Genomic DNA, 274,507 nt, shown 5'->3' on the forward strand with positions numbered 1-274,507 from the left:
TAATGTAAGAATAACTTACGCTTTAAAATCTATTTCATGTATCAAACCCCGTTCGCAGCACTTGCTTCTGAATGCGGGTAACTAGGTATTCGAACATAAACACTTGCGTAAGTTGCGTACTAGCATCTGTGGGCACAAAGATCTTTAAAAAATAGCCTGATGAGTTTGTGCAATGTTTTTTCCATTATTTGCAAACTATATTCAAAGAAATGTTCTTTCAAAATATATAAAAATTATAAGTGATTTCCTTGAACTTTACGCACGTTATTTTATGTTAAAAACTAAAGGGTGAAGTTTCTTACATTTAAAAAGAACTTTAAAACGTGGTTTCAGTTTCTATGTTAGACGCTGGTAAATCAGGTGACCGGAAGTTTTCTAGGGTACAACGCTTTTGACCTTAAAACCGTCTATAGGTGAGAAAATAGAGTGATGTTATTAAACCTTTAGTGTTCGCTTATGATCATTCTATGAGTTGTTACACCCAATACGTTACTTTCTGCATTTTATGCACTCCAAGGTCATCTACCTTAGCTCATCTACGATGGAGTATCCTGATATAAATTGCAATAAAGAATATCGAGTAACGTGGAACCACAGTGCTCGGTTAATGACTAAGATGAAGTGGATCGGCTTCTCAACTGGGAATTGGTGAGTCGTTCTTACTTCACTGATGCTATAGTGCTAGTATGCACTAGCATAATTTCATTAGAGATGAGCAAAACGTGAACGTAATACAAATAATTTAAATAGGTTCACGCGAGGGTGTTTTTCATAACTAGCGGAGCACTATGTGTTGGCCAGTTGCCTGTGGGTTAAAGAATAATGAAGTTCATTTGCTGCTCAAAAATATAACAGCACAAATCTAAAAAAAAGATGGCTTAGTACATGATGCTTGCGTAAATTAAGGGCTTATTTATGAATCAGCTTGCATGTCGACAGAAAATCATCCCTATCCCACAATCTATCATCCGAAACAGGAAAGAAAAATAAGTTTTTCGCAAATACATCGCCACTGCCTCACGCGCTGCAGATAATAACACGCGCATGTGTTGTAATCCTGAATAATGCATATCATTTCGTGTATAACAGATTTAAGGAGCAACCACACACGATGACACATATTTGTTAGTTACGCGAGCTTCACTTTTCCATGCGCTGTCGTATTACAGTACCTTCCGCCCAGCAAACTCCCTCTAATGGTGGGATTAAACCAGCGCTCCCATCCGACTGTAGAGTGTGTGCTCGCATCTGTTTCGTCACATTAGTGTGGTGCTTTTTGAGCCTCTCGTTCAGGCGTCTGCCCTTCGGGCAGATACCCTTTTTTCACACGTCAGCAGAATGGTGTGTACCAAGGTCTCCACGCATTCCACTAAACACGAGCAGCGCATGTGGGTGGGTGCAGGTCAAACAGCGTTCACTGCCTTGACTACCTCGAACAATTTTCGAGGCACAAAAAATTACTTGAACACCCGCCTGATTACGCTTGCTTCCGAGGTTGTGGAAATGTATTTGCAATATATAATCACGCCGAAAGTATTCATACGTTTGCCTATGGTATCTATAGCAAATCATAGCTTTGCTTATTTCATCAGTAGGATTCGAGTTATTGCTTACAAAAGGGTCGTAAAATATTCATCACATCTGAGGCATTCTACTTGGATAATAAAGTAGTTTTGTATTTTTTACGAGCGCAAGACTGTTTTTGTGTGAACTACTATAGAATGCCCGACGTCCACTGTATTAACTAGTTTGTATTGAGTTACTTTAAGAGAATGTAACTGCTTCTAGTTGTCCGGCTATAATTTCCATCAAATGTGTTTTTGGGGAAAGAGTGAACCTAAGAAAGGAAACTTTGTGCAGTTACAAGATCGTGCCTCATATGTGAGGAACGAATGATCCAACAAGATCTAGAACACTAAAAAAACATCTGATTCATTTAGTGCCATCTCTAATACACTGAATATTTTAATGAACTCCTCGATATGTCTGGCAACTCTTTAGACGTATATGTCTTTTTGAGGCGTTCATAAACGACTATGTGAAATTTGGATATACAAATGTTGCTAAGCACTGGCGTGATACAAGAAACAAACGAAATGCCGAAGTGTGGTGGAATTATGAAATGATTGCTATTTGCATAGACAGACTTCACTAAACAGAAAGGAATTAAATGAAATCTGTGTAGTGCATTGCTGTCGCAAGTTAGACCGGAACCTGCCCAAACGCCTGAATACAATATTCTACACATGTCATTATGCCACCAATATGAAACTATAAGGGTTTTAAATGGCGATAGAAAAGACCCACGTGAGTGAGCTCCCGTTAATTTATAAGAACTGCGTCACCTTGGAATTTTTCTTATGTGAGATTCGTCACTCTTTACTAGGAAATATTTATTTTAGACATATAGAAGACGCTGTTGCCTAGTTTCTAATTCCGAAATATCAACCCAGAGAGGGCCACCCAGTTTATGGAACTTTTCTCTATAAAAACATTTGAATCAAGCTTTATAACTATTCTTTGGCGCCTGCGAGCTTGTTCAAGAGAAGGTTATTGCAACGTACTCTAACCTAATTTCTTTGTAATTGTTTACATAAATGAGAGTGCTTGTAAGAAATGGGAGCCGTATTTTTCTGAATTTTTTCTAACCAATTCGCCTTTTTGCTGTACTTAGATGAGTTCTTGTTTCAGAAACTGCATTTTCACCCAAAACTGTAAATAATCAGGTTGCAGTGGCTGTTCGAGACAGATTGATGGGGACGGGTACCAAACTTTTACCTCCAGTGTTTTCTGCGTCCTTGCCTGATTATTCGTTTACGACTTTTCATGCAAATGACAAACTTACACCCGTAGTTTTTTATTATAAGCTGCTGCACTGATTCAACAATACTCATATTATTAGCGCTCATACTATTTATATCCCTTATATTAACCTGATTCCTTTCGCAATAAAGCATCACTTTGTCCCAACTCAGTTGATTGTGGTGACACACTGCGCATGAACTGGCGCAGCCTGTGTGACTCGGCCGCATGCTACGACGCGCGTCTAGTGAGGGACGACACCACTACACCGTCACCGAAGGGTGACGTCATCGCCAGTGGCTATGAACCCAAGGTGCCAAGCTTGTAAGATAATCGTTGTTCTCTAAGCGTTCGAGCGCAGCGTTGACATATTCACCGCTCTGCTACTACCATGCTAATATTATCTTTCGTGTTGGGATGCGTCCTTTCATTGAGGCAGCATTCTACATCTCGTATTCCGGAAACCTAACTAACCGCACCATCATGGCAGACTCAGAAGCCTTCTCCACTCGGCGCCAGCAAGTACAACTTGCCCAGAAACTCAGATTGGGGTGCACGTTGAAGAACCCCAGGTGGTCGAAATTTTCGGAGCCCTCCACTATGGCATCTTTTATTGTCATATAGTGTTTTGGCATGTTAAACACTAAATATCACTCAAGTGGCCCAGAAACTGCAGGCTGAGCTACAGGTGCTTAAGCAGCAGCCCGTACCCACTGAACTACAGCCGCCCGATGATTCCGCTGCACCCGGCTTGGGCCACACTCCCCAAAGCTCTGCTGAACTGGTCGCGGTCAACACAGGTGCTGCTGCTACCGCAACCGTTTCCGACCTGCACGTCTGCCATGTCACTGTCAAGCTGTCACCACACTAGGTCGAACCACCCGAAGTATGGTTCACCAAGGTTGAGGCCCTGCTCTTCTTGGCAGGCATAACACACGAACGGATCCCACTACGATTACGTCCTCACTAGCCTGAATGCTTGAGGAGCACCAGCTACCATCTCTGTGCCAGCGGAATGGTCGAACGTTTCCACCGACATTTCAGAGCCGCCATTATGTGCCACCCAGCCTCAACCTGGCTTGAGGTCATCCCAGCTGTCATCCTCGGTCTCCGCACCACCTTCAAGCCAGACATCTACATTACCCCGGCAGAGCTCGTATAAGCGGAACCACTTCGTCTCCCAGGTGAATTTATCATAGCACTGCCACCTAGGACTATGATGTCAAATCCCGCCGACTTCGTCGCCAGGTTCCGACGCACCATTACCACCTTACGTGCTTTACCTGCAGCCCACCACGGCAAACCTACACCTTTTGCGTTTAAGGAGCAATTATCGTGCACACACGCTTTTCTCTGCGGTGACACCATCCGCAGGTCGTTTCAGCCAAGTGCGCAGCAAGAAATTTTTTGGGGAAGGGTGGGGGGCACCACTTTTATTTCAGGATAGGCACCCTCCTAAAATGGCTATTTTTAATTGATTGATTGACTGATATGTGGGGTTTAACCTTCTAAAATCGCCATATGATTGATGTCATAGTGGAGCGCTCTGGATATTTAGACCACACTTATCTAGACCATTTATACAATTATTCATTTCAAATCACCATCAGGGACAGCAGCAATATAGAGGAGAGTGGTACATTTAAAAGAAACACAATACAAACTTTGTTCTGTAGATACAATGTTAGCTAAAGTTTAACAGTACAAGCTGTAACTATTCAAGCGAGAATCAGACTGTTGGTGATAAAGCATATAAACATAGTAAAACAAGTAGCATTAGCTGTTTTGACTAACCAAACAAGAATCAGACAGTTTGCCAAGAGAAGAATCACATAATTGGTTGGTTGCATAACAGTATTTTTGACTTTAAAACGTCATAAAAATGAGAATGATGGGCAATAGACCTGATTGATCCTGGAAGATTGTTCCAGTCTTGTGAGGTTTAGGGAATGAATGACTCATAACATGTGGGAGTTGAACATCGCAAGATCTCCACCTTTTGAGGATGGTCAGAACAAGGGGAGATGTATGATGAAGAGAGAAGGAGGTTATCACGCAGGGTGTGACTATAGTACATTTTGTGAAAAAGACATGCGGGAGACTTTACGGTGACAGGCGAGTGATGGAAGCTCTAAGGATTCTCTCATGGAAGCGATACTTGCGGTTCAACTGTAGTTGCCAAAGATAAGGCGGACAGAATTATTTTGAACGAGCTCAAAAGTAGAGGTTAGTAATCTAGTAGACGGGTCCCAAATGAATGCGACATATTTTAGTTTACTTCGTACCGAAGTTTTGTAAAAGAAGATTTTTAAGGGGACAGTGGCAGAAGAATAGTTGCGTTGGAGATAACCTAACGAACGGTTAGCATTACTAATGATTTTGTTATTGTGAACACACCAGGTTTGCCGACTTAGTTATGTGAACACTTAGGTAGCGATATGATGCTACGGGTTCAAGAGCGGAGTTGTCAAGCAGATAAGTAGTGGAGAAAGAAAATGTGCGAGAAACGCGTAAGAACTTACATTTAGTAGTGCTTAGTTTCATTAGCCAGATTTTACACCTGTTAGATTCAGAGTTAAAGTCATTCTGAAGAATTGTTAAGTCGTTCGGGTCAGAGATTTCTCAATAAATACACAATCAACAGCAAATAAAAAAATTAATGTTAAATGGAATACATTTGGGTAAGTAATTATTATAAATAAAAAAAGGAGGGGACCGAGTACCAAAGCTTGGGGTAGACCAGAATGAACGGGACTTAGTTGGCAACTAAAAGTGTTCACAGACAAATATTGTGAGTGACCGTTCAAAAAATGTTCAATCCAAAAAACTAGCGTACGATCAATGTTTTATTGGCTTAATTTCATGAGAGGTGAATTATGGCACACTTTTTCAAAGGTCTTTGCAAGTAAGATACAATCAGCAGTGAAATGATGATCAAACATGGTATGTAATTTATGGGTAAACAAAGCCAGCTGTATTTTACAAGACAAATGATTTGCGGAAGCTATGTTGAGCAATTCAGAATAATGAGTTTGAATCTAGGAACTCTACAATGTTAGTGAAAATGTCATGTTCAAGAATTTTACACGGTATACTGGTTAGTGAAATGTGCCGGTATTTGAAGGAAGAGTTTTTACACCCAGATTTATAAAGTAGAGCCATATTTTCTATTTTCTAATCGAGTGGTAGGGTGCACTCATCAATGTATTGTGGGAATATTTAGGACAGAATAACGCTCGTATATACCTAGGTGCTTTTTAAAAACTTAGCATTGATGAGATCTATTCCTGGGCTTGAAGAAACTCTCAGAGGTTTGATAATGTTTCGATACCAAGCTGGTAAATGATAATTAGGTCCATATTTACAAGGTTAAAGCACTGCAAATCGGGAAATGTCACACACAATGACGTAGTTACGAAAAACACTTCCTTTAAGACCGTAGCACCGTCGGTGAGCAGAATCGTTTCACCAGAAGCATCTGATAACTCCATTTAGCTATCGGGGTTCACGGTACGCCAGAAATGTTTGGGGCATTACTGAGGATAGAAGGCAAGGTGATGTGTAGAAATATATTGCGGGCTGTCTCAAGCACATAAACGTATGCATTGTTCACCTTCTTATACGCACCCCATCGCGTTTCTGAGAGATAGTGTTTGGCTGAACGGATGAATCGTTTATTTCTGTTACATAGTTGTTTTATGTGCGCGGTGTTCCACGTTGCTTTGCAATGGAAGAAAATAGTGCACATGAAAACGTATCGGTCAATTAATTTGTGGACTTTTGACGCAAACATATTACAGTTAGATTCTGTTCTTCGATTTTCAAAACCTTCAAAGAAAACTTCCGTGGAGCTAGAGAGCTTCCATTTAATAGCCTGAAAGTTGGCTCTCTTGAAATTACGGAGGTTCTTTTTTACTTTGCACTTTGGAGGATGGAAATAATTTAATTCAAAGGATAGGTTTCAATGGTCACTCAGACAAATTAGGTATGATCAATGCGAAACCATATTCGGACAGTTTGTTAACAGAAGGTCCAGTGTGTTTTTAGACTTTCTCGCTAACTTAGTAGGCTGTGAAACAATCTGGTGGAGAGAAAGTACTGAGCAGAGGTTAATGAAACTGAAGCTTTTCGAAGAAAATGATTTCGATACCGGAGGGTCAGAAGACCAGGAATTGGTGGGAAAGGTTAAGTCACCAGCAGAAAAAAAGAAAGCGTTAGGATGACGTGAATTGATGATATTGCTGGCGTAACGATAATTGGCAACAAAGCTCGCCGAATTGTCTCTATGCCATGGCGAAACAAAACTTTGGGGGGGGGGGGCACGTGTTTGGTGTGCCACCTTCTGACTGCGCCCCTGTTTTCAGCCATCCTATAGTGGACCCGGCTCAAGGCCGCACACATCACTGTGAACGAACCGGGCAGCACCACTTCATTGACAGGCATCTATCTATGTGGCGGCACACTGCGTACAAAACCGGCCCAGGTGTCGTCCCTCGGCCACATGCTGCAGCGGGTGTTCGATAAAGGACAGCGCCATCGTATTTCCACCGAAGGCTGACATAATCACCGGTAACGCAGGCTGCCAAGTTCGGAAGATAATGGTTGTTCTCTAACAGTTAGAACACAGCGTGGGCATGCTCGCCGCGCTGCCGCTAACACGCTTATAAAGAGTTCTTATGTTGCATGCAGGATTGCGTCCTTTCATCGACGCGGCATCCCATATGATTATTACATAACTTTTTGTAAATCTTGGCAATCGTTCTAGTTGCATCAGCTAAGAAAAATCCCAAGCATTTCCCTGAGGGTGAACATGGTTAAGTGCGAATGCACGGGGTGATGCTATGCGGGGGAGTAGAGTAAAAATCCTTTGGAATTCGCCAGTGAGTTAACATAAAACTCCCCCGTGTGATCGCATTGTGATTCCAGGAACCAATAGAGCCTCTCGGGAAATCTCGGTGAGTTTACGTGCATATCTGAGAGTAAATTCGCGCTATAAAGATGTTTATGTATTTTTTATTACGCTCGGAACGTCGATGGGCACGTTCACGATCTCTCCCTTATTGCCGTACTGACCGTTGCCCCGCGTGAGCCGCCTGATGCTCATGAAGGGGAGTCGAGGCGAGATGAGGCGCTCTTCCACCGTGTTCAGATAGGGGAGGTCCGCGGGACGAGGCGGCTATGCGTAGCCGTGGCTCTTGCTAAACCGCGGAACCCGCCCAGCCAGCAGGGACTCTCGGCACGAGGCACACACCCGGAACGCACCGAAGGGAGCAAGCTACGGGTCTTGCGCATCCATGTCGTCACATCGGTGTTCGCCCGACCGTCTTTCAAACTCGTTCCAAAGAACCCGCAACGTGTTGAACCTGTTGGTCTCGTTGCTCACGCCGGAAATGCAGCTCTGGTTGTTGTCAAACCACAGCCGGTCACACACGGCGCACCTGTGACCGAAGCTGCGATCCACAAAGTCGCGCTTGAAGCGCGCGTCTGGACGAGCAAACTCTAGGACCCGCCCTCGCTCACACATCGCGCGTCCCCCCGCCAGATCGGCTTCAGGGGGTTCGGATTGTTTCAACCGCTTTCGTTCGGCGTCTCGCCGCTGGCCTTCATCACTGCAGGCGATGCGCTGTTTACGTCGCCCATCGGCCTCCCGCGCACGGAGTTCGGGATCCGCGGCCCGCTTGCGCTCAGCATCACGGGCTCTTCGCCGCGCTGCCCTGTCTTCAACCGGCGCGGCGCGCGTAATCACGTGGTTTGTGCGCCGTTGCTACAGACGCTCCTCTCCGCTCCTCGCACCGTTGCTATGGGAGAGGAGGAGTCGCACTGTGGACGGCGGATTCAGGGTCGCTTATTAAGTGCATTTGAACTTAAAAAATCACAGCATATCCAAGGAGGGAATGGTGATGAGTGGGGCGAAGCGTCAGCCCGTCCATGCTTCCATCCGTCTGCTTATTCTTTCTTTCCGTCCGTCCGCGCGACCATCCATGCGTCCATCCATGCGTCCGACCTTCTATCTGTCCATGCGCCCGTCCGTGAGTACATCTATTTGTCTGTCCGTCCGTCCGTCTGCCAGTCTGTCTGTCCATCTGTCCGTCTGTGCGTCCATCTGTGCGTCCATCTAGTTAACACTCCACGTACCACCATCTCCCATCTCGTATACCATCTGGCACATACCCGTTGTAGAGCGGGTATCTGCCACTGGTGGCTTCCTACGGCTACATTCATCCGAGGATGTACAAACACACGCATTTAGAAGCTTCGCCCCTTAAATAGGACTGGTTGTGAAAAGGCGACTACACTGGTTACTGCTGTTACTTGTTCATGTTGATAACGTACGGCCGATAATATAAAAGTTGATGGTTGATGGGATGTAGTTCGGTTTTGGTTGCTGAGCCACTTTGAAGAAGTATGCTGAATTTGATTACTGAATCCATGCCAAAACTAAAAACATACATTTTTGCTGACCACTACCTATAACGAGATAAACATTAGTATCGTTCACGCCCGTCTAGGTACTCGTCGAGCTAACTAAAAAAGTTATTTGATTGTTCTTCAACTGTCGGTAAAGACGAATATCCGAGATAGGCGTTTATGTATTGCATTTCAGGAAAAAAAAAACAATTTAGAGATGCGTGATTTGGTTTCCTGGCCTGATGAAAATTTTGCACAAGCAACTTGAAGAGCCTAACGAAAGGTTCTGCACTAGTCTTTGTGAACATTTTGTTTGTGTATTGATGTGGCGTGCGTAAACTATTCAGCAGGCAAAAAATTCAGGACAGTTATGAACAATTGGTGCTAAGTGAGAAGAAGCACATAATTCGATGGCATTTTAATGCTCCCTTCTCTCATTCTCATCCTGGAATCACTGCTCCTTAACCTCATTTACCTTTCCACCAGCATGGTATATCTCCTAAATAAGGAGCTATTCCAAGCTACTTTTTCCTGTTTCATTTCATCTATTTTTTTGTCTCGCTGTAATTTCTGCTGGTCATATTCTGTCTGATGGTGCTATTTCTCTCTGTTTTCTGTTTTATGCTCCTTCTTTGTTCTTTGCCTTTCTGTTTGTCATTTTGTCATTTTCTCATATCTACCAAGACAGTCATAAGGCTCCCTTAAACGTTGCTGCTACTGTGCCGGTATAGTGAACTAGCTTCGACATTTGCCTTCAAACCTTAAGAATCCAGGTTAGAATACTGCAGCATAGGGGTTTTGCGTTATTTTGTGTTATTGGTTTCTTCTACTCCACCTTCCACTTACTTTTATTCATCTCCTTTTCTGAAACGTCTTCTCTCTCTGCGTTCAATCTCTCGCCAATTATAATTATTGCCCATTCGCGACGTATGCTGGGACTGAACCAGATGAAGATGAGAATGATAACATCCATTGCTAATCAAGTCACTGAGTTTTTCTTCCCAGGGCTTTCATGGAGAAAACCAGTAAGGATAGTGATGAATTATTTTCAAGAACAATGACATGTATTTCACGTTATACAGCTCGGCTATATAAAAATGCTCGCACTGATTCTGTCGACAGGATGTTGCCTTGAATATGACAGGTACGTGGGCTGAACTTGGCTGAAACGGTGTTGCTACGAAATGTTTAGATCTTAAGACGGCTTTGCCCGTGGAAGCACCGGCTCTCTGCGCTTCGCAATAGGCTCTATCGTGGCGCTGGTCATGACTAGAAGCAGTATTAGATTCACTCTTATGCGTTTTGTAATACTGATGTCGAAGAAGTTTCTGCCATTCCATTTTTCAAGCGTGCTGCTCAGACCCACACAATGCTGCCGTTCTTGTTCTTGCACAGGCGCAAGGCTTGCTTCTGGGGTCGTAACTTATTCTTCGAGAATGCGTTTGACGTTTCGGTGACCCATTGACTTGACCATTGAACATGAGCCATAGTTAGGTGAGAATTGTACGCTGTCCTCGATAAAAATAAAGCATCATATGTGACGTTGGCGTGACTGTGGTATAAGCACGCAGATTGCTGTGCGGTTCGAAGGAGATAGCATGACGCCGTTATGTACTTAATAATTCATGACACATACCTATTTATACTAATAATAGTTGTATGATAAGTCGCAGAAATTCTTGTGGCACACACCTTTTTGCTGTGTTTATTGTGGACCTCTTCGTTCTCAGTGCGTCAGTGACTAGTAGTACAATCTGCCAAACTTACGTGTATATGATGATTATAACTATTCATGGAGTGAACATGTTAGGAATTCGTAAACAGCTTTTGTGTTGGAAACACCCCTGGCCAATCAGCTGATACATTTACAGGCGCTGAAGTTTCATATCCACAATGAAGCCCCTATTTAGTGTCCGTTTTCTACTATACCGAGTGCGGCATAGTGTTACCTGTTAACTGATTAGCATGCCGTCATTCCCAAAGGTTGCTGTCAGTAATAGCTGTTAAACAGGTACCGTGTTAGAAATCTTAGGTTGGCAGTAGAGGTTGTGTTTAAAATACAACTGGCGATTTGGTCATTTTAAAAACCAGCCGTGATCAACTAAGGGGAAAGGCCCGTGTTTCTCGAGCATGAGCAGCATTTGAGAGCGCAATTCTAAGGTGTCAAGTGCTCGTTTTGGAAGCCGAACGCTATTCCTCCCTAAACTAGCTAAATGAGTAAACTCCGGTTTTGCCATCTTAGTACATCTAACAATACAGGTAGTCATTTGTGATGAACTGGTGGCACCCTTTTCTTGCATTCACAATATATGGATACTTACTGCGTAGCGATGTCAATGGATACGTATTTTCCTACCTTTCGTAAATGTTTATTATGAAAAACTGAAGATTTACACAATGTATATTTATAAAAATTCAGGTCACTAACGTCACTACAAATCTGAGCATGCATGAAAGTTTGGACAGATATGCCATAGATTACCGTGTCATGAGAAAATGTCACTCTTTCCCAGCAAAATTTGGGACGTGTGCCCAAGATCCGCTTTATCGCTGTGTTTGCCAGAAAGCACAATTAATATTTTGCTATCAGGACATGCAGTCATACTGTACAATAAAGAACAAATTGCATACCGATATACATATTGGATTTGACCTTGTTGCTAAAGGACACCACAAATGTTTTTATGGTTCTTGTTTGCCAAATGAAAACGTTGGAGACTAGGTTTCCTGTAACATAAAATGCACAATGTTTTGTGTCTCTTGCTCCCACAGGAAGAAATATGATCTGGTTTACAAAGCAGAAGGCAATCGTAGGCCAGCGCAAGCATTTACACCTTTCGACAGCAGCAAGCTATCAGTGTTTTCAACGTTGTTTTTTATGCGAGGCATTCAGATTATGTACCTTCTCAGTTTTGTGCCTCACTCGATCTTTAGACTACTTGTTTTAGGCGGAAGAGTTTGCACTTCTATCTTGAAAAGTACTGACATCATTTCTATATGTAAAGTTTGCACTGCCATAAAAATCGGTGCTATGCAAAGTAGGCTCGCAGCAATTGCGAAGCTCCAGAAGTGCTGATAACACGTTTTATTTTGATATCCATTAAATGAAACTTTGAAAGGCGCATCTAAACACATTAACACTAGCTTGACGTCTTGCCTAAAGAGCCAATGCAGTCACAATGAAACTGGTTTGTTAAGATGAAGTCTGATAACAAAATATCTGAAATGAATGCTAGCGCTTCACAAAAGACATTTTCCTGATGATTTGTTCGTCACCGACAGTTCCACGATGCAAATCGACCGTAGAAATGTTAGTATATAGACTGCAACCACACGGCGAAAAGCACGTACCATGTTGTGACGTCAGCATATTACAGGAATGCAGACAATTGTTTAAAGCATACTGTAAGTAGCCTCTCGCGGCCCAATCACGCTCAGCCAAACTTTTCCTAGGCTCTGAGAATCTGGTCTTTCATTTTGTAGAGGTACACCATCTGCTGATTAATATTTTCATTGTCCTACAACTAATTTAAAATGTATGATAATAATACGTGTTTCAAAAGCACGGTGTATAAAAATAAAGTCATGTTGATATCCGCAATACTGTTTGCTATAGCAGTCGCGTGTAAGAGTGAACTGTAGACGTGTGACGTCGAAAATAAGCGTAGTAAAATAAAGTAAGAAGAATGAGTTTTGCATTATTGAGGATTTAGAGCATTATTATACCATGGCTAATGTGTGAGCTACGAATCACCGGAAACTATGATAATTTTACCAAGCAAATAATAACAATGCAAAAGAGGTGGGGCTTATCTTAATAGAGCCTGTAAATATAGTAGGTAAAATGAGTGTATAGCGAACTGCTATAGACGGTAGGAGAAACAACGAATTGCAGAAAAAAAGCCCTGCACCGTTCTGATGAATGAGAGGGAATAAAAATTCTTAATAACTTCCAGTGGCAACTTTGATGCTTGAGCCCTGGATTTGATTTCTGAAGTACGTTATTCTGCGATCTCTGCTAGTGTCCATGGCTTTGGACAGAACAGTTCTTGCGGTTTCATTTAGTTCACCTAACCCAGATTATTTGAATCAGTTTAGGACCCAGATTCATAATGATGGATATAAAATTGAAATGGCTGCGTGTGTATACAAAACAATCGCCAGTTTCTACCGTCACAGGAGTAGATAATTTATTAAAGGCTTACGAATCAAAAATATAAGACTGTCGGTCACATGAAAGTAACAGCATTGGTGAAATTTGTGGTTGTCGGTAAACATACTGACGACAAATAAAAGAAACAACGCTGAATTAACGGGGACGCAAGATAAAACTAGAACATGTGTCGTGTATCTTAAATTAGTGATGTGCGTTGTGGCATTCAAAATGTGCGCCATTATGAGGCAGAGAAGAAGACGAAGAAAGTCGCACAAACCTGACATGAATGTATTGATGAAAAACTTATTCGGGTATGAAGGATTTCAACCCCATTTTATAGGGGTAAGATCATGGGCCGCTCCCACGCAGGAGCGGGGAGGCCTAGCCTCACCGCCACAGCATGAGTCTTCTGGTTGACCTTGAGCTGTTGTATGAGGACCGGGCTCGTGAGCATAAAATAAGAGGCATCTTCAGAAAATTGTTGATATTTTCCTTGTAAAGAGGGGCCCCTCCAGAGCATTTGAGCAAAACCACTGCAATCGTGGTAGTCAGCACAAAGTTCTGAAATGCCGGAGTAATGGCTTTAGGTTACGAGGCCGAGGTATGTTCCTGTCTGAAGCGTGCGAATGGAGTTGGCATGTGGCCTAGGCAACTTTTTTTGTGTGATAGTGGAAAGGACCTACGGCCAGATTGATTCAAAATGTCCCTAAAATGAAGGATGGGGGCTGAGATCTCTGTCTGAGCTGTGCAAGTCCCGGCGTGGTGTCAGAAGCCGAGCGCGTTGGAGTAGGCTAGCTCATTGACATTAGGAAGGCTCGCGACTTTTGAGGCGAGGTGAACAGAGAACCAAATAATAGTTGTGACGTGTGAGTTTCTAGTGAAAATAGTTCTAAAACATCTTTACAAATGGTACCATAAGCGAAGGACCTAGCAGTTGACTTAGAGTCTGTGTAAATACCAGTTCTTTGTGGACCAAGGAGAGCTGGTGCAACGGCCACGTGCTCTGCTCAGTAATAAGTGATTTGAACCCATGCTGAGGATAAAATCTTACCTTTAGTATCTATGGATACTACTGCAAAATCAGTGGTAATGAAGTAGTGGGCGGCATCGACAAAGCATGAAACAGACGAGCGGGCGTGAGCGTCAGCGAAACACCTGACCACGTTGTACTTTGGGCGCATATTACATGAAAGAGGACACTCTTTCATGAGAGAGTGCATAAAATTATTAGGTGGTGTATTTTGCACTGCGAGCATCAGGGCGTTGACTCTAGTGCCAACCAGAATCTTTCTCGCCGCTGGTGTGACCGAAAGCCTGGCAAACTGTGCCGTTTTTCAAGCCTCGATGACTTCTTCAAGCGTGTTGTGGGCTCCAAGTTTCATAGGGTACTGAGTGTTTATGCGCAATTAAATGCCTAGGACTTCGCTAACTTCTCATATATTTTTTTCTCATCAGAAAGCTGGGAAAAAACAAAAAACAAGGACCAATTCAAGTGGGCTATGGCATGCACGAGCAAAAAAAGAGAATAGCAGAGTGGCCCGAGGAATCAGGAAAGAAGCGGCGAAGATATCGGGCGACATTCCTGGGCAGCTGGCTTCGCATTCGTGCTTTAGAGACCGGCTGAGCACCGAGGGACCTGGCAGCAACCAACAGACGATGGCGACGAGTCTATGATGTGCTGCTGCTTCGAGGCTTCTAGTGCCCGGTACCTCGCTCACTGTGGCATCGCTGTCTCATTCTCGAGCAGCTATCTTGGAAGGCCATTCCGTTCGTCGTTCTACGAGTGTTCTTTAGAAATAGTCAACAGCCATGAACATTGTTGAGACCAGCGGGCACGCTTCGCTTTCCCGACTTCCTTAGGAACTGCTCTATTAGGACAATGACTTCGCGGTTGAAGATTGTGTTGTTACTTTGGGTTTTCTCGGGATTCTGTGCTTGTAAAGGTGTAGGTAGTAAAAGTGCTAAATGGCCTCGTCTTATCGTGGGTGTCTGTGGCGCACTCTTCGAAACCCATTGAATAAAAGAAGGTGTAGCTTCTAAAATCATAACACGCTAAATTACGAAGTAAACTGATGAAATTTCAGTAATATATCTGTTCTATTTCTGCGCGTCATCTCGAAGTGGAAATAAAAGTAGCGCGTGAGTAGTTTTTACAGGTCAGCGCTTGCAAGTAATATGTTAGAAGTAAAATATAGTGCCACCCGGCATCACTGAAATTCGAGCTGCAATGCTTCTTGCGAATGCATCCCAAGAACACACATCAGCATAGCATGTAAATTAGAGCTACAGATGCGAATATACGATACATATTCCAATTTTCTGACACTAAAAGGTTACGCATGGGTATGTGTAAGAGATGAATTCTAAGAGAACTTGTTGTTGGGCTAGTTGGTAGATCATTTCAAAAGGTTAATTAGAGCGCGAAAACTTGACACGATCACTCACACACGCACACACCCATGCATCAAACACACAGCGCTCACTTCCAACTGATTTATTCATAGCTCGAAGGCTTGAATATATACAGGATACATTGTGCGCACACACAGAAGAGATGAATTTTGTGGAAGCAAACTTTAACAGCCGTATTGCCTTTCCACTAATTTGTTTATGTTAATTCTATTGGGCTCCCTATTGCAAATACCAGTGCCGCTGAGTACCAGTGTCAGTGCCTTGTCTTATTACGGGCCCAGTATTGCGCTGGTTCCAGTGCCTCCCGACGCTTAGGTACTGGGACGCTGGAGCGGCAGCGTCCCAGTAACAGCGAGGCGCTGGATACGCTGCGCAAAATGGCCTCAAATGGTTGAAACGGGGTGCCCATTTAACATGAATAAATAAATAAATAAATAAATAAATAAATATATAAATAAATAAAAATAAATAAAAATAAAGCTTTCCTAGCAAGACTTGAACCAGCCACTTTTCAATTCTGAAATGAGTGTTCGACCCTCTACGCCACGTCTTTTTTTTCTGTAATTCCTGTTAGGCTTGTTAGGCTTCACACACGGGGTTCTAAGAAAAAGATATTTCAATACACGATAAACAATACAAACAGCTCAAAAATACCCAAGACCATCAAACATTCATATTATACATCACATTTTAGAATTCCTTCATTATCAGTAGGGCTTCTACCCTTTCTAACCATAATGGTACACATTCGTCTTTTTTTACTACCTCGAAAAATCTTGAGATACTTTCTTTAAGATACACTCTTGCTGGTCTCCTGTCAGGGTCACAGTGAAATCTAGCTGTTCTAGAGCGCCATATACTGTGCAAAACAGTCATTATAATAAAATAGAAAGGTTATCCATTCTCAATCTTTATTGCCAAATACCCGATCTCATGAGAGTTTAACGGCAACTCTTTTTAATTGTTGTTTGTAATACGTACAAAAATTAAACTCCTTCCCTACAGTGCAAGAAAACATAGTCAATGGTTTCCAGTTTCTTACACAATAGACAATGAGTTCCCCAAGGCACATAAAACCCACGCTCCTCTTGGACGGTTCTCACAGAAAGTGTGCCGGTGTGTAATTTAAAAAATTCCGCCATATCCACGAAGTGAATGATGATGAGTGGGCGAAGCTCCGGAGGTAAACCTGGTAAACCATGAATCCTCTGTACATTTTGCCCACTCGGTTTTATTACATCGCTCCCCCTAGCGTACGTCGCCGCACTAAATCGAACGATTGCCTTCAACCAATGACACACGCCATATGTGACATCATTCCTATTTTATAAGATCTCGCGTCTTTCAGCAACTACAAGTACCGCTTTCTAGTTTATAACATCTTGCATCTTTTCATAATCAGCTACAAGTACCACCATCAAGTAAACACTACAAGAACTAAACGAGAGGTGGCTACATACAGGAGACGGTACCGCCATCTTGTGAACACTGCAAGAACTAAACTAGAGGTGGCTACATACAGGCTACAGGGGACGCACAGCCCACGCCCTAAGGAGCTTCGCCCCTAAAAAGAATGTTTTTCTCACTTGGAGCTGCCGGCATTTTTTTTAACTCGTTTAAGTACATTCTGACCCTTGCGTTATGTATATAGCGCTCTGCACAGTGGAATGGTGAGCATAGTGTTACATAATACTTTGTACAGTTTTTCCTTTCCAAAAGATGACAGGTAGTCAGTTGAAAAACGAACATACGAAAACCGCACACTGACCACAACATCCTTCATGTATTCTTGCACAGCTCCTGTAGTAACATGAGTGCTCACAACAAACTCAGGTGACAGTCTACTTAGTCTTGTATGACACACTGTTAGTATGAAAGGATCTCTTGTCTGCAAAAAAAGACAAACCTATTTACCAACTGTTCAATAAACAGATGTCCTCTCATTCAAGGTCTCCACACTTCACCTGTCTAAACAAATTTGTGCGACTGAACCTTTCGTAGTTGGACCCCCACACAAATATTGCAAACACACGATGTAAATTTTGAACAATTACCCTGGAACAGTACGAGACTTGCATCATACACCATAGTTTAGACAAAAACCTAGTTACATGCAGTATACCCCTAGCAAACATGGACACATAAGTCCACTACGCCACGCCTAAACATGCTTGTTGGGTTGTGAAATGAGTATTTATTAAAGAAAACACGTCGTTTGACTTCATGTTTAAAAGTCTCACAGTCAACATTGACGCGATATTCACTTTGAAATAACAATTGCATGTTGATTTGACAGTGACGACCGGCTTCGGGGCACCGAATGACGTGTGTATATTGTCAAGAGCGCGAAGGTTTTTGAAGAATCCACATTTTAACTCTGAAAAATCTAATTGACTGCAGGAATAGCCACAGATTGTCGGCTGTTCCTGCTGACATTTTTTTTTCTTTGATAGTCACATCTCACACTTGTCACTGGTGAACATGCGCGGATGATTAAAATGACTTGTTTGGCATATATGCGCGCACATGATTGAACATTCAGTATTTTTTTCGGCGCAATTGACGATATAGCAGTATACATCCGGCGTGCCAGTGTACAGATTCGCAGTTATATTAATACCTGCAACTAAAAAACCACCGAAGAAATTGCTAATGAAATCCACTGGAAAAGCATGCCAGTGTGTTAGTTCACTAAAGTGTACCAAATTACTAACTCAAAGCTGCATGTTTTCACATACGAGTACGAAAACTACCACCTACTGCGCCCTGAAAGACGCTTTCAGTGACAGCCCGTTTTGCTGACAGCATGACACATCGATCGTCGTCACTCCTTGTGGGGATGATTTAGGCTCAGGGTTTTCTAAACTGAACCTTACAGTCATTCTTGCGCTTTTGAATTGTGCGTACTTAAAGTGAAAAGCGCCGGTAGCATGTACACCGACGCGGCCGGCACGATGTATCTCGCTGGGACGGGGCACTCGGTAAGGCCGCTCTCGTCGCAGCTGAGTGGCGATGCTTGAAGACTCTGCAAGTGAGCTTCGCAGCATTTCTAACTGTTACCTAAACTGTACATGAACTAATTATACAGTCAATAATTGCCAGACATGCATTTCAGGAATGACGATACCAAGCGACAGCTGCCTTTTTGGCCTCCACTTGCAGCACACAGTGGGCGTGCCAGGGTACAGATTTGCAGTTATATCAGTACCGACAATTAAAAAAAAAACGCCCAAAGAAATAATAATGCAATCCGGTGAAAATGTAACCAGCGAGTCAGTTCACGAAGGCGTACCAAATTACCACCTGAAAATTGTGTGTTGTTACATATCAGTCAGAGAAGTACCGGCTAAGTGCGGCCGGCAGCTTTCGGTGACAGCCTGCGTACCTGAAGGCGTGACGCATCGATCATCAGTGCTCTTTGTGTGAACATCGACACAAGGTAGAAGTCGATTTATGTTCACGGATGTCTAAACTATATTTTACAGTTACTCTCACACTTTAAATTTGTGTGTACACGAAGCAAGAAACGTCGGTCATATACACACCGACGCGGCCGGCAAGAAAGGCCGAATGCTGGCTGGGTCAGGCACTGGGTAAGACCGCTTTCGACGTGGTGAGTTGGGACAGTTGAAGTTTCTGCATTTGAGCTTCGGAACGTTTCTCTGTGATACCTGAAATAAGCAAAAGGATAAGCATGGCCATACATTCATTCACGCAGTGTGGCGGAATCAAATGACAGCGTTTTCCTCACCTTCACTGGAAAACCTTGCGAAGCGATCGAGAGAGATCAATTACGTTTCGTCCACATGACGACAAAAACCATTTTCTCTTTCTGTTAGAATTGGCGTCCAGCTTCAGGATTATAAACACTGCAACACGAAGTCGTTACAGCAATACACGGCTGATGCGATTATGGCCGGTATGCGCTGGGGCACGCTAAAAAGGTGCATTATAATTGATCCAATACGTACGTGCGCCGCAGAATTCAGGTAGGTTTCGTATCTGTTAGGGTAGCATCTCTCCAGCCAATAAATAGAGCGTTTTATATTCAATGACACAAAAAATTACCACGGCAAACGTGACATAAATATGCACGCTGCGCTGGTACAAACAGTTGGTGCTCCAGTATGCACCAGCGATTTCCAGTGAAAATTCTAGCGCTTCCCAAAGTGCACCAGCCTCCCAGCGGTTACGTCAGCGCCCTTACCAATGCGATACATCTGCTTCCCAGTGCGCTCAGCAAAGTACCATAAATACCAGAACGTACTAGTGTCTCCAACGTGTACCAGAGCCAAGAAAAACGCAATGGCATCACTCTGGGGATGTCGTTTTTTGCACTAGAGCTTGACACTGCCAAATTGAGGTAGCTGATGTGAATTTTCACCACTGCATCCGTGGCGTATTATAAACTCTACTTTTCATATGCTAGCAAATTTGCTATTTGCGATACGATTTATTGCACTCACTAAACACCATGACGAAAAAGAATGACGTCAGGGCCACCCATCTCTTACTCTTTTACTCTTGAAGCCAAAGCGTGCATTACAGCCTTCGTTTGAACCCGCGTGTGCAACAGGCTAAGAGGTGTGTGTGTATTCAATGTGTGTTTGCGTTTCTTCAATAGGTGGATCTATGAAATTTACCAATGCACTTAACTACACGTCAGAGCACTGTGCGATAATTTCAAAAAAGCAAAACAACACAGGTGGAGGTGAGTAATCACTCCAGCTCAATAGTAAATGTGCAGTGCTTCTTAGAAAACTGCTGGTACTTTTATCTATCTATCTATCTATCTATCTATCTATCTATCTATCTATCTATCTATCTATCTATCTATCTATCTATCTATCTATCTATCTATGTATCTATCTATCTATCTATCTATCTATCTATCTATCTATCTATCTATCTATCTGTCTGTCTGTCTGTCTGTCTGTCTGTCTGTCTGTCTGTCTGTCTGTCTGTCTGTCTGTCTGTCTGTCTGTCTGTCTGTCTGTCTGTCTGTCAAGCTGACCCCTCTGCTTTCTATTGTGATCGCCTTCTTAACTTTGTGTAGATTAAAATCGGTATGGGAGTGTAAAAGAGTTTCACGGATATGTATGACTTGTAGCGTCATGAAGCTGGGCTGCGCCAAGCCACTGAAAGTAGAATACACCGTGTGCCATCAATGAAAAGAAGAACCTTCGACTTCTGCGACTTTCTGACCTTCTTTTCCCATGCACCCGGCAGCCAGCAGTTGCATTGCATTGGCCTGCAGTCTAGTGGAGCGCTTCTCCTCTGTAGTTGACCTTTCTAGTCAATGTCTGCCAACAGCAGGATATTGCTGCTGCCACCACCACCACTGCTTGAGTGTGTTTTACTGCAATGCACACTCATTGCGGTGGCAGCAGGCTTATGTAACTTTGCAGTTCTGATCTGACAGATTGAGTATGATGCGCTTTCTCTGCAGGAAGTGTACGGCAGAAACTGGCCTGTACCCTCCAAAATATGTTGGCTTGCCACAGTTCATGCAATAAGGAGTACTGCCAGACTACCCTGCTTTGACGAGGGCCGGCAGCCGGGTCTACCGTTCCGTGCGATCTACGTACGTTAAAATTGCTGCAGATTGAAGTTCGCGTGGCTGAATTTCTAGGCAGCCCTGTCAAATGCAGCAGCGTACGGGTACGAATGGATGCTCAGATACAACTGTCTCTATAGAACTCATGTCCGCCCATGTCGACCATGAGACGCTGCTGGCCTTATGCCACTGGCGAAACTTTTTGAAAATTTGTATGCAATTTGACGCAAATTATAGAGAAGGTAGGATGCTTCTAGCATATACAGCGTCAAGTACGAGGCCGCAAATGTTTTCTATAAAATGGTTGTCTTGTAGAATACGTCACTGTCATATGAAGAACGTATATAAAGAAAACGGGGTGCTGTATCAATATTTGCCTAAAGGAGAATGAAAAAGCCAGCAGGGTAGATAAGGTGTCCCACATCGGAAAGCGCTGCCGTGAATGTGGTTGGGAACACCATTTTGAATATTGCACTGTCGTTCACCCTTATAAAAACCAACTCCTGAGAGAAATCATCGTAGCTGTTCACATTTGTATAAAAAAATTTTTGCATTAGCCCCATCAGTTTTATTGTCTCAGAGCGAGCTGATGTTTTTTTTTCAGGCGCCATTTGGTGATTAGGTATTTTTGAGTACATGGCTGAGACATCTTGCGGCATACACTCCTGTTGGCACTCTTCCTATCATTTACGACATAGTTGTGCTCGTCACATTTTGTATAAAACAGTGTTCTTTTTAATAAGTCTCAGTGGTGAGTCAGTGCTTTTACTGACGTTTTTACATTCTTCGTCCACATGTAGTTCCACTGTGTTTATTATAAAATCAGCACACTGTAATTGTCGTGCCTACTAGTTAGACTGCTATTTTGCCGGAGCAGGAAATAAACGTTATTTCATGATATTAATCTGAGTGCCCAAGCTTAGGGTCGACTATGTGAGAGGAAGTGGCATTAGGGCAACATTTTACACAGAATAACATCTCGGGCTCTGGTGTAGAGCCATCAGTTGTCGTCCAGGTCCCCGTGGTGGCTGGCCTCTGATCCCTCGGTAGGGATGTCGACATCCACAGGCTCTACGGCTTCGCTAGTGACTTTGATCTAAGTACGCGGTTGCTGGATGAGCAAGTACGCCTGTTGTCCAGTACATTGCTGATCGGGCGTTTTCAGGCGTAAGGCACTGGGTAGATGCGAGTGACGTAGCACGATACCATTAAAGTAGTGTTGGCAATTTTGCGAAACGTCGCGAGTGTAACTTTACTCTATTTGTGTGACGGAGCTGGTATATATGTCATTTTAACCGGTTGTGTTCGCTAATTATGTAATGCCAGTGCTACAGAATGTAGCTCTTCAGCGTCGAGCAACCGCCGTTCTAGCGTAGCAGTAGTAGTAGTAGAAAACGTTATTATATACATAATCCAGACAGGCTTGAACTCCAGTGCCTCGAGGAATATACGGGGTGGAGAACGAAGTATGTCCGGCAGGGTGGTGCCCCTATTCCAGGGCCCCACTGGCGCGAGCCATACGTTAAGCTCTGTGGATCAGTCGCAGCTGATTCACTAGGACTGGGCCAGACAGCAGTGCCTCCCATTCATCCCACGTGCCAGTGGTGTCGTGTTCCTCGTGCTCTGCACGCTCCCACGTGATGTGAAAAAGTGTTGGGTGGCTCCACACCACGGGCATATATTTTTGTACGCCGTGGGGTAAATCAGGTGAAGAGTGTGCAGGTTTATGTAAGTTTTAGTCCGTATTCTTCTAGCGCTGTTGCCTCCACAGCGCTGAGCTTGGTATAAGGACGTGGATAGAGCTGTCCATTTTCTCTGTAGTACTTTAAAATCGCTGCGAAACAAGGGTCCAGATGTGTAAGGTCATTACTTGCATTGTCTTGAGTGGCTCGGTGATTTGTGAATACTCGAGCCGCCTCGTCCGCGCGCAGGTTCCTTCGTGCCCCGGTGCCCAAGTCACAGCCTGTACGTATTTTACTGTGGGGTCCTATCCTGCCCTAACCAATATACGGAGCGCCTCTGCTCCAATTTTGCCCTTTAGATAGTTTCTGCAAGCTTTCTGCGAATCAATAATGATTGGTAATGGAGCGTTTCGCGTCCAACTCTCTTTTATTGCAAGTGCTATCGCAACTTCTTCTGCTCGTGTTGTCGACGCCTGATCTATTGAAGCGCAGGCTGTAATTTTCCCTCTACGGTCGGTGCCTACACACACGGCGTCAGTGAATTTGGCCGTGTTCAAAAATCTTGTCATTTTGTCAATGTAGTCTGCCCTTGACTTTCTTTTTCCAGCATGCAGAGTAGGATCCGTGTTGCTTGTTATTGGCAATACGGTGTAACATTCTCTAAGTTCGCTTGGTACTTCTTCAGTTTCTTGGTGTGTTTGTAATAAAGTATTGCGCCCTAGTTTTGTTAGGACTGCTCTGCCCGTTGGGGTCTGGAGAAGGCGATTTTCTTGCACTAGTAACTGGGCCTCGGATAATTCTTCAATTGTGTTATGAAGGCCACGCGCCAGTAGCTTGTCGTTTGAAGTATTCCGCGTTAATCTCAGGGCTGTCTTGTAGGCCATTCTGATTATTTGGTTTGCTTTTTCTTTCTCTTCTCTGTTCATAATTTGATACGGAAGCGAGTATGTAATGCGACTGATGACGAGGCTTTTGACCAACTTTAGGGTATCTTGTTCTCTCTTGCCTTTGCGATTGTTTGTTATTCGCGAAATCATGCGTGAGATCTGCTGTACTGATGTTTTGAGTTGATTTAGTGTTTGCAAACATTTCTGATTAGCTTGAAGCCACATTCCTAGTATTCGTATCATATCTTTCTTCGGAATGACATTTCCGTCGAGCTTGACTTCCAGCTTTAGACTCGGGTCGATCCTCCATGCTTTTCTCTTCATGAAGCGAATGAGCTCTGACTTTTCGGCTGAGCACTGAAGACCCCGTATCTTTGCGTACTCTTCTATGGTTCTAGCTGCCTGTTGTAACCTAGCTTCTTTCTCTGCTAGGCTGCCTGTGGTTGTCCATACCGTAATATTGTCTACATATATCACATGTTGTAGACCGGCAATATCTTTGAGTTGTCCTGCAAGGCCTATCATGGCAACATTGAAAAGTGTCGGTGAAATGACCGCTCCTTGGGGTGTTCCTTTGTTTGGAGGTTTAAGGATGTCGGATTCGTAATCTCCCGGCTTGATTGTTGCAGTCTTGTGACTAAGAAAACTTTTGACGTAGTCGAACATTCGTTCTCCACAGTTAGCTTCCTCCAGACCTTCTAGTATTGCTTTGTGACTAATGTTATCAAAGGCTCCCTTCATGTCAACTGCCATATTGTCGTTTTCCGCAACTTTACAGATGTCCATTATTACTTGTTCTTTTAAAGTAGTAGAAAATCTTGCGTAGAAAGATGTGGGCGAAAGCCAAACATAGTTTCGGGCATGACGCTGTTGTTCTCGAGATGGTTGAGGAGCCTGGTGTTCACTAGTATTTCAAATATATTTCTAAGCAGGACGTGAGCGAGATAGGTCTCATGTTCTCAATGGCAACTTTTTTTCCTGGTTTAGGCACTATTACCACAATCGCATGTTTCCATTCTGGTGGGTCAGTTACAGCCAGCCAATGTTTGTTTATGTATTTAGTGAGAGCTTCAATGTCTTCTTCATTTAGGTTCCTGATCATACCATTGGTGATTTATCTGCGACCGCGGCTGTGTTCTTGTTACTAAATATGGCTGCTTTTATCTTAGCGTCCTTAAAAGGCTTGTATAAATCAGGTTGCGGTGATCCTTTATACCTTCCTTGATATGAAGGCGCCGCTCCGTTTTCCGCAAAGCATTTTTATGCATGGCTTGAATGAGGTCCCCTTTTGTACCAGGGTATAAGTGCAGCAATCTTTCAACGGCTCTGCTGTTTTTATTTTTTGTCTTCGTGGAGTCTATCATGGATTTCAGTATGTTGCAGGTTTTGGCCGTACTCAGTGTTCCATTGAGTGAATACAGAAATTGCAGCTGGAGTAAGCCGTACACATTCTTGTTCAGATATTTCACGGCGTCGATATAGCGAGAATGTGGATTGAAGTTTTGTCGTTTTCAGCTGGCGTTTACTCAAGCAAGCCAGCATCATCAATGATGTATGTCCATGTTAACGTTAAGGGCCGCACAGCACACTGATATACTTCATGCGGTACACTGGACGCTGTCGACTGTCGCACTGAGACACTTGTCAGGTTGGAAAAGAGGACGTTTAAATGGTTTTTAGGAATTTGATGAGGTGGAGATCGTAAGTTTGCCTAAGCATTGATACCTTGAAAACTGACTTCCGCATTCTAGAACGTCTCTTTACTGAACGCTTTACCTTCACTTGAGAAAGCACATGGGAGTGCCGCCCCTTGGCACGGGAAGTCACTGCATATCAGCGATAATCTGCTGCGATTCTTGAGTAGCGCAGCGTTATGTCCAGCCGAGTGGTGGCGCAGTGCTCAACTCTGTCAAGTGAGGAGTGAAAGTCGAATCGAGGAGCGTTTGTGAATACGGGGGTGAGTCTTGACAACTGAAGGCCATGAATTTACCGCACCAAAAATTTCAAGCCTGAGACACTTGCGTAGCACTTCTCTGAAACATGACGGTTTCTCTATTCACGTAATAACTAACTTTGACAGCCCACCATATTAGTTTTTTTGCCAAACAATGCAGATTTGAGTATCGCCGTACATCTGGTGTCCCAAATAAGGTAGCCTAATTTGGTGTCTTTTTCCAGTGACCAGTACGTCGTGCAGAAATTTTCGCACATGGCAAGGTTAACCAGAGATATTCGTGGTATCCAGAATGACTCATGAAGCACTGTTTAATCTTTATTTAGAAAACATATCATTTTTGGTTTTCTACCACAAAGGCACGATGTTACTTGCAGCTGCTTAGAGAAAAAAACTACATAAATGCCATGCTGTGAAAGATGTCTCTTCAACGCATTCTGTTCAACCGGTCTCACGACGAAAACGAGCCCATTCGACGATCTGTAGTTGCATTTGAGAGGATATCAGACTACGTCAAAAAAGACCGAGATAGTGCTGCTATAGTGCAGCCATCGCCGCTAAATACACACAGGAAGTTTCAAACAGCTCTAAAACTGGACAACTTTGTCCATAAGCGCAAAACATATCATGCTTTTCCAGAGGCGTTTATCAAGCAAACAGCAAACAGCTACCATCTGTGAGACACTGTGAAACTCTTGATGGCTTCGCCTCCAAGATGGCGAGTGCATGATGTGTATATTGGAGGCAATGTGGCTCTTGCTTAAAATCAAAAACCCGTATTCGCGCGCGCACGTGTGTGTGGGTCTGTGTGCCATCAAACGCTGGCATTTGCGCACGCACGCCTTTGTGTGCGTTGGCTTGCACGCGCGCGCGTGTGTAGCAGAACATAATAATAAGTATGCACTTAGCGGTTGAAGCGCGCACTAGGAGCCGGATTTCGCTATGGCGTTCAACTCTTAACGGGGAACCTAAGGATCCTCCAATTTGTTTAGGTGTGATTGACCAAATCCTGAAGGCATTTCTGAATACAACGTCTACTGAAAATTTACACAGAGATCTCATGTGAACCTTTTTTTAAGTGGTGTTCAGTCTGAATAAAAAGATCGTGTGCGTTTCTGCCCCCACTTCCTGGAGATAAAAGCACCCGAAAGTAACAGCCCATTCATCTGCGTAGCATCATCAACCTAAAATATTGTCACGGGATCGTGACTTGGCCGAAGACAGGATACTTTGTTTTGGGATTTAACAGTTTATTTGGGCGAACGTGTGCCCGGCAAACGGAAAGTCCGATTACAGTAGCAGTCTTGCACAGATAGCAGTGAACGGAGCGTCGTCAATCAACTACTCACAAGCGGCGAAGAACGTCGGCATTTATAGTCTTGCTGTTGAATGTTCTAGCGTTATCGCTGGCGGTGACGTAGGTTCCAGAACAATCTGTACAGTTCGCAGAGTGGGCTTGATCTTATCAAAATGATTTACTACAGTCCGGAAGCTTCTCAAAAACTGCAGGCGCGGTTGGCGCTGAGAATTGTGTAGTGTTTTGGGGCGATAACAAAACTTGAGAACTGGAACGCGGCATTGCCTCCCTCTGGAAAAGGCATCGTGCCGATGCTGTAAATAAAGATGAAGGTACAACAATAATGCAAGAAAGTACAATGTATAAATACGATAAAATAATAATACAGAAACACTGTCTCCGTTTGTTAACGTGCATGAAACGCCTTCAGGTGCGCGACATGAACGACTTCAGGTCGTGATCGGCGTCGTTGAGAGTTCGTGATGCCGTCGGAGACAACCTCGTAATCAAGTGGGCCGAGACGTCAAACCACCCTGTACGGTCCGAAGTAGCGTCGCAGAAGCTTTTTACTTAGTCCACGTCGGCGTATCGGCGTCCACACCCAAACACGTTCACCGGGCTGGTATTCCACGAAGCGTCGCCGAAAATTGTAACGGCGGCGGTCGGTCGTCTGTTGATTCTCGATACGGAGACGCGCGAGTTGTCGGTCGTCTTCGGCGCGTTGAAGGTACTCACTCACATCGAGGTTTTTTTCGTCATTGACGTTGGGGAACATGGCATCGAGCGTCGTTACCAGGCTTCTTCCGTAGACCAACTTGTATGAAGATATCTCCGTTGTCTCCTGCACCGTCGTGATGTATGCGAAGGTCACGTACGGAAGAATGGCGTCCCACGTCTTGTGTTCGACGTCGACGTACATTGCCAGCATGTCGGCGATCGTCTTGTTAAGCCGCTCGGTGAGGCCGTTGGTCTGTGGGTGGTACGTTGTCGTCCAGCGGTGGTTTGTCTGGCTGAACGCCAAGATCGCTTGAGTTAAGTCACAGTAAATGCCATTCCTCTGTTGGTGATAAGAACCTCCGGGGTGCGGTGACGTAAGACTATATTTTCTACGAAGGACTTAGCTACCTCGGATGCGCTGCCTTTGGGAAGGGCTTTCGTCTCGGCATAGCGGGTGAGGTGGTCGGTAGCTACCACGATCCACTTGTTTCCGAAAGCCGACGTCGGGAATGGCCCCAGTAGGTTCATACCAATCTGCTCAAAAGGTCGGCAAGGTGGTTCAATTGGCTGCAGAAGTCCCGCTGGCCTTGTCGGTGGTGCCTTGCGTCACTGAAAGTCCCGGCATGTCCTCACATAACGAGTGACGTCGGTGGTAAGACGTGGCCAGTAGTACCTTTCTTGTAACCTCGCGAGCATGCGAGAAACACCGAGGTGCCCTGCTGTCCGATCGTCGTGCAGGGCCTGCAGGAGTTGTTGTCGCAGAGCTGAAAGCACCACAAGGAGGTACTTAGCTCGAAGCGGTGAAACGTTTTTCTTTTGTAGAAGGCCGTTCGGCAGGAAGAACGATGCAAGTACGCGCTTGAATACCTTTGGGACTTCGGTGGTCCTGCCTTCGAGGTATTCTATTAGGGCCTTAAGTTTCGGGTCGGCCTGCTGTCGTTCAGCGAAGTCGTCGGTAGTTATCGTTCCTGAGAAGTAGTGGTCATCCGGGTCGTCGGGTGGTGGTTGGTCGACAGGCGCACGAGAGAGACAGTCGGCGTCGGAGTGTTTCTTGCCGGACTAGTAAATGAGAGTAATGTCATATTCTTGAAGTCTCAGGCTCCATTGTGAGAGGTGACCTGAAAGGTCTTTCAAGGTGGCTAGCCAACACAAGGCGTGATGGTCGCTCACAACTTTGAAGGGCCCGCCATAGAGGTAGGGGCGAAATTTAGACGTAGCCCAGATGATGGCGAGGCACTCCTTTTCTGTGGTAGAATAGTTGGCTTCTGCTTAGGATAGCGATCGGCTGGCGTAACTAATAACCCTCTGAAGTGCGTCAGCCCTCTGGACAAGAACGGCGCCAAGACCTACGCTGCTTGCGTCAGTGTATATTTCTGTCTCAGCGAATTTGTCGAAATGGCCAATTAACAGAGGCGTCTGGAGGCGATGTTTTAGCTCCTGGAAAGCGTGTTTCTGCGGCGTTTCCCACTTGAACTCTACGCCGGCCTTGGTAAGGGTAGTGAGAGGATAGGCGATGCGGGAGAAGTTTTTCACGAACCGCCTATAATAGGCGCACAGGCGCAGAAATCGGCGCACCGCCTTCTTGTCAGTGGGCAGCGGGAAGTCGGCGATGGCGGCTGTTTTCCGTGGATCGGGACGAACTCCAGACTCGCTAATAACGTGCCCCAGAAACAAGAGCTCCTCGTGTGCAAATCTGCACTTTTCTGGCTTCACTGTGAGTCCGGACGTCTTGATGGCTTGAAGTACAGCTTCAAGGCGCCGAAGATGCTCGTCGAAACTCGAGGAAAACACGACGACGTCATACAAGTACACAAGGCAAGTCTGCCACTTCAATCCTGCCAGTATTCTATCCATAACGCGTTGAAAAGTTGCAGGCGCTGAGCAAAGGCCGAAGGGCATCACCTTAAACTCGAAGAGGTCGTCTGGTGTCATAAACGTGGTCTTCTCTCGGTCTCTTTCGTCGACTTTGATTGGCCAATAGCCAGTCTTGAGGTTCATTGACGAAAAGTACTTGGCGTTATGAAGCCGATCAGATGCGTCGTCTATTCGTGGGAGAGGATACACGTTTTTTCTTCGGATTTTGTTCAGGCGGTGATAATCGACGCAGAAACGTAGGGTCCCATCCTTTTTCTTCACTAACACCACGGGGGATGCCCACGGACTCTTGGACGGCTGGATAATGTCATCTCGCAGCATTTCATCAACTTGTCTCTTCGTGGCCTCACGTTCTCGCGTCGAAACTCTATAGAAACTCTGACGGAGTGGTCTGGCATTTTCTTCGGTTATGATGCGATGTTTCGTAATTGGAGTCTGCCAAATTTTTGATGATGACGAAAACCAGTCTTCGTATTGCAGGAGCAGGGCCTTGAGCGGTTCTTCCTTATGGTTCGGGAGTCTGGGATTGACATCGAAAGCTATGGGAGGGGCTTCGTTTCTCTGAGCAGGTTCCGCAGAATCGGCGAAAACGAAAGCACTGGTGGCTTCGACAATTTCTTCGATGTATGCGACCGTTGTTCTTTTGTTCACATGTTTGTACTTATTGCTGAAATTCGTGAGCATAACCGTTGCTTTGCCTCCCCGCAGCTCTGCAATTCCTCTTGCGACACAAATATTTCGGGTGACCAACAGATGCTGACTGCTCTCAACGAAGCCTTCCAAGTCAGGTGATTCAGGAGCGCCGACTGAAATAATGACGCTAGAGCGAGGCGGAATGGTGACTTGTTCTTCCAGTACATTCAAGGCATGGTTTCTTGACGGCGTGCGCGGCGGTAGTGCTTCTTCCGTGGATAACGTTATCGACTGTGTTCTTAGGTGGATGACAGTACCTTGAAGGCTTAAAAAGTCCATGCCAAGGATGACATCGCTTGAGCAACGCTGTAGAACTATGAAGTCTGCAGGATGAATACGGTGGTTAATGGTGACTCTCGCTGTACAGATTCCTGCAGGCGTTACGAGATTACCTCCGGCTGTGCGGATTTCAGGGCCTTCCCAAGCTGTCCTAACTTTCTTCTATTCCGTCATCAGTGGGTCATTTGCGGCAAACTACTTATTGATGACGAAATAGTCGGCTGCAGTATCGACGAGAGCGGTCGCACTGTGGCCGTCGAAAAGAACGTCGAAGTTGCTAGTTAGCCGTCTCGCATTACAGTTAAGGCGTGGTGTCGGGTCACAGCTGCGTCGCCTTGTTCCGCTGCTTCTATGTTGCGTCGTCAGGCCACCTTCGGTAAGCGAGCTTTCGCCTTCAGGGCTTTGCCTGGTTGGCGTTGTGTTCGGAAAGCTCTGTCGCAACGCTGTCGTCGTCGGAGGATCTTCGGTAGTTCGTCGCACAGCAAGCGCACCTCCATCGGTTGCTGCCCTTAGTTTTCCGGATACGGGCTAGGAGACCTGCCCCTCGTTGGGCCAGAGTACTGCCGGGGGTGCGGTTACATGTGGCGGCTGGGCGACGGCGAACGGGAAGGACTTCGTGGTGTCCATTGAGTTCCTGTCAGGTAGTCGGCGATGTCACGTGGCCGTTCTCCTGGCTGGGGACGCGGTGCCCTGACGGCGAAGCCACGCAGTCCCATCTGTCGGTACTTTCAACGGCGGTATGTGTGCCAGGCCTCGCCGCAGTGGTAGCAGAGCGGGCGATTGTCCGGTGAACGCCAAACGCCCGTTTTCGTTGGCGCACTGCGCTGGCCCGCTGGCGAACGGTAGAACGTCGGTGGTGGTGGTGGCGGTGGTGGCGTCTGGCGACGGAAGTCCGACGAGGCGGTGTTTTGGCGTGAACGAGGAGGAGCATTGTGGCGCACTGCAGTTGCGTCGCTCATAGTTTCTGGCTCGGGCAGAGGTATTTGGGAATTCGAAGCGATTGCCGAACTTCTCGCACAGTGTCTGCGATTGAATCCACATGAGGCTGCGCCGAAGGCAACAGCTTGCGCAGCTCTTCCCATACGATCGCTCGGATCGTTTCACGCAGGTCTTCGGAGTCACTGGCTTGAACGGCAGCGTATTCTGGAGTCAGGCGACGATTATACTGTCTGATGCGCATGTCGAGGGTTTTTCGATAGTGGTCGCCTCGGATACAAATTCTTGGACGGTGTTCTGTGGATTCCTCATTAGTCCCGCAAAGAGTTCCTGTTTGACCCCTCGCATGAGGAAACAAACTTTCTTCTCCTCAGGCATGTCTGGGTCAGCCTGACGGAATAGGCGGGTCATCTCCTGTGTAAAAATTGCAACCTTTTCATTTGGTAGCTGAACCCGGATCTCTAGTAGAGCAGCGGCCCTCTCTTTGCGAGCGACGCTCCTGAACGTTTGCAGGAATGCGCCGCAGAAGACATCCCACGTTCGGAGCGTGGACTCCCGATTTTCGAGCCAGGTCCTTCCGGTGTCTTCCAGATAGAAGTACACTTGACGGAGCTTTTTTTCATTGTCCCAGTGGTTGAGGGCGGCCACCTGGTCGTATGTTTCTAGCCAGGTTTCCGGGTCTTCAAACGATGACCCACGGAACGTTGGTGGTTCTCTGGGTTGATAAATGACGATCGCAGGCTGGGACGCTGCGGTTTTTATTGTCGCTGCTGTCGAGGTCATGGCCTTGGTCTTCCGCGCCTTGTCTTGTAGAAGCCCGTACTCCGGTGGGAGACCTTGCTGTCGGCGGCTTGTTCGCTGCTCTTGGTTGGCGTCGGTGTTATCTCCGCGACGTGGGCTGGGTTCACGGCTTGACGGAGGCGTCCGATACGTGAACGAAACAGCACCTCCTCCAGATGTTACGGGGTCGGGACGTGGCCGAAGACAGGATACTTTGTGTTGGGATTTAACAGTTTATTTGGGCGAACCTGTGCCCGGCAAACGGAAAGTCCGATTACAGTAGCAGTCTTGCACAGATAGCGTTTAAGAGAATTTTATTTCCGGATATAACATACACAGCTTATTTGCACACATAAAAATGGACAATGGTGAACAATGTGTATGTACAATGCAAGCTGTTATATACAGCGAAAAGAACCTATTGGATAGGCAGTAACGTACAATGCAAAATTGTAAAATAAAGACAGGACATTCATGAAATTGAGATAATTAACCTAAATAAATAGTAAGGCTATGTGAACAAACAAGGGGGGGGGGTCATTCACAGTGTAGGGTGATGCTTAGCATTCACCTGTGGGGACATTTTGCTCTCACGCTCAAAAACAATATTTCACACAAAGGACATGTTTCTAAAGAAGAAACGGAAAATACACACTGTAATGTTACAGTGGTACAAGCTCTAGCCCACCTCCTGAATAGGAGAGGAAAGGCATGGACACTCTGTTGTTTTTAATGATAATAAATCACGTAGACCAGTGTCGGAGGAAAGCCTCCTGTCCCAGCATGACTAGTTCTGCATTAAGATGCATAAGCATTGTGTTTCTTAGCCGATGTAGTAGGGGAAACAAGGCTCTCATGGGGCGTCCCTTCAGACAGGCCAGTCCCCCTCGTTTCCATAAGACGAAGGCTCCGATAGCCACTAAGAGTACGACGAAGTTATCCCTGTGGCTAAGGTTCCAATGCATACTTATTTGAAACATTCTGGTAACCATGCGCCAAAAGGTGCGCGCTACTATACATTCATGGAAGACATGGTTCAGTGTTTCGATGCGACCGCCCTACGGGCATGTGGTGGAGGGCGCCACGCCCCACGCCGCAAGGCGGTCGGCCGTTGGTAAAGCCTCCCATTCCCTAAGCCAGTTTAGGTCACGGACTTCGGAGAAAGAGACGTGTTTGTAAGAGTCCAACGTCTTTTCGCCCGGCATTTTTGGCCCTGTTCCTCAGATAGGCTTTTAAATGCTATTAGTTTGCTCATGTCGGTAGGGGACATTTCCGTAAGTTCTGCAACTGGAAAATAATTTCGCCATTGTTGCAAAGATTTTATAACATGCGTGTAATACGCTGGTGGCTGCTGAGCAGCTGGTCCCGTGTCGTTTGCTAAACAAAAAAGTCTTCTAGAGGTTCCTGGCAGATGCACTACTAGTTGCCTGCCTCGATACGATGAAATTTCTAAGACTGCCCAGGTGTTTTGAGAGCCAACATGCGGCACATTACATCAAGGTTGGGTACGCTGAGCCTTCCCAATTTTACTGGCAGGCGGACCAAGGCTCTAGCGACAGCTTCGGCGTGGCTATCCCAAAAAATGAGCCGCACGCAGTAGCCACTCTCAGCAAAACCCGACGAGGTGGTCGAGCAAATCGGGGTACATAAAGCAGTGGCGCTGTTATGCTGGATTTAGTTAGATAAGCCCTTTCAGTAAAAGTAAGTTGAAAGGTTTTGGTGACTTCAATGCGTCTGTTCACTTTGTATTGGATTTCTTTCCATGTGGTGCGGGCTACTTCACCAGTCAAAAGGAGAGGTACACCTAAGACTAACTCCTTGGACGATTTGGACGCCGTCAGGGAACTCTTCTATGTGCATCCCAAAGCACAATGCCTTGCTTTTTTTTCGAAGTGAGACGTGCTCCCGACAGGTAACTATACGTGTGAAATATTCGCAAAAAGGCCCTGTAGCTATCTATGTTCCGAATAAACAACAAGATGTCATTGGCATAAGCCACTACTTTCACTTCGCCCAAGCCTGGGAGAGAAAAACCGTGTATTGAAGTGCATTTCTGAATTTGTTTCAATAATGGATCTATGCATAATACAAAGAGAATTTCGGAGAGGGGACAGCCTTGTCGAATGCCCCTACTTACTTCAATAAGCTCAAATGTATATTCATTCACTATTAATGATGTTTTTAAGTCTGGGTAGAGCAAGCGGAGGACGTCGGTTAAATGTGCTGGGAAACAATAGCACTCAAGCACAGCGAAGAGATAGTTCCATTCTACGCGATCAAAAGCTTTTACCTGATATAGGGAAACAAAAATACCAGATGTTTGTGTTCTTGTAGCATACGTGAACAAGTCGCGGGTCAGCGCAAGCGAGGAATATATCGTACGACCTGGGACACAGCATGTTTGTATGTCGCTTATCATTTCGGGCAGAATGGTAGTTATGCGGATTGCAAGGATGACTGTCAATATCTTATAATCCGAGTTAAGTAGGGAAATGGGCCTCCATGCTCTTGGATTGGACGGCTCTCCTTCGCTTTTAAGCAAGAGTATAACTCTGCTCTCACGAAACGTATTTGGTCTGGTTCCGTCAGCAAGAGGCCCATGTAGCATTGTCAAAAGGTGATCTTGTATTGTTTAAAGGAAGGTTTTGTAGAAACTCAAAGGTATCCCGTCAGGGCCGGTGGCGGCGGTTCTGTTCATGCGCTAAAGCACGAAGCGTAATTAATCCAGTGTCACTGGGCTGCACAGACGATCGCGGAGCTCCTCCGGTACGCGGGAAATTCCTTCGCAAAACTCATTAACTATGGTGGCATGGTTCACGTCGCTCGTGTTCTCCGCCCTAAAAAGATTCGAAAAATGTGCTTCAAAGACCCTCAATATGTCTCCTGCTCGTGTAGACTGATCACCGTTCGGCAACTGAACGAAAGAAACATGCATTTGTTCACCCAAGGAGCCGTTGCGGACGCTTCGAAGAACAGCCGGATTGGAAACCGGTCGTCCGATGATGAAAGACTGCGCAGCCGAGCGCGAACTAAGACGTATCAAAAGTTCGTACCGCGTCTTTAACTGATCAAGATAGTCATGCATTGCGAACGTCAGCGTCTCGCCTCTTCGTACAATGCGCGCTTTTCGTAGCGTGTCGTTTATCTCTGTCGTCAGGCGCGCTTTCTTTTCGCGCCCCGCTTTAAAAAGCTCGGCGCGCAAACTGTGTTTCAATGCGTCCCAGTTACAGGGTTCAGGCAGCCTATCGCACGTTTGCTCTAGTGCATTTCGCAATAATGCTACGCTTTCTGAGTCGTGAATCAGTGTGGTGTCCATTTGCCAATGGTTTCTAAATGTAGTGTTTTCAAATGTAGTGTAAATGTAGTGTTTTCAAAGAAAAGCTTTACAGACACTGGAAAGTGGTCTGTAATGCCGGGAGCGTCCGGTGGGAAATGTAGGACCTCGCAACTAAGGATATGTGTGGCTAGCACTTATGGAAAATAGTCGCGGTCTAGCCGGGTCATGTTGGGACCCCGTTGCCATGTTGCAACGAAGTCGTTCCCGTGAGTGTCGACCCACGCATCCCTGAGCTTGAAATTGCGGATGAGTGTTCGCAATGCGCTAACTCCGCTATATTGTCTGCTTTGTCTGCGTATGCGTGCATCTTTGTCGGTGTCCTCAACACAGTTGAAATCCCCTACTAAGAAAGTAGGGTAGTTGTCAAACATAAATGAGTCGAGTGAATTGAAAAAATCGACCGTGCCCCCACGTTGAGCTAGGGCATATATTACGAGCGCCCTTACTCGTCTGCCGTGGAGGTCAGTCTACTGCTAGTGTGCGGCCGTCAAAACCATAAACACAGTGTGCTCTTCGACGTAACGCTGGTGTCAAGAAAACAACTTCAACTTCGCGCATCTTTGGATCAGTCAGCAAAAAAAAATAGCTTCGACTCCAAAATGTGAACAAAAGGATTGCACATCAAAAGGGGTTCTGAAATTACATTCCTGTAAGAAGAGGATGTCGACATGACGTGACCTTGCGAAGTGCATGACTTCAATCTGCTTATCTTGGCATCTGAAACCCCTGACGTTTAAGTGAAGAAAATGCACCGTAGCCAATTTTAAAAAGGAGAGTGCGCGCAAACTTCAAAGAAACGCCTTGCATGGGGTGGGGCGAGCGCTCAACGAATGAACATACCTAAAGAGAGAAATGATCTGACGTCGTCAGAGCATAAGGAAGTTTTTGGGGCTTACTACTGTCCGTAGAGCCCTCAGAGTCCATGGTTATATGGTGGACACGTTTCGTGGCTGGACGGTCAACTTCCATGGCGCTGGCACCGACACTCGCCCCAGCGGCCGCACCTGTAATCTGGTAAATGGGGTGACACAGGCTTTGTTTGCGGGTTGGAGCAGAGTATTTGCCGGCGCGAGTGCTCGGCGTTGTCAGAGGCATAATAACCGTTGTGGTCTTTTATGGGCCGAAGACCAGAGCGTCTGCACGTCCCGTTGTTCGGGTGCCGCGTCCTATCGAAGCTCTCAGCGCCTCGGTGCTGCTGGTGGCGCCAACTGTGTCGGAACTTTAGTCCTCGTGGTCTCTGCTAATTACGGGCACTCTCGCATCGACTTTGAATAAGCTGTGGTCTTCATAGGCGTCCGGCGAAACGTCACTGGTCTCAGACGGGGCGTGAAGGGTGGACGAGTCTTTCTCAGAAAGAGGGGCAGGTCTCCGGCGTCTTGTGGTTCAGCATGGGCGTCGGTATCGCTTGTGTCAGTGTCGCTCTCAGGCTCGACCGCCGGATAATCATCTTCTAGTGTGGGCGTGAGGTCAGTGCACACTTGTTCTTCAGTTGCCGCTGCAGCAGCCACTGCGAAGAACTTCAGACGTATGCAGTAAGCTGTTGCATGGCTGCCCGAGCACTTGCGGCACAGTTCTGTGCATCTCTCTGTGGCATGTCCAAATACGTTGCAGCGCGTGCAACGAGGAGTGGCACAATCTTTGGCTATGTGGCCAGCGTTCCGGCATTTAGAGCACACTTTCTTGACTCCGCGGTAGTCACACATGACATTGTAGCCTTGAACTGACAGAAAATTTGGTATTTGACTTTTCATTTCTACTCGCGCTACACGGACACCTGTGCCCACCTCAGGGCGGCCCTTGAACACGGGCTCGTGGATATGTTGCACGTTGCCGTAGGCGGAGACGGCAGTCGCTAGGGCCACGTGGCCTACCCACAGCGGTAACCGGAAGACTGTGACGTGGACTATTTTAGGACCGACGCTGACTAGTGGAACTGATACGCCGTTCAAGCGAATGGCGCCCCGGCTCTTCAGCTTGGTGGCTGCATGCACGTTTGCGGATGCGGCGCTGAACTTTGCGCCTCCCATGTGCTGGAGGGACTTGATACCGGCTGGGCCGGTTACTGCTTCGGGGGCATCTATGATGTCGTCGACGGCGCTCCCCTTCGGAGCGCTGAAGTTGAAGCAATGAGCTTTCGGCGGTGGCGCAGCGAAAGCCATCACACTTCAATCCTGGCCCTGGCTCCCACGGCTTGCGCTGAGGTGCCCGGGCGTTGAGTCGCGATGAAGGCCTAGACAGAGCCGAGCTAATGTCCTGGGGTCCGCGCGATGCTCGATGATATGGGGTCGACGACTGGCAGCGTGCCTGGTCGTGGTACTCCCGGCACCAGGTAAGTGGCGAACGGAGCGTCGGCCGTCAATCAACTACTCACAAGTGCCGAAGTGCGTCGGCATTTATACTCTGTCGTTGAATGTTCTAGCGTTGTCGCTGGCGGTGGCGTAGGTTCCAGAATAATCTGTATTGTTTTCAGAGTAGGTGTGATCTTATCGAAATGATATACTACAGTCCGGAAGCTTCTCGAAAACTGCCGGCGTGGTTTGCGCTGAGAATTGTGTAGTGTTTTGGGACGATAACAAAGCTTGAGAACTGGAACGCGGCAATATCTAATTGATTGATATGTAAGGTTTAACGTCCCAAAATCACCATATGATTATGAGAGACGCCGTAGTGGAGGGCTCCAGAAATTTCGACCACCTGGGGTTCTTTAACGTGCACCCAAATCTGAGCACACGGGCCTAAAACATTTCCACTTCCATCGGAAATGCAGCCGCCGCAGCCGGGATTCAAACCCGCGACCTGCGGGTCAGCAGCCGAGTACCTTAGCCACTAGACCACCGCGGCGGGCGCGGCAATATCTACGGGAGCACTTTCTGAAGCTCAAATAGTTGCCATCTAAAGGAAGTTTAGTTGAAGATTTTTTTATCTTATATTTTAAAGAAAAAATAGTGCGCAGTTTAGCTGCTTAACCTTATTGTCATAAGCTATCGAAATAATTGTCCCGGAAACAGAAAAGCTACATTTTGTTTCGAGTAAAAGCTCAACATACAGCCATGTGAAGCAAAGAATAGTGGTGCTCTAAAAAGACTTCAGCAGACACAGCAGAATCTAACCAAATAAAGATTGACTAAATTGATTGATTGATTTGTGGGGTTTAACGTCCCAAAACCACCATATGATTATGAGAGACGCCGTAGTGGAGGGCTCCGGAAATTTTGACCACCTGGGGTTCTTTAACGTGCACCCAAATCTGAGTACACCGGCCTACAACATTTCCGCCTCCATCGGAAATGCAGCTGCCGCAGCCGGGAATCGAAAAGATTGACTAAATCTAAGTAAGTTTTTCATCCTGGGCTGGACTACGAACCCACTTCTCGATGTAGAAAAGTGTGCATATTCATTCAATTCAAGTCTGCACTCCTATGCTTCTTTTTTTAACAGAACTGCTGCATATGAATGACTTCCATCAGTGACGCCAAAAAAAAGGCAGATCCAACGTACAGTAGGAATCGATGATATGCGAAGCACGAGTGTGAAAGGTCGATATGTCACTTTAAAATCAGAAAACTGTTACAAGGTGGGAGTAAGTGATGCCGTACATGACTTACGTTTCATGATTATCATGTCTCAATTTGAATTTTACCTTATTCATCTATTTACGTCACGTGATACCGAATTTATTATCAGTGGAGCTAGCAATACGGCCACGAGCACACTATGAGTGGTGTTTGTTGTCATGTTGATACACGACACGCGTATCTGGATTTTCGTGTTTGCACCAGTCATATGATTTCGTCATCCATTGAAGTCACGTAACACCAGATTTGGCATAAGTGGAGCTAGGAAAACGGCCGCGAGAGCATCATGAAGAGCCCGATATACACCAATGTAGCGTTGAGGCGCGCGCACGCCGAGCACAGCAACGCTACGTTAGCGAAACGCTAGCACTCTACAGTCTGAGGGCTCTATTGTCTGTGGATAAATGCTAACACCGGCGCGGCCGGACGGCAACTGGCGAGAATGCGACACACTGCATTTCGCACCGATGCTTTACCCAGACAACACTGAGTCTCCCTCTTTTTGTGACACAGGGACGCCGGACGCGAAGAAACGCGCATGCGTCAACACAACGCATTGCGGCGCGCGCCTGCGAGTGAATGGCAGAACCGAAGCCTGGCGTCACAGCGCAAGCGTGACGTGGCGAAATGAACGCCAGCGAGCACGCGCACGGTGTCACGTCGAAATGTATTGGCGCCTTGACTGTGGCATGTAGTCATGTCCTCACATGACACACATCTCAATATTATCCAGTTTCCAAAAGTTACATACCTTCATCATTCATTGATATCACGTAATACCAAATTTGGCATATGTGTAGCTAGTGAAAGGTCCACGAGGGCATCATGAGTGTGGCATGTAGTCATGATGTTACATGACACGCATGTCATGATTATCATGTTTGGACGTGTAATTTACCTATGTCGTCCGTCCGCGTCATATAATACCGAGTTTTGTATATGTGAAGCTAGCGAAACGGCTGCGAGTGCATCATCGGCGTTGCAGGTATTCATGTTGTTACATGGCACGAATCTGATGTTTATTATGTTTTTACTCCTACCATACCTTCGTCATTCATTCACGTCCCGTAATACCAAATTTCGTAGAAGGAAAACTAGCGATACGGCCGCCATCGCACCATGAGCGTGGCATGTAGTCATGTTGTTACATAACACGCATCTCATGATTATCATGTTTGCACCAGTCACATACCTTTGTCATCCATTCACGTTCGTAAAATTACCTTTGCTATATGTGACGCTAACGAAACGGCCACGAGCACATTATGAGAGTGGCATGTAGTCGTGTTGTTACATGACACGCATGTCATGATTTTCATGTTAGGATCTCTCGCGTGTGTTCGCCATGCAAACATGCTTTCTTATACCAGTTTTGCACCATGCCATGGGAGCGAAACCACCACAAGAGCTGCAAGACCATAACACGTAAATCATGAAATTCATAGCATACATATCATTATCTTCATGTTATGACTAGTCAAATATGTTCTTCATAAAGTCATGTTATTTCCTACCAAGTTTGGTATTGATACCATTATCGAAACGGCTAGGAGAGCTAAAAGTTGTAGGCAGCTGGATAGATAGATAGATAGATAGATAGATAGATAGATAGATAGATAGATAGATAGATAGATAGATAGATAGATAGATAGACAGATAGATAGATAGATAGATAGATAATCTGAAAGTCGCCGAAGTTCGCTAGGAAATGCTTCGCATTTAAGAAAAAGAAAGTGGAATGCCGTACACCGGCAATTGGTGCTTCACAGAAATATTTCGTGTTCGGGGACTAAAATAGATATGCGAAAGACTATGTATAGTTGATATTAACAATTCAGCATTCACAAAAATTGTGACTTTTAGGAAATTGAATTTCTTCAACGTGTTAACAGGATTGCGACAGTCTTTTTATATGGCCGCTCTAAATCAGGGCGAAAAAAAAATTAGTAATTTTTCTCTAACAAGTTGCCCTTGAGGAAAATGAACGCTCATGAAAACAAAAAACACACCCTACCGCGTGGGACCGATAACAGCGTTTCGGGTAGGCCCACCACCTTTAAAGAAACTGGTTGCTTACATTAGTATAAAAGATTGCAAAGCGCAAAATAAATAAATAAATAAATAAAAATAGATAAATAAAAATAGATAAATAAATAAATTAATTATATAGAAGCAATGAAACAAACAAGTCATTAGAGTAGTTCATGAACGCCCATGCCAAGCTCACTTTGCACCAATTTCCCTGATAGTAGAACAGCTCTTGTGCTTTCAATTACATGACTGTATGAGTTAGTTCCCTGCACGACTTTTCATTTTTTTACTACGACAATGTGCGTAGCCCAGGTTGGCGGGGGGGTTTGAAGAAAAAAAAGCAAAGTGCTACAGTTGAAAATGGCTCACATTTGCAATGCATTGCCTGCACATTTGCAAAAACCTCACATAATGAATGTAGTGATGAACAGAAAGCATCGACTTGAAGATGAGCAACAGACGCTTTCAAATTAATATATTCTAGAATCGCAAGATGAAACAGAGAATCGGAAGAAACACCAGTACGACCGCCAACTTCGCAGATTTTTGTAGTGATCAATTTTATTCACATGATGTGTCGGGGTCGGCTCATTATGTATAAATTCTTCTTAATACAAATCTCGTCACAAAAGATCGAAGAGAACAAGTTTAATCGCGAGATATTTATGCGTTAATAAAGAGGTTTTCATTCAAATTTACATTTATTGCAGGTAACAGTGGATTTAATATTGTGCCTTTGACAAAGCGTGCAACACGACTTTGTATGTGTTGAAGTTTATAGATTACAGTTTGACCGTGAGGATACCGCAAAGGTACAGGCAAAAATAAATATGAGTCGGAAATTTCTAACATATAAAGAGACTAAATATTGCGTTTAATTAATTTAAAGCACCGTTGGCTCTGCAATTACGTAACGTATATGCTTATTTTAAGAGAAATCACAAGACAAGTATACACCAAGGTATTTAAAATGTTCAACACAGTCAAGTTTTGATCTCAACCAGCTCTGTAATTAGTGAAAATATTTGCATTTTGTGGTAAAGCTACGAAAACACTAATATTTTTACATTCTCAAACACATTTACCATTTCTCACACCACCTCACCACAGTGTCAAGATTACTTTGCAAAATACAAATACTGTCCATACAGTGCATTGGTTTATAAATGACACTAGCATCTGCGTTTGATATTAGCGTCTCTGACAAATTACAAAGAATGAAGAACCCAAGACCAAACCCTTTAGCGCCCTGGCACTTTCGCCGTTGTATAAAAAAATGAACCATTAACTCAGACGGACCCTTTTTTAAAAGTACAATCATCCCTCACAAACGGACTGTCACTATTATCTTGAAAGAAGAGTTATACAATATGATCACATGTCAGGTAATTTTAGTTGTGCAGATCCCCGCGATTTAAAGGGACCCTTCCAGGTCCCCAATAGACGTTATTTATCTCACTAGTTTCGGTGCTTTGTTGGCTGGTTTTTATTGCATATGTATTACACAGTTGCTGTGATAAATCAGACGGAGAAAATTATTTTCGCAGATGATACGAATTCATTACTTTTTACTTCAAGTGGTATACATGAACTACAATAAATTATTATTGGATGATTAAATTCACCATCAGTACGGCTTAGTCAAAATAAATGACATTTGAATGCACCAAAAACAACCTGCATTCTTCACAGACCGGTCATCAAAGAAACTTGACTTCAAGATCAGTCTTATGTTTGATGAAGGTATTGTCAAGAGAGCAAATAAAAAGAAATTTTCGAGAGTGTGACTTGGCGAGAACCTATCATTTAGACTTCATTCAAGACATCTCCAAATCACTCTCAAATCATAACAGGTAGATTACCACTATCCCTCAAGAGGAAGATATATAACAGTTGCATATTTCCGGTACTTAGCTATGGAGCAGAAACCTGGAGACTAACAAAGAGGGTTCAGCTTAAATTGAGGACGACGCAGAGAGCAATGAAATGAAAAAATGGTAGGTGTAACCTTAAGATACATGAAGAGAGCAGAGTGTATTAGGGAACAAACGGGGGTTAAGGATAACATAGTTGAAATCAAGAAGAGGAAATGGACATGGGCTGGGCATGTAGCACGTAGACAGGATAACCGCTGGTCATTAGGGCTAACTAACTGGATTCCCAGAGAAGTCAAGTGGGTTAGGGGGAGACAGAAGGTTAGATGGGCAGATGAGATTAAGAAGTTTGCGGGTATGACTGGCAGCAGCAAGCACAGGATCGAGTGGACTGGCGGAACGTGGGAGAGGCCTTTGTCGTGCAGTGGACGTAGTCAGCCTGATGATGATGATGATGATGATGATGTTGATGATAATATGCAATGCTTTATCTAACGTAGTACAACCATGCACCAAATAGCACACGTTGTTCCAAGTTCCGCAAAAGGCTTTGTCTACAACGCACTCTTTTATTCAAGGCTCTTTTATCGAGCATTAGTCTGGAGTACTACCACTAACCCAACAATGTACGACTCATACGGCTTCAAAAAAAATTTGTATAGGTGAAAGAAGAGCTAGCTTTTGCGCAGTGATTTTTAAAAAAAAACAGGAAATGCAAACACGGACACATGAATTAAGTCAGGAAAACACAAACGACTACTAATAATTGACTTTGAACGCAACGGTGCAAAATAAATAAAGCATTAAGGCTTACCTACGCAGGCCCATGCATAATGCGAGCCTATCAGTCTGGCACAGGCGGGTGTCTGCCTGAAAGATAGTCAAGGAGTATAATTTCATCTTCATGCAAGTTAGTCGATGGTTGGCTAACGAAGGGGTAAACAATACTATTCTTTTCAGCCGTTGAGTGCACTTTCAATTGTCAGTAGGTGTTTGTGGTGTCCTAACTTATATCTTGTGTCTGTGGTTGCATGCCCTAGTTCTTTAAAATACACAAAAAAGTTGTATGACGATAGAAATACGCAGGGTTATTAAAAAACAAAAAAACGACACTTTTCATGAATTTTTCAGTAATTCGTGCACATTAGATATATACTTGAAAATTCGAGTTGTGTAAACGAGCAAAATGTCTACCATGTGATGAATCAGAGTTGTTCTGGTATGTACTCTCTCTGACTCGATATGCCTCAAACCTATAGACAAATTCCGCACGCAAACAAATAATTTCTTACCAGATTATTCCTCTTATATTTAAAACTGCAGGGTACTTAATTAGGACTGCTCCTCGTCCGTGTATAAAAGGCAAATAAATTCTTATAATTTAAAACCGTGCTACATTTCTGCTTCCGTTGATTTTCGTGATAAAAACGCTGTATACTACTGTACTTTTGTCTGATTTACATCTATTTAGTGTTTGTTCAATGCGATATTGCAATGTGTATAGTCAATATGTGTAGATTGTTTGCATTCATAAACAACAGTGCATATGAAATTTATTACTTGTGCACAAGTATTACATATTACATAAATATGTTTATTGTTTGAGCATATAGCCGAAATTCAGTTTGAAATATTGCTGTTGTTTGAGAGCCCTTTGCCAAGGGTTCAAGCGTCATACAAAGCTTGCAAGTTCTTGTGAATTGTATGAGGGGTGTAAGGCTGCCTCTTTTCCTGCAATGGCCCGCTTGGTAGCACGTCTCATTACGATTCCGAGGCTGAAGCTGGGTGGCCTAGGATTCTATTTCTTTGTGAGTGAGTTGGAGTTTATTTTTGAGGTTGTTGTTGAGCTTCTGCGCCTTCCATGTTCATTGAAAAGCTCGTTTTGCCTCCAAGAAGTGCGCTAGCGTCGAGTACCTTTTGGAATATCAACCTTCGTCGAAATCTTCATAGGGGTGCTCTTCACTACTTCTTTTGCATTCCGGAATATACCAGTCTGTTTTGTTTGGCTCCGAATATATTTCGAATAGATCTCAATCGGAACATTCATACTTGAGTGGTGGTTTATGTCTAACCTGCATCATAATTTGCAAGACATAATGATTTCTAGCAAGCTCCTCCTGAAGATTATCCCATAATCCCTCAGTGCCGCCGATGAACGCAAGATAGGGTATAGTTTCTTGAAACGCCAGTCACACAAGCGTAGTTTAAGAGACACTAAAGGGTCAAATAATTTTAGTTTATTAGTAAAGTACCATAAACCTGTTCCGAAATCGCCCCTCTTACCACATGGTGCTCACTGGGCCGTGTCGAAGAAACGTGCGAAAAAAAAATACAGGTGGAGACGCCCTCTTTAGTTTCCCGCACTAAACAACCTGACGTCATAAATTTTGAAGATGACAAGTTCATAATACGTAGCTTCTTATTAATAGAAATGAAGTAGCTTGTCAGTTGTGCTTGCCGTAGACCAAGCATACAGTTTCACAAAGTATCATCAACTAAATGTCGTAAAACTAAAAAAATTATAGCATCCACTTTGATACTCTCGCTAATATTTAGGTTAATAGTGAAACATGTGGCCTTAGACATCTCAATTTGATGTTGGTCATTATATAGCAAGTCATTGTTTCTACGATAGCGGCTTTTTTGTTCCTCCCCCAGCATTTGTTTCAAATGAATGCTGAAATAAAAAGATCTGAATCTGAATCTGAAAATCTTGTTCTCTTCAGTCCATTCTTAAATAAGTCGTTTAAATCTTGTTTCTGTCCGCGGAGGAGGAGTGCACTTTCAGGATGACTTTTCCTTTTTTGTTAGGTCCCAAGTAGGTGCGCCACAATATCTCCAAAAAATTTTGATGGGTTCTTCAGTTTCACTTTATAGAGTACAACTCAGTAGCGTAATCAGGCCTCAAGCATACCGTCTGCAGCTGTGCCGCAAGAAAAGAAACGTGGCAAAATTCGTCCTTTCTAACTATGCAGAATACCTACAGCACTGTAGTCGCAAAGTGACCTCCACACTTTGTAATGGGCCGACAGCTTTACACAACCCTCTCGCTGAATGATTCTCATATTTTTACGTCTGGTGTAACTATCCGCTTCTACCACGTAGTAGGAGGATTTTCCTCTTTCTACGTCACATTATTAATACAGTTTTTTCGCTAAGGTATTTCAAATATTGGCATGAATTTGTCGTGGAACGCATAATTGATACGCAGCAAGTTTGACTTCAAACTTTTTCTGAATCATATAAGGTAGTTTGTTTTTTAAGTCGCAAATTTTAATGCATTGTTTAGAGATACATCAAACTTGCATGACGTGATTTTATAGCACTCAGTGTTACATTTCACAAAAGAACATGATGTAATGCTTCTTGTTAAGTGAATTTCAGTAATAAAGTGAATTAGTGCTTCAATACTTTTATAATTATCATGCAAATAAGTAGCTTCGATACTTCATTGAAAAGGTCTTACACCCGAAATGCATGCACGTTTAGTTTTTTGTAGATGTATTCATTTTGAGAGAATAAAAAAAGTCTCGATGTTGGTCCTTCACCACCGCATGTCGAACAATCGTCGAACATGATCTGCCGAACAATCCTTAACAGTATGATTCGGCTGCATTATCGCTAGTTGCCCGCTAAGAAAGCCTGCATGAATGGGCACACTAAATTCCAAGTCTTTTGAAAAACACGTGGTGAATGACGTGTCATCAAAGTGGGCGTGTACAATTGTACATAACTTGTATAAAAATGATTTATAAGTGGCGTCTAACGTCCTAAAGCCACCAGATGATTATAAGAGACGTCGTAGGGGAGGGCTCCAAAAATGTCGACCACCTGTTGTTAATGTGCACCCATATCTGAACACACGGTCCTACAGCAGTTTCGCCTCGATGGAAAATTCAGCCGCCGCAGCAAAAATTCGATCTCGCGACCAACGGGTCAGCAGCCCAGTACCACAGCCACTAGAGCATCATAATGGGGCTTTTAAAAAGTTATTATTTAATTATTTCCGCTGTTTTGCATTATCGCACACAGACAAAGCCGCCTACACGACCACAATGAGCGCTGCAACATCCTCGTCGATATTTTAAAGCGATGAGTAGCCGCATATAAGGCCACGGACTTGATGGTTAAATAAAATAAAGTTCATAGCTAATAGCATAGTTCTATATTAACTACCTGCAGGCTGTCTCAGAGCAGTCGATGAACCACTGACCAGTGAAAGTCTTTACGCCCGTGATCGCTTTACGATGATATTTAAACCTAAGGCTTCATACGGCACATGATTTCTGAAGACACACGTTAGTATTGTTTTACCACCCATATAATATATGCAGTCTGTGCAGAAAGCGTAGCTTAACAGGCTATTTAAACACCCTAAGGAGATTTGTTGGCAACCAACTGAGCACTTAGCTTCACTACAACGAGTTATCACTTGGGTACCTAACGCAATGGCTTTAGTGAATTTTAGGGGCGAAGCTCCTTAGGGCGTGGGCTGTGCGTCCCCTGTAGCCTGTATGTAGCCACCTTTAGTTTAGTTCTTGCAGTGTTCACTAGATGGCGGTACCGTCCCCTGTATGTAACCACCTCTAGTTTAGTTCTTGCAGTGTTCACTAGATGGCGGTACCGTCTCCTGTATGTGGCCACCTCTCGTTTAGTTCTTGTAGTGTTTACTAGATTGTGGTACTTGTAGCTGATGATGAAAAGATGCAAGATGTTATAAACTAGAAAGCGGTACTTGTGGTTGATGAAAGACGCGAGATCTTATAAAATAGGAATGATGTCACATATGGCGCGTGTCATTGGTTGAAGGCAATCGTTCGATTTAGTGCGGCGACGTACGCTAGGGGGAGCGATGTAATAAAATCGAGTGGGCAAAATGTACAGAGGATTCATGGTTTACCAGGTTTACCTCCGGAGCTTCGCCCACTCATCATAATTCACTTCGTGGATATGGCGGAATTTTTTCGCTACTCTGTATGTTTGTAAGGGTTTACCAGTTTCGCACGCAGATGCTGCCAAGCTAAGTTCCATTTCTCTGCTGAAGAAGGAACTTTAGGACGCAAATATTGTTGCTGTGTTCGAACGGCTTGCCCAAGAATATGTTGAGTTGCTATATCGTGTTTTTAAAAATTGCAATTGCCAAAATTGTTCTCAATATTTTGAAATATTTACACTAATAAAAAGAGCCTTCCGTCTCTGTATTCCCTCACATACTAGAAAAAAAAACGAACGCATGTTCATTCAACTGTGTGAGGTGGCAAAGCTGCTGACGCGTTTTTCGAGGGCCACCACACTCAGCCCAGCCTTCAACTACCTATTAAATATCAGGCGTTGGTGGATGCTGGATTCCTTGGTCGCTAAAGTGGAGAGAGTAGTGGACATGGTCGAAATAATAGTAGATATGCTGGAGGCTGTGCTGCTCATAATGGCTGATGATGGCGAGAACGGAAAAATTGTTACAGAGGGTGGAGGTGATGGCACGTTTTGTTCAGATGAGGAAGTGGAGAGGTAGTGGTGGTGACCATGGAAAATTCTGGGTGACGGTGTCGATGCAAAACATGTTTGCTGGATGGCTTGACTAATGAGCTGGATGGTGGTGGCATGATGGAAGAATCATGAGGGATGTTGAAATGTTGAAAAATAAAGGCGCTATAGGAGAAATAACTCAATTCTATTGTTTATCTTTGGAATACGCCGTGAAATGATTTTTTTACAGTAAAAAGGATCCAGCGTTTACTTTATCTATGCGGCGTAAATAAACACCTTCACTTTTGCGGAGCACAAAAACCGTCGATGTTTCGAGTAAGCGCTGGTACCTACATACCTTTACATCCGTGATTTTTTTGCTGCATTTTGATGCTTACAAGACTAGAGGTGTCGGTGAGAACAGTGGCAGTAAATGCGTAAGACCGCCATGCATCGTTCTAGAAAGAAATAAGCCCTGGTTCGTCATTGCTCCGTCCAACAGCTAGATTCTAATACAGTGGCTACGTGGTATTGCCCCGCTAAAACTGCCACTAGGGCAACTCTTGCACACCTCATTAGATGGGCGATACTTTAGCAGTAAACGTAACTGCAACACTAAAAAGCAAAAACTTTTGCCTTCGACAGGCGTCGTATTGAGCCACAAAAAATTGGCAGCCCCACGTACAGTGGGAATCGATGATATGTGAAGCACGAACGAGAAATGTTGATATGTCTCTTTAAAATCAGCACAACGTTCGAGGTGGAGGTAAATGATGCCGTACCTGACTTTCGAATCCTGATTATCAGGTTTGTATGTGTCGTTTAACTTCGTCATCTATTCACGTCACGTGATACCAAGTTTAGTATATGTGAAGCTAGCGCAACGGCTTTGAGCACGCCGCTATGAGCGTGGTGTGTTGTCATGACCTTACATAACACGCATGTCAGGATTGTAATGTTTGCACCAGTCATATATATAGTCATCCACTAACGCCCCGTAACACCCAAAAGGGTATATGTGTAGCTGGCAAACCTACCGTGAGCGCATCGTGAAGGGCCCAATATATTCCAATGTAGCGTTGAAGCTACGTTAGAAGCGCGCAAAGCTACGCACGAAGCTTTGTTAGCAAAACGCCAGCACTCTACAGTCTGATGCCAGGCGCGACCAGCGTCCGTTGGCGCGGCCCGACGGCAACCGGCGCGAAATGCGACATGCTGCACTTGTCCCGCCGCGGTGGTCTAGTGCCTAAGGTATTCGGCTCCTGACCCGCTGTTCGCGGGATCAAATTTCGGTTGCGGCGGCAGCATCTCCGAGGGAGGCGGAAATGTTGTAGGCCCATATACACAGATTAGGGTTTACGTTAAAAAACCCCAGGTGGTCGAAATTTTCGGGCCCTCCATTATGGCGTCTCTCATAATCATATGGTGGTTTTGGGGCATTACACTCCACTTATATTACAATCAATCAATCAATAAATCAATGAATCAACATGCTGCACTTCGCGCCGATGAGTTACCCAGACAAAACTGCGTCTCCCTCTTTTCGTGACGAAAGAACGCCAGACGTTCTGAAACGCGCATTCATCATAGCAACGCAGCGCGGCGCGCACCTGCGAGTATATGGCAGGACAGGCACCTGGCGGGGCAACGCCGGCATGATGCGGCGAAATGAACGCCGGTGAGCACGCGCACCATGTTACGTCAAAATGTATTGGTACCTTGACTGTGGCATGTAGTCATGTTAATACATTCACGCATCTCATGATTATCATGTTTGCACCAATTACACGCCCTCGTCATCCATTGGCGTCATGAATACCAAATTGGGCATATGGGAAGCTAGTGAAACGGCCCGAGTGCATCATCAGTGTGGTATGTATTCATGTTGTTACATGACACGCATGTGAGTGATTGTCATGTTTGGATGTGTAATTTACCTATGTCACCCATTGGCGTCGCGTAAAACCGAGTTAGGTACATGTGAAGCTAACGAAACGGCCGTGAGCGCATCATGAGCGGAGCATATAGTCAGGTTGTTACATGACATGCATCTCATGTTTGTCATGTTTGTCATGTTTGCATCAGCGTTATACCTTTGTCATTCATTTACATACCGTAATACCCTATTTGGTATATGTGACGCTAGTAAAACGGCCGAGAGCGCATCTTGAGCGTGGCATGTAGTCATTTTGTTACACGACACGCATGTCATGATTTTCATGTTAGGGTCTGTCGCTTGTGTTCGCCATGCAATCGTGTCATGCCATACCAGTTTTGCAACATGCCATGTGAACGAAACCACCACAAGAGCTGCAGGACCATAAAATGTAAGTCATGGCAATCATGACATACATGTCATGACTTTCATGTTAAGACTAGTCAAATATTTTCTTCATACAGTCACTTATGCCATATCAAGTTTGGTATTGATACTTTTACAGAAACGGTCAGGAGAGATAAATGTCGTAGGTGGCTAGATAGATACCTTCAAAGTCGCCGAAGTTTGCCGAGAAATGCTTCGCATTTAAAAACAGTGTTTGCGATAGGCGGGAGGTAGAAGTTGTAAGTGAATGCGTCTACTTAGGACAGGTAGTAACCACGTGGCCAAACCATGAGAGTGAAAAAAACTGGCAGATCCTACGTACGGTGGGAAACGTTGATATTTGAAGCATGAATGAGAAAGGCTGATATGTCACGACAGCGTGACATATCACGGGCACGACACCAATGCCCCGATGGTTCACTTACCGGTTCTGCTAACGCAGGTTGCATTCCGTCTCGGATCTGGATCATGGCTTTTCGAGCGCCATTCCTGCACTCAGCTTTACGGGTCGACCCTGTCTACCTCGGTGGGCATTATCTCGCTTGGCGCTGCTGGTCTTTGTGATCAGGCTTGGTCACGTGGGTCGACAACGGCCATCATCGAAGATAACGACAAGTGATATAATAACCACCTACCCCTGACTCTCGCAGTTGGGCACGACACCATTGCCACGATGGTTCACTTACCGGTACTGCTAACGCAGGTCAGTTATTTGAATCATGCCTATAGTGTTAGGACCTCTGACCATTGCTTCATTGCGGTGTCGTGCCCACCTCATCTTTTTGACGTCACTAAGAAAGTGTTGTTCCTTCCTGCCTTGACGTATTCTAGTATAGTTGATCTGCTACTTTTAGTCACTGGAGACGTAAAGCAGAACCCAGGTCCCGCTATTGCTGATCTGTCGCGCTCCATGGCTTCGGTTCTGGAAACAGTTCGCTGAATCGAGGAAGGTCAGAGCTCTATACTGCGGGAACTTCAGGGCGTAAAGGAAAAACAGGTTGCGACTGACCCTGAAATCAAGAGTTTAAACGAAAGGGTCGGGACCCTGGAAGTGGCCTACTCTCTGATCGCTCCTGGTGAAACCAACGCTTCAAATGTTTCTGACATCGTCAATCAATTAAAAAGCATAACGTCGCGGTACGATGTTACCGAAAATAGAATGCGACGTTCCAATATGCTTTTTTGGTATTGAAGATGATGAGAAGGAAGATTGGACGGCGACTGAACTAAAGATCATATCTTTCTGTTCCAAAAATCTTGACATCACAATGCCTGGTTCACAATTTGATAAGGTACATAGATTAGGTCCCTTTGCTTCAAACAAATGTCGGCCTATAATAGTGAAAATGACCGCCTTCAAGGACAAGCAAAACATTCTGGCTTCCACCCGCAAACTAAAAGGGTCAAAATTTGGAATAAGCGAAAAATTTTCACCCTCAACACGTCAAGCAAGAAGGAAATTGATGGAACATACCAAGGGAAAGGCTAAACCTTATAGATTATCGATTGATAAGCTCCGAATAGATAGAGAGACTTACGTTTTTGACTCCTCCACGAACTCTGTTGTTTTATTTTCACGATAGCTAGAGAGAAAGAGGAATAAGTGTGGTCGTAGTAAACCATCAAAACCCACCTCCACTTTTCTGCTATCAGTTTTATTTACTAACATCAGAAGTGTTCTACCGAAATGCGACCTAGTTTCATCCTTCCTTGATGACAGCTGTTCAAAGGTCGTAGCACTTACAGAGACTTGGTTGTGCCGTAATATCAGGGACATGGAATTGCTGTTTGATAAGAACTACACCATTTATAGGCGTGACCGCACACAAAGGAGAGTTGGAGAGGTACTGCTGGCAATTAAGAACGACATTGAATCATTCGTGATTGATACGTTCTCTGATCTGGAAATAGTAAGGGCAGCATGTAGGGCTCACACCAAGAACATACTAATAGGCGTTTGCTATCGTCCACCCAATGATAGCCCGCTATTCCAAGATGATTTGCGAAAGAGCATCTCGGCGGCAATCAAAGAATATCCTACGGATCACGTGTACCTTTTTGGTGACTTTAACTTACCGAATATCGACTGGCCCACTTTATCATCACCCTGCCAAACTTCAACTGATTTCATTAACCTTTCGTTGGATTTCAACTTTCCACAAGTGGTAAATAGACCCGCACGTGATACTAATATTCTAGATTTGGTGCTAACCACCGCCCCTGATACGATAGGCACAATCGAATACTGTGACGGTTTTAGTGACCACAATCTCCTGCAACTCACCATCCACAAACCGGTACCAAACATAGGTTCCATGGCTACGAAGTTCATTCGTAACTACAATAGCACGGACTACAAAGGCATGAACAATAAATTAGCGGCCTTCTTTCATCAGTCTTTTATACAATCTTTCTCTCTTGAGTCTGTGGCTGAAAATTGGCTTGCATTTAGGAACAAAATGTCAGAGTTGGTGGACAAGTATGTGCCTCTCATCTCTGTTGCTCACGCTAACACTAATCCCTGGTTCAGTTCATCACTGCGCAAACTGTATGCGAAATAAAAAGAAGCGGTTCTGCAGCCAAACATTCATCCAGCGCGCCTTCCTGGGAAAGGTACAATACATGCCAGTAAGAATATTCATCGGCTATAAGTTCCGCCAAAAACAAGTACTACTCACACAACCTACCCTCCCTCCTGCAGTCAAACGCACAAAAGTTCTGGCAAACCATATCTCCTGGAAATGAATCGCGACAAATCTGTCTCTTCAATGACGACAACACACTACTAACAGATGACCAATGCTCGCACGAGTTCAACAAATTTTTCTCGTCAGTATTTACTAAAGAAGATCACCTAAATGTGCCTTATATTCCAGATTTAGGTTACCCTTACATGACACCAATAACGGTCACTGAGGATGGAGTTGCGTGTCTCATAAATAACTTTAAACTATCAACATCGGCGGTTGTAGATAATTTAAACGCTAAAATCATGAAAAATACCCTACCGCTTTCTAGCGAAATTCTATGCAGAAAATTCAATTAATCACTGTCGACTGGACAACTACCTAAAGACTGGAAGATCGCCAGGGTTATTCCGGTATTCAAAGCTGGAAAGAAAAATCAACCAGACAACTACCGCCCCATTTCTCTAACTTGTATTTCCTGTAAAATGCTGGAGCACATAATTGCATCGCACATCTACCGCCACATGGAGAGTAATAATTTCTCTTTCATAAATCAACATGGATTTCGTAAAAATACCTCAAGTGATACGCAATTGCTTGAACTCACTACTGACTTGCACTTTAACATGGACAACAATCTACAAATTAATAGCGTTTTTCTTGACTTTTCCAAAGCTTTTGACCGGGTTGGTCGCCCATTGTCAATTGTTTTCCAAATTAAATTGCCTTGGACTGGACTCTGCTAGCTTATCTTGTATTAAAAATTTCTTATCATCTCGCCAACAATTCACCGTAATTAAAAACTGTGTTTCTCCCTTAGCTGATGTAACTTCAGGAGCTCCTCAAGGTAGCGTTCTAGGCCCTTTGCTCTTCCTTATTTACATTAATGATCTGTCCAACAATATTTCCTCAAGTATTAAGTTGTTCGCCGATGACTGTATCATTTATAGAAAAATTACATCTCCCGAGGATTACCACATCCTGCAAAGTGAAATTAACCTTATAAATATGTGGTGTCAAAAATGGCTCATGGTATTGAACTCCGAAAAATGTAAACTTTTTATTTCACCCGCAAACGATCGAACTCTGATTTTTCCTGCGTCATTAACAACTCTGCCATATCTCGTATTCAGTCATTCAAGTATCTAGGGATATTCTTCACTCACAATCTTTCATGGCGCCCTCACATTAACGCTCTCTGTGCAAAAGCATCTCAAACGCTTCGATACACTCGTCGTAACCTCCGTAAATCACCACCTTACATTCGCAAGTTAGCGTGCCTTACCTTCATTTGCCCACAGTTAGAATTCGCCTCATCTATTGGTCCCCTTATCAAGACTACTTAATTACTAACTTAGAGCTTGTTCAAAACCGTGCCGCTCGTTTTATTACTGGAAATTACGAACAAAAATCCAGTATCACGAAAATAAAACTCGAACTTTCGCTGCACCCTCTTCAGGTTCGCCGGTGTGTTTCCCTATTATGACTGCCTCCTGGATACCTTCAAAACACCACGCCTCATTCTCTCCCTTTGAAAACCCCACTGCGCATGTCTAGGTGGCTCCATAGTCGTGGCAGTTTCGAGAGCATATTCGGCAACACAAAGGCGTTTAATTTTTCTGTGCTGCCACACGCCATCCAGCTTTGGAATGATCTCCCTGGTGATATCCCTTCGATCACGAATCACATAGCCTTTCACTACCGCCTACTCGAACATTTCATGCTTGCGTAGTTATTTATTGTTCATTCTCTCTAGATGTTTTATCTTATGTTTTAAATTGTTTAACGTTGTATCATGTGGCGTTGTAGTATTGTAAACGCTGCCAAAATTTTCTTTATTTTACAATCACTAACTGTTGTGTTAATTAAGTTCGTGCTTCGTGCACGCTCTTCCTTTGTTTAGTTTTTCTACTGGGGTGTTACCATTGCTTTTTTGGCAGTAATTTAGATCACAGTGCACTTTCCATATTGTACCATCTTGATTTCATCTTTTTATATTTGTCTCAAGTCATGTTTTACCATGTATCGCCCCCCTTACACAATGCTCCAATTATGAGCCTGTAAGGTATTCTGAACAAATAAATAAACAAAATCAGTGCAACGTTACGAGGTGAATGTGAAATATGCCGTATATGACTTCCGTGTTATGAATGTTTTTGGATGTGTCGTTTACCTTCGTCATCTATTCAGGTCACGTGATACCACAATTAGTATACGGCAGCTATCGAAACGACCTCCAACACTCTATGAGCGTGGTATGTTGTCATGTTCTTACATGACACGCGTGTCAGGGTTATCATGTTTGCACCAGTCATATATTTTTTTCATTCATTGAAGTCAGTTAACACCAAATTTGGTATATGTGGAGCTAGCAAAACGGCCGTGAGCGCATCATGAAGGGCTCATTATGATCCAATGTAGCGTCGACGCGCGCGCACGCTGGGCACAGCGATGCTACGTTAGCAAAACGTGAGCACTGCGTTGTCTGAAGCCAGGCGCGACCAGCGTCTATCAGCATGGCCCGACGGCAACCAGGGCGAAATGCGACTTGCTGCATTTCGTGCCGATGCCTTACCCAGACAACACTGCGTCTCCCTTTTTCGTGAGGGAAGGATCCCAGACGCGCTGAAACACTGGATGGATGGATGGATGGATATGGCTGTACCCTTTAGATCGGGCGGTGGCTAGTGCCATCAAGCCGTAATACCTAATGAACCAAAAACTATATTTTTTTCCTTGAAAGGTGAGTTTGAGGATTCGTACTTTGCAGTGAAGAGTTTAATTTTCACTCGTGCCGTGACTTTAGCCACCAATCAGATAACCTCCTTCTAGTTAAGTCTACCCGCTTAAAGTTTATTTTGCCCTCCCGGTTCCTAAACCCCAGTGCTTTGAAAAACTCTGTGCCATCATCCTGAACTATAGGGTGAAGCCCTTTACAGAACATTATCAAGTGTTCGGCAGTTTCTTCTTCCTCTCCACACTCACTGCATGCTGTGTCTACCCCTTCGTATTTGGCCCGATATGTCTTGGTTCGCAGTACTCCCGTCCTGGCCTCAAACAGTGGAGAGCTACCCCGAGTATTATCATAGATCCTTTCCTTTGCAATTTCCTGCTTAAAAGTTCGATACATCTCTGGTGCGGACTTCTTAATCCAGCATTAATGTACGCAGATGATATTGTGCTAATGGCCAACAACAAGGAAGATTTGCAGAGATTGATGGACATCTGCGGTAATGAGGGGGATAGGTAGAGATACACTCATGCTTCAAAGCAGCGTAGCGCGGCTGGCGCCTGCGAGTATATGGCAAGACCGGCGCCTGGCGTGGCAACGCCGGCATGACGCGACCAAATGAACGCCGGCGAGCACCCACGCCCTGTCACGTTGAAATGTATTGGCGCTTCACTGTGGTATGCAGTCATGTTCTCACATGACACGCATCTCTTGATTATTAGGCTTGCACAGATCACATACGTTCTTTATCTATAGGTGTCACGTAATACCAAATTTGGCTTTTGTGAAGCTGGCAAAACGGCCGTGAGCCCATCATAAGTGTGGCATGTAATCATGTTGTTACATGACCGCATGCCATGTTTATCACCTTTGAGTCAGTATCATACCTTTATCATCCATTCAAGTTCCGCAAAACCAAATTTGGTATAATTGAAGCTAGTTGAATTGCCGCCAGTGCATCATAGCATGGCATGTAGTCTTGTTGTTACATGTCACGCATCTCATGATTATTATGTTTGCACCAGTCACATACCTTCGTCATCTATTCACGTACCGTAATACGAAATTTGGTATATGGGACGCTAGTGAAACAGCTGCGAGCGCATCATGAGCTTGGCATGTAGTCATTTGTTTACATGACAAGCATATCATGATTTTTATGTTAGGGTCTGTCGCTTGTGTTCGCCATGCAATAATGTCATGCCTTACCAGTTTCGCAACATGCCATGTGAACGAAACCACCGCAAGAGCTGCAGGACCATGAAATATAGGTCATGACATTCATGACATCTGTCACAGGTCCCGTTAATTAGGGAGGCGATCGCCGGGCTAATTCCAAGGGCCGAAGTATCGGCCCCCCGAACCGCACCACGAAAGCGTGGACAATTTGGAAGCGGTCCTTTTTGGCGCGCCAGCGGACGCCGGCTGTGGACCAAAGAACAAGTCAGAGTCGAGAGTTGATAAACAAAACAAAATTATATTCTCAATAATGGAAGATCAAAACCAATACACAAGTATGCACACTCCACAATAGTTGAGTACAATATGTCACCAATCAAACAACGTACTACACAGTACAATCAGCCACACTCAAAACAACAGACACAGACAACAATACGCACTACAATGCAGTCACATGCATTGAACAACCAAGACACTTAAAGACTAAAGAGATAGAAAACCTATTCAGTCCAAAGTTCTTGGAACAAAAGTCTGGATGATACCCTTCCGAGAATCACTCACTCAAAGTCCAGTGTTGTTGTCGTTCCGCTGCCCCGGAAGTTTCTCTTCCAGGAAACCTCGACTGCCCCGAAAGTTTCTCTTCTAGGTAACCTCGCGTCTTCACTTGGCCACTCTCCAAGCTTCAACCTTCTTTGCCGGGAACACGTCGGCTTCACACACGCAGCTGTTGCCACGCGTTTTCGCTGGATAGCGGTAGACACACGCTCTTGCCTGTAGCTCGAGCCTTCACCCGTCAGGTGGAAATCCTCTTCTTCTCCTGCTTTGTCCCTACGGACAAAACCTTCGCCAACTACACGGCGGAATCCCTACGCGCTCTGGCGCTAACTTCCGTCTTCTCCTGATCTTCCATTTCGGCTGCTCGATTAAATACCTTCCGCGCGAGATTTCAGAAAGTTCTCATCATTTCGTCGGCACGATGCGCAGCGAAGGCTGGGGGAAAGGGCAAGCCGATACGGGGGGGGCCGTCCGCGACGGATGACTCAACCCGGCATCACCACGCCCCTTTCCTTCGAGAAATTTCGAAGGCTTGCTCGGCCGCCGATGTGGGGTGAGGTGGTTCGTCGGCGAACCTACGCTTCCGAGGGGAGAGGGACGCGTGCGCGGGGAGTCTTTGGATGCTTGTTTTCTTTTTTTTATCGTTGACCTCGTGGCATCACTCCGGCGTTTCGTCGCGAGAATTTGGCGGTGCGCCTTTTTTGAGCACTCGTTTTGTGACACTGCCCCTTACTTTAAGAATAGTATGTCATAATATTCGAAATCACACAACCGAGCGCGAACAGTCCTCACACTCTCAAAGATTTAACATAGTTCGTCACTCATGACACGTCACATTCACAATATATCACTAAATACAATTGTACATTGTAATTCAATCTCACAACACATGAAATATAACCACAGGTGCATGAGTACAACACTCGATCACATATTCCAAACAATACAAATGTACAAAATCCTGTCTTTACAACGATTATACAATACTATACATCACATCACCGTAACAAACCTTTTGACTCGCTCGACATACAGTTGTGGCACAGGATAACAAGAACAAGTGCGTCACGCTGTTGTGTTCTTTTCTGTGTATTCCATGTTATTGATGACCGCCCTATTACTCTTTGAAGTTTGTACCCCCCCTTACTCAATGCTGTCATCGAGCTTGTAAGGTATCATAAATAAATAAATAAATAAATAAATAAATAAACATTAACACAACATATGGCACTCAGCCCTGCCAAACACATTCCGATTCCACCTTAGCACCTATCCTGTGTACCTTGAGCGGCGCTTGCGCCCTTTCTTGCGGTGCTCGCTCGACGTCTTCTTGTTTTTCCTCGTTCTTTTTCGGCGAGCCCTTTCCAACGACGGTATCTCATGCGGCGTCTCAGCCATAGTTGTCACTTCCGACACCGTTAACGGGTCATAACGTTCAACGGGTCCTGTCTGTTTATTTACCGGCTTGTTCATGTCACGACATTAGGCCTGGCTGGCCGACTCTGTCACCTTTACACTGTCGGTCGGTTGGGGTCGTGCCGACGTAAGCCCAGTTGCCCAGCACGTAAACTCATTACATACGATGATGTTCTCATTCACTGTCTCTTGCGCCCAGGCTTCACCTTGGGCTCAGGTGAAATCCTTCACAGGATTCTCTGCTGAATCTCGCGGTCCCTGTGTCAGCGGGGGCTCCATCTTCGGGTCTTCCCCCAAACATTCTGGATCATTCGGCCCTCGTGCCCCATCGATGTTTCCGATGACGAGGTCGTACAGGGGGGTCATCATGCATTGAGCAGTAACCTTCCCGCTGAAGTACGGGGTTTCAACCTCAATTTCTGCTTCGGAGCATGCGAACCGTACGGTTAATTAGGCAAACCGGTTTTGTTCTGCCTGTCAACTCCCTTTCCCGTACCAAATTACTTCGCACGATAACAGTGGAGCTACCGGTATCTCATAACACTGTAAACTTTTTGCCCGCAACTTTTCCAGGCAGCGTTGGCATTCCCTTTGTAACACCGGTTGGCTGTTTTGTCATTACAGCACCTAAAATAGGAAGTTTCTCTCCATTTTTCAACTCTACGAATCCGTTGGTAACGGCATCACCTTCGGATTTAGGTGCTGCTAGCACACAGGATACCTGGTGAGTTTGACTCGCTCCGTTACGACATGCGTCTGCTTTGTGCCCAGTCTGACCACACTTGAAACATTTTAATACCGTAGGGCTCGTAAAGATCGTTCGACAGTTGTTCGCGCAATGACCCACTCGGTTACACAGAAAACATCGCAGAATGTTGTTTTTGGAACTGAATCTTGGCTAGATGGATATATTTCTGATATTGAAGTTTTTCCAAAAGGTTACACAGCCTACCGCAAAGACCGTAATACGCACGGTGGGGGTGTGTTCATTCTGATTCGAGACGGCATACCAACCGTACCAATACAGGGCGCAGATAACAACTCCGAAGCGGTTTGGTGCAGAATAACGTTTTCGCAAGGAAACGGTTTAGTTTTAGGGTCTTTTTATCGGCCTCCTGGTAACTCTAGTGTGTTACCTTTATTTAGTTTGTCTAAAATCATTTCGGCTCTTTCCTCCGAACCAATTATGCTGGCGGGTGATTTTAACATGCCCAAAGTCGAATGGTGCAATTTTCGTCCAGTTGAACATAGTCGGTCAACACTTCAATCTGCCTTTTTCGAGCTTACCAGAGTTTATAACCTTTTCCAGTTTGTTCAGTTTTCAACACGACTGGGTTCGGCAAGTGATAGTGTCCTGGACCTTCTTTTTATGAATGGTAAAAATTTAATGAAGTCGGTTGTTCTGATTCCAGGCATAAGTGACCACAATGTCGTTGCGGGTACCATAGTGTGGAGAAAGATAGAAATCAGTAGACCTCGTTCACGAAAACTTTTCGCATATGATAGAGGCAGGTTTGATGCGATCAATTTTGAACTGGATACATACCTTCCGATCTTTATCCAATGCTGCCAGTCAAATGATATTGAAATATTGTGGGGGTTGTTTAAAGAAAAACTGTTGTCTCTGGTAAACATTTATGTCCCATCGCAAATGGTAACTGCCAATTGTTGTGGTGATAAACCTTCGATTACTAAAGATATGCATGCGTCAATTAAGCGTAAGGCTCTGGTGTACAGAAAGTATTGTCGCACGCGCAGTGCTGAATTATTTAGTAAGGTTAAAGCATTAGGCTCTAGCCTGAAGACACAGATAAAGCTGGGGAAGCGCGAATATTTATCGTCCCTTAATAGCAAAATCAAAACAAATCCAAAGGAAGTCTGGCGTTACGTTAAAAGTAACAAAAAAGACATTAGTGGAATTCCCTTTATCATGCACAATGACGAACTACTTAGAGATGATATGAGTAGAGCAGAATGCTTCAATGCGTATTTTCAATCCGTTTTTTTCTCCGCCAAGCCCGATATCTCCGGTTACGACACTCAGATCGTTACCAGCTATGAATGATATCATAATAACTGAATCAGGTACAAGAAAACATTTGAATAGGCTGAATCCCCAGTCTGCGCATGGTACTGACGGTATTTCAAACCACATACTAAAACGATGTGCTGATCATATAGCTCCATTTCTAGCTGCTTTGTATGAAGTATCGATAAGGTGTGGAAAATTGCCACGAGAGTGGAAGTTAGCCAATCTTACGCCTTTGCACAAATCCGGCGTCCATGATAATGTATCTAACTATAGACCGGTATCGCAAACACCCGTTTGTTGCAAGACACTGGAACACATAATCTATTCTTGCCTTATAAAACACCTTCAAGAGAATAATTTTTCACTCCGTCTCAACATGACTTTCGCGTAGGCCTTTCGTGTGTTACACAGCTAGCCGAATTCGTACATGACATCACTTCATCATTCGACCAGGGCATTCAATTGGAGGCTGTATTTTTGGACTTCAAAAAAGCTTTTGATGTAGTCCCCCACAGTCTTTTGCTTCATAAGTTGTCGTTTCTTGGTATTCCTAAAACCCTCATAGAATGAATTAAGGATTATCTCAGCGGCCGCAAGCAATGTGTTGTGATAAATGGTGTGTCTTCATCAACAGCTCATGTACTGTCCGGGGTGCCACAGGGGTCAGTCCTGGAGCCGCTTCTGTTTTTGATTTTTATCAATGATTTTCCACTGGCTTTGAAATCAACAGTGAGGCTTTATGCTGATTATTGTGTTTTGTATTGCCCAGTCAAGTGTTTTGATGCCACCACAGTACTTCAGTCTGACCTCGATAAGATTGTGTCTTGGTATGCTCAGTGGCAAATGAGTTTGAACCTAACTAAATGTTTTCATGTGCAATTTAATAACAAAAAGGTAGTATCCAGGTCTTATTACTTAAATTCCTGCGCAGTACAAAAGGTAGATCAAGTTAGGTATCTCGGCGTAGCATTCACGGCAACACTAGATTGGACCAGTCACGTAGATCTAATCACAGCCAAGGCTTCGCGCGTAATTCATTTTTTCCAAAGAAATTTCAGCGACGCGCCGCAAACACTCAAGGAAACCCTGTATATTACAAATGTACGCCCAATTCTAGAGTATGCTTGTGTTTCTTGGGACCCTTTCACGAATGTACTGAAAGAAAAGTTGGAGAGGGTGCAAAAAAGGGCTGCTAGGTTTGTTACAGGAAACTACAATTTTAGAAAAAGGTCTTCTGGAATTCTTCAGGCCTTGGGATGGGAACCCCTTTGTGAACGATGGAAAGTTCAAAGACTTAAATTTCTCTATAATATATATCACGGTAAGACTGGGCTAAATAAAGAGCGGTATTTAAAGACGCCTAGTTATATGTCCGAACGGAAAGATGACTTACATAAAATTAGAGAATATACCTGTCGATTGAATGTCCTTAAATACTCTTTCTTTCCAAATTCTATAAGTGACTGGAATGCGCTAAAAATACCAATATTTTCTGATTCTAATTTCCTAACATCCATGGAAACAGCATTTTGTGCTGCTGAAATAACCCATATATTTAACGTTGGTTTTGTACTTCTCTTGCTTGTTGATTTTTTATGTGTATAATTACTGCTTTCGTTGTATAATCCTGTGTTTTGTACTTTTGTTCTAATGCTGTACTACAAGTGTTGATTTCTCCTGTATACTGTAATGCACGATTTATTTGCTTTTAATTTTGCTGTTTTGCATTCTATTTTCTACTGTAACCCCCCTACAACAATGCCCAATGGGCGATGTAGGTACTTGTAATAAATAAATGAATAAATAAAAAAATAATTAATAAACACTCTCCGGTGCACGCTGCTTTTGTTAGGGTGCCGAATTTTTCGAATCTTCGGGACACTCCTTCTTGACCTTGGCCAAATGAGTTCCACCTTGCACTTCCAAGAATTGATCAGCTAATTCAAGCATGTCTTCAAGTGACTTAGCTCTCCTCTCTTTCAAGTCCAGCGACAAGCGTGGGTGGCAACTAGTAAAAAATTGTTCTCTAATTAGGAGCTCTCTAAGTTCATCGTACTCCTGCGCTGTCCATGAAAGTTCAATCCATCTGTCGAAATAATGGCAAAGTCGGGCGGCATACTGCGTAGCCATCTCACCATCAGCTGGCTTTCCTGTCCGAATGCTGTCCCGGAATCCTTCCACAGTAAATCTAAATCGCTTCAGCAAAGCAGCTTTCACCTTTGCATTGTTGGCTGCATCGGTTGGCGTCAGCCTACCGTAAACACTGAGCGCTTCACAACTCAAGCAAGTACTCAAAGCAGTTGCCCATTGATGTTCCGGCCAATTCTGGCTCCTTGCAATTGTCTCAAATCTGTGAAGGTACGCGTCAAGGTCGTCCTTCTTCTCATCAAACGCTACGAGCAGCTTGTTTGGGTTCAAGTGGAAGCCGTGGTTCTCCCGTTCGCTGCTTTCAACTCTAGCTTGGACCGGAGTTTCACTTCGCTGTTGCAAACGGAGCCGCTCGACTTCCATCTCGCGCTGTCGCTGCCGTTCCCTTTCCTCTCTTTTTTTCTTTCAGCTGTCGCTCCTTTGCCTGTTTTTCTTCTCTCGCCCTTTCGGCTGCCAACTTTTCTCTCTCCATCTCCAACTTCAATTGCTGCTCTCTTTCTTCTTTCGCTCTCTCAGCTGCCAACCTCTCTCGCTCTAACTCAGCTGCTTTTTCTTCCTTTGCTCTCTCAGTTGCCAACCTCTCTCTCTCCAACTCAGCTGCTTTTTCTTCCTTGGCTCTCTCAGCTGCCAACCTCTCTCTCTCCAACTCAGCTGCTTTTTCTTCCTTGGCAGCTGCCAACCTCTCTCTCTGCAACTCAGCTTCTTTTTCGGCTTTGGCTCTTTCGACCGCCAACCTTTCTTTTTCCAGCTCAGCTGCCTTTTCTTCTTTGGTCTTTTCTTTTTCTTATTTTTCCTTCTGGGTGACCCACTTTCGTAGTTCGGCGCCAGAAAGACCCATCTTCTCACCAAGAGCGACTAACTTTTCGAGATCCATTGTGTCTCGCAAATTAAACCTTGCCGCGTGCAAAAAATGTCTGCCTAACTCAATATATCGGAACACTCTCCTGCACTCGTTAACGAGAACACTGAGCAACACACAAAATCGTTGCGATAGCGCTATCAACAACTCGAGGCTCTTTCTCACTACTTTGGACACACTGTGCACCAAAAAGGTCCTGTCGCGGACGCCAGAATAATTGTCACAGGTCCCGTTAATTAGGAAGGCGATCGCCGGGCTAATTCCAAGGGCCGAAGTATCAGCCCCCCGAACCGCACCACGAAAGCGTGGCAATCCTCTTCTTCTCCTGTTTTGTCCCTACGGACGAAACCTTCGCCGACTACACGGCGGAATCCCTACGCGCTCTGGCGCTAACTTCCGTGTTCTCCTGATCTCCCATCTCGGCAGCTCGATTAATTACCTTCCGCGCGAGATTCCAGAAAGTTCTCATCATTTTGTCGGCGCGATGCGCAGCGAAGGCGGGGGGAAAGGGCGAGCCGATACGGGGGCCGTCCGCGACGTATGACTCAACCCGGCATCACAACGCCCCTTTCCATCGAGAAATTTCGAGGGCTTGCTCAGCCGCCAATGAGGGGTGAGGAGGTTCGTCGGCGAACCTACGCTTCCGAGGGGGAAGAGACGCGTGCGCGGGGAGTCTTTGGATGCTTGTTTTCTTTTTTTTATCGTTGATCTCGCGGCGTCACTCCGGCGTTTCGTCGCGAGAATTTGGCGGCGCGCCCTTTTTGAGCGCTCGTTTTGTGACAACATCCATGTCTTGATTTTCATGTTATGACTTGTCAAATATGTTCTTCATACTGTCATGTGACGCCATACCAAGTTTGGTACTGATACCATTATTGAAACGGCCAGGACACACGACATGTGGGGTTTAACGTCCCAAAACCACCATATGCTAATGAGAGGTGCCATAGTGGAGGGCTCCGGAAATTTCGACCACCTGGGGTTCTTCAACGTGCACCCAAATATTAGCACACGGGCCTACATTTCCGCCTCCATCAGAAATGCAGCCGCCACAGTTGGTATTCGAACCCGCAACCTGCGGGTCAGCAGCCGAGTACATTAGCCTCTAGACCACCGCAGCGGGGGGAAATGGCCACGAGAGCTAAAAGTTGTTGGCGGCTAGATAGATTGATAGATAGATAGATAGATAGATAGATAGATAGATAGATAGATAGATAGATAGATAAATAGATAGATAGATAGATAGATAGATAGATAGATAGATAGATAGATAGATAGATACGCTCGAAGTCACCGAAGTTCGCTAAGAAATGCTTTGCATTTAATACTAGAACATTAGATCTATATGTGGGTTTTAACATCCCAATGCCACCTTATGATTAAGAAATACGCTGTCGAGGAGGGCTCCGGAAATTTTGAGCACCTGGGGTTCTTTAACGTGCACCCAAATCTGAGAACACGGGCCTACAAAATTTCTACCTCCATAGGAAATACAGCCGCCGCAGCCGAGATTTGATCCCGCGACCGGCGGTTCACCAGCCGAGTAGCCTAGCCACTAGATTTCTGCAGCGGGGCTCAATAGAAGAATAAGGATGGAGGTGATGACATTCGGCAAGCAGTCTCAAATCATGAATGCTAATCTGCCACTAACTCTCAAGAGTAAGGTATATAACAGCTGAATTTTGCCAGTACTTACCTATGAAGCAAAAACTTTCAGGCTTACAAAAAGGTTTTAGCTCTAATTGAGCACGATGGTGTGAGCTACGGAAAGGAAAATTTTAAATGTAACCTTAAGTTACAAGAATAAATCAGAGTGGGTAAGGGAACAAACCGAGGTTAATGATATTGTTGCGAATGTATTTACTACTTTAGAGTAGAAAAGTACTCCAGCAGTCAAGATGGCAGCCGTTGTGTATATCGAACAGCCCAAAAACGTCGTCGTCTTCTTCTTCGCACCGCCCGCATAGCTGCATAGCCGCGAACCCGCAACATCGACCTCCGGCGGCGAAAAGCGCCGACCCGGCGCTTGTTAGCAGGTGTTGGACGAGATGTACGGCTTGAGGCGAGCGACGTGGACGATGTCGGAAGATGTGGAAGGTATCGAAGGGTTTAGAGGTGCTATTTCATAGGTAACATCAGTTACCTGCCGTAGCACACGATAAGGTCCGGAATACTTGGGTAGAAGCTTTTCAGCCAGACCAACATGTCGCGACGGAGTCCACAGAAGAACGAGGTCACCTGGACTAAAGTGGACGTCCCGATGGTGGCTGTCATAGCTACGTTTCTGACGGAGCTGCGAGTCCGAAAGGCGCTGGTGGGCAATCTGACGGGCTTTCTCCGCGGTGCTAATAGCGCGGCGAGCATATGCTGTGGACAGGTCGGTAGGGTTGGGTACAAGCGTGTCGAACGGCAATGTCGGGTCTCTTCCATACAAAAGGTAAAAGGGAGAATATCCAGCAGTGTCGTGGCGTGAGCTATTGTAAGCGAAAGTGACAAAGGGTAGCGCAATGTCCCAGTCACGATGATCCGTCGACACGTACATGGCGAGCATGTCAGTGAGTGTGCGATTCAGACGTTCTGTGAGGCCGTTTGTTTGAGGATGGTAGGCCGTCGTAAGCTTGTGCTTGGTTGCACAAGAACGAAGTAGATCGTCAATTACCTTAGATAAAAAGTAGCGACCGCGATCGGTGACCAGTTGACGAGGAGCACCATGATGTAAGATGACGTCTTGAATCAAAAAGTCGGCGACATCTGTAGCGCAGCTGCTTGGAAGAGGTCTCGTAATTGCGAAACGGGTGGAGTAATCTATGGCGACGGCGACCCACCTGTTACCGTCGGTAGAAAGAGGGAAAGGGCCCAGCAGGTCGAGGCCGACACGATAGAAAGGCTCGGCAGGTACGTCGATCGGTTGAAGGAGCCCGGCGGGGTGTACCGCTGGCCTTTTGCGGCGTTGGCACGACTCACAAGACCTAACATAACGTTGTACAGAACGGTAGAGGCCGGGCCAGAAAAAGCGTCGGCGGACACGGTCGTACGTTCTGGCAACACCAAGGTGGCCAGCCGTTGGTACATCATGTAGTTGCTGAAGTACGGTCGAGTGCAAATGAGTGGGTATTACGAGTAGTAGTTCGTTTCCCACATGGTGCATATTGCGGCGGTATAAAATGCCGTCTATGACAACGAACATGCGAAGCGAACTGTCTGTACAGCCTGTGTTCAGGCGGTCGATTAGCTCGCGTAGGGACGCGTCACGCCGTTGCTCACATCCCATGTTGCCGAAAGCAGAGAGCGAGGAAATACAGATGGACGCGTCGTCGGTTACTAGATCTGGAGCGTCAACGGGGTACCGAGAGAGGCAGTCGGCGTCTTGGTGTAAACGGCCAGACTTGTAAACCACTGTGTATGTGAATTCCTGGAGGCGCAGAGCCCAACGAGCAAGGCGCCCCGTTGGATCTTTGAGGGCTGAAAGCCAGCATAGAGCGTGATGGTCAGTGGTAACTGTGAAAGGCCGGCCATATAAATAGGGGCGGAATTTACCAACTGCCCATACAAGCGCCAGGCACTCGCGTTCCGTAATAGAGTAATTGCGTTCGGCAGGAGAAAGGAGCCGGCTGGCATACGCAAGAACTCGATCGTGACCGGATTGACGCTGGGCTAAAACCGCGCCAATACCGTAGCCACTAGCATCAGTGCGGACCTCGGTTGGAGCAGACGGGTCGAAGTGGGCGAGAATCGGTGGCGTGGTCAGAAGTGTTATGAGCTGGGAAAAGGCCGTGCCTTGATCAGGACCCCACTCAAATGGTACATCTTTCTTCAAAAGATCAGTGAGGGGGCGTGCGACCTCTGCGAAGTTTCTGACAAATCGTCGGAAATATGAGCATAGGCCCACAAAACTTCGAACGTCCTTGACACAAGTCGGTACAGGAAAATCCAGGACAGCTCGGACTTTGTCGGGATCGGGGCGGATGCCGGAGGAGTCAACGAGATGCCCTAGAATAGTAACTTGGCGATGCCCAAAATGGCATTTCGAGGAATTAAGTTGGAGCCCAGCCTCTCGAAATACTGAAAGAATTGAGGAAAGGCGCTCGAGGTGAGACTTAAAGGTTGGGGCAAACACAATCACGTCGTCCAGATAACACAGGCAGATAGACCATTTAAAGCTGCGCAAAAGCGTGTCCATCATCCGCTCGAACGTTGCCGGCGCATTGCACAAGCCAAACGGCATTACCTTGAATTGGTAGAGACCGTCAGGCGTTACAAAGGCGGTCTTCTCCCGGTCGAGGTCGTCCACGGCGATCTGCCAGTAACCGGAGCGTAAGTCTATCGAAGAAAAATAGGTTGCGCCATGAAGGCAGTCCAGGGCATCATCAATACGAGGAAGCGGGTAGACATCCCTTTTGGTGACCTTGTTTAAATGCCGATAGTCCACGCAGAAACGCCAGGTATTGTCCTTCTTTTTAACTAAGACTACAGGGGACGCCCACGGACTCGATGAGGGCTCTATGATGCCTTTTGTGAGCATCTTATTCACCTCCTGTTGGATAACTTGGCGTTCTGATGGTGACACTCGATAGGGACGCCTGTGAATTGGAGCTGCATCACCGGTATTAATGCGATGTTTGACTTGCGATGTTTGACTTATGGGCCTACCGTCAAAGTCAAATATGTCCGAATAGCTCGTGAGAAGATCAGTGAGGTCTTTGACCTGAGACGGCAAGAGGTCTGAGGCAATCATCTTAGTTACATTGTTGAGCCGTGTAGATTTGGCTGCGTCGGTGCTATGCGGGTTCGGCGAGGCGACTGTGGCCAGTTCACGTGACACTGATGAGATCTGGCACTCGTGTGACGGTGAAAGAGTGGCGAGAACAATGCCTTGTGGTAGGATTTGAGGGCTGAGTCCGAAGTTCAGAAGAGGAAGGCACGTCTTGTTCGCTGTGACAGTTAATATGGTGTACGGGGAGGAAACGTTGCGGGCCAATAAAACACCGGGAGAGGGAAAGACCACGTAATCCCCATCCGGAACACTGGGATACGGTTCAACTGTGACACAAGTTAGGGCTTGGGGTGGGAGGCGAACAAACTCAGCGCACGAAAGCTTGTTCTGTACCATCTTCGACTCTTCGGTGGCCGCAGGCAAGTCAAGTTGCACGACGCCGGCTGAGCAGTCAATTACAGCGGAGTGGTCGGACAAAAAATCGAGTCCAAGGATGACGTCATGTGGACAGTGAGCGAGAACATGGAATAGAACGGACGTCTGGCGGTCGGCGAATCTCACACGCGCGGTGCACATTCCGAGCACAGCCGGGGTCGCTCCACTAGCGACACGTACAAATAGGGACTCTGGCGGCGTAAGGACCTTGTTTAATCGTGCACGGAGGTCAGAGCTCAGAATTGAAATATGTGCGCCGGTGTCAATAAGGGCAGTAACAGGAAGGCCATCCACTTCTACATCAAGCAGGTTCTTGTCCGTAGTCAAGGTCAGCAGAGGGTTTTCAGGTCGGGAGTCCAATGCAGCGTCACCTCCGGGAGCTGCATTGCTCAGTTTTCCGAAGAAGGGCGTCCACTAGGGTGGGGCGACGAATAGCGGCGGTGCTGAGGTGACCTGGAGCGACGGTCATGCGGGGACGGCGAACGGCTGGACCGGCGGACTGGTGTCGCAGGAGTGCCATTGTACGGTCCATCGTCACGAGCGCTGTACTGCAGGGGCCGGTGGTTGTCGTCACGTCGATAGCCAGGAAACGACCGAGGTGGATACGTGCGGAAACGACAGTAGCGGGAGATGTGTCCTACACCATGACAATGAAAACATATAGGCTTGTCGTCCTGTGTCCTCCACTGAGCAGGATCACGATAGCGGCGGAATCTTTCTGGTGCAGGAGAAGGCGCTATGGTACTGACCCGAGGTTCCGTCAACGAACACACAGGCTGCAGCCCAACGTTTGCCAGCTCCTCTCTCACGACCTGTTGGATCAACGAGATCGTTGGTCGATCATCAGATGGGCGGGTCAGAAAAGACGGAGACGCGGCCTCGATTTCTCTACGAACGATGCGAACCACACTTTCGTTGTTATGTGGTTGACTGCATGGCGGCTGAAGGTCCTCGCAAGATGACGTAGCGGCCGTGTTCGGAAGTCGCAAGAAATTCTTGGCGACCCGGCGACTCTTCAGTTCTTCGAATCGGCGGCACTCTTTGATGATGTCATCAATGGTGGAACAGTCTTTGGAAACCAGTATGTTAAAAGCATCATCTGCAATGCCTTTAAGTAAATGGCTTACTTTGTCTTCCTCGGACATGTTGGGGTCGGCACGATGGCAAAGGGCGAGAACGTCAAGGATGTAGGTGACATATGATTCGGTCGTAGTTTGTGCCCGACCAGAGAGTTCTTTAGAAGCGGCCCGCTGGCGTCCGACGGCCTTACCAAACAGGTCACGAAGCTTCTGTTTGCAAGTATCCCAGCTGGTTATGTCCGCTTCATGAGCCTCGAACCACGCGCCAGCTGTTCCGCAGAGATAGAAGCCAACGTTGGCGAGCATCATCGTAGGGTCCCACCGGTACACTGCTGCAAACCGCTCGAACTTCGGAATCCAGTCGTCAACGTCAACATGGTCGGTGCCGCAGAAGTTGCCAGGGTCGCGCGGTTGCGTCAATACGACCGGCTGTACAGGCTGCGCCGGAGTCGCGGCTGAAACAGGAGCGGCAGAATTGGTTTCTGTTGCCATGGTCGGGCAGTCGAGAACACGTCCGCTTCGAAGTTCCGTCTTGCGTCGTACCCAGCGCCACCACCAAAATGTTGCGAATGTATTTACTACTTTAGAGTAGAAAAGTACTCCAGCAGTCAAGATGGCAGCCGTTGTGTATATCGAACAGCCCAAAAACGTCGTCGTCTTCTTCTTCGCACCGCCCGCATAGCTGCATAGCCGCGAACCCGCAACAATATCATAGTTGAAATTAACAAGAACTGGTTAGGGGCCGGGAACGTAGCACGCAGGCAGAATAGCCGCTGATCAATAAGGGTAACTGACTGAATACCCAGAAAAGGTAAACGCATGAAGAGGAGACAGAAAGTTAGGTGGGCCGATGAGATTTATTATTTCACTGGTATAACGTGAACCTGGTTGATCAGCGGATCATGAGAGACTACTTTGCCGTTCAGTGGGGGTAGTAAAGCTGAGGATGATGTGAAAGCCTTTTTAATCCGTTATATTTATGTACTGCAACGTAAATAAACAGTTCAGAAAAAGAAAATTCTCATGCCATTGCATAAATTGTTGAAACAGCGCTTAAATTTGCGTTTAGCAATGAAGTTTTTCAACATTTTTTTCCTCGTTCGTGTTTATTAAAAACTTATCAAAAAACTAGAAATCGGTTTCTGGTTCACCATGAATAAATTATTAGGTTTTATGAAAGTCTGGCAGCTTCCTTCGGGCAAGGCGCAAGGAAGGAGGGATTAAATAGTCTCGTTTCCTACCCTCCCGATATTTCATTTGTCCGGGAGAGGAGTGCACATCACAGAAGACTATAAGCTTTGGAAGTTTTTTTTTAGCTAAAATACTTAGCCCTCATTGCAACACTAAAAAAGGATGCTTCTTTAGCATGAGCGATAATGCAAAACGTCTAAAAAGATCGGAAATCCAATTTACATACAATTATATTGTGCACTGGTTAATAAAGTGAGATAACTTCAATAGGGCGCCACGAGAATAAGAATATTTTTGTTTACATTTTGTGCCTAATTGCTTCATGTGGTTCAGAAAACGGCAAAAGTTATTTAAAAAATTCTGCGCTCCCAACACTTCTGCTAATTGTAGAAGTACTCCTTGCTAGGCTTCTTGGTGCGTCATAATAAATGAAAATTCCAGACGCCTGAAACACTACAAAATACGCCACGCCCTTTTTCTGCACTTTTTAGTTTTTTCCATAGAATGTTAGGCGTCCAGAATCTTCCCTTCTGATGATTGTTAAATATTTAGGTGAAGCATGTTTTAAGACAACGCATTATACCATAGCGGTACGGCAGCGGCACCATTTCTAATTAAGCTAACAGAATTACGATTTGCCTGAATATCCTTGTACTGTTCCAACAGGAACAACTTATAATTATGAAATGTGTCATAAATGTCCAATAGGCCTATGCAGTTTTATTTTATGTCTCGCTAAGAGCCATTTTCTGGCACAGTTCTTTGACAGAAATGCATTTCGCTCAACAATCTTTTTTTGTGTTGCGGTTATTTAAGACACCTGTGTTCTTAGCGACACTTAGTGAAACCACCACTTTTCTAAAGATTTACATGTATAAACCAAGATCTCCGTTTTCGTTTTTCAGAAAAAACATGCAAATATTTCAAAAAACGTGCCTGGACCTTGGGAAGTGAGTAGATAATATTTTTATAACAGCGCTGCTTAGACTACCACTTAATTTTAGTGACCACGCTCCAAAACTTTCAAGGCTCCAAGGCGAAACAGACGCACTCTCTATGAGGAATCCGAAGCGAACCACTAATGTATTTTTCGCGTATAGAGGGTGTACTTCTGTTTACTACAGGCTATTTCACAAGCTGTTATTCGTGCGAAAAAAATTGATCTGTTCGCAACCGCCGTGGTTTCGTTTCAGGTGGAGCATCAATTTGAGTCTTTACTTGTGAGAGTTTCCTGCACGCACTACAATTCTATTGTAATTGTTGGAGACTTCAATATTGACCTGTCATCCGATACCTCGAATGAGTACAAGCTCCTCTTAAAATCCTTCAACTTGTGTATTGTCATAAATGAGCCAACGCGTATCATTGACACGTCATGTACTCTTATTGATCACGCCCTTTGCAATGTCGGCGATGATGTGCATGCTGGTGTGCTTCCTGTTCCGATTGCCGATCGCTTGCCTATTTTTGTTACCCTTTTAAATGAGCCTCTCAATACAAAACCTTCTAGGGGAAAATTAACTACAAAGATTGACTATAGGTTACTACGTGACAAAATAAGTCAAATCGATTACTGCGCTATGTATGACGAGGATGTAAATATAGAATACAGTAATTTAATATGCTCTCTCAAAAAAGCTGTGTCACTAAGCAGAACCACGACTAGCAGTAACTACGCCAAGCCACTCTGCCCTTGGATGACACTTAGTACTCTAGAAATACTGAAACAAAAAGACCATTGGTATCACAAGTGGAAGCAGCAGAGAACCAATGCCTACTACTTAAATTAATTCAAATGCTATAGGAATAAGTCAGTCACCCTAATGAGGAAACGAAAAAAAGAATACTATGCTGAGCTTATCGAAGAGGCTGGAGGCAATACTAAGCGAATTTGGGAAATAGCAAAATCCGCAGCTGGTCCTGACTCAGATAAACGCGTACTGCCTGACGATATAACTCAAGACACGGTGGATCGCTTTAACAAGTATTATGCAGACGTCGGTCGTGCTTTGGCTGCTCAGTTTACTGACACTAAAGACCACACGCGTCCCATTAGACCAGTTTCTGATAGTTTTGGCATATTTGAGATAGAAATGTCCCATATCATGTCAATAGTAAAAAAACTAGACGCCAATAAAGCGGCTGGGCTCGACGCTATTACAGTTTAATTAATAAAAAATAACATAGACATTCTGGCAGACCATTTGCTGCACATGTTTCAACACTGGCAGGACTGTGGTATATACCCAAATGAGCTTAAGTTGGGCAAAGTCGACCCTGTATACAAAGATGGAGACCGATCAAGTGCATCTAATTACAGACCAATATCTGTGTTAAGTGTAATTATTACAATTTTTGAAAAAATAGAACAGTGCAGATAACATCATTTGCATCCAAACATAATATAATTTGCTCAAACCAGTATGGTTTTCGAGCACACAGATCTACATTTACTGCAGTTTTGGTACTAACTCAACAAGTTAACAAAGCCTTGAACAACAATAAGATATCCGTCGTAGTTTTTTTAGACATAAGAAAAGCTTTCGATTTCGTCAACCACAACATCATGTTAAGTAAGCTTCATGAGTACGGTTTTCGAGGCAAAATTCACCAGCTTCTCAAATCATACCTATCTGACCACCAGCAACGAGTAGTGATGAATGGCGTCGAGTCCTTTACTCAATCAATAGTCTCCGGGGTACCACAAGGCCAGTAATTGAACCCACTCTTTTTTCCCTGTACGTAAACGATTTTCCCTCCATCCTACTATATTCAGAAGCTTTAATGTACGCAGATGATACGGCACTAATCTTTGTTGGTGACAGCTTAAGAGACATCGAAGATAAAATTAACGAAGAGTTACAGAGAGTACAAGTATGGTTTAAACAAAACCACCTTAATATCAACACAGAGAAAACTAAATACATGGTCTTTCACTCTAGGAAAAAAGAACTCGACTTTGCAGGTTTCAACTTGGTTTTAGATACGGCACTGCTACAGCCAGTAGCCTCGTTTAAGTACTTAGGTGTCATGTTTGACTCGGACATGAACTGGAAACCGCATATAGAAAAGACATGCTCCAAGCTAGCATATGGGTGTCACACGCTACTAAAAGCCCGTGAATGTTTTGGCGCATCAATTTTGCGCATCCTATATTTTGCCTTCGTGCACAGTCACTTGAGCTACTGTATAGCATCATGGGGCAGTACATATAAAACTCATTTGAAATGTATTAGCCGCCTGCAAAAAAGGGCAGTCCGAGTTATTACATACTCAAACAGGACGGATACTGCAAAACCACTATTTCAAATGATGCGTGTACTTCCGCTGGACTCTGTTCAAATGTCTAGTGTTGCTTATATAGTGCATGGAATAATAAAACGTGATGACCCATTCCCAGTAAGCACCTTTACGCTACCCGCGCGCTGTACAAGAGCTGCAGCGAATCACTGTTTTAATTTACCAGTAGCCAGAAATGCCTACGGTTGAAGGCTCATAGAATTTCACGGCGCTCTCATATGGAATGCAATACCGACTGATGTGAAAGAGGCTAGAAATTTTTCATTGGCCATGAAGCATGCACTTCATGCGAACTTTCTAAATAATACGTCTGCATAGTTATTTAGTAATATTATCATTATCATTATGATTAGTATTATTCTAGTGCTATTATTATTCTTTGCTATAAGTAGCTATGTTCTGCGCTATGTTTCTTTGTATAGTTCAATCATATGTTTTTGCTTTTTTTCTATTTTAAACAGTGTATCCAGGTTGATGTCCTTTGTCGCTGTGTAACCGCTTGCGCAAGTATGTAGGTATGTCACACAATTGGTCCCTCTACTAGCCAGTTAGGCTATGGGACCAAACAAGTGTTTGCGAAGTTTTTTGTTACAAGAATGTGAAAGTTACAATAAAAAAAATAAGCTCCGATTATCGCTCTGTAACTGGCAGGGTGAGAAATATTGCTAGCTGTAGTTCTTCATCGCTTCAATGCCATTACCTAACTTTTTTAAGGCGCCAACTGCCACATTCGACGTACTGTGGCACACAAGCCCACCTAGGCCACCACGTAGGACTATAATGGGCATAGCATTCTTCATGAGTTGCTGTACAAATTTGTTGGCCTTTAGTAAAAGGCAAGATGGTGTGTCTCTTCGATGATGCACATTCCGCTGGGCTGTCTTGTGGCTCTATAGAGAACATAGTTTGGTAGTGACGAGCATGGGTTGCCATGGGCACAGCCATGCAGGGTTGGTACAGCGTAAAACTTCGTGAGGTCAGCAGAATCTGAAACTGCAATCTACGGTTTCGCGTGGAAAGCATCAACAAATGGCAACTCGAGAGCAAAGCTGTTATCGGTAGACCACACGAGATGACGTTTGTCGGAACTTGAAGAATACATCCAACCGAAGACGCATCTTCTTGTACCGCGTGTCTGCGCTATTGCCTGTTAGGAAGCAGAGCCAAGAGCTTAAGGTTGTATGCTTTTGCAAGAAAATAGTGTGACGAAAAAGTGGAAGACAATAGTTTTCATCACTCGAATTTGAAGCCATGCTTCTGGATAAACAATACAGATGCAGGTTTAGCGCTTGTATGCCACAACTCATATCTTTACAACACGACTACGCTTGGAAATTCATAATACCGTTCACACGGACTTGTGATCATGGTGCGGAAATGAGTTCTACCGGCTTTGTATAAATGTTCATCATCATCATCATAAGCCTTACGACGCCCACCACAGGAGAAAGACACCTTTCACGCCCTGCCACTCAGCCCTGGCTGTCATTGCTGCTGCCAATTTCTAACCGCTAACTTCGTAATGTCATCTACCCGCCTAACTTTTTGTCTTCCTTCACCAGCTTCCTTCTCTTAGAATCTAGCATGCGATCCTTAATGACCAGTGGTTATTTTGCTTTCGCGGTACTTTCCTGGCCCATGTCCATTTCTTCTGCTTGATTTCAACTATGATATATTCGGGTTTGTTTCCTGACCCACTCTGCTCTCTTCTGCTATTTTAAAAGTATGCTTATCATTTTTCTTTCTTTCGCTCTCTCTGTCGCCCTCAACTGGAGTAGAACCCTCTTTTCAAACTTCCAGGTTTCTGTTTCGTAGGTAAGTACCACTAAGATGCAGCTGTTATACACCTTTTTCTTTAGAGATAGTGGCAATCTGCCATTCATCGTTTGAGAATGTCTGCCAAATGTGCTCCAACCTGCTCTTATTCTTCGACTAACTTGAATTTCGGGGTTGGGCTCCTCGGTGACCATCTGTCTTGAGGAGGCATATTTCTTTACAACTTCAAGTGCACTACCACCTATCTTGAAGAGCTGTTCTTTTCCAAGGTTGTTGTTTATTACTTTGATTTTATTCAGATAATATTTAGGGCCTACCTTCTGCTATCCTTGTGTAATTCAGTAATGATGGGTTTCAATTCGTTCCCCGAGTTAACATCAATGCAATGTAATCAGAAATGCACAGGTTATTAGAGTACACTTTGTTACCTCGTATCTCTAACTTTTCTCATTCTAGGTCTCTGAATAGCTCCCAAAAAGACGCAATAAATGGGATTTGGGTAGTCATAATCCCTTGTCTCACACCCTTCCTTATTGGTATTCTGCCCCTTTCTTCATGGAGAACTATGGTGGCAGTTGATTCGCTGTAGATTTATTACACAATATTTATATAAGCTTCGTCGACGTCCGGATTTCACAGTGTCTGCATAACTGCTGCAATATCTCTTAAATCAAAGGCCATCTTGTAATCAATGAAGGTTTGTAGAATGATCGGGTGTATTCTGAGCATTTTTGCATCACTTGATCTATACTGCGACTCTGGTCTATTGTTGAGTAGTTTGTGCGAAATTCTGGTTTATGACTTGGTTTATTGAACTAAAATTCTGCCTTAATATGTTAGCAATTATCTTCGTAAATAGCTTGTATAGGACTGAGAGCAAGCTGATCGAGCTCTAATTCTTTCAGTTCTTGTTGTTTGCTTTCTCATAGATTAAGACGATGTTAGCATTTTTCGAATACTCTGGCACCCTCCCCGTCAGTAATCAATTCGTAAAAAGGGTGGGCAGCTTTTCTAACACAGTTTTTCTTCCGTTTTTCAGTAGATCTGGTGTTACCTAATTCTCACAAGCAGCTTTGCTTCTTAACATTCCCTAGAAGGCTTTCGTGACTTCTGTCATTACTGGTGGAATGTCATATGAACTACTGCCAGCACTTCTATTAGGGCATTAAGGTGTTGGTTGTCCCAGGAACTGTACATATCTCTGTAAAACTTTTGCGCTACTTTAACTATCATCTTTGTGTTTGTAGTTAATCTGCCTTTCTTGTTTATTATTGCATACATCAGGGTTTTGCCTATCCCAAGTTTCATTGTTACTGCTTTGGCTCTTCCTATGTTCGTTAGAGCATGTTAAATTCTCTCAACGTTATACCTTGTTAAATCGGAGACCTTACGCTCAATATTCAACCTCGAAAGTTCTGCCAATTTTATTTTGTCTGTTGTGTTTGAGGCTTTCATGCTTTGACATTTCTCAATGAGTTTCTTCGTCTTCTGGGACGGCTTGCTAGTGTCCTCTATAACTACCGTACCTCCAACTTCCACTGCACACTGTGTGATGATACGCGTCAGATTGTCATTCATTTCATCAACGCTAAGGCCCGCTTTCCCAATAATTCCTGAGTATCTGTTCTGAAGCGAGACTGCATTCCTGTACTTTCGCTCAGAGTGCTAGCTCATTCATGAGCTCCTTGCATATCAGTTTCTGTCGTTCCTTCTTCAAGTAAAGGTGAATTTAGGACCCGACCAATCTATGGTCACTGCACCATACCTAAACAAGCACTGCCACATCCGGCACGGTGCCTAGGTGTGCATTCAATATGAAGCATATTTCGTTCTTACTTTCGCCATTAGGGCTCTTGTTTGTCCACTTATGGTTCTCTCGTTTTCGGTACAAAGCATTCGAAATTCTTAAATATATTGTGTCCTGCGAAGAAGGAGGAGGAGGAAGGGAAGAAATGAAAGGCAGGGAGGTCAATCAGACGCACGTCTGGTTTGCTACCCTGCACTGGGGGAAGGGGTGAGGGGATAAAAGGAGAACAGAGAGAGAAGTGAAGGGCAACGTCTGTGTAGATGTGACTTTGTCCATTGCACGCTTATAGGCGGTCGTGTAGTCCAGTCGTCTTTAGAAAACTTAGCAATGCCCGCGTCGCTTAGCTGGCCTGCGACGCGTAGAACCATGAACCAAGGATTTTCTCTTCGGAAAAAGGTCTACTGTCTAGTGTCTCTCACGTTTTGCTTAGCAAGTTGCGTTCGCTCGCAAAACGTTCACATGAACACAGTAGATGTTCTATTGTCTCGTCCGTGTCGCACGATTCACATCGGGAGCTATCCGTCATTCCTATGCGAAAGGAGCACGCTTTCGTAAAAGCTACTCCTAACCACAGGCGGCACAATAAAGTTGCATCCTGGCGGCAAAGGTCCGATAGAACTTGAAGGTTTCTTGATGGGTCCAATTCGTGTAGGCGGCGGATCCCGACACCAGGGTCACTAAGCCAAGTTTCCGACATAGTGTTAGCGAATGAGTGAAGGCCCCTTGCAGCGTCGGTTCTCGACAATGGAATCGGGGTTGTCTGGGCGTCCGCGTGGGCGGATCGGGCAGCATTATCAGCAAGGTCGTTACCGACAATACCACAATGTCCCGGTAACTACTGGAACACCACGTCATGTCCTTTTGATAAAACTTTGTGAAGCACTGCTCTTATTTCATTCACTAGTTGTTGATGCACCCTTTGTCGTAAAGCTGATTGCAAGCTCTGGAGGGATGTCTTGAGACGCAGAACACAGCCCATTTTTGAGGTCGGGCTTCCGCGATATAAACTATAGCAGCACATAAGGCGGCAAGCTCCGCTGCTGTGGATGCTGTCCTATGCGACAGTTTGAACTTTATAGTGACCTGGTACGTCGGAATGACAACAGCACGTGTGGAGCTGTCAGCCGAGACCGTTCCACAGGTGTATATGTGGGTCTTCTGGCCATATTTTTCGTCGAGTAGTGACAATGTCACCAGTCGTAGGACCACTGTTGAAGGACGGCTCTTCCCGGAATAGTGAGGCACACCTGTGGTTCTTGTAGGCACCACGGAGGTGAGGCAAATTCTACTAATAACTCTTCAGAGGCATCTCTAGTACAGATGCCTCATTCCCTGCTGCCTGATCTTCAGCCTGCTCCTTCCCTACCTCAGTATTGAAGTGGCCTATCAATAAAGTATACTGTGTTTTTTCCCTAAATGGCTGTTCCACGTTTTTATAGAGCTTTGAACTAATATTCCATCAAGACTGGATGTAGGCACGTAGGCATGTACCATCTTTATCTTGTATCTCCTATTAAATCTACTATAACTCTTTGATTGATTGATATGTGGGGTTTAACGTACCGAAACCGCCTCATGATTATGAGACGCCGCAGTGGAGGGCTCCGGAAATTTCAACAACTTGAGGTTCTTTACTGAGCACATGGGCCTACAACATTTCCGCCTCCATCGGAAATGCAGCCGCCGCAGTCTTACAATAACTGCTACCCTTGAAATAATGCTGTGTTATTCTTTTATGTTACCAGCTATATTTCTGTGGAAAAAAAACCCGATCCTTAGTTTTAGTATTATATATAATTTAGCGATGCCTAAACAGCCTGTCACAATAGAGCCGAGAGGCAATTCTTAACGCACACAAGTGTTGACCACACTCCAAGACATGCTAAAAGTAACTGCTGCACACAAAATGCAGGGACAAAAGAAAAAACGCAGATAGTCAGACAAAGTGTACAGCTTACCTTTCAATGATATGTGTATGCTAAATAGCGTCAACTGACCTATTCACCGAGCCCCTATCTACAGCTAGCGTATTGAATGCTTATTACATTGCTACAAAAGCAGATAGCCAGCAATGCAACCACAGTTTCATTCTTTGGAACGTGACGGCTGTATGAATTTTTTGAAGAGAAACCCCAAACCCAAGCGTTGCTTTGTCGTAGACAGCGTGATTGTCACGTAGTATTCTTCAGTTTGATTCCGGCTCGATCTGCGGTATTAGGGGCGAAGCACCTTAAGCCCGATGATTTTCCGTTCATGGTGTCTGTGATCAACGCTCAGTGCAAACATATAGGAAACACAAAAACTAGACTAATGTCGGGCATACTTGTGACAGAACAATAAGCAACGTTTATAAACACATACCTTTTATACTATTCAGTAACTTAAACATTGATATTATGGACTTGGGACCTATCTTTGTCGTCGACTTTATATGTGAGAATATGTAAATTTACTTTGTATGGGTCAACTTTTGCGTAATACTTGTGAGACATTAAAAAATGACTTAGAAGGAGATTCGAAAACGCAGCTTACCTCAACAGTCCCCTTTTAACGGATGCCTACCCTGGCATGCTCTCAAGAGATATTCATCGATAAAGCCTTCAGAAAGTCTGCCAATACATCGTACTCTCAAGCAAAGGAGTTGCAACCCGACATTTGCGCTGTGATGTGCGCACAGTGTGGACTGCGCTGCTGGGCAGAGCTCCGCAGTTCATAATTACAATGTCCTTTATTCGACAAAGAAGCCTTGGCCACACAGCTTTCGCAATGCACGAAATGTTGTCAAAAGGTGTCTCCTATTAGGCATGCGATAATCATTTGCCTGATAAAAAAAGGGCATTCATTTCGGTTGATACATGTTCTGAGGTTCAGTCCTTTAGGTGTCAGCCTAATTTACACATGCTCAAATTCATATACTTAGAAACACTCCTACCTAAAGATACACTCACGATCAGACTCACCGATCAGTTCCACTTGAAGTTGATTCACCGTGACGGATAATTCTGACTAGATTGCTAAGAATTCAAGAAGCATAACATCTGCGAAGATCACTTGAAAACTGGACTAAACATTAATTTATTATCTGTAATTAGGAAAACTGCAGCATCTAGTTTGTCACTTATTCTCGACAAAACCTCTGCCTAATATGCATAACAGAAACCAAACGCTTAACCCATACTCCTGATCATTTAAAAGTATTTATGTAGTAGAAGTGTAATTACGTTTGACGAGCCAGTATTGATTTTAAGTACCAACTGGTCTGAATGTAGTGATTAAATATGTTGTTTCATTTATTGAGCGGTTATATGCCAAGATATTGAAAAACAAACATACACGCATAAAATTTGAATCTGTCATGACTCTACAGTCCAGCACAACTATTTACTTTGACTTATGTTTAGGATCCCGCGCAATTGTGTCGAGCTGCTCTCGACTCCTGTAATTGCGAATTAAAAAAACAGGAATGTTAGTTTTTCCTGAAGTTCACTTTTTATCAGTTATAATTTGCATATTTTCGCAAATAGGCTAAGAGAAATTCGGTGCTAAAAAGGCATTCTAACTTTAGGAGTGAATAGGTGGTGTTATCTTGTTCTCTTTTCACAATACAGTTTATGACAAATGGAACCATCTATTTGTACTCAAGCAGCAAGTTCTTGAATGTAACCTGCATCAGGCCAAAACTAAGAGAGACGAATAAAAGTACGAACACTTTAACTTACGACGTGCTGGTGAAGTCGGGCGATGGCGACAAACAGTGAGCTACAAAAATTAAATATATTTCCTTAAATACGTGTTTTTACCACGTGCTGCAAACATTAGTACGCACAATAATTTATTACAACTCAGAGTATAAATGTTATGTTTGTCTTCAAGGTGCAGTATTTATATAATGAAGTGAAAATCGTGGTGGTGCTAAAACCGGTGTGATCTCAACGTGTGCACAAGCATCTCAAACGCTCGTGCTATTCAGGTATGCTAGTAGAGTGTAGCATGGCGTTGTAAAGCACTGTGGAGCATGGACGCGGGAAAGCGAAGTGAGGGAAAAACGAAAGATGTGATTGCAAGAAGCGTGAAAAAAGAGGAGAGAAGCGAGTATAGCATTGCATAGAAATAACGAGGAAGAAAGAAATAGACAGAACGATATACACAGAGATAAGTGGATGATTGATTGAATAATTGATTGAATAGTGTGTGAGGTTTCACGTCCTAAAACCTCCACATGATTATGAGAAAAGCCGTAGTAGAAGGCTCCGGAAATTTTGACCACCTGGGGTTCATTAACGTGCACACAAATCTAAGCACACGGGCTTACACCGTTTTCAATTGCATCGAAATTGTAGCCACCGCAGCCCGGATTCTCTCACGCAACCTGCTGGTCAGCAGCTGAGTACCTTAGCGAGTAGACCACTACGGTGGGGCATGCACAAAGAAAAAAAGATAGAGAAAGTGAAATAACAAGAAAAAAGGTAAGAAGACCTCATTCAAGATAGAGAAATAAAAAAAAGAAATAAGGATGAAGCAAGCGACAAAGAAAGAGAGAGAAAGCGAGAGGAAAAGAAACGAATGATGTGGGTGAGATAAACAAAGAGCAAGACAAGGAAACAGAGAGAAAAAGAGCCAGAAATAAAGAAAAACAAATAAAAAAGTAATTAAAAAAGCAAGAAAAAAAGAAGCAATAAATAAAGTTTGAAAAACAAGTAAAGTTGCAGAACTTAAAAAAAGAGCAAAAACCAAAAACACCTAGCTGAGAATACACTCCGCTGTCTTTTCAGCATTCCCGTGTTGGAATTGAACTTATATTGTGGAAAAGATATCAATTACCTTTGATTCCTAACTTATACGTCGCACGAGAACACTGGCAAATAATTAGGAATTTCTTCTGCATGTGAAAGTAGCATGTGCTCCTTTGAGCAGTCCCACCTGCTGGGGTTCAGTTTGATCTTTCAAAATTGACATTGACTTACCTCACTCAGAGGAACAATAATTATGAAAATATAAATGACCATTTACCATCGAAAAAAATTTTAGTTGCTTTGCGGTATGTGTATGCCATCCCGTAGTCGGAAAGTGAGGTTTATTTGTCTGCTTTGTGTTCTGTAACGCACAACTATATGCTTGTCCACAGGTATTGATGAATTAATTTTTCGTAGCAACGCAAGTGCCGAAATACAAGAACGCGATTAACGTTACAAGATGTGTAAGGCAACTAGTTCTCATTCAGTTAGTTCTTTTCGTAGGATGAACTTCAGCGCCTCATACGAACTAGTTAAAACAAAAAGAGGCGTGAAAATATTCACTTCTGCCGACGAAGGGAAGTCTTTGCCAGTTGGAATCTCTATAATTAAACCCTTCAACGTCTCTTAGAGTGGAAAGTGTCCTTGTCGGCACCGCTAACGAGGGTTGCCAGAAGTAGTCGCCTGATAATGTCACCAAATTACGCTCTGGTAAGGTCACAGATTGTGCGATTTGCCAACTTAACATGACATCAGGTTATTTAACGTCACCTTATAATGTCGGCACGTGACATCGTAGCTTGGTCAAACGTGGTTTGCTTACGGAAGCCATACAAGACTAGGGATGGGAGGGAGGCTATGATTTCTAAGGGCGTGCAAAACCGTTTTAGGGGCCGATAGCTTTTGAAGGGGGAAAGGGCAGCATCGTTACATCGACTGAGAATGAGGTTGTGAATTTCAAGTCATTTTAGGGGAACAAAGGTGGGGCCGTAAGCACTTTTTCGCACTTAGACGCTCTGTACCGCCCCCCCCCCCAATTAAAAAAAAAAGCTGAAAGATCTTTATGTTTTTTGTGAGTGCATTTTTGTCTGAAATGAATGCAACTGAAACCACGTAGAAAACTTTGCAGTTTACAATTTGTTATGACACCTATTTCTGGTAATCAGCGCGTTTATATAAGTACACGTCAGCTTGTATAGCAAATGCACATATAAAACAGATAAGTGTTCGCTTCATTATTGAGAGAACTTGCTGTTGATAAAGTGCTTGCCCTAAGTTGGTGATCCTATTTTTCATTTCAGAACCCAAACACATCCAAATAGTTCAAGCGCATGAACAGTTGGACAAATATTTTCTCAGTCCAAATTTCTCGCAGTCCCTAGAAACCTGGTGATTTGCTTATTGTGTGCTAAAACGGATGGGGTAAAAAATGTATTTGGTAAATGCGGAGGTATTGTGGTTTTTATATGTCCATATAAATCAGCAAGAATTTGCCGTCGTGAAAACAAAGAGGCACAAATAGAAATGAAAATGCTAAGAATAGTTTGGGCAGTGGCTTTAGGCACAGATAAGAAGCAATATAGTGAGCCTCGGGTGTTGCAGGATCCTTCTGTCATGAAACGCTGCATACATAGCACACACAGAAGGGTGTACTATATTTAGCATAAGAGATGATGATTTGGGTGTGCGTAACAATGGTCTATCGAATACGGCTGCGCCTTGTTGGCAGTGTGGATGTGAACGCCACTTAACATAAACCAGCATGAATGTGAAGGCATCATAAGCGTCATAAACAAACAGTTCGAGAGAGTATCGAGGTTTGGCCCATACAAAAAAATAGAATCAAGCATCAGCTTCCCGCCTGTAGCCTTGCAAAATACACAATTTTTTTTACTTGAAGGATTGAGATATTGTTTTTCTTTTATTTTTATCGCTTCCTCATGCCGGTTGTTATAAGTCTATATACTGAATTGTTATTTGTGATAAACCACGCATGGGATCATATTTATGGTCTCTGCATGTGAAGAAATGTTCAGCGGAAAATCAGCGCTTGTGCTTCGTGCCCCCCCCCCTTTTGTTTCTATTCGTTTTACCGTTTGGCGTTAAACTTGCCCAGTTGTCGGCCTTCGAAAATCCTTGTAATCTAGCCGACCATTTCGCTTTCATGTCTTTTTTTATATGCTGCAAGTTTCGTCATACATTGTTATAGATAGATACGTGGGGTTTAACGTCCCAAAACCACCATATGATTATGAGAGACGCCGTAGTGGAGGGCTCCGGAAATTTCGACCACCTGCGGTTCTTTAACGTGCACCGAAATCTGAGCACACGGGCCTACAACATTTCCGCCTCCATCGGAAATGCAGCCGCCGCAGCCGGGATTCGAACCCACGACCTGCGGGTCAGCAGACGAGTACCTTAGCCACTAGACCACCGCGGCGGGGCCCATACATTGTTATCGAAGAACCTATTCTTATAACATTTCAAAGTGCCGCTATTTTTTGCTAACTCAAGAGAAGTGATCTGCCACGCACTAAATTTTTCTGTTCCTACCGTCTTATTGCAGGGCTTCCAGTATCGCGTCACACCTGTAGAAACCGCAATATGAAGTATTGATGGTATCATGAGTAGTTACGCTACGCGACGTTGTATTTGCCCCATCACATCATTTCATTCGTTGTGCCGCCGCTGACCGTCACCGCTCGCATTTCACGAGGCATCTACTGCGTTCGCTTGCATAAGATGTAAAAAAATATTTTACCATATTTACTGGCCTTATAGGCAACACAAGGCAATTGGTGCCTCATGGTACTTGGCGTCAAGTACTTCGTACACTTAGATATCCGAGCATGTGGCTCAAGTGAGTGCCGTTTCAGCGTCTCTGGAAGTGACACTGATTGCCTCACTTCGCTAGAGTGTGACATAAAAAAACACCTGTCAGTGTGGCTTAACAAATAAGCTGCTTCACTGCTCTGGCTTTTGCAATCACTTCTTGGCTTTTGCAACCCCACTTCTTACTGGGTACATCACTGCAACAACTGCCACGTAGATAGATCTCACTAATAAAATAGAGGTGTATGCCCCGATATTGAATGAGAGATGGTTGTCAATACGGTGTCCCCTGTATAGCCTAATAACCTAAGTTTGGGTCGTAATACCTAAGAAAGTAACTGCAACAAATGGCGTGCTCTTTCCTTTGTAATTCATACCATTATTTATTGAGGAGCGATCACGCGAACGTGCACACGTTATTGCTTATTCACATGGCAATGAAACAAACTTGCATAATCAATCTTGAAAATTTATATGAAAGAACATGAAGGAGGGCCATTGTGTTTAGAAAAAAGTGGTTAACGATTTCGAGTACTTAGTACTCGACTATGGGAGAGCCTAAAGCCGTCCCTAAAGCAAGGCTTAGTCTAACAATAACCACCATTCCGTAAAAAGTAAGAGCAATCAAAAGTTATAGATGCACGTCAACCGAAGCTCCCTATACCGGAATAAGAGTAAGGAGGGCACACATATCAATGCATATAAACATAGCTTTTCAATCCTTATGTGTCAGCAAGTAATTACCTGGAGTAATTGTGTTCTGTAATGCTGACAAATGCTTTCGCATGAAGAAGAAATTCGTAAAGTGCTTCCCTCAGGAGGACAAAGAACTTCGAGAGATGAATAATCCTTCGAGACATGTAATGTACAATGTGTTATGCCTGCGAGTCCACAGCGAACGTCCATGCCTCTGAAAAAGGCAATTTGTGTCAAGGCGAGCACGCGAGCCCGCCTGACGCGAACAACTCAACGGAGTCATCACGCGGCGGTGCCTTTCTGTCGCGCACGCACAGCGAGCCCGTTGCAGCAATAGGCGCCTTCCTGTCTGGCGAGTCTTACGCAATGCGTGGCGACGTCACTCGTCCTTGGCTGCAACCACGCGCAGCGGCTCCGGATTCGATGAGAATGACGCGGCCCAGCGGCGACCCCATTGGAGGATTCTGACCTCACGGCCAGCGGCGCTTCTGGTTGGACATTTGGTTACTCAAAGAATCCTCCCGGTGCATATAAAAAAAGCCCTGCGGCACGTCGTGAGCAGTAGATTATATGTCAGAGGAGGAAACTCGGCTGTACGAGTCTCTAAGCTGTCGGCCCCAGTGCCGAATTTGTAACGCCTCTGTATATATGCTGTACATACACCTTGTTTAACTCACCATCGTCTCGTCCGCTCGTCTATAAGCTCTGCGCAGAAGCAGTCACGAGCTGAGAAACCTACGCTACCAAACGGCTGGTGACCTTCCCGGCGGAGTTCGAAGCAGTGGCGCCTTCGGGACCGTGTTGGCGTCGCCGTCTTTCGAAACAGCGGTTTCAGCGGTGGGATTCGTGGCGCCCTTCGTAACGTCGTCGGAGGCGCACTTCGTAACAAATGGCATTAAGTTGCCTGAGTAGGCCTTATTAAATTTAAAATGTGCTTTGTGCCTACATCGTTTCATTAATGACAAATTTTTAGGATGTAAATTGCAAACGAATAACCCTATATATATATATAAATATATATATATATATATATATATATATATATATATATATATATATATATATATATAAATACATATATATATATATATATATATATATATATATATATATATATATATATATTTATATATATATATATAAATGGGAAAGAAGTGCACACATGAGGGCTCATTCTTCAGTGTTTTGACACATTATTAATGAAATCTAACAGATGATAATGTCAATAAATGTATAAAGGAGGTTATTAGACCGAATCGTAAGGTAATTGTGAAGAAAGAAATGTGGATGAAAACAAAACTTGCCGTGGGCAGGAACCGAACCTGCGACCTTCGAATAACGCTTTAATATATTTATATTATAAATCAGTATATATATAAATAAATTATATATATATATGTATATATATATATATATATATATATATATATATATATATATATATATAGTGGGTTCGATTCCTGCTCACAGCTGGTAATTTTTTTTCATCCAATTTTTTTCATCCACTTTTCTTTCTTCTTATTTACATTCCATTGGTTCTAATAATTTCCCCTGTACATTCTTTGGCATTACTGTCTGTTATATCTCATTAATATTGTGTTAAAACACGGAAATACGAGCCCTTAGGTATACACTTCTCTCCCTTATTTTATATATATATATATATATATATATATATATATATATATATATATATATATATATATATGTATGTGTATATATATATATATATATATATATATATATATATATATATTTATATATATATATATATATATATATAGGTTCGATTCCTGTAAAGGCTGGTTATTTTTTCATCCACTTTTCTTTCTTCTTATTTACATTCCATTGGTTCTAATAGCTTCCCCTGTACATTCCTTGGCATTACTGTCTGTTAGATCTCATTAATATTGTGTTAAAACCCGGAAAAACGAGCCATTAGGTATACACTTCTTCCCCTTATTTCATTGAACGAGGGTCTCGTAATGGCAGACTTGGTGTGTTTAGGTTGCACAAGATGGACAATTATTCAGCTGCCCGCTCATAATAGGTTCACGTGCTATGTGACGCCAAACATGCGCATAAGAGTGTTTTCACACTCGTCGTTTGGCTTATAGATGGCGCTGACTGTCACTCCTACTTCTAAATTCACATATAAACCCAAAAAAGTGCATGGAGGGAAAGCCGCTGTGGTAGCTCAGTGATTGGAGCATCGAACGCGTTATTCGAAGATCGTAGGTTCGATTCCTGCTCACGGCTGGTTATTTTTTCATCCACTTTTAGGAGCGAAGCTCCTTAAGGCGTGGGCTGTGCGTCCCCTGTATGTAGCCACCTCTCGTTCAGTTCTTGCAGTGTTCACTAGATGGCGGTAGTTGTAGCTGACGGCATTAAGTATTACGCTAGCCACCGCCCGAGCTAAAGGGTACAGCCATATCCATCCGTCCATCCATCCATCCATCCGTCCGTCCGTCCGTCCGTCCGTCCGTCCGTCCGTCCATTCATCCGTCCGTCCGTAGCCCTATCTCGTTCAGTTCTTGCAGTGTTCACTAGATGGTGGTACTTGTAGCTGACGGCATTAAGTATTACGCTAGCCACCGCCCGATCTAAAGGGTACAGCCATATCCATCCGTCCATCCGTCCATCCGTCCGTCCATCCATCCATCCATCCATCCATCCATCCGTCCGTCCGTCCGTCCATCTATCCATCCGTCCGTCCGTCCGTCCGTCCGTCCATCCAAAAGATGCAAGATGTTATAAACTAGACGGGGGTACGTGTAGTTGATTATGAAAGATGCGAGGTGTTATAAAATAGGAATGATGCCACATATGGCGCGTGTCAACGTTCGATATAGTGCGGCGACGTACGCTAGGGGGAGCGTTGCAATAAAATCGAGTGGGCAAAATGTACGGAGGATTCATGGTTTACCAGGTTTACCTCCGGAGCTTCGCCCATTCATCATCATTCACTTCGTGGATGTGGCGGCATTTTTTCTTTCTTCTTATTTACATTCCATTGGTTCTAGTAACTTCCCCTGTACATTCCTTGGCATTACTGTCTGTTAGATCTCATCATTATTGTGTTAAAACCCGGAAAAACGAGCCCTTAGGTATACACTTCTTTCCCTTCTTTCAATGAACGAGGGTATCGTAATGGCAGACATGGTGTGTTTAGGTTGTATAAGAGGGACAATTAATCAGCTGCCCGCTCATAATAAATTCACGTGCTACGTGACGCCAAACATGCGCATAAGAGTGTTTTCACACTCGTCGTTTGGCTTATAGATGGCGCTGACTGTCACTTCTACTTCTAAATTCACATATAAACCCAAAAATCTGGATGGAGGGAAGGCCGCTGTGGTAGCTCAGTGGTTGGAGCATCGAACGCGTTATTGGAAGGTCGTAAGTTCGATTCCTGCTCACGGCTGGTTATTTTTTCATCCACTTTTCTTTCTTTTTATTTACATTCTATTGGTTCTACCAACTTCCCCTGTACATTCTTTGGCATTACTGTTGGTTGGATCTCATTAATGTTGTGTTAAAACCCGGAAAAACGAGCCCTTAGGTATACACTTCTTTCCCCTATTTCATTGAAAGAGGGTCTCGTAATGGCAGACTTGGTGTGTTTCGGTTGTACAAGAGGGACAATTAATCAGCTGCCCGCTCATAATAAGTTCACGTGCTACGTGACGCCAAACATGCGCATAAGAGTTTTTTCACACTCGTCATTTGGCTTATAGATGGCGCTGACTGTCAGTTCTACTTCTAAATTCACATATAAACCGAAAAAAGTGGGTGGAGGGAAGGCCGTTGTGGTAGCCCAGTGGTTAGAGCATCGAGTGCGTTATTCGAAGGTCGTACGTTCGATTCCTGCTCACGGCTGGTTATTTTTTCATCCAGTTTTCTTTCTTCTTATTTACATTCCATTGGTTCTAATAACTTCCCCTGTACATTCCTTGGCATTACTGTCTGTTAGATCTCATTAATATTGTGTTAAAACCCGGAAAAACGAGCCCTTAGGTATACACTTATTTCCCTTATATATAAATATATATATATATATATATATATATATATATATATATATATATATATATATATAATACTTTTTACTATTCAGGAGTAAGGGCTGTTACAAACTACACGTTTCTCCTTACAACGCGTCACTGCGCAGTCGTGGCGAAAAGTGAAGGAATATCATAAGCGGGTGAGTTAGTCTTTTTAGACAACAATTAGTATTTCAAGCAAACTGTTGGTTACGCGATGACGTACTGACTACTGCTGGAACATGCAACTCCGTAAGATACGCACAACGTAAACCAGTTTTGTTGAACTCAGTTTGTAACCATTGCGTTTTAGTTATCAGTGTTCGCATCTTCCATGCTCTTGCACTCTCCTTCGCTTTCAATTTTTAACCAAGCTTTTAGCGTGCGCAGAAATGACTTTAGCGGTCGTGCAAATAAGAAAGGCAGACAAAAGACACAGTGAGAGTAGTCATATTGGTCTGAATGTAAGAAGACCTTGGTATTCCACCATCCTTAAACGAATGACATCATCGGTTCATATAGCTTAAAAGCATTGGTAGCTGGCGTGGTGCCTTCTCAGCATGCACGAGCCTGACGTCTGTTTCTCCTGCCGTTTGGATGAATCATGCATCAACCAAGTTCACCGAACGTAGCTGAAACAATTATTTGTTTACAAGATAGCTGTTGCGCCAGAGCTTTGTCTCGTGTTGAGAATTGAAAAGTATCACGAGCGTGAATCGGCGAGCCCACTATCACTGCCAAGACGCAGAGTAGAGATGGTTGATAAGAGTGTCCGAAACATTGGGGCATCTAGTGGGTCCGGCGCCCGTATAATTTTAGTAGACCTGTGTGGTGAATGCAGTAATCAATTTTAAGTAGACGAGTATATTGAGTACTATCATTTCGTCTATATTTGTCGTACGTGGCCACAGAAATTCTGCAGCAGATCTTTTATGGTCGGGGAGTAAAAAAGATGGGAAGGAAATGAACGACTACTGAGAAAAAAAGGTCTGCCATCTCCACGAAGTGAATGGTGATGAGTGGGGTTAAGCTGCAGTGTTATCCGGTGAAACCGTCAAACAATCACCCACACGTCATGTAAAGACTTGACACGTTTTTGTACGGCTGATTGTATATAAACCTACAAACACAATGTTTTTATTTACAAATCGATGCAACCACATAAACTTATTTACATGCTAGGTGTAATCACATATATATTGATGAAATTACATGCAAGAAATGAATTACCGATCACAAAGCTGCACGTGGGACATGTTTGTCTTTGAAGATTACAATTTATTGAATGGCAAAGTATGTGGCGAAAGCATCTTCGATGAAAAATCGTGGTTGAAAGTTGCAGAAGGCAGTGCCCAATGCGATACCTCTGATGACTTTGGGGCGCTTGTCGTCGTACGAGCAGCACCAGAGACCGTGAGGGTATATGATCTGCGATACTAAGAAGCAGACTTCAACTGCCATGATGTCCACGTTGAAATCTCCAACGAACATGAGTGTACCGTGTTTGAAATCAGTTCTGTATCCACGTCTTGCCTTCTCAATGTCCCTGGCGTCGTCTCCCTTGAAAAAGTTCCGCGTGAGGTTCTTCCGTGACCAGAAGTTCATCGGAGAGCCTCACGGCAGCATGCTACCAACCATGGCTCTGGTTTGTCAGTGATACTTCAAGGTATTCGGCTGATTTGGGTAGTCCTACGAACTTCGTGAGGCCTTCCACACGACACTCTGCATCATCGGTGCACATGGTCACGTCGTAACCTTCGATGTGCACGTTGCCAACGTTGTATGCCACTGTGAAGCAGAGCTTGTCCACTGAAGCCAGTACGGGATCGTGTTCGACGTCTTTTCAATGGGCGTTGCGGGAGCGAACGTTCTTCAGGGCCATCGTGAACTCTCTGGAGTGGTCCCGGTGAAGAGAAAGGAAGCGCGCCAATGTGGTCCCGCACGCGCTTGCCTCGACAACCAGTGGACACTGCGTGCTCGCGCTTGGCTAGAAAACAAGTGGAAGACATGTATAAAAAAACATTCGATTCTATAGGGTATGTACAGGGAGAGTGGGGAGTGGTTCTTAAGGGGCCTCCTTATACAGACTCTCATGTTGGGCACCCATTACGGGAACCCATTGGCGTCGGCCGTGGCCCGGGCCCGCTCAACCAAGTCTCGTTGGGCCATCATGCCAGAGCGCCTTCCAGTGCTGCCGCGAAGGATTGAGTATAGGAGTGAGGTTGGGAGTTTTCTGAAATGCCAACACCATGTTGAAAATGAAACAGGAACTTTCCTCACAGTGCAGGCACTTCCCTGTGCCAAGGGGGTTGACATGTTCTGGCATTGCCGTGCACAATAAAGTTTTTCGTGTAAAGTCGAAGGAGTGCCTGCTCCTCGACCTTAGTGTGGTTCTTACAGCGTGTAAATAGAGTTCGTGGTGAATTGATAAAACTGAGCGACCTTCTTAATTGCGCAAGCGGGGTGTGGTTTCAGGTCTGAATCGTAATGGGAAAAGGATGGTGCCCGGAGAGTAAGCGCGCGGGTAATGGCACCGGCCGGATCGTTGCCATCGAGGCCTGTATGAGATGGAGCCCAAAGTACCGTCCGGTGCGTGGAGGCACCTATGTACTGGTTCTGCAGAATCTTGTACGCTAAGCAGGGAATTCAGCCCTGTTTGATATTGCGGCAGGCACATTTTGATTCCGTAATAATGACCCTCCAGAACTAGGTGGCATGGTGCGATAAACGACTTGCTTTGAACAAGAGAAGCTTCGCAATCTTGTCATCATAACTACACAAATAGCAAAAAAAGAAGAACAAATGCAAGATAAACAGAAAAGATTCAAATACCGCGAAATAATTACACATTGAGGGAAACAACAGCGAAACGTGTACTCAGAACATGAAAAATGAACAGCAGAAAGCATAGCCATGTATGTCATAGTATAGCGAGAAATGGGAATAAAATGAATGAGATGGTGAGACGGTAACAAAGCCAGGGCTAGATAGGTTCCCATTTGCTTAGCTGTGACCCAGCCTTTGCTACCTAATGTAATCTCTGCTATATTTTGTTTCAATAGGTCGCAAAATATATGAAGCAGTAGGTTTTTCAGACGCATCTGCATATGACAACTGGTCTTCTAAAATGGTCGAAAACTTCACTGATGGATTTATGTGGAATATAACAATCATCGTCAAATATGACGTTTCGGTTTTGTTACAGTGTTGTGTTTACCTGCATATGTGATTTAGAAAGAAATGTGTATAATTTCTACTGATCTTTGTGAACTCAGGCAGGGCTACCACTAGTTTTTTTCTCGAGTTCAGGAGAGCTTGTCCGATAATTATTCGAAACGGTGGCATCGCTGATTGTCCGAGGCACTGGTATCATTCACTCCACCCCGAGATATCTTGCATAAAGAACTTCCGCAAAACGTTACATGTTTCAGACGACGCTCTGTACCACAACCCGCGATAGGGCTCATTTTAAAGTATTACCCATTGTAAAGTACACTATAAAGTACATTAAAAGGCTCATTCTGAAGTATACTACAAATACTCAATATTAGGTACAATAGATTTATTTTTCTAATCAGTTTGAGTGGCATTGCTCTGCATACGGTACACGTAAAATGTACAACGCAGGATTTTGTGCCCCCCATTTCTATGGGTGACATTGAAGTGCCATTTAGGCAAATGAAGCAGCCATTCATACACCGGAATAACTAGCCTATCAGGATCATGTAACTCTTTACAGTTCGACAACTATTTCTGAAGCACCACACCCCGTCTACGCATATCAGACACGTCGATGGCCCGGGGAAGTTACTGATCTTCGATGAATCCATTATGCACCAAGTTTCACTAACACTTCTTTTTGGATCTAGTTGGTTCATACTCATATAAGTACTTTTACAGCGCCAACACAACACAGACACACCGCAAAGAAAAAGACGACACAAACACACCTTCCGCAATGTTTAAAATGTATTGTGGCTGTATCTTTGGTGATCACCGCTCCAAGTGAATCGACTGAGGACGTTTCCCACATTTGGCGTGAAGAGTCTAAATTTTCTCTAACAGGACTGCACGGGCCGCTGCATGCTGGATAGTTCGTCTATTCGATATCTTATTTTCTTTTTATTCAACTTAGTTGAGTGTTAAATGGGCGCTGAAGCGGTTCTCAAAGTTTTGTCAGTGTCGAGGTTAAAGCATCACTAAACCTTTTTCACCGTAAATTTAGTTACACGTCTTGTATCAAGGCCGCTATGGACAATTATGTATATACCCTCCTTCTACCTCCTGCCTTGCATCTTCAACTCAAGCACCACGCTGGTATCGCTGGCGATCGCCGAGATTTCATGAGCGCACTGTACGATTCGAGTTTCGCCCATTCCTGACTACCGAGATTACACGTCGACAGGGTGCATGCATCTCGGAGGCTACAGCCCAGCAGGACACGCACCGCCTGGCTACACAAACGAACATTGTGGCGTGGTTGATATTCGCTCCTACAGGTGCCGCCACAATACGAACCGATCTTACGCACATTCCAGATGCAATCAGGGCCCGAATTCACAAAGCTTTCTCTTTGGCTACGCATTTTCTTAGCCAAAAAGTCTCTTATCTGGAGGGATTACTATAGCGCGGGTATGAATTTAACTTATTCGGCACTTAAGAGGGCAAGGAGGACAGACGATAGCCGATGAAACGACAAGGAAAGAAAGAAGTGTGTGCCGATAATATCAAGGTAGCACGCAAAGCGTCTAGCATCGAGAGTATACGATGATAGCCAATGATTTGCTGCATCTAAGTTTCAGTTCCGCGAGCGTCTGCTACAGCGCTTACGGGATGCCGCGTACGTTGTAATAGACGTTTTGGTGGGCTGTGCAAAGCCAAGCACTCGCCTTTAATCAACGACTGTAGCTAAAAAAAAATAATTGCTTGATGGCTTTGAGCCACCGAGCAATCCATGCACTATCTCGCCAAGTACAAGTAAACAACACTCCAGGTGCACCACATAAATAAAACCACACATAAATCGATGCATGCAATGTTTGAAAATGTGCCTTGAATGTCTTCCCTTATTTAAAGCGACCACTTACCTTACATTTCATTGAAGCTGCGCTGCTACTTAACTAATTCGGTGCAATCTAGCACGGTATAGTGGTGAACGTAAGGGTGTTTTGTACCTATAGTCAAAGGTAGCCTTTGTTACAATATTCTTGTTACAAGACACATGAGCGACTTTGGTGCCTGCAGACGAATTGTGCTAAAATAGATAACAGCAGTAATCAAATGAAATTGTGAGCGCCATTTCGCTGGTTCCACGCACCGCAGCATTTTTATAAAGCCGGAATGCGAGAACGTGCATACGCTTACGCTTAGGTATATGTCTACGTAAAATGAGGGAGACTCGTCGGGAGGTGTCTCAGTGCTAATGCTTTTCACAAAACACGGTGCAAATATTTCGTCCAGCGTTGTTTGAGTGCGCAAACAAAGCAAGGGACGTGTATACGAGTGTTGAAGTCGAGAGACGTTATCACACGTGCGAAAAGGATGAAGAGAGAGAGAGAGAGAGAGAGAGAGAGAGAGAGAGAGAGAGAGACTCTCGTTTCGGCTTCGCGAAAGCTTGAAATTGATAGGTAATAAAGACAATTTTCTGGCCCAGCAGACGTCAGGGAAAGTCTCCGCAAAGCAGCGTCAGATGCTCGGAGAGCATAAAAAAGTGAAGTACGCGTTATATGGAAGTGACAGCCACTCAGAAAGCGAGAAGAAGTGTGACTGTCCTTAGATGTGAGAATCATTGCTAATTAGGAGAGTTGAGTTAATGAGCCAAAACTTTCCTAAATAACGATAATGGAAGCAAACTGAGCATTCATCTAGTGAAAGTGATACTAGTGACAGTGAACTCATAATAGTTGATTAGCGTTGTCACAGGCTGTTATATATTTTTATTTTCTTATTTATATTTGGCAAACTATTAGAAGGTAGCCTACGTTAGAGCCGGCTATCCAAACGTCATGACAGTAATGTACAAGAATAAATAGCGCACGGTTATACAGTCACACGTGGCAGTTTCTATCTTCTAGTAACCTTGGGCAAACGCATTCTAACTATTTTTTCTATTTTTGACAAAGTTTCACCGAACGTTTTTGCATTTGGCTTCATTCGAAGGAATGACGATATATCAGCAATAGGGCGAATGCAAGCACTGCTGCAGTGGACGAGCGGTTACAGCGCTCAACTACAATCTACGAGGTACTTGGTTCGATTCGCAGAATCACTGAGCACTTTTTTTTTTTCAAAAGGTTGCCCGGCCTGACATTATGCGTGGTGGCGGGTACTAATTTTTTGAGGAGTAGGCTTTCGCACTTGCTTCTTTCAGTCCCCTTTTGACCCAAAAGCGCTGTACTGTGCTCCTTCAAAAATTAAACAATTCAGGGTTCATAATTTTTTCCTCCATTCTCTCTTATCGCAAAAGTGTACAGAGCTGAAATACCAATATCATACCTGGTATATTGCTTTTCACGTGTTTGGATATTCGACCAGCAATCAGTCTTCACGGTGTTTTGAAGAAAATCTACACATGCAGTGAGCTAACTGCTTGCAGCCAAGTTGACTGCCTTTGTAGGGACACGCTTTTGTGCTAATTTGGTGGGCATCATCACATGCAGCAAGACCAAAGAGCACGGACAGTTAGAGCTGACGCGAACATAGTGATTAATTTGTGTCTTCTCTCCCGCTATTTGTCATGCTGCACGCTTCAGTGTAATGTCGCTGTCAATGGTTAAAATGAACTATAGCAGTTAATCGAGTTCTGCTGAGAGGGTCCCCTATTGTCCAGAATGGAACAGGACAATGGCAATTTGATTTGTGTGATAAAGAGATACCCTGCTTTTGGTTACTAGAATAAATTTCTAAACTGAAGTTTATTTTTTATTAACAACAGTTCCAGTGCAGATGAAAGGTGCATGGACAAAATTCGTGTATTCAGCTTGACTAGGTTTGTGACCTTAATTGTAATTGCGAACCGGTATCACAGTATGCATAAATATCACACACATATACAACCACGGGTGATAGCTTGCTTATTCTGATTAAAATTGAAAGGTTGAAATCGACATATTCAACCAACGCAATGTGTACGAGATATGCCATGTAGAGTAGCTATGCTCTGAACTAATCTTCGCAGGTTCGTTCCATTTTACCCAATTTCTTGCCCATGGCTGTAGGTTGGTAAATGAAACAACTTCTTCGAACACACATATTCTGTGTAAGGTTACATTTATTTTTATGCAGTACAAAATAAATTGAAATATGTAATGGCTCAAAAGAGAAATAAGTAGAAACAAATTCAGCCATATCATTACCAAACTTACTCACCAATGATAAACGGATTCTCATTTAAAAGATACATACATACATACATACATACATACATACATACATACATACATACATACATACATACATACATACATACATACATACATACATACATACATACATACATACATACATACATACATACATACATACATACATATACGCACACACACATATACATATGTACACCCATACATACATACATACACACACTCAGGTGTAAATATTAAAATGAATGGCTATAAAACAACAATTCTAATAAACTCATTTTGAATACACTACAGAAAGTAACTTACGAGAGAAATCTACCGGCACTGTTATGTCTGAACACGGTGTTTCTCAAACCATCTCGCAAAAGCTTGATGCATAGTTTTCCGCTGATGCCCAGTGACAAGCACTCTTTATAAAAAACACAATAATAAAACCCTTGACAATGTCATGCTAAACAAAAGGGCTGTGCATCAATATTTTGTACATGTCTGCAATATCACTCTGTTTATTTACATAGCTTAGCTCATTCACAACCCACTAACAAAGCATGTTAGGACACTTGGGCTGAAAGTTGGCACAGCGCGAGTAAATTCTAGACAATACATGAATAATACAATTATAAGCTACTAAGCTCCTTGGTGCAAACAGTGTTTATATTGACAGCTAAAGGTGCCATTTCGTTTCCCCAAAACACTTCTCAAAAGTAGAATCAACTTTATTTAGCTAAAAGTTTCCATTCTGGCGCGTCGTGGTGGCTCAACGGTGGAAGTGACTCTTTCGGCCAAGAAAACAAAGACCAATTATTCGTGAATTCACCCCATGCTAACATTGAGGCAGCTGGTAGGAGTGCTTTTTGAGAGAGGAAACCACCACATTCCCACCAGTTGTGGCCTTGGGTAGCTACTTCACTTGGACAAAAATGATGAAAAACACTCCTCAAGAAGACTTCAAAGTTTGCACACCAACACAGTTCCCATACAGCTGTCTATTAGTCTGCTTGAAAAATATTGAGTTTACTGGTGGGCAAAGACTGTACACTATGTGAGGTGATGCTCCAGTGCACTGCATGTATGTCTTGCTGCTGGCCTCAACTGCGATGTTGCTCAGCACATATGTGTAAAAAAACAACTAATACTATGCCACTGCAAAGTAATTATGTGTCATTTGCATGAAACAGGGACCACAATAAAAGAACATAACATTTGCCTTCACAACGTTCAAAAACTGTAAATAATTTTCCACAGAGTTTTCACAGTTCTTCTGAGGATAGTAATATTGGTTGTAAACACATTCTTACTTCCACTAACAAACTATTTTAAGATACCACATTCAATATTAGAGTATACCAGCACTTTTGCAGGGCTAAATAATTGTACAGGCACCTAGAAAAACATAAGTGAATGCATGCTATAGCTACATATAAAAATAAATACTTTTATTTCTAGTCTGAGTAGAGCTGCATAGATGATAAGTCACTTGCATTACATTATGAACAAACGTCTCCAAGCAAAGTATACATTTAAAAAGTTACACTTATACAGTAGATAAGTAGACTGTTGAAGGACGGACAGGCAGTGGGATAATACCCAAGCACTAAAATCTACTGTTAAGATATACTAGGAGTAGTGATGATCCTCTTCCTTCCAAATAAAATAATCCACATAGATTCACTTCCCAGAGCTTATACACTCATGGCATCATTGGTGCTATACAAATGAGTGTACACTGAAGGATTACATCGACTAAGTACATGATTACTGCATCCATGGCTTTATTTCTTGTACTACAAAGAATGCAAACACAGTTACCATTGGCGACCATGGATGCTGTGATTTCTGGCATGCAAATATAGAGGCACGCAGGCACTTAACACACACGTTAAAAACTTCAGCTCAAAAATATTTGCCCACTAACTTACAGCAGCCTTTAAATTAGTGTCCTAGTTTGGTGTCTTCCATGCAAAATTTAAATAATTTCGAATGCAAGCAAAGGAACTGCTGAATAATGCACTGCTAAGAAGTTAAGCAGCAGCTGCTCCTGACATCACAATGTGCTCTTTCTGCTGTTGTAAACTTTGAGCAGGAGAACAGTCACTGACAGTCCCTTTATACTTGTTGGTCTTCTGTGCTCTGTTCTTGATACACTGTACATGACCGTGGAGCACCGAACCCCTTGTTACTGCTGGAACTTAGAAAAATACAGATCATTGTTACAACCATGCTACATGCAAGAGTGTATAGTTGTCAATTATGTGCTCATATTTACAGATATTGTATTTTCAGAAGCCAATGACAAGCCTCAACACACACACACACAAACAGTGAAGGCTGAAAATATATTTAATATGATACAAGAGCAAAACCACAATGTTATAGATGAAGACATGAAACTTCTGACAGGCATAAAAAGCCAATAGAGTTTCTTTTATTTCGACTTTACACTAGGTGCGAGAAGTAGACCACAAATAAGTTCACTAAGAAACACAAGTTAGACTGCATTCCAACACAACAGCCAATGTTGATAACTTTAAGGCTGTCTAACATAGCCAGCTCACCATACCGCATATAGGAGCAAATGGGCAGTCTAGAAGACACAAAGAACTTGTGGATTATGAGTGTGCTTGTTACTGACATCTATTATTCTAAATGAAGAAAATCTTCCAAAAATGCACTTCATCAGGAGAAATAATCATACGCAACAAACACAACGGGCTCCTAAAAGTGCCACCAACACTCACCATTATTGTTGATACCAGTGTCTTGCCAGATGGATATGCTGTGTCCTGCACAGAACACCAAAGGAGCCCTCCATGACTTGGATTGCATGTGTGCTAGCTGCATCGCTCTGCTGCTGAAATAGGCTAGCCACAGACAGAGAAATGAGAAGCCATGGCTTTGAAACACACTGAACGTTACCTTTAGAGATCAACAATGGATACTTAGGTCAGGTACAGTTTGTAGAAAAATATATATCACTATGCAATCGTGGTGAACATGTTCGGCTGAAACACAAGCAACAGCACTGAGACAGAAAAAGCTACATTAGGTAAAAGATGCAGTTACTGGCCCTATGTCATCTGAGGCTTCTTCAATAGGTCTATCTTCTTGCAAATTGTGAACAGCCAGGCAGTTTTCACCCACTTGCTATTTCCTTCCAGAGCACTCAATCCACAGAGGGAGTCACAAGCTCGAGAGCTCAATAAGGAATCAAAGTGTTTGTGCTCGTTTCAAAGCACAAGCTTTTGAGTCTCAGATTATTGGAGTTTTATTCATAAGCTGCAGGCTTCCAGCTTTCAACATTCTCAATTATCTTGCAATTTAGTTCTGTAAATGTTGAATAAGAATTATGTGTAAGAATATTACAGGTATCCACTGAAAGCAACCATGCTTGGTTTTTCAATTTGTGCACAGTAAGTGGTGTTCACGTAATCGTATGTATTAAAGAAAAACTAACCTTACAGCCAGCCGTTAGGCAGTTTGGTGCCCACGAAGCTCCCAAGCAGATTGCAGTCCTTCCAGATGAGGCTGCCATGCATGCTTCCACGCCACATCCGCTGAATGATAACAGTCCGAGCAGTGACATAGGCTTGCACAGTTAGGGAGAACGTGTCCTTCTTGTTTTTGTACAGGTGCTCCAAGTAATGATGAGGATTGATGTGCCAGAATGTGCAACCGATGCATCACAGGACCTTAACAAACCAATCTCTGCGATCTGTGAAGAGCCAAAAACGAGATATTTAAAAACAATCATTAAAAGCACTCACTTCTAATACTTATTTGAGGAAGCTATCACTTCGTTAAAGTGACCAAAATCTGCTATAATCGCTTTGAAATAAACTGAAGCTCCATGTAAAATTTACGTACCGCAATATATATGTCCTACTGAAGTATAGTACTACCACAGTGGTAATCGTCTATAGAACTAATTTTCCAAAATAACATGAATTTTTTAAGTGCAACCTGGCTCCTGAAAAATAAATTCACATTAACTTTCCAACTATCAAATGTGGTCAATCGACAGGCCCAACCTCATAATCAAACAAGAGCTCACTTGTATCAAATCACAAAAAACTTTTTATGTATTTGCTCCATAATATATGTATGTATATAACAGTAGTAGTAAATTTTTCATGCTTCAACTTACCATAGAGGAACATTACATCTGATGGGCTTAAAAACTTGCACACGTTATAGAACTGCGTGAATTATAGTACCGGTGAAATTTAGTTCTGCAAGGTGAACTCACCGATGGCAGCATTTAGTAGCCGTCGGTGTCATAAGGAACCAAGTACGGCCAACAGGCAAAGGGCTTCTGCAGACTGGAAGCTGCCAGTGACAGCAATGAAGGGCTGGCCAGGCGTGCACGTCCATTGATAAAGTGTAAGAACTGGCCATGACCGACTGTTGTCAAGGCTCTAGTGCCGTGCAAAACTATGGCCAGACGAACTCGGAAACCTGTAGTTAGGCGATATTGGCCTACAACTTCATCCAAAGCAAGGCACCGGTGAAATCTTTGCTTTTTTGGGGGGCTGGAGGGAAGCTTGACGTTCACGGGCTCTCGCTGCCACATAGAACTCTCAATTTGTTACCGAAGAACAGTCTAGGCGCGCTTCCAAAGTAACACGATCCACAACAGAATGTAGCATCTCGCAGTTTTGGTTGATCACATCACAGCGCTAGGACTATGGTTATCACAAAAAGGAGAAGTGACGACTTAACAAACAAAAGCGCCAAGCTGCCCCACCACGACTTCGCAGGGCAAAACAGTTATCAACGCTGTCTTTCAATTTTCGGTCACACGAGCACAGCTTGTTCACAAGTCTTGGAACGTCAACACAGCACCACTGTTCACAACGAACATCGTTTCACTCCCGAACAGTACATTGCTCTCAAGTAAATAGAAGCGTACGGGCTAACTAGTGGCGAAGCAAGAACCGAGCGCGTAGTTCATACGTTTCCGTACGTACTTGGGGTCACTCAAAGAACGTGTCAAAACGCTGTCAATCCGAAATGTCGCACAGCACCAAACTGAGAGACTGGAAAGTCAAGCGAACGAACTGTTACCGGCACACAAACACACATTGCAGGCTTCTCGAGTGCTAGTTGCCGTCGATACATCGACGCCGATCCCCGCTTGATAACCACACCGACGCACAGGCTTCGCTGTGCTTTACCGTACACCATTGCACTGCCACAGCTTTCCGCACTGCTTACACGCACCGAAAGATCTGCTGTAATCACAACACATCCGGTCAAACGCTGAAGTAACTCGTGCGAGAAGCGTTTGCTGAAAGTCGCACCGACCGATATGCTGTTTACGACGCCATGTTGTTTTCTACAACTGCGCAGCACATATGATGATAAGAGAGCTCTTAGAAAGTACTTGCACTATTTTCACGGCATGACAAAATTTTCTCTTATGTGTGAGGGGGGTGATATGACGAACAGCACAGGCGTGCCAGATGAAAGAAGTGTTTTGGCAACGTCACGGAGTGAGCTGATGTAGAGGGTATCGCTTCACAACCAATCACAAGCTGTGCCTGTCGGCCAAGCCGTCGTCTGCTCGCCGATCAGAGCATGCGACAGGGGATTCGCCTTCGCAACGCTATTATTCTCAGGTCAAGTGGTCGCTACGTCGCACAAAATACATGTCAGTGGCTCGCTCTACCTTTCAATGATGTTCGTGCGCCAAGTTAAATGGCTGGTAATTGACGCAGGGATGAATTCAGCCAAGGTTTGCTCCAGAATCGTGAGCGTTTGCATATTTTCGGTGTCATACAAAGTTACTAGGGTCATTTCATTCCGATTGCTTGCCATAATATCACGGTCCATATCGGTGTCTGAACAGTGAAGGTGAAGATGCATGATTTGTTTGTAGTTCCATGCGTAATCACGCGCACCCCTAATACGCTTTGGTTTACAAAGCACGCTTTGTTCCAGAATGTCCCAAAGTGTATCGACAGCTGTATTTCAGAGATCGCAATGATTGGACAGTTAGAGCCAATAAAAATACACTAGAGCACAAACTTTAGGAACCACTCACTGAAAACTTCCTCTCATTTTTGTTTCCAATAGCGTGCAAAAAATGTGCTCCCATTAACCTCTTTGGTGGTAATTTCCACCAATGAGGCAAGGATCTCGAGTCGCACTTTTAACTGGATGAGATGGGGCGCAACACAACCACATAACAAATAAGGTTGATCATATGCCATGTCGCGTTCGAATGCACCGACCATTCACGTATCACATTGGTTTTCATCCAACCACAAATCTTTACATGCGTAGTTTTTTGCCATTGACGCCCAATAGAATTCTTCAATTACTGCGACTTCGAACTTATTGGACGATGGTGGTTGTCAACACCATCCACTGCGTACAAGGGAAACAACACGCGAAGCTCAAAGTGCCGAAAGAAATAAAAACGCACCAGCAGTCATCAGGCAGCCCTTGATGGGCGTGAATTAACTCAAAACCAGCCAGGGCACCAAAGTATACCGCTGCGGCAGCAGGTTCTAAGTAGCCACATTGTTCCTAAGAGTGGTCCAGACCACTCTTAGAATTTTCTCTCAGCCATGCTGTTTTTACGCACAATTTCGCTTCGTGAATCCACTTACGAGCACTTTTCGGTGACGTAAGCAAATATAGCAACTGCATCACCATCGCTGACATGTTCCCGGGCAGTCACAGCGCGCTTTATTTGCAGCGGCCGATGTGACAACTATGGCCTCTTACGACGTTTTTTCGTTTCGTGAATCGACTTACGCAAGAAAATTTCTCTTGCGCAAAAATGTTTTCGTAAGTGAGTTTTGTGAATCCGGGCCCAGATCAGCAGGCTCGCTTACTTCACGGTTCGATTAGATGTCGTAATGCTAATGGTTGGTTGAAAACGCGTTAGGCTGAGCCGCAGTGATCTGCACTGATCCCTAGTTTTAAAGCATTGAAATAAAGTGCAGTTTACACCAAGATAATAAATAGGTCTGTAAATTACTGTTAAATCTTGGTCTACCGGCATATTGGGTTTTTAAGAAACTGTCAAATCTTTTGCAGTGTTTGTTTTAGGTTCGTTCGTCACAATTCAGCCTTGCATGACGAGGCATAGGGTGCTCCCACACCATAGACACGTGAATGAAATTGCGCCTTACGACTTGCTTCAGTGCAGCAGTTGACGCTTGAGTTAAAATATAAAATAAAAATGGCGTAGTATTTACACTGAATATTTCATTTACTGCCGTATGACTACCCAATGAAAGGCAATTACAAAAAATCGAGAAGCGAACTGATAGAGATAGCTGATGCATAAGCAAAAGGAGTTTTGCGGAATCTTAGAAATAATATAATATCGAGGGGAAACTTTAGCCTGGTACTCGCTTGGTGGCACTAGAGAATATCATAAATATAGAGCCAGCTTATGCTCTCGTATCAAACAGTTCGTCAGGTTTGGCCCATGCTGATGGCAAGTTATCTCTTTGTTCACGTCCCCTTCTTCACTTCCATATGGTGAATACTACAACACAGTTAAAACAACACATTTAGCGTCCTCTACACTGTCATTATTTAGTTATCTCTTGTTTTTCACTATGATTGTATCCAACGAAGAAACGAGCCCTCCAGTTTCTGTTATTTTGATCATTCATAGCGCTGGTCTCGCGCCGGCAGTTACGTTGCGATCAGGTATTAGTCAAGGGCTTAGATCAGCTGTACACTCTGTAAAATCTCAAGTGCCACGGGAGGTCAGCTGGTTAGAAAGAGTGTTCACCACGCGTCGTCATGACTCCAAGTAATGCCAAACAACTTGCGTTCAAATGAATACCCGAAAGCTTGCGTTCAAATGAATACTCGATAAAGTGTACGAGAGGATGATGGCCGCCGTATCTCTATAGGTGGATCATCTGGTGCGTTATCCGAAAGTTGCAAGTTGGGTACCAGCGGGTGGCAGCTTGCCTTTTCTTCACTGTACCTTCTCTAAATTTATATCATAATTAGTAGTGTACAACTGAAAGAGTACCGTTAACGTGCCGTATACCAGGGGTAGGCAGAAATACTTCAAAACGTATTCCCGAATATATATATAAAAATACATGCGCTGGAATACTGCAATGCAGATACGAACTACTACTTTTTTTGACATAAAGTAATATTTTAGGGATATATTAGTAAAAGACAAAGAAAGTATCGCGGAATGGAGATGAAATTTAGGTAGAAATACTGGAATAAGTTTGATTACGAGGAAGTTGATACTGCTAAGAAACATTTCTTAACTGCAAAATAAAATTACAGATAACTTAGCAGTGCCTTGTAACTAGCAAGTAAACCAGATCTCTCGAATCCCTAACAGACACCAGTGAATTCAGAGTAAACACACATTTACAATACACAGATGCGTCTCGCTAAGGAGGTACCCTTCATTGAACGCAGGAAGCAACAGCTTCTCATTGCCTTTGCTAGACAGCGTCGGTTTGGGTTCACCACAACACTTGCGAGCTCCCAATATGACCATTATCTTCTCAGTTTCCCAAAAGCAAAATATGAATTGCTTCACCAGCCCTCAAATATAGCGACGTTGTCCTCAAGGCTGATAATACTGTCTCAGCGTTTATACCATCAGCTTCTTTGGACGCTTTACTACATTGGTCATTCCGTGCAAGTGGAGAACCATTCGGTACTAGTGGTTCGCATTAACTTAGCTTACCACAAAAAATACCCCTTCCCGCTTTGCATACACCCGTTATCATTTTACAAAAAAAAGCGACAAGTTGCCAGCATCAAGCAGAAACTTATGATATATTCAATTATTGTAAGAGTTGATTGATTGATATGTGGGGTGTAACGTCCCAAAACCACCATACGATTATGAGAAACACCGTAGGGGAGAGCTCCGAAACTTGAGATCATCTGGGGTTCTTTACCGTGCACTCAAATGTGAGCACACGGGCCTACAACATTCCCGCCTCCATCGGAAATGCAGGCGCCGCAGCCGAAATTCGATCCCGCGACCTGCTGGTCAGCAGCCGAGTACCTTAGCCAATAGACCACCTCTGCGGGACTCATTGTAAGAGTATTTCACTACCATGATTCAAACAAAATTTTCAAATGCCTGTCGATACAGAAATGCAGATACTGAATGGCATCTGGAAGATAGGATCCCGATGCTCCTGCATTCCAGATCTCGCCCATCTCGATATATAGCTATATACGCACCACCTCGCCGAAGTGATCATTTCTAACCGCGATACTGCCCATCGGTACCAGATAACTTAATTGTCTTCATTCTCTTGGTTTTCTTTAGGCTTCTACTAGTTTCGGTTAGTTTGACGCCTAAAACTTTGCAGAATCAATTAATGGAAGCTAGTTAGTCCTAAAACTTCCCAAGTAATCGTAGCATAGATAAGGAGCCACATTCTAAATGCTCACAATTTCCCCTTGCAGTAGCACTCAAAAGCAAAGAGCTCTGGGTGAAAAATCCTTCTGTTACGAAGAACATCATAACCTGTTTCAAGGAGTTCATGCACGTATGCAACTGTAATGGGCACCCAACATGGTACTCTGCCATTCAATGCGAACAAGACGAAGTACGTAGGCGTCATCCGCCTAATTGCTGAATAAAGGTCACATGTTTACACCTACCACAAAGTTTTTCGGCACTCAATAAAATCTTCTTACATTGCTACAATTATAAATTCGTTTCTATAGACATACATTAGCAGAGAAATACAAGTCATCATAGAACACTGAATGTGGCTGCAGTACGAAAACTCTTGTTGTTCGGTGTGAGCTAGAGCACTGCATGGGCTTGGGCATACTCGAAAATCCGGGCACCAGCCGGGCAAGCATGTTTTATAGTGGGTTCAATTGATTGATTGATAAGTGAAGTTTAACGTCCCAAAACCACCATATGATTATGAGAGACGCCGTAGTGGAGGGCTCCGGAAATTTCGACCACCTGGGGCATTTCATAGTGAGTTCAGCACTGTGAATAAAACTGCGGACTTAAAGTCGTGCACGGGTTCAATATTCCGGGCTCGGGTTGGGCCGGGCCTGGATTTTACATTATTCTGAAAGGCCACTAAATTGAAACACTCAAGTAGTTCACACTGATAGCGTATTATGAGAACTAGTGTGTCATTCGATTTGCCGTTACAAGTTCAATGATAGAGGAGAAAATACTGCGAAAGTTTATTTTGACAAATTCGCTTTCAAATCAGCGTTCAAGACGTAACGGCTTTCAAACTGTATTTCTACTTTTTTAGAGACATTCACCATACAATATTTTATTAAACTTGGTCGTTACGTCGGAGCTTCCTCAGAGGTCAATGTAATTCAAATTTACCGGTTAGGTACTGCGTATGCACTAGGGTGAAAATATATGATGTCGTCTACAGTATGAATTTCATGGTGGCATCGCCCCTTGCATTATCTTTTTGCGCGCTTTCTCACTTACGAAGTGTCTTGTTATGATGAGCCTGTGATCTCTGAACTTTAAATTAGTTTTGAAGAAAAAGTGTTCTTGCTGTGCCTTTGACTTCATTCCCCTTAGATATTGCATATATTTGTCATGTTATTTTAAAAAGTTTTGTTATATGTTCCAAGCTAATTGGATGATGTTTATGATTGACATGTGCTGAATTTCATTTGAAGCCTGCGTACATCTTCTCGTTTATAACAAACAAGTGAGATAAATACAATTTGACCAAACGCTTGATTTGGTACATTTTTGCTATTTTATTCTCCATTGGCACTGAATATTATTTTATGTCGAAGGTGGTATTCAGTAATCACAATAATAAGGGTCATCTAAAAATTATTTCCACGTTGTCATTGCGAGAGTATTCAGACGGCTCGGAAGCGAAGAGAAGCTTTTGAAACTTGCAGCCCTCCATTAAAACGAAGCGACTATCTGGAGCTCCGTAACATCAAATCACTGTAAAGACACATTTATTTTACGCGGCTCATCACGACACCGGGCGTCATGGAACGGTAGTTAGACAGGCACAGACTGTTTTGTGTGCCCACATTTTTAGCATCTGAGCTGCCATGTTGTTACGCTATAGCGGGGGTCTCAAGCTCACCTCACCCTGCTTGTGATGTTCTTGAAAATTTACTCATCCGAAAGTCATCACCCTTGTTTCAACGAATCCACCTGCATGCTTTGTTTTGCTGTTTGCGAGCGTTTCGGCATTCAGAGTTCCACCACGGCACACGTCGTTTTCTAGAATGTCCACTCGTTTGTGGGGTGCATTTTGTTACAGCATCAATAAAAAACGCTGTGAAGTAGTTGACAGCAGCATCAATGCTCAAAGTACATATATTACTCCAACCTAAACAAGAATTGGTATAAAGCTGTCCCCAGTTGCCTATGTTTACGAGCCATTTGCGAACCTGTGGTGGACACTCAGTTGTTGCTGTGCTCTAAACTACGGAGAAGTGGTCACTTCTGTAGGAATTACTGACGACTTTCCACTGGAGTAAAGGTACAAGAGACGGAGATACTATGCTTAGGTCTATGCAGGAGTAGGTAATAATAGCGATATTATAATGGGTTTGTTCTTTTCAATTCAGAAGACACGTAATCAAAGAGAGAAGAAACTGTTCATTCAGTCAACCTCGCGCGTCACAACGAGAGTTACTTCATAGCCTGCTATGCGCGTTCAAATCTCCAAGGAGAACATAAGGCTTCGGAACCTCATTTATTACGGACTGCAAGTCATGTTTTTGTAGGTGATAGCTAGGAGGTACGGAATGAGTACAAATTGTGATCAGTTTGTTGAAAAGCGCATCTCTAAAAGCGACTGCATCAATAGATGATCGGAGTTGAAAGTGTGTGCATGTAATCCCTTGGTTCACTATAATGGCAACACCTTCATATTATGTCATGACATCATCACGGTGCTTTGGGGAAAGTAACGTATTTACGAAGATAGTTGGTGTGTTTTGAATTTAGGTGTGTTTTTTACACACAGCACTTTTGGTCAGTGTTCGTTAAAAGTTTTTGGACATCGTCAAGGTTTCTGAAATGGCGCCTGACGTTCCATTGGATAATTTCAGTGTTCATGGTGAATGTAAATTACTGCTGTGTGTACGAAGAGCGAGCGGCTGTTTAGGCGAGAAGTTTGAATTCAAGTAACTGGGACATCAGCAGGCCCCAGTATCTGCCCTTTTGTTTTCTTGATGCACTCTAAGAAGCCACACCACTCTTTCGGCACCAAGAATACCGACGTATCCTTTGCCTCCTCGGAGGCACTGGACGCCCACACGTGCAAGCTGGTAGTTCAAATTCTGGGCCTCCCCTTGTGAGGTGAGGCCTTCATACCTCAGAATCCTGGAGTCTCCGGTCTCTGTTCGCGAGTAGGCGGAGTAGTAGGGACTACATCTGCCTTGGGGGCAGGTGCCACAACCACCGGCTCAATATACGCGGGGCGAAGGAGTGACGAAGTTGGTGCGGCGGTGCCCCCTGACGCGCCGCATCAGCATATGTACATATAATGGTGATACTCTTCATCGTGCTTCCTTAAATGAAATGTTCTCGTTCACCTTCTGTGTAATTATCTCTTTTTCTTTCCTACAGTATGCGCAGGAGCATGAATATGCGGTATGGTTGCCTTCACAGTTTTCACAGTGTGGTGGTTGTTTGCAGTTCTCAGACACGTGGCCTAGGACTCCACATTGTGCACAAGTCTGGTGACTACGACAGCTTTTAGAGCCATGGCCATACCTCTGGCATTGAAAGCCATGACGAGAGTTTGGTATGTATGGCCTGAGAGAGCTCTTCGTGTACTGTTTGTTTGCGTAGTGGGCGTGGTGTACTTAATCTCACTTAGTTGTGGCCGGGTTTACATCGGCCAAACTGGACGGTGTTTGAACGTGAGAATTAGGGAACATGAGCTTTCAATTCGAAATAATTCTGGAGCACATTTGCCGGCGCATTGCCGTTCCTGTTCTTGTGAGGCGAGGTTTTGAAGCGTTTCTGTCCTCGCCAAAAGCCCAGATGCTCTGGCCTGTGAAATAATGGAAGCGTTCTGGATAAAGAAAAAAAGATGACTTGTGTATAAGTGACACGTCAGTCATCTTGCGCAAGTCTGAGTTTGATTTTTGCGCTTCGTTTCTTGATTAGATATGCCGGTTGAACGCCCTCAGTTTATGTCTGTGGTCATGTGACAAGGTGAAGTAGTGTGCTCTGCACATGCGTGTGCGGCTATATATTTCCTGCGTTTCTCCTGCAAATAAATCAGTTGCGAGTTGACGCTCTATCTCTGTGTTTATTTCTTTCTGTGGTGCTTTAGGCGTCTAGAATTGCCCCTCAGTCTGTTTGAATGGTTTATGGGAGTTCACTGGAAGCAAGCGTGAGTGTTAAGAGTTTCGTTGGTGTTTCCTTGTCATCTCTTCTGATGATGATTATCTGTACATTAGTCACATTATGGCTCTCCCACCCCTCCAAAAGTTCAGTTTTGGTCAGGTCAAGTAAGTCTGCGCCAGATATCACTCTGCGAGTTGTAATCATTGATCTGTGTGGTGTTACGGTGATCGGTACCCCAACAGAAGTTTAGAGGCCGTCTAGCTTTTCGAATTGTTCTTTGTCCTGAATTTCGAAGAGCAGGCCTCCGCTAGTCTTTTTGGTAACCTTGAATCCACTCCCGAGAGTTTCGGCAAGAATTCCGAAAGGACATCTGGTTCTTGTTTGCTTTCCAATTTTCTCACAGTGAAAGACGAGGAATTGAGGAAATGTTTCTATTTGGCTGGTTGAAAAAATTTGTCATCGGTGCGTACCCACTTCAAGCCACTACAATCAGTAAGTAAGGGGAATGTTATAAGCGTGCCGGTCTTAATTTTATACAACAGCGTTGGCGGCCACCCATCACAGAGGCCAACGAGGAGACGTTGCAAGTTTGCGGATGCTCAAAGCTTGCAGACGTCAACCGCACAACAATGCCGTAACTCAATGCGCCTAACCATGCAGGGGAGGCTATATACGCAGGGTTAACCCTTGCCCCCAGAAAAATTGGAAGCAAACAAAAGAAAGAAGTAGACAGGACAGACTAAAAGTGAGAGATAAATGCGAAGTTGTTAGGGAGAGAGATAGGAAAAGGCGACTGCCGTTTTTTTCCTGGGTGGGTCAGCCACTGGCGCCTTCTACGTGAATCTGGGGCCAAAGAAGTGTGTTGCCTCTGCCGGAGTGCCTTAAAGGTCTCATCCCCCGGCGTCAACTCCACCCCCTAGACCCCCTTTTCTCGGGACATAGCTCAGCTACGCATGGCTAGGCGCGGGAGAGCTCGAAGCCCCCCGTGAGCTCGGGTCCGTAGTGTCGCTACACACAAAACGCCTCCTTGCGCAGACTCCCCTGCAGGGGAGCTATAGCTGTTCCTTGAAGGAAGATCTTTTCTATATTTACTATGTGGGTCATACCTGAAGGGTACTCGGTAGTGGCACAATATTGAATTGCGTTTTTAACTTCAGAATGAATGAACTCTGGAAGCTTATTGTGAAATAATATGGCATTCGCTTTTATAATTTTGTGATAATACATGGTGGCTGCAGGTCCTATGTGAAGCTCACACATCGAGCGAATCTTCAATGAAATCATTCCCACGGGCGTCTTCCAATGAAACCTTTCGCACGGATGATGCCGGCTGAAAGCGTACACGCATTCGCTAGGCGATTGTTTGCATTCAGCCGGGGTCCCAATAGCTCTATAAAATATTCATCTGGCTGGCACTTTTGCATCGCGTGTGAGTTCTTATAGTGCTAGGCATGACAATCACATCGTAAACACATGGGGTGCATAAGCGCAAGCTCATAGAGGATTCTAGCGCTGCAGTGACACGGAGCACAGGAGAAGTTTTGCCAAGTCACACCTAAGGCATACGGCAGTTGGACTGTGTTCATAGTAATGCTTTCCACTGTTCATATTTTTTTTGATCGCGATTGTACGTACTTGATGAATTCGCCTCCGCAGTCACCAATGCACGTGCTGTAGACACTCCGGACTGTCGAAGAAGGTCTTCTCAACGTCTCACAGGGAAACAGCAAAATATTCCTGGAGAGGTACAAACGTGAAACAAGCTTACAGCCAGACTCAGAGTGGAAAGTTTCACATTTCATTTGCGGGGCGCCTGCTCACATGGCCCTATAGCGTATTGCTTCGCGGCGCTTTCTAAATATAGATGCTCGCACTGAGCTGGCTATGTTCCGGTGTATGTAGAAATGCTCAGGGCCCCTGAAATTCGCCCAGAAATGCTTCGCATTGAAAGAGCATTTATTATGCAAGTTTAAACAGTTAGCAAGAGATGTTATACGCGTTAGCAAGAATCATATATCTACTCAATTTTCGTCCTTACTTTTGTGATCTGCAGCGCGTTATCTTCTCGGGCACATTTACGTACGTCACACAATAAGAAACAACAATATTACCCTTCCTGACGGGGTGCGCGCCGAATGCGTTCTTCAAACAGGCGCGTAAGTGTGGACAATCACAGTGGCAAATCAGGTGAAAGGAAAACGAAAACACGAATTTCCACCAAATGAATTATAAATAGGCGAAGCGCGTAGTCTATAACCCACATCGAACTACATAGAGAACATGGTTCAAATGCCCCTCTGTCTTTCCTCTAGGTGGTTCAAGGTGGGTAATTCGAAACGTTTTAGGGGTCGCAGTTGCCGTGCGCAACGTTTTCGGTGTTTTTCAGCCGCTTCTATCGCTCTGGCCGCCTCCGGGTCGGCATGTCTACGCTGCCGTGCTGTTGCGGCTTCGCGAGCCCTTAACTCCACATAATTTGGCCAGTGCTACCATTTCACTGCAGCATCCAATTCTAGAAAGTTAATTGGTTTGTCCGTATTGCCGTGCGGAAGCCCATCTGTAAGCCATCTGTAGAAAACAGATTGAAGACGGAGCTCGGGGTAGAAGACGAAGAGGTGGCCAGGGGCACGCTCTGTTTATTTTTTTATTCCTGTTCTGCCAACAATGAGTCGAAGACGTATCGGTAAAAAAAAACGGGGAGGATGACGAGGGTCACTTTCGGAACTACAGAAAGTTGCTTTCTTCTAGCAGCCACAATTCATCGACATTTGAATAAATTCGAAGCGAAATATTGTGCAGTTATGGTGCAACTCTGGAAAGGAATCTACGTCGATGACGTTTTGCTAGGAGCCGACGAATACTTGACATCGACAAAGATATACAAAGAAGCAGGAGACATTTTTCGTAATGCGGGAGTGAGTTTAAGAAAACGCATTTCAAAAGACGCCGAACTAAGAAAACTATTTGATGAAGAAAGAGATGATCTGGGTTGAGGGATAAGAAAACAGGGACATATCAAGCTTTTGGGACTGAAATGGAATTTCGTAGACGACGTATTGAGCTTTCCCGACACTACATGGCGAAATGACAAGGACATGAGACGACTCTCAAAAAGACAGGTTTTGCAAGCAACGGCAGGGCTATATAATCCTTTAGGTTTTCTGACATTATTTTCAGTTAGAGCAAAAATATTGCTGCAAAAAATTTGGATGGATAAACTGAAGTGGGATGACCCGTTACCAAGCCAGCATAGACCAGCTTGCAAGGACTGGTCGTAGGAGCTTCAGCACTTGGATGACTTCACCGTTAACAGATGCTATGACATCAGGCAAGCTGTAGTGAAAGTATCGACTCTACACGCGTTCTTCGATGCAAGTTCAATGGCGTATGGAGCAGCATTGTAACAGAATACTCCGATGCAAGCAATGAAGCCAATTTAATCATTGCAAAAGGTAGAGTCGCTTCAGTCAAAAAGATTGCACTAGCAAGACTGGAGTTGTTGGCGCCACAATATCAGTCAGATTGGCCAGTCATATAACTGAGAATTTCATCTACGCAGGCCGTTTTGTCGCGTTGTTTTCATTGCCTTTGCCGTATAAGCGAATAAAATCGCGCGCCGGGAGCGAGCATACTACACTGCATCTAGCGGTCTCCACTCAAACTCAGAGCACGCGCCGCGAGAGGGCACTTCATTGTATTTCGAGAGGGCACTTCATTGGTCATGACTCGCTTATCTATGAATTAGAACGAGTGCAGAATCGGGCAGCGCGCTTCATCCTTTCAAATTACCATCGCACCTCGAGCGTCACATCAATGAAAACTACACTAGCATTACCCCTACTGTATCTTCGCAGGAAAGTGTCTCGGCTGTGAATATTCCATAAAATTTACTTCACCAATCCGTTACTCAGAAGCAAATTATTGGCCCAACCAACTTACTTTTCCACTCGCATTGATCATCGCCATAAAGTAGGACTTCCTTTAGCGCACACCAAGTGTTTTCATAATTCATTTGTGCCAAAAACATCTGTATGCTGGAATCATCTTCCTTGTGATATTGTTGGTATAAAAGATGCTGCTTTATTTAAAATTGCCGTCACTAATTTTTTTTGTACGTAGCCTCAGTTCAACCCTGTAGCAAGCGACGATTACAATTTTTCTGTTGTTGTATTTTGCTTTGTATGCTGTACATATATGTATGTACCCACTCCCCTCTGTAATGCCCTCGGGCCTTGAGGGTAACTGAATGAATAAAAATAAATAAATTTGCTGTCGAAGAGAGAGATCACGCACCGGGTGTGAGCTCGAACCACTGCGCCTCTGCACGATGCTCCAAGTACTATGTCAAGTGATGGTTTGATAAGGCTCAACGTTCAGGAGCTACGCCTTCGAAGTTGGCCTCGTACCTGTGTGCTTTGCCAGAAATATCATTCATAGACGAAAGGACTTCGACTTGTGGCGCTGCGTGCGATATGGACGCCATCTGAAAATCATCCCGAAAAACAGGAGCCTGTGCAGAACCCAGGCCACCTGCCAGTGGCCTGGGTTCTGCACAACGCTCTGCCATTTCGTGAGCAGAGCGCTTTTTCGTTCATACCATCGCATTTTCAGCGCAGCGTACGAAACACTACGTTCTTTAAAATTACGTATTTATGTGTTTTCTAATAAAGGAACACACAACCTCATACTTACATTTTTCTGTTGCACCTTCAATATACGTAATATTTGTTTTTTATCGACAATGCTCACAAGTAAGAGCGCAGCCACCACATGTAGATTACCGGGCATCGATCAAGTGCCTTAACGTTCATTGGAGGGCTGAATTGTGTGACGTACAACAGGCAAGCAGACAGACAGACAGACCAAAAGTTCTATCAATCAAGTTTTCCAAGAAAGACGATCTCTTATACTATATATATATTTGGGTTTCACAGCGCACAAACTTGTAATAATTTAGATAAGTTGCTACAGGATTATGTGGCAGTGACGCAATAATAAATATTGACCCCATTACTTCAATATTAGCGAAAATCAAACGAAGTGTCGGGTACGTACCGCACGCTCGCTTCTTTTACGAGGCTTGCACAGCGAAGAAATATCACGTGTCTGTCACGGCTGTGCCGTGGTGTGCAAGTTGACGGTGAACAGCCCTCGCTCCTTTTTTTTTTATTCGCACTGGACTTTTAACAGACCACTTATTCCACTACACTCTAACGAAGCCACAAATAGCATTTGGCTGCAGGGACTTGTGGAGTGTGCACGTGACAACCACAATAAAGTATGTGTGATTATCTGCGCAGTGCCAATGTTTTGTTCGCCGAACTACTCCGCAACAAACGCAATTCGCTGCAACCGTGGCATTCATTCCAACCACTGTCCAGGCCATGAAGGCGAAGTATTGGTCTTTGGTGGTTCACATTTATTTTGATTTGGTTTAAACTAGATTGCAAGTCTTCACTACTTTTACCCTCATAGGAGCCTTGCAAAATTGTTGTGGTGATTTGCGTTATTTTTGGTTCCCATAAATCCACATTCTTCTAATGCTTGGCTGTGGTATTAGGATGTTGTACCACAGGAAAAAATTCTTTAAGGGCTGTCTTCACATGTACTTAGGTTTTTGAGTAGGATGTTTTCGACGCTTTGCTTTTCGCGCACGTGTTTATTTTCAATGTTGCATGCTACGTAACCATCGCTCATGCAACAAACTTGATTGAGAATTCACCGCAACAAAGATGGCGTACAGGCAACGTTCAAAAACAAGACCGACTATTCCGTTGTGTCGAAGATCCGCTCTCTATTTTATTTTCATAGCCTACGTGAATAAATTTGATACTCCCTCACTCATCCTAAGTAGAAGGGTAAAATGACGTGAATATGCGGAAGTGCCGAAACAATAGTCACAACATGCTTATTTGAAGGATCAATGCCATTATAAAATTGCCTTTTGAAAAAAAAATACATGGTCAAGTTATTGACTCATGCCGAAACACAGCACTGAATGTACGTGGAGGTTAAGTTGAAATATTGATTATAAAAATGTTGATCGGTATAGGAAATTTGCCTGTACCCCTAAATTGAAAGAAAACATGTATAAAATCACTATTGATATACAGTTATAAGAAAACAAAATGTACGTTGAAAATACGCTGCGGATCAACTGAAATTTTTTTGAATATGTACTTGACGAGAAGAGAAAACCTGCTTCTGATTTTCAATGAAGATCTTTCGAGGTACTCATTCTGAATTTTTATTGTAAAATTTGAGAATGCCAAACTATCGTGTCATTGACATGGCTTCAACTCTACACTAAAGAGTCATTGACTTATAGATGAAACTGAGACCATAACGGAACTTTTTCGGTTAGGGTTAACGGCCAAAGGCTATGCACACGCATACGTACTTCGGGCCTAGATAGGTCACCATAAATTTTCATGTCTACAAAAACTGTCTACATTTACAATTTAACCGAATAATGCATATCTGAAGGGTTCCTCCTTTTCTTGCTTCATAAAATGGTAATGTCAACAACAGACATTAATGCTGGTGACCGTATGGACAAGGATCCATGTAGTAGCGACTATGTGACTATGAAGAGAGTAAACTTGATAGAAAAATGCCTTGCTATAAATACTGAATTATACGAAACGTATACATTGCAGCGGTCATTATGAACAGGTGCGTAGCCACGGGACAGCGAAGTGGAACAGATCCTTCACATCACACTAGGAAGGTATTCCTTCCTCTCATAAGAGCTATCGACCCAACTTACTAGTGTGCGTATGCTGTAAACTAAGGAAACCCGCCATAATGAAAATGGGGTACATAGTAGCTCGAAATTGGAAAAAACAAATACCAGAGAAAAGAAGCAGAATTTGAACTGCGACCTCGGTCCGCGCTGACTCACAAGTAGATAGAGGCTCCGCAAGCGCACATTATTTCCTGCATGATGCTCTGTGTTTGTGTGGGGGGGGGGGGGGGGGACGGTGCCACTGTGTGAAAGCTGTGAAGTACTAATCATGACACTCACGATGGTCAATAAGCAGCCGAACAATGACGAGGTAGTCGAGGCGCTTTGATATGAATGAAGCAACGTTTACCGCTCTTGTATCAAGGGGCGCCCCAAACGCACTCACACGTTTTGCCGTTCGCGTCATTCTAGCATGGCACAGCTCGATATCAGAGCACAAAAGTTTTCATATGCACATCACCTCAGCTGAGCGCCATGTCATTTGTTTTAAAAATTGGGGACTCCTAAGCTCCATCTTTAAAAGTTGAACTCGATAGCGATATTTTGTTCCTAGCACGCACTTCAAATCTTAGTGTAGTTAGTGTACGAAATGTGTACGAAATCTTTTCGAAGTTTCTTCGCACCCATTACGTCACTTTAGAAGTGCAGTAACCTGTGTACCCTTTGTAGTGGGTGACTGCCTCTAAACATTGAAGTAATTATTATAATTCCTTGTCCTGACTCCTAATGAAATTGTACGCTTATACCACACATTATTGAAGCAATATATCGTGTTGTATTGTGACACATGCAAACAGCACGGGTGTGTTTGTAATGCAAAGAATTTACTTTCACTACTTTTCAACTAGATAAATTTTTTTAATGTATTAACAAACAGAGGCGTGACTGTGTGACAGGACACCCGCTTGCCATGCAAACTACCCGGCTTTGATGCCCACTAAGATGCAGAATTTTTCATTCATTTCACTCGCATCGTTTTTTTATTCTTTGGTCACGCAAAGGTAACGTATTTTCACTCATAACTAACGGCGCCGACCCCGACACCAACGCTGACGCGAGAATTTCTGCAAAACGAGCTCTTTAAAGCTATCGCGTTAGAACTGCTGGAATAAGCGCCACAAAAAAGACGTCGTCGAAAAGCGAATATCACATCTTGGGTCAGCAAGAAGCAAGATAAAGTTAGCGTGCTCGTGCCTGATGCTAGGAACCTCTGTCCCCGCGTTCTTGAAGCGCCGTGCTGTGGCGTATGTGTGAGCAAAGACGTAGCTTACTTTATCACTGCAGCGCGCACACCTTGCCGTCTCTCTCCTGATTGAACGACGCTTTGAGGATGTGCGAATCGAGTGCTAGGATTTTTTACGTGTTGGTTAATGTCATCTTCGAGGAAGATTCACCGTAAGCTGCGTTCATATAAAAAACATCAGTTACTCCTACGGCTAAATCATAATCATGCTCGTTTTTGCTGTGATGGAGAAGTGCCCATAGGCGTAAACTTGGTTGCACTCACATCAAACGTAGCTATGGCTTTCAAATATTTATGCGCTTTGTACAAGCTCCCTTGTATGAATGCATTCTACCGTGGTGGTCTAGTGGCTAGGATACTCGGCTACTGATTTGCAGGACGCGCGACTGAATCCCGGCTGCGGCGGGTGTATTTTCAATGGAGGCGAAAATGGTGTAGGCGCGTGTGCTCAGATTTGTGTGCATGTTAAGGAACTCCAGGTGGTCGTAATTTCTGAAGCCCTCCCTCTACGGCGTCTCTCATAAGTTTAAAACTATAAGGTGGATTCAGGACGTCAAACGCCACATATCAATCAATCATGTATGAGTGTGCAATAAACTATCAACTACTTCTGTCCAGACACGTTTGACTTTCATGTCACATCTATTGCAGTGCTGGAAGAATCAGCCACGTTTTCCCTCCCCTTGCATTCCTTCCCATTTACGCTATATTAACTAGATTACCGTTAAATACTGCACATAATGCTTCTGGTACGTTCCTTGTTTTGATTGCGCGTTAAAATAAACAGCCTCAATAGTTTGATAAGGAAGAAGTCGGTAAGCTTTCTGCTTTGATGTGAAAGTTTCCGTGCTCATCGAAAGGGCCAAGCTTGTCCTTCGATAAAGTTGGTCTTAAAACAAAGGTGACGACGTTTCGTGGAAAGACTGGACTGGATTACCCCATAGTGGTGTTTCTGTCGCAGTGACGAAAAACACATAGTTTATAGTGTATAATGTGGAAGCTGTTATCCCAAAAGTTGAGTTGTTGTTGCACTTTCCTAAAGACGTTTTTTATGTACCGACTTTGTTACTTCAGTTTTTTGTAGAGCATAGACTGGACGACAAGCCACTATTCAGTGTTAACCAAAATTTTTTTCTCCCAGAAGAACAATGTAAAATGGACTGCAGCTATGCTAGACAGGTGGTGAAAGCGACTAACACCAGATTGCTTGGTAGGGGGCTGCCCGCAGGAATAAATGCATGTGGCACTTTATGTCTCATAAACAAGTCCGAACGAGCTCTCTATGAGGCAAACAAGAGCTTCATCAGCGCGAATTTTTGTGCGTAATTGTATCGATATTCTAGCTAGAATTTTTACTTATATCGAGCACTGAGACTTTGAAGGTCTGCAACTTTTTTGTGTTTTACGGCTTTATCCAAACCGCAAGCTCATTTCAAAGAAAGTGCTCCTGGTTAGAAATCTTTATCAACAACAAAAAAAGGATAAAACTGCCCACAGATGTCACTGGTCAGATCGGCTGAAGTTTTATTTTCAATAACACTCCAACTACCAATACTTATGATCCTTCTATTGCTTTATTATATTTATTCATTGAACTTTTGCTGCGTCTCTAAAAGGTTACCGTGCAGTGGATATATAAAGACTGGCTTTCACCTTTTTGTACTCCAAGAAAGTTCAAACTCTAGTACTCCACCGAGCCTAATTTATTGTGAAACACTTATGAAGCCCTACAACATTTGGTTATTCCTTGTAGTTGCTATGGTAACACCTCAGCATTTGTCAGCTCATAAGAAGGTGCGTTACTTGCGTAATACTCTCGACACATATTGTAGATGTTAGTTACCATAAAAGTACTGTTGAAATACCAGCTATAAGCCTACCTTGAGTTGCATCTTATTCACACTACAAGTTAACTAATCATTAACGGATCCTGTACCTATTATTTATTTAGCAAGAAGGATTCGCATATTTTGATATGCAGCAGCATCTCAATATTATGACTGGTCTTTACAGCTACCTATCCAACTTCATGGATTCTGTTACACTTATGGAGATGCTGCTTTATTTTGAATTGAAATACAGTTTTCTTCTATTAACCCTTATAATTAGAAACCACAGCTTGGTTTCTCTTGCGTTGCACTTGCGTGATCAGTGGAAGCAGCGACATGCGATTATCAAAAGCATCTTTGCCCTATTTACATGATACCTAACAAGACTTCGAATCAATAATGTTTCGACTTAACCTTTGGCAGCGTGCGCTAGAATTTGGTAATTCACTGGAAATTGAGTGTTCCGTTTCCGTAAAACTCCCTGAAGGGGTCTGTAAATAAATTCCACTACGTTGGTTGAAACGTTTTCTTGGCGTGTATTTTATATAACGCTGCTTCATATCAGTAGTTCGCGATTGTTAGAAATGAGCATAGCTTGACAATGCTTGCCAAATGTCATCGGTTCTACTCTCTAATAGTGAATTACCCTCGAAGCTGCTTAGCACGCTACAGAGAGGTTAGAACACATTTTGAAGACAAATACGAACCTATATGTCTTCAGTTTTAGTGGTAGGCATGAACTCTACCCACATTGATTCATTGGCAATTTTCTGCGGGTGATGTAGGAAATTAAAGCCCGCGTCCTTTGCTTGATGCGCACTGAACACTGTCTGTCTGAGCGGGGACAAATATGCACCCGATAGGAAATAAGGAAAAACTCCTCTTGTTCGAGCACTCTGTGGGGTCCAATATTGGAGAGATGCGCGAATACAGCGGGAACTTTCTTCTTACTACACAACGCAGTCAACAGGATGTCTTTCTGGTTAGCCTCTCACCCTGCTCCCTTTTGTTGCTTCCTTCCTACACAACCCAGCGCCGAGAAGGATCTGTTATGCACTATGGGGGAGCTCCGCTACAATGTACTAGAAGGGGGTAGTGTGCTCTCTGCCCTATGCTACGCAGGTGGCGCTCCAAAGCAGCTCGTGGCGCCGATACTGGGAGCTGCTAGGCGCTGCAGCAGTTTCCTCTTGAACTTTTTTGCGCTCGTAGCCGTCTGCCGCTGCCGCTCTCTTGCTGCACACGTGCTAACCGAGGCTGCAAGCCGAGTGGTTTTTCGTATAGTTGAGAAATTCAGTGGTTTGCGTCAAGGACAACCACTGACTTCGTTTTCTGCTGACGTGCCCTTGCTAAGGCATGCTAAGCAAGTATGCCTACCGAGCGGCACAATCACTGTTTCGCATCGGGATGCCCGAATGGTTACAGCCGTGTGAAAGGCGCGCCGAAGGCGTCCGACGTCTCTTTTACACGTCCCTCAAGACGAAGAAAGCAAAAGACAGTGAAAACGGAACCTGTACCGCGAGGATAAGGAGCTCTATGAAACGTGCACAGTGTGCGAATTGCATTTCGAGCCGAATTTTGTAATCAGGGACTACGTTCATATTATCGACGCAAAAGAGGTACGCATACCTCGTGAAAGACCAATGCTGTCGGAAGACGCTGTACCGACGATCCTTCCGAATCTCCCCGCGTACTTCAGCAAAAGGACTCTTTAACACAGGACCAAAAGAAAGCAACAAGGTGACCGACCGACCAGCAGTACCAAACATCGGACTGCGGCCCACGCGCCGTCCGCTGAAATTGACCCGGACGACCAGTCGCTGCTACACGCTGATAAACTTTGCGCTAGCGAAGAAGCGCCAAGTGCAGCCTGCTCAGATGAGGCACGAAACGATTTGAACTTTTAGATGCGGAGCATCTAATACTCGAGGCTTGTAGTGCGGCGCCGTCCGCAAGCTTCCTCCTCCTCCTTCCACCATCTGTGCACCCTTCCTCCTCTACACACCGCGTGTGCTTCTCCTCTTCACGAACATTCGCTAGGTGTATAATGTAGCGTGCATGCGCCGTCACGCTTCGAGAACATCGGCAGCTGACGCGCGCGCATGCGCCGTTGCGCTTCTCCCCCTTCTCGAACATTCGACAGCTGACGCGCGCATGCACCGTCACCCACCATCTGTGCCGCGTGCGCTTCTCCCCTTCGAGAACATTCTACAATTCTCCTGATTCTCCAGTGGACGCGCATGCGCCGTCGCGCTTCGAGAACATTCAACAGCTGACAGTGCATGCGCCGTTGCGCTGTATATATACTCAAGGTCGGCGCTCGCTCACTCAGTTGCCGCTCGTCAGTTGGTTTGTACGGCGCGTCGACGTCCAAGGTCGCGGTGAAATGAATGCCAACGAATCCACAAACACAATGATCGACGTCCCTTCGACCAGCGCCGCCCTTTCGCATACGTGTGTACGTGTTCACTCATTTAACACCCCCTCCTACAACCACGTTAACCAATTTAGCCATCGACCCAAGTAAGTCGCAATTTAACACCCCATTTCACAACCACGTTAACCAATTTAGCCATCGACCCAAGTAAGTCGCACTTTAACACCCCGTTAACCAATTATATGCTCCGCATCCTCCTCAGTGTTCCCCCGAGGGAAGCTGCGGGCAATCTTTTTTTATTTTACCTCCAAACACCTTCTGAGTGTCTGACTAAGCATTGTTTTGCTAACCTGGATGGAGTACTTTATTGCACATCGGCGTAATGCGAAGAAGCGACTGTGGTGTCGGAAAAAGTCGTGTTTTTCTGCAGCAAGCCTCATGATGCCAGCTCCAAAGTGTACATGAGAGGGAGACTTGTTGAACAACATTGTTTGAGTGCCCAGGAAGAAGCGGAAAGCCTGCTCCAAAAAAAAGATGGCTTCGAACTTTGTGTTGGAGCCCTGAATGCGGCCGATTACTCTCAAGTTTTTTTTTGACAAAGAGGATCAGGAGTCAGCTGGCCGTAAGGCAGCAGACATACTTCAGTTCTACGTGTCTTGGCAAGGTGGTCAACAAAGGTAAGAACTGCATGCCATCAATTTCAAGTGAGATAAGACGGAAGCGCGTTGATATATCAACTTAACCTTTGCAAAAGACATTTTAACTGTAGTGCTCTTTTGTTTGTAGAAGGCCACTGAATCTGCCGCAAATACTTGCGCAAGGTGCTGCTGAACAGAAGACCAAGGAGACCAAAAAGAACAGGTGAGACCAGATTGTCGGAGCGCTAGCATTGAGCCAAAAAGCCCAGTCGCTCAGCAGAGTCCTCATCAACGGCGTGAGCAGCTAGATGAAGAGCGAGCTTCACCGCGGAGAAGCTAGCATTGATGAAAGGACGGCATAGTCAGCTCAATCCACTAGCCGTGATTGACAGGCTGCAGCGGCAAATTCATTGTACGCTACCGATTCATCCGGGAAACCCAGAAGCCTTGTTCAAAGCCGCTCGTAGAGCTTGAAGTCAGCAGCCTGTCCTACTGAGCGGCAGAGGGACGTCAGCAGAGTTGTGATTTGGTGGAGTCCAGGTGATTGGCGCAATGAGGGGGGAGTATCTGTGGTCATTTGCTCATATTAGGTACCATCATCTGTGAAGGTGACTTGTCTACGAAGTCTGCCCAGCAAGGCTCCGCCATCCAGAGCACGATGAAGCATCACTAAAGGGTGCGTAGCGCCTTATGAATGTGCAGCGAGTACCGCATTTTTGTGTGTGATTGCTAATGATAATGTGCGTGATTATGCACTTCACAAGTATTTCTGCTGTAGTGGATACCATGCAAACATACTTTTAATAGTCTCTCTCAGAGTCTTTAAAAATGTCTAAAAAGACCACTTTTCCAGTTTTCATTGAGCATGTACTGCATGTTCCCGGCAGTTACGGATGTGTTTTGACGGCTTCGGTACCACGCAAAAAAAAAAAAACACGCATCTCGACGAAGTGATTGGTGATGAGCGGGCGAAGCTTCGTCCGAAGCTCCGCAATGCCTACGTTGAAGATCCAGACTGGTATAAAGGACGCATGTGTGCAAGGACGGACGAACGGAAAGTGGTGCAGACGCACAGATGGTGGCACATATTCATGGACGGACACACTGAAGTATGGACGCACAGACAGGCAGAAAAACGGTTGCATGAACAGATTTACGGACGGGTATACAGACGCACTAATGGACGTACAGATGGAAAGCGCAGGTGGTCATGTTTTGTGTTGTCATATACTTCATTGATATACACAGCTGGCACACAGCTTTAGTTTCCGCTTTGTGTAGCGTGAAAGAATAGGACAAGACTACGCTCAAAGGACCTTCGCTCGTAAACTATTATTCATTTCATGTCGCACTGGATGAACAAGGATCTGTGATTAGGAGTTTGAGGCAATCACCATCTAAATGGGCAAACTATATTCAAACACCAGTCTTGGAAAGATGTGCATTATGTTTTATTTAGTATTTATTTAGTGCGCTAAAGTTGTCAGTCAGGAGAGATTTTTCAAACACCGCCATAACCGGCTACACAGGCCAGCACTATAAAAAATACCTGAAAAGCGTGTGTGAATTGATTGAATCGATTCTTGTTTAACTCTTTTTGTGAATGCCAGTGGAGCTGACTGATTTCTCTTTTATTTTCTAGGTCAGTCGTCCAGCCTCAAAATATGTACCGCAGAAATCGCTTCCTTACCTGGTAAGATACTTTAAACCTTTAAGGACCCTTTGTAAATTCCGAATTGTATTACCGCGAAAGCCTATCCCTCATCTCTACTAGGGGGAGCTGGATGACACATCCAGCGCGGGTGGTTGAAGCCACTGGAAGCCACCATTTCTTTGCCAGAAGTCACCGCCATGGACAGTCACCTGCTGCCAGCGCTAGATCGTTTCACTTCTTTTTAATTAAATGCCAGCCTGTAGCGCCGTAAACTGTATGAATTGACCGAAAATGTCATCGCAAAGACATTCCGCGCCCAGCACTATAAAATTAGATTTTCTTTTAGCCCATTCTGAGTGGAAATTGTGGTAGTTGTTCGCATTTTTACGAGGTGTGTTGAAGCGGTTACGAGGGTTTGAAGCGGTTATAAGCTGTTTCCCAACCTCGAGGCCTCAAATATACAAGGAGTGGGTCAGTAACCCAGAGAAGGACAACTAGATGCCGTCTCCAGAAATCAGACTTTGCAGTGACCGTTTTGCTGTCATGTTCGAAATGATATCATCCCAGCGCTGCTTTCTTTTCCGCATCACTTATAAAAGACAAGCCTTTGCACTTCTGGCTACCATTGCACTCATAGCTTTTTTTTAGAGGGGGGGGGGGAATTTGTGACATTTTTTTTGTTACCTGACTGATGAGTAATTGTAAGGTTGCACGTTACAACATTCCGTCGTATTCAGAGGGTGTTGCTATGGCGTCTGTCATTTTTCGTGTAGCGTTATGGTGCGTTCTAAGTGGTGCTTAGTCGTAGGGTGTGTTGTATGCACTAGTTGTAGACTACAGCACTTCGCCGTATTCATATGGTGCCCCTATGGCATCTGTTTTTTGTGGGCGAAGCTCCCTATGCCATGGGTCGTGCGTCCGCGAAGTATGTGCAGTATTGGTAGTAGTAGTAGTAGTAGCAGTAGTAGTAGTAGCAGTAGTAGTAGTAGTAGTAGTAGTAGTAGTAATAGCAGTAGTAGTAGTAGTTGAGGAACGGCACGTGCACAGCCTTTTCAATTGAGGAGGAATCCCGCGCACATTAATCATAAATAAAAGATAGTTGTAAAACTAAAAAGACAAGTATTGGTGACCTAATCTTCAATACCGTTTGCCTTCAATTCGATGCTTACTTAAAAAAAGCCTAGTATGAGAAGGACGCACTTTGAGCACTATCTGGCCAGAAAAGGTTGCCGCGTTAAACCCGCTAGGCGTAACCTTCTTGGTTTTAGCAAGGTGGACTTCCGCTGTTGTGCTTCGCAAGGCTGCTGTGCCTCGCATGGGCTCCGTATTCCACGAAGTTTTTTTTGAACCAAGACTGCTTTTTTGGTGCCAACAGTGGTCTCTCTTTCACTTTTGCAAGTTGCCAACGCTGCTGGTGAGTGCTTCAAAGCTTTTCGTTCTTGAGGAGCTTTGCAAACTTCAACTCTTGCTGAGCGGGGGAACGCCACCTCGTTAGCTAGAACGCCACCGGCACCGGCGTCGGGCTCGTGCTTCGACAGGCGTGCGCAAGTTCATTCGGCTACGCAATGGCATACAAAGTGAATGGCATGGATCTACCTGCCACAGAATTCAACCCAGAAGAATGAAGTGTAGTCCCGAATGCCCGACAACGCTCACCTCGGCATCAGTCAAAAGAAACTGAAGGGACGCAGTCAAGTAAAGCGGCGTCAGCCGACGTAACGCCAGCACGCAAAACGGAATTAGCACCCATCATTTCCTGAAAGCTCGACGACACAGCTGTGGCACGTCCTCGCTTAAAACAACTGCCACGGTTTCCAGTCGATGACTTCAACATCGTCTTTCGTCCGAGTGCTGATGTAGATCTGGCCCAGAACAACGATGGAGAGTTACGAGCGACTGTAATCGCCAACAGCGGACATCACTGTGTGGTTGCCGAAGAAGACCTTGTGTGCACAAATCTGGCCAAGAATATTTTCACCGTGTCCAAATCTTGCGCCGACTGAGTTGCTCACTGTGCAAAAATACGAGAACTCACGCTCCGTGCTAAGAAACTGGGATTTCATGCGTACATAGCTCCACCGGACGGGGCATCATCTACCGCGCTTGCAATGGTGAATCACCTCAGCACTTGCTTCAAGAATTATGTTGGGCGAATCCCCTTCTACCAATAGCCCAAGCAAGGGACATGGGGCATACGTCACGCTCAGTGCTCAGTCACTTCATGGCTGAGGAGCTCCCTCCGTCTGTCAAAATGTTCGGCATCCTCTACTTCATTTACAACTTTCGACTGAAGATGGGAGCGTGCCCAAAACTGCAGAAAAGTCGGCCACCGTCGAGATGTATGTCCTTTGCCAAATCGCCTCACTTGCTCAAACTGTGGACATAAACACCCGGAGCACTATCCCTGCACTCCTGTGTCGTCTATGGGGACGCTCACAAGATGGGCGACACGGCATGCAAGCAACGATTTTAGCGTGGCTTCAGACGTCTCTCTCGGTCACGACAGAGGCCGCAACAAGAGCACTAGCAGGAGCAGCCCGAGTTACAGCTCGAGACGGAGTTTTTTCAAAGCATCGACGATAGAATTCATTGTAGTGGAAGCAAGAGTCCTGGATGAAACCGTAGCAGCAGAAGCAAGAGTACTGGACGAAGTGCATCACAAAGCCATGACTTCCGCACCAAGCCCAATAAGGTGAGCTGGGCAAAGCAAGCCTCCTGCTCCTGTCTTATGCTCTCTGACGCTAAGGAAAATTCTAAAACTCAGGAGACTATCTAACGTCTAATGCGAGAGGATCAAGAGCTAAAGCAACAATTGGCTCTGGTGCTTACAGCTTTCAGCTGCCCCACCTGCGTCTTCTCCACCCCTATCCATTTCTGCCGCTATCATAAAGCCTGATATGGCAGCTGAGTCAGGGACCAATATTATAAATTCCTCCCCACAGCCAGCAGAAAAGAAAAAGACAGAGCAGCCCGAGTCATCGAAGATGATTTTAAATGCCTCAGTCTAAAAATTCTTAAAGAACACCGGGAACTGAAACAGAAGGTTGATTTAGGCTTTATGAAAATCGCTGAACACTTCACTAAGATAGAGAGTATTCTAGAGGTTACTAGTTTCTCGGCTCGAGTCTCTCCCACAATCTCAACCCTTTCCAGCGCCTTCGCCGCCATAACCCCCTCCTGCACCTTTGCCTCATCCTCACCCTCTTCACTCTGCATATGGCAATGGAATTGCTGGGGATTAGGAAACAAGAAAGACAATCTCTCAGATAATATAGAGCGGTCTACGCGGGCCCCTGATGTCGTCTCTGTACAGGAGCATTTAAAAAGCTTGCAAACTCCATGGTTATCAGGCAGTACATTCGCACCGTAGCTCCCCATGGGCTACATATATATACACAGGAATATCTTGTTTATAGCGCACGATCTATCCGATCTTTACAGTGACTGCCTTGTTCTTGAACTTCTCCCACATCATACAGAAGAAGGCATATATTTTATTTTGAATATTTATTCTCATCCTAGAGATGGCCTCACTGCTGTTTTTGAAGAAATTGATAGAGCCATCCAAATAGCAAACTCTATTCTCATATATGTAACGGGTGACTTTATTGCCCCGCACGTAGATTAGAGGTACGGGAAAAACACTCGAAAGGGCGCCAGCATTTTTCAATACATTCAGTGGAACAGGTGCACTGTAGTCACTGACTGCATGCTACCAACACGACTTGGCAACAGTGTGAGCAGAGATACCAACCCAGACCTTACTTTCACTAAAAACGTGCGATAAGCTAACTGGACACACAGTGAATTCAACCTCGGCAGTGACCATTACATCCTAACAATGACACTGTCCCATGCCAACATCGTCCACAGTTTCATTAAAAACCTATTGTTGACTGGGACAAATTTCGCAAAATTTCGCAAGACTGAAACCCTAAAAATGAAATTCAAGACAACAATGACTGGGCGTCTCAGCTTAAACGGGATGTAGCTCTTAGCGAAAAAGTAGCCCCAGCAGCACATATTCGCAATCCAGTAGACAGCAGGCTACTCCACCTATGGGAGGCCTATCAGAGCTTGGAGAAACGATGGCTCAAGCAAAAATATAATCGCAAACTAAAACGCAAAATGGCACAAACACTCTAGCTTGTAACTAGACACGCGTCCGAACTTTCATCGCAGCAATGGAACCAGATATGTAACCGACTCGACGGCACTCAACATATTGTCACGGGGTCGTGACGTGGCCGAAGACAGGAGACTTCGTGTTGGGATTTAACTGTTTATTTGGGCGAACCTGCGCCCAGTAAACGGAAAGTCTGATTACAGCAGCAGTCTTGCACAGATAGCAGTCTCGGACTGATAGCGGCGAACGGAGCGTCGGCCTTCGTTAAACAACTGACAAGCGGCGAAGCGCGTCGGCATTTATACTCTTGCCGTCGAATGTTCCAGCGTTATCGCTGGCGGTGGCGTAGGTTCCAGAACAATCTGTACCGTTCGCACAGTGGGCGTGATCTTATCGAAATGATCTACTACAGTCCGGAACCTTCTCGAAAACTGCAGGCGCGGTTTGCGCTGAGAATCGTGTGGTGTTTTGGGACGATAACAAAAACTTGGGAAATGGAACGTGGCATTGCCCCCCTCTGAAAAAAAGGCATCGTCCCGATGCTTTAACTTAAGATGAAGGTAATATAATAATGCAAGAAAGTACAATGAATAAATTACGATGAAACGATATTACAAAAAAACACTGTTTCAGTTTGTTAACGCGCATGAAATGGCTTGAGGCGCGCGACATGCACGACTTCAGGTCGCGATCGGCGTCGTTGAGAGTTCGTGATGCCGTCGGGGACAACCTCGTAATCAAGTGGGCCGAGACGTCGAACCACCCTGTACGGTCCGAAGTAGCGCCGCAGAAGCTTTTCACTTAGTCCACGTCGGCGTATCGGCGTCCACACCCAAACACGTTCACCGGGCTGGTATTCCACGAAGCGTCGTCGAAGGTTGTAACGGTGGCTGTCTGTCGTCTGTTGATTCTTGATACGGAGACGCGCAAGTTGTCGGGCTTCTTCGGCACGATGAAGGTACTCGCTCACATCGAGGCTTTCTTCGTCGGTGATGTTGGGTAACATGACATCGAGCGTCGTTGCCGGGCTCCTTCCGTAAACCAATTTGTATGGAGATATCTGCGTTGTCTCCTGCACCGCCGTGCTGTATGCGAAGGTCACATACGGAAGAATGGCGTCCCACGTTTTGTGTTCGACATCGACGTACATTGACAGCATGTCGGCGATCGTCTTGTTAAGCCGCTCGGTGAGGCCGTTGGTCTGTGGGTGGTACGCTGTCGTCCGGCGGTGGTTTGTTTGGCTGTATGCCAAGATCGCTTGAGTTAAGTCGGCAGTGAATGCCGTTCCTCTGTCGGTGATGAGGACCTCCGGGGCGCCATGACGTAGGACGATATTTTCTACAAAGAACTTAGCTACCTCGGATGCACTGCCTTTTGGCAGGGCTTTTGTCTCGGCGTAGCGGGTGAGGTAGTCGGTAGCTACCACGATCCACTTGTTTCCGAAAGCCGACGTCGGGAACGGCCCTAGTAGGTCCATACCAATCTGCTGGAAAGGTCGGCAAGGTGGATCAATTGGCTGCAGAAGTCCCGCTGGCCTTGTCGGCGGTGTCTTGCGTCGCTGACAGTCCCGGCATGTCCTCACATAACGAGTGACGTCGGTGGTAAGACGTGGCCAGTAGTACCTTTCTTGTATCCTCGCGAGCGTGCGAGAAACACCGAGGTGACCTGCCATCGGATCGTCGTGCAGGGCCTGCAGGAGTTCTGGTCGCAGAGCTGAAGGCACCACAAGGAGGTACTTAGCTCGAAGCGGTGAAAAGTTTTTCTTTTGTAGAAGACCGTTTCGTAGGAAGAACGACGCAAGTGCGCGCTTGAATACCTTCGGGACTTCGGCGGTCCTGCCTTCGAGGTATTCTATTAGGGCCTTAAGTTCCGGGTAGGCCCGCTGTCGTTCAGCGAAGTCGTCTGTAGTTATTGTTCCCAAGAAGCAGTCGTCATCCGGGTCATCTGGTAGCGGTTGGTCGACAGGCGCACGAGAGAGACAGTCGGCGTCGGAGTGTTTTTTGCCGGACTTGTAAATGACAGTAATGTCATATTCTTGAAGTCTCAGGCTCCATCGTGCGGGACGACCTGAAGGGTCCTTCAAGGTGGCTTGCCAACACAAGGCGTGGTGGTCGCTCACAACTTTGAAGGGCCTGCCGTAGAGGTAGGGGCGAAATTTCGACGTAGCCCAGATGATGGCGAGGCACTCCTTTTCTGTTGTGGAATAATTTGCTTCTGCTTTGGATAGCGATCGGCTGGCGCAACTAATAACCCTTTCAAGTCCGTCAGCCCTCTGCACAAGAACAGTGCCAAGACCTACGCTGCTTGCGTCAGTATGTATTTCTGTCTCGGCGAATTCGTCGAAATAGGCAAGTAACGGAGGCGTCTGGAGGCGATGTTTAAGCTCCTGGAAAACGTGTTCCTGTGGCGTTTCCCACTTGAATTCCACGTCGGCCATGGTAAGGTTAGTGAGAGGATCGGCGATGCGGGCGAAGTTTTTCACGAGCCGCTTATAATAGGCGCACAGGCCCAGAAATTGGCACACGGCCTTCTTGTCAGTGGGTGGCGGGAAGTCGGCGATGGCGGCTGTTTTCCGTGGATTGGGACGAACTCCAGACTTGCTGATAACGTGCCCCAGAAACAAGATCTCCTCATACGGAAATCTGCACTTTTCTGGCTTCAGTGTGAGTCCGGACGTCTTGATGGCTTGAAGTACAGCTTCAAGGCGCCAAAGATGCTCGTTGAAACTCGAGGAAAACACGACGACGTCCTCCAAGAACACAAGGCAAGTCTGCCACTTCAATCCTGCCAGTACTGTATCCATAACGCGTTGAAAAGTTGCAGGCGCTGAGCAAAGGCCGAAGGGCATCACCTTAAACTCGAAGAGGCCGTCCGGTGTTATAAACACCGTCTTCTCTCGGTCTCTTTCGTCGACTTCGATTTGCCAATAGCCAGTCTTGAGGTCCATTGACGAAAAGTACTTGGCGTTATGGAGCCGATCAAGTGCGTCGTCTATTCACGTCCTTCCTTGTGAGGATACACGTCCTTCCTTGTGATTTTGTTCAGGCGGTGATAATCGACGCAGAAACGTAGGGTCCCGTCCTTTTTCTTCACTAACACCACGGGGGATGCCCATGAGCTCCTGGACGGCTGGATAATGTCATCCCGCAGCATTTCATCAAGTTGTCTCTTCATGGCCTCACGTTCTCGCGTCGAAACCCTGTACGGGCTCTGACGGAGTGGTCTGGCATTTTATTCGGTTATGATGCGATGTTTCGTGATTGGGGTCTGCCGAATTTTCGATGACGACGAAAAGCAATCTTCGTATTGACAGGGGCGTCCGGTACATGAACGAAGCAGCACCTCCACAAGATGTCACGGGGCGTGACGTGGCCGAAGACAGGAGACTTCGTGTTGGGATTTAACTGTTTATTTGGGCGAACCTGTGCCCAGTAAACAGAAAGTCCGATTACAGCAGCAGTCTTGCACAGATAGCAGTCTCGGACTGATAGCGGCGAACGGAGCGTCGGCCTTCGTTCAACAACTGACAAGCGGCGAAGCGCGTCGGCATTTATACTCTTGCAGTCGAATGTTCTAGAGTTATCGCTGGCGGTGGCGTAGGTTCCAGAACAATCTGTACCGTTCGCACAGTGGGCGTGATCTTATCGAAATGATCTACTGCAGTCCGGAACCTTCTCGAAAACTGCAGGCGCGGTTTGCGCTGAGAATCATGTGGTGTTTTGGGACGATAACGAAAACTTGGTAAATGGAACGTGGCAATATGAAGAACTCTTGGTCCCTGCTTCACAATATGTTAGATCTATGCTCCTCGTGATCTGAAAGTAATAAGCGAATTACGAAAGTCTTGGTTGAAGTAGAAAAACAAGGGCAAGACGTTGAAGCTGCTCCTAAAACTTCATATATCCCTAGCCCAAGGCGAGAATCGTTACCTACCTACAATGGAGCTCGCAATCTAGACTTTGATGCACCGATTGCAGAGGCGAAAGTTTGGGCGGCACTAAGTAAACTTCGCACCTCATCCGCTGCAGGGCTAGATGGAATTACTAGCAAGACACTACGAAAGTTAGACTCTAAGTCAGTGGCTGCTTTTACCGATTATAAAAATCAACAATGGGAGAAGGGCACCCTGCCCCAGGATTAGAAATCAGCTAAGGTGACTTTAATACCCAACCATAATAAGTCGTTAGACCTTAATTATTTGAGACATATCTCTCTTACCTCAAGTGCGGGAAAACTGATATAGCATGTAATTGTCAATCGTCTTAATGGCAACATAAAACAAAAAAACTCTTTCCCTCCATCATGCACGGCTTCCAAGCGGGACTTTCCACTCAGGATGTCATGCTGCAGCTTAAGGAGCACGTGCGAAATCCTACTTTTCCACACATCACTAGAGTCATCCTTGCATTGGACCTGACTAGGGCTTTCGATAATGTTTCTCATTCCTCGATTTTACAATCTCTTAGCGAACTGAACGTAGGCTCTCGCCCGCATAGGTATGTCACTGCCTTTCTCAGCAACAGGTCCGTCCACCTACAATTAGGAACTTTCAAAACCGATTCCTTCACGCTAGGTAGCAAGGAAACGCCCCAGGTATCGGCATTGTCCCTGTTCCTCTTCAAAGTTACTCTAATACCGCTAGCGTGGGAACTTGCCAAACTTTCATCAATCACTCCTTATACGCGGATGACATCACCGTTTGGGTCAATGACGGTAACCATGGAGAAATCCAATCGAAGCTTCAGTTGGCCGCTGACATTGTTGTTAAACACGCCAACAGTATTGGTCTCACCTGCTCGGTGGCTAGATCAGAACTCCTAGTAATTTACTCTAAATAGCAATATATACACGTCACATTCAAGTCATGCTTGATGACACCCCTAATCGCAGGGTCAACAAAATCAAAATTTTATGTATTAATATTTCCCAAAATGGTTCGAACGCTGACACCATAAAGTTAATCTGCACTTCAGTTCATATTACAGCTTCCCTCATTAAGCGCAAATCATATCGTCATCGTGGCATAAGGGAAACACACACACGCCGCCTGATTCAGGCCGTTGGCTTATGCAGAATTACCTTTTCCATCTCATACCTCTATCTCTCACCTACGGAGGCCGAGCAACTTAACAGGCTCATTCGCTCTGCCTATAAAACTGCACTCCATCTCCCTGAATCAACAGCCACGAATAATTTATTTCAACTTGGGGTGCACAACACTCTGGGAGAGCTTGTAGAGGCGCATCTCTTCAGCCAATATCAAAGACTATCACTCACAGAAACAGGACAGGTGCTCCTGCGCCGACTTAGAATCAACGTTCCTGGTCACACCACGGCCACGCACGCAGTTCTCGTCACTGTTAGCAGCAATCTATTAATCCCGCCACTCCCCAAGAATACTCACCCAGAACATCATCGGGCGCGACGGGAAGCTCGAGCCAAGTCTCTTCAGAAGCGCTTCCTTCCTATTTCTCCCGCAGTCTATGTAGACGCGGCAGAATATGCTGATAATCAAGCTTTCGCGATAGCCGTTGTAGACCGATTTACAAAACTGGTCGCTAAGGCGTCCCTTTCAAATTCAACAGAATCCCTGAAAGCAGAGGAGGTGGCAACAGATTTAGCCCTTGTTCATTCCTCCGCTTAGTATATTATTTTCCGATTCAAAAACTGCAATTCATAATTTCGTCACTTTCCGAATTCATTCTTAAGCTGCTAAAATTCTTGAATCATCTTCTCCGCCTGATCTCCTCATCACCCTCCTCTGGGTTCCTGCGCACTGTGGACACCCAGGCAACACGGCCGCTCACACCCAAGCCCGAGCACTCGCCATCCGGGCTCACAGCGACCTGCCTTCGCTTCGAGGTGCCAGGGATTGACTCCTCACCTATCAAGATATCACGCCATTTTACCGAAATTCCCGCCTAACGTATCCCCCACCGCATAAATATCTTCCCAGAAGTGACCAGACTTTGTGACGCGGACTTCAAACGGCCACAGTGACGACTCCTTTTCTTCTCTCCCTTTTTACACATGGCGAAACCTCGCCTCATCGACCCTTATGTCCTAGCACCAGAACCGACTTCCAGCACATATTTCTGAATTGTCCGAATAAACCCAAGCCCCCGTAGCAAGGGTCATAACACCAGGAGCAATCAGAGGCTGCTCTGCGCAGCTTGCAACTGGGGTACTGGGATTACAGCTCCGGACAGTGAGCTGGGCCAGAAGCGTCACCGAAGCACAGCAGTGTCCGGCCACCAAGACCGGCCCGAGGGCCCGTCGTCATCTTGCTTTCACTTCCCCTGCCCCCCCCCCCTCAAATGATTCCTTCGTGAAACAATAAAGCTGCTTACCTACCTCCCTAGCAAGGTTTAGCGAGGGCTGGGCCGCAGTGCCATGAATATAGTAAACTAGTATATGGCCATGAAGTAGCAGCGCTGAAAAGTGGGAAGTAGACACGAAGCGCAGGCCGTAAGAAATGGCGCTATTACCACCTCTATGCTGAATATATGATGAAAATGACGGACTGACGCACAGATGGATGAATGGACGAACGAGCGAATGAATTGATAGATGAACGCACGGATGGACGCATGGAGGGATGACGCATGAATGGTCGCAAAGTGGGACTCATGGACACACGGAAGCAAGAATGAATGAATGGACGGACGCACGCTTCGCCTCACTCTTCACCATGCACACCATCGATATGCTGTGATTCCGAAATGCTAAGCTTTTCTTAACAGAATTTGGCGGCTTTGAGCGTAACTATCTATCTATCCATCTATCTATCTATCTATCTATCTATCTATCTATCTATCTATCTATCTATCTATCTATCTATTATCTATCTATCTATCTATCCGCCCACAACATTTAGCTCCCCTGGTCTATTCGATACCCAACTCGGTATGGCATTACATCACTGTATGAAGAACATATTTGACTAGTCATCTTATGAAAATTATGAGATGTATGTCATGAATGTCGTGATTTACAATTCATGGTCCTGCAGCCCTTGCGGTGTTTTTGTTCACATGGCATGTTGCAAAACTGGTATGGTATGGCATGATTGCATGGCGAACACAAGGAACAGACCCTAACATGAAAATCATGACATGTGTGTCATGTAAAAACATGATTACATGCCACGGTCATGATGCACTTGCGGCTGTTTCGTTAGCGTCACCTATACTAAGTTTGGTATTACGGTGCGTGAATGGATGACGAAGTTATGTGACTGGTGCAAACGTTATAATCCTGAGATGCGTGTCATGTAACAACACGACTACATGCCATGCTCATGATGCGCTCGTGGCCATTTCGCCTGCTTCTCATGAACCAAATTCGGTTTTAAAGTACGTGAATAAATCACGAAGGTGTGTGACTGGTGCGAACATGATAATCATGAGATGCGTGTGATGTAACAACATTACTACATGCTACGCTCGTGAAGCGCTCGCGGCCGTTTCGCTAGCTTCACATGTAGCTAACTCTGTATTTTGTGACGGCGCAAACGACGACATGGGTAAATGACAGATCCAAACATAACCATGACATGTGTGTCATGTAATAACATGGCTACATGCCACACTGATGATGCTCTCGCAGCCGTCTCGCTAGCTTTCCATGTGCCAAATGTGGTATTACATGACGCCAATGGATGACAAAGATATGTGATCGGTGCAAACATGATAATCTCGAGATGCGTGTCATGTGGTAACATGACTACATGCCACAGTCAAGGCGTCAGTACATTTCGACTTGACGTGGTGCGCGTGCTCGCCGGCGTTGTCACGCCAGGCGCCGGTCCTGCCATATGTTCGCAGGCGTGCGCCGCGCTGCGTTGCTGTGACGCATGCGCGTTTCAGCTCGTCCGGAGTCCCTTCATCACGAAAAGAGGGAGACGCAGTGTTGTCTGGGTAACGCATCGGCGCGAAATTCAGCATGTCGCATTTCGCGCCGGTTGCCGTCGGACCGCGATGACGGACGCTGGCTGCGCTTGGCGTCAGACTATAGAGTGCTCCCGTTTCGCTAACGTAGCGTCGCTGTGCCCAGCGTACGCCCGCGTCAACGCTACATTGGAGTATAATGGGCTCTTTGTTATGCGTTCGCAGTCGTTTCGCTAGCTCCACATTTAACAAATTGGGTGTTACGTGACGTCAATGAATGACGAATGATATTACTGGTGCAAAGTGGATAATCCTGACACGCATGCCATGCAAAAAACACGACAACAAACCACTTTCATAGCGTGCTCGCGGCCGTTTCGCTAACTCCACATATACTCTATTTGGTATGACGTGACGTGAATAGATGATGAGGGGAAACGACATATCAAAACATGATAGTCGTCACATGGAACGTATGTACGGCATCATTTAGTTCCACGTCGTAACCTTGTGCTGATTTTAAAGTGACATATCAACATTTCTCATTCGTGCTTCGCATATCATCACTCCCACTGTAACTGAGATCTGCCAATTTTTTTTGTTGTAGCGTTGCGTGATCGCGATATTGTTATAAGAAACACAAGAAATGCCATCACAACAACGTCCGCTAGATAATAATTGAATTACGCGTCTGAAACACCCAGGAGACACCAGCATACGGGACAGCGAAGGGATCTTTCGTTGGCTTCAAAAGCGTCCGTCTGGGAGAGCGGGGATGCGTCTTCCAGCCTTTTTAACGGATGTCAGTGAAGCCTATGGCCATTCAATTGAATATGCCATGTGTTTTCTACATTTCAGTGGAATTGCACACAGACGGAATAAGTGCGAGCTTTAGGGGTGAATCTCCTCTTTGTCTAACCTTGTCATGCGCACGTATAACCGAGAGAAGAGACGAGGAAAAAAAGAAGGCAGTGTCTCTCGAACTGTATAATAGAGGTTATGTTCTAGTACGATAGACGGCTCTGTTTATAGAAGTGCATACAAACTGCAATTGAGTCAGGATATTCTAGATGGCGCTGTATCGCTACTCTTTGAATAGTGCTGCGTGGTCTGTGCGGTGAAGGAGTGCCTCTCTCAGTCTCGTGGATAGTCACTGTACGAGGTGGATCGTTGATGAAGCATGGGCGAAGCAAAGTGGCGGTCGTGTTTAAGACGCTTGCGCTGAGCTTTCTTCACTCATGTCTCGTCGGTGCTACCCGCGCGCCTTCTGCATTCTCGAACGCGTCGGACACAGAGACACGATTGGATGGACGAACGAACGCTTCGCCCCACTTATCTTCATTCACATACGCAAACAATTCCCCATACCGCCCCTTCCTAAAAAGATGCATCCAACATATCGTTGGATAGAGATCGTCCTTTGACCTTCCACGATATAACAAATCACTACCGCCTACAGCGCACTATATGCCTCCCCCCCTTACATCATGGAGCTTCGCGCTACCATGAAATACTATGGGGCCAGTTACAGACCCGTACGTTTCCTACCCCATCTTTTCGTCATCTTATGCACCTTGCGATATACCCCTTACCTTTGTGCATTTTCTGTCAAGAAAGAGCTAAGCTAGACCATATCATGTGGGGGTGTACTCGAAACCCACCACCTAATTCTCTACACATTAATAGTAAGGAGCAGTGGAAGGCTGCTATATGCAGCTCGGCACCCGAAGTCCAGGACCAGATCTTGGATTGGGCCAAGAGGGTAGCGGAGACCTACGCTGGGGAGGCCCCTCTGACACTCCACCACCGCACCTTTCCCTCTTGGGATAAATAAAGTTTTAAGGGCGAAGCTCTTTCTAGCGGCAACCGTTCGTCCCGCGTAGTATGTAACCAGTCTTACGCTTTGACCTGCAAACATTATGACCTCCAAGGTGGTGCCGGTGAGAGATTCCATCTGTGCGTTGTTGAACAACAAAAAATAGTGCTAAATGTACATGCCAATAGCTGATAATGGGGTATGAGAGACAGGAGCATTCGGCTTTTAGTTAACATGCACGCTGCGATCCCCACTAGCAGCCATTGCATGTACATTGAGCACTATCTGAAGGGAAAGGGTTGCTACGTTATACCCGCTGGGTGTAACCACCTTAGTTTTAGAAAGGATTAGTGAGCGTTGAGCTGCAGTGCCATGAATAAAATGAACTAGTTTATACCATGAATGAACTCGAGGTAGTTAAAGGTGGGAAGTAGGTACGAAGTGCATGCCGTAAGAAAGTAAAAGCCGAATTCTCCTGTCTCTCATTTCCCATGCAGCCTTGGCATGTACATTGAGCTCTATCTGCCAGGAAAAGGTTGCTACGTTATACTCGCTGGGCGTAACCTCCTTGGTTTTAGAAAGGTTTAGCGAGTGTTGGGCCACAGTGCCATGAATACAGTGAACTAGTATATACCATGAACTCGAGGTGGTTAAAGGTGGCAAGTAGACCCGAAGCGCAAGCTGTTAGAAAGTGTGCGTGTGCCACCTCTCGTTTAGTCCTTGGAATGTCCGCTGGATGGCGGCGTTTCTATATGGGGAATACATGATGAAAAGATGCGAGATGGTGGTACTTGGAGTGTTGAATAGATGGACGAACGCACACACAGACAGATGCATGACTGGACGCATGAACGGACGCAGGGGTGAATGCATGGACGAACGCAGGAACGTACGCACGCACGGACGGGCGGATGGACGCATGGATCGTCGCACAGACGGAAGGAAGCAAGAACGAATGGACGGACGAATGATTCGCCCTACTCTCCATCATTCACTCCCTGGATATGCTGCCAATTTTTTTCTCCTCTTCCTCATCTTCTTTCATTTCCCGAATATGCTTGTTTGTTTTTACTTTTACTGCAAATCACAGTGAGACACCCGACTAATCTGTTTCTCTTTCGCATGCGTTAGCATTACCATGATTTTGGCCTCCTTCAGACGCCATCGGCGTTCCAGCGCTCACAACATTCCTTTAACTCCTGCGTGAAAGGGAGACGCAGTACTGGCACGGTGCCTGAATACCGGACAGCGCACGAATTGAAGCATAAAACTTTGTTTTAAAAATTGCCGCTTTTGCCCCGAAGGTAATCGCGAGGAACTTCGAATGCGTTTCTCTCGCCGAGAGTACATGTCGAAACGATTTCGATGGCGTAAATTATTGACAAGACGAAGAAATGTACCGTAACCATTTATTTACGCATTTATCAGCCAGCTAATGGTCTAAAAGTGAGGCGCGCATTTCGAGGGGACTGTGACGTCAACGCGCAGTGGCGATGTCACCTACTAGGCGCCGCGCCAACATCTGCGGAGCGCGGCGCATTGTACGGAGGATAGTCAAAATAGGCCACTCCGGAAGCAACTGAGTCAGGTAAACTGAGGTCTGCGAGACTGGCTTACCGGTGTTCCAGGAGTGGTTGCAAGCGCGCGTCTGGCCAGCCAGGCTATAGCGAAGCGGCCGTCCCTGTGACTGTCGTGATAGGAGAACCACGCTGTAGCACCACTACCTCGAGGCGACAGGGCGGCACGTTGGACCATCTCGTCGCACGGCGGCACGTCAGACCATCTGGTCGTGTGAGTGTTGTCTGAAATAGGTTCGCTGTGTCAAGGCCGCGGGAACCGTGTACTGGAGGCTATCGAAGCAAAGGAATATTTTTTTCCGCAAGGAATTTTCAGATCTCTTATACTATTGTAAATATTTCATATACTTGTGTCCATGTCGTATAAACGTGCGGTCGGTGCTTCGTCGCATCTCTCGTCGTTTGAGCACCTGTGCCCACACGAAGCTGTCACAATTGGCGAGCCTTGCCAGGTCCGGCCCTTACCATCTTTCAACCTAGAGTAGGTCACGCACAAGACGCGTGTAAACGTATTGAAGAGGTGGTCGGATGGTGTTTGTGCAATTTAGGGCAAATGTTACGAGAAGAGCTCGAAAAGGAACGCAAGGGGAACGATTTCAAGCTGCATTAAAAATGCAAAAATTACGACTATGAGTGCCTAAGACGGGAAGGTGAGAAGCTACTCTCACAAATACACATGGCTATCTTAGACATACGAAAGAGTGCAAGACGTAAAGCAGCGCGTAAGGAGGCTAATGAGGTGGGTGGTATAGAAGCTCACCAATAAGAGACATATATCACTGAATAGAGTGAAATTTTGCTGTCACACGCGAAAACATGACTGATAAAGAACTTGACGTTGTTAATCCAGATACACTGTCTGCAACCACAGGTGTTAATTGGGCATGTCACGAAAACACAGGTCGCAGTGGTAGAGAGCAACTTGGTCTTTGCCTTCCTCAGCTAGGACCTGTTGGCCAAACTAAGAGTGTTGCAAATATATCTCAGTTGGTGACTCCAGAACTACCAAGTGGTTGTGGTAGCAGGAGTGATGTAGAGGATTGCGCAGCCAGTAACCATGGTACTGTTGGCCTGCCGGAAGCTTGGGTCCTCCGCGAAAGCATGCCAGCAGGAGGCATGCTAGGCCCAAGCAAGGCAACTAACTTGGCAGCTGAAATAATTGTTTAAAACCTCAAATTAAGGAAAGTTCCTGTCAACATTCCTCAAATACAGCCGCAAGCGCAAAGGTCGGGCAAAAAAGACCTGAACCCCCAAAGCAATAGCGCAGTTAGGAACGCCATGAGCCTAATGTATGGCTAATGGTAACACTCTAGAACAAATGTGCATGAACCCAGATAAAGCTTGCCGCGTTGTGGGGGCCACCCAACCGGACACTCAGGTACAGACTTCATGGTTGAGTACTGGGTGTTGGATCTTAGCAGCTTCGACAAGGCTCAGCGTTACCCAAAAGCTAGCAGAAAAGAAGAACGCTGGTTCACCGAGAGCACTTGGGAGAAAAAAAATCAGCCTATAAACCTGGTGCACCGACGCCAATCTGGTCTGTGCTCCCATTCTATGTGTAGATATGTCGTGCTCACTAGCGAATCTTAGGTGGCATGACATGTCATAAGACAACAGAATGAGTTGCATCGCTTTCCGTTATGGGATGGATTCACGTGAAATCTGTGCATGACATGTTCCTTCGTGAAACGTAGAGAAACTCGTCAATGTAACATCGAAACTATTGCTGCAATGAGTGTGCTTCGATTCCTGTAAATCTATGAGTGTATACTGGAGTGCCTAATAAGTGTCGGTGAAGCACTTGGAAATGTCAGCCTCCCAGATTGATGCAATCTCCAAATTGTGAGTTTGAACGTCAAATCGGCAACGGACTTCCAACCAGATGAGTGTCAGCATCCAAAGTGTCAAGCCAACACCACTTCTACATCTTCTGGCATCGTCAAGTTACACGCTCTGTGGGCTAGTTCAACAGCAGCAGCCAAAGTGCGTGCGACTTTCTGAAACAGGGGGGAAGAATGTAAGGACTGTGATAAGTGAGGCATAGGGGCAAAACCCTGAGCGCCCAAATAAAACGAAAAAGAACAAAGAAAGAAGACTGGTAGAGAGAGCGTGCCCAGCCGGCTTCGAAGGTGGTCGGGGCTTTGAACACCGTGTCCTGGGCACTCGCCCCGGTCGAGCATGACCTGGACGCCAACAAGTCGTCAGGGCGCGGGCATCGACGTAAGCTCGAGCCAGCGAGCTACACGAGAAGGCGTGTTCCCACCATGAACGCTACCGCGACGGGCTCAGCGCCACGTTGCTTGGTGCTACGGCCACCGCAACGACGGTGTGCGGAATTATGGTCTTGAAAACTTGGCACGAGGATGAAGTGCGTTGGGTGTTAAGACGTATATCTACGTCTCACGTGGGCAGCAGTTTCTTTTTAGACCCTCTTTAACCTCGCATCGTTCTGATGTTCTTTTGTGGGATATAGTCTTCGTCCTATATAAATATTGTCTTTGTATTCACCAGGCTATCTTGAGTGCGTCCGTTGACCTGGGCCCATTACCCTTGCTCACCACAACAGGCTAGTTAAAGAGCTGCTGCGCATTGACAAATTATTAAAAGTGGTTGGGTTATAGACGTCCGGGAGCCCCATCGCCGAAATCTCTAGGCAGGCTCAGTTCACCAGCCTCAACTGATCGTTTTAGCCAGTGGCCCAAAGGCCAGTCTCCCACGAGAAAAGGGTTAAATTAAGCATATGATTCACTGGCTGTGGCTTTGGGCAGCTCCCCAAGCAGTATGAAAGATGCATTGTGGTTGGCAAAAAGTGGCGTAAAATAAGTGCGCCAGAGAGAGACCGTTCACCACGAGCATGAGACATTATTAAAACTGCTTGGCGTCTTTTAGGATGTGATTGACGTGCGGTTGAGGAGTCCTGCGCCTTTTTTCGACAAATGCCCCGATGAATCGTACTTTCACATTTCACATGACGCGTTTCTAGGCGTAATGTTCCAACAGCTTGATACGCCTGGCTGGAGCAATGCACAGGTTATATTGCCGAACGCCAAAGCAAAATGGTGGCGGTGCGTCTACTCGAAGTAGAAACCAGCAAACAAGCAGTCGTTACGTGCAAGAATAAAACCGTAGCAAGTGGTTCTTGAAGCAAAGCAAAAAAACCTAGTTTTACTCTGCCTTGTACCCTACATGGCTAAAATTCTTGTGGAGAGTTGCGAAAGAGGACAAGAAAAAAAGCAGAAGTAGAGAGATGTGTAGACAGAGCATTCGCCGCACAAGAATGCAAAAAGACGAGAGATGAGGGAAGAAGGATAGGGACACGGTCGAAGAGTGCGAAGGCGGGGCACCGCTCGACGTTTTCTGTACGCATCATCAGGAGATGGTTAACGGTGCGCTGATCCAGAAGAGCTACCCTGGCCTCAAAAATTGCGGAAACATGACCAGCATGAAATCCATCAAGCACTTCCATTAGAACCCATACACGAAGGTCTTTATAAATGGGACGCAAACGTACGTTTGCTTTTTCAAATTTTGTCCCACGCATGTTCACTTCACCAACGCCTCCCCTGTTTGACTTGACGTGCCTGCAGAAAGCGTCTGCGGTACTCGGTGGCGGGAACGTGCTTTCCGGTTCTAAGAGAGACAGAAAACACCTAAAAAAGGGAGGATACGATTCTGCTTCCGTTTCGCGCGCTTTTGGCACTGTGAAAAATGATCCAGAAGCTATTCGTGTTCCAGCGCTGATACATCCCATATATCATCTCGCATGGCGGGGTGACGCCAAAGTTTGGTAGTAAAGCTAGTAGCGTGCCAACGCGTGACTTGAAAGGGGCGATTCACTGGAACCTACGTAAAGAATAAGTTCTGAATCCGTGTACGTCACGCGAATGAGCTGATGGTTTCTGTCCTGGAGTCTAAATGCATTCAAAAGATTTAGTAAGTGGTCAATTTCTATGAAATCAAGAGCACTTTCCTGATCTAAGGAAGCCAACAGCCATTGGGCACATCGGGAAGTAGTGTAGTGAATGATGCTGCGCGTTAATTAAGTATAAGTGTCCATTTCTCGGCCCGGAACGGAACAAACCTTGCGCGGAGCGAATAATGATATCAGAGACTGGCTGAATCGGCGCATTGAGATGTTCGCTAATAGCTTGTAACCTACTATAAGCAGGGTATTAGGGCTCCAATCTTCTGGTCGCGCGGAGAAGAAGTCTTTCTTGAGAAGTAGTGTGACACCACCTCTATGGAAAGAGTGTGGAAGGGCAAGATATCGAAAACACTCATAAATGACGTGTTACACAAAAACAGACCTATGTTTGAGCAGACGTGTATATAAAATTCAGCCCGAAGTCCATATAACCAAATCATGCTACTAACGCAACGTTAATAATTGTTGCCGATTAATGCGTCAGTACGTTAATACCATGGTAACTAGGCCTTACTAATATGATTGGCCTAATGAGTATTTTGTTATTTGCCTCATACTGATGATGACCTTGCTTGATTTGAAGACACTTCAGTGTAATAGTCATTAAGCTTTAGTCAATTGGTATATTGATTGATATGAGAGGTTTAACGGGACAAAATTATCATATGATTATGACAGACGCCGTAGTGGAGGGCTCCTCAAATTTTGACCACCTAGCGTTCTTTAACATGCACACAAATCTGACAACACGGCCCTACAGCATTTTCACCTCCATTAAAATTGCAGCCGGCGCAGCCAGCATTTGATCCCGTGACCTGCGGATCCGCAGCCGAGTACCTTATCCACTAGACCACCGGGGCTGGGCAATTAGTATAACCAAATTAGGACAGAGCCTATGTGGTCTTCACTTCAAAGCCAACCAAGCAGATGAGTGGACAACCGACTTCAAAAGCTAAACGAAGCTAGGTTATCACAAGCTCACGTATGGCTCCAGCCTGGCTCAAGTAGTGCAAGCTGATCAGATTATTTTATACGCATAAAAGCTGCCGCTTACCGTTCTCCGCATCAAACTCTTGACAGTTGAACAGGCACCATGAAAGTCACGATTTGAACTGGGGCCTTCTCAAAATTAACTGGCTTATTTTCGAGTTGACGTGTCAATCATTTTTATTGACAGACGCCCGCGGGGAAGATCGGCTACTCCCACTATGTTTGCTTTTGCTGAGAAGCAGTACTCAAGCCTAGCGGCACAATCAAATATCAGCTTTATCGCGCAGACTGTGCACACACGCACATAGAACTGAAAGCGGTATTATGCCGTGGCTACAATGTCTCGCATTCAATTTCATGGCGCTGAGGACGTATCCACTCACCGCCGCGTTGCCGCCGTGATGTGAGCGCCCCTGGCGACCATCTGTCTTAGTATTCACCTGCAATACTTGAGAGAAGTGAAATGAACAGCACGAGAATGCTGCAAGTGCACTCTTGCTGCCTTCTAGTGGAGAAATTTTCATGCACTTGGTGGAACGAAAACAGCTGCCCGAAAGAGGACAAACGCCCACGAACACGCCTGTTGGAGGCACGTGCTGAGTTAACAAAAAGATGCCCCCACCATCATGCTAACCTCGCTGCACTGTTAAAATATTCACTTTGTGGCGGCATTGACGTGTTCACACGCGGTGTTTTTTATAAGTGCTGCTAATGTCCAACATCCATTTCCAACGCCACGTGCGTTCTAGTAGATAATTTTTCTCAACGATGCTAACACGCAATCCACACTGTGCTCATCCTATGGCCACTGTAGGGTAAGCTTGGAGAAACCTCGTCTGCCCGAGAATCTTGCGTCATCTTGCATAGCACTTCTCGTGTCATTTCACCGTTTCGTAGAACTCTATGTTGCAAGTGCTGCCCAGCACTTCTTTGGACGTCCACAAAGTTCAACGAATACCGTTCTATAGGCCGTCAGCATAGGTAGGTCGCCACTGTGGTTACAGATACTGTGTCTGACGATGTCATTTAACTAAAACATTTCACACTTAAGCTTGTGCGCATCATGCCGTTTCCTGTGCTCGCTTAACACATTGTACTAATTAGACAAGCCTTACGCATCCTTCTTGTGAGTATCACTAGAGAGGGCATGTAGCATCGCCAAAAAGTACCGGACCAACTAACAGTCCTTAGGGTTGTTGTCGGCGTCCTAGGTTGCTGGTCGTTGTTAGTGGTTATGGAATGAACTGGAGTCAAAATACTTTTGTGAAGTTGCAGGACGGTACAGTTTCTAGCGCTCCCCTCTAATAAAGGAATGCGTTTCAGTGCAGCACTTCTTAAATAGAAGGCAGACACCGTTATGGCCCAACTAACATTTGGATTGATGCAAGCGTTCGGATTCAATAAGGCGAACATGGTCTTCTTTGCTCCTCAGCCCAGTGTCTTCTGCATTTCATAACAGCACGGATCTTCATTACAGCATATTAGTTAGTTTCACACTAAGTCAACATTAAGTCGGATAGATTATTGAAGTGACTGATGTTTGATAGCCACGTGACATATATACCCCATTCTTACATTCTTCCGATGTCGTAACGAAGCGCCACGAGAGAGGGGTATAAGTGCACTATATTGGCATCAGATTTAGTGCACCAATTGTCGAACCTAATTCCAATATCTAGTTGAGGACAGTATCTATGTCTTCATGCATCGTGGCACTGGCAGATCTAGGCAAAAAAATAGGAAATAAAAGGCTAGCTGTGTCTACACGTTCGTCTGCTTCTATTTTTGTGATAAAGCAAGTACCATAACATGCCTTCGCTCTAACTTTAGGGACCCAGAGATCTTTTAGGAGCCTTTTGCTGATTGGCTTTTGTGCAAATCATAAAGCATGTCCCTGCATTTTGTTTTATTTAGGTGGCTTACTGAAGCATTGTCAGCTTCAGAAGCCAAGGACAGCCAATGTTTATTGTTTCACAAGTTGGTGTAGCAATCAATATGACATAGCTCTTTAGTTACTATGGCGTCTCTCATAATCATGTTATGGTTTTGGGACGTTGACAACGCATGTCAATCATCATCCTAAGTTACTCAATACAATCTTTATATACTGGAAATACATGCATTCATCATACACAAGATATTGAAAGAGTACCTGGGATACTAATTAGCATACATGTCTTCGATACTATACAGACTTGTGAGGTTGTCAAAGACATGTAGCCTTTCTGTGTGATAAAGAATGCTCAGCGTACTTCGCAAGGTAATCTCTCTACGTATCTACTCAAGATTTCTTGATATTATGCTTGACAGAGTCGTCCCATTGTTCAACTTTCAGAAACTGGAATTCTACTTTGTGTTGAGTACAGGTTACTCAGACATAGGCCCAGAGCAAAGAACACCAACCGGTTGAAATTTTCTTAGCCTTCCACTACAACGTTCCCTATAAAGTTTTGAAAGCAACTCTACTGTAATTTCTGGTTCCTTGTGCCAAAGACTTGTCTCTGTTGTGCTCATCATATTAAGCGCTGCAATAATTAAAAAAAGAATGAGTGCGATAGACCCATAATATATGCCTTTTTAACCTAATACATGCCTGTTTGAGTTCATCTCCGCAAATTTCGAAAATAACTTGTGTGTTATTACTCCAGTGATTAAGGGGTTATGATGAACGCCATTTTATATACAGTAATAGACACTAAGGCAGTTGTATAACAACAAAATGACACACGTTTAGCTTGAAGCATGCTGAGTTTCTGGCTGCTTATTTACGGATGCATGCGTATGTTAAGAGGCTCTACCACTCCTTACTAACGTGAATACTTTCAGTGAAAACTTCAGCAGGTATACTACATATATACATACCATTTCTCATCGGCTTTAGGAGATTGCGAAGGATATTGAAGTAATGTCACATTGTTTTATTTTTCATAGTTTATGATTACAAACCCCATGTATTTGCACCTCACTACGCGGGGGATTCCTGGAGTAGCGTGCATTAAAGCAATAAGAACAACGATGAATCGGACGGCACGAACCTTGTCTCAGGTATTGGTGTTCAAGTCTTCTCAGAAATGGTAAGTATTTTTAACTACAGTGTCGTTAAACTGATTATATGCCTCGCAATTAGGTCTTTACACTTCAGGTTCAAATATTTTCAGTGAAAACACTTCCAGAGAGCTCAAACCTTCAACACAGTTCTGTGTTTTTTTGTGATAAGCGTTGCACTGCTGAGGTATATGTGACTATTAGTGATAAAAATAAGTGCACTTGCAGCCTCAAATTCATTTCATTATCTAACGTGGTCGTTTGGGCGAGTTGGTACGAAATGATGCACATAAAAAACAGCGCCAATAACAAGGGACAAGAAAAGACGGAGAGAGAGAGCGGCACTAACTTACAAAAAGCTTTATTAGCTGGAATCATGCAATATATATTTGAGCAGTATCTAACAAAAAGAGAAAAGACAAATCAAACCAAACATAACTCACCTAACAACCTAGTTATCATCGTGATAACGTGCCATGAACATCACGTGTGCCAACGTTATGAAGAAAATTTATTTGTTTTTGTGTTAGAGCAATTAAAGGCCTGCTGACACATGCAATGCGCAGCCTTTCTATTTCGGCAGCTTCGTCAATTCCGGGTATCATCTGGTCCCGATTACGCCTCCTTTTGTGAATCTTCCTTTTGAGCAGGGCTCCACCACATTTGTAGGGTCCAGTGTGTCATGCTAGCTACATTGTTCAAATACTGTCTATCCTTTAACCCAACGTGTAAATGGCTTGGTTGCGATGTCGGTTCGGGTTCACTTAAGTTCAGTAGAGACAACTGGCAACCATAAATGAATATTTTCATTTGTTCAATATTACTTCAGTGCCACTACTAGTAATACTAGTATGGGTGATGATAATTTTTATATTATTGCTAATATTAATATTACAATCAGATATAGAAACATTTTCTTCATTCCACAAAATTTCTCCTAAATTATAAGGTACCCTCTTTCTAACCCTTTCAGACGCTATGTACACACTCGTGTGCACCACTCATTTTTGTTATTTGCATCAAGTAGAGGTTAAGAAAGAGCAAGATATAACGTACATTAGTGAATGCTCTTTTGTGATTAATTTGTGTTCGTTGAACCTCATTTTGCAGTGTACTGATACATATGATCATTTTTCTGAAGGCATTACCACGTTTGATGAGTAGTGCAATGTGCCGCTTCCAGCAAGCATTGTGAAAAGAAGAAATTTTCTTGCTCACAATTGGCATAATCAAAAATTAATTTGCACCTTATATCTAGCCTCACATTAGATTCTATTTACGCCAAAAGCAAGCATCAATTACTTCGGAATAAATTGATATTTAATTGCATCCTAATTAAAACGAGTTATATTGACACACGTAGATTCCACAACTATCTCGTAATTTTTGTTGCAATACAATATTGAGTACCTTGAAGTCACGTTGTAGTGATTGGACACATTTACAGACATTTATTAAAAGTTGGCGTCTGAAAGGGTTAATCCAAAAACACACATTTCGTAATAACGTAAACAGATTCCTCAAATAACATAACTAAATGATTTGCCGTGCGAACCAGCACCTTCTGGAAGAGATTCAAGCGTGAAAAGACAACACTAAAAAAGAAAAGACGAGAGCACGAGTGTTCACTGCCAACCAGTTTATTTTAAAAAAAATACATGAGAATATAAAGATTGGTACCCCGAAGGCGCACCGGCACACACATTAAGTGAGAAAGGTGACAAAGCTTATCCTAAATTGTGCTCAATCAGCTGTAAGTTACTCACTCACAAAAGTGCTCATATTCGGCTAACACATGAGTCGTGTATAGGCTGTAGTATGCGCCATATTTAACTAACAATTTGGTGTGTCAACTCAAGTGCATGTGAGAATGGCCCTAGCTCATAATTGATCTGTGCACGTTCCCTATCGCGCAAGGCATGGTAAATGTTTGTAAGGTGAGAAAAAATGTTGTCAAAGCAACCAGAAGGGAAATTGGGAGAGTAAAACGACAGGATAGAGTGCGCCGCCGCATCATCAATGAAGGTTTTTTTTCACACTATGCACGCCAAGCGAGCTGCGTGTTCGGGACTCGCTCGCTGGATTCCGTGCCGACCAGTTCTACTCCCGCGATCTTCGACGACAGTGCAGCTCTGGCGGACCAGCTCGCCCTTCGCCATCGCCTGACGCCGACAAGAGCTCCCGCTGAGTGGTGTACCGTCCTCGGACACTTTCGACCGTGTCCGCATCTTTCCTACCTTTTCTTTACATCTGTATGTCACTGTCGCTGGCCTCATCTCTATCGCTATCCTTTTTCTATTTCTATTCCTTTTAATCTCTCCTAACCCTCATTCCACGTTAGCCACTGTTGAGGTGTCGCACTATGAAACAGACAGTTATGGGGCTCACTTTTATTTTCGTTTCTTTCTTTTAAGAATCACTTACTGGGTCACTAGCGCACGCTTTCTTGTGAACGACAGCATCGCCGGAAGGGCGATCAAGCACACACCCATCATTTTAAAAGAATTTACATCCACTGGATTTGCGCACGTGTCAGCTCTGCTGCTTATGAAAAATATCGGTTCAAAGCGTGCTGTGTTTGTTGTACCAACCAAACACTGTTATTCTCCAGCCAACTGGAAGATCAAATGCGTGTTATACTGTCGTACGAGGGAACTGTTTTTTACCAGGTGCTATTGGTTCATAAATTAGTAATTGTTGGTCATTGTGGTATGCGATAAACAGCCCCTCATATTTCTATATGAGATACCTGCCGATTTTCTGCGCCGCAATGCAAATGAAATTGTACTATTGTCATCATAAACCCAGTAGTAACAGTGAAGCAGTACCCCATTCCAAGGATCGAGGACCTGTGACCTGTGCTTGCTAGAGGTGAGAAATTCACAAAATTGGATTTGCGAGATGCGTACCAGCAAGTTGTCCTTGACGAGGCCTCTAGGGAGTACGTCACCATTTCAATGCATATGGGGTTATTTCAGTACACACGGTTGCCTTTTAGCGTCTCATCTGCTCCTGCCATATTTCAGCGCGAGATGGAGAACTTGTTTAGGGGACTGCCCCATGTAGCAGTCTATTTTGACGGCATTCTTGTGAGTGGCACAAATGATGCTGAGCACTTTCGCAACCTTCGTGCTGTGCTTAGCAAGCTTCTGGAATCTGGCCTCAAGCTGAAACTTGAAAAATCCCATCTTCGTCGCCAGTTGATACATGTGTAGATTAACGGATGGCCAGGCGGTAGTGACTACCGTGAACAGTAGGCCAAAGTAAAGATTATCTACCTGCTTACATGCATCTACAGATAGGCGCTTTCTACCAACGTGTGATCACTACCGCATCTGACTGAAACACTGTGCGTGAATCAAAATGCGTGTGATATACAGCACATACGTTGAACTATCCTGGTAAAATTGACTCCTGCCCTGTTTCTTGTGAGCGTTTCGACCTGTACTCATGGGATTAAATCGCCTCATATCCTTGTGAAATAAATCCTGGAGTAAAATATATGTTTTTGGCGAGGTTAAGTCTGGCACTGCCGTATGAACGAACAGTTACGTACCAATAGCATGCCTTTCGCATTGGTAAGGCAGACTCTACATGCGACTACTGCGGAGCTGATGAGACCATTGAACACGTCCTGTGCAGCTGCGCTTGCTACGACACACAGCGATGCCAGCTCCGGCAGGTTTTGAATCAACTTGACTCCTGACCATATTGTGTGCAGAAGATCTAGGACATTGGGCATCAGTCCCAGTTGCGCAGAAAGCGACTAAAGCACTCCTACTTTACTTAAAGTCAACAAACCTGAGCGACCACCTGTAGACTGTGTGTGCGCCCCCGAGTTTGCTCGTAATTTTGTGTACCTTCTTATCTCTCTACAACCTCTTTGCTCGCCTTCATCTCTTCCCCAGTGCAGGGTAGCGAACCGGATGTGCGTCTGGTTAACCTCCCTGCCTTTCCTTGCATCTTTATCTCTCTCTGGCATTGTCTGAAAAGGGGCATGCGAGTAGGTCAGCAATCTCTTCACTTCTCTTTATTAACTTAAAGACCCCGGTTAGGCGGTATTACATAGCGGGTGGGTTAGCAAATGTGGGTTGTAGAGAGTGATCTTCACAACGAACAATATGCAGTTATGTTGTCCGCAAAAGGTGATGTACGCGTGATGGATTCAATGTCACAGGGGAGGCCATTCCATTATGCTGCTGCGCGAAAGTATACTGATGCGGCAAAAACAGTAGTGGGAGCACGTGTGCGTGTGAATGGTGAGGTAAGGGTAGTGCGGTGAGAAATGCGCGATGATGGGATTATGGGAGGATTTTGATTGAAAGAAATTTAAATAATTTGTGAAACAAACAAAGACTGGCAACGAGGTGACGCACACCAAGATCAGTAACATTAATTTCACGCTTTAGGAGTAATATACTTCTATCATGTCAGTCTGAAAATGAATGAGCCTGGTGGTATAATTTTGTACAGAATCTGGCTGGTTAATTAAGTATGCCTGGTGTGCGCTCTAAATAGGCGTTGCATACTCTAGTTTTGATCGGATGAGGGATTTGCACGCGAGAAGTACTATGTCTAGGTGTGCGTAACACAAATGACATATTAGATAATCGAAGCACCTGTTCGCGGGTGATATATTGTTGTTGATATGTGCGTTCCAGGAAAGGTTATATGATAAGGGAACGCGCAGGAATTTATTTGATTCAACATGTTCAACAGTGAAATTAGAGATTAAGTATGAGGATCATAAAAGGTGATGCTGGCGAGAAAATGAAACAAGTTTGTATTTAGTGGGAATAAGCTTCCCTGGCCAAATACTACACTACTCTTGCACAAGATTAAGGTCCCGATGTAGGCCAGCTTGATCAGCAATGCTAGTAATTGTCTGGTAGATGACACAGTTGTAAGCAAATGAACTATTATTAGACGATACATGGATGATAGGTCGTTATTATATAATAGTAAGATGAGGGGTGAGAGTCTTATCTGCTGAAAAAAAAAACAGGGTATCAGGCTGTTAAGCGCATTACTTATGCATTACGGGATGCGAAGCAGCGCTTTGACTCACGCGTGTAACGCTGTACTTATGTTCGTCCGTACGAACACGCCACAACGCGTTCACCTCGACGTAGTAGTTGGAGCGAAGCTATGCAAGTCACGTCGCCGCTACGCATGGACGTAACGCTCCTCTCAAATGCTTACTTCACAGCAGCACGCTCACGCCACTCTTTTACTCACCCGCAGCATGCTCGTTGCAGCGACCGCAGCTGCCGGCTCCTCAGCCCGCTCGCAACACATTTCTCTTTTTCTTCACTTTCTCCACCACCCGCAACGTTAGACCGCACGTCGAGTGGAACACTCTTTCCACTTGTTTATCTGCGATAAATCTTACACGAAACCCAATCCGCCACTGCGTCTCTGCGTTTTAAACAAACGTTCACTCGAGTAAACGCTGCACTAAGCTTCGCTTCAAACCATTCTTCCAGCACCCGCATTGACGCCCGTTTGAATGGGGTGGACGCCTTGCACCCCACTGCTTTTTCGCGTGCCATGAGAATTCTATTCAGGAAGATGGTCCATAGTTTTTTCTTCTTTCTTCTTTTCCAGGAGCTATGATTATGAGTATGTGGATTACACACCAATATGGAAAAATACCAAGAAAATTAGAGGATTCACGTCTTTTAATAAGAGTAAGCAATCACAATTTGTTACATTTCCGATTCTAAACATACAGTAAAACAGCTTCTCAGTTTCGGGCATACTGTGCAGCTAGGGATTGAGATTGTATTCACTGTTATAGCTTTTATGATATGTGGCAGTATATAAAAACAGCATGATTTCTGCGTATTCTGCAGGTAATTAGAAAAGCTCACCAACACACTAGTTTCATGTTGCTATGAAATACGTGCCTCCGATGCGATGTCTGAGAAAAAGCGTAAATGGAATGCCTTTTTAATGCCAAACAATTCAGTGCGACAAGTCATTGTGCCGTCGCATCTGCTTACGTTTTTCATAATTTTGTGTCCGTTTCACTTTTATTCCACTATCATAACAACTACCTAATTATTCACTGCAAAATGCAAGCGCTTGGTTATACTAGCGGCAATCTAAAGTCGCAAAACAACAATATTATTACGAGGGACACCATACAGAAGTGCTCCTGAATATCGACGATATGGTGTTGTCATGCAGTAACTCCGAACAGAAGTACGTGCAGTCAACTGTATATCAAGTTATCCAGTCGATGGCAAATGGGTATACAGTACACATTAAAATGTCTTTCATTTGTTTTTGTTTTTTGCTCGAAGTAAATTCAGTCATTTCACTGATCGTAAAATTTGATAGAGAGTGTTCTTTTTATTGAAGTGTGCTTCATTTTAGGGTAAAAAAAAAACAGACATGGAGACAACACCCATTGCTGGGCCAGCTTGCTTGCATGTTTGCTTGCTCGCTTGATCTTTCTTATGTAGCTTTTACACACTTCGGGGAATTAGCTATAAAAACAGTGGTCAATATACTGAAAAGTAGACTTTAGCTATAAAAACAGTGGTCAATATACTTAAAAGTGGACTTCAGATGAAAGAAAAAAAAGAAATAATTTGCAGGTTGCTGACTAAAAATTGTTCATTTTAATATATTTCATTTTGTAATGCGGTATTTGTCTTTATATCGCTCTGACTGCACGCGCGCCAAAGACCTGTGTCACTTTAGACATCACACACGGCCGTGACGGTTAATGAGTGGGGCATCGACTTTCAAAGCGCGTCCTTTGCACCAATTTACGGGTGATAAAGAGGACGTCGAAGTACGTCCTAGCTCAGCATAATGTGTATATATATTTTGTTTGGAAAGTATTCGACAATAATGTCGCTGAACACAGTACGTAGGCCGACTCGTTTAACGCGATGTGTGGGGAAGCTAGGAGGAGGAAGTTTTTATAACTAGTGTTGCGATTCCGTAAATATTGTGGTTAAATTATTTTTAATATGGCTCAGATATATATACATATATATATATATATATATATATATATATATATATATATATATATATATATATATATATATATATATATATATATATATATATATATATATATATATATATAAATATATAGCGTGCGCATGTGTATGTGTGTGTGCGTGAATGTGTGTGTGTGTACGTAACGTAACGGTGGCGGGAAAAGAAACCAGCCAAAAACGTATATTATAGGCTATTCCGAACAAAAAATGGATGGAAGAAAAGTAAGACAGACAAAAATTTAGTTGGTGAAGCTCTTCCACGGGCTAAGCTACGCCTATCCTAATGTTACTCCACCAGCAATGCCCTGAATCCAAAGCAATTATGAAGGATCAGCGATGATGTTTAATTGGGAACCTTTTTTTACATGCAAAAAGATTGAACTAGTGATAACAAAGTACTGCCTTAATGCGACGTCACAGCTGTATTCGGCCCGTAGTTTTATGATGCCATAGCGGCTGACCCCGCTGCCGTAAAATGGTTTACTTCACTTCAAATAACTGCGGTATATTTAGTCAGTCAATAGTAACCATTTTCTTGAATTTGAGAATGAATATTTTAAAAGTTAAGGGATTCTATGGTTGTTTTTTCAAAATCGGTGCTTTAATAATTCAAACGTTTTCAACGTCTACAATGTAACCACTATAACTATGACAAATCAGTTTGTCAAGACATCCTTTGCTATTGCGATGTTTTTATACCACGGTTCCTGCGAACAATGATGAGAGACGTTGTTATTAGGCTGGCGTATGGTAGCATAATGTTTGGATGAACAAAAATACCACAAAGATCTATAGAGCCCCTACACATAATAATAAAATCACCTTTCACCAATTCAGATATTGCTACATTGCTTGTTCACCAGATACGTCTGCGCGATGTTACATTGCTAAAAAAAAAGAGATCTTACATCGTGGGCTAGTGTTGAAAGGTTTTGTAAAAAAGTTTAGTATTTATGAAACGCTTGAATTGCAGGAACTGGTGAAAATACAACGTATACCCTTCACCACGTATACAAGGATTGCGCTATTGTAAACAAGACAAAGAATACAAAAAGAGAAGGTAAGTACCGTATACTAGCTCAAAATTAGAACGCGATATGTGAAGGAACCCCGCGTGAAAGTATAATTGTTAATACGAGCACACGAAGAGGCTCATTTGGCATTAAAACGTGGGAAAGACTTCTTGAGATATGTATACATCGTGGCAGTGGTGTTCGTGGACACGCGCAATAGCTTGTTTTAATAAACCACTACATAGATATATCGACAGTTGTCAAAAGAAGGCCTATCCTCATGCGCTAAATATACACCAGTGGTCGAAGAAGCATGACTTAATATTACGAAGTGAAAGCATACTTGTTAATGACATCGTCGCACTCTATCTTGGTAGTACAAATGAGTAAAAAAGCGTACTGGGCCTTTACTTTTTGACGGACATCGAAGGATTCCTTTTCGTTAAATGTTGCCTGTACAGCACAACGACTTTGAACATTGCCAAATTCTCTGCCTCCCTACGCCTGAACAGCACTGCAGTGCACACCTCATTGTGTGAAGTGGTGTTCTACACAAACTTTATGAGTATGTTAGTATTACACTCACCATGCTGATTAAAAGGTTTTCTTTGGTTAGAGACATCAGCCTGCTAGAAAAGCGAGCTGTAAATGTTGTGTGCACGCGTGACCTCGAATGTCTCATACTTCAGCAGTAACAGCATTTATTTAAAGAGTGACAGCGTTGAAATTTCAGCCGTCAGACTGAAATGGGGGTGATTTTTCTTGTGGCGTTGCTTTGCTGTACTGTTGTTTGTGTGAGAATCTTTTATCGTGAAAGCCTACATTGTTCTTTTTAGAACTGCGCTTGTTAAGATAGCGCAATAAATAGTTTGCATCCATATGACTGTCATTCACTTCCGACTGCAAATCGTCATTTAAAGGCGCAGTGTGAAATATCCTATATTCCGACAAAAGTATGACGTGTAGAGCAACTAATCGGAAATCGCATCCACATATTAGATTCTACGAGTGTTAACGACATTAGGTTGCAAGTTTTTTTACGCAGCCCATGCCATGATGGGGATGCTACTGCCAAAGTGCTGCACGAACAGTCGAAAACCGCCTACGCATCACGACAGGGAAATCAATCTCGAACTTACTGCAGCTAATTAGAAGTTTCGCATAACTTGAACTGATGGTCCTTTGTACATCATTACCATTTCTTTTTCTGCACGTTAAAGAACCCCAGATGGTTCAAAGTTCCGGAGCCCTCCACTACGGCGTCTCTCATATTCATATGGTGGTTTTGCGACGTTAAACCCCACATAGCAAAGCAACCATTTCTTTTTCTGATGCTTGAAAAAGCAGTTATTACATCTGCTCAATTTTTAACATTTGGAGAGCTCACCACCCTTCCTTATCATGAAGTTCCTGTGCTGTCAGGGAATCACACAACCACACCGCACCTTTAGAGACACTGGCAACGCAGGCTGACCTCTTTCTAAAACCGCTAGCACAAAGCCTTCCTGTTGGCTCTTAGAGTGCCGGTACAGACGCAATCAGGCAAACAATAACAAAGCTGTTCAATATATCGCATTGAACCGCTATGCTATGCACCGTGTTCACTTGTTCTGAAAAATGATAAGAATTCGGAAGTCATAAAACAGTAGTTATGGACACGTTAGAGCATGAGATGTGTGATTACAAACTACATAAAGATTACGACACTGATACTGCTTGAGTGTCTGCTAACATTACATAAGTGAAATTATCGGATATACGGGGGTTGATAATTATGGGTGGCGTTGAGAGGTAGACAAGAGTAGCTGAGTGTAAGCTTTATTGAATGGGGCCTAATTTTTACAGATCTAAGGGGCCACCTTTGAGCGGTATAATGCTCAGCGCCAAGAAAAACTGCAAAATTACGCTTGTTATGGGCAGAATAGGTGTTCTTAAACGTTTTTCCAACTTTAATTATGCAGTGCAATAAATTGCGACTGAACAATGATCATTGAGAAAAACAAATCAGTGACGAAACGCTAAAGAATGCCACTCGAACACAAGACACCCAAACACCTATCATAACGTATCTTGCACAGCATCACTGTAGCGGTGACACGGGGCATATCCCCGCTTGAAGCATGACTAGAAGGACCGAACACTACAGTAGGTTTACTTTGATTATGAACCGATTACTGTAATGTTTTTTCGTCCTGCGATAAAATTGTTTTCTGGGTTCAGGTGTGTGAATCAAAAACCGCAGCTCTCAGCCAACAGAAACATGAAAAAAAAAACACGCGTGTGAATTTGTGATTCAGTTTTACTCCCATTGCTATCTGATGTTGCTCACAGAATACCATGTTATTTAATATATTCGCTGAATAATAATAGACATTTTTATACAAAGATGATGCAAGGGTACTAGTGCCTCCCAGTGCACTGATAGGTGTCGGAAAACGTATTTTTGTGAGGAAAGCTAATCAATAATTTTCTTTTCACAGGTTACAAGCAAGTATGTGAAGTGTGGGTGAACGATCAGTTCTTTGACAGAAACACCGACGGCCTCAGATTTTGCACAGCGAATTTCTGGAAGTACTGCAAACCCCATACCCCAAAACAATACTTTATTTCCGAGTGTGACGAAAGAATTGGCAAAGTTATTTTAGTCTAATGAGCAAGGTCACGAACTCATAGTAAATAATATGAGTAAGTCTTTTTGTGAGCAATATCTCAATAAAATAATATGAAGCGTCGATTCACGAAGTATGTACTATTGTACTGGAACGCGGACAGAAATTAATTCAGGGAGTCTTGAATTGGCGGGGGCAGGGTGAAGAGATATTTTTTGCATGGTTATAATTTGTTCAATACGCCATTGCGTAAAAAATCTGGGTCTGGCATGCATTCGATGTGCCAACCTCCGGCTACGCCACTGCTTCTGCGAAATGCAGACGTTTTGTACCGTAAGCTACACTCGCCCAGATTGAGCAATTTCGCGTGGCTTATGGAGAGCCATTCTGCGCATTCCCCAGGAGTACTGACGTCACACGTCGCATAGCTCGCGCACCAGATAAGAATTGGTAGCTCCTCGATTGACGCACTCTTAGTGGACCGTAATTTTATTCGCGTGAACTCGCTCACTAGTGTGTCTGTCCAAAGCTCATGTTACGTGTACCATGACATAGTCGAGTTAAGTAACTGCTAAGTTTTCTAATTAGGCAATCAGGCATAATGCTTACAGCAAAGTTTCAAATAAGCCTTCATACTTACCGGCCTTTTAAAAGCAATACAGCTGATTTGATTTGAAAAGCTTTAGACACGCCATCATTATTGACGTATTAACATCAATTCCAGGATATTGTCAAACATTCGTGCCTAATTGAGTAGTTTTTGAAGTTGCGCAGATGATCCGTCGTCGTTGTCTACATAACAGAATAATATTCTGTGCGTCTTGCTGATTACTAGTAAAAAAAAACACCTACCAGAGAGCTGACTGATAGCCTCGAGATTCCTCTATACGATCTCCATAAAGTCATTCGTTACTAGTCAAGTGACCATTCCAGTTTTACATTGCAGCACAGTGGCATCACAGTAGATCTATACAGCATCTTTCAGCAGGTGGTAACTATAATGGAACAGCGTGGCTATCAGGAGCACACGAAATGCCACAGTGGTCTATTCGCCTTTGGATTTTGGTCTCGCGGTTGATGTTAGCTCGGAGACTGCGCTCTCAACCGCACCGCCGTAGCCACTGTTTCTTTGAGTAGATAGTTGGCTTCTGATTAGAACTTTGTCGAACAAACAGCCTGGCGATGGTAAACTGACACCTGCAACGAATGTTTCTAAGTGCAATGATAAACTTGTCTTAGTTCTGACCCAATAGACACGGCCAGGAAGGCCAACGAGCATGCTCATGCCGCTGACTGCATTGCTGGTACGAAAGTTTAACTTGTGTGAGTGTTCCCGCTCGAAGTCTGCAGTGTCCTCCGTGCGATACTAATTAGTTCGGGTGTGTCTTTCGACACCTCGATAAACACGTCTCTATCCAGCATTTATAAGTATGCAGCAACAGCTTGCCAAATATTGCGGTGTCTCATCGATGGCACGGTTGTGTACAACAGAGGCTACGTTGTTGAAATCGCAGTCCAGGCCATCAATGAAGATTGCATCACCGTTGCGGATCTGGTCTTAAAAACAAGTGGACTTGTGAAGCTGCCAGACAAGGTTTCCATGGCAATCGAGTTCTAAACGAATAATTCTCATTCAGCTTCTCTCGGTAAAGAGTGTTACAAACAATTACATTTTTTCTCTGTGCCTGAGCGTGCTTCGGCCACCCGTAAAAAAGACGTTACATTTTAGAACAATCTTCAAGAGAAGGGCACGCCTGCTCTTGTCCTTGTGAAAATTGCTGATTTCTGCCATGCTCGCTTTCGCAAACAACACATGATATATTTACTACAGAACAGCTCCTGAAATTGCTGCTTTAGCAGTCAATCACTCGTGCATGGCATCTAATGAAAATGAAAAGAAGCATAAAATTACCAAAGTTCAGATAATAGTACTCGGACAGCTGATAAGCGCGTCAGCCGGGCACCAGCTCGTGCTCCATCACAGTGTGGGAGGTCTTGAGGGGCAGGCGCTGGTGTGGTTGGGAGAGAGGGCACGTTCCGCCTTATTGCGCGCCCTGGCCGATGCAAATGACTGCAGTTGGGGTCGGTTCAGTGAGAGTGACATTACGAAGTAGTTCATAATATTACTGCGCAAGGCTATCAGTTGGGTATCAGAATATAGCGAATATTTATCGCTGGATATATATACCGTTCACAGGGCCACAAAGATTAACGTAGCAAATGCAAGCTGGATGAGTTTAAGTTCCCGCGCGTAATAAAAAGGAAAGCTTAGGGAGCTGCGTGCACAGTGTCTGCACTACCTTAGGTGACAACATTTAGTGAACCTGCACTAAACAGTGACAGCAGGTTTCAGTTATAAATTTGTGATAAGCAGTGCGCTTCGTGCGCGTTTGTCTTGATCAGCAAACTGCGTATGTGTGCACGAACACCGACCGAATAAAGCCGTAGACTCATATATCTTGCACCGCTAAGCTGTGTTCATGAGGTGCGCTTACTCGGGGCAACACGGAGGCTGTGTCGTCGGAGGTCTTCGCGGTATATTTTGGGAACCTTCGTGGTACGGGGGCCTTCGTGGTTGCTTTTGAAACGTCGCTACTCCTGGTGTAAGTCTTCCACGCTTGTAGCCTCCACTAATTGAATGACTAAAGTATTGGCAAGGCGCTGAAACAGAGTTGCAAGCTTATAGAAGAGTGGCCCATAGGAAAGGCATAACAGAAATAAGTGCCAGAAAAGTGTTTGCAGCACATGCATGGTGTACGAAGGCGTGAGGCGCCTTTCCATTCTGAGTTTGACTATCCCCTTCTTACTTCTACTTCGGGTACTTAAGATAGTTAGGAAAGCTAACGCTATTGTTTATGGGTCGGTGGTTTCATAAAGGCACTAGCAGTACTTCACCAATACCCAGCACTGACGGCAGAGACAAGCGGCCGCAGTCTCTGCCGCAGGCTTCTGCCTGAATGAGAAGCAGGTAACCATGAAAAAGTGGCCCAAGCCAACGGAATCAAAAGTGAAAACTAATTTTGCCTTGCAATAAGAAAATCCTGACGTTTCATGTGCAACTTGGACCATTTATCAGATGTCACTGTGAGGCGGCACAGAAAAACAGAGTTAATAATGCCTTCTCTGCAAGACAGAGAAAAAGGTGATTAAGCTTGTTTTGGTCAACGTGCCATTTTCCATCGTATTACAGACTCGGTAGCACACCTGTACGCAGGTTGATGCTTTCGAGTGTTGCCTAAGTATACCAGGACAGCGGAAAAAAATATTTCCCATGTACATTCCTACTTATGGTGGGAATCGACGTTATGTGAAGCATATGAAGGGAAGGTGACCGTGTTTTAAAATTTATTGAGCGATACGTGATGTATTGGCGCTAAATGGGTACATAAGTATGTTCAGCAGTCGCAATGTTGGCACATGACAAGTTGCTGGCAGTTGCAGGTTGGCACCAGCAGGAAAATGAGTATAAAAAACACCAGAACTGATAACCTCATATGAACCGCTAGTATACGCTAGGATGGTAGCCTTATACACTGATACATAATTCAACTTTATCGGATTGCCCCTAACTATACTATTGATGTTAATCCGACGTGACGGCTGTATCATAGGAGACATGTATAATGTTCAAAATATTAGAAAGCCAGTACTGCCACCACAATTGATGGTCATGAAGTTTATAGAATCTATTTGAAAAGTAGTTGCGAGACCTAGCGTGACAATGTGGTAGAATAAGTGGTCGCCACGCAGATTGACGTGGTTCTACTCATGCTGGTACCTTGACAATCATTCTTCGCATTGGTCGGCTTGACCCTACAGATCTCAGTATTTCTTAACTCTCGTGCATTAAAATTACCTGCATGTGTTCTCTTCATTCCTGCGAAGATCTTAAGTGTTAAACACCTGTGGCACATACCCCTCGTGTGTATGCGCCACCGTTTGGCGGAAAGTCTTTGGCGACGTATGCGACGGGATTGTGACATTATTCATGCCTTGATCAGCGTGTCATATATTTCAAACCATCCTGACCTTCCATAATAATTTTGATTCAAGCCAATTGATGTAAGAGGTTCATCACGAGAGCACTCAGACGTAGCCCCACCGTGGTGGTCTAGTGGCCAGGGTACTGGGCTGCTGACCAGCATGTTGAGGGATTTAATCACGGCGGCGACGGTAACATTATTGATGCAGACAAAAATGCTTTAGGCCCGTGTGCTGTGATTTGGGGGCACTTTAAAGAACCCCAGTTGGTCGAAATTTCATGAGCCCTCTATTACGTTGTCTCTCATAATCAAAAGGTGGTTTTGGGATGTTAAACCCCACATATCTATCAATCAGCACCCAAATTTAGGTGGTGAGAGATATAGATAGGTTGATAGATAGATAGATAGATAGATAGATAGATAGAGAGATAGATAGATGGATAGATGGATAGATAGATAGATAAATAGATAGATAGATAGATAGATAGATAGATAGATAAATAGATACCGAAAGTGCTTGCAGTACACAAAACATGCTTCGCATTTAAAACCTGCTGGTGGAAACTTCGAAAGCTTCGAAAGCTCTCGAAGTTGATTAATAGGTATAAGGCATCCGATGTAAGATGGTATAACATGAAGAAAATTGAACACGCTCTGAAAAACGAAGGAAGCGTCAAAGCAGTGAAGAGGAAACTTGAGATAGGCAAAAATTGGATGTATGCACTAAGGGACAAAGAAGGCAAAATAACTACCAATATGAATGGGATAGTTAAAATAGCGGAGGAGTTTTACAGAGATACATATGTACAGTAGCAGGGACTACCACGACGTTAATACTATAAGAACTAGCAGTAACCCAGACGACACCCCACCAGTAATGATAGAAGAAGTCAGAAAAGCTTTGTAGAGCATGCAAAGAGGCAAAGCTGCTGGTGGGGATCAGGTAACATCAGATCTGCTGAAATATAGAGGACAGATTGTGCTGGAAAAACTAGCCACCCTGTTTACGAGGTGTCTCCTGACGGGAAGGGCGTCAGGAGACGCCCTTGCCGTCAGAGAAATCAGGGCGTCGATGAAGCATATATAAACATCCTGGAAGAAATATACAGGTATTAACTGCTACCGTAGTGCTTCATAAAGAAAGCAGCAGAATACCGATCAAGAAGGGTGTAACCCAGGGGGACACAATCTCCCCAATGCTCTTTACCGCGTGCTTACAGGAGGTTTTCAGAAGCCTAGAATGGGAACAGTTAGGGATAAAAGTTAATGGAGAGTACCTCAGTAACCTGCACTTCGCCGATGGCATTGCATTGCTGAGTAACTCAGAGGACGAATTGCGACTTATGATTACGGAGTTAGACAAGGCGAGCAGAAAGGTGGGTCTGAAAATTAATCTCCAGAAAACTAAAGTAATCTACAACAACCTCGGAAGAGAGCAACGCTTCGAGATATGTAATAGAGCACTTCAAGTTTTAGAAGACTATGTCTAGTTAGGGCAGGCAATAACCGCGCAGCCAAACCACGAGATTGAAGTAATTAGAAGAATAAGAATGGGGTGGAGAACATTTGGCAAGCACTCTCAAATTATTACAGGTAGATTGCCAGTATCCCTCAAGAGGAAGCTATGCAACAGGTGTATCTTGCCGGTACTTAGCTACGGCGCAGAAACCTGGAGACTTACAAAGAGGGTTCCACCTAAATTGAGGACGATGCAGCCAGCATAGAAAAGGAAAATGGTCGGTGTAACCTTAAGAGACAAGAAGAGAGCAGAGTGGATTAGTGAACAAACGGGGGTTAAGGATATCATAGTTCAAATCAAGAAGAGGAAATGAACATGGGCCGGGCATGTAGCGCGTAGACAGGATAACCGTTGGTCATTGAGGGTAACTGACTGGATTCCCAGAGAAAGCAAGCAGGTCAGGGGGAGACAAAAGGTTAGGTGGGGAGATGAGATTAAGAAGTTTGCGGTTATAAATTGGCAGCAGCAAGCACAGGGCCGAGTTAACTGACGGAACATGGAAGAGGCCTTTGTCCTGCAGTGGACGTAACCAGATTGATGATGATGATGATGATTATGATAATGATGGTGGTGATGATGATGATGATGATGATGATGATGATGATGTGGAAACTTACCCCAAAGTCAATGACACCGGAAATATCGAAAGCAACGCGGTGATTGTTGACCTCCTGGTGACTGACCAATGCATTCGCCTGTCAGCAGAACTATGTAGGCACAGGTTAAGGCTTCCAGCCCTCCAGTTTTATAGCAATTAGTTCGCTCAAGACGTTGAGGCCCTGCCATAAATAATAACTGGAGCACAAATGCTTGCAATGACATCAATAAATTTGGGATAGCTGTCCAACGCAAGCCAGCAAATGACAAAATGATGAATTGTTTTCAGCTTAGCAGATCTTGAAGCTTGAAATGCCCCACGATTGTACGCGAAAGTCTGGACAGGTATTTGCTACATAGAAAGAGAGAGAGAGAGAGACAGCGCGATTACTAAAAAAAAGAAAGACGGGCAACTTGAACAGGACATGTAGGCTTCGTTGCACTGAATTAAAATGAATGGGGACGAAAATTCAGACAACAGAACAACCGTAGGTGCGAAGGACCTCCTAGCATATCACAGCATTATTATGCTTAGTATATTTCAGCAAAGGGATGCACAACGAAAGTGAGCAAAAAGGCAAGAGGAGGAGAGACAGCGAAACGCCTCATAACTTTACAAATTGTATTTTATCAGGAATATAGGGACGGGTAATCAGTGTGAGGAGGACCGATGACATAGCGATGAGGAGGGACAAAGAAGGAACAACTAGAAGTGAGAAGGCACAACATAGCATATTAGAGTATAGCCTCGCAAGGCGTGTTCTTTAACCCCGATAATGCCGAGCCAATCACCTTGTAAATTACTAGTTCACAAACGAATCCAACTCCTCTACCCAAAAAAGAAACAGTCTATGAAAGCACGCCAAATTTAACAACATGTCTATTCAGCGCGCTAGCGAACGCAGAGTATGGTTCGGAAAAATAAGTAGAACCAGGAGTTTATTTTACAAATATATATTCTGAGTTGATTCTGTGAAACACCATCTAAACATGCCCTCTTGGCTGGTTCGACGACAAAACAACTTAGATGAGCTGAAGCATGTTGTGGAAAGAAATAATTAATCACAATCGCCAGCACTCCACACCATTCACTAACACTTAGGGTCACTCAATACTTAAAAGCTTTAGGTATCCTTCAAGGTAGACTAGCACTAATGAGTCCTTCCTCTGCGCTGATGTTAATAGCATGCCTTCTCGGCGACAGTATTCATACACACGTCACTGCTTACATGTTGCCACCTTTTACCGCATCTTCCTAGGTCGACTGATGTCGCTATATTGTAATCTAACACGTGTCTTTGGTCCTCCAAATAAGACTCGCTTGTACAGCTACTCTTATTTAGTAACTGAGTAGAATACCTTCACTTGAAACCGCTAAAATTTCTTAAATAGGCAAAATAGTGTAAAGGCAGTGCGCCCCCTTCCTTTTGTCATCCTTCTGCCCTCTGTGAAGCGGATGGCACATCTCTAATGCCGAGCTGGTCTCCATTGTCACCTGGAGAAGTTTCTGTTTGTTTAGAGCCGATCTCGGTCGCCGTCTTTGTTACAGATCTTTCAATGCACTGGTTAGAACTGCATGCGTCCCGTGTATACCTAGCTTTTGCGTGCACGCTGTGTTTCGACTTAGGTACAAAGCCAGCCTGACTTTTCATCACCGTGAGAGGGCACTGCGGTTTAACTGGTAGAAACAATCTTAACGTTGTCGAAAAGCTATTCGTCACAACACCCTGTGCGCATGACGATTTAAGAGAAACGCACAAATGCAGTCAATCGGAATCAGTAGTCAGGCTAGTGACCTTATTTTTATTATGAAAAATAGTTTTGCGCACCTTTCTATATGGGCGCAATTTGTCAGGTACTTGAACAATTTGAACAATGGATCAATTTCTTTCGATAAATCATGGTATCTCTTTGACCCTCAAGCATAGTTTCTACGGAATTATTCTTTATTGACAATACGTGGAGTGGTATTTATATCCTGAGAGGTAAATTGTTTAACGCCACTGGTATACTTCGTACGCCTAATATTAGGATGGCACACTGACTAACATACGGACAAGCAGGAAATTTTGATTTCAAAACGTCAGTAAATTAGGGCCGTTCTTTTTAATTAACATGGAGTTCAGTCACCAAAACTTTACCTCAGGAATGAAAATAACTACACTTTTTTTCTAGGTATTAGGTGTTTACTTCAAACTAAGATTTAACTTCTTCATTGGTATTGGTCAAGCGGGCACTTCGTGATGCAAATTTATGCTACCTTCCCAGAAAGTATGCTACCCGATTACTGACCTTGGAGACCTACGTGACATTTGCAAGTGCGTATTGCTGTAGATGTTGTTGCTCTGAAGTTATAATAGCTCGAGCACTACTTCAAATGCGTCTGTGCGTGTTAAGTACAAATATCGGCACACAGGTGGTATTAAAGCAGCAACAACCTCTCGTACCTTCAAATCGACTGCCTTTCCATATTCCTGCCAATTTCTGTGCTTTATAATTGATGTTCCCTGAGAATACAATGCAACATCTACAGAAAACAACTTAGCTTTTAAAGCGTTCGCTGCATAGCGCAATGCTAGCGTTCAGTCACAAAGGTGTTATTTACCCTTATTTACAACGGTAATTCGCAATACGGACTTTCTGCAACAGTTGCGCTTCTATCTAGTTAGCTTTGTAAGATTATCAATATATCTGAAACTATAATACGTTTCATATGGTTAACAATAATATTTTGGTGCTCCACTGTACCCTCAGAATTAGGCTGGTGGACAATTGGCAGCATCCCGCTTTCACCACTGAACTGTATCTCGCGTCCTTTACCATCAGATACGTGGCTTCTGAGACTCAGTAGTTTCAAACATATGCACTTGGACATTTGCACCGACATATTCTCGCCTAATTTACCACGGGCTTTCTACATATGCGGTTGCTTGATTATGTCGGTATACGTGCTACGTACCCTGACCACGTTCATTTTTTTTTGTTTCAACTATGTTATCCTTGACGCTCGCTTGATCCTCGAATCACTCTTTCCATTTACTATCTTTGGAGGTTCCTTCTCTTTAGCGCCTTGCTGCTTCAGCCTCAACTCAATTTGAACCCTCATTGTAAGCATCTGGGTTCGTGCTGCGTAAGTGGGACTATGGAATTGGGATATGGACTATGAACTATGCAGTGAGGTCATCTTGTGCTAGTATGACTATGCTAGTGTGTATGATACATTATCGGCAAAGCCACACTGTGATTACTTTTCCTTTTGTAGAGCCCCAGGCGAAACAATCCAACCAGTCTACTCACTTCCGCACATCTTTCCCGAAATAGTCAGTGAAACAGGTATACATTTTGAAGACACTTAAACGTTAACGGCACAACAAAGGCCTCGCTATAGTTCATTCTGGCCTCCGAATATATATTCAACTGCCTTGAGCTGAAAAAGTTTGCTAGCGCACGTTAAGGTGTTCAAACTTGCTGATTAGCTCAAGAAAAAAGTAACATACGCATTTCACCCTCACGGCTCCCAGGAGCCAACATTTAACGTCTTCGCTTCCGTCTGGTCACTGTCATTCAAAGCGAGAAATGTCTAGTGGTGGCAATCTGATCAGCGTACAATAAGTGCGAATTCACGAAAGGCATTGCCCCGAGATTTAGCGCAAGAATGCTTCCATGAAGGACTTCATTTTATCTCTAAGAATATAATAAAAAACAAAGAACTTTGTAGACGCATACTGACACAATAAAATACGTTGTAGAATTATCCAACGAGTGTTAAACCATCACGATCTCCGCGTTCCCGATGAAGTACATTTATTTTGCATGCGCCAACGTCTTCTAGAGACATCTGCGTATACCTTCCTATACCTTGCAATTGGTTTTGTTTAAAAACATAAGCGTGGCTCTAAAATGACGTGACAGGATGGAGAGAACACAGGCAACGCCAGCAGTCTACTCTTGCCGATTGCATTTGTTCGCTAATTCAGCACTTGGGCATATATATATATATATATATATATATATATATATATATATATATATATATATATATATATATATAAATTATATGTGTGTGTGTGTTTGTGTACTTATGTGCCACTTTTGTGCCTACGTGCATGTGTCAGCGCTTTGACGCTTTCCACCGCTTGACGCATAAGTGGGCCATAAGTTATGAGTTGCTCATTTCCCCACAAAGACCACAGGGGTAGCACTCGTGCTACTCGATCAATCCCTGAAGCTTCTGTCTATGATCTAGTTGACCTCTTTTTGTAGGATGCTCTTTTCTGCAGCGCAGACGCGGAAAAGAGCTTCATACCCCCATTTAACAAGAAATACCCGCATTTAACAAGATCAATGATGCGGCTGTAATGACGTACCTTGTACACGAGTACACTGAATTTTTTCACCTTTGTTCTGATGCTTGCTCTAGCATTGATGCGGTCTGGCTGAAATTCAAATTCCGTGTCATGCACTGTATGCGGAACTTTGTCCCAATGGTTTTAAATAAACTCAAAAACACAATTCGTGGATTACACGTAAAATAATCCATACTAAACGCGAAATAAAGAGGTTGCGTAAAACTAACAAAAACCGGAAGGTTCCATTGATTGATATGTGGGGTTTAACGTCCCAAAACCACCATATGATTATGAGAGACGCCGTAGTGGAGGGCTTCGGAAATTTAGACCACCTGGGGTTGTTTAACGTGCACCCAAATCTGAGCACACGGGCCTACAACATTTCCGCCTCCATCGGAAATGCAGCCGCCGTAGCCGGGATTCAAACCCGAGACCTGCGGGTCAGCAGCCGAGTACCTTAGCCACTAGACCACCGCGGCGGGGCCCGGAATGTTCCAGGCTACCGTTCTATACTAAACTCACTTACTAGATCACTGAAGGATCAGGTGCGTAACGCGAAACAGAAGTTCTGCGGGTCCACATTGAATAAGTTTATTAAAAACTTTCTCCACAAATTATGTAAATATATGAGCACAAAAATGACTAATCGACCTTCACCAGACGGTCAAAACCAAGCAAGAGCTTACGATTTCAACTATTATATTCGTTCGGTTTTTACAGTGATAATGGCACTGTGAACATGAATGCTTCTTTTTATTATCAGGATATCTAATTATTAGGCACGCCTTTTTTATTAGAGGCTGGCATTAGGTCGCAGCTTCTAGGCAATAATTAAAAAAAATGTAGCGGTCCAGGCGGAATCCCAAATGGCTTCCTTAAACAATATGCAGAACCAGTCAGTAAATATCTTTATTTAATATACTTCAAATCACTGGCAGATGGCTGCATTTCAGCTGAGTGGAAAATTGCCCAAATTACTCCAATATTTATATCAGATAATTTCGCGAGTCCTTCTAATTATAGGCCTATTTTGATCACCTGCACTAGTAGCAAAATTCTTGAACATATTGTGTTAAAATTTCTAATCAGCTTTATTGAATCAAACAACATTCTGCATTCCAACCAGCATGGCTTTGAATCAGGACTATCTACAGTTACAGAGCTCGTCGAGACACTTCATGACCTGTCTCTCGACATAAATGAAGGTATTCAAACTGATGTTATTTTTCTCGACTTCTCGAAGGCATTCGACCACGTCTCGCACCCTAAACTACAACTTAACCTTAATCAATTGTTAGGCGATGGCCCCATCTTTCAATGGATAACTAATTACTTAACTGACCGTCACCAATACGTACAACATGGCATCCACACTTCTTACCTAGCTCCGGTGTTGTCAGACGTCCCGCAGGGGTCTGTACTAGCTCCAGTTTTGTTCCTAATATATATAAATGACATAACTAAATACGCTAACGTTAAACTCAGGCACTTTGCAGACGACTGTATGCTTTACAATGAAATACGTCATCACGATGATCAGGTGAAGTTTAGTAATTCAATAAACAAAATAGCTCAGTGGTGGGCTGATTGCCAAATGACTATAAACATTGACAAAACTGTATTTATGTCCATTACCAACAAGGTGTCTAAGTTTGGTTTTCAATACCATTTTAATAATGTGCCACTACGAAGGGTTAACCAGTACAAATACTTTGGTATCACAATTTCATCTGATCTTAGTTAGACAAAGCACGTGCGTGAAGTGTCCAAAAAAGTGATGAGCAAATTATTTTGTATTATACGGGCCCTGTCATTCGCCACACATGAAACGAAGCTTCTTGCTTACGTCCCATTTGTCCACCCGGTCTTAGAATATGCTAATATTGTGTGGTTCCCTCACACTGTGAATAGTATCGCTATACTGGGAAAGGTTCAGCGGAAAACAGTGCGCTTTATCTTGAACAGATACGGGCGCAACGACTCACCTACTGCTCTACTACCTCGTGCTGGTCTAGCCACCCTTGAAAGTCGTGCAAAGGTTCTCCGGCTCAAATTTCTTTATCTACTTTTACACAGATCATTCCGCATACACCCAGATATTTACTTGAGCTTTCGAGATACCAAACCGACGAGGCGAACCCATGCATGGGAACTCGAAGAATACTCATTTAGTAATAATGCTTTTTCCTATTCGTTCTTCCCGCGCGTAATTCGAGAATGGAACACACTGAATGCAGTCATTACACAGCAGCCAACATTAGAGAAATTTATGAAACTAATTGAAGGCACTGATCTATACTAACCTAGTTAGCATGTACAGTGATCACCTGTTTTCCTTAATGCGGTCCTTTTTGTTTCCAATTGTCATACTAAAACACTTGTCTGCATATATTTATTGTCTGATATGGTTCCTTGATAACAATACTCGAATTGTGTTTTCTTTTTTCTGGGATTCGTTTACTCTCGACTCCTGTTTTTTGTAGGTGTACCATTGGTGTATTTTGTACTTGGTTATCGTTCAAATAACTATTATTAAATATTGTTTTATGCTGTACTGCTGTGTTCATAGATTATTTGATCTATATTATTCTACTTTTTCTTGTTTCAAACGTCGAAATTTGTGACAGTGATGCTCACCCCCATAATAATCCTCATAGGGGATTGACAGTACTCTGTAAATAAATAAAAAATAAATGGTCTTTGACAAATGGAGCCCTAGCCGACACCAGCGTTTATGCGATGGGTGACAAGAGATGTCCGGCCATGAGGGTTGCTTTTCTAAGTGAGACACGTCCTGATAACCTGACTAGAGGTGACAAACAGCTGTTGTTTGTTCCACAGCAAGATCAGAGGCAATGATACAAATGTTAGTCAAATTGGACGAGAACTAAGTAATAGGAGAGAAATGTGTGCTGTAACTAGAGAAAGATTCTGCAGCCTCCCCCCCCCCCTTCAAAAAAAAAGTTCTCATATTGTTCGAAAGCAGGCTTATACTCAAGGCGACGCCATGAGTAGCACGTGCTTAGCAATTAAGTCGGCGACTGTTACCGACGCTCGATGCTCGATTATTTGAAGGGGCCATGACATGGTCACGCAAAAATTTGCGGTTTTCGGTGAAACACGAAGTTAGAAGGCGGAATATGTGTGTACACGTGTGAAAACTGGACTGTGAAAGATTATTGCAGTCCAAAATGAGCCGTAGAAGTCTTCGGCTGTAAACTCCGTCCACCGCCGGCGACTGCCATTGTGCCGTGGGGTGCATAACGTCAGAAACCGATGGGAGCAGTGCCGTCGTCTGCTGCCAAACGGCACCATTGGCACGCGGTCAGTGTGTTCACTGTGTTGCGAGTGTTGCTTGTCGCGTGATCCGCACATGTCGCAAGTCCTGCGAGGTAAGATCGCCATGTCGTCGGCGCCATCATGAGCTCAAGATTCGGGCAATGATTCATTGAGCAGCAGAAGCGGCGACGACGTCTTGTGCCATTGCTTCAACCATTGCAAGTCGTTCAGTTCCAGTGGCACGTTGAACAACGCTGAAACAACTCAGTTGCAAGCGCAGCTGACCATGAAACACGATCCCCCTGAGTACTGCACACCATGCAGAAGGTCGCGGAGCAAGCGGTTCGTTACGTCACGGCTAGCGAGCGCGCCAGTGTTGTCCAAGCACTGGGCCACTCGCTCATTTATAAAAATATTTGATTATAAATTACCGGCACGACCGAATGCACTGATATTTCGCCATCTTCTTGTGAACGTACAAGCACCGGCCCACACAACACAGATTATGGTAAAAAAATGGGTGTCATGAGTCATTTATTGTCGGTGCCTATTGTTCAATGTGCGCGTAATCATATGCGAATTCCAATCTGAACATTTTCTTATGTTAATATGCGTAAACATTACGTCCCGAGCAGCAGAGCAGTGCTACTTTCTAGCAGCCTACTACTACAACAAATCTGTCAGGCAGGCTTGAGGCAAGATACCTCGGGTTCCGTTCGGCAAATACGTCAATTCTAGTTCATGCAGTTTTCGTTAGTACGCACAGGATTTCGCAAAGCGTCGTTCATGTATGGTAATGGAGCTAAAATATAAGCTTTGACGCCGCAGCAAATAGCCAGGAGGCGAGGTTCTATAGTTTGGAAAAGAATATGGGCTTCTATGCACATTTCTGCATACTATAAAAATCTTCACGAACTAGAATTGACGTAATTTCCGTAATTACCTAGGCATTTCGCCTCGAGCCTGCCTGACGGATTTGCAGTTGTATTTGGCCGCTAGAAATTAGCGCTGTCGCTGCTGCACAGAACGGAGTGTTATTACACATAAATATAAAAAAAGTTTCAGTTCGGCATTCGTACATGAAAATGCACACATTCAAGCATACGCACCAACATGTATAAATGGGCTGTAGCATCATTAAAAAAAATATGCTTTAGCTACGTTCTCTGGACAGTGAAAGGTCCTTTATTTCTGCTATGCACTGGACAAGTCGCAAAAGGAAACAAATACCAAGCGAGCTCGAATAAAAGGATGCCGGATACATGATCTTGATATTCATTACTACTTGCTAAGAACAGTTAAATGTCTTGAAGGTGCCATAAAACTCGTTTTTTATAGATATTATTTCTTTCAGTGCTTCCTAATGAGGACAATGGTTCTTACGGGGCCAGTTTTTCAGAAATGCCCTAAGTTATGATAAATAACGTCCATATCCAAATGAGAAATTAGCGACGCGGCTCAAGAATGCTTCGCAAAGACATTGAAACCACGGCGAGTACCCTTACCTACAAAAGAGGTGGTTGATATTTCCATTTTTTAAAGACACAGAAAAGGAGTCCTACATAAAGTTTTTAAATGCTTGAAATGCCCACGTACAGCGAATATTTTACAAACTCCATTTACTCTTCCAGTGTGCCCTTCCATTCATGGTGTAATCTCAAGGTGTAAGGCCACGATAAGGGGGTATATAAGCGACTCTAGGTTTTCAAGCCGCAAGAGATGTTTTAATTCGAACTGATCATTTCACTATTCGTAGCAGAACCACAGCCATGCCTGCGCACGGCCTTTGGTCACTGTTTTTATTCTCAAGCTCAGTACTATTGGTTGTCGCAGGTAGGAACAAGGTATGTTTCCATTTAAGTTCATGCGTGCTTATAAAATTCTTCCAAAGGACTCCCTCACTTTTGGGGTTAGGACGAATAGTCCTATAGAAGAGTAACGTAATTTCGTATGTTCATCTCATACTCTTTGTATATAAGCAGCATGCCACGCACTCTTCTTATTCTATTTTACGTAACTTGTTCGCAACACGTGTAACCACTACCTTGCGGAAACCGCACTCAAATGCAACGACGCCTTTCTGATTATTTTAAAATACTGTTACGTGCCAAGGCGTGGCGTGCAAACAGTACAGCCTATTCTGAAACTAACGTGCCAGCAGTGATACCTCTATAATCTTGCATGCCAAATGCCTAAATGCCGGGGTGCCTTAACCCAGATGAGACTAGCGACGGCGGCAACTGGAATCAGCACTGTCAGTTTACAGGGTGTATTGCCTCCACATTGTAATTTCGTTTCTTAGAAACATGTTTGCCTAATAAATGAATTTGCGTAGTAAATAGAAGTTTGCCTAGTAAATAGCACGAAATGTAGTGTTCCTTACCGTTACAACCCTGTGGCAATGCAACAGAATGAAGGAGGGTTATTCTGGATTAAGAAGCTTGTAATTATTTTAGGCGTATCGCTTATTACTTCTTACTTTTAAGCGTATCGCCTATTACTTTATTATCACTTTTTATTATTACTGATTTCTTTTTATTTTTTGCAATGTCTGGTGCTTAAACTGTGTGAACATGTTTAATTCTTTCACACTCCTGTAATTGTACGTAAACGTATCTCAATACTTCTAAGATATGCTTCCTTAATTTTAATTTTATTATCATTTTCATTCAATCGTGGGACCATAGGGTTGGTGGACGATGTACTTGTTGATTTGCACTAATTGTTTGAAGTGACATATCGACGTATTGCTGCCGTGTGTAAAATCCTGGTTTGCATGAAAGCTGTAATCCAAAAAATAAAGTATTTTCTCTGTTTCGATGTTGTAAGAGGCACCTAGAATATCTACACACAGATAGGGCAGTTTCAATACAGGACATTACAGACAATTGCATTGCAAATATTTGTACAGCTTAAGGAAGACAATAACAATGAAAATTAGTTTCATTTAAACTGCACCAATTAGAAAATTGGTGCAGTTCTAATTTATCAGCGAAATATACATACTAAAGCGGCGAACCTGAGGAAATACATAGCGCTGACACCCACTACTTTCACTTCGTAGTTCTCACTGTTTCGTTTACAAAACTGTTGATGACGTATGTTACAGGGAAGCTTGCGGGGTTTGTATGGAAAGACGATAGTTATAACACGGGAACAGAACCACGACACAGAAAAAAGGACATGAAGGACACTGTGTCGTCCCTGTCTCGTCGTTATGTTCTGGGGCTATAACCATAGTCATGTCTCATACCAACTAGACCAAGCTGCCCCACTTGCTGGGGAAGCTGATGTGCCTCTCGTCTACACTGAGCTTCATAAGGTTGTGACAACCCCCTCTAAATGTATTGAAGTAAAGGCTGGAGAAGTAAAAAAGAAAAGAACTGTTGCAAGTTTGGCAAAGAAGTGGCGCCATCGCTTGCGTGGCGTGGGTGCTAGCCGCACGTTTTCAAAGCGTTTTTAACGGCATTACCTTATTAAAGGGTTTACTTCGTGATCATTCCTGTTAATCACAATATTTACGGCATTCTTAGTTATTGTGGCGAGTATATGAAGAATCTTAGTATTTTTAGGCTTGTACTGCGCATTTTCTTGGGAGCATGATTCCGCCACATGATATGTACAGACGACCAGCCACTTTCTCGAAGCGCTACGCTCCTGAAATCAGGGCAGCTTTCCCACAATGGAGCTAGCAAGTTTTCGTTACCGTAACAGCCAAGACTAGCCATGAGATGGGCACTTAGGTGTAGATAGAATCAGCATTGAGAGGGCATTTAAGTCTTAAAACCTTAGATCGAGCTTCTCCCTTTATTATCCCAACTTATTTCTACGCTTTTTTCTTCCTACTGCAATGTTTTTCCGAAACAATTTTTTCTGTGTCGTTTCCTTTTGTTCCTGCCTTTGTTTTTTTCTATACGTATTCAACTCGTTCTCAGCCTCATAGCAACGTAACCATATAATTTCTTAAAACCGTGAGCACATAGGATTGAACCATGCCTAAACAAAATATTTCATTACGGTAATTGAAGTCCTTTTGTTCGACGTCAACTCCGCTTCACTACTCGTTTGCGTTATTGCCTCCACTTCGTCGTCAACTGTTCTTGACGCTTTACGATCGCACGCTTAACGACGCCTAATGATCGGATCCCTCCTCATGGCCACCTCCTTGCGTTGTCGTTCCTCTTTTTACTAGTCTTAAAGCACTCCCAGCCCGGGCTCCAGTCTTCATTCCAACTGATCACCGTCGTCACTCTCCTTCACTCTGCTTTCTCCCTCCACAGTTTTCGATGTCTCAATCTTGTCACAGAAGGCTTAGTGAGGCTAGCCTAATGCTTGTGGCGCATACCTGCCAGGGCTTTCAGCGATGCACTTTTGAAGAGCAGCAGCCTTCAAATTAAACTGCAGGCCACCCAGAGAGCCAATGACATCGCGTTGGATATTCGACTTCTGGCACCATTATGGCTGGAGCCACCGACTTGATTTAGAGAGGCCTCTGGCACCATTAAATATCATTCCCTCAGAACTGCAATGAAGTAGAGTTGAATGAACTTTACTTGTCCACCGGTTGTTGCTGTGCCAGCGGCTAGGCTTCAGGGGACACATCGTTCGAAGAACATCTTTCTATATCCTCAGCGATGGCCCTGGACCACTGAATGGCCCACACCTGGTCTTCAAGGGCGGTTTGCCGTCGCACAGCAAGGCGCCCCAATTCGGAGGAATCCTCAGTTGATGTCCTCCGTTCTCTAGGTCCACCTTCGTTTCTTGCGCATTGCCAAAGTATATGTGCAATATGGGCCCACTCGTGCACGCACCGTGGGCATCCAGGTGACGGGTGCAGCGTGGCCCACAGGGGGTGCATATGGTGAAAGTGGGTGAACATGCCCATCTGCAGCCTTCTTATTTCCACCGCCTACGACCTGTCAAGGTGCACGTGAGGTTGCGGAAATTTTTTTCCGGTATTTTCTGTAGTGCCCAAGCCCGTCGTGGTACGTGGCACGAAATTCATCTGCATAGCAGTCGACGCACATCTGTTGCCTTGCTTCTTCTGCTTCAACTTCAGTTACCACATAAACGGAGGTGGTGGAGGGAGTCATTTTGGCGGTACCGGTGCCTGTGGCCACCGCCTTGCCTCCGCCGAGGCACCTCTCAACCATGGTGGTGGCTGCTCGCTGGGTAAGTTGCTTCGCAACGAGATGGGTGCGTTCGTTATGGTTAGGCGGAGTGCCGGGAAGTCTTTGGCTGTTCGTATTGTGGCTGCTAGTTTACGGCTGTTGGGGTTTATAGATGCAATGTCTCCCATTGTGCGCGGGAAGCCACTTGAGTGTCTTGTCGGTAATCTAGCTGACACGAAGTCCACAGCCCTGGCGTTAAGCACGCATGTTACCTCCTAAGATACGCGCAGTTTAACATAGCTCTAATCACTGATTTAGTATCGCTAGTCATCAGGGTGTCGTCCGCACCACTGTGAATTACAGTTAAAGCTATGTTCATCTCTTTTGCAGCTTCGGCTGATGACAGCCGCGGTGGTGTCGGGATAGGAAGCTTTCCCGCAGTATCTCGGCCCACAAAAAAGAAAGCAGGTGCTGCCGCCATTGCCCGGACTTGCAGGTGATGTTGCCGCTGACGCTGCTGTCGTTGTTGTCGTAGAAGTAGCAGTAGTGGTGGCGTTAGCGCCTTGACTTCGCCTCGCTTGTTCGCGGGTAGCGACGGTGGTTCTGAGCGTCCCCCGTCACTGCCGCGGCTGACAGTGGATGCCTGGCCGCATCGACACAGAGGACGCCCTTTTGACTTCCGTATGCTTCAGGTTTGCTGCAGCTCTGAATTTGCATTGTTGCAAGTCGTGAACGGGGTGCATGTTCCCAGGGATGAATTCTGTCAGTATGGCGTACGTGACTTCTGGTTGGAATGCTTACTTCACTCGCCGCACCTCATGATATCGAATCGCGAGCAGGCCGAGAATGCTTCTGACCATTCGAGTGCCCGACAAACTCTTGAGCTGCATGATCCTCTGCGCTTCCGCTGTCTCATGAGGGTATTGTGCACGCCCAGCTCAAGTAGCCTACGGGTTTCCGTGTACTGGGCCACACCCAGGGCTACCTTGAATGCCCGACGAATCGCCGCATTAGGTTTCTCTGTTTTGCTTCTGTTCCAGTCGGCGTACGTGGCGACGTACGATATGGGGCTCAGCACGTACGCTTGTATTTACTTCATCATGTTGTGTTCATTCATCCCTTTTCTTTTTTCGGTATTCCACGCACAAGGTACGTTGCAGTGGCCCGTTCCTTCTGCATTTGTGCAACCAGTTCGTGGTTGAAACCTTTCTCTTCCAGCCACAGGCCAAGCACTCGTATTTTTGACACCCTTGGTATTTGGTTCCCCTGCTTTGTCGTGACGTGTATGCTCAAGCGACGAGCATGCGGGTGAGGTTCTTTCTTGCACGGGCTATGCAGGAGGATTTCAAATTTATTGGGAGAGCAGACAAGTGCCGTGCCTTCGAGGTGCCGCTGCACCTCTCGGATGGCCCTTTGCATTATATCTCTTGCATTTCAATGATGCTCGTATTTGCTATCGTCCACACGGTCATGTCGTCTGCGTAGATTGTATGATCGATGCCCACTATTGCATCGAGACGCCCCGGTAGTCCGATAAAGTTCTGGTCTAATGAAGTTCTTGTCATGTCATGAAACTCTTAACATGAGGCTAAAAGCCGAAAACTGAAGCCTGGACAGTTACTTGCTGCCTGATTATCCTGGAGCCAATTTATACATTGCGTGAAATCTGCATAGATTTTGTTCAGAATATTTTGGTCTACGATGGTGTTATATACAGTGTGCGGGGTGAAACTGTAAAAGCATCGTACGATGGCGATTGGGTTCCGCCTTGGGGTAAGGTGCATCACCTTCGTCAAAGTTATAGCATTTTTAAAAGCAAGCTTTACTATTGTGTAACTTTTCAGACAAACGCGCCAGGAGAATGGCGAAGGACTAGCCCTTGGACGGTGAGCAATTTTTCGTCTTTTTACATACAGCGCAAACAGCATTTATATTCTCTGTACAAGCAATATGAATAGCTTCATTTTCTTCTATTATATTCCAAAAATGTGTACTTCTTTGTCCGCAGTTATAAAAAAAACTCACTCGTCTGCAAAATTACAAGTTTTTTGCCTCAGAATACACACCGTGCAATAGCCTCCTGAGACCGAGAATGAATTGAGGGTTATGAGTTTTACAGCGTAAGCTGTTATGAGATCTGAATATGCATCGCGTGCGGCGCGGTAGTTGTCCGTCGCCGCTACCGCCGCAGCCACCAGTGTCAGTAATCACTATTGCACCAAATAAAAACAAATTTAGCAAACAAAGATACCAAGAACACGGTGGGATTCAAACTCGGCTCCTCTGCGTGCTAGCCTAGTGTTCTACCACTCAGCCACGCTTGTAGCTGGGACTCCTTTGCAAAGTGGCCTTAGGCGGGCTTCATGTCGGGAAAATAATCGCGTTTTTACGAGTACTAAAGCATTTTAGAACAGCAGTATCGCACAATATGAACTGCGCACAGGGTGCCTAGTCTAACGCTCCAAGCTTTTACACCTATTACCTGTGGCACAAAGCCACTGAGGGGTAGTGTGAGGATTACAAAAGTTTCTGGCATAATTTTGCATCGTCGTCCGCCACAGCACACAAAAAATGCACAACGTTCTATGCAAAAGTGCAGTGGTTACAATGGTTCCAGACGTGTGACGAAAGATCGCTTAGTGAATGCCTGCCTACTACACAATGACTTATGGCGTAGCGGGCACCCTGCAAGTGTACTTGCCCCAGCTACAGAACGAGCGTTAGAAAAGGGTGCCGAAAGGCCGCTTTTCTAGCTTTCGCTTTGATATTGTTGTGGGTTCCGCGCAGGTCTGGTGGTTGTGGACGCGAAGCAGCTTTTTGACTAGCTCGTGTAACGCAGTTTGTCTGTGTATCTCTGTCGATGCGCAGCACCACCCAACCGTCTCCGCAGCTGCTGGGTGATGCCAAGTGGGTCACGCTCTCTCTTGCAGTGCACAGTGACGTCACCTCGCTTAGCCCTTTCCACCATTCGCAACGTTCAGGCGCACATCAAATTAACACTGTTTCAGCTTGTTTACCTGCGATTGAGAGGGCACCGGAAAGTGAAGCTCCTTCGCCCTTTATAACATAAGCCGAAGTTATTCGGCCTAACGCGGCCGTTGCCAGCATCGCTAAGGTTAGCAGAGTCAATCGCGCTCGCGAATGATGACGTCGCGCCTGCAACACCGACGAGCATCGCGTGCGGATGACGAGGCGCGAGCCAGGGAAGCCGCACACAAGCATCGGCAGTGGAAGACCAACGTAAGTGATGAGCTGCGTGCCAAACACTCCAATTGCGTTCTAAAAAAATGGCAGTACATCCACGGAGTGAATGATGAAGAGTGGGGCGAAGCATCCATCCGTCCATTCGTTCTTGCTTCCAAACGTCCATGCGTGCGTCTGTGTGACCGTCCGTGCGTGCGTCTGTTTGTGCGTCCGCACGTCCATCTATGCGTCCATCCCAGCGTTCGTCCATGCATCCGCCCCTGCGTCCGTTATACTCGCTGAGCGTAACCTCCTTGGTTTCAGAAAGTTTAGCGAGCGTTGGGCCGCAGTGCCACATGAATACAGTGAACTAGTATATACCACGAACACGAGGTGTTTAAAGGTGGGAAGTAGACCCGAAGCGCAAGCCGTAAGAAAGTGTGCGTGTTCCACCTCTTGTTTAGTCTTTGGAATGTCTGCTGGATGGCGGTGCTTCTATATGGAGAATAAATGATGAAAAGATGCAAGATGGTGGTACTTGGAGTGTTTAATAGATGGACGAACGGACACACAGACAGATGCTTGGATGGACGCATGAACGGACGCAGGGGCGGATGCATGGACGAACGCAGGGACGGATGCACGAACAGACGCACACACGGATGGGCGGATGGACGCATGAATGGTCACACAGACGGACGCATGGATGATCGCAAGCAAAAACGATTGGACGGACGAATGCTTCGCCCACTCTCCATCATTCACTCCCTGGATATGCCACTATTTTTAATGCTCTTCCGTCGTTTGGCTCGTGACCAAAATATCGCCTAAGTAGACGGAGGCAAAGGGCAGTCCGCGAGCGACCTGATTCATAAAATGCTGGAACGTATGTGCTGCATTCTTCAGTGCGTACGGCATACGAACAAATTCAAACGAGCCGAAAGGTGTTGCCATGGGCGTCTTCTGGATGTAGCGTCGTTCTACTGGAATCTCGCGATAAGTAGCTATCGCATCCAGCTTAGTTAACATGGCCGTTTATGTGAGGCAAGCGCGGGAATGATGGACTTGAGGGAAAAAGTCTGCCGTTGTTACAGCATTGAGTGCCCGATAACCATTTCTAGGCCCCCAGTCACGACGCTCTTATTTTGGCACCATCCGCAGCGCACAAGACCTTATGCTGGAAGAAGGTCGAATAATGATTGATGATTGACTTGTGGGGTTTAACATCGCAAAAACCAGGACATGATTATGAGAGACGCCGTAGGGGAGGGCTCCGGAAATTTTGACCACCTGGGGTTCTTTAACGCGCACCTAAATATGGGCTTATGAGCCTACAACATTTCCGCCTCCATCGGAAATGCAGCCACTGCAGCCGGGATTCAATCCCACAACCTGTGGGTTAGCAGCCGAGTACCTTAGCCACTACACCACCACGGCGGGGTAATTCCAGGAAGTTTTTGGAACATTGTGGGCTGTGAGACATTTTTCATGACCGTCTTCGGTGGGTTGCGTTCAACGCTTGCAAAGAGGTATTGCTGAATCACCCACACAAAAAATAGTACCTCTTTTTCCTCCGGCTTGGCAGTGTCAGACAGGCAAAAGGGTAGGGCCATGTCCTCCGCCGAAATGGTAGCTCTTTTATTCGCTAGTTAGGTCTAAGACGTCACGAAGGTTGTAGTCTTTGCTCGGATGACTCTTGTGGATATTTTCAAGAGGGTTTATTGAAAAGTTTGAATAGCGGACTCCAGATGCTCTAACCAGGCCCTTGCTGCATCTATCGGGGATAATCTACACAAGGTGCAGCTTGTAGGTGTCCCAAATGTTGTATATTGAGACGCTTTGATACTTCTTAAGCTAGGTTTCAGGGTCTTTGCTTGGCGATCCAAGAAATGCCTGTGGCTCTCAGAGTGACTGCATCATGATCAGGGTGGTGTACACTGCTGCCGTCATCGTGACAATTGCCTGCGTCACCGTGGTGCTTGTGTAGTAAGTAAGATGTCTGACTTATGGTTGGGAACCTTGCAGCCTGTCACCAGCCTATTTCTGCTTTAGGACTTCAGTCTTTTAGTGTGGTTGGCTTGGCTGCCGACTTTTTTCTTGCATCTTTAATAGAAACGGTCCCGGCCCTTCACCACATATGATGGTGTCGTGAAGTTGGCGGAAGCCGCACTCGGAGCGTCCAAGATGAAACTGTTTATTTGACCGAGCTTTTGGCCGGCAAAAGAAAAGTCAGACGACAGTAACATACGTCGTACAATGCCAGCGGTGAACACAGTGTTCGCCGTTGATAAAGTGATCATTGCTATAGCCTGCCGTACTTCATACACTGCAAATCGCATTTCCTAACGTTATTTGTTCTTTCAGGTGCTCGTGATCGCTCTGGGAAAAAACTTGACGTTTCGCGCTCTGCGTGTAATCTGACCAAAATAAGCTAAAAAAAGACGTAGCTTTCGCAAACAGTTGACCTCGCTCGCACAGCGCGTTGCTGAGTTTCTGTGGGTCGAAACACTATATATGTGTATATATATATATATATGTGACGCTACGATGAATGGGCGACGTGGCCTGGCTCATACCCCATGTTTATTCCATTCTCACTTCTTCCTTCTCGGCTTCTATCTACCATCACTTCATACGTCACACGATTCCCCCTCCCCCCGAAAGAGGGCACTGCTTACAAACTATAAGAAATTAAAGAAGTTAATGAACAAAACAATGCCCAAATTCACAGCTTCACGTCCAGACGGAGTTCCACAATCTCACTAAATCTTCAAGGCCGATTGAGCAGTCCGATGAATTTTATGACAACTCTGGTGGGCGAGGTTGACTATTGCGTTCTGGCCAACAGAAGTACGCCTTGAACGTAGAAATTACTGATGATACAGCGATTCCTGTCATGAATGAACAAGGGTCGAAGTACTTGTAGCATTTGAGAGTCGGATGTTGTAGGCACGAAGTTCTCCGTCGTAGACGCTGCTTTCTGTGTCGTGGCTGAGACATAACGAGTGCTTGCAGCCTGCATGTGCGAGAACCGAAGCAGATGGTATGATGCCTTTGTTCCTTCATTGTACACGTGGTAGCTGTACGTCTCTTTCGTAGCTTTATGTAGTCTTCTCTCAGTTTGTTGAATCGTAAACACGGCGTTGAGAACTGGTGCAGGAAACTTTGTCGACGTTGCTTTCTGCTAAGATGGCTTAGGCATCGACTTCGTCTGTGCTTCTTTAATTGATGTTGTCTCTGATAATATTTCAGCCAGAAGTGTACTCGTGAGGTGTTGAATCGTAAACATGGCGTTGAGAACTGGTGCAGGAAACTTTGTCGACGTTGCTTTCTGCGAAGATGGCTTAGGCATCGACTTCGTCTGTGCTTCTTTAATTGATGTTGTCTCTGATAATCTTTCAGCCAGAAGTGTACTCGTGAGGAGGTTTCACTTGATCGTTGTTCTTGTTCGAGTAGCTGTTGCAGTTCTTGGAGTTCGTGGAGTTGCCTTTGTTGAAATCGCTCGTCTTCTTGTGAAAGTTCGTCAGATGGGCCTCTTTCAGGAACATGAGTCTGCTTTTCATTAGATGGTGATGTAATCAGTCGATTGTCGGTAGTCGACACTGTACTGCTAGGCTTGTCCTGCGATGAAAGCAGCGTGACAGGCTGATGAGAACGCTCCCAAGATGGTTGTGAATCATCCTTGATTGTAAATGCTTCTGTCATTTGACAATGCGCCGGCGTTGGTGGATTCGAAATTCCTACAGTGCTTTGACTCACATGTGTGTTGTCACTTGACGATGAGAGCACAACAGGCATGGCTTCAGATGGTTCTGATGGCGTATGTTTTTCTTTGTGCAGCGTAGTTAGGCTGACAGTGTCTGTCGAACGACCCTGGTCGCGAACGTCAGGGTGGGGGCTGGTATTGCGAGGATTCACCAGCTCGTCACACGTAAATTCCATCACACGCTCGAAACCATTTGGGCCTTGTGTGTGACACGATGCATCAAGGCATTTGGGTGATTCTGTAAAATCTGAAGTGTTGTTGTGCAGTGAACACGTTAAAAATGCCGATTTCATTGCACTTGGGAAAGGCGGGTTTAGGTTCAGTTTTTTGGCGAAATTTTCTAGATTCCTTTCAGTATACGGACGCTTTACCTTGTCTGTTGCGACGTGCACGTTACCAGTCAGCGTTCGAATGCGTGACGTTTTTTCGGAAGAGTCGTATGATGGTACAATGGTGGTATAATTTCTCTGAGATCTCGTTTGGAAAGTAGACTTACTGCGGGAAGACTTCGCGTAACTGTGATGGGTCAGTTGAAAATCCTTCCGCTGATGAGGTATGAACATGTCTTCATCGTATTCTTTGAAACGGGTAATCATCTCTTCCCTGATCTTTTGCCATGATTCGTCGTTTTCGAATATGTGTGTCAAGTAAAATTTGAATGCCTCACCGGAGACGTAGTCGCTGAAGTTCGTAACCATCTCCCGTTCCGACCAAGATGCAGCGGTAGCGTGGAACTCGAACAGGTCGAACCAGTGCTGTACAGGTCCATCGTCCGCTGCTCCGGTGTACTTGGGGATGGGAAGGTCGGTCGATGATTCTGTCATGGTGCTGGTCGCTGTGTGCAGCTAGGAGATGATTCCGTAGTCGATGTATGGTCAGGGCGTCTTGTGTAGGACTGCGTCGATGATGAGACACTGATGAAGTGGCTGGGAGGTCTTCATCCTGTCTACTTGTGTGACGCTACGTGTGGGAGACGTGGCCTGGCTCATAGCCCATGTTTATTCCATTCTCACTTCTTCCTTCTCGGCTTCTATCTACCATCACTTCATACGTCACATATATATATATATATATATATATATATATATATATATATATATATACAATGACAGCGGTGAACACAGTGTTCGCCTTTGATAAAGTGATCATTGCTATAGCCTGCCGTTCTTCATACACTGCAAATCGAATTTCCTAACGTTATTTGTTCTTTCAGGTGCTCGTGATCGCTCTGGGAAAAAACTTGACGTTTCGCGCTCTGCGTGTAATCTGACCAAAATAAGCTAAAAAAAAACACGTAGCTTTCGCAAACATTTCACCTAGCCCGCACAGCGTGTTGCTGACTTTCTGTGGGGCGAAGCACAATATATATATCTATATATATATATATATATATATATATATATATATATATATATATATATATATATATATATATATATATATATATATATATATGTACAATGGCAGCGGTGAACACAGTGTTCGCCGTTGATAAAGTGATCATTGCTATAGCCTGCCGTTCTTCATACACTGCAAATCGAATTTCCTAACGTTATTTGTTCTTTCAGGTGCTCGTGATCGCTCTGGGAAAAAACTTGACGTTTCGCGCTCTGCGTGTAATCTGACCAAAATAAGCTAAAAAAAACACGTAGCTTTCGCAAACATTTCACCTAGCCCGCACAGCGTGTTGCTGACTTTCTGTGGGGCGAAGCACAATATATATATCTATATATATATATATATATATATATATATATATATATATATATATATGTACAATGACAGCGGTGAACACAGTGTTCGCCGTTGATAAAGTGATCATTGCTATAGCCTGCCGTTCTTCATACACTGCAAATCGAATTTCCTAACGTTATTTGTTCTTTCAGGTGCTCGTGATCGCTCTGGGAAAAAACTTGACGTTTCGCGCTCTGCGTGTAATCTGACCACGTAGCTTTCGCAAACATTTGACATTGCCCGCACAGCGCGTTGCTGAGTTTCTGTGGGTCGAAGCACTATATATATATATATATATATATATATATATCTTGCAAAGCAAGAAGCGCGCGGGCTAATGTGAAGCAACGTTTACCCGCAGTCTCCCCATCGTTGATGAAAAGAAATAAGTTAATATTATTATTATTATTATTATTATTATTATAACTATTATTAGTGTTATCGTTATTATTATAATAATATCGTTAATATTATTATTATTATTATTATTATTATATTATTATTATTATTATTATTATTATTATTATTATTATTATTATTATTATTATTATTATTATTATTATTATTATTATTATTATTATTATTATTATTATTATTATTATTATTATTATTATTATTATGAGGTGCAGTGCATTGAAGTTTTAACCAGCTATAATGGTTCAACGTGCACCTAAATATAAGTACACTGGTCTTAGTATTTCGCGCATTCACCGGCAGAGTGACTGCCACGGCCGGCATGCCATGCCGCTACCTTCACGTGAGCAGTCGATCACCATGGACACGAGACCACCTTAGTAAGTGACCGATTATAATGAAACTGTACAGCGAGACCAATTACACTATTGGGTACTTCGCCTAATGCACAAATATTGCCACCCTGACTTCTTCAGAATGTCATTTGCATGCGGCGTAACAAAAATCAACTAGGGATGGTAACGTTAAGGATTGAAAAATTATTGTAGTTTTCCCTTTTGTAGTACCCAAGTTTTTTTTTAGTTTTAAGATATGTCGTACTTACTTTTAATTCACATTTACTCACTTATTTCTCTTGATTTTTATACAGTTGTCGAATTTATAGAACACGCCTATAGTTTCATAACTAAAAGCCATTTGCGTAGCAATCGTACGAAAGAGAAGCCTAATTGTTTTTAGATGAACACATCTAACGCACGTTTACACATTCCTACTTATTCAGTTTATGAGATCAAAAGACATATACTTGAACTTAACGACACTCAAATGGCCACATATCAAGTGCATCCGAGCGAAACCCACGTTGGAGAACAAGACTGCTCAAACTCTGTCACAAGATATCTTTATCAAGGTGGTGATTGCAGGAAACATCACTTGGTGAGCTCTAAAAATTTTATGTGCTTAATTGCAGTCTTTTAAATCTTCTTCGCATTGAGGTGACCAACTTCGTAGTGAACTAACTACCCATCTGTGAGATGAAAACTTCGGACTCAACACTTCATACTTGTGCTGAAACAATGATATCTTATTGCGAGGGTAAGTAGGTAAACACTCCAGCCAATTTTACCCTGAATGCCAAAGTCTCTCTAAAGCTCTGCATAATTTTGATGTAGTCTTAAGATCGCCTGAAACATCATCTATTGACACCATCCGAACTATATAGGAGGAAAAATGTGCTGACCGTCTTCGTCCCACAAACTGACCATGGGCGGGACAGTGTGTGAGGGTAGTGAATCAACTAAACGAACAAACCTGCGTATCTCTGGAATGAGTGTTATCCGCAATGCCCATGGATAGGTGCCGCGGCGTGCAATCTGAGATGGCTGCGGGAGGATTATCAACCCGTGAACTCGCATAGGTAAAGATAACATGCAAAGACGTGCGCCCAATGCCACTTTTAGCGGATGTTTGATCGTTGCATGAGTGTATATTGGACCAAAGTACTTTCTCGAATGTTAGTAACTCCTATATACTCTCTACTTCATTTCTTGCCGTAGTGTGAAGGGCAGTAGTGGCAGCTGATCGATGACGCTTTGCGTAATCCTGCGCGCGTAACAGAAAAGTTCGAATTGATTTAGGAACTGAACAGCACTCCGAGATATTTTGTCCCGAGTCTGCCTCAGAGATTTGCCGCAGAAGTGCTGTGTCATTAACGAGTAGCTTGCCATCGCGGCTGCACGGGAGCGAATGTTTGCAAACTTAATTACTTAGTCGTAATTACTTGCGCTTTAAGCATCATGCAGCTGCTTCTTCAACAGAACAGAAGCATTTAACTTCCAATTAGGTAGCGCTTGTGTCAAAGTCATGTTCAGGCTCTAACAGTGCGCAATTCACTTCACTCGGATGGTGCAGGTGCCATCAGAATGATCGCAACAAGGATATCAAAACGAATACACGCTTACACTTCTCGCAAAATTGGAATTGTGACGCGGTTTATTAGTCGATAACGACAACGGCAAAACAGCGTGAAAAACCGTCCAGCAGAGATCAGCACAGCAGCGAGCCGAAGCACGAGCCGAGAGAGCCGGGAGTTGGCGATGTTGCTCGCCGCAGGCACATCTTCTTCACAATCGCCCCCGCTGAAAAAGGAGCCATCTTGGCGACATAGGAAGTTTCAGGCAGAGGCTCATGGTATGGTTTCAGTCGGGAAACATGGACGATGTCACGTGCACGCCGGTGCATGTCGTCTGATCTGGAAACTGGCTCAATTAGGAAATTAACCGGAGAGGTTTTCTCCAAAACGGTGTAGGGCCCCTCGTACCGGGGGACAAGTTTCGAGGAGAGTCCCGGTGTTTGGTGTGAATGGTGAGCCACACAAGAGACACTGGGGCATAGCTGGGATCTGAAAGGGTGGTGCTACGGTGTTCTTTCTGGCGTTGCTGCTCTTTTGAGGTGAACGCACGGGCGAGCTGGCGGCACTCTTCAGCTTGTCGAGAAGCATCGGAGAAAGGTGGGCACTTGGAATCATCAGGACGGTAGGGTAGTAAGGTGTCGATTGTATGGGAAGGCTCGCGTCCATAAAGAAGAAAGAAAGGTGAGAATCCCGTGGTGGTTTGAACTGCGGTGTTATATGCGAATGTGACGTATGGGAGAACACGGTCCCAGTTGTTATGATCAGATGCCACGTATATTGAGAGCATATCACCCAGCGTGCGGTTGAACCGTTCCGTTAGCCCGTCAGTCTGCGGGTAGTATGCTGTCATTTTCCGATGAATGACGTGGCATTCCGAAAGCAGAGTTTCGAACGACCTCGGAGAGGAAAGCGCGGCCTCTGTCACTAAGGAGCTCTCGAGGTGGACCATGTCGAAGGATAAAGCGACGTAAATTGAAAGAGGCGACACCCTCAGCTATAGCGCTCGGCAAAGCGGCTGTTTCGGCGTAGCGTGTCAGATGGTCTACTGCCACTATAATCCACCGATTACCATTTGATGTCAATGGAAGGGGGCCGTAGAGGTCAACACTGACGCGATGAAATGGCTTGGCAGGGCATGGAAGTGGCTGCAATGCGCCAGTCGCTCGTGGCGCTCTTGATTTGCGTCGCTGGCAGTCAGGACAGCACTGCACAAATTTGCGTACAAAACTGTACATGTCGCGCCAGTAATAGCGATGGCGAAGGCGTTCATATGTTTTGAACAACCCGGCGTGGCCACATTGCAGATCTTCATGATGATATGCACATACTTGTGATCGTAAAGTGCGTGGAATGACCAGTAGCCACCGGCGGCCATCGGGAGCGTAAATGCATTGATGGAGTAGTTGATCGCGGATGGTGAAATGGAAAGCTTGACGTCGGAGGGATCAAGATACTGGAAGGTTGGGCGTGCAAGATAGATATTCGATAAGAGATGCGATCCACGGGTCACGATGTTGTTCGGTGGCAATCTAGTCGAGATTTAGCGATGACAAGGTCTCGAGGCGAGTGTTTCCGCACGTCGGATCTGGCGATAAAGGTGAGCGGGACAGGGCATCAGCGTCAGAGTGTTTGCGTCCGCAGCGGTATACGACGCAAATGTCGTACTCCTGGATGCGAAGTGCCCATCGCGCAAGGCGGCCAGAAGGGTCTTTCAAAGTGGACAGCCAGCAAAGCGCGTGGTGATCAGTTACTACATCGAACGGGCGGCCATATAAGTATGGCTGGAATTTTCCAAGCGGCCACACCAGAGCGAAACACTCTTTTTCTGTCACGCTGTAATTAGTTTCGGCTTTCGTCAGAGTGCGGCTAGCGTAGGCAACAACGTTTTCTGAATAGCCGGGCTTTCGTTGAGCGAGGACAGCGCCTAGCCCGACGCCGCTGGCGTCGGTGTGTTCTTCGGTAGGAGCCGTCGGGTTGAAGTGGCGAAGAATAGGTAGGGAGGTGAGCAGACGGCGTAGAGTAGTGAAGGCAACGTCACATGCAGGAGACCAGGAGGAGAGGTTAACGTCACCGCGAGGAAGCTGGGTTAATGGTGACATGATAGATGCAAAATTGCGAACAAAGCGCCGGAAATACGAGCATAGTCCTACAAAACTGCGAAGTTCTTTCATGGTCGTCGGCTTGGGAAATTCTGCGACTGCTCGAAGTTTTGCCGGGTTAGGTAATACGCCGTGTTTGGACAGGATGTGGCCTAGTATGACGAGCTCGCGTGCAGCGAAGCCGCAATTTTTTCAGGTTAAGCTGCAAGCCAGCGTTGGTCAAGCAAGTCGAAACGTGCCTGAGGTGAAAGAGGTGCGTAGGAAAATCATGGGAGAAAACCACGACATCGTCGAGGTAACAGAGGCACATATTCCACTTGAGGTGACGTAGCGTATTATCCATAAGACGTTCAAACGTAGCAGGCGCGTTACAAAGCCCAAAGGGCGTGACGTTAAACTCGTATAGTCCATCAGGTGTAATAAATGCAGTTTTTTGGCGATCGGCTTCAGCCATTGGAACTTGCCAGTAGCCAGACCGCAAATCTAGCGACGAGAAGAATTCCACTCCATGAAGGGTGTCAATGGCGTCATCAATGCGCGGCAAAGGATATACGTCCTTGCGTTTGCGATAACCATCCTTGCGAATAAGATAACCCGCAAGATAACCTTGCGGGTTATCTTATTCAAACGACGATAGTCCTCGCAAAATCGGATAGATCCGTCTTTCTTACGCACCAGGACGACAGGAGACGTCCAGAAACTGTGAGACGGTCGAATGACGTCTCTACGAAGCATATCTTTGACTTGATCGTTGATGACGCGGCGCTCTTCAGTGGAGACACGGTATGGTCTTTGACGCAGTGGCTGGTGTAGGCCGTTGTCAACATGATGCTTGACTGGCGACGTGCGGCCTAGTTGAGGTTGGGACACATCGAAAGAATTCCGGAACTCATGCAGAAGATCAAGCAGGTCGGCATGTTCGGTGGGAGTTAGGGTGTCAGCGATGGCGCTGGAAAACGTATTCTTCGACGACTCCTCGAGGGCCGACAGTGATTTTGGGTGGTCGCAGTAGTCATACGGGACATCAACCAAAGACGAAGGGTCGAGATCCTGCACGCGGCCGAGACATTCCCCCGCAAGCAAAGTAACAGGTGTGGAAAGTGGATTGAGTATGAACATATTGCTTCTTCCGGCGGCAAGGTCAATCGTTGCGAAAGGCAGCGGCAGAGCTCGACGACTCGTGAAGATATTGGAAGGCATAAAAAAGACTGTAGCGTCAGTGTAGGCCTTGCATGAAACTGGAACAAGTGCGAAATTTTCAGGTGGAATATCGGTATCTTCATGCACGAACAACTTCGGCGGCTGATGAAGAGCGTCAAGTAATGGGACATCACAAAACGGTGAAAACTCAACTTCAGCGCGTGCGCAGTCGATGACGGCATTATGGCGGGATAGGAAGTCCCATCCGAGGATGACACTATGCGAACAGACAGCGAGGACAACAAACTCCACAATGTAAACAATGCCTTTGATGGACACTCTTGCAGTGCAGGCTGTGAGAGGCGTTACTTGCTGTGCACTTGCGGTGTGGAGTGACTGTCCCGAAAGCGGCGTCGTGACTTTACGTAATACACGGCAGACATTAGCAGCAATAACGGAAACAGTGGCGCCGGTGTCTGCAAGGGCGAAAGTAGAATAGCCTTCAACAGTTACTGCGACCACGTTAGCAGGAGAGGGGTGAGGGCTTAGACAGTTCGAAAATGGCGCAGTTATTGCCTCTTGAACTGCGGTGCTTAGTTTTCCTGGTCAGAAGGTCTATGCCGGCGACGCATGGGGGAGGGCGATCGCCGACGAGGAGACGGTGCGCGCTGCGGCTGGAAGTCAAGGTGGTCAGTAGGGGCATAGCGAGGTGACGAGACCGGCCCGTATTGGTCGAAGGGTTGGTTGCCGGGTTGCGACGACCGGGCATAGTTGCCGAACGTCTGAGGTCGACGACGGCAGTAGTGGGCCACGTGTCCGGAAGTGAAACAGGTGTAGCAAATCGGTCGGTTATCGGGCGTCCTCCATGGATTGGTGACTGGTGGTGCCGCCCAGGGTGTAGTACAAGCAGCCGTGTGTGCGCGCTGTGAGCGCGTGGTGTAGGGCGGTTGCGGAAGCCTACGCACAGCGTCTGCATATTTGAGCGTGGCGGATACGGGCTCCACCTCTTGCGAACAAGCGACAGGAGGAGCCACAGGCTGCGCTGCATACGTTAGGGGCGCGGCCACAGGCTGAATGGCTGGCGAATAGGCGACAGGGGCACCTACCGGCTGTGCGACGCGCGGGCAGTGGACACGGCTAGATAGAGGCGGCTCGTAGTGCGCAAAGGGAACAGCTTGTGCAACTTCTTCCGATATAGCAGTGTGAAGGGGGGCGGGCAGACGGGTGGTGGTCTCGTGAGCAAAAGGCACTAGAGAAAGTTGGCGGGTGACTTCCTCACGGACGAAGGCTCGGACTTGCTGAAGCAATGGTGAATTGTCAGGCATGGTGTCGAAACTGGACAGCGACTCACCACCACGCTGAGGTTGTCGAGTCAGAGAGCGTTGCTTCTTCAACTCGTCGTAGCTCTGACACAAGCTGACGACTTCAGAAACTTGCTCGGATTTCTAGCCAAGAGCATTTGAAATTCGCCATCGTCGATGCCCTTCAGGATGTGTTTGACCTTGTCCGACTCGGGCATGGTGTCATTCGCGCATCGACAAAGGTTGACGACATCCTCATTATAGCTGGTGAAATTTTCGCCAGTCTGCTGAGAGCGGACGCGCAAGCGCTGCTCTGCCCGCTGCTTGAGGACAGCCGGCCGACCAAACACTTCAGCACATGACGTCTTGAAGACGCTCCATGTCGGGATATTGTGTTTGTGGTTGTTAAACCACAATTCTGCGACCCTGGTGAGGTAAAATATTACGTGTTCCAGCTTGTCGGCTTCATCCCACTTATTATTGGCGCTCACCAGCTCGCAGTGCTCAAGCCAGCCTTCCACGTCGGTCCCATCCGCACCGCTGAAGACCTTAGGGTCCCGTAGCCTAGGATGGCCAGAGAGTTGAACTGGGGCGACGATGCCGATGGGTTGGCGTTGCCAGTCATGATGGGCGGTAGCGTGCGGCTTCGCAGTTCCAGGGTGTAGCGACGGGGCTAAACAGCACCATCCACCATATGTGACGAGGTTTATTAGTGGATAACGACAACGGCAAAATAGCGTGAAGAACCGTCCAGCAGAGATCAGCACAGCAGCGAGCCGAAGCACGAGCCAAGAGAGCCGGGCGTTGGCGATGCTGCTCGCCGCAGGCACATCTTCTTCTTCACAGAATTATGAAATTTCGTCGAAGAACAACGTCAATCGGACAGTAGCGTTGAAATGCAGAAAATAGCAGAGAGGCATCGACTTTAGTCGTAACTGCACGTTTCATTACTTTAACCATTTCGTTTCGCTGGTTGAGCTCGAGAGTGTTGGCTACATGTGGCAGTCCATAACAGCCACTGTATTTGGGCTACATGGCGTGCACAAAAAAACTGTGCTTTTAGTTTGGGCTCGCTGAAATATATTGTGCAATAAATGGAATTTCAGTGACTTACGAGGGAGAACATCATGAACGCATGAGAATGGCGAAGTGCAACTCGCTGCTCGGGATATAACAGCTCATCGTTCATCGCCGCTGGCAGTAATAAGTGCTGGGGTTGAAAATAATTGTTGGAGTTTAACGTTCCAAATCCATCACTTGATTATGATACACGCCGTTGTAGAGGGCTCCAAAAAGTTAAACCTCCTGGGGTTGTTTCACCTGTGCCTAAAAATAAGCACACGGGCCTGAAGCCATTCCGCCCTTATTGAAAATGCAGCCGCCGCGACCGAAGTTTGACCCCGCGTGCTGCGGGTCAGCAGCTGAGTGCCTTAGCCACTTTATCACCGTGGCCGGTTCGCGAACCTTAAAAAGTTCACCTGAACGTTCATGTGCGCTCGCTGAGAGGACACCACAAAATTGAATAAAAGGTGTTACCGGATCAGCTGACTGCATCCGCTCGTCAAAACACAATCAATAGACCCGCATTAGAGTCTACTGGCTACGGAACTCGGTGCCTGCAGAAGTCATTCTTGGCAGATTAACAATTGGACAAAACACAACACACAGTTGTAAGTTTTGTCCCTGGGAGAACGTGCATGGCCACTAATGGCGAGAAACGCATTCACACTCTCCTCTGCCATGAACTTTGGAATGGTGCGGAGGAATGAACTCTGAACACATGTGTGTGTGTGTGTGTGTTTATGTGTGTGTGTGTGTGTAAAGCGCGCGCGCGTGTGTGTAAGTAATAAAACATATTATAAATATGCACTTAACGTTTGAATGGCGGCCCAACAGGGGCTATATTTCACTATCGCCCTCAAGTCTTAAAGGTGAAGCTTGTGGTGTACACGTGTCCCGAAGGATTACGGCCACCAGCGTGAGTCCGGTATTAGTGAGCCGCAGAACACGCGCTAACCGTCGCCGTGGCAACAACTTCATACTGCTCAAAGTCGCAACACTTTATTGTCTGTGGCAACACCAAACGCAGGTCAGCCCGTTGCAAAGGCATGGCGGGAAAGCAAATAGGCTTATCGACGCCACGGGCATAAAAGTACTACACAGGGTGCCAAGAGCACGTCTCCGCGGTAAAGGTGATCCACGGAGACACCGGGACCAAGGCCCGGTTGCTCGAGCGAGGGCAAAGGCGCTCATGTTGGCTTTGGAGAGAGACGGGTCGACGTAGCTTGGCCACGCACTAGGACACCGTACCACCCTTCAGCCGTGCGGATGCAGTGGGGCAACAAAAGGTGAGCGTACGCCTCGGGCGCGAGGCGCCGTCAGCGAAGTCCGACGAGCCCCGAGCGACGGGACTCGACGGACGGAAAAGATTGCGTGGCTCACCATTTGCAGTTCGGGGAGTATCTGCCTGCCCGCTCCCGACGCAGTGCGCGAAAACCGTGTTATGTGCGAAAACCTCTCGGGAGACCCCTCGCGCGGCGCCACAGTCAACATCCGCTACCGGGTGAGGGGTTAAACGTCACTCCGCTCTCCCAGCTCCGCCGACAGCAAAGGAGGGAAGACATGTCGGGACATGAGAACGGCAAAAAAGGTGGCAAAGCCCGCGCAAAGGCAGCGGGCTAGCCTCAATTCCCACAACCCCCTCTCCTAAATTTGTCCTTTACCGGTCTGCAAAAGGCAGCCGGACGTCACCCATGCAGCTAAAGTTATACTGCTATGAGCGACAGCTAATCTCAGTCCTACCCTGTAACTGCTGCAAAAAATGATGACAAAGGAGAAACACACACATTATTACAAAAGAAACACATGGCACTATAAAAATAATAGCGGAAGGCAGCACAGGAAAGTAGTAGTAGTGTTCGTGGGGCTGAAGCGGAATAGCGTCCACTGCGTGGAGGGGCAGAAGAGTGTGACAATGTTCGCTAGGTGCGATGCCAGAGTGCGAGGTCAGAGGGATGGTGGCTAGAAGGGGGAGGTGGCGTCAGCGCTCGCGTATTCGCCGAGAAACCGCGATCCTCCGTTTCAAGCCGCGGCCGCGCAGCCGCGGTGGCACTGCTGCCAGCTTGTTGATGACAAGCTGCTGCCAGCTTGTCAAAATGGCATGGTTAAAAAGACTCTAAAGTGTTCAGAATGTGGAGTGGGTTTGAAAGTGGACCCAAGCGTAGAAGCGGATGGAGAAGAGGCTGACGCGAAGTGTAGGCAATGTGAGGTCGAGGAAAAAATGGAGAAAATGATGGTTGCACAGAGTGAACTGCTGATGAGAATCGCCGAGCTCGAGACTGCATTGGCGACAGAGGAAGAGAAAACGAGGGCAATGGGAGAAAGACTGAAGTCCGCCAAGGAAGTGCTAGCGAAGCTGAACAAAGAAGCGACCTACCGAGAGAACAGTAGGGAATCGGCAACCAGAACGGTGGAGAAGGAAAAGCAAACAAGTTTGGAAAAAACAGGTTTAGCTGGTTCAACTGTCGCAAGGCCCAGCTTCAGCGAGGTAGTGGTGGGGCAGGGAAGGAACAAAGCAGCCGGCGTCACAGGTGCAAGTAGCCCCCAGGTGCAGAACGCTCCAGCTGAAAAGCCACAGCATGGAATAATCGCCGGGGACTCGAATATAAATCGATGCACAGAAGCCATCAAATAGAGGGTAAGAGGTGACAAGAGAGTTGCAGTAGGGGCGTTCCCAGGACGCAAGCTGGAAGCAGTCATGAGGCAAGGGAGCGAAAAGCTCAAAACGACAGCTGATAGACGAAATCTCGTGACAATTTCAGTCAATTTAAACGATGTCCTAAATGAAGATGCAGCAGGACTAGCAGCCACACTGGCGAAAGGCGTCGATGACATGCGCGCCACTTCCCCTAAGGTACAGGTAGTGATATGCACGATACCGGAGGTACCGGTGCGTGATAACAACCTGCAAAGAGCGGTGGTCAACGCAAACCAAGAGATATGGCCGATGAGTCGAAAGAAAGGCTTTGAGCTGGTGGAAATAAAGAGAGAGGTGCATAGGTGGGGGGGTTTTCAACGAGACAGAATTCACTTCGATGGGCGGCTAGGTCATGAGGTGGGTTGGCGACTTGCAGGACGCGCAGTAGCTTTTTTGGGGGGCAAGCGAGCCCTTCGAGGAGCAGGATAGCTAGTAACGAGGAAAACAACCAGGGAGACTCTTCGACAGGTGGTATGGAAAGATACGATTCCAAAGTGGCACCAATATCTAAGATAGGTAGAGTCCGGGGCATAAATAGATGTAGCCACGAGCGCCGAGCCAATTCAGACATAGGGTACATTAACATGCAGGGTGGTAGGAACAGGCTGAAGTGGAAACAGATAGAAGAACAGCTAACAGAAGAGACGCCGATGGTATACGGTTTTGTAGAAACACATCTCGGGGACATGGAACAACTTCCAAACAATCTGAACTACACGTGGAAATATTGTAATAGAACAGAAGGCAGCAGAAAGAGGGGTGGTGGTATTGGGGCATTCATTCATAAAAGTACAGACTGGCAAAGGGTCAAGCAGGAGTGCAAGGAACATTTATCGCTAAAAGGTAAAGTGGCAGGTCAAATGACACTCCTTGGTTTCGTGTACTTGTGGACGGGAGCAAAGGCCAGAAAGGAAAACTAGGCAATGGTAGAGTGTATATCAAAGGACATTCAGGAGTTAGGAAGAGAGTGCGAGATAATTATACTAGGAGACATGAATGCACACATAGAAGATATAGATGGGTATACCGACCCGACAGGCGAGATGATCATGGATATGTGTGAAAGGCTTGATTTGATCATTTGCAACAGTACCGAGAAAAGTGAAGGGCAAATAACATGAAGGTAGGAAGGCTTCAGTCGACGATAGATTATGCACTGATGTCACATAGGATGTATGATAAGGTCAGGGGAATGCACATAGATGAAGGTGGCTCCAGAAGTCTGTGTAGCGATCTCAAACGTATCAAGCTAAGCTTTGGAAGAGCAGTGAAAGTGGGAAGGAGACAAGATGAGCAACTACCGGAAACTTTTTATCCAGAAAGGCAAATTGAAATAGCCACTAAACAAATTGAGAAAGTAATCAAGGAGGATAATAAGACAGTGTGGACATACACGAATCTAATTAGACTCTTTGAGCTAGAGCTTGCTAAGACGTGTGACAAGTCATCCCGGAAAAGAAGACACAAACCCAAAAGTTGGTGGGATGAGGAAGTTAAGAGAGCCATAGCAAAACGTCAGGAAGCCTCTAGGGAACACAGACATGCTAAGCAGTGGGGTGAACTGACAGATGATGTTGAAAGAAGATGGGAAACCTTTCTAAGATGTAGAAGGGATGCATTCCTTCTGATCAATGAACAGAGTAGAAGGAAGGCAGCTCAGTGGCTGGCAGAAGTACATAAAAAAGATCGAAAGGCAGCTGCGAAATTTTGGAACCATCTAAACTCCCTAAGAAATGAGACGAGCCTAGAGCAGAGTTTTATAACTACAGCCCAAGGTGCTAGGCTAGCTGGGGACGAAGCTATTGAATATATAAGAAAAACCGTGATAGAAAAATTTCAACAAAGAAGTATTTTATGCACCACAATAGACAAGGACGAATCAAGTGGTGCAATGGCTCGATTTTCACAACAAGATTGGAAAAGAGCTGAGAAAAGGGTTCCTAGTAGTACATCAACAGGCCCAGATGGCATTCCAATTAGGCTGATAAAGACATTAGGTCCGAAGTCTAAGCAGGCTTCGAGAGAGGCACTGAGCACAATAATAATCGATGGTGAAGTTCCCGATGAATGGAAACTTAGCAGGATGAGCATGATCTATAAAGGAAAGGGGGACAAAGCTGACATAAACAACTAACGTCTCATAACAGTGACATCAGTGGTCTGCAGGCTGGCGATGCAGATTATAAAGGAAAGACTGAAGGCGTGGATAGAGGATGAGGGGGTGCTGGGGGAACTGCAGAATGGGTTTCGGAAACACAGGTGGTTGGAAGACAATCTGTTCTCAATGACGCAGTGCATCGAAATAGCAGAAAAGGAACACAGGCCACTGTGGCTAGCATTTTTGGATATCAAGGAGGCGTACGATAGCGTGGTTCAAGAGGAATTGTGGGGAATACTGGACACACTTGGCGTGGAACATGTAGTCACTAATCTTTTAAAGGGTATCTATAAAGGTAACAAGGTAGTTATAAAGTGGGAAAAACAGGTATCCAAGGCTGCAGAGGTAAAACGGGGGCTTAGGCAGGGGTGCCCCCTGTCACCCTTATTATTCATGATGTACCTACAAGAATTAGAGGCAAAATTAGAGGGAAGTGGACTGGGCTTCAACCTCTCTTTAGTCAAACAAGAAAAACTTATTGATCAGGCACTACCATTCTTAGTGTATGCAGATGATATAGTGCTAATGGCCAACAACAAGGAAGATTTGCCGAGATTGATGGACATCTGCAGTAATGAGGGAGATAGGTTAGATTTTAGATTCAGCAAGGAAAAATCAGCAGTCATGATTTTCAATGACACGAAGGTAGTGAGCTTAGAATACAGGAGGCCACGCTAGAGATAACAGATAAATACAAATATCTGGTCGTATGGATAAGCAATGGGACCGAGTATCTGAGGGAACACGAAATATACGTGACGACTTAAGGTAACAGGAATGCAGCAGTCATGAAAAATAGGGCACTGTGGAATTACACTAGGTATGATGTTGTGAGAGGAATATGGAAAGGGGTCATGGTTCCTGGGTTGACGTTCGGCAATGCGGTCTAGTGCATGAGATCAGAAGTTCAAGCAAGATTAGAAATTAAGCAACGTGGAATAGGTAGGCTTGCTTTAGGAGCTCACGGGAATACGCCAAATCAGGGAGTACAAGGTGATATGGGATGGACATCATTTGAGGGCAGGGAAGCTTCCAGCAAGATAAAATTTTAGAAGCGATTGAGATAAATGGGGGAAGATCGTTGGGCTAGGAAGGTTTTCAGCTACTTGTACATGAAGAATGTCGATACAAAATGGAGGAAGCGAACCAGGAAGTTGACTGGTAAATACTTAGAAAACAGCAGGTGGCCAAACGGAAAAAAAACTATCGGTTAAGAAGAAAGTGAAGGAAACGGAGACTGACATGTGGAGAATGGGCATGATTAAGAAGTCCGCACTAGAGATCTATCGAACTTTTAAGCAGGAATTCGCCAAGGGAAGGATCTATGATAATACTCGGGGTAGTTCTTTACTGTTTGAGGCCAGGACGGGAGTATTGCGAACCAAGACATATCGGGCCAAATACGAAGGGGTAGACACAGTACGCAGTGCGTGTGGAGAGGAAGAAGAAACAGCCGAAGCCTTGATAATGTTCTGTAAAGGGCTTCACCCAATAGTTCAGGATGATGGCGCAGAGTTTTTCAAAGCACTGGGGTTTAGGGACCGGGAGGGCAAAATAAACTTTAAGCGGGTAGACTTAACTAGAAGGAGGTTATCTGATTGGTGGCTAAAGTCAAGGCACGAGTAAAAATTTAACTCTCCACTGCAAAGTACGAATCCTCAAACTCACTTTTTAAGGAAAAAAATAAATATAGTTTTTGGTTCATTAGGTATTACGGCTCGGTGGCGCTAGCCACCGCCCGATCTAAAGAATACAGCCATATCCATCCATCCATCGATGTGATCGCGTCGCGGTCGTGGTCTCTCTCTCTCGTATATTGCGGTTGTGGAAGTGTACGGAGTTTCTCGTTGCGTCGGTAGAGTGGCCCCTTTTCTGCGTGGCTGCGGTTATTCTGCCGCATTTTTTTTCGAGCTGTGTTTCGGCGGTGACTTCTCAAATGTGAATTCCAAACTCTGCCGGAACGATGAGCTCCACCGGGAAGAAAGCGAGGCAGACTCACTGTTTTGCGCCTGGCTGTACGTCAGACTACGTGTCGTCGAGGCAGCCGGGTCAGCATGTGTCTCTTTTTTCTGTGCAGAAGGATCCTGTGCGCTTCGAAGCGTGGCGACAAGCTGTCCCCCGTGCCAACAAGTCTTTGTACGCGAGGTCGGCGCTGTGCGAGCATCATTTCAACGAGCAGTACATTGACCGTTGCTTCACGCACGTGATAAAGGTAGAAATTGTAGAGATACCCCGAGAGCAACCACCCCTGAAAGCAGACGCGGTACCAACCGTATTCCCCAATGTCCCTGCGTACCTCTCCAAAAAAGCGCCGAAGAAGAGGACATCGAGAACGTCAACCTGTGGCTTGCCTACAAAGATTCGGCGCGAAGAATCGAGCGTGTTTGCGCCTGCTTGTGATGAAGCAACTGCCTCGCTCGGCGCAGGAAGCGACTGCAACGAACTGCCTGTTTCGATCTCGCCAGCAGTTCCTGACATGAGCAAGTGTGCACTTCCCAGCGCTTACTGGGCTAGACACGTAATTGCAGGATCCAACGCTGTCACGTCGTTTAGCGTGTGCGCACTTGAAGGTGAGAACATATGGTTTGAGAAGTATGTGCTTATGGTAACAAATGAGAGTACAATTCAAGCTACTCTTTTTGTGCAAGCCAGGAAGGTGAAAACTGTTCACGTAACTGATGTTGAAATGGCGGAAGAGCTGCTTCGCAACGTGGACTCTATGATCCCTTGTTCAGGATTTGGAAGAACTGGAGAATTTGAGGCAAACGCAAAGGGGAAGGTGAAGACTTGTGGTGGCAGAACTTTCAGCTCATCATGTCCTGGAAATGCTCAAACATTAGAGAAAGCTTGCCCACAATGCAAACACCTGAGGAGACTGCTCCTAAATCAGGCGTCGTATGCAAGGAGAAAGGTGAAAACTTGTGTTCGGCCGCTTTCGTACAGGCTGAAGCTGCGAACAGCACAAGTCAAAAGAAGCCGACAGAGTGTCCTTCAAGCTAAGTCACGCATTAAGGAACTCAAGCAAAAGAATATGGATATTGATTCTGCAGTGTTTGAAGAAGCCATCGAGGCCCTACCCGCAAAGCAGCAGCATTTGGTCAAGGCGTGCTTTGCAGCATCGAAGAGGAAATGCACAAGAGGAATGAAGTACGAAAGCGAGTGGGTACTGGAATGCTTGTTCATGTGCATGAAGAGCCCCCGGCTGTATGAACACATACGCAAACACCGGATAATGACCTTGCCTTCTCGAAAATCCTTACGGCGATACCTAAAGAACTACAGGAGTGGGTTCGGCCTAAACGAGAAGGTGTTTACTGCTGTTGCTGAAAAAACAAAGACCATGGACTCGTTCCAGTGCCATGGCGGGCTCCTAATTGACGAGATTAAGCTGTCCGAGAACTTGAGCGTTGACTCCAACGGCACCATTGAAGGTTTTGTAGACCTCGGCAAGTTCACGCCTGAAAGTGAGCGCTCCGTGACATGGGACCATGGCTTTGCCATAATGTTTCAGCCTTTTTCAGGAGCATGACACCAGATCATTGGAGTTTTTGCAGCTCACAGCAAAGTCAAGGCAGACACTCTAAGCAAAATAATCTTTGAAGCTGTGGTCATGTGTGAAAATGCGGGCCTCCACGTAGACTTCATCACCACTGATGGAGCTTCTTGTAACAAAAGCATGTGGCACTCGTTCGGCATACACAGCAGAAAAGGAAACACTGTGTCTAGAAGGCAGCACCCTGCATACCCAGAACGATTTCTTTACTTCGTCTCAGACTTCCCACACCTGGTGAAATGTGTGGGAAGATGGTGAAATGTGTGAGAATACTTTTGTGGGAACTGGCGTGGAACTCCCGGAAGGCCGTGCAAGCGTTGACCCGATTGACCGCGCACGGGAGCTGGATGAAAAGCATGACACGACCCTCAAAGCCATGCCTCACATCAACAAATCGGTCGTGCGGCCGAGTGGCTTTGAGAAGATGAGGGTCAATTAGGCTTTTTAGTGATGAAACGCTGAGGGGCCTTTTCTTGTGTAATGACACCATACAAGGAAAACATGAAAGCACGGCTGCAACAGTTTGTTTTGTGGAGAAAATGAGGAAGCTGATTGAGGCCATGACGTCAAGGTGCAGCTCAGGTGCACTCAGGCCTGGAGGGAAGCACTAGACGTGCATTGAAAGCTTTTTGGCTTAGTTGGATGCCTGGGAAACAGCTGCTGGCTCAAAGGGCTTCCTTAGCAGCAGTACAGCCGAGGGAAGTGTCACGTTGACGAGGACCTTGTACCTTCTCCACTACTTAACAACGAAGCTGAACTTCCGCTATGAGATGACCTGCCGTTTGTGTCACGACCCTTTGGAGAGATATTTCGGAATCATCCGACAGATGTGTGGCAGTAATGACCATCCCACTGCCTCACAGTTCCTGATCACAGTGAACACACTAAGCTTCCAAATTTGGCAAAATCACCAACAGGAAGCAATGTGTCTCCAGGACTGCTAAGGAGCCTGCTGGGGGCTGACAGTGCAAAGGACGTGACCTCTCAGAGGAAGCTTGATGAGCTTCTTGACGCAGGGAACCTGGAAAAAGCACACGAAGTGCTCAATGAGTGCGGTCACGGCAGCGAGCATGCTGCCATGGTGGTGCAAGCCAGCGACTCCAGGCTCATATAATACATGGCTGGCTACGTCGCAAGAAAGAGAATCGCATCCACCAAATGTGCAGAGTGCAGCCAGCAGCTCCTACAAGCCAAGGACAAGTCACCGCCAGCTGCAGCATCCCTCACTGCTGCTGTGGACCGAGGGGGCTGCTGTATCCATCAGCCAAGCTAAATGCACTCGTCACATCTCTTGAGAACACTTTTACCCACTGATTTAGTGTAAGAGAGCTCAAAAGTGACAGCACCATGGATTTAATTTCATTCCTGCAGTTAACAAAGCTCACCCTTGTTGGCTGCCTTGACCACAGCATGGCCCTGACAAACATGATTATCAAGTTTTATGTGCTGACTAGGCTCCAATTTCATGTCAAGTCCCAGAATTGCAAGCGGAGTGCGAAGAAAGAAAAAATGAAGATGTTGAAACTTAGGCGGCTGCTCTAAGTTGCTTATTGCATTGTAAATTTGAGACGGAACTTTTTATATTTTTAATTTAGTGTAAAGTTGCACAATTATCTCGTGTTGCTTAGTGCTAGGCAACTCACTGTGGGTGCGAAATGTTTTTATTGTGCATTTACTGTCGGTGTGCAAATGTTTTGATACTATTTTTAATTTGACAGAAGCATATGTAAACGTGATATCTTTCTACTTTACTGAATGACCATGATTTGTGATGACCATGATTTGTCATGACCATGATTACTGAATAACCATGGGAATATTTGTCCAATAAATATTTCCTGTACTTTCCTTTGCTTGTTCAGAATCCGAGTCGCATTTTTAGGAGTGGAACCGCACGCAATCCACGAATAAAAGGTTTTATTATCGCTGAGCTTGTCCGCAGCAGAAGTATTGGACTAGCAAAAAATAACTTGGGTGTTAAAATTGTTTCCGTTAACCATTGTCACGCCCAATTATAATTGATTTAACGCGTTTAGGTGAGCTGCGCATTTGTACGAGGACGGACAGTGGAAAACAACCAAACTTGACAGTGCGCCATTGTGCAATATTGTTTTTCACTGTCCCTGTCCTCATACAAATGTGCAGCGCACGTTAATACTAAATTCTAGACCACACCAACGAGCCCCTAAAGCTTATTCACGTTGCTTGCAAAAAAATAATTCGGACTCCCGCGCGCATCGCGCACGGCTACTTGATGGCCCGCTGCGTGCCGCGAGCATCGCATTACGGTCAGCAGCGCCACCTACGCCCGGCTTGAAACGGAAGAGCGGCCTCCGCCTCTCGTTGCCGTCAACTCCCCCTTCTAGCCACCATAGTTCGATGCACGGAAGGGGCTCTCTGGTGGCTCGTTGCTGCTCTTGATTAGCCGGGAGTCCGACGAACGCCGCTTAGGTTGTGGTTCGGAGGCCCCGCATTTCTGGCTCGATGACGGAGCTGCGACGTTGTGCGAAACCAGGCCTCTCCAGTGATCAGGGAGGCTGAACCCGAATTGGCTGCTAGGCAGCCTGGCGTTGGCCAGCAGCATATAGCTGCTTTCAGCTGGCCTCGCGCAGGAGCCATGGTGGGAAGGCAGCAGGGCTTCTTCGGCGACGGCCGAGAGCAGAGCACAGCATATTTAGGTCAGTGCCCAGAGCACCTCTAGTGTCTGCGTCGATGGGGGGATGACGCACTCTTCACGGGCACGCTCTCAAGCGTTACACACGCACAGAAGCACGCACGCACACACATTGCCGACAGCTGCTCGCGCGTAGCGTCCTTTGTCTCTCTCTTCCGGCAAAAGCACTGACACTAAATGTCACACACAGCTCCCTTCGTGGTAGACGAAATAAACACGGGAGAAAAAAGTGAAAAACAGAGCAAAATGACAATCAATCTATGACCAAAAGAAAATAAAAACATAAAAAACAAATACCACCGATTATTAGACAAAAGAATCATAAATACACATGAACACCTAAAAAATAAACACTGGCAGCAGACTGGGTGAGGTCGACTGCTTTACGAGAAAAGGCCGTAAAGGAGCTAACCTATACTGAGGCTGGACAGTAAACTGAGGGCCTTCGGTTGCGGAGAAGTTCGCCGTTCGGTGCGAAATCACAAAGGTGACCGCTTTCTCAGATTATACCGGTGCGGGGTCCGAATGCAGTCCGCGGAACCGGGTGTGCCCCGTTGTTTGCGCAAAGTGCCGCAGGGCGCTAGCGCGAGCTCGTCAGACCGTGAGACAAAGGATTTCAGGTCTGCGATATGGGCATGGCTGAGTTTTCCTATTGGGGATCTTTCAGCAAGTACGCGAGTGGAGTGCAAGCTTTCTCCACTCGGTACGGACCAAGCCACTTAGGAGCGAGCGAGGTTGCGAACCACTTACTGGCATCACTAAGAGCGTGGTTACGCTTCAGGACAAGATCGCCCACCTGAAAGACTAGGTCACGATGCTTGCGGTCATATTGGGCCTTCTGCTGAGCCCTGGCCGACGCAAAACGTTGCCTTGCTTTGCAGAAAGCTCGAAAAAGCCTGTCCCGAAGTGTGGACGCGTAAGCAGCGCAGTCTGCCGGCACCTCCTCGTTCTCGAGCTGACATTGAGTGACGCTGGTCACCGGACTGGCCAACTCCCTTCATAAATTTAAGAAGGCGGGCGAGAAACCAGTTGAGCGACTCTCAGATGTTCGAATAGTGAACGCGAGATCAATCAAATGGTCTGCCCAGTCCCTTTGAGTTTCGGCAAAGGCCGCCAACATCGGTTTGAGCGTACGATTGACGCGCTCCGTCAAATTGGACTGGGGATGGTAGGGTGAAGTCGTGAAGTGATCGATTCCGAGGGAACGGCACGTGACACCAAGCACCCGAGCGGTGAAATACGAAGCATTGTCCATGATGAGCCTTTCCGGGACACCGAACCGCCAAAACACTTCCTGCACTTCTCAAGCACCGCTCGCGCTGTCACCTTCCGAAGTGGGAAAAGTTCTATCCATTTCGAAAAGTGATACCCGACTACCATCAGATGAATGAACCCCTGCTTACTTCTGGGAAATGGTCCCATTAGATCGCAGGTGGGCACTTGCCACGGACGCTCACTGACAATCGGTTTCATCAGACCGGACGGTTTGCCACCCCTCGATTTCACCGTTTAATAGACGCGGCAAGAACGGCAATAGCAAAAAATGTCTCACGTCATGCCTGGCCAAGTCACAACGCGGCTCAGTTTTGCAAAACCCTTTGAGCCACTCAGGTGACCGGCCATAGGTTCAGCGTGAGAGGATCGCAACAGTGCGGTTCTCAGACTTTTGGGCACAACCACCTTAAACGAGTCGGCAGACTCGTCGTCAGTGGCTATATACTTCAGCAGGAGCCCCTCATGGTTCAGCAAATATTAATCCGCCGGGGACTCAGCGACACACGCTGGTTCGAGCCCCCTATCCGCGCCCGCTGCAGGCCAAGCAGCGTCATGGCGCTCCGTCTCGTCGAAACAGTCGCTATCGGCACCCGCTGCAGGACAAGCAGCGTCACGGCGCTCCATCTCTCTGAGACCATTGCACATTTCGCGACAAAACTGATCACTTTGCTGGGCTTTCAGAAGCTCTTCCCTGCTGAAAGCAATTCCCATTCTCCCAAAATGGGGGTATCATGCCGACTCAGGACTGAAGCAACAACCACTTGAGTCGGCGTCACGGGTTCGATCTCGGCCTTGTGGCCTTCGGGAAGCTCCCCCGCTCAGCAGCTTTGCGGTGCGCCGCTTACCTGGTTAGCAGCCAAGGTTTGTCCGCATGAGAACTTACCCTTCTCGCCGAATGGTGGTGAAGCTGCTGTTTCGACCCCAACGCTTGCATGTTCTAAGGCACCGCTAGCGGCTGCCGCACCGGGATCCAGGTCCTCGGCAGACAATGGGGCACGAGATAGCGCGTCAGCTACCACGTTGGTGCTCCCCTTACGATACTGCACTGAAAAGTCATAGTGCTGTATCAGGAGAGCCCAGCGCGCCAGCCTGCCGGCAGGCTCGCGGAGCCGCATCAGCCAGCTGAGCGCAGTGTGATACGTTTGCACCACGAATTTCGTCACATCAAGATAGACGTCAAACTTCCGCAGTGCGAACACGATGGCGAGGCACTCCTTTTCGGTCACGGAATAATTTTTCTCCGCAGAGACCAAGAAGCGGCTGGCAAAGGCCAACGGCTGCAACACGCCATCGTATTCCTGTAGGAAAACAGCTTAAATCCAGATTGCTCGCATCAGTTTGCACAACGAACGGTCTGGTCAGGTCGGAAGCTTGAGCTGCGCTGTCTCCGCTATGGCGTTAGACAGTCGGCAAAACACCTCCTGCTGCTCAAGTCCCCATTGCCACTCAACAGACTTACCCAAGAGTTTGCTCAAGGGTGCCTGCAGTCGGGCACAGGACGGAATGAAGGAACGGTAAAAGTTAACCATTTTTAAATAGCGGCGAAGGCCACGTACGTCCTTGGGCACGAGAAAATCGAGAATAGCTCGAAGTTTATCCCAATCCGGCTCTATGGAGCCTTCACCCAGCGTAAACCCGAGCAACTGAACACGGGTCTGCGCTAAATGGACCTTAGCTGGCTTTAATATCATCCCGGCGGTCCTCACCCTCTCGAGTACATCGGCAACATGGGCCAAGTGCTCTTCGAAGGTTCGTGAATAAATCACGATCCCTTCGAAGTAGCACATGCAGTATGACAACTTTGCTTCCCCGAAGATGCGGTCCATGAGTCTTTGAAACGTCGCAGGAGCATTGCAAAGACCTAAGGGCATACGAGTAAACTCTAACAACCCTCTGTGGGACGTGAACGCAGTTTTAAACTGGTCACGGTTACCCATTCGGACCTGTAGGTAACTTTTAGAGGCATCAAGCGTGGTAAAGTACCGTGCATCACCCAGGTTACCTACGTTGGAGTTTATCGTGGGGAGCGGATAGGCATTCTTACGAGTTACTCCATTCAGACGGCGATAGTCGACGCAAAGGCGATGACTGCCATCTTTCTTAGGCACCAACACAAATAGAGAAGCTCAGAAGCTAGACGAGCGGCGAATAATGCCAGCCACAAGCATGTCATCTAGCAACCCATCGATAATCTGCCTTTTGGCGAGACTGACGGGCCTGGGTTTACACTTGAAAGAAAGCGTGTCACCAGTTTCGATCACATGGCTCACTAAATCGGTGTAGCCAGGTTGGTCGGTGAAGAGCTCGTCGTACTGACGTAATAGTGTCGACAGACCAGCCTTCTGTGCTTCATCCAACTGAGTCGCGCCGGCGACCAAAGGATGTAGTGCCTCTTCGTGTCGTGTCGGTCGATCCACACGGGGGTTTCGAGCCGACGAGCGCGGAACGTCAGTGTACGACCCCGGAATTGGCGCACGACATGGTTCGTGCCGCGCCTCTCGTTCCCGAAGGGGACTGTGAGAGGGCAAAGGCATTGAGCGTGAGCTCGGCCCCGAACTCTGTGCAGGGCACGTTTTCGACGCTTCTGTGGCAAAGGCAATGCTAAGGGCCAGTGGCCTGATGAATGGTTTGAGTTGGCAAAAAGGGCCATCACGATAGCCGCCATTCGCAATGTCCACAACGATACCGGATTTAAGGAGAAAGTTCCGACCGAGAATCACTGGAACATTGAGCCCTTGAAGATGAACAAGACGACAGCGTCTCATTCTATCTCTCCATCTGACAATCAACCTTGCAGCGCCTGCCGAATGGTCCATGCCTTTCGCAAGGGTGAAGGTCGTTCGGCTGTCCCGGAAGCGCACTGAGTGCTTGTGCAAGTTGGACAACACCTGTTCGCCGAACAACGAGGCGCTAGCACCCGTGTCCAGCAAAGCCGAAAATTCACGGTCGGCATTGGTGACCGGAATGAACAGCGCGTGCGTATCAGCAAGAAAAGTGCTTGCCCTGCACGCAGAGGAAAGAAGCAAAGGTTAGGTCGCTAGTGCATTCACGAACGACCCAGAAGCCCGTCTCCGTGCCTCGCAGGAGGCCTGGATCCGGTGCATTCCTTTGCTATGTGCCCTCGTTCACGGCCGCGGTAACAGCGCACTCCATCACGGTCTGTATTCCCAAACGGAGCAGCCTCGAGCTGTTATGATCGGCTCGCTACGTTATCACAGGATACGTTTCTGCGAGCCGCACCTCCCACATTACGTTGGGTCGGAAAGCGTCCCAGTGTGGAGGTTTCAGGTGCAGCAGCGCAGGCTGCCCGCCTTTCGTGCGTGAAGGGGTCAAGAGAGCGATCGATCAACTCCCACGCACAGCCGGTTGCAGCCGCAAAGGCGGCGCCAAGAGGCGATTGCCGTTGGGGAAAGGTCATGGCCTCTTTTCAAGCGCAGCGCGGCTCCAGAGCTTCGCTGGCTTGCGGACGCGGCCGATAGGCACGCGCGGCGCGAATGTCGCCTTGGATGCGCTTCGCCTCAGCGGCCAACTCCTCCAAGCCATGGAAGTGGCCGCCGCGTAGGTTTGCCGAAAAAGTCCAATGTGCCTGCCGTATCACCCGTTCGACGCGCTCCTCGTTCGAGGCTCGGGGCTCAGAGATAGAAATAAGTTCATCCATCGCACGTACACACCCCTGTAAAGACTCGTCAGGAGCTTGTGTACGGAGCTCGAGCTCTCGCTGCATGCTACTTTCGTAGTCAACGGGTAGGCATTCGCGCAAAAAGACCGGACGAAACTCCTCGAGGGTTGCTGCACGGTAACCGGTAATCCTATACCATCTCGCCGCCGCGTTAGTCAGTGCAGCTGGAACAACACGTTCGAGCACCACCTTATCATCCAAACCCATCGCTCTCTGATAACGTGACAGAGGGTCGAGGTAATCTCGGGTGGTGAGCTGATCACGGTATCCGCTGTAGGTTGGCAAAGACAACATAACGGCGGGGTGACCGCTTTTCGAAGCACTCGAAAGCGTTTGCACAGCTCCCGAGAGTGCTTAGATCATCTGCACGGCGTTCTGCAGCGAAGTCAGGGTCATCACACCGGCTTCGTAGGAAGCTGTTGGTGCGTTAGTTGCGCGGTCGAGCGAAGGTGAGCAGTCGCCCAGCTTGACAAGTGGGGCCGTTTCAAACAGACTACCGCCCTGTGCGCCATTCCCAGAGCAAAATAGGCTGCTTGTGGGATTGGCCTGTTGTCAAACCAAAGGCGCACATCGTGCGGTTACCATCGACCATTCAGGCACCTGCTCAGCATGCGTTCGAAGTGTCGGTTGCACAGATTATGGTGGGCGAAAATCGGCGAGGGCCAAGGCCTGCGCCCCATCAACTTTGCAGGGAACTGACTGAGAGCGTTGGGCCGACGAACTGCCATGCATGCCGAAGGGCGCATTAGCAGTCAGAGGCGCTTGTGCGTAAAGTTCGGATAGGGCAAGAGGCCCATTCAGAAACCACGCGCCATCTCCAAAGGGAGTGGCTAGGCACCTGGTGTCGTCACCGCAATAGGGGGTGCCGACACGGATGGGTGCCGAAGGGTTCCCGTCCATAGAGGCAATGGCCTCCTTGTGCAACGCGGCATTCGCTAACAGTGACAGCGGACAAAAGTCCCGCGAAGCAGCCATGTTGCGACGAGCCCGAATTGCGCAGGCGATCTGACTCGCTAAGAGCAGTCAAAAGCTTAGAGCTTTTGATACCGCGTTGGGCGCCAGTGTAGTGTACACGTATCCCGAAGGAGTACGGCCACCAGCGTGGGTCCGGTCTTAGCGAGCCGCAGGGCACGCGTTAACCGTCGCCGTGACGAGAACACGATACTGCTCAAAGTCGCAACACTTTATTGTCTGTGGCAACACCAAACTCAGTACAGCCCATTGCAAAGGAGCGGCGGGAAAGCAAATAGGCTTATCCACGCCACGGGCATAAAGTACTACACAGGGTGCCACGAGCACGTCTCCGCTATAAAGGTGATCCACGGAGACACCGGGACCAAGGCCCGGTTGCTCGAGCGAGGGCAAAGGCGCTCGTGTTGGCTTCGGAGGGAGACGGGTCGGCCTAGCTTGGCCACGCACTAGGACACCGTACCGCCCTTCGGCCGTGCGTACGCAGTGGGGCAACATAAGGTGAGCGTTCGCTTCGAGCGCGAGGCGCCGTCAGCGAAGTCCGACGAGCCACGAGCAAATGGAGTCGATGGACGGAAAAGATTGCGTGGCTCACCGTTTGCAGTCCCGGAGAGTATCTGCCTGCCCGCTCCCGACGCAGCGCGCGAAAACCGTGTTCTGTGCGAAAACCTCTCGGGAGACTCCTCGCGCGGCGCCACAGTCAACATCCGCTACCGGTTGAGGGGGCGAAACGTCACTCCGCTCTCCCAGCGCGGCAGACAGCAAAGGAGGGGAGACATGTCATGACATGAGAACGGCAGAAAAGGCGGCTAAGCCCGCGCAATGGCAGCGGGCTAGCCTCAATTCCCACAAGCTTAAGGGCCCCCCAATTTTTCCTGCCATTTAAACGTGATACCCAGATTGCAGGAGCATTTTTTGAGTGAGTCAGATGCTAGATTGTGAGCTGGTAGATTCACCTATAATATTTTCATTTCTTGGTATAAGTCCTTCCTAAGTCGTTTTGTGAAAATAGGGGTTTACTGCCTTCATTTACGTGTAAAATTTTTTTTAAAACAGGCATCATATGACGGCGTCATACACACCACTCTTTGATCAAATTTCTAATATTACAAGACGTGCAAGGAAGTTCACATCTGTTGACGATGGCAAGTGATGATGCAGATTTGTCTGGTTTTACTTTTCTTACTAATCAACTATTTTTTCCCAACCAACCAAGATATGTGTGCCCCTTGTAGGCATATGTACATACAAACAAACTCTTCAAACAGAGTGGAGCCCCGCAAGATCATGGAATCTTCAATATTGCTAGTGGGCAGTAAAACTGAATGCGAAGTATTTTTTGGGTAACTGCAGGCAATTTGATCATTGCTTACTCTTTATCTTTTTGTCTTATCTTTCTATTCATTGCCGCTTTCTGTTTCTGTCTCTCTCTCCTTTCCTCTCTCTCTCTATAGATACACACACACACACACACACACACACACATATATATATATATATATATTGTTACGGTGTATCATCGACAGGAGCTAGCGTGGCACTTAGCGAAGATGAAGAAGACGCCTGTGCGTTAGGCGCTTGCACGAGAGGCAACTCAGACATCTTGTTCGGCTGCCGACTCTCGGTGGACGCTGTCCTGTAAGCCAAGACCTCGCTCCGTCACATTTGGTGGAAGTGCTTGGTAACCGCCTCGCAACGGAACTTCGCAGCGGCCGACGTTTGAAGGGTCATTCCACAACGATGACGGAGAGTACGGCGTCTGCATCTGCTCCTGGTGTTACTGCGGCCGGAGATGATGCGGTAACTACATCTCCTTCTGCGACCACAACCTTTGTGCTCGAACCCCCGCGGGATCCTGGCACGTTCAGCGGTTCCGGCGATCCAGATGAAGTTGACGTTGAAGATTGGCTGGCAGAGTACGAACGTGTGAGTACTCGATACCGATGGGGCCCGACTCTTATGCTGGCAAACCTGTTATTCTATCTTAGGGGAACCACCAAATCGTGTTATGAGAACCATGAAACAGAAATTGTGAGTTGGGCAGTGTGCAGGGAGAAAATGCTAGACCTGTTCGGAAAGCCGATTGGAAGAAAAATGGCCGCGAACAAAATGCTCGCGTCTCGGGCGCAGACCTCGACCGAGTCTTACGTCTCCTATATAGAAGATGTGTTGTCGTTGTGTCGCAAAGCCAATGCCGATATGCCGGAGGCTGACAAGGTCGGGCATATTCTTAAGGGGATTGCGGATAACGCATTCAACCTCCTCATCTGCAAAAATTTTTCTACAGTGGACGCCATTATAAAAGAATGTCGGCGCTTTGAGCAAGCGAAGAGCCGGCGGATTACAGCGTGTTCACCCGCCTTCCGAATACGGCCGCAACATCATCTTGCGAAGACCGTGCAAGAACACAGCCACCACCTCTAGATTCATCGGATCAGGTGACCCGAATTGTACGGCGCGAACTTGAAGCCATTGCCTCTGCTCCGGCTCACACCGCTGCAAGTGACACCACCCCACTCACTGCTAACATGGTTCAAGCCATCGTCCGCCAAGAACTCGCCAGCATAGGTATTCCCTCGGTGTGCGCTTTGCCCAGCCCGCAGCGAGCTTCATGGCGTCCACCCTCGTCCTACCGCGAGGAGCAGTTCACGGCCCGATCTCGCGACCCTGCGGCGTGGAGAACCGTCGACAATCGACCAATTTGTTTTCATTGCCACCGTATCGGTCATGCCGTCCGTTACTGCAATTACCGCTGGTCCTCGCCACCTCGGACTTCATCTCAACCTCACTACCGACAGGACAGCACCCGCTTCGCGTCTGCCGTGCAGCCTTCTCCGCAAAACAACTACAGAAGGTTCAACAGCCGATCTCCGTCACCGCATGGTCATCAGTCGCGTTCGCCTCAAGGACGTCGCCAGTCGTCTCGCTCACCGCAGACTCGCAGGCCGTCATCTCCATTCAACCCCGCTCTTGCCTACCCGGAAAACTAAACGGTGCAGCGCCCGGAGGTGACGCTGCATCTTCGACTCCCTCCACAAATCCTCTCTTGACGCTTCCGACGAGACAAAATTTGTTAGACGTTGCCGTTGACGGTGTGCCCATTTCTGCCCTTATAGATACTGGAGCGCACAATTCTGTAATGAGTACGAACCTTCGCCGACGCCTACATAAAGTGCTCACGCCTGCCGCTTCCCACAAATTCGTGTCGCTGATGGGAGGACCCCTGATGCTCAAGGGATGTGCACGGCCCGTGTGTCCATTGCTGGTCATCCTACATTAGTTCAGTTTGCCGTCATTGAAATGTGTCCTCATGACCTAATACTTGGTTTGGACTTCCTGTCACGTCATTCTGCGCTCATTGATTGTGCCACTGGTGCTCTTCAGCTTGAACTGCCGCAGTTTGCCGATTTTCCAGCAGACTATTCTCCCCGTTTACGCTCTCGTCACCACGTTCGCTTGCCTCCGCAAGCTGCTACATATGTCACTTTGTCGTGCTCACGTCATGTGCCCGACGGTGACTACCTCGTCACTCCTATAGTCGACGTACTGATGGCCCGAGATGTCGCCCTTGCTCACACTGTTGTCGCCGTCGCTAATAATACAGTGGTTATACCACTACTCAACGTGAGTCTCTTGACTCAAGTTATTCCGCAAGACATGTCTTTGGCCACCCTATCTCCACTTGACAGCTGCAACGTTACTGGTTTGGACACCGATACTACATCCCCCTGTCTTGGCCGCAATTACACTCTGCCTGCAGATGACATTAACAAGATGATTGCTCCCGACTTCACTGCAGTGCAAGCTGCCAGCCTCCGTAGTCTGCTAACATCATATAGAGACGTTTTCGACTTTGACCACCGCCCTCTCAGCCAAACAACTGCAGTGACTCACCGGATCAACACTGGTCAGTCCTATACGGCGGCGTCCATATCGCGTATCTCACAAGGAACGCCAATTAATCCAAAATGAAGTGGATAAAATGATTACTAAAGACGTAATAGAATCCTCATCCAGCCCCTGGGCCTCCCCAGTCGTGCTCGTTCAGAAGAAAGATGGCAGCTGGCGCTTTTGCGTGGACTATCGCCATTTAAACAAAGTGACCCACAAAGATGTCTACCCTTTGCTTCGGATTGATGACGCCCTCGATTGCCTCCATGGTGCCCAATACTTTTCGTCTATCGACCTTCGATCCGGCTATTGGCAAATTTCCGTCGACCCCATGGATCGTGAAAAAACCGCTTTCGTTACGCCCGACGGCCTCTACCAGTTCAAAGTCATGCCGTTTGGACTGTGTAATGCGCCGGCAACTTTCGAGCGCGTGATGGACTCCCTTCTCCGAGGATATAAGTGGTCCATCTGCTTATGTTATTTAGACGATGTCATCGTCTTTTCGCCCACCTTTGACAGCCATATAACACGTCTGTCAGCTGTTCTGGATGTTTTTCGAAGAGCTGCTTTCCAGCTCAATTCTGCAAAATGCCCTTTCGGACGTCGCCAAATCACCATACTCGGCCACCTTGTCAGTGCCGATGGTGTTCAACCAGATCCCGAAAAGGTGCCAGCAGTACAACAATTTACTGAACCACGCTCAACCAAGGACGTCCGAAGTTTTGTAGGGCTATGTTCCTATTTTCGTCGATTTGTCCGCAACTTCGCCGACATCCCTCCACCGCTTACTGATCTCTTAAAGAAGGACGTTCCCTTCGCATGGGGTATAGAGCAAGCGGACGCCTTTTCGGCTCTTATCCATCTGCTGACTACGCCACCAGTACTGGCCCATTTCCACCCAGCATCACCTACAGAGCTTCGGACCGATGCCAGTGGCCATGGAATTGGAGCGGTCCTTGGCCAACGACAGCACGGGAAGGACCGCGTGATTGCTTACGCCAGTCGTCTTCTTTCACCTGCCGAACGGAAGTTCTCCATCACTGAGCGTGAATGCCTAGCTTTAGTGTGGGCCGTGGCGAAATTCAGGCCTTACCTGTATGGCCGAACTTTTTCCGTTGTTACGGACCATCACGCTCTTTGCTGGCTGTCATCGCTAAAGGACCCATCTGGACGTCTTGGTCGCTGGGCGCTCCGTCTGCAAGAATACTCATTCGTGGTCCACTACAAGTCGGGACGCCTCCACACAGACGCAGACTGTTTGTCACGTTATCCGGTTGAAACGCCCAACTTGACAGACCTTGATTCAGACCCCTGCGTTCTCTCCATCCACGCTTTGGGTGATATCTCCACCGAACAACGGCGTGACCCGTCATTACTCTCCATTATCGAGCGTCTGACCTCTGCTCCGATAGACCCTTCCGTTCGCCTGTTCGAACTGCACGACAACATTCTGTACCGTCGCAGCTTCAACGCTGATGGCCCGGAATTACTACTCGTGCTTCCCCACCACCTGCGTACCAGCGTTCTCGAACAACTACATGACGTACCTACAGCCGGTCACCTAGGCGTCTCTCGTACCTACGATCGTGTGCGACGTCGCTTTTTCTGGCCCGGACTGTATCGTTCTGTGGTTCGCTACGTCACTGCTTGCTACCGCTGCCAACGCCGCAAGCGCCACTCTGTGCTACCGTCTGGCCTCCTACAGCCCATTGACATACCAACGGAACCATTCTTCCGTGTTGGCCTTGACCTGTTGGGCCCGTTTCCTACGTCCACCTCCGGAAATAAATGGGTTGCAGTCGCCACAGACTACGCCACACGCTTTGCCATCACTAAAGCACTGCTGACAAGCTGTTCCACTGACATCGCTGACTTTCTCTTGTATGAAGTCATTCTTCATCACGGCGCTCCGCGGCAGCTGCTTACTTATCGAGGAAGGTACTTTCTTTCACGTGTTGTGGATGATATTCTCCGCGCCTGCTCCACTGAGCACAAGCTTACCACCGCTTCTCATCCACAGACAAATGGATTGACCGAGCGTCTGAACCGAACGCTGACGCAGATGCTGTCAATGTACGTTTCGCCAGATCACCGTGACTGGGACAAAGCACTCCCCTTTGTCACGTTCGCGTACAATTCTTCACGGCACGACACAGCTAGTTATTCGCCGTTTTATTTGCTATTTGGCCGACATCCAGCATTACCATTTGACACGCTCCTTCCTTCGGCTGCCCCCTTGTCTACTGAGTACGCCAGCGATGTCGTTTCTCGAGCCCATGCAGCCCGTCAGCTTGCCCGTGATCGGCTGCACTTGTCACAAGCGCAGCAAAAAAACCGCTATGACAGTCGCCACCAAAGCGTGCACTTCTCGCCGGGGTCTCTGGTACTTCTCTGGACACCAAACCGCCAAGTCGGCTTATCAGAGAAGCTACTATCACACTACCATGGCCCCTACAAAGTGTTACGACAACTTAGTGACGTGAGCTACGAGATCGCACCCCTAAACAATGCCTTTTCGACCACCTCACTCCAGACAGACGTTGTACACGTTTCCAGACTGAAACCGTATCACCCTCCTCGTTCGTCGCCGCCGTACTAAGCGCCGTGACGGCGCTTCCGCCGCAGGGGAGTGATGTTACGGTGCATCATCGACAGGAGCAAGCGTGGCACTTAGCGAAGATGAAGAAGACGCCTGTGCGTTAGGCGCTTGCACGAGAGGCAACTCAGACATCTTGTTCGGCTGCCGACTCTCGGTGGACGCTGTCCTGTAAGCCAAGACCTCGCTCCGTCACAATATATAAATATATATATATATATATATATATGTATATATATATGTATTTATATAACTACTATCAATGGGCTAGTTGTTGTAGTGGAGGACTTCTACTGAGATCCGTGTGGTAGCCCAGACAACAAGCATGATATACAAAACAGCAATAGTAGCCCGGAAGAATTTGACAACCCAACAGTAGTGACAGGGAATCTTTAAAATGCTTTAGGTAATAGCGTTAAGCCATTAAGAGAAAAACTGTCTGTAGCATGCAGCGTTGACTTGACGAATGAAAATAATAAGTGCCAGTTTCCAACAGGACTGGGAGCCTAGCAATACGCGTGGCAGTCTAGAATTCTAGCATAGATCCCCGCCAGGTTTCAAAACTCGTTTGGAAAACGAACCAAATATTCATGAAGCGCCAAGTGTGGTTGGGGTGCTGGCTATCTAGTGAACAATCTTACACATGTACTCCGATGATACAGTCATCTCGTACGGTTAGCGTCCACTCAATTTAGGTGCTATTCATTGAAGTTAAAGTACGTAACACTGTCAAAATCCACCATCCTCTCGAGGACAAGTGGTACATAAAATAAGAAGTTGATTTACGTAGCACTGTCAACAACTACCATCCTCTCGAGCTCAAGCGGTACATATAACGCTTGCGCTTCAAAAGGGGCTAACCTCATGTTGCTATTGTCATGTTTACGCAACTATATGCTACTGGCTCTAAATTTCATATGCGAATATGAATGTACGTACAACGTTTGTACTCCCATCTGCAAAATAAGTTGGGGCACGCGAGGGACGACCACAATCTGGATGAACTACATCACCACGCCATTTGACTTGGTGTGTGCGCATGTGCATCCTTTCATTTTCACATTCATATCTTTTTACATCGTTGCAGTGGACCAAGTGATTACATCTAGCGTTGTGCGCTAGACGTTGCTTTCTATCTTCGATCCGTGACGTGGTCAATTCGGTGGGGGAAGAGGGGCATGGTGGGGGTGAAGAGTATGCGGCTCGCTATCCCTTGATTAAAAAAGTAGCATCTCCTGTCTCAGTGGCGAACCAGTGCAACACACATTATTACGTATCTTCTTTACACGTGCCTTGAGGAAAACAGCACTTGTGCACGTAACACCGATCGCCTTCTTGCCACGCTCAACGCATTGGTTTGATCTCCGCGAAGACTGATATTCATCACTTTATTTATTTATATCAATCTTGAGTTCTCTCTCGCGAGAAACGTTGTTTTTTTGCGTTCTACTAACAACGCTTACGTACATGCCGACACCAGAATTTCTGCAAAAAAAGCTTTCAACACAGCGCGTTAATCGCTGCTCTGCGTGGTCTGTGAAGCGAGCCGCGCACAGTTCACCGCCGCCGCAACCTTGTCTAATTCAGCGCACCACGTATTGTATCGAGCGCGTGACGAGCGCGTCTCCTAGCTCGCTGCCAGCGAGTAAAAAGATAATTATATACAGAATGAAAGAACGCACGTGCGCACTCACGACTAAAGATAACGTGGAAATCGCAGATTTATTCAGTTGCGGTCATCGGTCAAATGCTGCGAACTATTTTTTCAGGTGGGAGTACATCTCTCTGCAGTGATTTCGTCAGGTATCAAATAACAGTAAAAAAATGGCAGCATATCCACGGAGTGAATGATGGAGAGTGGGGCGAAGCATCCGTTCGTCCATTCGTTCTTGCTTCCGTTCGTCCTTGCGTCCGTCTGTGTGAGCGTCCGTGCGTCCATTCAGCCTACCGTGCGTGCGTCTGTTCATGCGCACGAACGTCCATCTGTGCGTCCGTCCCTGCGTTCGTCCATGCACCCGTCCCTGCGTCCGTCCATGCGTCCATCCGTCGGTGCAGCCATCTCTGAGTCCATCCATGCATCTGTCTGTGTGTCCGTTCGTCCATCTCTTCAACACTCAAAGTACCACCATCTCGCATCTTTTCATCATATATTCCGCATATGCACCACAATCCAGCGGACATTCCAAGGACTAAACGAGAGGTGGCACACGCACACTTTCACACGGCTTGCGCTTCGGGTCTACTTCCCACCTTTAACCACCTCGAGTTCATGGTATATACTAGTTCACTGTATTCGCGGTACTGCGGCCGAACGCTCGCTAAACCTTTCGAAAACCAAGGAGGTTACGCCCAGCGAGTATGACGTAGCAAACTTTCAGGGGCGAAGCTCCTTATGGCTTCGCTTAGGCGTCCCTCGTAGTACGTAACCACCAGTGGCACATACCCGAAATAGGTATAACATTTGACCTCCAAGGTGGTGCCGCTGAGAGATTTCTTTTGTGCGTTGTTTGACAATAAAAAATATTGCTCAATATACATGCCAATGGCTGCTAATTGGGAATGAGAGACAGGAGCATTCGGCTTTAATCAACGCGCACGCTGCGCGTTTGACAGATCTAGCATCGCAGGCAGGCGTGGTTGATCGGTCAGCGCAATTTCTCCTCATGGCCTGCAAGCTCGTGATTGTGTCAAGGTGCTGGAACTTGGGTGAATGAACTCGCGTTTGTTGGCGACCTGCCACAACTGTCTTTTTTGCAGCTTGTGGGAGAGGGTTTGCAGCTTGTGGTAGAGCTTGTGGTAGAGCTTGTGGGAGAGCGTATTCGAGGGTTCCGCCAGTGGAATACGTCGCATCTCCACAAACGACGAGCAATGTCTGAAAAGCATTCCTTAACGTGCGGGATTAGCTTGTCACGTTATTATGCGCGAACTATTTTTAGCAATCCAAGGACAATCTAAGTGCTTCTATCTATCTATCTATCTATCTATCTATCTATCTATCTATCTATCTATCTATCTATCTATCTATCTATCTATATATCTGTCTATCTATCTATTTATCTATCTATCTATCTATCTATTTATCTATCTATCTATCTATCTATCTATCTAATGATATCTTCCTCACTATCATGCAGGTCTGAATCAGCATGGGAAGGTCAGATTCCTAGATGAATATGTTGGGCTCGTCATGAAGAAAAGTCCTATTGATATTGGTGGTCTATCACTAGATGCTGTTTTTACGGCAATGATGTGCGTTAAGCGGCAGTTTACCCTAGTTTGGTGTGTGATTGAAGGTATATTTCACGTTATTACGCTTGTAAATTGCTAATAGTGAACACTGCTAGCACTGTTGACGTGACCACCGTATGACATCACGACGTAATGTTTCTCGCAAGCAGTTTGGAGTGCAAATATAGCTATAGGAACCAGTACTTGTCTGCCACGCTGAACGCCAGGTTTTTATTCTGGCTGTAATCTTGGTTTGCAATCTTTCTTCACGTAATCATTGTGTCACTTAAAACACTACCAGCGCATGCTCAACACTTTCTGCACTGAAGCTCCATAAAATGATCAAACACAGAATCTTGAGTAGAGGATTGTAGATGTTTGTTTCACATAAAGAGATAACAAATATCGATGGCTCCCATCCTCATCCTATGGGCCGTGCTAAAGAGGTATGTCCACACATCACATAGAAAACGTGTTTGTCATGTAATCAGACACGTATCACATTATTTTCAATCAATGAACTGTTCATTGTGTCCACCACTAATACATAGAAATCTTAGCCTCGGTAAAATAAAGTAGACGACCAAGAGAACGACTAGAGGTAGGTGGTTAGTTACGTTCTCAGAAAGGTAGTTAGAAGCATTGAAAACACATTTGGCTTAATAAGCAATTGTTCGCAAACAACAGCGTCAAAATGTTATTCAAGAATAGGTGAAAGCCCTTTCTTCCAGATGTGTGTGTTGGACACATACTTCTATACCAAGGGGGGGGGGACTCACAGTTATGCGCCGAAGACAAATGGTAGTTCTAGCACAAAGAATGAGAACGGGCATTGTTAATTGAAATACTAGAGCATGAAGAAAGCCCGACGTTGGCAACCTATGCCCGAGGAATGAGAAGAAAAGATGAATTGTGTCCTTGTCACTTGGTGCTGTCGTTGTACCGGACGGAGAGGGGGCGCCCATGACTGAATTTCGAAGGCGTCCTCCACCGCTGATATACTCACCGCCCTTATTCGAGAGAGAGCAATTCGGGAAGGAGGCCAGCAAAGACGCCCTTGACAGAATTCCGAACTCGTGCTCCACTGCCTATAGACGGTTTCAAGATCGCAAGCCTAGTACCTCAAAAAACTTCCGGAACCTCATTTACCAGCTCTTAATTTCGAAACTGAAGACACGGTGTAAAACTTTTCTCAAAAGTAAGAAAAACCTCGCTCTGGTTTTTCTGATATAATGAACGGGCGTTAGGTTCAGGGGAACCTTTCTTAATTTTGTAGTAGCTCAAAACAACATTTATGCAATTATATTTTGCTAAATAGAGAAAGAAAAAATTAAAACATCAGCGGGCTAATTCCCAGAGCATTTCGTGCCCACCGTGCCTATTAAAGCACATTGGTGAATGAAACCGGATGTCAACAAGTGTGCGTGTTTGTAAACAGTGAAAGGGTCTATATACACACCACCTGCACGAGACGAAACGAGCATGCGCAGAGGGAGTGTGTACGGTGCCGTGACCGAAGTGTGACATGGTGCGACTAAGAAATGCTCCGATATAAAAAAATCTTCAACATAGTAGCGACCGCACCAAAGCATTTCGATGTAGTTTTCTATGGCACATGTACGCGAGCATACTTTGTCTACGCTTGCATATTTAAAAGCAAACATGGCTTCGAAAATGTTTATTGTGGCTGCAGAACTGAGTAGTTCTTGACAGGCTATTGAGATTGTAGCATCAAGTCACTTTAGTTCGAGCATTTTTGATAAATTAAACTAAAGGCAGCCATTTCGCACTGCGTGTTACATTATTTTATTACCCCTTCCTCAACCTCATCTCGAAGTCGTCCCTCGTCACTTGTACCATACATGTCGGGGAACCTCTATTCTAAGGGATACCTATATGCTGTGAACAGGAATATACTGTCCTATAAGATAATGAAGCTAAACTTCCATTGTATATCTCATTCGGGGTCATAAACATACTGCGCAGCTTTATATAGGTCTCTCACGCGAGAAGGCTCAGCATTTCATTGGTCTTTACCGGTTCAGTAGATTAGATTTCAGCGTCACATACAGTTCGACACAACTTTTCGCCTCTCTATTGTAATCAAGCCATACTGACGACTGTGAAATCGCGACAGAACAGATGCTAAGTATTCAACAATATACTCACAAGCATGTCCCTACGCGCGATTCATGCAAACTTATGTTTATGAAGCGATATGTCAGAATGAGGATAACATCCTTGATGATGGTTGTAACCATTCAGTGAGAGAGTCAATGTTCTACTAAATTAAATAACACAGGCTCAATTTTATTAACTTATGACTCACGCACTGATATATCAGTAGCTTCCGTGATAATTACTGCGTCATGCTCAGTAAAATTGTGCATGTTATATATTAGTGCATTGTGCTGTACAAGTAGTTCAAATTGTATTAAAGGTTGTCACAAAAATAGAAATTGGGTTCCTTGCAGCTGGTATTCACGGTCAAAATAGTATTATAAATGGCATCTTTTTTTTGTCGTTTTAGATGCCCAGGCTGTTACCAACTACACGTTTCGTCATGTGATTAAGGACTGCGCAATTGTTTTTAAGGAAAAAGAAAAGAACAAAACAGGTAATGCTTTTAAGGCCAGTAATATGCAATGCTTAGGATGTTGCACGTAAAATCTTTAAAAAAGTCAACAAAATCATGCCAAAGCATTTTGTAGTGGTATAGAACTTCCACAGCAAACAGTTGCTATAGACACGCAGACACCCAACACTATGTCCATATGTGTGATGCAGCCGTGCATGTTTGTGTATTTAGTGATGCTGTTAACCGTAGAAGGGTCATTACTACATTCTATAAGTAACAAAATACGGTCCAATAGGAAACGTTGTCTTAAAACAAACACGAACATGAATTCAAAAGCTCTGCTTGCTTTTCATAGTGCGAGAGAGAGAAAGAATATAAGAAACGTAGGGCTGTAGAATAGACTAAGTTCAGTTCACTACAATATACAAAGAAGACCAAAGGGAGGACAAAAAACGAACAGCTGAAATATACTTTCCGAAACCACAACGTGGCGTTAATAGCTAGCACTAAAAACGTCGAATAATCCATTAGGCAAGAATATGTATCAGTCGAAAAACAAATGGAAGCACTTCAGTAGAGACAGGAAGCGTCTTTCTGTTTCATATCTGTGTGCATTGTGTGCCTCTGAAGTTTTTTTTCTTTGGTGTCCATCTCCTCAATGACTGGAAGGACCGTGAGACAGTAGAGAAGCTGAGCCTTCCCATCACTACAGAGTTAAAGCCAGGAGTTGGTTGTATAAGCCTTCTTCTTTTCTCTTCGAACATTATAAATATATTTTCTCTTCGACTCTCTCTCTCAGCCTCCCCCACAAAAAAACAAAAAACAAAAAGGCAGATCTCGTGTACAGTGAGAATCGATGCCACGCGAAGCACGAATGAGGAAGGTGGATATGTCACTAACATCCGCACATCGTTACGAGGTGGTGGTAAAGTCTGCGATACATGACTTCCATGTCATGATTATCATGTTTTGACGTGTCATATACCTTCGTTGACTATTGACGTCACGTGATACGAAACTTGGGTATATGTGGAGCTAGCGAAGCGCCCGCGGGCATGCTATGAGTGAAGTATGTAGTGATGTTTTACATGAAACGCATGTCATCATTATGATGTTTGGACGTGTCATTGACCTTCGTCGTTTGTTTGCCTCATGCAATACTAAATTTAGTATTTGTGAGGCTAGCGATCGACAAGGCCACGAGCGCATCATTATATAGCGTTGCGTGTTATCATGCTTTAGGGCCGAAGCTCTTCATGGCGTCGCTTGTGCGTCATAAAAGAGGACTCAAAGGGTGCATCAACGGGTAGGGGTATTAGCGACGGAAAAACTTCCTTGCGCTTCCCCGGTAAAAAACATGCCGCTTAGCGCGACGTGATCTTGTGCCATGGACTACTTTTCAGGCAGCTCTCAAAGCCATGGAAGTTGCTCCAGCTTGTTCGTGAGCAAGGCAATTCTACGGGTTTTTTATGTGTCTGTACTGGAGGTGAGACAAGCACGACAGGAGCCAATACCTGCATGTTTACTTGCGATGGTGAATCTGGGACCACTCTTCGAACTACTCTAGAACCTTAGTGACGTAATAGTGTCTGCTAAGGACACAGACAGGGAGACAAGCAACGGGGAGCAGCACATACTTCCGACGTTTTTTGTAGTGTAGTCAGATAAGCTCTCTGTTGGGGGCTTGGGGGCACCGATGGCACACCTAGAGCTGTGCCAACAAAACCTTGATAGGTAATTAGGGGCAGATTCGTGGTCACCCGAGCTGCACCACCAAAGTTGTGGCTCTAGCATCTATGATGCGTGGCAGATGCTTGGTCGTCAAGAAGGAAGTCTCAAGTTTCCTTAAGTGCGCGAAAACACTTGTCTGTCTTGCACATGATTCTATTCCACGATCGGAAGGCAGTCGCTGGCCACTAGCCATTCTTGAATCTTGAGACAGCTATGGAGGGTGGCCAGGAGTTGATGGTCCCAATTCACCTAAACGTGTCGTCCCACAAGCCGCAGAACAAAAGTACTGCCCAAACCGGCAACTACAATAAAGTGATAGGCAAGAGCCTGGAGTTGCACAAGTGGTTGTGATGACAAAGTAGCGCGGCGAGGACATGAAGGAACTCCCAGACATTGTCAAATAAGGCGCCCGGTGCACCGTGGTAGTACGCGGTGGTGCTGGTGCTCACGGCAGCAGGATTCAATGCTATAAACGCGTGCACGGCGTCCCTTGTCGTGAACTAGCACCTGTGCAGTGGTGTGGAGCCACCGATGAGGCCTAGATGCTGTCCCCCAACAGATATGGCAGTTGCGGCAGGTGAATAGGTGCCAGGGGGGGGGGGGGGGCTGGACGCCGTCGTAACGCTAGGATTACTGCCACTGTTCGTTAGCGGGTGCCATGCACGAAGAAACAGAGACGTAATTCTTCGTTTTCGTCAAATTCACAATTGTATTAAAGCAAGCAGGCTGGTGTGGCTGTTCTTTATCTTGCAGTCATGTCCTTGCTAAAGTGCCAGGCGAGTGCACGGCTGTGTTTACATGTGTTACGCTAGAGCGTAAGCCTTCGCGCGTGCGGCGTGCTTGTGTGTTTTTGTAGGGCGGGACGTCTTTATCCGTCCCACCCTCGTTATCGCATCACTGAAGAGCACCTAGCGCTACACTTTTGGAACAAGAGAACGTCAATTTAGATGCGCTGGGTAGGTAAACTTGCTCGCTACGTTTACAGCGCGTGCGCAGCTCTTGCCTGTATTTATCCGCCGGTGCACATCGCCAGCGAGTGGCAGCGTAGTCAGTGTTCTAAGTTATTCTGAGTGCGCCCCAGTGTTATCGGTGCACAAAGCGTCGGTCATTGATAAACTCATGCGCGGTAAGGCGCAATGAACTTCGGACACGTGACAATGAATGATACAGGAATATCGCTCGAGGCCATGTTCGTTCGAGAATAAGGTTGGCCAATTTCGTTTGCGTGCTCGAGCATAACAAATGGTTTCTAAATATTTTGAGTGCTCCCAGATGCGCGGACTGCGCGAGAGTGTAGGTACACTCTCAATATTTATGAAGGGAAACACCCTATGTTGCAGTCGGCAATGTTACACCGCTCTAAAAACTGGTATTATAAAGCATATGCGGCTTTTGTGCATGCATATCTATACATTTCTTATGTCTGTGTGATTGAACAAATCTTTATCATTTCACTGGAGAAAAAATTGCAATCATAGGCACCTTATTTCTTCGTGCCCAAAACAACTTGGTTTTCAATAGTTCGTGGACCTTGTCGATTTTTTACTCTCACCAATGACGCAACCAATGGCTTCAATTGAATTTTTGTACCTCGAGCAGCTTGGCAGAGTAATATTCGTACCTTATTTTGCGTGCTTCAAATCCTGACATTTTCCTCTCAGCCTACATGGCGCGTTGTTCTCCAAGATGTTATATTGCTTGATAAATACTTTGATTTGTTGTGTTGAACTTTCTAAATCTGCTAGGTATGTATTGATTTTTTCTCTTACAGGTGTAGTTTCAAGCTGGGAGCTATGGGTAAACAATCGCTTCAACACCAGCTCTGAAGCTTGTAAGAAACAATACCTCAAGGTGTGCGAATGCGACCAACCCATGCAATTCAACATGAGTGACTGCAAAAGACAACCTCACAATCAGGAATCTCTTTGATGACAATAAATCTCTAAAAAAGGTATTGAACATAAGAAAAATGAGAAAGTGAGGAGTGAATGATGGAGAGTGGGGCGAAGCATCCGTCTGTCTATTCGTTATTGCTTCCGTCGTCCATGCGTCCGTCTGTTTGTCCGTCCGTGCGTCCATTCGCCCGTCCGTGCGTCAATTCGCCCGTCCGTGCATGCGTCCCTTCGTGCGTCCACACGTCCATCTGTGCGTCCGTCCCTGCGTTCGTCCATGCATCCGCCCCTGCGTCCATCCATGCGTCAATCCGTCGGTGCAGCCATCCATGAGTCTTTCCATGCATCTATCTGTGTGTCCGTTTGTCCATCTATTCAACACTCCAAGTACCACCATCTCGCATCTTTTCACCATATGGATGGATGGATTGATATGGCTGTACCCTTAAGATCGGGCTGTAGCTAACGCCACCAAGCCGTAATTCTTAGTGAAGCCAAAAAGAGAATAATTTTTTTTCCTTTATATAGTGAGGTTGAGGACTCGTACTTTGCCGTGAAGAGTTTAATTTTCACTCGTGCCTTGACTTTAGCCACCAATCACATAACCTCCTTCTAGTTGATTCTACCCGCTTAAAGTCCATTTTGCCATCCCTGTCTCTATATGGCTTGGTTCGCAATACACCCGTCCTGGCATCAAACAGTAAAGAACTACCCCGAGTATTATCATAGATCCTTTCCTTGGCAATTTCCTGCTTAAAAGTTTGATAGATCTCTAGTGCGGGCATCTTAATCATGCCGATTTTCCACATATCAGTCTCAGCTTCCTTCACCTTGTTCTTAACCGATAATTCTTCTTGGTTTGTTTTCCTGCTGTTTTCTAAGTCTTTACCAGTCGATTCTCTGGTTCGCTTCGTCCATTTTGTATCGAAATTCATCATGTACAAGTAGCTGAATACCTTGCTAGCCCAACGCTTCTCCCCCGTTTCTCTCCATCGCTTCTCATATTTTATCTTGCTGCTAGCTTTTCTGCCCTCAAATGATGTCCATCCCATATAACATTGTACTCCCTGATTTGGTGTATTCCCGTGAGCTTCTAAGGCAAGCCTACCTATTCTACGTTGCTAAATTTGTAATCTTGCTTGAACTTGTGATCTCATACACAAGACCGCATTGCCGAACGTCAGACCAGGAACTATGACCGATTTTCATATTCCTTTCACAACGTCATACCTATTATATATCCACAGTGCCCTGTTTTCGTCACCGCTGCATTCCTGTTACCTTCAGTCGTCACGTATATTTCGTGTTCCCTTAGGTACTCGGCCCTATTGCTTATCCATACGCCCAGATATTTGTATTTATCTGTTATCTCTAGTGTGACGTTCTGTATTCTAAACTCACTACCACCATTATTATTAAAAATAAAGACTGCTGCTTTTTTCTTACTGAATCTGAAATCTAACCTATCTCCCTCATTTCCACAGATGTCCATCAATCTCTGCAAATCTTCCTGGTTCTCGGCTATTAGCACTATATGATCTGCGTACATCAATGCTCGTAGTGCCTGTTCAATGAGTCTTCCTTGTTTGACGAAAGAGAGGTTGAAGCCCAGTCCACTTCCCTCTAATTTTGCCTGTGATCCTTGTAGGTACATCATGAATAACAAGGGTGACAGAGGACACCCCTGCCTAAGCCCCCGTTTTACTTCTGTAGGCTTCGATACCTGTTTTTTCTACTTTATAAATGCCTTGTTACTTTTATAGATATCGTTTAAAAGATTAGTGACTCTACCTTCCACACCTAGTGGGTGCAGTATTCCCCACAAGTCCTCTTGAACCACGCTATCGTATGCTCCCTTGATATCCAAAAATACTAGCCACATGGGCCTGTGCTCGTTTTCTGCTATTTCGATGCACGGCGTGGGTGAGAACAGATTGTCTTCCAACCTCCTGTGTTTCCGGAACCCATTCTGCAGTTCCCCCACCAACCTCTCATCCTCTATCCATGCCTGCAGTCTTTCCTTTATAATCTGATTCGCCAGAATGTAGACCACTGATGTCACTGTTATAGGACGGTAGTTGTTCATGTCAGCTTTGTCCCCCTTTGCTTTATAGATCATGCTCATCCTGCTAAGTTTCCATTCGTCGGGGACTTCACCATCGTTTATTATCTTGCCCACTGCCTCTCACAAAGCCTGCTTAGACTTCGAATCTGTCTTTATCACCATAATTGGAATGCCATCTGGGCCTGTTGATTTACTACTAGGAACGCTCTTCTCAGTCGTTTCCCACTCTAGTTGGGAAAATGGAGCCATTGCGCTACTTGATTCATTCTTGTATATTGTAGTGAATAAAGTATTTCTTTGTTGAAATTTTTTGTCACCCTTGTTCTAGTATATTCAACACCTTCATACCCTTCTAGCCTAGCACCTTGAGAATCAGTTATAAACCTCTGCTTAAGGCCCGTCTCACTTCTTAGGGAGTTTAGATGATTCCAAAATTTCGCAGCTGCCTTTATATCTTTTTCATGTACTTCTGCCAGCCACTGAGCTCCCTTTCTTCTAACCTTTTGATTGAACAGAAGGGATGCATCCCTTCTACAGCTTAGAAAGATTTCCCATTTTCTTGCAACGTCATCTGTCGGTTCACCCCGCTACTTTGCGTGTCTTTGTTTCCTAGAGGCTTCCTGACTTTTGGTTTTGGCTCTCTTAACTTCTTCACCCCACCAACTCTTCGATTTGTGTCTTCTTTTCCGGGGTGACTTGTCACGTGCCTTAGCAAGCTCTAGATCAAACGGTCTAATTATATTCGTGTATGTCCACACTGTTTTAATATACTCAGTGATTACTTTCTCCATTTGTTTAGTAGCTATTTCCATTTGCCTTTATGAATCAACATTTTCCTGTAGCTGCTCATCTTGTCTCTTTCCCCTTTCACTGCTCTTCCAAAACTTAGCTTGATACGTCTGGGATCAATACCCAGACTTCTGGAGCCACTTTCATCTATGTGCATTCCCCTGAGCTTATCCTACATACTATGTGACATCAGTGCGTAATCTATCGTCGACTGCAGCCTTCCTCCCTCCCATGTTGTTTGCCCTTCACACTTCTCGGTACTGTTGCAAATGATAAAACCGTGTCTTTCAGACATATCCGTGATGATTTTGCCTGTTGTGTCGGTATACTCATTTATATCTTCTATGTGCGCATTCCTAACTCCTAGTATAATTATCTCGAATTCAACTCCAAGCTACTCAATGTCTTTTTGTATACACTCTACCATTGCCTCAGTTTCCTCTCCGGCCTTTGCTCCCGTCCACAATGACACCAAACTAAGGAGTGTCATTTGCCTGCCATCTTCCCTTTTAGCCTAAAATGTTCCTTGCCCTCCTGCTTGACCCTTTGCCAGTCTGTACTTTTATGAATGAATACCCCTCTTTGTGCTGCCTTCTGTTCTATTACAATATTCCCACGCGTAGTTCATATTGTTAGGCGGTTGTTCCATGTTTCTAAGAAGTGTTTCTAAAAAACCGTAAACCATCGGCCTCTCCACTCGTAGCTCTTTTTATATCTCTTCCCACTTCAGCCTGTTCCTGCCACTCTGCCTGTTAATATATCTTATCTCCTAATGGGCTCGGCGCTCGTGGCTACGTCTATTTCTGCCATGAACGCTACCTATCTTAGGTACTGGTGCCACTTTGGCATCGTATCTGTCCATACCACCTGTCAAAGAGTGTCCCTTGTTGTTTTCCTCGTTACTAGCTATCCTGCACCCTGAGGGGCCCGCGTGCCCCTCCAAATCAGCTACAGCGCGTTCTGCAAGTCGCCAACCCACCTCATGACCTACCCGCCCATCGAAGTTAATTCTGTCTCGTTGAAAACTACCCAACCTATGCACCTCTCTATTTATTTCTACCACCTCAAAGCCTTTCTCACGACTCATCCTCCATATCTCTTAGATTGCGTTGACAACTGCTGTTTGCAGGTTGCCGTCACTCAACGGTACCTCCGGTATAGAGCAAGAAGAAGAACTCGCTTGCGCGTTCTAATTAAAAAGGTCGACCTGCTTCTGGTGTCTCAGTCTCTACGGCAAGACCTCTGTTTTGACGTCGTGACGCTGGTGGACGTGCTGGGTACAACCGGATGCAGGACAGTCTTGCTCGGACCCGTTCATCTAGTCCAGAAACCCAGCCCCTCGTCACGACTCCGGTGCACCGATTCAGTCGGCGCCTACTAGGCCTAAGTCCGGAGTCCGTACCTGTTCTGCCTCTAACCAGCATGGCAGCTCCTACCACATCCACGGCTACCCTTCCATCGCAGACCACACTTCCCTCCCAGGTGACTCTTGAACATCCTCGCGTTCCTGAAGTTTTTCATGGAGAAGAGTACGATGATGTCGAGGACTGGCTCGAACAGTTTGAACGGGTCGCTGTATCTAACCACTGGAACGAACAGCACAAACTTGGCCGTGCATATTTCGCCCTGGAAGATAGCGCTTGCACGTGGTACGAGAACCACGAGGCTACTTTCCAATCTTGGGAAGATTTCCGCCGAAAGCCCCTCGCCACGTTTTTGAACACGGACCGACGGGATCGCGCACAGCAACTGATTGAGGCTCGTGCACAAAAACCCAACGAAACAGCCGCCATGTACGCAGAGGGTATGATCCGTCTGTTTCGACGAGCTGACCCTGACATGCCCGAGGCGAAGAAGGTGCGTCACCTAATGCAGGGTGTCAAAGAACCAGTGTTTGCGGGCCTCGTACGAAATCCACCTACAACAGTAGATGAATTCATAAGAAAGGCGACTGTCATCGAGCGCGCACTGCGACAACGGTACCGACACTTTGACCGCCTGCCGAACCACACGGCAGTAAGTGCTGCAGCTCAGAACACTGCCGTGTGTGAAAGTTCCCTGCGACAAATGATTAGGGAAATACTGCGTGAGGAACTTCGGGCCCTCTGCGTCCCTCCTACCCAACCGCCCGTCGCATCTGTTGCCGAAATCGTCCGCCAGGAGTTGAGGCAAGCCGTTACACCACCGGCGCCAAGTCCTGAGCCACATCCAGCGAGCTACGCTGATGTAGTCCGTCGTCCTCTACCGTCATTTGTGGCGACATCCTTCCAGCCACGACCCGCGGCCGTACCTTGGTGGCAACGGGATTCCATGAGACGACCACTAGTTCGCTGAACTGACTTGTGGCGCATGGCCGACCGTCGACCTATTTGCTTCCGCTGCGGAGAACCAGGTCACATTGCTCGCTATTGCCGTCATAGTGATTCCGGCTTCGGGAACTTTTCTCGTCCCGCTTCTTTCCGCTCTGAAGACTGTCGTGCCCACGATGCCGATCAACTGTCGACTGGACAAGCAACTACACCGCGTCGCTGGCGATCTCCATCTCCTGCGCGTCACCGTGACTTCCCTCAGAGCTACGCAGACGTCACCAGAGGCCGTTCGCCTAGCCCGCGCCGGGGAAACTAACTGCTGCGACCTCCGGGGGCAAGGTTGCCAATCGTCGAGACACCGAAAAGTTCCCCCTATCATCGCAAGAAGGTATGACGACAACCACGACGAATACGACGACGAATACTAATGCCGGTGAAGTTGTACGTGCTGATCTTGGCGTTTTCATTGACGGACATTACGTTACAGCACTGGTCGACACTGGCGCCAACTTCTCAATAATGCGACAAGAACTCGCCGACCGCCTTAGAAAGGTAAAGACACCGTGGACAGGGCCACACATAAGGAGTGCTGGTGGTCAGCTGATGATTCCCACGGGTAAATGCACCGCTCGACTTCGCATTGGGGATTCTAGCTTCGTGGCCACTTTCGTCCTGTTGCCAGACTGCTGTAAAGAGGTAATTTTGGGCATAGATTTTCTTCGAGATCATGGCGCTATTATCAACATCCCTCAACGTATGGTGACGTTTTGCACACATCCGTATGTCGACGACAGCAGCGACGAACTACGCGGCAGTTCACGAATAGCCGACGATGTGACGCTCTCACCGAGATCCTGCTGCCTTGTGTCTGTGTCCAGTGGGTGGCCTTCTTGTAAGGATGTGATAGTGGAGCACATAGTCGCTCTTTTGCTCACTCAAGGCATTTCCATCGCGAGAGGCATCCTAACGCTTACTGGTGGACAGGCACAAGTGCTCCTTACAAACTTCAGCAACGAGCGCCGTGAAATCCAGAAGGGTACCGCAATTGCCTACTTCGACGATATAGACCAAGCCGGGGATTGCTCTGCTCTGCAACCAGATGACGCGACAGTCCCTGCCTCGACAACTTTGTCGGTGGACATCTGCTCCACGCTACCGTTTTCTGATAGGAAGCGTCTGCTTGGACTTATACACCAATTCGAAGACTGCTTTTCGCGTACGTCAAAGGTCCAGAGGACACCATTGACCAAGCACCGCATCATCACCGAAGACAACACGCGACCGATTCGGCAGAGCCCCTACCGTGTGGCTCCGAAAGAACGCGAGGAGATTCAGAAGCAAGTACAGAAGATGCTCGTGGATGACGTCATACAACCTTCAAAAAGTCCTTGGGCATCCCCCGTGGTTTTGGTCAAGAAAAAAGACGGCAGCTTGCGTTTCTGTATTGATTATCGCAAGCTGAACCAAGTCACAAAGAAAGACGTCTATCCATTGCCTCGCATAGACGATTCACTCGATCGGCTGCGTCATGCGCGCTATTTCTCTTCAATGGACCTCCGAAGCGGCTACTGGCGGATAGAAGTCGACGAGAGAGATCGTGAAAAAACGGCCTTTGTGACGCCTGATGGCCTTTATGAATTTAAGGTGCTTCCTTTTGGGTTGTGCTCGGCGCCAGCCACTTTTCAGCGTCTCATGGACACCGTACTATCGGGCCTGAAGTCGCAAACATGCTTGGTCTATCTGGACAATGTTGTATTCTCAGCATCATTCGAGGAACATCTCAGCCGTCTATCTACTGTACTCTAAGCTATACACTCGGCCGGCCTGACGTTAAAACCAGAAAAATGTCATTTTGGTTTCAACGAACTCAGCTTCCTAGGCCACGTCGTCAGTCACGAGCGTGTTCGACCTGACCCGGCCAAAATAGACGCCGTAGCGCAATTTCCTGCACCCCGTGACAAAAAGGCTGTGAGACGCTTCTTAGGGTTGTGCGCCTATTACCGGCGATTTATCGAGGACTTTTCGTCTATTGTGGCGCCATTGACACGACTCACACGTGAGGACGTCCCTTTCTTTTGGGGCGAACAGAAGCAAATGGCATTCAATGAACTGCGACAACGCTTGCAAACACCTCCAGTCCTTGCGCACTTCGACCAGGACGCCCCTACAGTACTTCACACTGACGCCAGCAATGTAGGTCTAGGTGCCGTTCTGGTGAAGTGGCAAGACGGCTGTGAAAGAGTAATAGCCTACGCCAGCAGAACTCTCTCTCGCACGGAGGAGAACTACTCGACCACCGAGAAGGAGTGTCTCGCCGTGGTGTGGGCAGTCATAAAATTTCGTCCGTATTTGTACGGCCGCTCCTTCAAGGTTGTTAGTGACCATCACTCTTTGTGCTGGCTCACCAACATTAAAGATCCATCTGGTCGTATGTCGCGCTGGAGCCTAAGACTTCAAAAGTTTGACATGACCATCGTCTACAAATCTGGGAAGAGGCACACCGACGCCGACTGTCTCTCACGGTCGCCAGTGGAAACTGTCGCTCCTGATGACGAAAACATCGACGCGGCATTCTTGGCAGTTGTCAACACAGCCACTATTGCACGAGAGCAGGGCAGTGACCCTGAGCTGTTACCACTCACTGAATATTTAGAAGGACGACGTAAAGACGTGCCGCGGTTATTTGCTAGAGGACTGCCATCTTTTTGCTTGCGAAACGATGTTCTCTATAAGAAAAACTCACCAACTGGTAACCCGCACTTGCTCGTCGTGCCTGCCTCTCTTCGAAAAGAAATTATGGAAGCGTGCCATGATGAAGCAACTTCTGGTCATCTAGGCTACACCCGAACATTGTGCCGACTACGATGCAAGTACTACTGGCCAAAGTTACCTGCTGCGGTTAACCATCACGTGTGAACGTGCACCGACTGCCAAAGACGCAAAGCGCCTCCCAGCAAGCCAGCCGGTCTTTTACATCCAGTCGAAGCACCAGAAAAGCCGTTCACCCAGATTGGAATGGATTTCTTGGGTCCCTTTCCAACTTCCACAACAGGGAACAGATGGATTATTGTGGTCACTGATTACCTGTCCTGTTATGCAGAGACTAAAACTATGCAGCGTGGCACAGCAGCAGAAGCCGCTCAGTTTTTCATCGAAAACATCGTCCTTCGGCATGGCGCTCCGACAACAGTGATCACAGACAGAGGACCTGCCTTCACCGCAAAGCGTTTGGAGTCGGTTCTCAGACTCAGCGGTACAGCTCACCGGAGAACAACTGCATACCATCCGCAGACAAACGGACTGACGGAGCGCCTCAATAGGACCCTCACAGACATGATCAGTATGTACGTTGACACAGAACATAAAAACTGGGATCAGATATTGCCGTACGTGATCTTTGCTTATAACACCGCTCGACAAGAAACCACTGGAATGACACCGTTCAGTCTGACGTATGGTCGCGAAGTCACGACAACATTGGACGCCATGTTGCCGTATGAGTGTGACGACATCCATGTAGACGCCGAAGAATTCACTCAGCGTGCCGAAGAAGCCAGACAGCTCGCACGCGTGCGCATCTGTCATCAGCAGCATCAAGATGCACAACGCTATGACAACCGACGCAAGTTTGTTAGCTACTCACCAGGCGACAAAGTGTGGGTCTGGATTCCGATACGTCGACGTGGACTGTCTGAGAAACTGCTAAGACGGTACTTTGGTCCATACAGCGTCACGCGACGCTTGAACGACGTGAACTACGAAGTTGTTCCCGACACTAATTGTAGTTCTAAGCGCCAAAAGCGTTTGCCCGAAGTCGTGCACGTTGTGCGTATGAAACCATATTTATCGAGTTAATTAGCTCCCGGTTACCATTTTCGTACGACCACTTCATATGCCCGATAGAGCACCTAAGTTGCGCATCGGGACCATGCTTCTTTCGGAGGGAGGCAAATGTCACGTGCTTGCCCAAGAAAGACGATGACAGTTGTGCGTGTGCCACGAAGGACTACGAAATCGACGAAGAAGAAGAACTCGCTTGCGCGTTCTAATTAAAAAGATCGACCTGCTTCTGGTGTCTCAGTCTCTACGGCAAGACCTCTGTTTTGACGTCGTGACAATATCACTACCTGTATCTGAGGAGATGTGGCGCGCACGCCATCGACCCCTTTCACCAGTGTCGCTGCTAGTCCTGCTGCATCTTCATTTAGGACATCGTTTAAACCGACTGAAATTATCACGAGGTTTCGTCTATCAGCTGTCGTTTTGAGCTTTGCGCTCACTTGCCTCATGACTGCTTCCAGCTTGCATCCTGAGAACGCCCCTACTGCAACTCTCTTGTCACCTCTTACCCTCTCTTTGATGGCTTCTGTGCATCGATTTAAATTCGAGTCCCCACCGAATATCACATGCTGTGACTTTTCAGCTGGAGCGTCCTGCACCTGGGGGTTACTTTTATCTGTGACGCCGGCTGCTTTGTTCCCTCCCTGCCCCACCACTACCTCGCTGAATCTGGGCCTTGCGACAGTTGAACCGGCTGAAGCTGTGTTTTCCAAACTTGCTAGCTCTTTCCTTCCTGCTGTTCTGGTTGCCTATGCCCCACTGTTCTCTCCGTCGAGCGCTCCTTTGTTCACTATGGCTAGTGCTTCCTCAACGGACTTCACCCTTTCTCCCATTGCCTTCGTTTTTTCTTGCTCGGTCACCAACGCAGTCTACAACTCGGTGATTCTCCACAGCAGCTCACTTTGCACAACCATGGTTTTCTCCATTTTTTCCTCGACCTCACATTGCCTACACTTCGCGTCAGGCTCCTCTTCATTTGCTTCTTCAGTTTGGTCGATTTTTAAACTCAATCTTCATCCTGAACTCTGTACAGCCGTTTTAAACAACAATTGTCCTTATAACTTGTCTCACTTGATAATCACAAAACACAATCCCTGCCCTACGAAAAAAAAAAGTGTCTAAGCTCTACTCCAAAAATTTGCGTGTTCATTGTACGTGCACCTCCCCAACGGGTTGGCTAAAGAAAAAAAACACAAAGAAACACACACACACACGCACAATCTAGTAAATACCTGGTGAGTGACCCCCGGAAAGGCCGTGCAATGAATAAGTCCTGCAAATATTTTAACTGTTGCCTTATAATTATAAATGCAAGCTCAAAACATGCAGAACCACTTATCTGTGCAGTCGATTGGGAGCGCTCAATAAACACGTCCATCCACCGTGCCAGTTCGAACTGAACTCCGCATGGATGGATGGATGGATGGATAAGGCTGTATCCTTTAGATTGGGCGGTGGCTAGCGCCACTAAGCCGTAATGCCTAATGAACCAAAAACTAGATTTATTTTTTTTCTTTGAAAAGTGAGTTTGAGGATTCGTAATTTGCAGCGAAGAGTTTAATTTTCATTCGTGCCTTGACTTTAGCCACCAATCAGATAACCTCATTCTAGTTAAGTCTACCCGCTTAAAGTCTATTTTGCCCTCCTGGTCCCTCAACCCCGTTGCTTTGAAAAACTCTGCGTCATCATCCTGAACAATAAGGTGAAGCCCTTTACAGAACATTATCAAGTGTTCGGCAGTTTCTTCTTCCTCTCCACACGCACTGCATACTGTGCTTACCTCTTCGTAATTGGCCCGATATGTCTTGGTTCGCAGTACTCCCATCCTGGTCTCAAACAGTAGAGAACTACCCCGAGTATTGTCATATTAAAAGTTCGATAGATCTCTAGTGTGGACTTCTTAATTATGCCCATCCTCCACATGTCAGTCTCCGTTTCCTTCACTTTCTTCTCAACCGACAGTTCTTTTTGGTTTGGCCACCTGCTGTTTTCTAAGTATTTACCAGTCAATTTTCTGGTTCGCTTTCTCCGATTTGTATCGACATTCTTCATGTACAAGTAGCTGAAAACCTTCCTAGCCCAACGCTCCTCCACCGTTTCTCTCAATCGCTACTCAAATTTTATCTTTCTGCTAGCTTCCCTGCCCTCAAATGATGTCCATCTCATATCACCTTGAACTCCCTGATTTGGTGTATTCCCGTGAGCTCCTAAGGTAAGCCTACCTATTCCACGTTGCTTAATTTGTAATCCTGCTTGAACTTCTGATCTCATGCACAAGACCGCATTGCCGAACGTCAGCCCCGGAACCTTGACCCCTTTCCATATTCCTCTCACAACATCATACCTATTGTAATTCCACGGTGCCCTATTTTTCATCACTGCTGCATTCCTGTTACCTTTAGTCGTCACGTATATTTCCTGTTTCCTCAGGTACTCGGTCCCATTGCTTATTCATACGCCCAGATATTTGTATTTATCTGTTATCTCAAACTTGACCTCCTGTATTCTGAGCTCACTACCGTCGTGTCATTGAAAATCATGACTGCTGATTTTTCATTGCTGAATCTAAAATCTAACCTATCTCCCTCATCACCGCAGATGTCCATCAAAATCTGCAAATCTGCCTTGTTGTTGACCATTAGCACTATATCAACTGCGTACATTAATGCTGGTATTGCCTGATCAATTAGTTTTCTTTGTTTGACTAAAGAGAGGTTGAAGCCCAGTCCACTTCTCTCTAATTTGGCCTCTAATCCTTGTAGGTACATCATGAATAATAGGAAGGCAGTAATAATAAGGTGGCAATATTCAGCATGTACCCCGCCATCTAGCGGACATTCCAATTACTAAACGAGATGTGGCACACCCACTCTTTCATGCGGCTTGCGCTTAGAGTCTACTTCCCACCTTTAACCACCTCGAGTTCATGGTATATACCAGCTCAATGTATTCACAGCACTGCGGTTCAACGCTCGCTAAACCTTTCTAAAACCAAAAAGGTTATGCCCAGTGAGTATAACGTAGCAACGCTTTCTTGTTAGAATTGGCTCATTGTACATGCCAATGGCTGCTAAGGGGTAATGGGAGACAGGAGAATTCGGCCTGTAGTTAACGCGCACGCTGCGAATATTTTATTGTTCAAAAGCGCACAGAAAAAATCTCTCACTGGCACCACCTTGGAGGTCAAATTGTAAGACTGGTTACACACTACGACTACTACTACGACTTCGAGGGACAAACGGGTGTTGCTATAAGAAGCTTCGCCCCTAAAACAGAAAGCATTCAATCTGTCTCACGTACGCATGCAGGAACACCCACACGCCACACGCAGTCGACCGAGAAGACCGCCGAAAAAGCCTGGGGCACAGTGATATGCACGTTTTAACAAGGTCAAAAGGAAGGAAGGGGCTTTCCAAGATCACTACGCAAGTCCGGTTGGCCCTGTTGGTAGCGCCACCTCAGAGGGCTGATTCATAGGCTTAAGTATTGTTCTCAAGCAGAGCTGCCGCACACAAACCATGCGCTGCGAATCCTCTTGAAGAGTCACCAGAGTAGCACGAATCACCGTACCTAATGCGGCTAGCACACGGTCAATTGAATTGGTGGCCGAGGCCAGCTGCGTCGAAGGAGACGGTGATGTGGTCATCACCTAGACGGGTAAACTCGTAGGAGGGCAAGGGGCTTTGGCCGACATCGATGGGCCACCGCCAGCGACAGCGTTGCGAAAGGAGTGACTCTTCATGAGCGCCACGCTGCCACGCTTGCCGTTGGTAGTGACTTTGGTCCTGGCTCTCTCTAACGCCTGGCGGCGCGTCACGGGGCTTTCCGAGGAGGAAACAATGATGGCCGGCAGCCTTGCGCTGAATCTGCCAGAATGGCCAGTGCTCCTCCACTGCGTGGTTTCGACCGGAGTTAATGCAGCGTGGGGATGTCATGGAGCACGATTCCTTGTGGTGCTTGCCACCGCAACAGAGGCAGCGCTCGTCCGACGAGCAGGTCACCGTGGCATGGCCCAAGTGACCGCAGCAGGAGCACTGAAGGGGCCGTGGCTGACTAAGGTGGACCGACCTCTTCAGTTTGAAGAGGTCGGTCCGCCTTCGTCACCGTGGTGCCTTCAAAAGTGATCGTTAGGCACCTACCTCAGCGGACACACGAGAGGACAGGGACGCAGGAAATCAAGTTCTTCACGATGTCATCCATGGCTGGGTTCTCGTCGACGCCTTAGCTGGTTCCTACTCAGATGTTATCCACGCGTAATCTGGCCGTATTGTTGATCTCCCCGAGCCGGCCCACCTCTAAGACGGGTGCAGGGTCAGCAAAGGGTTGTCTGTCCCCTCCGACGACGTTGCGTCGAAAGTTGACGCTCATGCGCCGAGTGGACGGGAAGCCAGACGGAAAAGCTGCAGTGTCGTCAGGAGTTGCTGTCGGAAAGTGGTTCCCCTTCCCAACTGGGTGAAACAAGATAGTACCTCCGCGCTCTCCCACTGTGTCAGGAATTGTCGAGAGCTGTGGCATGGACACCGCTGGTGTGTCCGTAATCGGCTGAGCTATGGTTCTGCCGCTCTCTCCTACTGCTGCAGAAGGGGAGGGGGCTGTAGTTCAGGCCCCAGTGGTGTGTCTGGTTAGAGAGGGAGTGGGGTGAAGGCGTGGAAGCAGAAGCTGGGGCCTTCGACTGTTTCTTACGTCATATCAAGGGTGTTGGACGTCGAAGAGGCTGGTGTGCTATGTTCCCACGAGAAAGTGGAGGTGGATGATATTTCCGTCACGGTGTTGCTGTGAGAAGTTCGTCCCTGGCTGGAACGCATGACCGTGGCAGAGGAGGAAAAAGGAGCAGTTGCCAATTGCCCTTCGCTCGGAGCCTGCGAGAGGTTGGCAACGACATGAATGCGGTTCTGCTGAGGCCGGCCGAAGTTGGCGCTTTGTGCGTGCAGGCTCCGGCTTTGCCTGCTTTGCCGAAGCCTGCAGGCAAAGCCGAAGTTCGCCTTTACCAAAGTTAGCCGAGGGGTTTCCTGCTGGTTCCCCTGGCGGCCTTTCGATGGCCTCTGTGGCCCTCAGAAGGGCTGCGAGCAAACAATCGCGAAGCGACAATAGATGGGAGCGCAAAAAAACATGTCTTTTTTTGTTGAAAACTCACTCGGCTCCCCTTGTCTGACGCAGTTCACCTGAAGTCGCTTCACTTAGCAGGAGAGGGCAGCAATGTTCGCGCCGCCCTTCTCAGTGCCTCAAGTCAGCTCTCTTCTGCTATTTTTGATTTTCTTTCCGCATAACTTGGCGGGGATCATGCCTGCTGCTTGAAACTCAAAGTTCCGGTAGAGTGAACGGAAGAAATAGCGTATAATAGAAGCCAGCGCTGCCCAAGTGGCGCGCCTACCAATTCTCCGTGAGCATTTAAAATTTACAAGATGCGCCGCCCTGGCGACCTGGCTGAGAACCAACTAGTAGCACAGAGCCACTGCGAGGTGTGCTATAGGCATGTTTTTACGTGCCCTTGTACAAGTCGTAGCTACTGAAACACATGGTGAACGCATTGTGGCGCTACACTTACCTTTTCCCGTTGTCGATGTGTGCAGTGTTGTAGCTACTTTTGAACGCGCCAGACCAGTGAAAAATTGGGCACTTCGCCCAAAAATGTAACGCAAAGAGCGAGCATCGAGTCTTTCTTGCGGACGTACGACGGAAAAATTTTGGTCTGTCGGTCCATCTGTCCGTCCGTCCGTCCGTCTGTCTGTGTGTGTGTCTGTCTGTCTGTCTGTCCGTCTGTCTGTCTGTCTGTCTGTCTGTGCATTTATCTCTTTGTCTGCCCTAACAATACCTTAAACGGCACTACTGAACGGCACACCCCATCCGCAGCGCCCACCATTATTGATCAAGGTTTAGCGTTCATAGTTGTGCGATTGTCAATTAAAAAAGCGAATGTTGCGCATATCTGAGGCGCCATTACAACATGTCTATGTTTTGTATGTCTGCCTTTATAGTAGAACAGGAGACACAAAACACTCTAAGGACTGTAGCGTTTAGGGCGCTGCGCTGACAGCGCAACGCGATGCTCAAGAAAGTGTTTCCAATGCTTTGCTACGATGGCACGGTAGTGGCACCTGCCCATCGCTTTCCATTCTACATGTTATCACCTCCGTGACTGGCGCGCATCTTTCTCCGCGGTCGCGTATGCCTTCGTTTTCGAAGATAACTGCCAGATGGCACTCGTGTTTAACGTGCCTGCAAATTTGAGAAGCGATTGAGAGAAATGCCGGAGGAGTGTTGGGCTGGGAATGTATTCAGCTACTTGTACATGAAGAATGCTGACACAAAATGGAGGAAGCAAACCAGAAAATTGACTGGTAAATACTTGGAAAAGAGCAGGGGGCCAAACCAAAAAGAATTATCGGTTAAGAAGAAGGTGAAGGAAGCTGAGACCCAAAAGTGGAGAATTGGCATGATTAAGAAGTCAGCACAGGAGAGCTATCGGACTTTTAAGCAGGAAATTGCCAAGGAAAGCATCTATGATAATACTCGGGGTAGCTCTATACTGTTTTAGGCCAGGACAGGAGTATTGCGAACCAAGATATATCGGGCCAAATACGAAGGGGTAGACACGGTATGCTGTGCGTGTGGATGGGAAGAAGAAACTGCCGAACACTTGATGATGTTCTGTAAAGGGCTTCACCCTATTGTTCAGGATGATGGCGCAGAGTTTTTCAAAGCACTGGGGTTTAGGGACAGGGAGGGCAAAATAGACTTTAAGCGGGTAGAATTAACTAGAAAGAAGTTATCTGATTGGTGGCTAATGTCAAGGCACGAGTGAAAAGTAAACCCATCCCTGCAAAGCACGAGTCCTCAACATCACTATTTAAAGAAATAAATAAATATAGTTTTTCGTTTCACCAAGTATTACGGCTTGGTGGCGTTAGCTACCGCCCGATCTAAAGGGTACAGCCATATCCATCCATCCATCCATCCATCCAACCTGGATGTGCTTGTTCGCCTCCGTTACACGCCCGTGGCACTCTAACGCAGCGCCTTCAGAATACCTTTCACCGATTTTCTTGCGCAGAACATAAAATAAACGGTTTGTTCACCCTCTCCAGACAGAAGGTTATCGGGTTTCGACGACATTTACAGAGTAACATGTGGATTCGGGCCATCTTTTATATGACTTCTACCTTCTTTAATGATTTGTTTTATTTCCTAGCACAAGAATATATCGATGTAATGATACCTAAGGCACCATTACACTACTAGTTATTTAACGATTTACCTGGGCAAACGTCTCTTCTTTCAGAAAACAGCCACTTCCCGATATTGTGAATAATTGTTCTGCAGAGTGTATTAAAACATTCTACCTGCAAAAGCTTGGTTACCCAGTAGAGGCTCCGTCTTGTGTATTACTATTTACTCTTCTGAAGAGCTCGAGAACTATATAGCGTTGTCTCTTCGGATGCTTGTCTACCAGCGCTGGTCACCGCCAGTGAGACATGAGTGACGACAGTGACCAGTTGATACAAGCATGCTCACGTGCAAGAGTGGACGGCGCCACTCTATACGACGTTCTAAGAAGGACGTTTCATAACGACTCGACTTAATTTCTCATATCGTGGAGAAATGGGTGCTTCCCAAACTGACAAAAAGTACGAATAATTGTGTGATGGACCCCTTGCAAGTGTTTCATTAGCAGCTCGAAGATAACCTGCTACGAGGGTCTATAAATGCATCTTTTGCAGCTTTCGCTGGGACTGCGCTACGCTTTACGAGCAGGCCTGGAATTCTATTGTTACGTTGAGAATCACCCAATAAAACAGCATTCCTCATTCCGCGGAGAAATGAGGTAGCCGCTACGCGTTTGCGCGATATGATATGCACTACGTGGATATGGTGGCTGATGACGATAGATTTCGGCAGAGCCGTTTTTAATAGGTTGGAAACCCTCAATGACCCCCTCGTTACGCCCTATGGGACGCCTGGTTACTGAGTTCAGATTACGTGATGAGTGGTTGTGATTTAGCTCCTTTACCATGGTGTAACATAGATCTTGACCAGGTTCCTTTCCGACATACTGCCTGCACAGGATGCACTTGCAAGAAGTTTTAGCATCAACATGGCTTTGTGGTACAATACCAGGTGTAGTGGTTAAGGACGTTCGTCACTATGTTTGTTTATAGCGGACGAGAAAGGATTAACATGAACAATTTATTTGATGGCACGGGTGGAACGGCTGACGGCGCACGGATACGCTACCGTGGGCAGCGCCGTTGAGTCGGACGTCGCGGCCAACCCAGCAGTCAGGGTCGCAACTCCGGAGGTCCAGAATCAGGCCACGGCTCACGAGGACCACAACCGGTAGGCCTCGCCCACAATCCTGCTCCCGGCCACTGCACCCAGGCAGGAGCCGTTCAGCAGATCTCGGCCTTGGACCTTGTACAGGCCGACGGACTCGACCCCGAACAAGCACACCGGAGCTCGACCTGGCCGACACGTACGGGTCCCACGTCCGGCTCAGGAACGCTGCCAGGAACTCGTCTTCTCGAGTGGTGCACCGCTTCGTCTGCCTTCGTGGCCTCAACCCTCGAGCTCTTTTTCCCACGTTCCTTTTTGGCCAGGGCACCGCCAGGTACCCTCGGGTGCACACTGCAGCTCATGAGCTCGCGGCCCACGTCCGAGTCTGGCGCGTCGCTCGGTACGACTCGGCACCACTCGGCGATCCTCGATTCAGCCACAACTCCCCTGGCACCTGGATCCTCAGCCACCCTGAACCTCGCCCGGCTCCGTGGTCCTCCGTACACACGCCCGCGTCTCGCCCGGCAGAACGTCTCGCTCATCCCTTGCCGATGTGCGACGCTCTGGTGACACCGGCGCTTGATGGCATGGGTGCGACTACTGAGCAGTCAACCCGCATTGGAGACGCGATGCTCCATGCGGGGAATGGCCAGCCCGTCCAGCGAGCAGCTTGCGTCGAGACGCGATGCTCGGCGCAACCGTGACCATTAGCCAGGCCTTGTTAATCGCTGTGCCGAACGGCTGACCGTGGAGACGCCTCGCTGAGATGCGCGATGCCCTCGGCAAGGAAGAGAACAGCAGGCCAGGCCGCGCCCCGAGATGCAGTACTCGTGCCGGCAATGCCGCCCCAGCTGGTGGTTGGACGGCAGCAGCGTGGAGGGCCGCGTTCCCTGGCCGGAACCTTGATCGCCTGCGTCCGACGCTTCGGCCCGCTGTCTCCCGTCTCGGCTCAGGCTCCTGCACCGCGCTTTCCCTGGCACAACCGCGTATCTTGTAAACGTCAGAAGCTGCTCTTCCAGCGTCACTTTCCTTTCCAACGTTCTTCCATTTCTGCTTCATCGATGACTGCGTGTCCATTGCCGATGTGCGACGCCCTGGTGATTCCGGTGCTTGATGGCATGGGTGTGGCTACGGAGCAGTCAACCCGCATCGGAGACGCGATGCTCCATGCGGGGAAATGGCCAGCGCGTCCAGCGAACAGCTTGCGTCGAGACGTGATGCTCGGTGCAACCGTGACCATTAGCCAGTCCACGTTCATCGCTGTGCCGAACGGCTGACCGTGGAGACGCCTCACCGAGATCCGCGATTCCCTCGGCAAGGAAGAGAACAGCAGGCCAGGCCACGCCCCGAGATGCAGTACTCGTGCCGGCAACGCCGCCCCAGCTGGTGGTTGGATGGCAGCAGCGTGGATGGCCGCGTTCCCTGGCCAGAACATGGATCGCCTGCGTCCGACGCTTCAGCCCGCTGTTTTTCGTCTCCCGCTGCTCCGGCTCGTCCCCAGCCACCAAGCTTACCGCCACGTAATGATCACACGTGGCCCAATCGTGGCACGCCACTTCTATGGGCCACCGCTAGACATCAGCTGATTGGCGCACAGTTGCCTCGTAATCGCATGTGCCTTGTCCCGCACCTTCGTCGTTGTCGTTTTTCTCGAATCCTCACACCAGGCTACAAAAGAGAAGACGCTGGTTGAAACCTCGTTCTATTCCAAATATTTTTCCTTAGTTCAACTTTTTCTCTCTGATATCTAGCAATAGAGGTTATGAACGCCGGCGGCATTGGCAAAGGTAGTGGACAAGCACGGCCCAAAAGACGGCTCTTGTGATCTCACAGCGATTTTTGCTTTATTTCTGTAGCCTGATGATTGCTTTGGAGCATTGGAGTCGTTGTTTGAACCAATGTTCATCAAGAACATAGGCTGGTTTATTAATGCTTTCCCTCTAAACCTGAGCATGCTACGAGAGACGGACGGGCAGTTTTTGTCGTCAAGCCTGCATAAAAATGCTGAGCAGTGAACAAAAGAGAAATATTGAATCACACCAAAACCCACGCAGCGCCTCTGTTCAGCTATGAAGTCGCAATATACTGTAGTGGCCCACGTATTACGCAATGAGATGATATTACCACCGAAGTGACACAGGCGGTAATTGTTTTATGGGGCTAATGAAGTTCGTGGTATCCCAAGAATAGCAGGCAGGAAGTTTTCTGGATGACAAGATGCCACAGTCACTTCACTAGACTGAGATCATTTCTCCTATGAGAAAACCAATTTTTTTGCTGAATATTGCTGACAGTACCACAATCAAGTAGCCCAAAAAGCCATTTCCAAACAACCCGTTTATAAATTCACAATGCCAATAAGATGCGCTTTCATTGCTTCGTTGTTTTTAGCAATATAACTCTCAAAAAATCATCAGGAGCATGAAAACAACATCTATGTGTGAAAAATCTTTGAATTATAAGTGCTCTCACTGGAAAACACATGTAAACAAATTCTTGCGCAATATAAATGCTGCATTATTCTGGTTATCGACAGCACAGAAACATTTGCGACTGTGTGTGTGCTACCCTGTCCATCGAAGAAACTTACTCCGTATCGTTCAGTGACTGATACAACGTGCAATTGTATTCGTTTTTGGTCAGTGCGATCATGCGACTTCTAGCCCCGCCATGGTAGTCTAGTTGCTAAGGTGCTCAGCTGCTGACCCGCAGGTCGCGGGATCGAATCCCGGCTGCGGCGGCTGCATTTTCAATGGAGGCGGGAATGTTGTAGGCCCGTGCACTGAGATTTGGGTACAGGTTAAAGAACCCCAGGTGGTCAAAGTTTCCGGAGCCCTCCACTACGGCTTCTTTCGTAATTATACGGTGTTTTTTGGACGTTAATACCCCACATATCAATCAATCAATCCGACTTCTAGTGCATTTGTTCACAATAGTGGCTATTTCGCAGCGAAATCTGTAACATAACCACTATTGTGTTACGGCTGGTGCGGCCGGTGTGTGTGACACATTGCCTTAAATTAGAAAAAGAAACTTAGCAGCAATCACACAATGGGGCTCGAAGCAAGCTTCGCTGGGTGCCAGCCCATTATTCGACCACTGAGCCATGCTGGTGATTCGGGCTTGTTGGCGAACTTGCCATAGGCAGACTAGAGAAGAAATCGCGTTAATACGACTAGTAACGCGTTTTGACACACTGAAAACACAAGCAGTCGTCGCACAATGCGAATAGCGTAACGAATGGGTCGTCCAATGCTGCAACCTATTACAAAAGCTTCTTTTTGTTTAGCTATACAGTGTGGCGTATACTCACTCTAGGCATGATCTTTCGTTGCCGTCAGCCACTGCATCAACAATTGCAAGAAATTTCTCGCAATAGTTTGGCAGGTACCACGCTTCTCAGAAAGATGATGAATGCCAGCCTGCTACCCTAAAAACTTTATTTTTATTGCAGTAGTGGGCATTAAACAAGTGTGCTAACAGAGGTTACCCGTTGAGTGTTACGATAGGTCCTGAAAGGCCACTGTTCTAGCTCTCGCTGTGGTTGTGCTGCGCCTTGCGCGAAGGCCTGGCGTTTTTTTTTTATTATTGAAAGAATCTCATATGCACTTTTTCCGCCTGAAAGTAAATTTAGTCATTAAAAACCTGTCATTAGAACATAAAAATACATACTTTGATGATCATCTTTCATGCACTCCTGACAACAGTTATTTCACGCAAGAAGCCGCCCGTTATGTACATTGTGAACGATTTCACTTCGTGGAGGCGTATCGCCAGCGGAGATGCTTAAAAACGACACACGCGTGCCTGAAGTTTCAATAAAGCAACAGATTTGTCATTTTTTAGCCGATTTGACAGTTTTCTTCCTAAACATGGTGACGATGACCGTGTCCTTGGGGTATACAATGCTGTGATAAACGTAAACATTTTGACAGGAGTCTGACCAGCTGGGCAATTGATTAAGTATATTAAATCACCCCCAGCCCCAATCTTGGAAAAAACCCGACTTTTCGAAACCCACTTGATGTCTTCCCAGAGGGGTAACTGATGGCCGAGAAAGCATTGAATCGCCTTGTCTTGGCCGCCATATTTCTCCCCGACGTTTTGGAGGACGTGCATGAAAATCAAATGCATTGCTCCGAGCGACCAATTCCCGTTTACCGGTATGTGCTGTATGTGCTAAGACTTGAGCCAGCATATCCGTTTCAATATCTTTGCCATTTCTATAACAGAAGAGCTTCTGTTAGGATTAACCCACAGCCTCTGTCGCTGCACTGCACAGCCCCCTCCAAGAAACACCTTTGCCTCGTTCCAGTCAATGGTGCAAAGTGGCTGGTCCATATGCCCTTTGTTTGCGGAGGGAGGAGGAGAAAACTTAAATTATCCGAAGAGGGAAAGGCGTGGTCATGGAATGTCAGAGGAGCCTACCTATCGTAGGTCTCCGCTAGCCTCTTGGCCCAATCCATGATCTGGTCATAGGCCTCGGGCGCCGAGCTGCACTTAGCAGCCTCCGACTCCTCCTTACTATTATTATGTAGATATTTTGGTGATCGAACGCGCCCCGGTAATTCAAGAAAAGGTCGGGTGTTCCGTCTAGTAACCAGTGATTCTTAACCTACAGGGACATGTCCCTTAGGGCATCACGGTCGCCCTTCTTGGACCGTGTGCCCAGGTATTTGAAGACGTCTCTGCAGACGATGATGCATGAGGGAGTGGTGTCTCTTTGTAATCTAAAGTCCCTAGATGACACGATTTTTCAAGGAAGCCTCACTCATTGTTCTCAATGCCATTCTCCTCACACTCTTCCTTACCCCCTTTTTCCTTTGCCATCCGCGTCTGTAATCAGCACAATCCTTGCGCGTGATCTTGCAAATGGCTGGCGGTGGTATTTGCTATTATGCGAAAGGTTCAAAACACAGAGTGTCCTACAGTATTACCCAGAGAGAAATCTGGCGCTAGTTTTTACGCAGGCGCCTTCAGCGGCGTTTTTATCCCCACAGGTAATATGGAAAGTACAGGCTTCGGATCCACTTCGAAAGAATTACAATCTTGAAATTTGCGACGCTTCTTTTTCGAGAGCAAAACAAAGTGATATAAACCTGTATTTTATTGAACATCACTTCATTCATTTGTATGCCAACTGCATTGCAAAAAGATTTCGTGACCAGGCGGCACAACTAAAACCTGAGCTAATTCAATTATCATGGTATGCATTGCCCTGCAAATGCGTTACAGAATTATTATTTACAATACTTGAAACCAAACATGCTTCTTTTTCTTTCGAGTGTGTGAATTATCCTTTTATGGAAATAACAGTACAGTCATAGGGGAGTAAAACTGATTGCTTCTTCTTCTGCTTGCTATATGCGCCTGCCCCTGAAACCCCAGGGGTCTCTTCGCCCAATGCACCTCTGTTTTTGTTGTGAAGAGTCAGCGCAGTGGCCTGGTGCATCTACTTAACCTTGTCATCGTTGTGCAGTCAATATAAAACGATTTTAGGCAAGACAGGCTCGTTGAAAGCATGAACTAAAGCCAAATTCCTTCACTGACATGAGACGACATATCTATGCGCAGCGGTGAGTGGATGACGCTTTTTAAAAATTTCAAACATGACTCGTAAAGCTCCCACGTCGCAGCAAATCAGGAGATCTAGTGTTCATGAGCCTCTTCGAACAACAAAAGCGCTGCTTCAGTCTTTTTTACCGCACTTGACTACTAGTGCTGCACGAAAAACGAAACTTAAACTGTAGTCAAAAAAGACTGTAGACAGCTCGCTAGCTAACCCTATCCAATCTGAAGCCTCTTCTTTCCACAATTCTCACGAACGTACATGATAGCAGAGCGAGATTCCTTTTTAGGTAATGTTGTATGAAACTCTATGGTTCTAAGCGAGTACGCATGCCCATATGGCTCCAGCTGGATTCTCACCCAGATGAAAGACGAAATCATAGCCGGGACATAAACTGAAGAGGAGGAGCGTTACAGTTGGTGCCAAGTCAGCCAAGATTGTTTCGCGGCGCTCGTTCAATGCAACACACGAGTTTTTCAACTTTGCTGAGTTGCAGTAAGATCAGAAAACGATTTTGCTCTCTTCAACGTACCTCGTGCTATCCGAAAAGATGCACACCTTGAAGTGCAGCTATCAAAGACTTCACGCGAACGCTTTCGTGAAACGTCGTCGACGTTCGTTGAAGAAGTTTATCTGTCAGTTTTTCATTTGACGCTTCACAAGTTGGAGCTATTCTCTCCAGAACGTGACATAAAGGAGCCGAAACACGCTGCTTCGAGAACACTTCACCAGTAGAACTCTCGCTTTTCAGCAAGTTCCACACACCACATCAGAATTACCTGGCATCACGATTGTAAAAATGGGCTCATAAAAAAAACGTCCTCACACTGCTGCAAGTGAAGTGTTCGTACCTGTCTGGTCATAGTTTTGTCTTGCATTTGCACAAGCCGGCTGTAATCAGTCATCACAACGTCGCGCCCTGAGGTCACTGGAAGGATCCAGCAAGAAGCGCGTTCACTGTGTCACAGCGTGAACAAAACATTATCGGATAACTGCACACATTACAACTAAATGAAATAAACGACGCGAGACGCCATGGCTAGTGCTGTAAAATATAGAACTGCACAACGTTTTCAGTTGAGTAACGCTAATTGCGCATGCTTTTGCGTTGTACAATTTATGTTTATTGAGGTTTATTTATTATACGACTGTTTCCCTTTCATTTGTTTTCAACTAAACCTATTCACCATGGCAACTGAACCCAAACATTTGTTTTTTTATCAAATTCTTAAACCTTCTAGGGGGTGCTCCAAGAACATAAACAAGGTTAATAAGAGTGTAAAATATTCAGGGTGCGCGGTAGGTCTGAAAATGAATCTAAGTGCAGACGCGAATCTAGAGGAGGCTGTCGCCAAGTGTAGGCAATGTGAGGTAGAGGAAAAAAGGGAAAAAGTATGGTTGCCCAGAGTGAACTGCGGGTGAGAATCACCGAGCTCGAGACTACGTTTGCTACAGTGCAAGGAAAAACGAAGGCTAAGGAAGAAAGGCTAAAGTCCGCCCAGAAGGCACTAGCGAAGGTGAAGAAAAGAGCGGCGGACGAAGAGAACGGTTGTGCACCGGCAACAGGAACTGCGGAGAAGAAAGGCAAGCAAGTTCGAAAAAAACAGGTTCAGCCGGTTCATTGGTCGAAAGACCCAGCTTCAGCGAAGTAGTGGTGGGGCTGGGAGGGGACAAAGCAGCCGGCATCACGGGTGCAAGTAACTCCCAGATGCAGGACGCTCCAGCTGAAAACTCACAGCACGTGATATTCACCGGGGACCCAAAATTAAGTCGATGCGCAGAAACAATCAAAGCGACGGTAAGAGGCAAGAAGAGGGTTGAAGTAGGGACGTTGCCAGGATGCAAGGTGGAAGCAGTCATGGGGCCAGCAAGCGCAAAACTCATAACTACAGCTGATGAACGAAACCTCATGATGATTGGAACCGTTTAAACAATGTCTTAATTGAAGATACGGCAGGACTAGAGACCACATTGGAGAAAGGGGTCGATGACATGCGCGCCATTTTTCAGAGGTACAGGTATTAATATGCATAATACCGGAGGTACCGATGCTTGACGCAACCTGCAAGGAACGTTTGTTAACGCAAACCAAAAGATATGGCGGATGAGTCAAGAGAAAGGCTTTGAGGTAGTGGAAATGAACGGAGAGGTGCATAGGTTGGGTCTTTTTCAACAAGACAAATTCACTTCGATGGAAGGCTAGGTCATGAGGTTGGTTGGCGACTAGCAGGGCGCGCAGTAGCTTATTCGGGGAGCACGCGGGCCCTTCGGGGTTAATAATAGCCAGTAACGAATAAAACAGCCAGGAGGACTCTTTGACAGGTAGTATAGACAGATACGATTCCAAAGTGGCACTATTATCTAAAAAACGTAGAGTCTGGGGCAGACATCGACGCAGCCACGAGGGCCGAGCCCATTCAGACGTTGATTATATTAACAAGCAGGGTGCAAGGAACAGGCTGAAGTGGGAAGAGATAGAAAAACAGCTAAGGGAGGAGAGGCTGATGGTATCTGGTTTTGTAGAAACAATTCTTAGGGACACAGAACAACCTCCTTGCAATCCGGACTACGCGTTGTAATATTGTATTAGAACAGAAGGTAGCAGAAAGGGGGTGGTATGGGGGCATTCATTCATAAAAGTACAGACTGTAAAAGAGTGAAGCAGGAGTACAAGGAACATTTATGGCTAAAAAAGAACGTGGCACGGCAAATGACGCTCCTGGGTTTTCTATACTTGTGTACAGGGGCGAAACCAGAGAGGAAAATCAACAAATGGTGCAGTGCATAGGAGATGACATTGACGAACTAGGAGAAGAGTGAGACGTAATTATATTAGGAGATATGAATGCGCGCATAGAAGATTTGGATCGATATACTGACCCAAAAGGCAGAATGTTAAAGGATAAGTGTGAAAGCCATGATTCATCATTTGCAGCAGCACCAAGAAATGCGAAGCGCAGATATCATGGGAAGTGGGAAGGCTGCAGTCGGCGATAGATTACGCAATAATGTGACTTAGGATGTATGATATGCTAAGGGTGATGAACATGTATAAATATGGGTCCAGACGCTTAATTAGTGATTACAAACGTATCAAGCTGAGTTTTGGAAAAGAAATGACATTGGAAAGGTGGCATTACCAGCAACTACACGGTAATACTTATTCAGAAAGGTGAAAATTGGCAATCATGATTTTTAATACCAAAAACAGTGAGTATAAGATACAGGAAGCCACGCTATACATAGTGGATAAATACAAATACTTGGGCGTATGGACAAATAACGGGGCTGAGTATGCAAGGGAGCACAAAAGAGACGTAATGATTAAGGGCACCAGGAATGCAGCTGTAATGAAAAATGGGGCACTTTAGAACAACCAAAGGTATGACATGGTGAGAAGCATTTGGAAATTTGTCATGGTCTCTGGTTTGACATCTGGCAATGCGGTCTTGTGCATGAAATCAGAAGTTTAAGCAAGATTGGAAATTAAACATTGTGGCATAGGTAGACATGCTTTGGGAGCACACGGGAAAACCCCAAATCACGGGGTACAGGGAGGCATGAGATGAACATCGTTTGAGTGCAGGGAAGCTAGCAGCAAGATAGAATTTGAGGAGCGATTGAGAAAAATGGGAGAGGAGCGTTCAGCTAGGAAAGTTTTCAGTTATTGTACATGAAGAATGTGAATAATAAATGGAGAAAAGCAACCTGAAAATTATGAAGCAAGTGTTTAGACAACAGCGAAATACCGAGCCAAAAGCAATCAAGGGTCAAGAAGAAGGTGAAGCAAACAGAAAGGGACATGTGGAAGATGGGAATGCTTATAAAACCTTCACTGGAGACCTACCGAAATTTTAAACAGAAAATTGCAAGGGAAAAGATGTACGATAATTCTCGGGGTAGTTGTTTTCTCTTCGAGGCTAAAACGGGAGTATTGCGGACCAAGACGTACCGGAAATATGATGGCACAGGCACCGTAGGTAGTGTGTGCGAAGAGGAGAAAGAAACGGCTGAACGTTTGATAATGTTGTGTAGAGGGGTTCACCCTATAGTCGAAGATAATGGTGCCAAGTTTTTCAAAGCATTGGAGTTTAGGGACAGTGAAGGCAAAATAGACTTCAAGCGGGTAGAAATAACCAGGAGGAGGCTAACTGATTGGTGGCTACAATCGAGGCACGATAAAATTCAATCCTTAAACACACAGAGATAGTGCTTAACTTTATGACTAGGTGGTGTGAGCCACCGCCCGATGTAAAGGGCACAGCTGGCTACATTTCTCCATTCATCTATCTAGCCGATGATGAAGGGGGAGGGTGTTGTTACCTCAGAAATTTTATTCATCCAGGGACCTCAATTTAATCGAGTGGCTGAGAGACAGTGCGCTCAGGCGGATGAGATGCTTTGTATTCGCTGGAGGCAGTTCCGCCTCTCTGTAGTCAACTCCCTACTTGCAAGAGGCGGGTATCTGATCCCCCGCTTGCACTTTGTGTGTGTAGTTTCTGATAGATCATTGAAATGGTGCACAATGGCTTAGAAGTTCGAATGCATTTCTTAGTCGAGATATGTCAGGCGTCCATCGGGATCCGCTCACTGCCCTCTCCCATAGAAACAGCTGCGCGTGTGCACGTTCCTTGCAATTGCAACTGGAGTCCCCAATATGTCACGCTTTAGCGTCGGCAGCTGTCAGCAACAGCTGCCAGCGCGCATGCTCATCCTCGTCTTAGCAACCGGAGCATGTGGTGCGAAGAGAGTAGGAAAGGGTAGGTACAGAGCTTCGCCACTCCATCTCTCACTGTTCGCTCTCTCTCCTTCCTTTGCCCCACTATCTCGTATGCTCTCCCCTTCATCTCCACCGTTCGCTGACTGGGCGACTCTCAGAACATACGGAAATGTGCGCTCGAGAGGTCACTGTGAAACACTTCTCGGTAGCTACTAAAGATGCAAAGGCATATCGCGTTTCTTGCGACAGAAAAACGTCACGTCCCATAAATGGCACAGTTGGCTGCACGATCTATAAAAAAAAGAAAATATTTTTCTAATGCTAGGTCGCTGGCTCGGTTATAAATTTTGAAGCGCCGTCGTGGACGCTACGTAATGCATTCGCATTTGCTAACAATTCTGTTCTTGAAGGTGGCGAAAATTTTTTTGAGGTCTTAATTGTACGTGAGGTCCACGTGGTCACACACGAATGCGCTGCGGGAGGCGGTGCTTTCATGTATTCCTAACAGGTTTCTAGGAACCGCTGCTCGTGCATAAATTTCGCTCCCTCGCCCCTTCACGTGGCGACCACGGGCAACATCGCTTTGCAATTGCTAAGCAGGCTGTGTCGCGAGTCCGTGTCGTATCAAGCATTTCCGCCAAAGACATTCTTTTGTTCTCTACAAAAGATCCTGTGGATCGAATTAAGAATCAAAGCTGCTTGCTTTTGTCGAGCCCTTGCTGTGCGAAATTTTTTGATCTTTTTTATTAAATATTTTCGTGGTATTTACTACCTTAATAATGTTTTTTCTTGCTTTTTTAACCAACGAGCTAAACAAAAAAGCAAGTGGACTATCGTTACTTCAAATTCATAGGCTTGCTATCAAGGAATGACGCAAGATGGCGGAAGACAAGAGAAAACTACAGGAATATCTGCTCGTGTTTTTTGTTGCCCTTCATTCTTATTTTACACTAAGGCTAACATATGCGCTCAAGATTTAATTGTTCATCAATCACAGGGTTACTCTGATGTTTGATTTTCTATCATGGGTTCTTTATCAGGAAAGGAACCTGATAACTGAAAGGCAACATATATCAATTACACACTATAGCATAAAAGTTATTATATGGGTTCTAAGAATAGATATAATGACGAAGTGGAACAGCGAGACCTTAAGTTGTAGAATCCCGCAGGTGAACGCATGTGTTTTGTGACCCTGGTAATTCTAACATTGCTATGGTTTCTATGTTTCTGTGTTAGTAAATGCGCCGCGCTACAGCAGTTTGAGCTATCGCATGCTGCCAGCGCATGCTGTCGTACCTTCGCGTCAAACAAGCCAAGATCACGAACAGCATAATCATCTGTATCACGCTGAGCACGAGATCGCGCTCAATATGCTGCAGCTTGATACAAAGAGTTCTGAATTTTCTTGTTACTTAATGACAACTGCGAAGCCCTGAAGAACCAGGGTCGTCGCAGGCTGTCGTGGCTGGCGTTACGCAGGCGAACATATGTACAAAACTAGAAAAATAAAGAGGGGAGATATAAAAAGAGCCACAAAAAAGGAATAACATACAAAAAGACAAAGAAAAGAAATAAATTAGGAGGAAAGGTGGGATAAATAGGAAGCGAGAAAATAAATAAAGAAAGAATAAAAATTAGGAAAAAAAGGCATATCTGACGTACAGTGGGATTCCATGTTATTTGACGCACGAATCACAAATGTTGATATCTGAATTTAAAATCAGCACCACGTTACAAGGTGGAAGTAAATGATCCTATACATGACTTCCGTGTCATGATTTTCATGCTTGGGTGACTCTTCGTCATCTATTAACGTCACGTGTTACCAAATTTAGTATATGTGGAGCTACCATAACGTCCGCGAGCACGCTATGAGCATGGTACGTTGTCAAGGTTCTTACATGACATGCATGTCAGGATTATCATGTTTGCACCAGTCATATATTTCGTCATTCATTGACGTCACATAGCATCAAACTTGGTGTATGTAGGGCTAAAAAACAGCCTTTATCGCATCATAAAAAGCCCAATATACTCCAATGTAGCATTGATGCACGCGCACGCTGGGCACAGCGACACTACGTTGGCAAAACGCAAGCACTCTATAGTCTCACGCCAGGCGCGACTCGACAGACCCGACGCGAAATGCGACATGCTGAATTTTGCGCCGATGTGTTACCCAGAAAACACTGTGTCTCCCTCTTTTCGTGACGGAGGGATGCCGTACGCGCTGAAACGCCCATGCGTCAAAGCAACGCAGTGCGGCGCGCGCCTGAGAGTATATGGCAGGAACGGCGCCTGGCGTAACAACGCCGGCGTGACGCGGCGAAATGAACGCCGGTGAGCACGCGCACTGTGTCACGTAGAAATCTACTGGCGCCTAAACTGTGGTATGTAGTCATGTTCTCACTTGACACGCATTTCATGATTACCATGTTTGCACCAATAACATACTTTCGTCATCCATTGGCGTCGCGTAATACCATATTTGGCATATATGAAGCTAGTGATACGGCCGCGAGCGCATCGTCAGTGTGGCATGTAGCCGTGTTGTTACATAACACGCATGTCGTGATTATCATGTTTGGATGTGTCATTTACATATGTCCTCCGTTCGCATCGCGTAATAACGAGTTTGGTACTTGTGAAGCTAGCGAAACGGCCGCGATCGCATCATGAGTGTACAATGTAGCCATGTTGCTACGTGACCCCCATCTCACGTTTATCATCCTTGCACCATTATCATACTTTCGTCATTCGTTCACGTTCCGTAATACCAAATTCCCTATAAGAGAAGCTAGGGCAACGGCCGCCAGCGCATCACGAGTGTGACATGTAGTCATGTTGTTACATGACACGCATCTAATAATTATCTTGTTTGCACCAGTCACATACCTTCTTGATCCATTCACGTTGTGCAATACCAAATTTGGTATATGTGACGCTAGCAAAACGGCCGCGAGCGTGTCATGAGCGGGGCATGTAGTCCCGTTGTTAAATGACACGCATGCCATGATAATCATGTTAGGGTCTGTCGCTTGTGTTCGCCATGCAATCGTGCCATATCATACCAGTTTTGTAACATATCATGTGAACAAAACCACCGCAAGAGCTGCAGGGCCATGAAATTTAAATTATGACATTAATGGCAAATGTGACATGATTTTCATGTTATGACTAGTCAGGTATGTTCTTCATACAGTCATGTTATGCCATACCAAGTTTGCTATTGATACCATTATCGAAACTGCCAGGAGGGCTAAACGTTGTGGGCGTCTAGATAGATAGATAGATAGATAGATAGATAGATAGATAGATAGATAGATAGATAGATAGATAGATAGATAGACAGACAGACAGATAGATAGATAGATACTCTCAATTAAAGAAAGATAGAACAAATAAATACAAGCGTGGTAATCCAGCTCCCGAATTATTTCGGGCTGAGCACCACTATAGGGCGAAGCCGCCGTAATTTTTTCTTTAAACGTTGTTCTGGTACATTAGCCCAGTGGCACTGCATAACCGATTTGATTGATATGTGGGGTTTAACGTCCCAAAACCACTATATGATTATGAGAGACGCCGTAGTGGAGGGCTCCGGAAATTTAGACCACCTGGGGTTCTTTAACGTGCACCCAAATCGGAGCACACAGGCCTACAACATTTCCGCCTCCATCGGAAATGCAGCCGCCGCAGCCGGGATTCGAACCCGCGCCCTGCGGGTCAGCAGCCGAGTACCTTAGCCACTAGACCACCGCGGCGGGGCGCACTGCATAACCGAATGGTCTAACATGCGCTGTAAGGGCTAAAAAGATTAAGAGCAAAATACCATCAGTAACTTTTGATCCAGAAAACAATACGGCTCAGAACTAGCTAAAGTGAGCAATGATTTTATTTCACAGTAGTTGTGCCACAATTGTTTCTTATTAAATTAGCAATTAGCACACAATAAACGTATGAGCACAACTAGTGAATACATTAAACATTGCTCGATACAAAGCCACACGGTGTCTTGAAAAGTGTTTCATGGTGTCGTTCCTTCAGACATGTCACACATAATCGGCTCAACGTACTGTACAATTTCCGTTTGCATTATTTTTTTTATTTCACAAAAGTGACCACCTGCCATGGTGGCTCAGTGGTTGCCATGGTGGCTCAGCAGCCATGGTGGCTGAGTGGTTGCGGTGATCAGCTGCCTATATCAAACTTTGCCTTTTCAATTCAGGCTACATCAGTCGGAATTCTTAAGTAGATGGAACATACACTTGTATACCCAAAGAGCCAAACATTTGTAGTATTCCTCCCGCTTGCAAATGAGAGGGCTGCTGCTGGAATAGAACACTCGTGTTCCGAGTTATGAATCCGAGCACCCTAACCTATTGAGGCCCCTGTATTGTAAAATATCAGGGCGAATTTTAGAAATACAAGCAGTCTAAGTTTACCAAGGTCTCTAACAGTGGAGTATCTTCTTTCTTTGAAATTCACTGACCCGAGGTCATTTTGGGCAGTTAATTTCTGCTAAAACAATAATTGGAACCCAGTCTCGCGAAAAAATTCTGTGAAGGGCAACATCTGGAATGCAAGCTCAAAGTTCAAGTGCCGTCTGTAAGTAATTAATCGCAAAAGAAACAGAATGAACGCTCGTAGGAAATACATTTTGTTGCTACACTAGCTTCTTTGAACGTGCTCTCTGATTTATATATCTTTAGCCTTCTGTAAAAACGAATGTTATGGGGATTATAAAGAAAACTTGGGACGTCACTTTTTTTGTTCATAACATAAGGTACACGTTCATACCATAAGGTACACAAAACATTTTGACCCAGTGTGTATTTACGCACTATGTCAAAATGTTTTGCAGGCTGCTCGTGTGTAGATAATATCCAAAGCAGAAAAAGATCGACTGTTTCACGATCATGTGAGACCTAAATTTAGAAGTGTGGCAGCTTGGGCTAGTTGGTACGGCATGCCGATAGTTATAGCGCGAGAACAAAACGACGACACAGAGAAAAGAAGGACACGTGTCTTTCGTGTCCTTCTTGTCTCTGTGTCGTCGTTTTGTTCTCGCGCTATAACTATCGTCTAAATTTAGAGTTCCATACAAATCTCGATCAGTTGACAGTATAATCGCCAAAGCCAAAATGTTACTATACTGAGGGAAACCTGCGCAGCGCCGATGCGACAGTTTGCTGCAGGGAAGGAGTGTCTTCGACGCATATATTCTAACGCTAACGTTATGATAACATAAAAAAAACGATTGGTTAGCTCTCACAATTAGTCTGATCTGACCCATGTACTTCACATTAATGCAGCCCACTACGTTCAGATTTCACGGCGTTTGCATAGAAGGTGTTTACGCAGCTGTGCTTTTCCTTGAGTGATAGTTGATGGCGTCAGCTGTGGCGTCAACTCTGATATGATTTGATTTATTTGTGGGCTTTGACGTCCAAATCCACCATATCATTATGAGAGATGCCGAAGTGAAATGCTCTGGAAAGTTCGACCACCTGAGGTTCATTGACGTGCACCCAAATTCGAGTACACGGGCCTACAATCAGCTCCTGTACATACATATGCGAACACGTGAAATACCACAGCAAACTGGTTTCTCAGTTGGCGATAATGTAACCTGAATGGGACTGTCGTTGCTATAGATATCAAGTCGGTCCATTATTTACTGCGCACAATATGAACGGAAACACGAATAAGAGAAAAAAAGAAGAGCAAAAGGTGGCCTGAACGCAATAAGTCAATGCGTTCAGGCCAAGATATTGGAAAACGTGTTAGTGCAGCCCGTTAGAGAAAAGTAGTTTGTTTAAATTTATGTTTCGCCATTTTAACAAATACAAGATATATCACTTATTTTGCCTATGGGTTTATTGTTCATTATTATCCTTATCGTTCAACACAAAAGTTGTTCAAGCTTCATGTTGTGCATTCCTGGGAGCAGAAAAAACTCAATTTTGAGTTTTTTGAGGCGTTTTTGAGGTCTGGCGCTGCAATATTATTGAAAGCGCATCATACTATATTGCTCGAAAAATTTTGATAAAGCGGTGTTCTTTAGCGTGCAGGTACACCGTACAGGATCCCCCGTTCCCGTGACTACCACATGGACATGCCTTTTACAATGGAGGAGCTCGAGGCGGCACTAGCTCTCTACAGGCGTTCAACTTCTCCGGGCCCAGATGGTAATCCGTACAGAGCCTTGTGAATCCTTGGAGAAGGTACAAGAAGAAACCTGTTGAGCCATTACAACATCTCGTCGCAGGTTGGAAATGTTCGTGATGACTGGAAAGTAAGCCACTTGTTACCCATTTTGAAGCAATGCAAATCCCCTCTCGAACTCGCCTCACACCGCCCAATAGCACTGGCTAACTGCATAGCGAAGATAATGAAACGGATGATACTAGGCCGCCTGGAGTGGTATCTTGAATACTACAAGATTTATCTGAATTCTATGGCTGATTTTCGACGTGACCGCTCTTCAATTGACAATGTCGTTGGTCTAGTTTCGTACGTTCAGCACGAAAGATCCCGTCAGCGACTATCTACAGCTTTGTTTCTAGATGTGCAAGGCACGTAAGATAATGTACCACATGAAGCCATTTTGGGTGCCCTTGCGGTGGTTGGCCTTGGCGGTCGAGTCTTTTGGTGGATTTCGAGTTACCGGGCTGCAATATCATTCTTTGTGTTAATCGAAGATGGCCTAACTACGTGACGATATACATCCAGGGGTGTTCCTTAAGACGGAGTTCTTAGGCCGACGCTATTCAATCTTGCACTAATTGACCTTGCTGAATATGTGCCAAGTACAATTAAAATCTCAATATATGCAGACGACATCTGTGTCTGGACTTCGGCAGTCACACGTCCTCAGATACGTTCCCGGCTTCAAAGAGCAGCAACTATGATTGCCAACTACTTGTTAAAACATGAACTCAGCATATCACCAGAAAAATGTGCGCTGGTGGCCTTCACTCGCAAAGCAATGACCCCTTATGTCATCTCAATATGCGGGCGACCGATTTCTTACGCCAGAATCCACCGGTATCTAGGCATCATTATTGATAGGGACCTCTGTTGGTGTCCGCATGTGGCCTATATGAAGAAGCGCCTGACCGCTATTTCCTAATTGTTCAAGTTTCTGGCAAGAAAGACATGAGATGTCAGTAGATGCAATAATGGAACTCTACAGAGCCCTGTTTTTCTGTTTCCTGTGATATAGCTTGCCCGTGCTTAGCAATAGCTGCAAAACCAGTGTTCGTGTTCTACAGGCAGCACAAGCCCAAGCCCTGAAAGTAAGCCCTGGTCTGCCCAGATATACGTCAACAGAGGCAACAATTGCAATTGCTGGTGACTTTCCGATACAAACTTATATTGTTGTAGAAGTCCTGAGAACGCACATCAGACAATTCGCACGTGCTCCCTGTCATCACCATGCCCTGTTGGCTTCAGAGAAGCGCCAAGCATCGTTCGCTAGAATGATTGTGAAGTACAACGAGAAACTTCCTTCGGGCTTTACTCCTGCATCTAAACCATCGATACCCCCTTGGTGTTTTATAAGACCCACAGTGCGTCTTAGTGTACCAGGGATCCGGAGAAAATCTGAGCTTTGATTGCCCGCGCTGAAACAACTGTCTCTTTTTCTTTTGCACGAGAAATATTAAGACAGTGTACATATATATATTGATGGCTCCACGAACCACCAGTGTTCGTCAGGTGCAGTAGTTGTCCCAGCAACAGGTGTTACCATCAGCTTTAGGACTGACCACTCCACGGCATCTACAGCAGAAGAACTAGCTGCTTTGCGCGCTGCACTTTGCGTGATCAATCGGGAACCACCGCAACAATGGTCAATTTTCAGCGACTCAAGGGCTGCCCTACAATCTGTGCTATCAGCAATGCGTCTCAGGCCGTACGAGCAGCTTTTTTGGAATTCGATGCCTTCTCTATATTTCACACGAGAAAGGGCATTATGTGACGTTTCAGTGTCTGCCAAGTCACTGCGGCGTCATAGGGAATGAACACGCCCATACTACCATGCGGGCAGCTCTTGAAGGAACACGAAAAGAAGCCATACCACATTCACGGACTGATGCAGCCAGTAATCTTCGACGACTTGCGCATGCAGTCGGATTTTTACTATGGTGCCCACCAAGCAACGAGAGAAATCGTCAACACCACCTGTCCTCTTTGATGGCTCTCCGCATGCCCACTGGGCTCGACCGAAGAGAAGCCACCCTTTTTCATCGCCTATGGCTAGGAGTGGCATTTACAAAATCTTATTTATTTGTCAAAGGAATGGCTGACAACGCTCTCTGCGATGCCTGTCATTGCGAAGAGACGCTACACCACTGTCACAGAACGAGCGCTAAAAAAGAGCGCGCCGCCAAATCCTTGCGACAACGGGCGGAAGAAACGCCGCGAGGTAAAAAAGAAAAAAAAAGAAAGCAAACATCCAAGGCTCCCGGGCGCGCGCTCTCCCCGCAGAAGCATGGCTTCACAGGCGAACCTCCTCACCCCACATCGGCGGCCCAGCAAGGCCGCGACTTTTCTAGAACGAAGGAGGCGGGGTCAGACCGAGTGAATCATCCTCCGGAGAGGGCAGTCGAACCGTCTCGTGCCTCTCCCCAGCCTTCGCTGCGCATCGCGCCGACGAAATGAGGAGAACGTTCTGGAAGGTGGCGCGGAAAGTATTTAATCGAGCGGCCGAGACGAGAAATCAGGAGGAGACGGAAGTTAGCGCCAGAGCGCGTAGGAATTCCGCCGTGTAGTCGGCGAAGGTTCTGCCCGTAGTGACAGAACAGGAGGAGACGGAAGTGAGCGGCAGAGTGCGTAGAGAGTCCGCCGTGTAGTCGGCGAAGTTTTGGTCCGTAGGGACGGCTCGAGCTACAGGCAAGAGCGTGGGTTTACCGCTATCGAGCGAAGACGCGGGCAACAGCTGCGTGTGTGAAGCCGACGTATTTCCGGCGAAGAAGTTTGAAGCTTGGAGAGTGGCCATTTGAGGGCGCGAGGTTTCCTGGAAGAGAAACTTCGAGAGCTACGGAACGACAACAACGCTGGACTCTGAGTGAGTGATTCTCGGAAGAGTATCATTCAGACTTTTGTTCCAAGGACTTTGGACTGAATAGGTTTTCTATCTCTTTAGTCCTTAAGTGTCTTGGTTGTTCAATGCATGCGACTGCATTGTAGTGCGTATTGTTGTCTGTGTCCGTTGTTTTGAGTGTGGCTGATTGTATTGTGTAGTACGTTGATTGATTGGTTTGATTGGTGACATATTGTATGCAACTATTGTGGAGTGTGCATTTTTGCGTATTGTTTTCGATCTGCCATTAATGAGAATATAATTTGTCTGTTTATCAACTCTCGGCTCTGACTTGTTCTTTGGGCCACTGCCGGCGTCCGCTGGCGCACCAAAAAGGACCACTTCTAAATTGTCCACGCTTTCGTGGTGCGGTTCGGGGGGCCGATACTTCGGCTCTTGGAATTAGCCCGGCGATCGCCTCCCTAATAAACGGGACAGGTGTGACAATTAATCTGGCGTCCGCGAAACAGGACCTTTTGGTGCACAGTGTGTCCAAAGTAGTGAGAAAGAGCCTCGAGTGTTGATAGTGCTATCGGAACGATTTTGTGTGTTGTTCAGTGTTCTCGTTGACGAGTGCAGTGGAGTGTTCCGATAGACTGAGTGAGGCAGATACTTTTTGCACGCGGCAAGGTTTTATTTGCGAGACACGATGGATCTCGAAAAGTTAGTTGCTTTTGGTGAGAAGATGGGTCTTTCTGGTGCCGAACTACGGAAGTGGGTAAGCCAGAAGGAAAAAGAGGCAGCGGAAAGGGCCAGGGAAGAAAAAGCAGCTGAGCTGGAACGAGAGAGGTTGGCGGCTGAGAGGGCCAAGGAAGAAAAAGCAGCTGAGTTGGAGAGAGAGAAGCTGGCAGCCGAAAGGGCGAGAGAAGAAAGAGAAGCGAGGGAGCGACAACTGAAAGAAGAAAGAGAAGCGGAGATGGCTGAAAGGGAACGGCAGCGGCAGCACGAAATCGAACTCGAGCGGCTCCGTTTGCAACAGCGAAGCGAAACTCGCGTCCAAGCTAGAGTCGAAAGCAGCGAACGGGAGGATCATGGCTTCCGCTTGAACCCAAGCAAGTTGCTCGTGGCGTTTGATGAAAGGAAGGACGACCTTGACGCGTACCTTCACCGATTTGAGACGATTGCGAAGAGCCAGAATTGGCCGGAACATCAATGGGCAACTGCTTTGAGTACTTGCTTGAGTGGTGAAGCGCTCAGTGTGTACGGTAGGCTGACGCCGACCGATGCAGCCAACTATGCAAAGGTGAAAGCTGCTTTGCTGAAGCGATTTAGATTTACCGTGGAAGGATTCCGGGACAGATTTAGGACAGGAAAGCCAGCTGATGGGGAGACGGCTACGCAGTATGCCACCCGACTTTGTCATTATTTCGACAGATGGATTGAACTTTCAGGGAAAGCACAGGAGTACGATGAGCTTAGAGAGCTCCTAATTAGAGAACAATTTCTTACTAGTTGCCACCCAAGCCTGTCGCTGTATTTGAAAGAGAGGAAGGCTGAGTCACTTGAAGGAATGCTTGAATTGGCTGATCAATTCTTGGAAGCGCAAGGTGGCACTAATTTGGCCAAAGTCAAGAAGGAGTGTCCCGAGGATTCGAAGAAATCGGCTCCCGAGGAAAAGAAGCGTGCACCGGAGAAAATTCCGCGATGTTTTCTGTGCAACCGAGTGGGTCATCGCGCGAAAAACTGTCGAACGATCTTTACGAGCCCTACGGTAGTGAAATGTTTTAAGTGTGGTCAGACTGGGCACAAAGCAGATGCATGTCGGAACGGAGTGAGTCAAACTCACCAGGTATCCTGTGTGCAAGCAGCACCGAAATCCGATAATAATGCCGTCACCGACGGATTCGTAGAATTGAAAAATGGGGAGAAAATTCCTATTGTTGGTGCTGTAATGTCAAAACAGCCAACGGGTGTTACGAAAGGAATGCCAACGCTGCCTGGAAAAGTTGCGGGCAAAAAGATTACGGTGTTAAGAGATACCGGCAGTTCCACTGTTATCGTGCGGAGAAATTTGGTACGGGAAAGTGAGTTGACAGGCAGAACGAAGCCGGTTTGCTTAATTGACCGTACAGTTCGGATGCTTCCCGAAGCAGAGATTGAGGTGGAAACCCCGTACTTCAGCGGGAAGGTTACTGCTTTATGCATGACGACCCCCCTGTATGACCTTGTCATCGGAAACATCGACGGGGCGCGAGGGCCAAGTGATCCAGAATGTTTGGGAGAAGACCCGAAGATAGAGCCCTCGCCAACTCAGCGGCCGCGAGATACAGTGGAGGAGCATCCCGTGACGGATCTCACTAGAGCCCAAGGTGAAGCTGCGGCGCAAGAGACAGCGAAGGAGAAGACGATCGTGTCGAATAAGTTCACGGACCGAGCAACCGGACCTACGTCGGCACGACCTCAACCGACAGACAGTGTAAAGGAGACGGAGTTGGCCAGCCGGGAAAAATGTAGAGGCATTATCAAGCGGGTAAATAAACAGACAGGACCCGTCGAATGTAATGACGCATTAACGGTGTCGGAAGAGACAACGATGGCTGAGACGACGCCTCAGATATCGTCGTCGGAAAAGGCTCGCCGAAAAGGTACAAGGAAAAACAAGAAGAGATCGAGCGAGCACCGCAAGAAAGGGCGCAAGCGCCGCTCAAAGTACACAGGATAAGTGCTGAGGTCAAAGCAAAATGTGTTTGGCAGTGTTGAGTGCCATATGTTGTGTTAATGTTGTGGTATCCTGTGTCACAAGTGTCGAAGTGTTGTGCTGTGATGTGATGTATAGTATTGTACCTTTGTTGTAGTGAGAGAACTTTGTACATTTGTATTATTGGGAATGTGTGGTGGAGTGTTGTACTCATGTGCTTGTGGTTGTGTTTTCACGTGTTGTGTGTTTGAATTACAATGTCCAATCGTATTGAGTGATATATTGTGAATGTGAAGTGTCATGAGCGACGGATTGTGTTACAGTCTCTGAGAGTGTGTGGTGACTTCTCGCGCTCGTTTGTGTGGTTTTGAATATTATAAGATAATATTCTTAAAGTGGGGGGCAGTGTCACAGAACGAGCGCTAAATAAGAGCCCGCCGCCAAATCCTTGCGACAACGGGCGGAAGAAACGCCGCGAGGTAAAAAAGAAAAAAAAAAGAAAGCAAACATCCAAGGCTCCCGGGCGCGCGCTCTCCCCGCAGAAGCATGGCTTCACAGACGAACCTCCTCACCCCACATCGGCGGCCCAGCAAGGCCGCGACTTTTCTAGAACGAAGGAGGCGGGGTCAGACCGAGTGAATCATCCTCCGGAGAGGGCAGTCGAACCGTCTCGTGCCTCTCCCCAGCCTTCGCTGCGCATCGCGCCGACGAAATGAGGAGAACGTTCTGGAAGGTGGCGCGGAAAGTATTTAATCGAGCGGCCGAGACGAGAAATCAGGAGGAGACGGAAGTTAGCGCCAGAGCGCGTAGGAATTCCGCCGTGTAGTCGGCGAAGGTTCTGCCCGTAGTGACAGAACAGGAGGAGACGGAAGTGAGCGCCAGAGTGCGTAGAGAGTCCGCCGTGTAGTCGGCGAAGTTTTGGTTCGTAGGGACGGCTCGAGCTACAGGCAAGAGCGTGGGTTTACCGCTATCGAGCGAAGACGCGGGCAACAGCTGCGTGTGTGAAGCCGACGTATTTCCGGCGAAGAAGTTTGAAGCTTGGAGAATGGCCATTTGAGGGCGCGAGGTTTCCTGGAAGAGAAACTTCGAGAGCTACGGAACGACAACAACGCTGGACTCTGAGTGAGTGATTCTCGGAAGAGTATCATTCAGACTTTTGTTCCAAGGACTTTGGACTGAATAGGTTTTCTATCTCTTTAGTCCTTAAGTGTCTTGGTTGTTCAATGCATGCGACTGCATTGTAGTGCGTATTGTTGTCTGTGTCCGTTGTTTTGAGTGTGGCTGATTGTATTGTGTAGTACGTTGATTGATTGGTTTGATTGGTGACATATTGTATGCAACTATTGTGGAGTGTGCATTTTTGCGTATTGTTTTCGATCTGCCATTATTGAGAATATAATTTGTTTGTTTATCAACTCTCGGCTCTGACTTGTTCTTTGGGCCACAGCCGGCGTCCACTGGCGCACCAAAAAGGACCACTTCTAAATTGTCCACGCTTTCGTGGTGCGGTTCGGGGGGCCGATACTTCGGCTCTTGGAATTAGCCCGGCGATCGCCTCCCTAATAAACGGGACAGGTGTGACAACCACATCCTGTGCGACTGTCCGTTGTATGACATCCAGAGACAGTCACTCGCGTCCGTTCTTGCGCGCATCAACCACAGCCATATGACTGTGGACACTATTCTGTCAGGTGCCAAGAGAAGACATTGCAACAGAAGGCGACAAAAGCTCTGTTGAGATTCCTACGTGACACAGACTTCAACAAGCGGCTGTAACAGCAGTGCCACACAACGCGAAAGACAAGACTAGACAATGACTGAGTGTGCGCACGTGTGCTGCCGAATGTGCTGTGTTTAACTCTGTTCCCTCTGTGCTCTCTATAATTCATCTCAGCCTGCCCCACCCCAAGCGCAGGGTAGCAAACCAACTGCCTATAGGCTGGTTAACCTTCCTGCCGTTCTTTTTCTCCTATTTTTCTTTCTTCCTTCCGAAATGCGTCAACAAAAGCTGGTACGAAAGCAGTGATCTTCGGGCCAGAAGCTGCGCACCAAAACCACGGGCGTGCAGTTTAGGCAAAGCCAAATATGCAATTATTATTTTAACATTGCCAGATCTCATATATCTTCATCAATAAGTTGCGTCACCCAACACCATTTTTGGCATATGTGAAACGAGCGAAACGACTGCAATCTCAGCATGAGTGAGGCATTTATATTATATGATGCATAGTGCGCATATAAAAAATTTATTTTACCACATATGTACGTTGACAATACGGCCATGCTGCGCAATTCTTTTTAAACTGTAATGAAGAGATTGCAATGGCATTGAGCGTTACATGACCATGTCGTGACTTACATGAGAGGCTTATCATTGTTCACGCTTTACCATCTATTACATATATTCGCCGTACAGTGCCTTCGGGCAGAACCATCTTTAGTGTAGATCAAGCGGTTGCGAAAACCGCGAGCTCTTCAGCAGCATGGCGTGTATATATTGGTGTACGTAACTAGCATTTCACAATTTTTATTTTAACACTTGCGATTTCTTTTCGGGAGACAGTACCGTCATAAATGACAATATTGCTTCATAACCACTTAGAAGCAGGGAGCCCCATTCCCCCTCAGATGACAACATCTAAAATAGGCCTTATGTAGTATGCCTGGAATGACTGACGTCTTGAATCATGGTGGTTTACAATCTTGTCATGTCAAACAATTTTTAGTATATGTTGAGTTAGCAAAGTGACTACGGTCATGAACACCATGACTATAGCCGGGAAATACTGCCCTTTATAGAAATCACATCATATTTTTTATACTTGACTTGGCATTCATGTTTGCCGTACATGACGTTTTGTCATGTACATTTCATTAGGCAAACATCCATGTCCACTGAAAGTCGCAGGCAGCTACTTAGATAGGTAAATCAGCCCGATTTTGCCAAAGATTGCAAAGCAATTTTGAGCATTTAGAGCTAATGCAGCGAATTTAAACCGATAAATGACATGAATCAAAACCAGGATCCCAGAAGAAATCGAAGTCATGCATTCTGCATGGCAGCCAGAAACTTTACCACAGAGATACACCAGCTGTTGTAAGATTTTCGAAATAAATGGCAGACACATAACCTTCGTCTTTAGCAGTTTAGCGCGCAAGCGATATTCTGTCCCTAATGCGTACTGAAATAACTTAGAGCATACTTAACATCTTATGATGTTTGCTGAAATATATTAAATTATGGATTACTACACCTTAATCATCAACATCATTATCAACACTGTGCTTGCTGCTGCCATTTTATACCCGCAAACTTCTATTGTTGAGTAGCCTGTTCTAAATCCTGCTTGTTCCTTTGGTTGATTGAATTCTAATGTTTTCTTTACTCTGTTAGCAATAACCTATGTAAATAGCTTTTATAGTACCGAGAGCAAGCTGATTAGCCTGTAATTCTTCAAGTCCTCATCATCTCCTTTCGTATGTATTAAGATGAGACTGTAATCAATAACGTTGAAAGTGGCTTGTGTCAGTGAAGCTTTCGCATACGGCTGAATTCTCTCTAATGGGTAGCTTGCATTAGAAAACGAACAATAATGACTGTGACTTGCCCTGCACGGCTACGTGGTCTTAGGAAATACGCGCGGTAACGTGTGTGCATTTGTAATAAGGGACCATAAATTTGTTATGATAATGACTTGTTCTGACACCTGATGGCACTATACGCTTGTAGCATGCAATATGATTGACATCTCATCTCATCTGCCCACCTAACCTTCTGTCTCCCCCTAACCCACTTGCCTTCTCTGGAAATCCTGTTCGTTACCCTTTATGACAAGCGGTTATCTTGTCTATGCGCTACATGCCCTGCCCATGTTCATTTCTTCTTCTTGATTTCAACTATGATATCCTTAACCCTCATTTGTTCCCTAATCCACTCTGCTCTCTTCTTGTCTATTAAGGTTACACCTACCATTTTTCTTTCCATTGCTCGCTGCGTCGTCTTCAATTTACGCTGAATCCTCTTTGTAAGTCACCAGGTCTCTGCTCCATAGCTAAGCACCGTCCAGATACAGCTGTTATATACCTTCTTCTTGAGGGATAGTGGCAATCTACCTGTCATCATTTGAGAGTACTTTCCAAATGTGCTGCACCCCATTCTTAATCTTCTAGTTACTTCAACCTAGTGGTTCGGCTCCGCGGTTATTACCTGCACTAAGTAAAGATAGTCTTTTACAACTTGAAGTGTACTAATGCCTATCTGGAAGCGCTGCTCTTTTCCGAGGTTGTTGTACATTACTTTCGTTTTCTGCAGATTATTAGTAAGACCAGCCTTTCGGCTATCCTTCCGTAATCATGTGTCACAGTTCGTCCCCTGAGTTACTCAGCAATGCAATGTCATCGGCGAAGCGCAGGTTACTAAGGCTATCTCCATTAACTCTTATCTCTAACTGTTCCCATTTTAGGCTTCTGAAAACCTCCTATAAGCACGCGGTAAATTGCATTAAGGAGATTGTGTCCCCCTGCATTACACCCTGCTTGATTGGTATTCTGTTGCTTTCTTTATGAAGCACTATGGTAGCAGTTGATCCTCTGTAGATTTCCTCCAGGATGTTTACACATGCCTCATCGACGCCCTGATTTCGCAGTGTCTGCATGACGGCTGATATTTCTACTGAATCAAACGCCTTCTCGGAATTCATGAAGGCTATGTATAGTGGTTGTTTATATTCTGAGTATTTCTCTATTACCTGATTCACAGTATAAATGTGATCGATCGTTGAGTAGCCTGTTAGAAATCTTGCTTGTCCCTTTAATTGATTGAATTTTAATGTTTTCTTCACTGTGTTAGCAATTACCTATGTAAATAGCTCGCATACTACAGAGAGCAAGCTGATCGGCCTGTAATTCTTCAAGTCCTCACCTGTCCTTGCTTATGTATTAAGATGAGACTGTAAACAATAACGTTGAAAGTGGCTTGTGTCAGTGAAGTTTTCGCATACAGCTGAATTCTCTCTATTGGGTAGCTTGCATTAGAAAACAAAATATAGTTACTGTGACTTGCCCTGCACCGCTACGTGGTCCTAAGGGAATACGCACAGTAACATGTGTGCATTTGTAATAACGGACCATAAATTTGTTATGATAATGACATGGTCTGACACCTGAAGGCAATATACGCTTGTAGCATGCAATATGACTGACATTAGAAGCTGTACTCTAAAGCCTTCATACAGGATGTATGTATTTGTGAAGTGAGACGTATTTACACTGCAGTTCACATTACACGAAGGTATTTCAACTGTTTTTATTATAAAAGCTTTTTAAACTTTTCAATTATTAGATCGCAGACGAAATCATGATTTTTTGCTTATTACAAGCAGTGTGTACGCCAACACCAGAACTTCTGCGGAACCAGCTATGTAACGCTCTTGCAGTGAATGATTTTATGTGAGCGTAACGTCGAGGCATTAATTGCAATGCTTTGTAGCTAATATTGTTACAGAGAAATAAACATTACGTATGTATTGCTATGAGGCATGTCTCGCGAAACAAATATTGTCGTCAGGGTTGGCTAAGGTTTTAACGCGTTCGATGCTCTACCACTGAGCTACCAGAACAGCTATCCCCCCAGACACTTTATTGAGTACCTATATAAATTTAAACGTGAGAGTGTCAGTCAGCGCCACTAGTAGCCATGGCGGCGAGCGTGGCACACTTTTTATGAGCCTGCTTGGCGTCACGTAGCACGTGAACCTATTACTAATTGTCAGGTTCGGTCGCAGGTTCGGATCCTGCCCACGGCAAGTTATCTTGTCACCCACTTTTCTTTCTTCTCATTTATATTACAATCGGCCTATTAAATTCTCCTATACCCTCCTTGGCATTATTGTGCGTTAGCTCTCAATATTATTGTGTAAAACAACGAAGAGCGAGCCCTGATGTATATACACTTGTTTTCCTTATATATATATATATATATATATATATATATATATATATATATATATATATATATATATATATATATATATATATATATATATATTTCTTCGAATTAGGCGTACTTTGAAGAGTGGGCAAGTGCCAGAATAAACAGACATTGTGCCACCCTGTGCAGGTGAAGCCACGGAAGCCACCTTTGCACTCCTCCACCCAAATTCGGTTATGACGATTGTGATAAATAACTTCGTAAATTATGTTCGGTACATAACACCACCAAAAATTTATAGATGAGTCAGCAATACTTCAGAGACCAGCAGGGCATATATTTCCGTGAGCAGTGTACCTTAACGTTAGTACAAACAATGATTGTGATCGAAAACACACGGCAGAGTTATCGCCCTCAAAAATTTATTGTCTTTTTGTTTTTGGTTATTTGGAACATTACTGAAAAATTTCAAGGGGACATGGCTAAAGGGAAACATCGGTTGTCTCGGCCGTGC

At 45.6% G+C, this 274,507-nt stretch overlaps 2 protein-coding genes and 1 long non-coding RNA gene across 6 annotated transcripts; all 3 read left to right on the forward strand.

The window, feature by feature from the left end:
* Window positions 1-521: 521 nt before the first annotated feature.
* On the forward strand, window positions 522-75,992 carry LOC142768706 (uncharacterized). Its single transcript, XR_012885406.1, has 4 exons — window positions 522-648; window positions 20,403-20,489; window positions 72,976-73,020; window positions 75,832-75,992. It is a non-coding gene; the product is annotated as an uncharacterized LOC142768706 (long non-coding RNA).
* Window positions 75,993-121,549: 45,557 nt separating this feature from the next.
* LOC119183241 (uncharacterized) lies at window positions 121,550-160,529 on the forward strand. Of its 3 annotated transcripts, XM_075872441.1 has the most exons (7): window positions 124,650-124,777; window positions 124,887-124,961; window positions 126,381-126,431; window positions 149,647-149,789; window positions 155,368-155,450; window positions 157,756-157,842; window positions 160,276-160,529. In XM_075872441.1, the coding sequence occupies exons 1-4, from the start codon at window positions 124,665-124,667 to the stop codon at window positions 149,651-149,653; spliced, it is 246 nt and encodes an 81-aa protein (XP_075728556.1). In that variant the 5' UTR covers window positions 124,650-124,664; the 3' UTR covers window positions 149,654-149,789; window positions 155,368-155,450; window positions 157,756-157,842; window positions 160,276-160,529. The 3 variants fall into 3 exon arrangements, 2 of the variants coding, with proteins under 2 accessions (XP_075728555.1, XP_075728556.1); XM_075872440.1 differs by lacking the exons at window positions 124,650-124,777; window positions 124,887-124,961 and adding an exon at window positions 121,550-121,691; XR_012885761.1 differs by lacking the exons at window positions 124,650-124,777; window positions 124,887-124,961; window positions 126,381-126,431 and adding an exon at window positions 121,550-121,691.
* Window positions 160,530-175,825: 15,296 nt separating this feature from the next.
* On the forward strand, window positions 175,826-228,834 carry LOC119183242 (uncharacterized). 2 transcript variants are annotated; one of them, XM_075872442.1, is made up of 7 exons: window positions 175,826-175,975; window positions 181,087-181,128; window positions 189,121-189,275; window positions 213,913-214,001; window positions 222,478-222,636; window positions 225,102-225,188; window positions 228,652-228,834. In XM_075872442.1, exons 1-7 carry the CDS (start codon window positions 175,901-175,903, stop codon window positions 228,807-228,809), a joined length of 765 nt encoding a protein of 254 aa, XP_075728557.1. In that variant the 5' UTR covers window positions 175,826-175,900; the 3' UTR covers window positions 228,810-228,834. The 2 variants fall into 2 exon arrangements, with proteins under 2 accessions (XP_075728557.1, XP_037289512.1); XM_037433615.2 differs by lacking the exon at window positions 222,478-222,636.
* The last annotated feature ends 45,673 nt before the right edge of the window (window positions 228,835-274,507 follow it).

This window comes from Rhipicephalus microplus, chromosome 8 (genome assembly GCF_043290135.1).
Source record: "Rhipicephalus microplus isolate Deutch F79 chromosome 8, USDA_Rmic, whole genome shotgun sequence".
NCBI classification, from domain to species: domain Eukaryota; kingdom Metazoa; phylum Arthropoda; class Arachnida; order Ixodida; family Ixodidae; genus Rhipicephalus; species Rhipicephalus microplus.

Excerpts from the sequence above, each read along its gene's own strand:
- LOC119183241 (XM_075872440.1), top strand. The coding sequence starts at position 121,617 with ATGAAGCCCTACAACATTTGGTTATTCCTTGTAGTTGCTATGGTAACA. Across the intron at positions 121,692-126,380 it reads ATTTGTCAGCTCATAAGAAG|GTCAGTCGTCCAGCCTCAAA; the intron begins GTGCGTTACTTG and ends TTTATTTTCTAG. Across the intron at positions 126,432-149,646 it reads AGAAATCGCTTCCTTACCTG|TTTATGATTACAAACCCCAT; the intron begins GTAAGATACTTT and ends TATTTTTCATAG.
- LOC119183242 (XM_075872442.1), top strand. The coding sequence starts at position 175,901 with ATGCCTGCGCACGGCCTTTGGTCACTGTTTTTATTCTCAAGCTCAGTA. Across the intron at positions 175,976-181,086 it reads TTGTCGCAGGTAGGAACAAG|ACAAACGCGCCAGGAGAATG; the intron begins GTATGTTTCCAT and ends GTAACTTTTCAG. Across the intron at positions 189,276-213,912 it reads ATTGCAGGAAACATCACTTG|GCATCATATGACGGCGTCAT; the intron begins GTGAGCTCTAAA and ends TTTTTAAAACAG.